General features: G+C 43.0%; 4 protein-coding genes and 1 long non-coding RNA gene across 22 annotated transcripts; 3 read left to right on the top strand and 2 right to left on the bottom strand.

Moving 5' to 3' along the window:
- Window positions 1-44162: 44162 nt before the first annotated feature.
- Window positions 44163-46697, top strand: PSMB4 (proteasome 20S subunit beta 4). Of its 2 annotated transcripts, XM_004436010.3 has the most exons (7): window positions 44163-44452; window positions 44669-44875; window positions 45147-45293; window positions 45473-45554; window positions 45963-46079; window positions 46300-46388; window positions 46580-46697. In XM_004436010.3, the coding sequence occupies exons 1-7, from the start codon at window positions 44178-44180 to the stop codon at window positions 46590-46592; spliced, it is 930 nt and encodes a 309-aa protein (XP_004436067.2). In that variant the 5' UTR covers window positions 44163-44177; the 3' UTR covers window positions 46593-46697. The 2 variants fall into 2 exon arrangements, with proteins under 2 accessions (XP_004436067.2, XP_087299417.1); XM_087443291.1 differs by lacking the exon at window positions 46580-46697 and having other exon boundaries at window positions 46300-46392.
- Window positions 46698-47860: 1163 nt separating this feature from the next.
- POGZ (pogo transposable element derived with ZNF domain) lies at window positions 47861-92434 on the bottom strand. Of its 7 annotated transcripts, none has more exons than XM_004436012.3 (19): window positions 92148-92432; window positions 77422-77546; window positions 76266-76424; window positions 68903-69078; window positions 67833-67941; window positions 66287-66577; window positions 65987-66178; window positions 63719-63825; window positions 62196-62533; window positions 61651-61805; window positions 56817-56917; window positions 56128-56274; window positions 53514-53648; window positions 53236-53408; window positions 52937-53077; window positions 52395-52451; window positions 52081-52193; window positions 51791-51815; window positions 47861-51637 (listed from the first exon to the last, which is right to left on the bottom strand). In XM_004436012.3, the coding sequence occupies exons 2-19, from the start codon at window positions 77543-77545 to the stop codon at window positions 49966-49968; spliced, it is 4215 nt and encodes a 1404-aa protein (XP_004436069.1). In that variant the 5' UTR covers window position 77546; window positions 92148-92432; the 3' UTR covers window positions 47861-49965. The 7 variants fall into 7 exon arrangements, with proteins under 7 accessions (XP_004436069.1, XP_004436068.1, XP_004436071.1 ...); XM_004436011.3 differs by having other exon boundaries at window positions 65987-66205; window positions 92148-92431; XM_004436014.3 differs by lacking the exon at window positions 76266-76424 and having other exon boundaries at window positions 92148-92434.
- Window positions 92435-99122: 6688 nt separating this feature from the next.
- Window positions 99123-132351, bottom strand: LOC147917949 (uncharacterized). Of its 3 annotated transcripts, none has more exons than XR_015555106.1 (4): window positions 132067-132351; window positions 129866-129971; window positions 125789-125924; window positions 99123-104764 (listed from the first exon to the last, which is right to left on the bottom strand). It is a non-coding gene; the product is annotated as an uncharacterized LOC147917949 (long non-coding RNA). The 3 variants fall into 3 exon arrangements; XR_015555105.1 differs by lacking the exon at window positions 125789-125924 and adding an exon at window positions 119350-119396 and having other exon boundaries at window positions 132067-132349; XR_015555102.1 differs by lacking the exon at window positions 125789-125924 and having other exon boundaries at window positions 132067-132349.
- A 302-nt stretch (window positions 132352-132653) lies between these two features.
- CGN (cingulin) lies at window positions 132654-156082 on the top strand. Of its 5 annotated transcripts, none has more exons than XM_087443204.1 (21): window positions 132654-132716; window positions 138463-139338; window positions 140092-140192; window positions 140346-140415; window positions 140501-140596; window positions 142077-142204; window positions 142865-142985; window positions 143339-143551; window positions 143984-144132; window positions 144386-144518; window positions 147261-147461; window positions 147807-148013; window positions 148402-148659; window positions 149581-149751; window positions 150578-150739; window positions 152118-152207; window positions 152688-152771; window positions 152884-153002; window positions 153318-153426; window positions 153817-153980; window positions 154296-156082. In XM_087443204.1, exons 2-21 carry the CDS (start codon window positions 138478-138480, stop codon window positions 154435-154437), a joined length of 3579 nt encoding a protein of 1192 aa, XP_087299330.1. In that variant the 5' UTR covers window positions 132654-132716; window positions 138463-138477; the 3' UTR covers window positions 154438-156082. The 5 variants fall into 5 exon arrangements, 3 of the variants coding, with proteins under 3 accessions (XP_087299330.1, XP_004436074.1, XP_087299320.1); XM_004436017.3 differs by having other exon boundaries at window positions 142865-142997; XM_087443194.1 differs by lacking the exon at window positions 132654-132716 and adding an exon at window positions 133260-133333 and having other exon boundaries at window positions 142865-142997.
- Window positions 156083-157344: 1262 nt separating this feature from the next.
- Window positions 157345-194774, top strand: TUFT1 (tuftelin 1). Of its 5 annotated transcripts, none has more exons than XM_004436018.3 (13): window positions 157356-157478; window positions 170378-170452; window positions 170852-170953; window positions 174624-174710; window positions 175278-175367; window positions 177147-177212; window positions 180112-180225; window positions 183296-183424; window positions 184011-184105; window positions 185963-186068; window positions 186941-187024; window positions 187961-188055; window positions 188984-194774. In XM_004436018.3, the coding sequence occupies exons 1-13, from the start codon at window positions 157419-157421 to the stop codon at window positions 189045-189047; spliced, it is 1167 nt and encodes a 388-aa protein (XP_004436075.2). In that variant the 5' UTR covers window positions 157356-157418; the 3' UTR covers window positions 189048-194774. The 5 variants fall into 5 exon arrangements, with proteins under 5 accessions (XP_004436076.2, XP_004436075.2, XP_014647315.2 ...); XM_014791831.2 differs by lacking the exon at window positions 157356-157478 and adding an exon at window positions 168335-170148; XM_004436019.3 differs by lacking the exon at window positions 170378-170452 and having other exon boundaries at window positions 157345-157478.
- The last annotated feature ends 13295 nt before the right edge of the window (window positions 194775-208069 follow it).

Raw genomic sequence — 208069 nt, 5'->3', positions numbered from 1 at the left:
TCTTTAGTGGGTGCCTGGGCGTGTGTGAATTTGTGTGTCTGCGCCTGAGCACGCTCCTGTACCCCTCGAGTTGCCCGTGTGAAATTTTATGCATGTGCCTGTATGAATGTGTATCTTTGTCTCTGTGTGAATATGTGCCTGTGCGTGTACCCGTGTGTGAAAATCTGTGCTTGTGTATGTATGTGTGTGCCTGTGTGTCTGGACTTGTGTGTGTCTGTGTGTGCCTATGTGAGTGTGAGCCTGCCAGAATATTTATGCCTGTATGGGCATGTGCGTATGTGCCTGCGTGTGTGTGGTATGTGCCTGTGTGGGTGAGTGTGTGTTTGTGGGAGCGTGTGTGTGCACACGTTTCTGGGCCTCTAAACGCTCATCTCTGTGCTTGGCCCTGTCTCTTGGCATTTAGGGGCACCCAGGGCTGTTGGCCCATTTGTTCCTATCTCTACAGCCAGGGGCTCTCCTAAGATGCTCTCTTATTCCGGGCATCCATGCTCCAAAAGGCACAGTCCTACCCACCCCAGGACTGCTCACCCATGTCTTCCTGCCCCAGCTGCCCTGATAGGAACCAGGGCAGGTAGTGTGTCCAGGTTCCACTTTCCCCAGACCCGTTCATTCCCCTGAGCTTTGAAGTGGAAGGAAAGTTGGCAGTGCCCATGATCACCCTCTGTTACCCTCAGAGACCTCAGGAGGTGGAAGTGGAATGCCTTCTCCTCATCTCCCAGCCTGGTGTCTCAACAGCCCCCCACGGCCAAGTAGCAGGGCCCTAGGGCAGCCCAGCATGGTGCCACTGTCCCTTGCTGACCTGTGACAAGCCGAAAATCTCTCCAGGTCTCCATCTATCCAGGAGGGAGTCGTCCAGCTGGAGGATTCAGTGACTGCCAGGGCTGCTGAGCCTAATATAATGTCCCAGGGACATGTCATGGCCCCCAGGCAAGTGACAACTGCTTGCTGAAGAACCAAAGCACAGGTGAGGCCTCTCTGGGGCTGTCCTCATCTGGAGAAGCCAGGGTTTGAAGGGCTGGACAAGGGCACCCACCCAAACTGCTGTCTATCTCAAGGCCAGGGGCCCCCTCTTTCCTCAAAATTGGCTACCTGACCAGGGTAAACTCTGCCCCACTCTTTTTTTTCTGAGGAAGATTCGCCATGAACTAACATCTGTTGCCAATCTTCCTGTATTTTGTAAGTGGGCTGCCATCACAGCATGGTCGCTGATGAGTGGTGTAGGCCTGCGCCCAGGAACCGAACCTGAGCTGCCAAAGTGGAGGGTGCCAAAGTTAATCACTATGCTACTGGGGCTGGCCCTGCCCCACTCTTCTAGGAACCTGCTGACTCTGTGTCTGCAGAAACCACTTTGATCTCCTTGGATGAAAGCTCTGGGGTGAAGTTTTTATTGGATAGTGAAAGGGTCAAAGTTTGGACTTTGCCAAGTTTGGAGGTTGCCAGTAGAAAGAGCCATGGGGTTTCCAAATGAGAGTGGAGAGAAGGAGAGCAAAACTGGGCTTCAGTGTGACAGGTGTCTGTCCTCCTGGTTCCCGTGAGTGAGTGATCATGAGCCTACAAAGGAAGATGCTCTGTGGCTGCCCAGGGCAGGCGTTGTCCCTTATCCGTAAGATCCCTCAACCCCTCTTGGCTCTTTCCTCACCATTGCACCATCAGCCAGGCACATATCAAAGTCAGCCTTGTGGGTGCAGCTGCCCCACGGCGGGGTGGCCCCTGGGGGCTGCTTCTCCTCCTTGGCCAGCTTCCTGTCTCCTGGCTGCCGCCACTCACCCTGAGACTTCAGGAGAAGGGCCACCCTCCTCCTGAAGTCTCCATCTCCTACCTCCTCTCTACTCTGCTGCTTTTTGGCTTGAGGTACCCCAACATCCAAGATCTGAAAGAGAAAGAAACCCCATCCCCACCCTCTTGTCTAAAGTTCTTAAGTCGTTAACTCCAAAAAAGCTGTATTCGCTTGTTCTAGAGTCTGTCATTGACTGCAAGTTCTTTCAGGACCTGACTTGTCTCTGTGGCTCCTCCATGGCACCCCTAAACTCTACCTGCTGCTGTATCCTGGAGTTCTTGCTCCAGAGCCTGCAAGGGGGTTGGGAAAGTTGTCCCAATCTGGGCTGCAGGTGGAAGCAGTCGGGTCAGGGCTCTGGCTGATAAGAGACAAGTGTTCATGGCCCATAGTGTCTTTGCCTCTTCTGACACAGACAGGGCTTGGGCTTCCAGGGTGGAGAACTGCACCCCAATCAGTATAATTGTCCCCTGATCATCACTAAGGTTGCTTCTCAGGAACTTAAGGGGTCCCTCCTCTGTCTGATCTGCCGTTTCCTAGCCTGAGGCCAACCAGAGCTGGGTGACTCCCAGATTCACAGGAAAGGGGTACTGGGAGTGCCCTTAGTCTGAGCCCTGGACAGGACTCTGGGAAGAATGGGACTTCAGCCTGGTCTGCCAACCCCGGGAGGCTGTGCACTACCCCGACGCTGGGTACCCCCACCCCAAGGCGAAGGCAGGTGCGTGGGAAGGCTGGTGGGTGGGTGCCGCCTACCTTGGTCCCTGTTGTTTCAAGCCCCAGAAATTCACAGTAAGTTTTAGAGGAGGTAGATATCGGATTTACAGCAAGACAGCCAGGCGATTATGTAACTGCTGCATGAACTTGTGCTTTGCTTGGCCTTTACAGACAGGATGTGGATTCTCGTGGCTGCAGGGGCCGTGGAGCACGCTGCGTGGGGATGATGCAGGCAGAGGCGGGGCGCTGGTTCCCGCCTTCTCTTCCACCCTCATCTGATTTCTTGGGGCCTCTTTAAATAGGTCCTGAGACCATTGATCGGCGAGATGGGGAGGTGAGGAAAGAAGGACTAAACCCAGCAAAGGGAAGGGAGATGATGAAGTTGGTGTCTCTAAGAATAATTTAATGTAAAAAAAGGGAAAAAGAACTCGGTGTTCTTCATCTCTAGCAAAACAAAAATGACAGGGAAGTAATCCACGTCCAACCACGGGAGCGATACTGGGGAGAAAGGGGAATTAACCCTTACGTACCACCTCATCAGCACTAGCCCTTGCTGGCAGCACCGCACGTAACACTTGCCGCAACCAATCTTGTAGGTGAATCAGCCTCCTTATATTCATGAAGAAACTGAGGCTCGGAGAGGGCCAAGGCCGCTGGTAGATGGCAGAGCAGGATTTCCACCAGGTCCGTCGGACTCTAGAGCTCACAGTTTTTCCAGTCACTCCATGCTGTTTCCGGTTTGGTTTGGTTTGGTTTGGTTTGGTTTGGTTTGGTTTGGTTTTGGGGGGAAGGGGCCGTGGAGGCAGAAGAACCAGAAGGAATGTGGAAAGCTGTGGTGTTTTGTTTCTTGGAAGTCTCAGGACAGGGAGACTCTTTCTCTGCCAGGGGGAGAGGAGTGAAGAAGCAGATTCTCCTGAACTGAGCAGTGAGGTCTCCCTGGGGGTGTGGGGAGGACTGGGGGAGACCCCCTGTGCTGCAGGAAAGACTGGAAGGACATACAGCCAAGTGCTCACTGGGGTTACCTTTGGAGAGAGGCAATGGAAGGAAGGGGATGATTTTCCATTTTTACTTTATATATGTTTTAAATATTATATTTTATATTTTTAAAAATAATAAGCATGTATTATTTTTGTAAGCAAAATCCCAAATGAAAGTATTAAAACATATATATATATATTTTGGAGAAAGATATGGAAAAGAAGGATAGAAGATCAGTGTGGGGTAGGTGAGGGCCACAGTGGGAGCCCTTGCTGGGGAGAAGGGCTGGCCCTGGTCTCTTTCACGCTGCAGCTGTTCCACCCACCTGCCTGCCCTCTCCCTTTTAAGACACACATGTGCATGGTCATGCATTCTTGCACTCCACAAACATTTCTGGAGCACCTGTTTTGGTAGACAGGGTGGTGAACAAGGCAAAGTTTCTGCCTTCATAGAGATGACCTTCTAAGGGAGACAGCCAATAATCAAGTAAACATGTAAATAAATAATATCATTTCAGAGAAGTGCCGTGAAGGAAGTAGGATAATCTAAGGGTGACCGAAAGTGCAACATTAGGTAGGGTTGTCTGCTATATACAGGTACAGATTTGCATGCAGACGAACAGCATAAACAAGCTGAAAAACCCCAACAATACAAATGTATACAAGATGCCTGTAGCGCATAAGGTAGCAGCCTGTGGAAGCCTGAAGCAGGACTGGCTGGACAGGTTGAGGTTTTTAGCAGCTAAGCAGAGTTTCTGGCCCTGGCCCGCTCGTTTGTCTTTGTTTTAGCAGACCAACTATATGCCCTCAGAGGAAGTAGTAGCGTTTACTGAGAACCCGTCACCAGGTGTGACTGGCACCAGGCCTGGCCCTGCGTGCTGGTGGTTAGCTCAGGACTGCCCTCGGCAAACCTGGAGAGGTGAATAGCTTTTTCTTCATTTCACGTCAAGGAAACCAAGTTTGACTAATTCATCCAGCTGCTCGTGCTCATCTCGCAGCACCTTCCTTTCTCTGAACAATGCTGAGTTCCGAGCCTGCCGCTCAGAGCAACAACAAAACTGAAGGAAGAGAAATAAATTAAAACATAACGCACTCTGCCAGGGATTCCTACAAAGCGTGTGATTTGAGAGGCACCTGGAAGCTTCCTCCCCACCCCCAACCCACTCGGAAATAGTCTCCCTTCTGGCCTGCCCCTGACGCTTGAAAATTCACCCCCAGCAGTTTATGTCTTCTTGTTCCGGGAAGGCCTCTTCCCACCTCTGGCCCCAGGGCTTACCCCTGGGGTGCTGAGCTCCTAGCGCCCCAGCACGACTCAGTTTATCAGATGCAGGCCTCTCAGTGGCCAGTGCTGAGTGACTGGTGGCCTATTGATAAGAGCAAGGGAGACATAAAAGAGGGGAAGAAAGTGTTTGAAAAGCAACTGTTACCTTCTTAACTATTTTATCCTCATCTCTTCAGAAAGAAGAGAAAAACAGAAAGAGAGGGAGATCTCCTTTCTCTCTGAATGGAAAGTTTCATGCATATAGAAGTAGAGAGAAGAGTACAATGAACGCGCAGGCACACCACCCACCTTCAATAAAAATTAGTTCATAACCCATCTTGTTTCAGCTACACCTCCCAGCCTCCCTGCACTTGGATGTTTTTGGAGCAAACTCTAGACTTTTTTTTATTTCTTGCATTAATATTTCAGTATGTATCCTTTCAAGACAAGAATTCTGGGCTGGCCCGGTGGCGCAAGCGGTGGGGTGCATGTGCTCCGCTGCATAGGCCCGGGGTTCGCTGGTTCAGAACCCCGGGCGCGCACCGACCCACCGCTTGGCAAGCCATGCTGTGGTGGCGTCCCATATAAAGTGGAGGAAGATGGGCACAGATGTTAGCCCAGGGCCAGTCTTCCTCAGCAAAAAAAGAGGAGGATTGGCAGATGTTAGCACAGGGCTGATCTCCTCACAAAAAACAAAACAAGAATTCTTTTTTAAAACCACAATACCGGGCCGGCCCTGTGGCTTACTGGTTGAGTGCGTGCTCTCTGATGCTGGCGGCCCGGGTTCGGATCCCGGGCGCACACCAACGCACCGCTTCTCTGGCTACGCTGAGGCCGCGTCCCACATACGGCAACTAGAAAGCTGTGCAACTATGACATACAACTATCTACTGGGGCTTTGGGGTGAAAATAAATAAATAAATCTTTAAAAAAAAAAAAAAAAAAACCACAATACCATAATCACACCTAAACAAATTGTCTTTACTATTATCAAATATTCAATCAGTGTTCAAATTTCCCCTATTGTCTCATAAATTTTTATTTTCCAGTTTGTTTATTTGAATGAAGATCTAAAGAGGGTCCATACCTTTCTATTGTCTCTGTCAATAAATCTCTTTGATCTATAGGTAAGAAAAGGAGGTACTTTGAAGACCGATTTTCTGTTTAAGTGGAGAAGGGTCTGACTAGAACAGAAATTGTATACCTTGTTACACATCTAATCTACAAGAAGAAAAGGTGAAGTGGGTTTGAAAACCAATTATTTAGTGTAGAAGAGGTAACAGCTACATCAGTTACAGGGACACAGGTGAAAGTTTGCCATCACAACCCCCTTCAGCCTTTCCCCTGTGCCAAGTCTGGCTCCAGAAGAGCTGAGACAAGAGCCATAAAATGGCTTTTATGCAATCATCTCCACCTTTACAGAGGCCCACTTACCTTGCACCCTCTCACTTAAGAGCCCTAGGAAGAAAGAATTGCATCAGTCTTGGCTAATGGCCCAAATTAAGCCATCGAAACTCCTAATCAAGCCTTCATTTTGGACATGTTACAATACTGTAAATAAAATATCCAAAGGAAAATAAAAACCCTTCTATTTGAGGCTGGAAGGACCTTTGGTCCCTGGAGTCATATCCCTGAGTCACAGTTTCTCTTCTAAGGCTCAGGACAGGCAGGAACAAAACCCCCGCTTCCCTGGGGAGCCCAGGGCCTCTGCTTTCTCACCTCAGCACCAAGATGCTGCCTGGGAAGAAGGCGGGGGATACTTCTCCAGCGTCGCAGGGAGACAGGAGTCCTTAGGCTTTGGGAAACTTGTCCTTAGTTCTACATGGAATCAGAGGGAGGCCTAGGAAGGAACCTCATTGCCTGTCCTGGATTCTCTGTCTCCCACACACCGTATCTACCTGCTCTTTCCAATAGGCTCTCCCCAGAGTCCCAGCCATGTGTAGAAATGTGGAAAGTGCTATCTGGGAGAAGAATACTGTGGGATTTCCTGTCTCAGCTTGTCAAAAAGCTGCTCAGGATCCAGAGTTTACAAAGGCTTAAACTGAAAAATAATGATTGCTCCTAATATACAAAGATCTCCAACAAATTAATTGAAAAAAGACATACAACACGACAGAAAAATATTCCAAAGATATGAAAATGAAAGATAAATGGCTAATAAACATAAGAGAAGGTGCCCAATCTCATTAGCAATTAGAGAAATTCTTGTTAAAACAACAATATATGATTTTCAAAAATAAAAAGATTGGGCCGGCCCCGTGGCTTAGCGGTTAAGTGCACACGCTCTGCTACTGGCGGCCTGGGTTCGGATCCCGGGCGCGCACCGACGCACTGCTTCTCCGGCCATGCTGAGGCCGCGTCCCACATACAGCAACTAGAAGGACTTGCAACTACGATATACAACTATCTACTGGGGCTTTGGGGAAAAAAAGGGGGAGGATTGGCAATAGATGTTAGCTCAGAGCCGGTCTTCCTCAACAAAAAGAGGAGGATTAGCGTGGATGTTAGCTCAGGGCTGATCTTCCTCACAAAAAAAAAAATAAATAAAAAAATTAAAAAAAATGAAAAGATTGATAATATTCAGGGTTGGAAAGAGTGTGGAGGAAAGGGCACTTGTATGTTATTGGCAAGAGTATAAAATGGTGGAACATTTTAAGAAGGCAGTTGAGCAACACCTGGCAATATTTTAAATGGAAATCTTGTAGCGATCTACTCTCTGGAAAGACAAGTACACAATATAGACAAGTAAACAAATATATGAATAGGATGTTCATTGCAAGATTGTTTATAATAGAAAGAATGCAATATAGACAAGTAAACAAATATATGAATAGGATGTTTCATTGCAAGATTGTTTGTAATAGTAAACAGTTTGTAATAGTAAACAGTAAACATTAGGAGAATGTTTAAATGTATTATGGAACATCCATTATATGGAACACCAGGCAACCATAATGTATAGTTTTGTATATACTGACGTGGAAGGACATCCAGGAAATATGAATGAGGGAAAAAAGCAGAAAAGTAATACGACCCCATTTAAATAAAACTATATGTAAAATTAATTAGTTAAACCATGTAGTTTTTTTTTTTTTTAAAGATTTTATTTATTTTATTTTTTCCCCCCAAAGCCCCAGTAGATAGTTGTATGTCATAGCTGCACATCCTTCTAGTTGCTGTATGTGGGACTCGGCCTCAGGATGGACTGAGAAGTGGTGCCTCGATGCGCACCCGGGATCCGAACCCGGGCCACCAGCATCGCAACGCGCACACTTAACCACCAAGCCACAGGGCCGGCCCAAAACCATGTAGTTTTAATTAATTAATTTAATTAATTTATGTATTAAACTAATTTAAATTATATATGTATTTATGTTCATAGAAAAGGATTTGTAGAAATAAAGTTTCCTTTATCACACCAAACGTACCAAATCTAAGTAACAGGGGTTACCTTGGAGGACTTGATTTATGGGAGCAATTTTTACTTTTCATATTATGTATCAATTATGTACTATTTTTTTTTTTGTGAGGAAGATCAGCCCTGAGCTAACATCTGCCAATCCTCCTCCTTTTTTTGCTGAGGAAGACTGGCCCTGGGCTAACATCCGTGCCCGTCTTCCTCCACTTTATATGGGACGCCGCCACAGTATGGCTTGACAAGCGGTGTGTTGGTGCGCGCCCGGGATCCAAACCGGTGAACCCCGGGCCGCCGCAGTGGAGCGCATGCACCTAACCGCTTGCACCACCAGGCCGGCCCTCAATTATATATTTTTAAAATTTTATAGTAAGCTTGAAATACATAGGTAATTTAAAAATTGAAATAGTGAAAGAATACAATAACACTGTTGTCTATTAGATGAGCAGAAATTTTAAAGGTTAAAATCCAGTATTTGTGGGCCGGCCCTGTGGCTTGGTGGTTAAGTGCGCGCGCTGCAATGCTGGTGGCCCGGGTTCGGATCCTGGGTGCACATCGAGGCGCCACTTCTCCGTCCATCCTGAGGCCGAGTCCCACATACAGCAACTAGAAGGATGTGCAGCTATGACATGCAGCTATCTACTGGGGCTTTGGGGGGAAAAAATAAAATAAAATAAATAAAATCTTTAAAAAAAAAAAATCCAGTATTTGTGAGAATACGAGGAAAAGGGCTCGCTCATCCAGAATTGGTCCATCGGTGCCTTGTTAACAAATGCAGTTTGTCAAAACCTCTCAAAAGTTAAACAGGGGGGCTGGCCTGGTGGCATAGTGGTTAAGTTCGTGCGCTCCACTTCGGCGGCCCGGGGTTCATGGGTTTGGATCCCGGGCATGGACATACACACCACTCATCAAGCCATGCTGTGGCAGCATCCCATATACAAAATAGAGGAAGATTGGCACGGATGTTAGCTCAGGGGCCATCTTCCTTGGGCAAAAAGGAAGATTGGCAACAGATGTTAGCTCAGGGCCAGTCTTCCTCACCAAAAAAATAAAATAAAAAAGTTAAACTGTGCATAACATTTTACCTAGGAATTCCACTTCTAGGATATAGTTCATAGAAATATCTGGACAAGTAGGCAAGAAACAGGTAATAATGACAGTAACGACCACAACAGCCGTCACTTATTACATGTTAATATGTCCTTGGTGCTGTTGTAAGCACTTAAGGATGAAGAAAGAAATGAATCACACACCCTCACATAAAAGCTTATTATGTGCCAGGTAAGCTGTTTACACACTCTACCTTATTTAATCTTTACAACAACCTATGAAGTGGGCGCTCTTGTCAAGCCCATTTTACAGATAAGGAAGTTACAGCAATCAAAAGGGAAGTAACTCGCTCAAAGTCACACAGCTAGTGAGCAGCAGAGCCTAGGATTAGAACCCAGGCACTTGGCCTCAGACTCCGTGCCTGGAACCCCAGCCTCTAACGTAGTGAGTAACGTAACCTTCACAACAGCTCCTTGAGATAGGTTGTCTGTGTTTTATTGTTTGGGGCTGGCCAGCACATACAGCCCTTTTTAGGTTTGGTGGGAGACAGAACCCACCAACCCCTATAGGAACCAAAAAGGCCAGATACTCACTTTCCCAGGTCCCCCTGCAGCTAGGGGCAAGCATGTGATCAGTCTTGGACAGCCAGTTGTGCCCAAAGAGGACTCTGACACAAAGAAATAGGGACAGTGGGGAGTGGGCTTTGGTTGATGCAGGGGCAGACAAGCATGGGGGTGGCTATCAATGCTGCAGAAGCTCCCAAGTCCAGAGCTGCCAATGGGGCCAGGGCTGCACTTGGAATTTGAGGGGCAGAGGCAGTGTTCTGAGAGTGCGGTCTTGGAAGGGGAAGGCTCTCTCACTGCTCCTGGCTGTAATTCAAGCACATCTGCCACTGGGGCCTTATGACTCAGTGGATCCAGTGGTGCTCGACAAACTGAGGTGATCCGTGAGGCTGTGGCAAGCAAGACCCAGAAGGAGAGTCCCCAGGGTGGCCCAAAGGGGTGTTGAGGCCCAGCCCACTTCAGCAAGTAGCAGATCTTGTCTTGATAAATAGCCTCTTGTGAGCTTCTGGGTTCCAGCAGAAACCAAACATGGAACCACGGGACACCAGGTGACTTTGTGACTGTTGGGGAAGAGGGAGAATCCCCCTCCGCCCTTTCCCTTAAGGTCCTTCTGGCTGGCCAAATAGTTAACAAGACAGGTTAGCTGGAGAAAATAATACCAAGTTTAATAACGTATATATGACTAAGTAGCTAGGGACTAAAGACTAACGTTTTTTTCCTTTTTGCAATTACTGGCTATAGCTTTTAGCTGTTTGCCTGCCCATTGTTAACTGTGCTGTTTAGGCAATACGCTCTCTGACTCCCATTAGATTCCTATAGATAACATCTCCTTGAGGCCTGGGTCACCATGGTAATGGATGTTTGAGCTGTTTTTCAGGAATTTGAACCCCTTGTCCACTTCAGGCCGGTTGAGACCACCCACTCATCAACTGGGCCCGAGCAGGTGTCGGATAAGCGACCTTTTGACGTCAAGAGGCTAAAAACTCCACCCTCGGGTCATGCCAATGCCGCCATTTTGTGAACATGCGTCCTATGAAGAGGCATGGAGTCTGACTACGCCTGCCTGCGCAGATGATCAATTACCTCACCTCTCCTCACCTCCAATCATCTATCTCCACATTTCAGACCACCTTGCCCCCTTCCTGATAAATATCCCTAAGTCCCTGTTTTCGGGGAAGCGGATTTGAGACTCATTCTCCCGTTTCCTCACATGGCTGCCCTGTGATTAAACCCTCTCTCTCTGCAATCTTGTGGTCTCGGTGATTGGCTTTCTGGGCAGCGGGCAGAATGAACCTGGTTCGGTAACAATACCAAGTTTAATAACATGTATACGTGGGAGAAACCAAAGAAACTGAGTTTCGCAACACACTAGTGGTGATTCTCATCTCAAATACCATCTTCAGCTAAAGACAAAGGAGGATATTGGGGGTGGGAGGTTTCGGATTTCAGAGGGGAAGAAGGCAGTTCACATGGAGAGGGAAATGTAAATGTTTGTCTGACAGTTCTTTGCAGGGCCACCTATAGAGAATGTGGCCGGAGAGACAGAAATCACAGTAATGAAAAGTATGTAGATTTAAGTCCTCTCCTTCTGTACTGATAAGAGTTTTCACAGATAAGATCATCCCCCACCCTTCCCACTACACAGAGGGAGATACCTTTACAAACGTAAATATTTGGTAAACAGAACTTTGAAAAGGATGGGCTTAGCGAGGACCCTGCCAGTCTGTCCATACGCAGAGTTAAATTCCTTTAGGCAGTTAGTGGGGGAGGTCAAATGTCCGTCAGAGAAAATAATCAAGGTAAAGAGACATATTTCAGGGTGGCCAAATTTTGATCTCCCACATGACCCAAGGCCCGTCATGAACTGAGGATTATCTTATCTGCCCAGCCGGCCCAGTGTCTCACAAGCCACAGTGCTCCTCATCCTCATGTAGAGTTGGATGGAGCCTGAAACTGTCTTAAAGGCAGAAAGAAGCCACAAAATGCCCTGGCGTGCCCTCTAGCTTGCTAAATAGCATCTCTTTCCTCAGTCTACTCCAATGGCTTCAGGAAAAGTTATACAGGAAAGATATTGAGACGAGCAAACATTCTAACTTGGATTACAGGTGGCTGGCTCTCCACCATCACCATCACCAGCCAGAAGTGACCTATTATTAGGAGAATAACAGCAAGAATTCCAGAACCAGACTTCCTGTGTTAGAATTCTGGTTCCAACAGTTCCTAGATGTACGAATTTGGGCAAGTTATTTAACCTCTATGTACCTCAGTTCCCTCATCTCTAAAAGAGAGATCATAAAAATTGCTACCCTCATAGGTTGCTTTGAAAATTAAAGACTTAACATGTGTAAAGCTCTTAGAGTAGTACTTAGCATGCACTGTGTTATTGTTATTGCAGCAATAAAGCCCTTCTGAGAAAAAGTTCTAGAGATCTGTTGCACAAGCCCACAACTGAACTGTACATTTAAAAATGCTTAAGATGGTAAATTTAACTGTATTTTTTTACCATGTTAAAAAAAGTTATAAAACTTATAAAAACAGAAGTTTTATTTTTTTTAAAGATTTTATTTATTTATTTATTTTCCCCCCAAAGCCCCAGTAGATAGTTGTATGTCATAGCTGCACATCCTTCTAGTTGCTGTATGTGGGACGCGGCCTCAGCATGGCCGGAGAAGCAGTGCGTCAGTGTGCGCCCGGGATCCGAACCCCGGCCACCAGCAGCGGAGCGCATGCACTTAACCGCTAAGCCACGGGGCCGGCCCCAGAAGTTTTAAAACATGGAATTTTATAATTAAGATATTCGCTTTCAAATCTAGAGAATCAGTGGTCCTTTTCTTAAATTGCAGATACTTAATAAATGCCTCTTTATTTAAAAATAATGATAAAGCCCCTCTGAGAGTTGGTCTTGGAAGTCAGTGCAGAAGGAAAATCCTCCAGTGGGTAAAAATTTCAAGTAGAATACGTCATTGGCTGTTGGGAGGAGACATAGCCTGAGGATCTATACTTATTCACGTGCAAGGCCAAGGCTTTGTCTGGGTTTACAGACTTGATAGAATAAAATCAGAAGGCTGGGAGAGGGGATTTGGGAAGGAGGCTTGTGAATGGACCTCACGGGGACCCCAGAATGCAAGAATATTTGTGTCTAGTATGGCTACTCCCCTTCGTAAGGCCCTCTCACTGGAGGCTGCCCCTGGTGATCAGGTAGGTGAGGTGAATCTGCTTTGTGGATGTCATTCTATTTCCTCCCCAGACATTCCATGGACAAGGTGGCCGTGGTGGTAAGAACATAGGTTGCACCTGGCTTCACAGGATGGACTGCCCTTTACAATGCCTGACCCAGAGGGTGTTATTGCTGAAGGTCCACCTGGCCCTCAAAAGCAACCAAACCAGCCTACCACCTGATAAAGGGTCCTTGTGTTAGCTCTCTTCCAACAAGGAGGGGGCAGAAATTTGTTCTCCCTAGAAGGCAATTACATATTTGGATTTATTTTCCCTGTTCCCATACCTCTGCCGCTGCCACCGTGTGGACGTCCTGGATGCCCCATACACTATTATGGTGACTCACCCAACATGGTTTCCCACCAAAGCTCTCACTCTACAGTGAAAGAGTGTTAACAGTGTCTAGCATGTGAAAATCTCTGCAAATATTCACTCATCTAATCTTCGCAGCAACCATATTGAGCTACATACTATTATGTATGTAGCTCCATTTTTCAGCTGAGGAAACTGAGTCACAGAGAAGTTTTGTATATTGTCCAAAGTCAGCAGTAGGTAAGTGAGTGGTGAGGCATATATTTGAATCCAGACAGTCTGGAGTCCATGCTCTTAACCACTCCACGAGGGCCCATGAGAGTCGTGGATCTTATCATGTACCATATCCCTCAGAAGCAGTTGGCCTTACAGAAGACTCAGTTATGGCAAAAGCTTCTGAGGTTGGAGTGCTGACCACAGAGTGCAGTTTATGCACGGAACAAGCAACCATTCTATGGCATTATTTCCCTCTCAGCCAGAATACAGGCCTAGAGAGAGAGAGGTGGGAGAGGGGCCTCTCACTATCACACCTAACAACTCCTTCACGACGTTTTTCCTTGCAGTCCCACAACTCTGGACTCTGCTGATTTAGAGGTTTGGTATCCCAAGGAGATTTGCCTCCATAAAGAGGAGACACCAACAGCTCATTGAACTGGAACCTGAGACAGCTATCTGGCAGTTTTGGGCTTTTTATGCCATGGAGTGAATGGGTAGAGAAGATGGACAAGATGTTAACTAGGGTGATTGATCCTGATGATTTAGAGAAAATAAGGTTGCTGTTATAGAAAGGCATCAGGGAGTGCGATGGGCACAACCCAGAGGCACCCCAGGGATATCTTGTACCTCCATGTCCAATGGTTAGAGTTAACAGAAGACTAAAGCACCAGAAGCAAGATAACCAAGAGTTCAGATCCTCCAGGAGTGAAGGTTTAGGTCAGTCCATAAGGAAAGAACCCCAACCATCTTAAGTCCTGGCTGTATAACTTAGTGGTTTGGAGGCCGAGTTCTGGTACCAGACTACCCGGCTTCAAATCTGAGTGCTAACACACGCTGTCTGTGTACCTCTCTCTATTTTAGTTTCCATGCCTGTAAAATGGGGACAATAACAGTTCATATCTCAAATGGTTATTTTGAGAATTAAGTTAATAATACTTGGAAAGCACTTAGGACAGGCTCTGGCATGTAGCAAACACTCTATAAATGTTAGCTGTTATTAAAGCAAGGGAAAGAGAAGTAACAGAAGAAAGTCGTAAATACCAGTGAGAGCCTCAGGATCAGTTGCAAAAATGAGACCAGTACCCATAAAAACCTGTACAGGAAAGTTTATATGTTTTATTCTTAATAGCCAAAAACTAGAAAGAAACAATCCCGATGTCCTCCAGATGTGTAGATGATTAAACAAACTGTGGTATATCCGCACTATGGTAGATTATTCAGCAATAAAAAAGAAATGAATTATTGCCCAGTAAAGGAAAGCATCAGCAAAACAAAAAGGCAACAACTGAATGGGAAAAAATATTTATAAATTATATATCTGATGAGGGGTTAATATCCAAAATATATAAAGAACTCCTACAACTCAATAGCAAAAAAGCAAACAACCCAATTTTTAATTGGGTTTAATTGGGTTTTAATGGGCAGAAGATCAGAATAGACATTTTTCCCAAAGAAGACATACAGATGGCCAACAGGTACATGAAAAGGTGCTCAACGTTGCTAATCATCAGGGAAATGCAAATCAAAATCACAATGACATATCTCCTCACACCTATTTATTAGAATGGCAATTATCAAAAAGAGAAGTGTTGTTGAGGATGTGGAGAAAAGGGAACCCTTGTAATAGTGGGCTTCCCTGTCTAGTGCCTGATTTGAATTCTTCAGCAGTTAATACGTTTGTTGTTGGGTTTTGGAAAATAGGCATTGTTATGTTTATGTCTTCTGTTTATATTCCTATTTTGCATAGAGTTTTATTAGGAATGGCTGCTGATTTCATAAGGTGCTTTTTTGAGGGCATCTATTGATACAATCATATGGGCTCTCTCCCTTACTTTATTGATATAGTGAATTATGTTGACAAAATTATGAAAAAACTATCACTTTAAAGTCCATGATCTATATGAGGAAAAACATGAACTCCTGTTTTAAAGATTAAGAATGACTCCATGTGAGGCCGGCCCCGTGGCGTAGCAGTTAAGTGCGTGCGCTCTGCTGCTGGAGGCCCGGGTTTGGATCCCGGGCCCGCACCGAGGCACCACTTGTCAGGCCATGCTGTGGCGGCATCCCATATAAACTGGAGGAAGATGGGCACAGATGTTAGCCCAGGGCCAGTCTTCCTCAGCAAAAAGAGGAGGATGGGCATGGATGTTAGCTCAGGGCTGATCTTCCTCACAAAAAAAAAAAAAAAAAAAAGAAATGACTCTCGGGAGAGGTAAACCATATTTCTAGACGGGAAAATTTAATATAAAAATGTCAATCCTTCTCAAATTAATAAGTAATTATTTTCAATTAAGAATCCCAATGGACAACAGATGTTAGCTCAGGCCCAGTCTTCCTTAGCAAAAAGAGGAGGATTGGCATGGAGGTTAGCTCAGGGCTGATCTTCCTCACAAACACACACAAAAATCCCAATGGATTTGAAAGAATGGAAGAAATTATTTTATTTTATTTTATTTTATTTTATTTTATTTTTATTTATTTATTTATGTATTTTTTGTGAGGAAGATCAGCCCTGAGCTAACGTCCATGCCAATCCTCCTCTTTTCGCTGAGGAAGACCGGCCCTGAGCTAACACCTATTGCCAATCCTCCTCCTTTTTTTCCCCAAAGCCCCAGTAGATAGTTGTATGTTATAGTTGCACATCCTTCTAGTTGCTGTATGTGGGACGTCACCTCAGCACAGCCTGACAAGCAGTGCATCAGTGCATCCCTGGGATCCGAACCCGGGCTGCCAGTAGCGGAGCGCGCACATTTAACCGCTAAGCCACGGGGCCAGCCCCTGGAAGAAATTATTTTAAAGTTCATATGAAAGAATAAATGCATGGAAATTGCCAAGAAAGTTCTTAGGGGGTTATTTCTTGGGGGTTATTGCCTTAATATTAAAACTTATTACGAAGTAACTGTGTAACAGGTCACTGGAACAGAGCCTTCAAACAGAGTTTAGGTATACGTAAGGACTTATTATTTGACAAAGGTAGACAAAGGAAAAGGATGTTTAGTTGTATGTGGTGTCGGAATAACTGTGTATTGATATGGAAGAAAATTAAGTTAGATCCACTATCTTACACCATATACAAAAACAAACCCCAGAGAATAAAGATCCAAATTTTAAAAAGTGAAACAAATAAACAAAATAAAATGTAAAGACTATGAAGAGGCAATTCATAGAAGACGAGATTTGAACATAACACTTTTCATCAACATAATGGAAATTAAAAGAACAAAGAGATAGACGTTTTTCACTATTAGGTTGGCAGAAATTAAAAGTCTGATAATATCCAATGATTTTGAGAGTGTGGGGAAATTGGACACACTGCGATTACACAGTCATACACCATTTATGAGAGTAAAAACTTGATACAATCTGTATTAGTTGTCATGGGCTGCTATAACAAAATACCACAGACTAGGTGGCTTAAACAATAGAAAGCAATTTTCTCATAGTTCTGGAGGCTGGGAGTTCAAGGTCAAGGTGCCAGACAGGTTGGTTTCTGGTGACGCCTCAATTCCTGGCTTATAGGTGGCTGCCTTCTTGCTGTGTCCTTACTTGGCCTTTCCTTGGTGTGTGTGGAGAGAGAGAGAGATCTCTACTGTCTCTTCCTCTTCTCATATGAACACCAATCCTGTAGGATTAGGGCCCTACCCTTATGACCTCATTTAACTTTAATTATCTCCTTAAAAGCCATATCTCCAAACACTTTCACATTGGGGATTAGAGCTCCAACATATGAATTTTGGTTGGTGGGGAGTAGGCACAATTCAGTCCATAACACAATCTTTTCGAAAACCTTGTGCCAGCATCTATTAAAATTAAAAATGTGCTTATTCACAATAGCCAACAGGTGGAAACAACCCAAATGCCCATCAACAGATGAATGAGTAAACAAAATGTGGCATATATATATATACATATATATATATATAAAATAATGGAATATTATTCAGCCTCAAAAAAGAATGACATTCTGATACATGCTACAACATGGATGAATCTTGAAAACATTATGCTATGTGAAATAAGCCAAACACAAATATTGTATGATGCCACTTATTATGAGGTATCTAGAATAGGTAAATTCATTGAGACAGAAGTGGAATAGAGGTTACCAGGGGCTGGAGGAAGAGGGAATGGGTAGTTATTTATTTAATAGGTACAGAGTTTCTGTTTGGGATGATGAAAAATTTCTGGAAATGGATAGTGGTGATGGTTGCACAATATTGTGAGTGTACTTAATGCCACTGAATTGTATGCTTAAAAATGATTAAAATGGTAAATTTTATGTTATGTATATTTTACTACAATAAAAAAATACAAAAAAAATTTAAACGTGCACTCCCATTTATACAATGAAATACCATACAAGAAAAAACAACACCCCTACTGTTACACACAACAACATGGATGAATCTCAAAGACATACTGTTGAGCAAAAGAAGCCAGGCACAAAAGAGTATTGCACTGAGCCAGCCCTGATGGCCTAGTGGTTAAAGTTCAGCATATTCCCCTTCGGTGGCCTGGGTTCAGTTACTGGGTCTGTCTGTCAGTTGCCATGCTGTGGCAGCAGCTCACATAAAAGAACTAGAAGGACTTACAGCTAGAATACAACTATGTACTGGGACTTTGGGGAGAAAAAATAAAAAAGAGGAAGATTGGCAACAGATGTTAGATGGGCAAATCTTTCCCAGCCCAAAAAAGAAAAAAAATATGTTGCATCATCTGTTTACTTGAAGTTCAAGAACAGATAGAATGACTTTCTGTTAATGGAAGACAGAATAGTGGTTTCCTCTGCTGGAAAGGATTATTGGCTTGGAAGGGGCATAAGGGAGCTTTCTTGGGATACATTTATATCTTGAGCTGAATGGTGGTTATATGGATATATACATATATAACTATTAATTGACCTGTGCATTGAGGATTTGTATGCTATATGTATGATATGTCCATAAAGAACTAAAACACTGCATATCTTTTGACTTAGAAATTCTACTTTTGGGAATCTAGTCTACAGAAACAAAAGCATCAGTATGTAACAATAAAAGTTTAAAAAATTATTGTAGCAATTTATACTGTAAAAAAATGGAGTAACTTTCAAAAGGGAAATTTTTGAATGTATTATATTATATTCATGCTATGTAATATGATGTAGCTATGAAAAAGAATTGATATGGAGGGACATTGTTATATCAAAAAGGCCACTGCTGAGAAATGTGTATAAAATGCTATTTCTGTAAAAAGGAAAATCCTTCCTAATTTCCATATTTCTGTGAGCATAGAAAAGAGTGGAAAAATGCACACCAAATTGCTACCACAGTTTACCTGGGGCCAGTGGGATTGGAGAGGAGAAAAAGATTACTATATTTTGAAAGCATATTCGTATTGTTTGACTTGTATTTTACCTTTGAAGTAAAAACACTTCTTTAAAAGAAATAAGCAGTTTAGTAAGGAAAAAATGCATGATCATTGTAGATATTTTGGAAGGAACTGTGTCAAAATGTTAAGAATGACTGTCTGTGAATAGTGGGGCTAAGGATTGTTAAAAATCGAAATTCAACTGAGTAAATTTGAAGTCAAATTGACTTTATTCAATGATTTATGGATTGGGCAGCATCCCACCCAGCAAGTAGAAAAGAGCTCTAAAGAGCTGCAGAAAAGGAAAGGATTTTGAAGGCAGAAAGGGGGTGGGACAAGGAAGTCATAAGCAAAAGAAAAGATTCTTTTGGGCAAGGTCACCTTCCTTTGGGGGAAAGAAGGGGTCAATCAGGTGGATTACTTCACTAGCGCTGACCAGGTAATTCCAGGTTCACTGGTTAAAGGTCACATTCCTGGGAGAGGCTGAAACTGCAGTTAAGTTAGATGTTAAGTCTTGGTTTGCTGATCTGGGGCTGAGCACAGGTGACTCCATTTTCGGCCTGTTGTTTCTCTTTTTCTTTAACAATTCCCTCCTTCTGATCAGACTCTCAGCCTAAATGAGAGATGTGATAAAAATATAAGGCATTAGCATCACTCTCAGCTACCGCTCTGTAGTTCTCATGGTTTTTGTTGATCCTTTGTGTAGTAGTCACAGATCACTGATGTTTCTTGCTTAATCTCTGTGGTATTCACAGGCCATGACTTCAGGTTTACAATTTTTAAGTCGGTCACTCTCTTTATCCTTTTTTTGACATTCCAGTCTTAGGGAGATAATTTGCTTGGTGGTTAATGGCTGTGAACGTGCATTTAAAGTTTTTGAGGGAATACAACATGCCAGGGAGTTTACTATGGTTATCATATGCAGGATAATTCCCAACGTTTGGAGTGCACTTCAGAGCCATGGCCCTCAAGACCCAAGCGAATCAATATCAATAAGTTAAAGAAAGACTCCACTGAAGGAGTCAACTTTTTTTTTCAGGGAAAGATTTGCCCTGAGCTAACATCTGTTGCCAACTTTCCTCTTTCTTTTTTCCTTCCCAAAGCCCCAGTGCATGGTTGTATATCTTAGTTGTAAGTCTTTCTAGTTCTTCTATGTGAGCTGCTGCCACAGCATGGCAACTGACAGACAGGTGGTTTGGTTCCACGACCGGGAAATGAACCCAGGCCATGGAAATGGTGAAAGTTCTGAACTTTAACCACTAAGCCATCAGGACTGGCTCAGGAGTCCCCTTTTTAAGCCAAATGGCTTGTTCAATGATCTTATATAACTGAGTTTCAACTTCCCCAGAAGTGTTAATTCCAGGTGCAGCCGGTGGTGTTGGCCATAGCAAGACACCTCTCTTAGCACAGATACCTTGTTTAGCTAAAAGATAATCAAGGGCTACCCTATCATCAAAAACAACTTTGGCCAGAGAGTCAAGGGATTTTTGTTGGGCAGCTATTACTTTAGCAGCAGCTTTCGCAATATCTTCAAGAGTTAAGGAGAGGTTCCTGATCATAGACTCATTTATACTTACTCCTAGCCAGGAGAGCAGTAATCTACCAAAGGAAGCTAATTTTGAATCATGAATGCCTCCTGGTAATTCCTTTCTAACTCAATGATATAAATTCAGGGGAGTTGATCAACAAGGTGTCTCGTTGTTTTGAGAGGTTCCGGGGATTCGATCAGAGATGTGAAACAAAATTTCCACTCCAAACAAATGGACTGAAGGTATATTTTATTATATAGAGGAGAATAAAGGTGATAGTCCACAAACAGATCCCAATAGGTCAAATAATAAGAGGGAAAAACACCAGCTCAATTGGAATAGGAAACACCAGATCGACTGAGATAGCGGCAGATTCAAATAGGTCATATAATAAGAGGGAAAAACATCAGATCGATCAGAAAGGGAAACACCAAATCGACTGAAGGGAAATGACACAAATCAACCAGAAAGACAAGCACCAGGGTGACCGAAAAGAGAACACATCAGATCGGTTACTCACAACATCCACGCCCCACTGCTGGGGAGAGTCCCTTCAATTGACATGGCTGGGCGGGAATCCAATCGTCAGAGGTCCTGGGCAGGGCATCCCCTCCACAGGTGAGACTCACCAGGCCTCGGTTTCCAGCAGTTTATATAGCATCAAGTAATTTCCAGAGTAAGCAGTTACAGAGTTTACAGAGCAAGCATTCAGTTTCCCCATGCACAAATGGTTATCAGTGGCATACGTGCACTGAGCCTCCTGGCTATCGTCTCAGCCTGGCAGTTGTGTACGTGCATTGTTTTCCCTGGTTATCATCCCAGCCCAGCATAGATGGCCAGTCTGCCCCAGGCTGCGATGCCCAAAGAACCTTGAAATGTTACAAATTGCAACTATCTCTGTGGGAGAAAGGCCTGTTCCCAGGAAAAAGGCCAGTTCCCACCACACAGAAAGCAGATTTTTATTTTTTTTATTTTTTTTATTTTTATTTATTTATTTTTCCCCCAAAGCCCCAGTAGATAGTTGTATGTCATAGTTGCACATCCTTCTAGTTGCTGTATGTGGGACGCGGCCTCAGCATTGCTGGAGAAGCGGTGCGTTGGTGTGCGCCCGGGATCCGAACCCGGGCCGCCAGCAGCGGAGCGCGCGCACTTAACCACTAAGCCACCAGGCCGGCCCCAGAAAGCAGCTTTATATTTCTTTGTGTGCTGGTGGCTGTAGGTCAACGGAGTGGCCAAATATGGCTGCACTCATGTCAAGACACTTACTTTGGAGACAGTTAAAGGCACAGTTAGATAACCTAAGAGGCATTGCCCGGTTATAGGCCAGCCATCTGGGCATTTATAGGCCCAATGAGAAAGATAACTACCACAGGCAAACATAAATCCTATCGAGGCACAAACAACTCCTGCTAAGGTGGCACTGTTAATGGACAGATAGAAGTTTTTAATGACAAATCCAGCAGTCTGAAAGGCAAAGGCTACCCCTCTTAGCAATGACCTGGGAGATAGGAATGATGGCATTATCTTTCCAGCCCAATGGTAGAGTAAAGGAAGAAAAGAGAAAAAGAAATTTTTATGTTTATTAAAGTACAAAGTCTTGATCCCGTGTCTTGGGTGGCAGCAGTCTACATCGACATCAGCTCCTTCTCTTCCTGCTCAATTTGATTTGGAGGTCTCCAGGGTTTGTATGGGACCAGATGTCAGGTGGAGCCTTTTTCAGTTGTAAGGTGTGTACTGAACATTTAAGTCCCTGAAGTTTGGCTGCCATCTAGGTAGTGAAGAGGACCTGATAGAGTCCATTTCAAGAAGAATTCTTAGTGATTCCCAATCAGAAGGGTAGGAGAAAATTGAAAACATTAGTTTGGAGAGTCATAGCCAGATATTTGTGGAAACTCGAAGAAGTTAGGATCCAGTCCAATTCAATATATAACAAAATCTCAAAGACAATTAACAGGATTGGAATCTAATATCTACAATGGTACAAACATAATTTTTCTCTGTATAATTACCCCTCATTTATAACCAGAGATAATCACAGTAAAACTAATTTGTTTGCATTAAGTGTGGCCTGATTATTTACATAAGTGCAGCAAGAAGAGTGATACTGCTTTACTGGAGCCTTTCAAGGAAGGTATAAGGCTGATTTTTCCAAGGCCTGTTACAAGAACAGATTCTTATTGAACTTATTTGCATAATAACTAACTGTATTTCCATGAAAAGATTACTCAACAGTTTCTGAATTCTGGAGGGATCAGGTAGGGAGAGAAAGTAAGTGTTTTATCTTTGTTTACAAAGGTATACTTTACCAAATTGCTGTAGGTCATAGGTAGTTTAAGAGAAAAGTTTTCCTTATATATGGTGAAACAAAAGATTAAGGAACCTGCAATGTTTCAAACAGAAAGTCATAAAAAATTTCAATCATCCTCCTTAGTTCATTCAGTTCCAATGTAATTAATATTTGCTCTGCCTGAATCCAGTTTTCCCATTAGTTTTGGAAATTCTGACCCAGTTCAGTTTTGAGATCTTAAAGCTATCAGAAACCTGTACTTGTCAAAGTCCTTTCCATAAACATCCTTGAAAATGAAGTACTTTTGCAGGAACATTTTTGCAAAGCACCAGAGTAAAATAATAACTGTCTATAAATGACAAAGGACTTAAAGATGGTCATGGTTAAGGGTCTGCTGAGAGTTTATTATATGGAATTGACAAGAAAGTTTGGTTATTTCTGTGATATACAACATTTTAAGCTAATAACTGGAATTATGACTGGTAAAATGGTAACAACACATATCAAATTTCTAGGAATTTCATATATAAGTGTTCTAGGGCACATATTAATAACATATATCCATACAACTATAACATAATTATTATTTCATATTTGACAATGCTTCCCATATTATTTTAACATACCAAATAGACCTAGTTAGTTTAACATCTCCCTTTTTATAAGGAGAGAGAACAAATTTTTTGAGATGTTCCAGGGGCCCTCTGGAAAAATTGCAAAGTTAGTTCAAGGTCAAAAAGACTTCATTTAGAATTTTATTTTGGGACGTTTGTCAAAAAACATCAAAAAGTTTGGACACGACTAGAAAGGATCACATATCATAATGAAACAATACTTAATTATTTAATCAAAGTGACAATAAAATATTTCAAAGGCAAATACACAAGGTTACATAGATGGGTGCAAAACTAATTAAAGACCTGATAAAGAACAGGAAATTACTTTGTTAAAACAAAATCTTTGCTTTCTAGGCAGATTACTTAAAAGGTAAAGAGGGGCTGTAGTGATTGGGTTCGTGCTCTCCACTCCCATGGCCTGGGCTTCATGGGTTCAGATCCCAGGCATGGACCTACACACCGGTCATCCAGCCATGCTGTGGTGGCAACCCACATACAAATCAGAGGAAGACTGGCATAGATGTTAGCTCATGGACAATCTTCCTCAAGCAAAAAAGAAGGAGATTGGCAACAGATGTTAGCTTGGGGCCAATCTTCTTCACCAAAAAAAAAAAAAGGTAAAGAGAAACCTTTCACAATCTCTTATCAGGAGCAGACCAATAGTCTAAGAAAACTTTGTCCCTTTAACAGATGAAAGAAAATTAAGCTCCGGTTTTACATAAGTACACTACTGATATTAAAGCTTATTTTTAAAACCCTTATAACAAATTCAACTTTTAGCCAACTTGACTACACAAGATAAAATTCTCTTTTCCCGTCTTCCCAACTTCCTATTTGATTTGTCATTTATTTTCCCATTTCCCATTTTGAAATAACCTAGTTTTATTTCGAGACAAATTTATTTTCTTTTCCCTCAACAAAAATGCATCTCCATTCCTCATACCTTCTCCTATTGAAAACACTCATCTTACCTTCCGGACATACAGAGATGTTTCCTTTACTATTTCTAGTAGCTTTAATCACATATATTAGAATTTTTTAACCGTTAGAAACTTTTAATTTCTAGTGAAAGCCAAGAAGTAAGCAATTGTGAACTGTCTTTTTTCCTAGTATCTGGCTTGGCAAAGCTAACATACTTTTTATAATTTCTAGAAACATATGCTTTTTCATAGTAAATTTATCAGTGTGGCATAGGACACGTTTACTAAGACCCAAATATCTTTCATTCCTTTGTAAAAGGAAGCCAAAAGTAGATAAACCTATGTTCAGTAATTAAGGTTTCAGTATTTTATCTTATTTGGAAATGATACAGATATTAAAGATGATACATAATTTAATTTAACTTAGCAAATATTGGTTTCAGGTTACCAACATTTATTTGGAGAAACTAAAAAGAATTTCACCTGAAAACTCTTATCCCTTTTAAATCTATTCAATTTACCTGTTTCACTTAATTTATATAAGTGCTTAATTTCTTTAAGCCTATTAAATAGAACTTTTTAAAAAAAATTAATTTTGGCGTTACTATCTGGAGGTAGTAAATACCACACATCTACAACACATATGTATAGACATACATAAACATACAGACAAATGGAAATAGAGGTCATATATCTTTCATTGTGAAATTTTAGACATGAGACGGTTATGATAATGCAAAACTCACTAGCTTATACAAGAATAGCTGGAATAAGTTAAGTTTATTTGTCCTGATGACTAAAGCTTTTTTTACTAATATTTGGGGAGAAAACACTTAAAATTTGTATTTGTCCTTCACAAGTAATCTTATGGAAGCTCTGGAGCAGTTTGTACTTCTGAAAAGCCTCCTTTCTCTTTTTTTCCCCTTCAGTCTTGGGAATTGGGGATGGTCTAGATAAGAGTTCAAGGAGGAGACTGGGTAAAACATTTACATCTCAAAGGCACAGGGAAGGAATGTAAGTATCTCCAAGAAGGACTTTTGCTCCCCAAGGCCAGAATTTTTACAATAGTTACAAGTCTTTTGAAATAAATAGGAGATGTTTGGGGATTGGTAAGAAGGAATAGGTGGATTTTGAACTGCCTCTAGAGCTGCATTTCTAGTTTTGCAAAGATTTGTAAGATAAGGACAGTTGCTCTCAATTTCTCAAAGAATTGGCTTTGCAGCCTAAATGATATCATAGGTTGATCCAACCACCCAGCTACATGATCCTTAATCAGGAGGAAGACTTCCAACTAAGCTGGAAATGAAAAGATTTCTATGTTCTGCATTTAGAGCTGTTTGCCTTTGGAATGTCTCGGTAAATCCTTTCACAAAGGCTTCAGAAGATTTTTCTTTCCCTCCGGGTATATAGTTTCTTTTTTGCTTAGGGGAGGAGGCCTAAAAAATCTCCTATCAGGCTCTCAATATCAGCTTCCAGTTTGGCCAAATTTTTCATCACGAAGTTATTAAATCCTTTCAAATATCATGTCAGGTTTCAGCTGAAACAAATGGTAAGTATTTCTGGAAGTATTAAATAAGCCCTTAGACTCAAGAGGCATCCCCAAAGAGGGTGCCAAAGATATTTTATTTTCCTCTCTTTGCCAGGTACTACAGACAGAGATCTAGGAGAGCTGACTCTGTGAAGAAATTTCACCCTTAGCCAACTTCTGCCGGTTTTCCCAGGATCCTATCTGCAGCTCTGGTATCTACCAGAATTTGGCAAGGTTTTCCATTAAATTAATTAGAAGGGCCGATATGGGGGCCCTTCTTTGGGGGTAGATGTGAGAGCATCTGTAAGGCTACTAACCTGATAGACTTTGTTTATAGTCTCGTTCCAATGTTCTTTCAAAGTGCTCAACTGCGGTCACGAGTTCAGTCACGACAGTGGCCTCCCATCCTGTTTTCTGCCTTTTTACCAATCCATCAATTTCAGAAGGTAATAATCCATTTACAAAAACTTTTGTGGATCCTCCCCGGGTTTAGGAAATTTTTTAACTATAGCCTTAGTTTGGCCTTTGACCAAGGAGTGAAAGATACTTGAAGAGGATTGTCTGTAGCCTCAGGTGGTTGTATGTTAAAGGGTAACTGCTTAATAGTCTCTTCAGAGTGGAAAGACAATTCAGACAAAAGATTACTAGAATGAGTACTCAAATAAAGGAGAATAGAAGGAAGAAGTTGGAGTTATGTCAGTCTTGTCTTTTATTTTAAGTACCTCAAATCTTTAATTTTTCATTAGCCTTTGCTAATGAATCTTTCAATGAATCTGTTTTGTAATCTTGAAGACTTCTGTAAGCTTCTGCATGGCAACTGAAATAGGTATCCCATTCTGTTTGTTTGATCTGTGAACCCTTACTTTTGTTGAGGAAGAGGGAGAATCCCTCTCTCCCCTTTCCCTTAGGGTTCTTACGGCTGGCCAAATAATTAAAAGACAGGTTAGCAGGAGAAAATAATACCAAGTTTAACGACATGTATACATGGGAGAAACCAGTGAAACAGTTTCTCGACAAATGGTGAAGGTTCTCATCTTAAATACAATCTTCAGCTAAAGACAAAGGAGGATGTTGGGGGTGGGGGAGGAGACAGCTATGGGAGATTACCACAAAGCACAGCAATCAAGGGTGTGTATATTTAAGACCCCTCCTTGCGTCCTGATAAGAGTTTCCAGAGATAAGGTCATCCCCCCCTCTTCCCAGTACACAGAGGGAGATACCTTTACAAATGTAAATGTTTGGTAAACAGAACTTTGGTAAGAATGGGTTTAGCGAGGACCCTGCCAGTCTGTCCATACCCAGAGTTAAATTCCTTTAGGCAGTTAGTGGGGGAGGCCAAATGTCCATCAGAGAAAATAATCAAGGTAAAGAGATATATTTCAGGGTGGCCAATTTTGATCTCCCACACTTTCAAGCACACTTCTTAATTGAATGATCTTGTCTAAGTGGAACATTCCCCATAATGGCTATTGTAATTCTAGGTTGTTTTAGTAAGATTTTTGCCATTTTTGTAGATATTTATAGCTTCCAGGACCATAGTTCTTAGAAGTAAAATAAGATGTGCCAGCAGGTGGCGCACTTAACTCTTTACAATTAAAGGATCCTATTTTTATTATTAATTAATTAGTTATTTAGGTAAGCCTTTGGGTCTCTTGGAGCCAAACTAATACCCAAAAGAGATGTGTCACAATTCTGTTAGGAATTTTGTGATGTTTTTCAGTGTATCTCCTTGCACGGAAATTCTCTTGAGTTCGAGGGGGTGACCTAGTGTTGATATAACCCATTCTGTGACCAATTTATACTAATAAGGAATCTTTGGGTTAGGTGGTAAGCGCTCTAACAGGTTTTAAATGCTCAACCCATGCCCACCAATCTTTGTGGCTTTTTGGCTTCTAAGATCCCTCTTAGCAGTAGCCTTACCTCATGTGTACATTAATACACCAGCAGTAACCATCGTACTAGGGACTGGGGAAGAGACTGAACCAGCAGACCCCAAAGAATGGGGACTGTGGACTGAATCTAAACAAATGGAGAAATGCAGCTGCCACCACCAGTTCCCAATGTGGAATCTGGAGAAGACTCTAAACAAGTGGGGAACTGCAGATTAAAACACCAGCAGTTCCCAGTGTGGAGTCTGAGGACAGAACCGAGGCTGGGGTTTAGATGTTACTGTGAACTGGCCAATAGAAGGCCCTGTAGGCACCACTGGTAATTCCTGTGTAACTGGTGATGGGGAAAAGACTGAACCAGCAGATCTCCAAAATGAGGTCTGTGGACTGGATTGGATGTCCAAAAAGGGGACTTGTGGACCAGAAAGCCACTTAGATAGGGAGCTCAGAACCAAGAGGAATTCACCCACAGCCCTCAGAAATGGCAAGAAAGAGAACTCAAAAGTGTTCTCGAGTACCACGTCTGTGTTTCTTGTTGTCCCCGAAGCTGTGGGAAGTCTTGTTTGGTCCCACCATTGCCACCGTATCTGTTAAAAAACAAAATTCAACTGAGTAATTTGGAAGATCAAATTGGCTTTATTCAATGATTCATGAATCGGGCAGCATCCCATCCAGTAAGTAGAAAGGGGCTCCAAAGAGCTGCAGAAAAAGAAAGGATTTTACAGGCAGAAAGGGGATGGGACAAGGAAGTCATAAACAAAAGAAACGACTATTTCAGGCAAGGTCACCTCCTTTGGGGAAAGGCAGGGGTCTATCAGGTGGATTACTTCACGAGTGCTGACCAGGTAATTCCAGATTCTCTGGCTAAAGGTCACATTCCTGGAGAGGCTGAAACTCTACAAAGGTTAGGTATTAAGTCTTCGTTGCAGACACGGTTTAGCTCAAGTGACTCCATTTTAGGCATGTTGTTTTTTCTTCTTTAACAGGATTAAGTTTTGTTTTTAACCTTTTTTTTTTCCCTGGGGTAACATTGGTTTATAACATTGTATAAATTTCAGGTGTACATAACTATACTTTGATTTCTGCATAGATTACGTCATGTTCACCACCCAAATACTAATTACATTCCATCACCACACACATGCGCCTAATCATCCCTTTCACCCTTCTCCCTCCCCCCTTCCCCTCTGATAACCACCAATCCAATCTCTGTCTCTGTATGTTTGTTTGTTGTTGTTTTTATCCTTTACTTATGAATGAGATCTACGGTATTTGACATTCTCCCTCTGACTTATTTCGCTTAATATAATACCCTCAACGTCCATCCATGTTGTCACAAATGGCTACATTTCATCGTTTCTTATGGCTGAGTAGTATTCCATTGTGTATATATACAACATCTTCTTTATCCATTTGTCCCTTGATGGGCACTTAGGTTGCTTCCAAGTCTTGGCTATAGTGAATAATGCTGCAATTAACACACAGGTGCATGTATCTTTATGCATGCATGTTTTCATGTTCTTTGGATAAACACCCAGCAGTGGAATAGCTGGATCGTATGATAGTTCTATTCTTAATTTTTTGAGGAATCTCCATACAGTTTTCCATAGTGGCTGCACCAGTTTGCACTCCCACCAGCAGTGTATGAGAGTTCCCTTCTCTCCACATCTTCTCCAACAATTGTCGTTTCCTGTCTTGTTTTGTTTTTTTTTTTGTGAGGAAGATCAGCCCTGAGCTAACATCCATGCTAATCCTCCTCTTTTTGCTGAGGAAGACTGGCTCTGAGCTAACATCTATTGTCAATCCTCCTCCTTTTTTTATCCCCCAAAGCCCCAGTAGATAGTTGTATGTCATAGTTGCACCTCCTTCTAGTTGCTGTATGTGTGATGTGGCCTCAGCGTGGCAGGAGAAGAGGTGCGTTGGTGCGCGCCCGGGATCCGAACCCGGGCCGCCAGTAGGAGCGCGCGCACCTAACCGCTAAGCCACGGGGCTGGCCCCCCGTCTTGTTAATTATAGCCATCTGACGGGAGTGAGATGATATCTCATTGTAGTTTTGATTTGCATTCCCTGATAGTTAATGATGTTGAGCGTCTTTTCATATGCCTGTTGGCCATCTGTATATCTTCTTTGGAGAAATGTCTGTTCAGATCTTTTGCCCATTTTTTAATTGGGTTGTTAGTTTTTTGTTGTTGAGATGTATGAGTTCTCTATATATTTTGGATATTAACCCCTTATCAGATATATGTGTTTCAAATATCTTCTCCCAATTGTTAGGTTGTCTTTTCATTTTGTTGATGGTTTCCTTTGCTGTCCTTTCCTTTTTAGTTTGATGTACTCCCATTTGTTTATTTTTTCTATTATTTCCTTTGTCTGGTCAGACATGGTACTTGAAAATATGTTGCTAAGACCGATGTCAAAGAGTGCACTGCCTATGTTTTATTCTAGAATTTTCATGGTTTCAGGTCTTACATTCAAGTCTTTAATACATTTTGAGTTAATTTTTGTAGTATGGTTAAGATAATGGTCTCCTTTCATTTTTTGACATATGGCTGTCTGGTTTTCCCGACACCATTTATTGAAGAGGCTTTCCTTTCTCCATTGTAAGTTCTTGGCTCTCTTGTTGAAAATTAGCTGTCCATAGATGTGTGGGTTTGTTTCTGGGCCCTCGATTCTGTTCCATTGATCTGTGTGTCTGTTTTTGTGCCAGTACCATGCTGTTTTGGTTACTATAGCTTTGTAGTATATTTCGAAATCAAGGAGTGTGATACCTCCACCTTTGTTCTTTTTTCTCAGGATTCCTTTCAGTATTTGGGGTCTTTTGTTATTCCATATAAATTTTAGGATTCTTTGTTCTATTTCTGTGACAAATGTTGTTGGAACTTTGATAGGGATTGCACTGACTCTATAGATTGCTTTAGGAAGTATGGACATTTTAACTATGTTAATTCTTCCCATTCAAGAACACAGAATATCTTTCTATTTCTTTGTGTCTTCTTTAATTTCTTTCAACCATGTTTTATAGTTTTCCATGTACAGATCTTTCACCTGTTTGGTTAAGTTTATTCCTAGGTATTTTATTCTTTTTGTTGCAATTGTAAATTGGGTTGTATTCTTAATTTCTCTTTCTGCTACTTCGTTGTTAGTGTATAGAAATGCAACTGATTTTTGTATGTTGATTTTGTATCCTGCAACTTTACCATATTCATTTATTTATTTATTTTTGAGGAAGATCAGCCCTGAGCTAACATGCATGCCAATCCTCCTCTTTTTGCTGAGGAAGATTGGCCCTCGGCTAACATCCGTGCCCATCTTCCTCCACTTTATATGGGATGCCACCACAGCACGGCTTGAAAGCGGTGCATCGGTGCGCACCCGGGATCTGAACCCGGGCCGCCAGCAGCGGAGCACTTGCACTTAACCGCTATGCCACAGGGCCAGCCCCCATATTCATTTATTTTTTCTAAACGTTTTTTGTGGAGTCTCTAGGGTTTTCTATGTATAAAATCACGTCATCCGCAAATAGTGACAGTTTCACTTCTTCATTTCCAATTTGGATCCCTTTTATTTATTTTTCTTGCCTGATTGCTCTGGCTAGGACTTCAACTACTATGTTAAATAGGAGTGGAAAAGTGGGCAACCTTGTCTGGCTCCTGTTCTTAGAAGGATAGCTTTCAGTTTTTCACCATTGAGAATGATATTAGCTGTGGGTTTGTCATATTTGGCCTTTATTATGTTAAGGTACATTCCTTCTATATCCATTTTCTTCAGAGTTTTTATCATAAATGGATGTTGTATCTTGTCAAATGCTTTCTCTGCATCTATGGAGATGATCATGTGATTTCTATTCTTTATTTTGTCAATGTGGTGTATCACGTTGATTGATTTGCAGATGTTGAACCATCCCTGCATCCCTGGAATAAATCCCACTTGATCATGGTGTATGATCTTTTTTTTTTTTTGTGAGGAAGATGAGCCCTGAGCTAACATCCATGCTAATCCTCCTCTTTTTGCTGAGGAAGACCAGCTCTGAGCTAACATCTATTGCCAATCCTCCTCCTTTTTTTCCCCAAAGCCCCAGTAGATAGTTGTATGTCATAGTCGCACAGCCTTCTAGTCGCTGTATGTGGGACGCGGCCTCAGCATGGCCAGAGAAGCGGTGCATCGGTGCGCACTCGGGATCCGAACCCGGGCCGCTAGTGGCGGAGTGCGCGCACTTAACCGCTAAGCCATGGGGCTGGCCCTGTATGATCTTTTTAATGTATTGTTGTATTCGATTTGCTAGTATTTTGTTGAGGGTTTTTGCATCGATGTTCAGCAGTGATATTGGCCTGTAATGTCCTTTTTTCGTGTTGTCCTTGTCTGGTTTTGGTATCAGGGTAATGTTGGCTTCGTAGAATGAGTTAGGAAGCTTCCCCTCCTCTTCAATTTTTTGGAAGAGTTTGAGAAGGATAAGTATTAAGTCTCCTTTGAATGTTTGGTAGAATTCACCAGGGAAGCCGTCTGGTCCTGGACTTTTATTTTTTGATTACTGTTTTGATCTCCTTATTGGTGATTGGTCTATTCTAATTCTCTATTTCTTCTTGATTCAGTTTTGGAAGGTTGTATGATTCTAAGAATTTATTCATTTCTTCTAGATTCTCCAGTTTGTTGGCATATAGCTTTTCATAGTATTCTCTTATAATCTTTTGTATTTCTGAGGTGTCCATTGTAATTTCTCCTCTTTCCTTTCTGATTTTATTTATTTGAGCCTTCTCTCTTTTTTTCTTGGTGAGTCTAGCCAAATGTTTGTCAATTTTGTTTACCTTTTCAAAGAACCAGCTCTTGGTTTCATTGATTTTTTCTATTGTTTTATTTTTAGTCCCTATTTCATTTATTTCTGCTCTGATTTTTATTATATCCATGATTCTACTGATTTGGGGCTTTGTTTGTTCTTCTTTTTCCATTTCCTTTAGGTGTATTGCTAGATTGTTCATTCGAGATTTTTCTTGTTTGTTGAGGTAGGCCTGTATTGCTACAAACTTCCCTCTTAGAACCGCTTTTGCTGTATCTCATAAATTCTTGCATGTCGTATTTTCATTTTCATTCATCTCCAGGTATTTTTTAATTTCTCCTTTGATTTCTTCATTGAGCCAATTGTTGTTCTGTAGCATTTTGTTTAATCTCCACATATTTGTGGCTTTTCTGATTTTCTTCCTATAGTTGATTTCCAGTTTCATACCATTGTAGTCAGAAAGATGCTTGGTATTATTTCAATCTCCTTAAATTTATTGAGACTTATTTTGTGGTCTCATATGTGATCAGTTCTAGAGAATGTTCCATGTGCATTTGAAAAGAAGGTGTATTCTTCAGTTTTTGGATGGAATGTTCTGTATATATCTACTAAGTCCGTCTGGTCTATTGTGTCATTTAAGGCCAATGTTTCCTTATTGATCTTCTGTTTGGATCGTCTATCCATTGGTGTAAGTGGAGTGTTAAATTTCCCTACTGTTATTGTGTTACTGCCTATTTCTCCTTTTATGTCTATTAATAATTGCTTTATATATTTAGGTGCTCCTATGTTGGGTACATAGATATTTACAAGTGTTATATCCTCTTGTTGGATTGTTCCCTTGATCCTTATGTAGTGCCCTTCTTTGTCTCTTGTTGCAGTTTTTGTTTTAAAGTCTATTTTGTCTGATATAAATATTGCTACACCACCTTTCTTTTCATTGCCGTTTGTGTGGAGTATCTTTTTCCATCCCTTCACTTTCAGTTTGTGAGTGTCTTTAGGTCTGAAGTGTGTCTCTTGTATGCAGCATATATATAGGTCTTGTTTTTTTATTCAGTCAGCTGCCCTATGCCTTTTTATTGGAGCATTTAGTCCATTGACATTTAAAGTAGCTATAGAGGGGCCAGCCTGGCGGCGCAAGCGGTTAAGTGCGTGCACTCCACTGCAGCGGCCGGGGGTTCACCCGTTCAGATCCCGGGTGCGTACCAATGCACTGCTTGTCGAGCCATGCTGTGGCGGCATCCCACATAAAGTAGAGGAAGATGGGCACGATGTTAGCTCAGGGCCAGTCTTCCTCAGAAAAAAGAGGAGAATTGGCATCAGATGTTAGCTCAGGGCTGGTCTTCCTCACACAAAAAATAAATAAATAAATAAATAAATAAAGTAGTTATTGAGGGGCTGGCCCAGTGGTGTAGCAGTTAAGTTAAGCTCTTGTCAGCTCTCTAAGGATAGCAGCTGGGTGGGCCTGGTCTCAGGCATAGGAGCACCCAATTGTTTCAGGTTTGGAAGGTGGGGCTGATCCGCTATGTGACTGTTTGAGAAGCACAAGTCTTCTGCAGCTGACAAGCCCCACCACCTACAGGGCCAGACACACCGTCAACACAGTCCTGCCCTGTGCGTACCTCCCAACCCCCTGAAGCAGACCCAGTCACGCCACAGCAGAGGCCCCACACACTCCACCAATGCCCCCCATTCCTCGAGTATGCCCTGTCCACAGAGGTGAACCCACTCGCCTGGCTGCAGAGAATCCAAGCACCTAGCCTATGCAGGCTCACAAGTGGCCTGAGGGCTTGTTGTTGGGTGGGGCCCATCTCTAGGGCAGGCTGCTTGCCTTGGCTGAGTTGGATTAAATCCATGCTCTAGTGGGTGAGGCAGACCCTGGGCTAGCAGGCCAAGGAAACTCCAATGGCATCTGCTAGCATCTGTGTCAGCAGGCCTGCACCAGGTCACAACAATGGCTGCCGCCAATGGCTCAGTCTGTGGAGAGGTCTCACCTCTCACCAAGATGCACCCGGAGCCTACCTGGTGAGTCTCTTTTCACCAAAGGACTGTGCACCTTTCTTTCTGGTGATTTTAGGTTGCTCTCCAAAATGGGGGAATTTGTGTATGGGCCCTTTAAGGGCTGGCTTTAATTTCCTTATGTTCCAGCTTTTCTGGGGGTATTCTCCATGGGTGTTACTAGCCAGCAAAGCCAGATATTATGACACTCATGTCGGTTGTGCTGGGTCCAAAAAATGCTTATAGCAGCAACACTTCCTGGCTCAGGTCCCCCACTCCTCCAGGGAAGGCTGTGTAGCCTTGGATTGCTCCTGGGTGGCCGTGAAGTGCTGTGGCTTGTGAGGGTGGCTTTTTTTCTCTCCAGAAGGGAATTTCTGCCTCTTCCACCTCAGTCAGGACTGTCATTTGTGGCAGGGGTTCCTCTTATCCAATTTTCAGTACTCTTTCAGGGGTAATTTTTCCAAGAATAGTTGTAAGTCTGTTGTGACCATGGGAGGAGGTGAGTTCAGAATCCGCCTATGCTGCCATCTTGACTTCTCCCCAGTGTTTTTAACATTTAAAACCAACTTTGCTGAGGTATAATTTATGTACACTAATGTTCACTAATGGGTGAGTTTGTTTTCTACTGTACACTTTTCTGTATTTATACGTTGTAAAAATGAATCACAGGATTCAGGGACAAGGTGGTGGCACAGTTTTTGAATCTCACCGAATTCTCTCATAAAACACAACTACGAGGGGCCAGGCCAGTGGCATAGTGGATAAGTTTGCACGCTCCGCTTCGGCAGCATGGGGTTCATGGGTTAGGATCCTGGTTGTGGACCTAAACATTCCTCATCAAGCCACGTTGTGGCAGCATGTCATATACAAAATAGAGGAAGACTGGCACAGATGTTAGCTCAGGGCCAATCTTCCTGACAAAAAAAAACCAACCAAAAACAGAACAACTAGACAGCAAAACCAAAATCCCATCAACAGCATTTCCAAAATTTACAAAATAAGGTGACAAGGTCACACTCAGAGAAGTCCCTAAAACATTTTCCATGTCTAATGCTTTGTTTTTAAGTTGTGCTTACTTACAGGAACCAAGGCAGAACAATGCTAAATGGCCAAACTGCAGAACCAGTCCAAACCAGAAAGGTCCAAGATGGCAATGGGGTGCCATGCACAAAGGGAAACATGCACAACAGGTACTGTGTGCAAAAAGGGAAGATCTGTGCATGCTCCAAAGGCCTCCACCCGACCGATGATGCAGAGACCCCTCCCGCTTCACATCCCATGAGAACCCTGCTTACCTTCCCTTCAGGGAGAAGGTGTTTTACAGCACAAACTCTGCCTCCTCCATTAATTGAATGACAAATAAAATTTCTGCTCTCCTGAACCCGTTCTTGTTCTATTGGCATGAGCAACCCCAAGCAAAAGGACCCACTTGCAGGTCACTGGTCCCTCAGGGCTCAGTAACAAAGGTATCCCCATACCACCCAAAAATAAGCGAGTGGAGACAAAACACCCAGAGCCAATCGACCTGTGTGGTGTCAGCATTTGTGTAGGAGACAGCAGAGCAAACAATGGGGCATCTGACACACCTGAGAACAAGAGACCCCAAAAGGGCCAACAAGCATTCACTGGAAAGCACAACAGACTAATCTGAAAGAAGCAGTTAAAACAGAGAAGGGCTTTGCCCAATCCAATAGCTGACGAATGCAAGGGGTCTGTGGTAAGGTCTGAAGGGACTGGAGTAGAAAAGGTCCTAGGAACTCTCAAACTGACCAGCAAGGCTCCCTTCTAAGACAGAGGTCCACACTGAGGAAAAACTGCTGGAATTAGAATAAAAATTAATCACAAGAGAGACAATAAAGTCAAATGAAGAGAAGGTCTAAATAAAGGTGGAGAAGGGGAACAAACCTAGGAAATCTTACAAATGGACATGTTTATTGAAACATGACACAGAAACAACAGCAGAGGGAGCTCTGTGAAGTTAGAAAAGCTATCCTGAACCCTGCCTACTGAAAGTTCAGGAAAACAAACGTTTCCAAAAGATATGAGAGACAGAAAAGGATCGAGAGCAAATCTACACAAAGTTATTATAAGAAAAAAGAATAAGGAGCTGAATAACATCCCTACTGACAAATGAAAGCATGCCAGACAGTCATGCCCACCAGCAGAACACACTGTAATCCATTATTTCAAAATGAGCTGAAAGATACTGAGAAAATGAAACAAGAAAGAAAGGAACAACATAAGTCAGAATCTGAAAAATGCAGCTATGAGCTGACTAAACTCAGGAAAGAACTGGAAATAAAAGAGAAAATCTTTTCAGAAATAAAGACTAAACTAAAAAGAGTATAAGACTGAATAAATACAACAGATAATGCCTTAGGAGAAATAGAAGGTAAAAACATTTTTATGTTGAAAATAAATGAAGAGATATTTAAGATTCAAGAGATAGTGACAAATACTAAAGATAAGTAAAGAAGATCAGAAGCTCTAACAGAGATAATAGTAACCCTAAAGAGCAAAACCAAAACAGGGGAAGAGAGTAATACTAAAAGCTGTAAATCAAGGGAAAGAATTTTGTTAAAAAACTACATATTGAAATAACGTATCACTTATATGAGAACATTGACTCAGAATGACCAACACAGTCATGTTCTAGTAAAATTATGGGACTTTAACCAAAAAAATTATTTTGTCATCTAGGCAAAAAGGGCAAGTGACCTATAAAAGGGGAAAAATTATATTGTCATGAGACCATTTGACAGGAATGATTTATGTCAGAAGAAAATAGAGTAAAATAACTGAGATATACTCAAGGAAAATAAATGTGGGGCAAGGATTTTATATGCAACAAAATGGACATGGAAGTTTGAAGGGCACAGACAAGTGTTACCAGCATTCAATAACCAAGAGAATGTAGATTCCATGAGCCCTCCTTGTAGGATCTAGAAAAAACTTCAGAAAAACAAAACGACTAGAACAACATCAACGTAAGAGGACTGGTGGTAAGCCATATACACATATGCAAATTACTTGTAGACCTAAGAATAAATGGGGGTTAGCAGGACAAGAGTATGGTATAATAGCTGTATGATCTGACAATGTGGATATAGTACATCTATTAAAATAAGCAGAGATTGGGAAGAACAAATACAAAAAAGATATCATTTAGAAATGATATTCTTGGCAGTGGTATTAATATTGTTATCCTGAGACTGATGTATGTGTAATGTGGGGAAAATATATGAATAATGTGATATTTTAATTCTATAACCTCCTAAGTCCTCGAGAAAACAGACTGTTTTCTCATTGTAGAAGAAAAGAGATACAGATATAATATATACTAGGTTAAGTAAAGGCCTGTTGTATTTTATTTGAAGTGGAAGTATCAGTGTGAATTTATGAGGCATTTTGTTATATAGATATATACACACACATATATACACATATATACATACATATATATGTATATATATATATCTTCCTCTTCCCCTATCCTTTCCTTTTGTGAACAATTCAGTCCAAAAGCCATTAGGTGGGGCCAAGCAAGGTAGGCGTCCATGTGAAGCAGAGATGAGTGCAGAGCGACTGTGGCCCAGCATGGGATGTGAGGAGGACATCCAAGCACCGAGGCGGCAGTGGCAGTGACCTGAGGTGGGCTGTTGGAGCCACAGTAGGATAAAGAGGGTGTGCACTTGGAGAGATGGCCCAAAGTGGGGTGTGGAAGCCTGAGTGGGGTACAGAGAATATCATCATGAGGGGATGGTTCAGTTTGGCTGTTAGAGCCAAAGCAGAGTGAGGAGGGTGTTGGCACAGGTGTGGGGCAGTGCAGCAATGGCACGGAGAGGAGTACTGAAGCCTGGGCAGGATGAAGAGAACATTGGTACAGGGCTGGAGATGGTGGCAGTGATGGGAGATTGGTCATACATAAGAAAATTGATTTAAAAAATTATATCTATACTAAGGATAATGAGGGCCAAGATTCTCATTTTCAGAAAAGGGAATTACAAATATGGAAAGGGAGAAAATTAGAATATACTCAGTGGTGTTGGATTGGAATTGGAGATATTGGTGTAAACTTATAGTTTTCAACATATATAGATATGTACAGAAATTAATATAGATGTCAATGTAGGTACACAGCTCTCTCTACTGAGAAGTCTTGGGAACAGCAACATCTCAATAGTAATGAGCTCACCTAGGGACCAAAGCTTGGTTTCTAAATACCACTCTCCATTAAAGGGAATCAAGGCTCCTAAGATGCAGAAATGACTGATTCCAGGGCTAGTGCAGAGAAAGTACAAGATGAGCCAGGTACATCCTGTTGTGCCAAAACATAAGGATGTGTTCAAATAACAATGGGGACATGTTAAAAGGACCCAGGAGCAAGCCTGAAAGGGCTGACACTGGGCAAATCTGGAATAATTTGAGCATCAAAATGAATAATGTTTAAATCCATGAGTTCATAAAAATACAAAATATGACTAACTGGTCACATTTAGAAATGGTAGGTGTAAAATCATCTTAAAAGTCATTAAAGAGAAAGAATTAAGGGACCAACAAAAGACTTCAAATAGCCAAAGCAATCCAGAGAAAAAGGAACAAAGTTGGAGATATCACAGTCCTGGCTTTCAAAATATACTACAAAGTTATAGTAATCAAAACAACATGGTACTGGTAGAAAAACATACACACAGATCAATGGAACAGATTTGACAGCCCAGAAATAAACCTACATGTTTATGAACAGCTCATGTTTGATAAACGAGCTAAGAACACACAATGGAGAAAGGAAAGTCTCTTCCATAAGTAGTGTTTGGAAAACTGGACAGTCACATGCAAAAGAATGAAAGCACACCGTAATCTTACACCATACACAAAAATTAACTCGAAATGGATTAAAGACTTGAATGTAAGACCTGAAACCACAAAACTCCTAGAGGAAAACATGGGCAGTATGCTCTTTGACATCGGTCTTAGCAGGATCTTTTTGAATATCATGTCTGCTCAGGCAAGGAAAACAAAAGAAAAAATAAACAAATGGGTCTACATTGAACTAAAAATTTTCTGCATGACAAAGGAAACCATCAACAAAACAAAAAGACAACCCACCACTTGGAAGAAAATATTTGCAAATCATACATCCAATAAGGGGTTAATATGCAAAATATATAAAGAACTCGTACAACTCAACAACAAACAAACAACCTGATCAAAAAATGGGCAGAAGATATGAACAGACATTTTTCCAAAGAAGATATAAGGATGGCCAACAGGCACATGAAAAGATGTTCAACATCACTAGTTATTAGGGAAATGCAAATCACAACTACCATGAGATATCACCTCACACCCATAAGAATGGCTATTATTATTTTTTGTGTGTGTGAGGAAGATCAGCCCTATGCTAACATCTGCCAATCCTCCTCTTTGTTTTTATTTTTCTGCTGAGGAAGACTGGCACTGGGCTAACATCCGTGCTCATCTTCCTCCACTTTATATGGGACGCCGCCACAGCACAGCTTGCCAAGCAGTCAGTGCACACCTGGAATCCGCCACAGCAGAGCGCACACACTTAACCATTTGCGCCATCAGGCCAGCCCCAGAATGGCTATTATTAAAAAGATGACAAATAACAAGTGTTGGAGAGGATGTGAAGAAGAAGGAACCTTTGGTACACTGCTGGTGGGAATGTAAATTGGTGCAGCCACTATGAAAAACAGTATGGAGATTCCTCAAAAAATTAAATTAGAACTACCACATGATCCAGCAATTCTACTTCCAGGTATTTATCCAAAGAACACAAAAACACTAATTCAAAAAGATATATGCACCCCTATGTTCAATGCACCCTTATTCACAATAGCCAAGACTTGGAAACAATCTAAGTGCCCACTGACAGATGAATGGATAAAGAAGGTGTGGTATACACATATAATGGAATACTAACGATAAAAAAGATGAAATCTTGCCATTTGCAACTACATGAATAGACTTTGAGAGTATTATGCTAAGCGAAATAAGTCAGACCAAGAAAGACAAATCCCATGTGATTTCACTCCTATGTGGAACATTAAAAACAAACAAAACAAACACAGATACAGAGAACATAGATTGATGGGTACCAGGGGGGAAGAAGGGGTGGAGGGAGGGTGAAAGGGGTAAATGGGCACATGTGTATGGTAATGGATGGCAACTAGACTTTTGGTGGAGAATATGATGTAGTTTATACAGGTGAAATATAATGATGTACACTTGAAATTTATACAATGTTACAAATCAATAATTCCAAAAAATAAAATAAAATATCAAACTGAAACACAGAGATAAAAAAAGAATGGAAAACAAAAAGAAAATAAGAAGCCTGGGGGACATAATCAAATGTCTAGCATACATATAATTGAGTCTTGAGGGACAGAATAGAGATATTGGGCAAAGGCAATGGTCAAAGAGATAATGGCTGAGAATTCTCCAAAACTGATGAAAGATATCAACCCACAGATTCAAGAAGGTCAGCAAAACCCAAGCAGGATAGATACAAATAAAACCATGCCTAGGCACATCCTAGTAACACTGTTGAACAGCAAATACACTACTGAATATCTTAAAAGAAGTCATAAAAAAAGAGCCACTTAGCTTCAGAGAAACAACAGCATGACAAACAGGTGACTTTCCAACAAAAAACAATGGAAGCCAGAAGAAAATGAAATAACTTCTTTAAAGCCTCAAAAGAAAATAACTGTCAACCTAAATTTCTATACCAAAGGAAAAAATGCCACAAAAATAAAAGTTTAAAAAGTCACCTTCACGTTAAAGCAATCCAGGGGCTGGCCCCATGGCTTAGCGGTTAAGTGCGCGTGCTCCGCTGCTGGCAGCCCGGGTTTGGATCTCGGGCGTGCACCGACGCACCGCTTCTCCGGCCATGCTGAGGCCGCGTCCCACATACAGCAACTAGAAGGATGTGCATCTAAGACATACAACTATCTACTGGGGCTTTGGGGGAAAATAAATAAATAAATAAATAAATAATTTAAAAAAAAAGCAATCCAGTAAAAGAGGAATAAAGTTGGAAGTCTTACACTTCCTGATTCAAAACTTACTACAAATCTACAGTAATCAAAACAGTGTGGTACTGTCACAAATACAGACATACAAACTAATGGAATAAAAGAGAGAACTCAGAAATAAACCCTCACACAAATGATCAATGATTTTGACAAGAGTGCCAAGATCATTCAGTGAGAAAAAGACAGTTTTCCCATCAAATGCACTTGGGAAAACTGGATATTCATATGCAAAACAATGGACCCTTACCTTATACCATATACAAATTTTAACTCATAATGGATAAGAGATCTAAACACAAGAGCTAAAACTATAAAACTCTTAGAAGAAAACATAAGGGAAAAGCTTCATGACATTGCATGTGGTAATGCTTTCTTGGATATGACATCGAAAGTTTTGGCAACAACAAAGAAATAGATAAATATGGCTACATCAAAATTAGAAACTTCTGTGCATCAGAGAACACTCTTGAAAGACAGTCTCAGTTTCTGTCTTTGTGGGACTTTCAGGTTAGCAAGGCAGACAGTCTTCAGACAAGCGTGATGCATGCTGTGAGAGGGATATTGTAGAATTGAATTACAGAGGATGCAAAAGTGCAAAAGTCCTCAGGGAAGGCCTACAAGAGTAGTGCAGCCACAGACAACCTGGCCATGTTTTCTTTCTCATCTTCCCATTATAGTCCCTGGGGCCAGGCCCTGAGCAGGTCAGGAAATGATCCTTAACTCTTTCGGAGTTGAAGTTTCAAATTCCATTTCTCCTAAAAAGTGTGGTGAAAATGTCTGTGAGGTGGTGGTGATGGTGGTTATTAATTCCAATTTAGGCTAGTTTTATTTCTTTCCTGAGAATTTCAGGACATCTCCTATAACCAAGGATATCCTGACATGTTACAAAACCAGGCCATGTTACAAAAGCTTGAACTTTGGTGGGAACTATATGCTAATTAAACTCAAAGTATAGCCAACCATAGAAAACTGGGCACACTTAAAAAAGATTTCCCAGGGGGCTAGCCTGGTGGCGTAGTGGTTAAGTTCACATGCTCTGCTTCACTAGCTTGGGGTTCACAGCTTTGGATCCTCAGTGCAGACCTAGGCACCGCTCATCAAGCCATGCTGTGGCAGCATCTCACATACAAAATACATGAAGATGGGCACACAGATGTTAGCTCTGGGACAATCTTCCTCAGCAAAAAGAGGAGGATTGGCAACAGATGTTAGCTCAGGGCCTCACACACACACACACACACACACACAAAAAAAGATTTTCCAGATAATACCAGACCTGCTTTAAAAAGAGAAGAAAGAAACTGCCTAAATTTCCCTTGTTTCAGTTTAACTTGTGTCTTGTTGTTTTCACCTTAGACCAAATATCATGCTGGTCACTTCTTTTGAATCCTGCATTGTCAAAGGTTAGTGGTTTACTTTCTCTGTCATCCTGCTCTCAGGCTGGATGATTCTAGGTCCTTTCACTTTTCTTCTTTTTAGACCCTATGGAATTTGACAACCTGCCTTATCTCCGGAACTGGCACTGGCCCTACCAGAGCCTTAATCTAGGGACCTAAAAAGGAGTGAGACCAGAAACCAGCAAGCTACCTCAGGCCACTGGTAAACTCCATCTCTAAAGAAGACAGCCAGTTAACTGCTGGCTGATTGATTTAAAGTTTACATGATGAGGGCGCTGGTAGCTACGAGGAGTGAGGTATTTTAGTGGTTTTGGAAGAATCCCAGCGAGCCCACTGTCATCACAACTGAGCACCTGCTGTTTGTACAAGTAAGCCCCTAAGTGACCCAAGAGTCACCTGGAATAGAGGGTTTGAGGAGGAGGTGGCTATTAATTAGAGGAAAAAGTGGAATAGCTATTTCAACACCAAAAGGTGAAACAAAGACTGTCAGTAGGGAGTTTCTAACAAGATCAGGACAATTCCCTTCCCAGGGTTTCATGACCTAATAAAATATTTTGTTATCTCAATTAGGTTAACATTTCATGCACTGCTTTGGTTCAAATTAACTCAGGGAATTTTAAAAGCAAAATTGATTTGGTTTCCTGCTAAGTAAAAAATTTACATTCAAGTTGTGTAGGGAGGAGGGGCAAAGTAGTGGTTTTAGATTCATCAGTTTGATTCTAGACACTGCTTCCAGCTTCTGCTACAGAATCACGTTGAGAAGGGAACCCGGGGAACTTAGGTTCACTCCACAGTCCACGGAATTTTTCCGCTGTTTAAGAGGGGGGCAAAAGCGTTTGACAATAAGGAAACTTTCAGAGATTTGCCCGAGGTCCTACAGAGCGAGTGATCCCCCTGAGATGTCATATGCCCCTGGGTATACAGGACTGTCTGATTCCTTTTTTGATTGTGGGTTTGAAGACTCAGATCTACCATTACTTGCTGTGTGACCGGGTAAATCTCTACACCACAAGCCTCGGTTTCTTCTCTATAAAATGGGTCGAATAATGCCTGTCATATGGGGCTGCTTTGAGAAGTACAGATGTAAGAGATCCTGGGTTCACCGGTTGTTTCACGCGGGGCTCTTCGATAAGGATCCAAACAGCACACGAGACTTTCCGCCTCCTCGCTCCGAGTCAGCGTCTTGAAAGAGGCCCCCCACACCTCCCTCCCACACCACCCTTCCTTCCTTGAATTTGTGAGTCAGAACACTGTGATCTAGTCGAGACTGCACTGCGACGCGACGCGACGTGGGGCAATTCCAACTCGCTGGGTCTCGCGGCCACCCAGGACGATGGTACGGTCGGCCGCGACCTCATCAACATGGCAGCTGGAGGTGGCTTTCCGGAAGAAGGAAGGTGTGGCACTGAAGGCTCGCTTCCGCTTCCGTTGGGGAAGCGCTTTCATTTCTTGTGCTACCGTGACTAAGATGAGATCGTTTTTGAAGTCGCGGTCCGAACTTTCGGCCCGGGGTCCGGCCCCCGGGCAGTTTTACCGCATCCCGCCCACTCCCGGCTGCCTCGTGGACCCGGCGTCCGCGCTGTACGGGGCTCCGATTACGCGCACCCAGTAAGCTCTCGGCGCCTTTGCCTGCGGGGGGAGGGCCTGGGGGCCTGGTGCGGCCGGCCGGTTCCGAGGGAGCCGGGGAAGGCGAGGCGGGGACCCGGGCGCAGAGTCCCGGAGAATGAAAGGAGCCAGGGAAAAGCAGAAGCGGAACCCACGGCGCGGCGAGAGGACTCAGGCCCTCCCCCCGCGCCGCCTGGCCAGACCTGCCTCTCTCTCCAGGAACCCCATGGTGACCGGGACCTCGGTCCTAGGCGTTAAGTTTGATGGCGGAGTGGTGATCGCAGCAGACATGCTGGGCTCCTACGGCTCCTTGGCTCGTTTCCGCAACATCTCTCGCATTATGCGAGTCAACAACAGCACCATGCTGGGTGCTTCCGGAGACTACGCTGATTTCCAATATTTGAAGCAAGTTCTCGGCCAGATGGTGTAAGTCATCTAGAGAATAGGGAGTTGTTCCCAAGTGGGGAGGGGAATCCACTGTTTTTTGTCCTTTTAAGAAGTTCTAAGGTGGAAGAACTTGAGACTGCAGCAGAGGACAAGGAGAATTGTTGGGGGTGGAAGGTGTGAGAGTGTTTGTGATGAATAGTTTCCAGCATTAGCGGGTGTAAAATGGGGAAGATTGTGTTAACGTCTTTGGGGTTGGATGGAAATGCTGACTTCCATTCTCTCCCTTTATTCACAACCAATTGTTTTTAAGGATTGATGAGGAGCTGTTGGGAGATGGACACAGCTACAGTCCTAAAGCTATTCATTCATGGCTGACCAGAGCTATGTACAGCCGCCGCTCCAAGATGAACCCCCTGTGGAACACCATGGTTATTGGAGGCTATGCTGATGGAGAGAGGTTGGTTTGAATAGAAATCACTTATTACTTTGACCACCCAATTTCTAGTGCCTGTGTAGTGTCAGTCTGTTCCCATGAGTCACTCCTACTTCTGACTTAGACCCCGGTGGTCCCATCGTTCAGCTAGGATACAGAAACCTAAGGTGAAATGAGTTCTTTTGTCTATTGTGTCCTGTTAGCTTCCTCGGTTATGTGGACATGCTTGGTGTAGCCTATGAAGCCCCTTCGGTGGCCACTGGTTATGGTGCATACTTGGCTCAGGTAAGTAGTCAGTTGAGAGGTGGGGGAGAGGGGAAGACAGAAGGCAATGGGGGTTAGTGGTTATCTGCTTGTTCTTCTTTTGAAATTCTGACATGAGGATCAGGCTAGGATCCCTACTGCTGGGCAGACGGTTTTCTTTGTAGTCCAGAGGCTGTAAGTGTTGGCACTTAGATTCCAACAAGAAGGTGGTACGTCTGGGAGTCAGGAGACATGTGCAAAGTGAGGACACCCTAGAACTTCCCCTTCAAGTGGGTCTTAGCACAAGTAAGCCAAGTTCATTCTGGCGAGGCAGTATTGGAATGTCACCTTTTCAGTCGTTTATGCTTCTTTTTCCACTGTGGATTTGAGACAAATAGTCTGGTATTCAGCCCTTGAGATCTCCCATGTTTTTTTCTCCAATCTCCCTAGCCTCTGCTGCGGGAAATTCTGGAGAAGCAGCCAGTGCTGAGCCAGACCGAGGCCCGGGAGCTAGTGGAACGCTGCATGCGAGTGCTGTACTATCGAGATGCCCGTTCTTATAACCGGGTGAGGGGGAGTGTGAATAATAAAGATAATGGGGGTCTAATTTGCAGGTTCTGGTGGATACTTGCAATCCCTGGGTCTCTATGCTTTGAAGAACAGGTGTCCCCATTTCGGTGTCTTCTATTTCATATTAGGGGAAGACCCTCTATTTGACCTTTAACCAGGCCCCAGGGACTTCTCTCTTGTAGGGAATTGCATTTTGATTGAGTCTGCTTTCTTTCAGTTTCAAATCGCCACTGTAACCGAAAAAGGTGTTGAAATAGAGGGACCACTGTCTGCAGAGACCAACTGGGATATTGCCCACATGATCAGGTGATTGAAATTAAAATTCCAGTAGAAAAAAATATGTTAGAAAAGTTGGGAGGCCCCTTGGCTTGCACTACTTGGTTTTTCTGAGAAAAAATTCTCTGGGTGGAGAGGGTTTTGGTTGAGGGTAGAGCTGCTTTTAGGAACTGATTCCTCTCCCTGTGGCTTCACAGTTTTATTATGCTCTTCCTTTTTAGTGGCTTTGAATGAAATGCAGATGCATTATCCAGAACTGAAGTTGTACCTTTCTAAATTTGAACTTGGCTGGTTCAAAGGTAGACTTTTCTTTTGTAAAATAAATCAATCCTCTGAAAAGCTTGCTGAGTGGTTTCTGTCTGAGGACGTCACACCAAGAATGAAACTGCTAAATACTGCCATATGCCATGGCCCTGCCTGGTCAGGGAACCTTTTGGCTCTTGGTTTTTATAGCAAATATAGAATGTTCTGCATGACAATACAGAAGACCCACTACTGGTGTTCATTTGGGTCTGTACCGAGGGCAGCTTTGTTTAAAACCAAGCTTAATGTTTGTGTGATAACATAATTGGCTTTTAATATTCTTCCTCAACATTTCTACCCAGGCACTAGATTCTAAAATACAGATTTTCTGGGCCGGCCCCGTGGCTTAGCGGTTAAGTGTGCGTTCCACTGCTGGCGGCCTGGGGTTCGGATCCCGGGCGCCCACCAACGCACCGCTTCTGTGGCCATGCTGAGGCCGCGTCCCACATACAGCAACTAGAAGGATGTGCAGCTATGACATACAACTATCTACTGGGGCTTTGGGGGAAGAAAAATAAAATTATAAAAAATAAAATACAGATTTTCTGGTAAATGTTGGCTGCAAATGAGATTTTATATAAAACACTATTTCAAAGATAGAAATGTAGCATCTAGTGGAGCTGCTATGTATAAGGTTACCCCCAAGCTGGAACTGACAGCCTCAATCCCTCACTCAGCCAGCGTCCTCACCCTTCATATGGAGAATACTAAGTAATTTCAGTATTTAACCTAAACGTTTGTTATACAAATCTACTAATTTCTAGCACTGTCAGAAAATTTCTTACAAGTATTGTGTGTTCATTAGTAAGTCCTAAGTAGCTGTGAGTCAAATCAGTTGGGGTATTAGTCAAATGTCCATCCCTGGAATGGTGGTAAACCCAAATTTTAAAAATGGATACCCTAAGTGATGGTATGGATATATATCACCTAAGTGATTTTGGATATCACTAAGTGAAATGGATATCTTAAGTGATTTTGATGCATATCCTCTCTAAACCCTCTTTGAGAAACTAGTATAGGCAGCAAACTCAAAAACTATTAGAGAAATTTAGTGAGGTGAGAGAGGTGAGAAAGAAATCAAAACACCCCTTCATTTGTATTATCCATGATTTACAACAAACGAGCAAATTTAAGCCAAAGAAACCCATGAGCTTTTAATCAATTTGAATCTTCCACACATTCAATCTCAACACACAAAGTAGTCAATAAATACTTGTTTATTGATTAAACTGAATTATAAAAAACAAAACAAAAAAAAACTTCCTTCTACTACTAAGCCATGCGGGTGGAATCCACAAAGATAACTTCCTGGCCAAAACCCAGCTGATCCACTGTTGGTTTTATGATTTTAAAAAAATTACCCATCAAGAAAGTCATACAGTGTGCAGAGGCCAGGAATGCAGCTCTGCTAACGCTGGGGCTGCTGCAGAGACTACCAAAGAGAAGGAGTAGGTCGTTGTAGACTGAGTTGACCGTAGTTCCTGAACTTGCTGAAAGGCAAAGGGTTGAATTCAAAGTCCATGTTCTGTCAAAATGGAATCAGGCAAAAAAGCTGGGGAAGAGAAGCCCAGATGGATCCTCAGTTCAGTTTTCAGATGCCACGGGTTCCCAAAGCTGGCCAAGCTGTTTCTGGGAGGAATCACTCCAGTTCACTATATTATAGTGTGCTGGCGGTTAAAAAACAAAAAAAACGGGTGAGGAGAAACAGGTAGTAACAAACGTCACACCTGTACCATCAGGCCCATCACATCTTGAGCATCTCCCAGTCTGTGAAAGCCTATTAAAACAAATAGGGTCACCTAGAAAAAAACCACATTGTTTATAAATCCATTTCCCCTCATTTTTATTAAATGTTCCACTTATGTACATTTTAAAGATGAACCATATACAAGCCTGTGCAGGTTGCCTCCTTGGCTCACAGGAGGAAAACATTGCTGAAAGCTTCAGGATGGACAGAATGGTATAGCTGTGGGGAAGGTGGACTTGGATTTTTCCTCCTTTTCTCTGTATGTTACAGTACATTTCAGTTTATAACCATGAATACGTACAATTAAAAAAAAATCCCTCATGCAAATTGTAGAAAAAATTTTCTTTTCCTTGAAGGTGGCAGTGAAAAATAAAGATTCATGTCTTTTTCTTTGTGCACACCCCTGTGGTGTTTCTTCTTCAGGTCAGATTCTTCTCTAAGCATTAAGAGAAATAGAGGAAAGCCACAGGAAAGCAGGATTTCAACAAGTGGTCTTTTCTTTTTAAAGTTCAACACAACTTCCTGCACAGTTAGCTCCTGGCTGTAGGACATGTGATCTCTTGAACAGGCATGCTGTCCACTCAACAGGATGAAGTTCAACAAAGCAGGGACTGCCTCTAGGGGTTTACAGGATGAACACCCAGGCACTGGGAATGGCTTCCACCCTGTCACTCTGTGTGATCACCTCAGTACCTCTTGCTAATGACATGTATGATCCTTTGTCCCGAGTGATGGTGTAAGAACGGGGAAAGGGCCAAGGATCACAAGTGCAAAGAATATTGGTTTTGTCGTGTTTTTGTTGGAAGGAGGGTGGGGAGGAAAAGCAAATCTATTCATCATTCTGGATGATTCAAGATGGTTTCATGCATTTTTAAAGCCACAATTTGATATCTAGAGTTGCTGTAGAAACCAACATCTCTGGAGAGGGAAGGAAAAGTAAGGAGAAGGAAGAGAGAGTTCAGTGGGATTTTTTTTCCATTTTCGTTTTTATATAAAACTGTTAAGACCACAATGAAAAAAGTTTTTTATCCGTATATATAATAAACCAGTTTGTGAGCTACATATTTTTGTCTTTCCCATCTTCAGAAATGTTCTCACATTGACAATGGTTGGATAGCATCATGCCCCAAGACATTGGCCACACAGCAAAACAAACAAACAAAAAAACCCAGATGTACTATGATACAATTGAGGTAAAAGGGGAAACAAAACAGTTAACATTCGCCCACAAAGGATTTTTTTTTTCTTTTTCTTGATTTTGTCGGAAAAATACCAAACACAGTGATTTAAATTTTTAAAAAAGTCACAAAAACCTGTTTTTAGCAGAAGTGAATGACCAATGGGCCAGCTCCTCGGCTCAGATGTGATCACTATTGGTTTTCCTAATAATCCACAAATCCACAGGGAAGTATAAGTCAATATCAGGGGGGAGTGGTGGCATAAAATTAAAAAATATAAACCAAATACCCCACCTGGTATACCCCCTTTTCCCTAAATCCCTCTACCCTCCCTCACACTTTCCCACCCCTACTCCACACGCCCTCATGACCCCAACACTCAAATCTCCATCAGATCTAGGTCAGCTTCTTCAAAGCCATAGAAGGACTCGGTCTCGCTTTCACCCTCAAAGAGCTGGTGAAGGCTTTCAGGTTCAATTGTCTCTTCGGGAGATGACCTGGGTCTCGGAGTGGAAGCTGAGGGCTCCTCAGACTGTTCCCCGCTCAGCTTCAGTTGCTCCTCTAGGGAGGCAATTAGCTCCTCCTGCATGTCAGCATTTCTTGTAGGTGAGTTAATGTTGCCATCAGGGCCAGGCAGAACGCTAGCCACAAGGAAGGACCGCTGCACTAGCTCTGGACAGTCCCCAATGACACCCAGCACCTCAGCCAGCCAGACCAGCACCAGTTGAAGCAGGACATCAGAATCACATGCAGTATCTGCCATTTCCCGAGCCTGTTCCTTCCACTTTTTGTGCAGGAAGTTCTTGACAGTTCGTTTGATGCATACGTCTAATGGCTGGATTTTGGAGCTACAGCCTGCTGGGACCACTGCCGGCAAAGTGCTAGAGGCACTCAGCATAGCTAGCACCTCTTCTGACAAGTGAGTGCGATGACAGTCCATCACGAGCATGCCTTTACTGCGCTGGCAAGCTGTGTGCTTCTGCCACACTCGGGTTGACCACAGCTCCATGATCTCATCATCACTGTAGCCACTCTCCTTCACCTCTAGCAATATCGAGTCTGGCACGTTAGCTGGCTGATCCATTTGTCCACGGTAGAAAACCAGGGTGGGGAGGACAGTACCATCTGCTAGAATGGCCAGCACCACATCACACCAAGGTTCCCCTGTGCCCACTGTCTGCAGGGCATTCTCCTTTCGGTCATCACTGCTCAGCACCTCTGTATCCAGGAACAAGGAGATCTCATCAATAGCTACGATCATAGACAAGGGTAAGTCCTGGTTGTGAATCTGCCGTTGTACAAATTCAATGAAGAGTCCTGCATTCTCTGCCACATCCTTAGGTAGGGTGTGGGCCACAGCTCTTCGGGCATGGGGAGTCAGGTGGTGCCGTAGCATGAAACGCACAGCCCACTCATAAGAGATCTTAAACCCCCCCTCCAAAGAACGTCCTATTTTGGTGGCCTTCTGGAACAAGGTCTCCTCATTTACAGGTAGTTGTTGCTCTCGTTGGGTCAGCACCCACTCAGCCAGTTTCTCTTCTGCTTCTAAGCTCAAATATTTGCCCTCCAGATTCTCCCCCTGGGAGGCCTGGAAACGCCGAAGCCAACGCCGGATGCGTCGCTGGGGGTTTCGGAAGTGTTCAGCTGCCTGTTCTGTATTGCAGCATAGGGCAAATAGTACCACTCGAAGCTTCTTCACAGACAGCTGCTCCTTCTTGCCAACCCCACTGCTACTACCGCCCCCGGATGCTGGCTCAGGTTCCTGGGTGACTGGGCTCCCTTCATCCTGGTCATCAACATTCAGACATTCAGCCCCTTCTGTAGCTAAGGATGGAAGGGCTAAAGCCTGGGGGTGAGTGGGGGTTGGTGGTGGGGTTACAGTTGAGGCTGGTGATGGGAGTGCCTGGGCCATGGGAGTTGGTAGCTCTTCAGGTTCAGCTGGGGTAGCCCCCACAGATTTCACAGTGGCCGCTTTATTAGAGAGGAAGGAAGGAGGAAGGTACATATTCTTCAAGTTCCGGTCATGCACTCGGTCACGACTCTGGCCATGTCTAAAGAGTAGTTAAGGAAGCAAGAGAAAACTCAGTTAAACGAAATGAAATTTTCGTTTAAACGAAAATGAAATAATAATAGTAGTAGTAATAATAATAAAGACCAAACACAGTGCAAAATAGAAACTAAACCATGAAGCGAGTTTCTGTTACCTTGCATGAGATATCCAAGTGAGTCCTATGGAAAATGAGACAATAAAAAACCGTTACCTCAGTGAAGAAACAAGCCCCAAAGACAGTGTCCTTCGATTTCAACCAAAATAGCAAAACTACTACCTTCCCAGTCTTAGATAAACTTCAGGTTAGAATGCTTCCAATTTGGTGAAGTATGTCTAAACAGTGAATGGGTTAGGCCAGGTAGGGATGCTCCTGACTCATGCAGTATGACCTGTATCCTTATTTTTTTTTTCCTTGCCCTACTGACCCCCATCTCCCCTACTTACCCCGTGGCAGGATGCTGCTGGATCTGTGAGAGGGGTTGAATACCAAATGCTTGGCCATGGCATCTCCCACAGAGGTAACAAAGGTACATGAAGTGCAGGCCAGCTTGATTCCACTAAGAAAGAGAGTCAAGCGTATATAAGACAGACAGAGCAGTGACACTAGAGAGAGCTAAGCTTTGAGGCTTAATAAAGAAAAGGAGTGTCCCTTCTTTCTCCTCTCTCTCAAATTAATTCACATACCCATCCCCGAAATAATTAGAAGGATTTAATGTAAAAGTTTGAAAATAAGAGACCATCAATAAATTTTTCCTTACCTCACAGAATTTTTAAACAAAGCCAAATACTTGGGGCTCTTCCGTGGAACATGATTGCTGAGAAAGACAAAGAAAAAGTGGTACAAGTTACAAGGTTCTGCTGGCTAAACTAGAGGTCACCAGACACTGACAATGCCCTGACAAAGGAGTTGCCTCTTCAATCCATCCTAACCTCAACCCAAGACAGTTTTCCTCTCCTTTAATACCTCCTTAATACGCATATGAATCACTGGGGGATCTATTAAAATGCACACTCTGATTGAGTAGGCCTGGGGTGGGGCCCAGAGGCTGCATTTCTAACAAGCTCCCATCTAGTGCTGCTGGTCCTTGGACCATACTTTGAGTAGCAAGGTCCTACAAAATCAGAGTACAGACCATCAAGACCAAATGAACATAGGTTTGGCCTCTTACTCTGCTTGGAGAGATGGAGAAACAGCTCTAAGGGTTGAAGGAAGAAACACACTAGAAGCAGGGGAGGGAATGAGATGAGTTCCAGAGAATCTGAACTCCCAAAGAAGGACACAGGTTTAATCATGACTTACTTGATCATGTGGTTGGCATAAGCTCGAGAGCAGCAGGTGCTATAGCGACAAAGCGAGCAGTGAACATAAGTAGGGAAATGATTAGGGAAATCCGGGATCTCAAAGCTGCACTCTAGACATGTTTGCCGGCCCATGACACTCCTGTCAAGAAACAAGGAAAATTTTCATTACTGCCTCAGGGGTCCCCAAATTGTAGGGGCTTTAGATAACAGATCCTGGTAAAATGCTACCAGATTACACTGGCTATCAGGAATTATCAATCGTGCCCACCCAGCCCCTAGCCTCTAGAAGACACTGACATTTTCCTAACAGCTCTCTTCTGGATGTTGCGCTGGACGGGGGGATAAAGGAAGACGGGCAGAGGGTCCGCTGAGGAAGTCAGTGGCGCTGCCTCCTGCAACGTGCTGGGAGGTGCCTCACTGGAGGATACAGGAACAGATCGTGGCTGCCCTCGGGAAGCCCGGATTGTCACCTGTGAGGCAAGGGAAGGAACAATTAGACATGCTAGGTCAGAATACTGAACATCTCCATTCCTCCCCTCTCGGATCTATAAAGAAAACATTGACAAACCCTTTACCTTGGTGCCTGGTTTCAAACCTTCCAGCTGCTTGGGTTTACGGAAGGTTTTATGGTGTTGAAGCTTGTGTTCAATTTTGTCCTTGGCAAAGAGAAACTGCAGCCGGCATTTGTTGCAGTGATAAACATTCCTCTTCTGAAGGGGAAAAAAAAAAAAGACAGAATCCCTTAAAGGTTCCCATTGAATTTTCTTCGCTGAGAAGAAAGGTAGATCAATGCAAATCTTTCCACCTTTTTGTTCAAAATTTAAGAGAGTAGGAAAGAAATACACACTACAACACCAAAACCTACCACTAAGAATCATCCTCTCCCACATTCCCAAAGAAAGGTGGACTCAAAGCCAGGACAACTGGCTCAAACCATCTCTTCCTGACTTGCTTTAACAATTTGGACGAGCGGCTTAAGCTTTACCTACCCCTGCTTTGTCTCTACAGTGTAGACGTGCTGCCTACTTCTGGACATTCTGCTGTCTTATTTTTTAAACGCAACAAAATGTACATGGTTAAAAAAAAATCATACTTTTATTCTATACTGCTTCATGTTGTAAGTTTGTCTTCGACTCCAACTCTCAGTCCCTTTCCACAGAAACAACTTGGTACCAGTTTCTTGGGTATTCTTTCATGGACAGTCTATGCACAGAAGCATATAACAAACATATGTCTCCAATCACCACCTCCCTGTTTTTTTTTTTTTCTTTCTTTTTCTTTTAACACAAATGATAGTTATTTTTCTACACCTAGTTGTCTTTCTTCTTAACCCATCAATATATGCAGATATGCCTTCTGTGGGACCCTTTGGAGGATTCAGTCTGCCTAGTATTGAAGTCCTTCAAAAACAAGGACCCATGCCTGTGATTTTCTTCCCTAGGAGAGCAAGGCTCTATAACCTCAGCTGAGTTACAAGAGACAACTTCCATGCTGGTATCTGGAAATACATCTGTGGTAGATTATCAGCAGTGATTACTGTGCAAAGGAGTGTATGAGCCTAAACAGGTGTTTACAAGTGACAGTGTGGTTATGTTTGTGCGCATACACCTGGGAACATTATGCACAGGTGCACCACCCATCTTGTTCTCCATTTTGTGCCCTCTCTTATGTACCTTCACTCTCCTCGTCTAGTGGCTCCTTTCTTGTAGCATTTTAAAACAAGGTCATTATCTATTCCATTTTAGAAACAAAACACAACAGAGGCAATAAGAACAACAAATTCTCCCTTGCTACCTCTTCCCCTGGATCTACCACCCCCAGTCCTCCCCTTCCTAAATAAACTTAAGTAAGTTTTCTCCATTTCCTTACCCTTCATTCATTTGGCCAGCTGAAATTTGATTTCCACCCTACTAACCAACAAAAAGACTCCCATCAATGTTGCTAAACCAAAGGTCTGCCTCTAACTTTTTATCTTGCTTGATACCTTCCTATAACATTTTGATCACAGCTTTTTCTTCAAAACACTTTCTCTCCTCAGCTTCCTTGACACCAAGACTCTTCTAGCTTTTCTCCTAGGACTATGGTCCTGGCTTTGTGGATAGAGACTTCAAGGGTCCTAAGCCTTCATCCTACTCTCAGGTAGGGGCAGGGGAGCAAGGTACTTAAAAGTTTAAAATCCACTGGATTTATATAATGATCCCTAGGTATCTTTTTCCACAACCCAGGCTTTAGACCTATATATCCAATTACCTGTTTAACAGACAACTACACTTGATGTCCACAGATACTGCTAACTCAGAATATCCAAACTTATAATCCTCCCCCCAAAACTTACTTTCTCCAGTGTCTCTATCTCAAAAAATAGTCCCACCATTCATCCAATTTCCCCAAACAGAATCTTATGCACTAACTATTCCCTTCCCTTGCTACTTTTACCTAATCTATCTCTACATCATAAATATCACTTATCTTCTCCAAACCTCTCAACTCGATCCTCTTTTTTCTCATCTCAAAAGCCAATAGCCACTATCGTCTCTCATCTAAATTACTGAAAAAGCCTTTGGCTAAGCTCCCTAACTCTAGTCTTAATCTCCTTCAATCCATTCTCCTTAGTACAGCCAGTGTAATCATAACTAACAGCAAATTTGAACACATCACTCCAAGACTTAAAAACTCCTTTAATGGCTTCCCAACAACTTATTATACTCATTTTCATGGCTTATAAGATTCTCCACGATCTGTTCCCTAACTTTCAACCTCCCCCTTGCACCCTACACTCCAACCACACTGAACTTCTTTCAATTCCTTGAACCTCCACTCTTGCCCTATTACCTTCCAGCACACTGTTCTTCTCTCTCACTTCACCTAGCTCATCCTAATTAATCCTCCAAATCTTGAACATCCTTCTTCCTGGAAGCCTTACTAGGCTCCTAGAATAGGTATATGCTTTCCTGTATCCTGTATTTCCCCTAACACAACATTCTTCATGCTTTATTATCCAGTTTAATTATCTTACCAATAAATCTCTAGCAACTAGCCCAACACATGGCAAATAATTGACATTCAATAAATTTTTACTAACACATGTATATTATCTTCTCTACCAAAATTATTACCCTAGCTCAACCCTGGCCCCAGCATCCATAAATTTAAAAAATGAGAATATGGGAATTGCTTGGTGCCTGGTACCTGGTGCCTCATGTAATGCTGCTGGAATGCATTGCCATTTTTGAAGACCTTCAGGCAATAAGGGCAGAGCAGATGCCGAGTATCCTCATGGATCATCCGAAAATGGACATCTACCTCAGAGTAGAGGGAGGAGCGATACTGACACACCTGAGTCACATGAGAGAGAAAATAAGCTAAGAGTAAAGTGAACAACTGAAGCCTTAAAAAAGAGGTAGCAACAAAAATTCTGAAATATGAAAAAAAAGGATTTTTCCTAAATGTATAGAAATCAAATTATTTTTCTGACTTTGTAATGCAGAGCTATGTTTGCAATAAATTCAGCTGTGAATTAAGATAAAAATAGGGAAGGACAGGAAAGTCTGAGAATAAGCCACATTCTATGACTAAGAGGAGTAAAATTTTCTCTGTCCATCTCTAAAGGGCAAATTCCGGAGACAGACACTCCCTTAGTATATGCATATGTTCCCTGACTGGGTTCCTTGGCTGGGTACACGCATATGTTCCTTTATGTTTTTCTTCTGCATGGAAAAAACTGGAAACAGAAACTATGTTTACTATTTCTTCTGTATCTCCTCAGTGTTCCTAAAATTGAGTGTGTGCAGCAGGTATTCAGTAATGGTCATTAGTGGATTCTTTGCATTCAGTCGAAGAGCAAAATGGTTAAAGCTCCCTGGAGAAAAAGGCCATACCTGGCAAACATAAGGCATCTCTCCAGGCTTATGAGTATCCTTCATATGCTGGAGAAATAGTGGCTCACTCTCAAATGCCCACTCACAGATCTTGCACTTGGCTGTAAGAAGAAAAATAATCAATAAATCCACCTGAAAATAAGACCAAAGCCCTGCTGACTCATAATCTTTATTTTCTCTGACTCCTATATCTTCATTTTCAATAGTTAGCAAATCATTAAGTCTCTTCTATTCTTTCTTTAAAATAGTTCCACCTTAACCTCTGTGCTGCCGATAACAACTATCTTTATGTCTCTAACTCAGACTTCTTACCAAAGCTCCATTCTAGATTTTGAACTGTCTACAAGACATTTTTAATTGGATATTCTATCATCAATTCTAACTTAATTCAGCATCTTCCTACTTTCCATTGTTTCCCTTCTCATTTCCCCACCTCTTCCTGAGCTCAAAACTTAGGCACTATCTCTGACTCCAAACCCCTCTGTTCTGTCACCATTCTTTCAAAGTGCATCTAGGAATTGTTACTTATCCTTTTCACAGGCAAAATCTTGGTAGAAGCCCTTAAGATTTCCTACTGCTAATCAGCTGGCTTCTGATCAATATCTCCTATATCTCTCCAATAAATATAGAACATATTTATTCTTTACACGCCACTGCTAAATGAATTCTTTTAAAATACTACATTACTTCATTCCTCCGCTCAAGGATAGACAATGATTCCCTCCCACGAATAATCCAACAAACATTTTTTTGAACATCTACTAAATGAGTACAAATAAGAATTTGTCCTCAAAAAGACTGAAAATCATGAACAGAAGTTCTTGCCTTGTTATGAGTTACTGTATTATTTCAGTATTAACAAATTTGAGATAATTAAACTTTGAAACTGGTCATTTTGTCAAGCTTATTGGGCTGCAATTCTGAATTTTTGGTAAAAATTTTAATTGCTAGATATTTTGAATTATACAGGCAAAATAAACAGAGTTATTTGCATTTCTCTTACTGTCTGGAATTACTTTCAAGTTTTTGAAAATATGAAAATTGTAAATTGGAAGCTTTAAGCACTTATTGGACAATGTCTAACCCTTGCCCCCCGAAAAAGAATGAAGTTGAAATAATTCTGTAAAGTAAAACAAATAAAAGCCAGGGATTCTTAATCTGGGGTCCATGGAAGAGGTCTCAGGGAACCCAGCTATCTCCTGAAATTATTTGCAAAAGAGTAAAATGTATTTTTTTCCAGGAAGAGGGTTCACAAGTTTTGTTTTCATTCTCAAAGAGGTCTGTACCCCATTTAGAACCACTGCCTAGAGGTATGTTAGGTGCTATGCGGACACAGATAAAGAAATAAAAAATTCTGCCTAAAGGAAGCAGGAAAAGCTATAAGCTATATAAGCTGAACCTGGAGAAGAACAGGGGTTTGCCCGACAGAGGAGCCAAGAGAAGAATAGGAGCAAAGACATGGAGGTATCGAAGTGCATGACATGTTTGAGAAACAGTAACTAGTGGCGTGACAATATTTTCTCCTGTTTTTTCCTCTTGACCTCTCAATTCAATTCGCTCACCACCTTTAAGTACTTTTTTTCTATTCTAAAACACCTTTAAGCATTGGTATTTTCCTACCTTCTGTCCAAGCCTTTCTTATTCTGTTTTCCCTGGGCAATCTCATTCAACCTTGAAGGCTTTTCCTACAACTTATATGTGAGCTCTATTGTTATAGCTGTCACACATCATCAATGACAACATTTATTAAGCAATTTCTAATGCACACCATGCTAAGATGTGCATTAGAACATCTCATACCAAGAAAATCAGCGAGATAGGAACCTAAGATATCAGTGGATTTAAGAGATGATCTAATAACCTTTCACATCTGTTCTACAGGGGAAGGAGCTGATGTGGAAAAGGATTCAAGAGGGAGAATTAATTGATTTTCCAAAGTGCCTATCCTAACACTGTCCCTCCCAGCACCATCACCCTCATCTCCTGAACACCTAAGATAGTCTCTTGCTTTGAGAAAATAGGCGTGAACTACTAAAGCTCCTGCTTCCTGTTCTCCAAATTATGGAAGGACAGATTCCTTATGCCTTTCTAAGGCTCATCTAACCTCATATTTCCATGTATTCCAAGACTTTATCAAGCAATTAGTTCTCCCTCTCAAGTCTTTTTCCACACAGGATCCTCCTGACACATGAACACGGTTAGCCTCTCGAAGCATCTTTCCTTCAATCCTACCTCTTCTTCAGTCTACTGCCCTTCAACAAGTGTGAAGAAAAACATAATGCTATTAAGATTGTACTGTTACCTTAATTAAATATAATGATTCATTGACGTTTTGGGAACGATTCAGGAAATTTGAAAATGGACTAGATATTAGATGATATTAAGCATTTATGATTAATTCAGTTAGATCATGACAAAGGTACTATGGCTATATACAGAAAAACATCCTATAGGAGACAAGTCAAGATGGCGGCATAGGTGGACTCTAAACTCACCTCCTCCCACGGACACAGCCAATTTACAACTACTCTTGGGAAAATTACCCCTAAGAGAGAACTGATAACTGGATAAGAGGAACCTCTGCAACAAACGACAATCCTAATTGAGATGGAAGAGGCAGAAATTCCCTTCTGGAGTGAAAAAAAGCCACCTTCACAAGCCGCAACACTTCACAGCCGCCCGGGAGAAAAACATCCTTATTTTTTAGATATACATACTGAAGTATTTATGGGTAAAATATCATTATGTCTATGATTTAATTTAAAAACACTTCATAAAATAACAATTTTTTTCCAAAATTAAAAAGAAGGCAGTGGGTCCCAGAATATTAACATTAAAAAATAAGCTACCTTCATGCAAGATCTGCCATTGGTGCAAAAAACGGGAGTTACAAAAAAAATCCAAGAATAAAATTGATATATACTAAAGTATAGAAAAGTATTTACCTGTTTGGGTTAATAATTTCTCAGATTTTTGATCAATGTAAATTTTAAATCATAAGATACTAAAAAATTAAAAGTCATATAACAGACTGGTAAGGCAAGAGAACAGGACTGATGAGGTTTTGCACTGTCTTCTTCCATAAGGAAAAACTTATCTTTCCTACATATAATCTATATATAAATGGAGTAACAAAACCCACCCATAGGATTCTGTATAAAAATGAGTTAGGTGCTTTCACTGGGAGGTGCAGATGAGTCATTCAGCTTTCCAACACTGACAGTGAAGAATTTTGGGTCCTAACCTAGACCAAGTTGGCTACTCTGCCACTACACTGTAGTGTTATGATGACTGATTCCAATATCCACTCTATCCCCAAATTAGTCCAAAGTTCCACTGTCCAATACAGTAACCATCAATAATATACGGCTAGTGAACACTTGAAAATTGGTGAGCCCAAATTGAGATTTGCTGTGAGTGTAATATATACACGAGATTTCAAAAAAATCTGTTTTTTTAATAAGAAAAAAAAAATGTTAACTATCTCATTAATTTTAAAATTTTGATTACATGCTGAAATGATATTTTGGATACACTGAGTTAAAATATACTACTAAAATTAATTTCACTTTTTTAATTAAAATGGCTACTAAAAAAATTAAAATTACATATGTAGCTCATATTATATTTCTATTGACCAGGACTAGTCGAAGCCACTCATAGCAATCCCACTCCCCTTGCCAATATGACCAAGGTCAAGGAGATATAAAGAGAAAGCAATTCTGCCTTATAAGAAACAGATTCAGGAAAGACAAAGGAAGATATGGTCTCTTCTTCGTCTGCACAATTTTGTCTCTGAATGTCATGCCTGAGACTATCACAGCCACCCTGCTATCAGCCAGAGAAAAGAGAATTGTTGAGTAGCAGAACACTCAAGTTCTGGGCTTGAAGCTTCCTCCACATCGAGTCCTCTCAGTTAAATGATATAATAGATGTCTTTATTGGTTAATTCACTTTTAGTCAAGGTTTTAAATTTGCAGCAAAAGCATCCACATAATACGAATACTTCTGTCTTCATGGGTTTCTCATGCTGTTTTCCATCACCTAAAAGCTTTTCTTACTACTTTCCGTCCATCTAAATCCTTCTTAAAGACCCTAAAAGTTTAAGCTTTTCTGTGAAATCTGGCCACAAGAATCTCTTCCCTTCTCTCAACTATTTCACCTATCATTGGTATCACACAATGCATATGTTTATAATAAATATACTGTCTTGTTCTCACATTTTCCTATATTTACCTAATTTTTGTCTCAACAAAACTAGAAATCCCTTAAAGGACATAGGAAATAGCCTAGGAAGACTGGGCTCAAATGCTCACAATGTCACCTTACCACAAGTGTATGCTCTTAAGTAAAAGACAATTTTTCTGAGCTTGTGGTCAGCCTGTGTTTCCCTCATCTGTAAGATGTACAGTGAAGATAACACTCCAACTCATATTTCATTGAAAGCACTGTCTTAATGGTAAAGTACTTTATAATATCCTACATAAAACCTATCAGGGTACTAACTAAAGTAGAGGTCCAAATACAGATGACTGCTCCTTCTATAAAAAGATCTAGGTAATAAATCTATTACACTGATCTCTCTCTATAGTGACCCTGAACTAAAACCCCTAATAATTCAGGATCTAGCACTGAACTAAATTCATGTTTGAACAGAGTATAAGTCTGGCTTGTAAGAAAATAGGGTAAATGAGGTAAGGAATCAACTACAAATAATGCAGACCTTCTCTACACTGTTAATGACATACAAATAAATATAATGGGCTCTCCCCAGTGCCATTCATGAATGAAAAGCAAAGCATACCCCTAGAGTTTTAAGAGTTTCCAAACTTACTAGTTGATTCATAGGGACTATGAACATTTTCCAAGTGGCACTGGAGCTGGAAAGGAGTGGAAAACTGGCGATAACAGTGTTGGCAGATAGTATGACCATCCACCTCACCATTCTGCTGATCGAGTTCTACGTGGTGTTTCATATGGTTCATGAATCTGTAGCACAGCACAAAGGGAAAGTACACGAAACATATAAAAAATCAGTAGCCCTGGAGAAATATAACAGCAGAATCACAGAACAGACATTATGTGCTCCCCCTTCCCCCAACTTCCCGCTTGGGACAGTCCTTTTCTGAGCCCAGAAAAGGGTTCTTGAAACTAAGAGAGTTCTGTGGAAGGAGATGCACTGGTCTACCTTATTCTACCCAAAGTTATTTTTTATTTATTACCACAATACCTCCTTGTACAGTTCTAATTATTGATTTAACGATAATCCTTAGCCAGACTGAATAATAGGACCATTCTCCAAAGAGAAAGACTTAAATATATAAGAAAATTTCAGTCTTCTCTTATCCAAGGTAACCTCCAAGGCTCTTAAACCCTTACCGAATGTTGTTTTTTAGCCTTTTGGTACAATGCGGGCATCGGAAAGATGTGGCAACCTTAGGGAAGTTTGTGAGTTGGGCTACTTTGCCACCATCCCGTCCATAGTAGAAGTCATCTACTAGCATAATGAGCTTGGTCTGGACAGCTTCACCCACATTCTCATTTGGCTCTGGTACTTTGGTAGGTGGTGACAGAGCAGGAATAGGTGTAGAAGATGGTGTGGAAGCAACAGGAGCAGTTTTCTCAGGGGATGGGGGCTTTGCTGCTGATGGGACACTGGGTTCTGAATCCAGAGACTTTCCTTTCTTCTGATATTCAACCATTTCTGGGCAACAGTACTATAAAGAAAGAAGACACCTGATCACATTGTGGTTATCCTGGGGGCTAGGATGTGCTAACTCCCCAACTTCACTAACATTCCTTAGTAACAGTTTGGTTCTAGGTATTCTCATCCAGCTTTCGCCCTTTGGTTTTCTACAGTGTTTCCAAGTTTCACTCTTTTTCTAGAGTATATATATTTACGGCCATATGCCACTCTCAACACCATACCTTGTTCTTCTCCTTTCTGCCTTAGATCCTTTTTTTTTTTTTTTATAATTTTATTTATTTATTTTTCCCCCAAAGCCCCAGCAGATAGTTGTATGTCATAGTTGCACATCCTTCTAGTTGCTGTATGTGGGATGCGCCCTCAGCATGGCCGGACAAGCAGTGCATCGGTGCGCGCCCGGGGTCCGAACCCGGGCCGCCAGTAGCGGAGCGCGCACACTTAACCGCTAAGCCACGGGGCCGGCCCCTGCCTTAGATCCTTTAACCACTCACTAGTGTAACTTGGCTCTGAGCTCCCTGGCAGGAAGAAGTCCCAGCCTCTGCATCTGGACTAATACCAAGAAATGAAAAGCCTAGAAATGGGAATTAGTTAACAGCTCCTGATTCATCCAATGACACAATAAACAAAAAATGAACTAAGGCCAACTTGGTTTGAAATATATATATTTTTTTTGTGTGAGGAAGATCAGCCCTGGGCTAACATCTGCCAATCTTCCTGTTTTTGCTGAAGAAGACTGGCCCTGGGCTAACATCCATGCCCATCTTCCTCCACTTTATATGGGACACCGCCACAGCATGGCTTGACAAGCGGTGCGTCAGTGCACGCCCGGGATCGGAACCTGCGAACCCCGGGCCACCGCAGCGGAGCGCGCACACTTAACCGCTTGCTCCACCGGGCCGGACCCTGAGTTCTGATTATCTAACAAACTTGTCCTTCTGTGCAGTTTCAAAATCTACCACAACTAAGAAATTAAGGTCATACACGTTCTGATCTATTTGAGGTTCTTTAAATGTATCCTATCACATTCCGAAGCACATACCTCTTCTAAAACAGGTCAAAAGAGAGAGTAACCCTTTAAAAAGCTTCCAAGTCATTTCAGAGCCCTGCTTCACAAGCTCCCAATGCTACAGGAGGTATACAGTTGTAGACATCTAAGCATTTAAGCTGGATCCCCATCACAGGCAATATCACTTACACACATGTGACCTCTCAAAGCTTCAGTAACACGGAATTGAGCATTACACCGGGGACATATTTTCCGTCCACCATCCTGGAGATCAAACACTGGGATGGAAGAGGTAACTGGAAGAAATGAGAAGCATTCATAAGATTAATAAGATGATACTGGAAAAAGATTACTGGCCTTTTGGAAAAAGGTTAAACACTCCCTGTGGGGCATATTAAGATTCATAAGCAAGCATGCAAGATCACCCTAAGGCACATTCCTTTTACTGTTATTCTATCTCTAGGCCAGGGGTCAGCAAATCACAGCTTGTAGACCAAATCCAGCCAGCTGCCAGTTTCTGTTTTACCCATGAGCTAAGAATGGCTTTTACATTTTTTTTAATGTAAGTTTTTTTCTTTAATTGTGGTAATATATACATAACACAAAATTTACCTCTTAACCATTTTAAACTGTACAGTTCAGTTGTGTTAAGTACATTCACATTCTTGTGCAAGCTATCTCCAGAACTCTTTCTATCTTGCAAAACTAAAACTCTATACCCATTAAACAACAATTCCCCATTCCCCCCTTCTCCTAGTCCCTGGCAACCACCATTCTACTTTCTATTTCTATGAATTTGACTACTCTAGGTACCGCATATAAGTGGAATCATCGACTATTTGTCCTCTTGTGACTGGCTTATTTCAACACTTTAGTATAATGTCCTCAAGGTTCATGAATGTTGTAGCATGTGTCAGAATTTCCTTCTTTAAGGGTGAACAATATACCATTGTATACATATACTATAGGTTGTTTATCCATTCATCAGCTGATACACATTTGGGATGCTTCTACCTTTTGGCTATTGTGAATAATGCTGCTATGAACATGGATGTACAAATATCTGTTTGAGTCCCTACTTTCAATTCTTTTGGGTATATACCCATAAGTGGAACTGATGGATCATATGGTAATTTTATGTTTCATTTTTTGAGGGACCATCAAACCATTTTGTACTCCCACCAGCAATGCACAAGGGTTCCAATTTCTCCATATCCTAACACTTGTTATTTTCTCTTTTTTGGATAATAGCCACCCTAACAGGTAGGAAGTAGTAGCTCATTGTGGTTTGATTTGCATTTCCCTAATGATTAGTGACATTTAGCATCTTTTTGTGTGTTTAATGGCCATCCGTACATCTTCTTTGGAGAAACGTCTACTCAATACCTTCGCCCATTTTTTATTCGGGTTATTTGTTCTTTCGTTGTTGACTTGTAGAAATTCTTTATATATTCTGGGTATTAACTTCTAATTAGATATATGATTTGCAAATATTTTCTCCCATTCAATGGGTTGCCTTTTCACTCTGTTGATAGTGTCCTTTGATGCCCTAAAGTTTTAAAATTTGATGTAGTCACATTTATCTACTTTTTCTTTCATTGCCCATATTTTTGGTATCACGTGCAAGAAATCATTGCCAATTCCAATGTTATGAAGCTTTTCCCCAAGCTTTTCCCCATGTTTTCTTCTAGGAGTTTTATAGTTTTAGCTCTCATGTTTAGATTTTTGATTCATTGAGTTAATTTTTGTACCTAGTGTATGGTAAGGGTCCAACTTTATTTTTTTAAATGTGGATATCCAGTTTTCCCATCTCCATCTGTTAAGATTTTACATTTTTAAATGATTGAAATAAAAGCAAAAGAAAAAGATTTTCTAACACATGAAAATTATATGAAATTCAAAATTCAAGAGTCCATAAACAGTTTTAGTGGAGCACAGTCATGCTCATTCATTTGCATACTGTCTGTGGCTGCTTTTGCACCACCATGGCAGAGTTGAGTAGCTGCAATAGAGACCATATTGTGCATAAAGCCTAAAATATTTACTATCTGGTCCTTTACAGAAAAGGTTTGCTGACCCCTGCTCTAGACCATTGAAAACCCTCATGCTTACACCCTTCTACACTTGAAAACCTCTCTATCAAATCCTAATTTTAAAACCTTGTTCAGAAATCCGTCTTCTCCATGAAGCTATCTTTTGATTACCTTACCCATCTCTGATCAATCCATTTCACTAATCTCCAAAGCACAATTAACACAGAATTTCTTGTAGGTGATCTAGTTACACTTTTCACCAGTGACTATCCCCCCCCCTTTACTATACTAGATCTTCTGTAAGAACAGACTGTAGCAACTATACTTGATTTTCTCTATTTCATAGTATAGAGTTCTGATATAACAAATACTTTATTAACGTTTTTGAATGATTGGCTGCTCAGAGTCTTTCAGGTTATTGTACCTTTCATTGAAGACTCAGGTCCGCTGGTTCTTTGAGAGCCATGGGCAGAGCTGTTGTTGGATACCACAACTGGCCCAGGACTCTGGCCCAGGGAAGGGATGGTGTTAAGGGTATTCACCAGTTTGGCCACTTCATTGCTATTTTCACCTGTAACCCCAGGTCGCTTCACAGTGACAAAGCTGGCAATGCTCACTGCAGGTGGAGAGGGGAAGGAGGGAGCTATGTTGACTAAGTGATAATCATCTGTTCTCCACCCACCACCCTGTCCCAGCTCTGTCATCTCCTCTTCCCAAGCCTCACCTAGCTTGGGATTCGGGGTCTGGTTGGATTGGCCTGGCGGCTGAACAGCTAGTTGTCCCAATGAGGTTGGCTGTGTGGCGGTGGGAGTGGTGGAAGTGCTGGGAGTGGACTTGGTCTGCTGGGACTGGGACTGTGGGACGGTGCTTCGAATGGTGAGAGTGGCTGGGATGACGGTGGTGAAGGTGTTGGTGGTGGGCCGCACAGGCATTGTGGAGCCTGGCCTCACTGGGGTCATCTGAGAGAACACTTGTGGGACTCCAACTGTCGGCTTAACAAACTGGGTACCTGGGGCTTCAAAAAAGAGACACAAAAAAGTACCAAATCTTGGTCAATGAGCTTACCTATAATATATTCCCCCTGTCTTTACTGGAAATACTGGAATAGGAAAAGATTATTTCCCCAAACTGACTGGTGACCATCAGAGGTTACCAAGAATAGCACAGATTCTAATGTCTAAGACAACAGGTGTGCAAATTGATAAAAGAAATTAGTCTAGGTAACCAGCCCTAAAAACATCAAATTAAAGAAAGAAGATTCCCATCAACTCTTCCCAAAACACCTTACCACACTGCCTTTTCTATTCCAAGAATACAATCAGGAGTAGCCTGACCTCGGTATTGAAAGAAAGGATTGGTACGGAGTGAGAGGCAGTATAGGTATATATAGGCCAACGGGCAGACTTGGTCCTGAAAAAAGCGATCTTTCTTTCTCAAAATACTAAAAAAAGTCTTCCGTTCTCTTCCATTAACTCCAATAGAAGAGCAACTATGCCATTCTACTAGGTTATCCCAAAGGTGAGCCTCCCGGCTCAGCTAAAGACAATTCCACTGACAAATATTTAAGAAATATCAGAACTAGATAAAATAAGCTCATCAGACTAAAGGCCAAAAATCTCTGTGGGCTCTGAGAACAACAACAACAAAAACTCAGGAAGACAAGCTACAGAGATACCCTTACAACAACTAAATTGAGACATTCTTTTTTGGTCTGAATTGTAATAAACTTACAGACACTAAATAAAGAACTGGGGGAAAATTACAGGATTTTAAAAATTATCTTTCAATTCAATTAAAAAAAAATACTAACTAGTCATCGGCAATATTTATCTTCAAAGGGTATGTCATTTGTTTAATTTATATCTAAAATCTGTGGTACAAAATTAAAGCAAAATACAGTTTATAATCCCATCATGTAAGTGAGTAGACTTATAAGGAATATGGAATTTGAGAGTTTGCCTTAATCATACTCCTTCAGAATAACAAACTGAACAGCTGGCTAATACACCAGAAAGAGAAAAATGACTATATAAATGCTGTTTTACTACGTCATGAAGGGTGGTAAAAAGTTTTAAAAATAAATAAATAAAACCACCACCCTGGCCAAAGGTTAGAAACAGTTTTTTAAAAATTGGGCTTAAATCAATATGATTTTTATATTTTAATATTTTCCTTAAATATACTTTTTAAATGACCTAGAGTATTTTGAGACAATAAAAACAAATCTCTGGATGCCAGTTTATTCCAAATGGACAGACACTTTTCCTTACCTGGGACTAGTGTAATTGGTCTAACCGTTTGGCCTTGCTGTACGTTCAGCACAATCCCAACCTGATTCATTGCATTTTGTACAGGCCGAACATTTCTTACAGGAAATCCCTGCATTAAAAAGCAAAATGATCTTTAACATGGAGATCAGCTAACACTAGCAGAGACTGCAGTAAGACCTACATTCAAAAAAAGTCCCACATTCTTACCTAATGGTTCTCTCTCTATAGTTAAAGCTTTTAAATGACTGAGATGGAGAAATTTAGAAATTTTGGCAAACTTTTGAGGGATAAATTATCAAAACTGGAGAATAAGCTTTGGTACATAGAAGCAAAACTGAAAACCTACTTCCTGTCCTAAGAGAACCTCAGCTTAACAAAAACCTCATCCACAGACTGGCCCCTAAACTGCTAAAGGCATAGAAGGGAAAAAAAAATGACACTAACAGTATTCACTGGAGTGATTCAAGATGCAAACAATTGTAAGAAATCATTCCCAAAGTCCACTTCAAAGGCCATAAACCTCTGGCAAATTTGTAAGAGAAGAGTTTGTAACTCAGGAAGCCACAGGCAAAGAGAAGCATTTGCCTTTACACTCCACATTCAGCATTAGGCTTTCCACTTCAATTCACATTACATATCAAATAAGTCATCTTCCTTCTCTTCCAAAGATCTCCCGCACTTCACCAATTTCACACATCGAGATTTCACAAGTCCACTAACTCACCCCATTTTAAGAAAAACAGCCCAAGCAAGGGCGAGAAGCCCTGAGGGCCAAGTGTTAAGGCTTCCTAATCCAATCGTTCCTTTCCCACTAATGTCTGCCCAGATCGCAATCAAATCACTTAATAGCCCTCTAAGGGGTAGGAATAGGAAATTACCCAGCTGTATGCTATACTGAGCTTTCTACAAAAGTCTGCATCAAATTACAAAATAGCAAATGACAAAACCAGGTCAAAAGACAGGACTTAGAACCATTTCTAATGATGCTAAAGACTCTTTAAGCCAGAGCCTCCAAAGGTTCACACAGTCTCTCTCCTCTACCAAGTCCGAAAATTCAGAGTCCTACTCACCTGTGTAGTGATGAATATTGGTTGGGAGGCCACAGGGGAACTAGTCACATGATTGGCATTCTGCATGACCTGGACAGGCCTCAATACTGGTTGAGTAACCACTGTGCCCAGACCTGGGGTTGGATTCTGGGTTAGGATGAGCGGCTGTCCACCTTGTTGGACCAAAGAATTGCCAGCTAAAGGGTAAAAAAGGAAGGGCAAAAAAAAGGAATGTAAGAGAAAACAAACCCACGTTTTATAAAAAATCTTACGGTCTTTGATAAGAAATCACGTCCCAGATATCAAAATATCCAAGACTGTCACTCACCTCAGGTCTGATGTCACCAAACTCACCAAAAATTTAAGCTTCACCCAAATCTACAACTAACAGAGAAATAGGTAGGTAGGGGAGGTTCACTGACATCTCCCCCATATATCTTAACTAGGGATGTCTTACCACAGTAAGACTTCGACGTGGCTATCACTTTGACTCTGATGATTTAAGTGACATACATAATCTCCCCATACCAAATCAGCAAAGCAAAATAACATATAAACTCTTTTTCCATCTTTTAACTAGGTAAAACTCACTTTGTCAGAATGTATTCTGTTGTTAGCTAATCCACCTTAACCTTTTTAAAAGAGAAATATCCATCAACAAACATTAATTCAGCAAGTACACAGAATCTAAAGAATGGCATCTCTTCCTAATGAGTCAAATCTCAGAAATGCAACAGATTCTCTAAACAACCACTGTCTTTTATAGAATCGGGAATACAGGAATTGACAGGCTACCTTCTTTGTCTTTATGTCATCAGAACTGATAAAGAAAAGACCTGGTCAAAAACTAACAAACACCACATACAAACGATATGACTTCAGAAGATAATCATTCATTCATGAATCAATATTAATAAATATAAATAAATATTAATAAACTGGCTAATTATTGAAATATTTTAAATTCTTTTTCATTTGTGAGAAAAGTAATTTTGTAAATGTTTTTAAGTCCTCTATATACAACTAACTAAAAAATCATTAATACTAAATTTCTTGATTTACAAAGAATACTCCAAATCAGACAGAAAATTTCAGAGAGCTAATATACCTAAATCAAAGATTCAAGCAAAATATTGCCTCAGCTTTTTACTTCAAATCATGAGAACGGGACAGACTCCTCTGAACTGTATGTTCCACTTGACAGATGGAGTCACTGCAGTTAGCTACACAGCTAAACCACCAGAGTGGGTACATAGGTGGCTACTAATGGGCTAACAGTGGCTTGTCCTACATTCTCCCAGACACTGAGAGCCCATCAGTGGACTAAACCCTCACAGTTACTGGCCCAGCAAACTAGTGATTATAGAGGTTGACAAAAAAACAAACAAAAATTCCAACAAATTCTATCTATACTAACAATACTGGCAATTTATTGACTATATATATTTGTTTAATTTAAATGTTTTATTATGGAGAAACTCAAATATACATAAAAATAGAACACTATAATGAACCCCCATGTACTCATCACCCACTTCAACAATTTATCAACTTATGGCCAACTTGTTTCAAAAAATACCTCCCACCCCCCTTACCAGCACCCACATTATTTTGAAACAAGCTCCAGATCATAACACCTATAAATATTTAAATATGTATCACTAAAAGATAAGAACTTAAAAAAAGAGAGGATATCATCACCGTTCTCTCTTCTAAAAATATTATAATAATTCTGTGACTACAGTTGATAACACTATTAATTGAAATTTGCTGAGAAAGTAGAACTTAAATGTTCTCACAAACGCCCTCCACAAAAAGACAAATAATATGAGGTGATGGATGTGTTAATTAACTAGATGGTGGGAATCCTTTCACAATGTATACGTATATCAATCACCATGAGGTACACTTTAAATATCTTACAATTTTATTTGTCAATTATACCTCAATCAAGTTAAATTTAAAATAATTCTTTAGGGCCGGCCCCATGGCTTAGCGGTTAAGTTAGCGCGCTCCGCTGCTGGCGGCCCGGGTTCGGATCCTGGGCGCGTACCGATTCACTGCTTCTCTAGCCATGCTGAGGCCGCATCCCACATATAGCAACTAGAAGGACGTGCAGCTATGACATACAACTATCTACTGGGGCTTTGGGGGAAAAATAAATAAATAAATAAAATTAAAAAAATAAATAAATAAAATAATTCTTTAATACCAAATACCCAGTCAGAATTCAAATTGACAACTGTCTGTATTTTTTTAAAGACTTGTTTGAATCAGGTTACAAAAGAGTTCACAAAGTGCAACTAACGGACCCATCTCAAGTCTCTTTTAATCTATGGGTTCCTCATCCATCTCTTTTTATCCCTTTGGAATTTATGGTTGAAAAATATCGACTAAGCAAAAACATATTTTCTATTCATTATTTTAACTGCTAGAGTAAAAGAAAATAAACTGTTATTTACCTAAGCCTAAAAATTCTTAAGATAATCACTGACTCAACATCCCAACTACACAAAGGAAGGGAAGGATGGAAATTTTCTTGCATTTATGTGAAATCAACCAGCATTAGCAAGTCTCAAAAGATCCAGTTCCCATGAAATCTGGACATAGTCTACTACTATAAAGAACGTTTAACACTGCATTTTCTGCAAATATTCTCTCTGACATCAGGGTCATGTTTGAATTTTGGTGAATTTTTAGGACTTTTCCAAAAATATAATGCAAACAAAAAAATCTGGGTTTCTAAGCCCAATTAGGTTCACAATTCAGCTGAAAGCAAAAGCCAGCATATGACAAGTCACAGTAGGTAAAGTATACTTGTTAATTTATTACTTTTAATTATTTATAATGAATTATTTGAATGAATTCATAGAATTGATAGAATTCATCCAAATAATTCAAATGAATGAATTATTTTTAATGGTTTCTGCATTCTTATTAAATCTTTCCTCAAAGAAATTCTGATAATTCAAAGGTCTTACGCAGTTCTATTTCCAGAGGATGAAAGAGGCAGTCAGAATCCTGAGGCTTAAAAAAGCCTTTAAAAGAATTATCCAACCAATTCCCTGCCTCTACGTTTGCTCTCAAATAAACTAGTTACCATAGCCATAAACTGACTAAATAAGGGAAGGAGATTCAGCAGCTTCTCTTACTATATGTTCTGTTGGTTTTACAAATCTGAAGGTCTTGATTTTGTCCTTCATTCTTTTAAGTTTACTTACATAGTCTTTAAACCCAGAGATAAGAGGGCTAAAGGGAGTTGAAATAGGCTAAACAGGATTGAAAATCATAAGTAGTTATACAGTAAGAAATTTATAATGTTAAATTCACATCATTCACAGCTCAGAGTTAAGCAGTGCTTTTTTGTTTTTTTGTTTTTTTTTCCTGAGGAAGATGTGCCCTGAGCTAACATCTGTTGCCGATCTTCCTCTTTTTTTTTTTTTTTTTAATATGAGCCACTGCCACAGCATGGCCACTAACGACGAGTGATGTGGTTCCATGCCCAAGTGGTGTGGTTCTGCACCTGGGAACCAAACCCAGGCCACCAAAGCGGAATGCACAGAACTTGAACACTAGACCATCCAGCCTGGCCCTAAGCAGTGGTTTATTTCACTGCATAATGTTTCTTTCCAAAACACATGATCAGTCAGAACTATAGGAATAATTATTAAATGCTGAGTGGTAGATTCTGAAAAACAGCAAAAAGAATAACAAAAATGTTCCAAAATTTTATTCTTGACACTTAAAAAAAAAAAAAAAACCTTTACTGAGATAATCAAATACCATATATATCACCCATTTAAAGTGTATAATTCAGAGGTTTTTAGTACATTCACAAGATTTGTGCAACTATCATTATTTAATTCCAGAACATTTTCATCACCCCAAAAAGAAACCTTGTACCCATTAGCCGTTTATTCTCCATTCTCCTCTCTCCCAGCTCTGGCAACCACTAATCTATTTTCTGTCTCTATGGATTTGCCTATTCTGATCATTTCATATAAATGGAGTCATACAATATGTAGCCTTTATATCTGACTTCTTTCACTTAGCATTATGTTTTCAAAGTTCATTTATGTTGTAGCATATATCAGTATTTCATTCCTTTTTATGGCCCAGTAATATTTCATTGTATGGATACATCACATTTTGTTTATCCATTCAACAGCTTAGGTTGTTTCTACTTTGGGGCTATAATGAATAATGCTGCTATGAACATCTGTGCACGAGATTGTGTGTGAACATATGTTTTCAATTCTTTTGGGTATATAGCTAGGAGTAGAATTGCTGGGTCATATGATAACTCTATGTTTAACTTTCTGAGAAACTGCCAAACTATTTTCCAAAGTGGCCACACCACTCTACATTCTCAACACAGTTCCAATTTCTCCACATTCTCACCAGCACTTGTTACTGTCCATCTTTTTGATTATAGCCATCATAGTAGGTGTAAAATAGTGTACCTCACTGAGGTTTTGATGTGCACTGCCTTAATGACCAAGCATGTTTAGCATCTTTTCATGTGCTTATTGGCCATTTATATATCTTCTTTGGAGAAATGTCTATTCAGATCCTTTGCTCATTTTAAAAACTGGATTATTTTTCTTTTTATTATTGGATTGTAGTAGTTCTTTATATATTCTAGATACATGTCCCTTATCAGACACATTACTTGCAAAATTTTTCTCCCATTCTATGGGCTATGTTTTCACTTTCCTGATTGTGCCCTTTGAAAAAAAGACAACTTTTCAACTTTCTAAAGAACCTAGTACACTAAGTGAAACAATACTAAAGTGCTTAAAAGTTATTCTCCCTTGTTATGTTATTAATGTAATAAGCAGACAATATACCAATACAATTAAACTGAAGGCTTATAGAGGAACTGGGTTGTAAGACAGAACATTTTTATTCACTCTATTCTGAAGTCTCATTCCCTACACCTAGGCTAGTGTTTCAAGAGTACCTGATAAAGATGTTACAGAACTGATATGTATCATACCAAAAAAAAAAGGGCCAAATAGGATCTACTAATGTGTGTCTCTCTATGCATGATAATTTTTTGGAAGAATAACAAGACATATGTAACTGTGGTTACCAGTCTATACCCATTTCTTTTTTAACCATGAACATGAATTAACATTTTAATTTGAATACTAGATGTTTTTTAAGTAAATAAAATTAATGTATATATATTTTTAAGAATTTGTACACAGGCCCTAGGCGGGCTCAGGAAATCAAGGGTCTATTCAAGGAGTCAAGGGGACTAGGTCATGTCAGTGTGTCATGAGATGCTCATCATGGGCCTTGGAATCCTGGGATCAAAGAAAAATTTAGCTACACTGGTTGCTAACAGCACTTTGACAGATTATTTTGAGAGAAACACAGGAAAGCAATATAATACAGCGGAAAGGCCACAAGCTTTGAAGTCTAGATAATTCAAATCCAGTTTAGTTACTTACAAACTATTTGACCTTAAGTACATTATTTAGACTCTCTAGACCTTGATTTCCACAACTATAAAATGAGAGAATTCTCTAGATAGTGGTTCCTCATCTTTATATATACGAGGGTCTCTATAAGTTCAAAAAAAATTCTAAGGATTTTCCATGTGATAAAAACCATATTTTCAGTAACCAAAGATTGAAAAAAATATCTATGGAAATTATAAAGATTTAAGTTTGATAATACCTGAAGTTGGCAACAATACAGGGAAAGAGCTTTTGATGGGCACTTATTTAGAGCAATTTTTTAGGGCAAATTGACCCTGTCTATCAAATTGTTAATGCCTGAGTGAGCAATCCCACTTTCTACTGCAAATATGCTACACAGTGAGCACAGATACAATGCCTGAGAATGTTCACCACAGCACCATTTGTAATCACAAAAAATTGAGACTGTAATAAATGTCCAACAATAGGGGAGTAAATGGTTATATCCAAAAATAAGAACACCATATGCACTTCTAACAGAAACATAAACTGATACAACATTTCTAAATGGCCCATCCAGGAAAAACATCCATCAAAATCCTTAAAAATTGTGATGACCTTTTTTTTTTTTTTTAAAGATTTTATTTATTTATTTTTCCCCCAAAGCCCCAGTAGATAGTTGTCTGTCATAGCTGCACATCCTTCTAGTTGCTGTATATGGGACACGGCCTCAGCATGGCTGGAGGAGCAGTGCGTCGGTGCGCACCCGGGATCCGAACCCCGGGCCGCCGGCAGCAGAGCGCGCGCACTTAACCACTAAGCCACGGGGCCGGCCCTGTGATGACCTTTGATCCAACAATTTGACATTTAGAAATGTATTCTCAGAACTAACGAAGGATGTGAGAAAAGACAGAGACAGAGACGTTCACAGTAGCTCTTTAAAGTAGCAATATACCCCTTTACAACCTATTGTTAATAATAGTTAACCAAACAATGGGAAATAGTCATCAAAAATGTTACAGACAAATATTTATGAAAAATGAGAAAATATTCACTACACATTAAGGAAAAAAAGCAGGCAAAGCGTAATGTAGAGTCTGGATGATCCATGTTTCTAAAAAGTAAATCATTACATACAGCATATAGAAGTATAAAGGTACACATATGTATGGAATAAGAGCTACAAATAGTTATCTCCAGGAAGTGGGATTACAGTTAAAAATTTTTCTTTTATTTATTTATTTTTTACTGTCTACTTCTACAAAGCACATATTATTCTTGTATTAATAAAGCTATTTCATTTTTAAAGAAAATAAAATAATTAAAAGTAAGTCCTCTGCAGCAACGCAATGGTTCTATGAAAGTGCTTATTTTAGTTATGAATCTTGACACGTAACTTGCCAATAACTCATCTTCACAGTGTAGAAACAGTCATCAAAATGAAATAGAAACCAATACTACATAGCTCCTCTAGTCAATAAATACACTAAAAACACTACTCTTTCACCATTTCCTCCAGGTAGACAACCCTATCCTACTTTCCATACCCAGGAACCAATAACCAAATGAATCTGCCAGAAAAACTACAGAACAAAGCTGCCCTGGGAGACTTCTTACCAAACTAGTAGGGCTCTTCTAATTAAAAACACAAAAACAATCAAAGAAAAAAAAACCCCAGATCTCTTTAACAGGAATTTTGGGTTTACGTTTCCTCTCCTAGAAATTATCAGCAGCAAAAATCGGCTGCCCTCTGACTTGAAACACCAGCATCAATTCAGCACTAACTCAGATGGAACAGCACCACCTACTTCCATATCAGAGAATCATTACTAAATTCACTCTAACTAGTAGAACCACATCAGTATCTAAAACTAAACAGGTACAGCTATTCCTAAGACCTTTTTTATTCTTTCACCCCTCTAGCCCAGGAAGAATTTCCCAATAATCCCACTTACCATTGTTGTTGGCAATTAGTGTGACAAGAGTCTTCTTTGTACTGTCGCTGTTCTGTGCCCCGCTGCTACTAACGGTGGTGGATGCAGAGAGGTGCCCAGCAACAGAAGCATGGGCAGCGATGGGCACTGGAGCCGAGACTGGCTGCTGGCTCACAGAAACTGTGGGGAAGGGGAGGCACAGTCACTTGGAGACAGGGACAGATGACACTAAAGGATACTGTTCTAATCTTCCCTTTTCAACTTGTTGTTGGTCTCTATAGCCAAAAAGTTTCCTGCTTTACTCGTAAATCCAAGTGTTCATCTGATTTCTCCTCCTACTTGTCCCTCACTCCACCAATTAGACACAATGCCTTCTTTGTCTCACTTTTCCTGGTTAATTAAGTTAGATCACAAGCTCACTGCACCGGGATTTTAATGTTTTGCTTATATAGCACAAGCAAACCTCTAGACTCAAAGGTTTATTATCACCACTACTGGTATTCATAACCATGCATAATAAGCCATCCACAAGACCCTGAACTGTGTCTTATTTCAGCCCAAACCAATGCCATCTTCAGATCTCAAGGCAGGGAAGATAAAAGTAAAGAGAGCAACGGATACAATTTAGGGGAGAAAAGAACTACCACCCACATTCTAAATTCAGGGCAATCTAGAATTTGACCCTGCAACATCACTTTTTTGAAAGAGAAGCTAACAAGCCTAAGTTTGCAAACTGTCCAGGAAGGCAGACACAAAGCAAATTCTGCTCAGCTCACAAAGGAATCCAAGTTCAAGTAAAACAAACAAAGCAAAAAAAAAAAAAAAAACACAAGACTACAGGAACCTGTTTTTGACTGGGTACATAAATGAACACTGACACACACCACCACTTCGCATTCCCATTCATACATCATTTGGTAAGAGGGTTGCTAGATGTTTGAGAAACACTGGTTAATCCAACTCCCAATGTTTTAAATGAATTAACTATAGTGCTTCTAGCTTTATGTATAAGGAAACTGAGGCATTTACAGACTACAGCATGGTAAAAAAAAGGTAGCACCAGTGCAGGCATCTCTGGATTCTTAAAGTCTTTCTCCACCTCACACTTTCTTAACAAAAGTGCCATTCAATTGAGTCCATTTAAACAACAATCGAAGATCAAAAGAGTTTTTGTTACCTGTAGTAGTTTTATCCACTGAATTATAATCTTCAACTACAGAATCTTCAATGACATCACTGATTTTCTGCCATGGCTCCAGCTCCTCCTCCTCACATTCCATAAACAGGTCGGTGTCCGCCATGCTACAAGAAAAAAAGATTAAATAAGATATTAACCTCAGAATGGGAGAAATAGTTTTATGCAAAATATGGAATCAGCTTCTTTTTTGTTGCTGTTGTTGAGGAAGATTCACCCTGAGCTAACATCTGTGCCAATCTTCCTCTATTTTGTATGTGGGTCGCTGCCACAGCACAGCCACCAACCAGTGGTGTAGGTCCCCGCTGGGAACCGAACCTGGGCCACTGAAGCAGAGCAAGCTGAACTTCACCACCAGGCCATGGAGCCAGGCCTGGAATCAGATTCTTGAATATACTGGAACCCACTCCCTACTGCTCCCTCTATCATTTTCCCTAATCTCTCCATACTTCCAAGGTTCCAGAATTATAATTTTTATTCTCGAAAAAAAAAATTACTGTGGAAAAGTCCACAGCACATTATTTAATAATTTGGATTATAAAAGTTTAATCTATAACACCCAGTGCTGAGATTAGACTAATCATGCGAGTGCAGGATCAGATCCTGTCTTTGTTTAAAATCGCTATCTTGTTCATTATGAAGTTTTTTGCATTAATATTGATGTTTTTAAAATGCTAAATTAAAATACTACATATCTTGATTACTGAGCCTTTTTGCAACCCCTTAAATTTTGCACCCAAATGAGAACCTCCCTTGTCACACTCTAGTCCTGGCCCTACTACTACTTTGTACTCCACCACGATTTTGGAGTCAGCCTTTAATTTGAAAACACTGCCTAAATTACATGCTTCTTTTAAAAAATAAAGCCTACATCTTTGCAACGCAAAGAAAGAGCTTTTGCTAGCTATTCTGCCCTCCAATATTAGTTGACTAAAGGTCAATTTGTCTTGGAGGGGAAGTAGCACTACTGCTCAATGTTCAGACAAAGCCTTTAACACAAAGGCTCTCAGTGCCCTTAGTATCCCAGAAATTTTTTCACCTCACTTCTAAGCCAAAAACAAAACAAAACCACCAACCTAACCGTTCTATTTAATTAGGTCCACACAATTTGATAGTATTAGTTTGAGAGGTGCCCAACAGATGGCAGTGTTCCCTTGAAAATTTAAAATATTCCAGCAATGCCCCCAGAGAGTTAGCTATAGCCAAGTGCCCACAGTTTTAATGGGTACAGTGCTTAATTTGCTTCTAACTGGTCTCTACTATTCTACTTTAATTATTTGTCTTCCCAAACCAAAACCACAAAGGGGAAAAGTTATGAGCAAGCTGAGAAAAAGATTTAAGATATCAACTTAGATTTTCTTAATTTCACATTTAATTTATATATGAAAGACAATGCTAGCCAGAAATGAATTAAAAAGAAGCCAAATCCATATCACAGGCATTCTTTGAGGCAAGACTACACAACACACAATTCTGTATTTTCCAGTCTAGTTCCACTGAAAAAGATAACATTCTAAATAACTTTTTCTTCTACTTAATTTTATACTATTGTTCTTTGCTATGTAACTTTCTTAGAGCCCACAGCTAACAGATAATTAATGCATAAATATCAAACACCCAGCAGAATGAATATAAACTTTGGATGATAACCTCTACAGATGGTTTTCAAGGACCTTCTTTCAGCTCTGACCAACTGCAAGCAAACTCTCCATACACATGCTGAACAATCTGTAGAAAACTTTCCTTTGGAATAAGTAGAGCTATCTGAATGCAAACTGTGGTTTTCAATGTCATGCCTGTGGATGTTTTAATAGCATATCCAGAAGGCTGGTCTTTTATCTCAACTATTTATATTATCTTAAGAAACTGAGTTGTGTTTTACTTGGGGAAACAATGAATTTTAATAAGAATATTGTGAGTTTCTTCTTTCTGACCAAAGTCAAATTATGTTATTTCTCCCATGAAAAACGTACTCTTAAGAAAGAGAAAGAGTGGGAAGGGTATATTTGAAAAGATGGCAAAGAACGATGTTTGTGTCCTACTTTTTACCAAATGAGAAAGAAAAATAACTCCTCAGGTATATGCTCTGCCAAGGCAACCAACGTAAATTGAAAGATTCAAAATGAACACAAATTCACGGGCCGGCCCCGTGGCTTGGTGGTTAAGTGAGCGCGCTCCACTGCTGGCGACCCGGGTTCGGACCCCGGGCTCGCACCGACGCACTGCTTCTCCGGCCATGCTGAGGCCGCGTCCCACATACAGCAACTAGAAGGATGTGCAGCTATGACACACAACTATCTACTGGGGCTTTGGGGAAAAATAAATAAATAAAATCTTTAAAAAAAAAAAACAAAAAAAAACCAAAATGAACACAAATAATAAATTTGCTGACTGAGCATATTTTACAGGCTTACACCCAAAACATCTCTGAAAGACACTGAAATCAAGTTTTTCAAACAGTCCTCATTTCTGACCTCAACTCTGTTATCTCAGAATGTGATCATTAATTTCACATGCTGATCTATAGCTCAGGGCCAAAAAATTAACTCTGCTGAAAAGACCAGCCATGCCACAATAGATATATCAATCTAAATTAAATATTCTGCTAATTTTAAAAACAAAAAATAAAAATATAGCATCCTTCCTGTAGTTTTCCAGTTATCAAAAAGAAATCTTCACTAATATGAGAAAATGCTGTATTTAATATCTCTACCAAGATGCTCAAGAAAGAAACACCACCATTCTCTGTGGTCTTTCAAGTGATCCATGGCATATAGTCACCTTTCAACTATTTTTGATCAAAGAAGACAGGAATTACTAAATATGCAGTACTAAAATGTACAGATGTTCCCAAACTATCATTCTACTCATGTTTAACCTCTTTCCACACCAAAGCTTTAACTTAGTTTCTCATAAGGAAAAAAACACCTGGAATTTTTTTCTTTCTTCCCTATTATTTTGCTATAAAAGATAAATGTACTCATAGACTTGAATACTTCTCTCACCAAAAAACAAACTTATGTTGAAATTCAATCCTTAGTTAATTAAGCGACATTTTCATTTCTTCTAAAAAATTGTCAAGTAAAAATGTGAATTTCAGAAATCAAAGGCCAGCACATAGGGAACACAGTGCTACATCAAGATGAAAACTTGGATGGGCAGTAAATTTGAGAATCAGACTGTAGCCAAGTGAAGGGGCAAACACTGATCATATTACAGTTATGAGTCTTTGAAACAAGACTGTAGTGATTCCTTTTCCACTAGTTTTAAAATGTGACATAGGGCCGGCCCCGTGGCTTAGCGGTTAAGTGCGCGCGCTCCGCTACTGGCGGCCCGGGTTTGGATCCCAGGTGCGCACCGACGCACCGCTTCTCCGGCCATGCTGAGGCCACGTCCCACATAAGCAACTAGAAGGATGTGCCACTATGACATGCAACTATCTACTGGGGCTTTGGAGAAAAAAAGGACGAGGATTGGCAGTAGATGTTAGCTCAGAGCCAGTCTTCCTCAGCAAAAAGAGGAGGATTAGCACGGATGTTAGCTCAGGGCTGATCTTCCTCACACACAAAAAAAATAATAATAAAATGTGATATAAATTTTAATGAAATATGGAAGTAGACATGCATCTATCACCCAGCTTCAAAAATTATCAACTCAAGGGGGGCCGGCCCCATGGCACAGTGGTTAAGTTCAGCACACTCTACTTCGGTGGCCCAGGTTTGCAGGTTCAGATCCTGGGCACGGACCTACCACTCCTCAGCCATGCTGAGGCGGTGACCCACGTACAAAATAGAGGAAGGCTGGCACAGATGTTAGCTCAGGGCTAGTCTTCCTCAAGCCAAAAAAAGATGACTGGCAAGAGATGTTAGCTCAGGGTGAATCTTCCCCAGCAAAAAAAAAAAAATCACTCAAAACGGACCTTGTTTCATCTACACCCCCTCTCCCTCATATTATTTTGAAACGAATCCCTAATATCATATTCGTAAATATTTTACTATGTAATTCTAAAAGATAAGGACTTGAAAAGATCATATACCTCGTAACGAGACTTTTGGTGGTGAATGAACATGATGTAGTCTATACAGATGTCAAAATATAGCGATGTACACTTGAAACATATAATGTTATAAACCAATGTTACCCGAATTAAATAAATACATTAAAAAAAGAGAATGAAGTACTGATACATGCTATAACATGGATAAATCTTGAAAAAAATGAAAGAAGCCAGTCACAAAAAACTATGTATCCTATGATTCCACTTACATGTCCACAATAGGCCAATACATAGAGACAGAAAGTAGATTAGTGGTTGCCAGGGGCAAGGAGGAGAGGGGAATGGGGAATGACTGTTAGCTGTATAGGGTTTCTTTCTTTCTTTCTTTTTAGGGTGATGAACAAGTTCTAAAGTCAGATGTGATGGGCCGGCCCTGTGGCTTGGTGGTTAAGTGTGTGCGCTGCGATGCTGGCGGCCCGGGTTCGGATCCCGGGTGCGCATTGAGGCACCACTTCTCTGTCCATCCTGAGGCCGAGTCCCACATACAGCAACTAGAAGGGTGTGCAGCTATGACATACAACTATCTACTGGGGCTTTAGGGGCAAAAAATAAAATAAATAAAATCTTTAAAGTCAGATGTGGTAATGGCTGCACAAGTCTGTGAAGATACTAAAACCCGCCGAATTGTATACTTTATAGGGTGAATCTTACGGTATGTGGATGATATCTAATAAAAAAGACAAAAAGATCACATACAAAAAAAAAAATCATAGTACCATTACATGCCTAAAAAATTGATAGTCCCTTAACATCAAATATCTAGTCAACATTCAAATTTCAAATTCTCTCAAAGACTATACTTTTAAATGTTTGTTTGAATTAGGATCCAAATAAAGTCTACACACTACAGTTATGTGATAAGCTTCTTAAGTCTCTTTTAATTTATAGGTCCTCCTTCATCTTTTTTTTTTCCGCTTGCAATTTATTTGTTGAAGAACCAGGTCACCTCCTGTAGTTTCTACAGTCTGGATATTGTTGTTCATATACACATGGCATTTAATATATGCCTCTGTCCTCTGTATATCCTGAAATTGATAGTTGGATCTAGAGGCATGATTAAATACAGGTTTAACTTTTTTTCCCTAAGACTACCCATAAGGGTGATGTATTCTTCCATGAGGAGACATTCTAAATCTATCATTCCTTCTTCATTTATTAAATAGAACACTTCTATTAAATAAAAACAAAACATACTATTTGGTTACCCAGTAGTGCAGTTCATAGAAAATATCTTGCTTCTTTTTCCTTTCATCTGCCAGTTTTCAAAATAATGATTTGTGGCCGGCCCAGTGGTGTGGTGGTTAAGTGCGCGTGCTCTGCTTCGGTGGCCCAGGATTCACAGGTTTGGATCCTGGGCACGCCGACGCACCGCTTGTCAAGCCATGCTGTGGTGGCGTCCCATATATAAGTACAGGAAGATAGGCACGGATGTTAGCCCAGGGCCAGTCTTCCTCAGCAAAAAGGAGGATTGGCATTGGATGTTAGCTCAGGGCTGGTCTTCCTCACAAAAAAAAAAAGATTCATTAGCATTTCCCCCAAGTGACTAATAAGCCTGTTCTTTAACTACTGTTATGACACCACCAATTTAAATGTATCTGATGTGTTTTGATCCACTACAGTTATCTTTACCGATACTCAAAGTCTCCTACTTTGGCCAGTGGGAACTTCTTCAGTAGGCTACTGAGTCCTTCCGACACAACTCTTAGCAGCGTTTGATAAAATCCTTGCTATCTGATAGACAAAATATTCCAGGCTCATTTCATACATTTCCTGCCCCAGAACTAGAATCAGCCATTTCTCCAAGGAACCCTGATTCCTTTTGGTGGGGAATGATATTCCAAGACCACAGTCTAGATGCTAGGGGCCTTTCTGCTCATTTTAAATATAAAATTATCTCCATATCAACTCTCAACTATTATTAGTCAACTATCTTTAATTTTACTCCTTTGGCAGAAAAATTCCACATCCACAAATAATATGTCTTAGAAACTTAAAACAAAATCCTATTTTCTCCTGAAATTCTTGCTTGAGATGTTTCAGTCTTGTAACTTATATTTATTAACTAATTCTCATTACTTCCACTCTTACTCTACCCCACCTGTATGTATTCCCTTTCCTTTCCCCTAACAAGATGCCTAGATCATTTTCCTGATTGGTAGAATTGACATATAGTTAAAAAAATTTTTTTTTTATGTGAGGAAGATCAGCCCTGAGCTAACATCCATGCTAATCCTCCTCTTTTTGCTGAGGAAGACTAGCTCTGAGCTAACATCTATTGCCAATCCTCCTCCTTTTCTTTTTTTCCCCCAAAGCCCCAGTAGATAGTTGCATGTCATAGTTGCACATCCTTCTAGTTGCTGTATGTGGGACGCGGCCTCAGCATGGCCGGAGAAACGGTGCGTCGGTGCATGCCCGGGATCCAAACATGGGCCGCCAGTAGCAGAGCACGCGCACTTAACCGCTAAGCCACGGGGCCAGCCCTACAGTTAAAAATTTTTAAGGACAACCAAAGGTTAACAAAGAGGACATGTTAAGTTTAATCAAGCCCTTTAGCAAGTAACTATTTTTTTAAAGACTGTCTTTTCTTGAATGCCAAGATATAGACCTCAAAGATGACCTCAAAGATATCAAATTTGTCAACTATTCCTAACAAAAACTTTATCCATAGCACATAGCTAATAAGGTCCTTTTCCAAACAAACTGGGTCGGTGGGGAGGGATCAGATAAAGCAAAGGCCTACACTTTGACTTACAAGTGAAGAGCTCATTTCTACCTTCAATAAAACTTCCAATAAAGCTAAAGAAATTTCATCATATCCCAGTGCTCTCCAACATATACCAGGCACAGCCCAAGCTATGCAGCATATCTGCAGAAGGGACTTGGGTTGAACAGCTGTAGGTAGGTTATGTAAAGGGAAACCTAGATCACAAAGGACATTGCTAAGGAATCTTCTTCACACATGCCAGTGGATTTTATCCAACTCAGTGATACTCAAACAAGGTTAATTTGCCCCCCATAAGACATCTGGCAATATCCGGAGACATTTTTGGTAGTCATAACTAGGGATGGGGTTGAGGAGGGGTGCTACTAACACCTATCTAGTGGGTAGTGACCTGGGGTGCTGTTAAACATCCTACAATGCACAGGACAGCCAGGGACTTATCTGGCCCAAAATGTCAATAGTGCCAATACTGAGAAACCCTGATCAAACTGAATCCATGTTCTGAAGGGGAAAATTTTTTTAAAAAATCATCCCACATTCTATGCATAAAGAACTATCATTTCTTTTAAAAATATTTATCTTCTCTGCAACAAAGATGAGCAGAGCAAGGTTCCTATGAATTGTTCAAATGGGTACATCTTATGGAGTAAAAACATTTTTATAAAACTAATATACATCTAGTTTGTTTCACCCTATAATCATCTACCTGTGAAACCTGATTTTATCTTCATATCCATCTGACAACTTTTGTGCCATTCTTGTTCTTGCCCAAGTATATAATTTCTCCTCATAAAACTGGAGCATCATGATGTTAATCCTCTAAAATTATGGTTACTATCAGTATTTGTTATCATCAATATTGACTAGTGAATAATTTTTGTGAAAACAATTTCTCAAAGTCCTTTAATCTAATTTCCATTTCTAAAATTTCTGGTTGTGACTCCTTTACAATTCCTTTATGGGTTGCTTTTGCTAAATATATCAACTTTTCTTGCCTCTTCAACTTCCCAATCATTTTCTCAGAGGGCTGTGAACCAAAATGACATGATGCAAACCTATTTCTGTGTTTTTTCTCAAGGTACTATTGTAATGCTCGAACTTAAAGTTACAGATGTAGGGGCTGGCCTGGTGGCGTAGTAGTCAAGTTTGCATGCTCTGCTTCAGCAGCCCAGGGTTCACTGGTTTGGATCACAGGCTCAGACTACACACCGCTTATCAAGCCATGCTGTGGCAGCGTCCCACATACAAAATAGAGGAAGACTGGCAAAGATATTAGCTCAGGGCCAATCTTATTCACCAAAAAATAAAATAAAATAAAGTTACAGAAGTAGCTCTATATCTCAAAACCAAAAGTTATGACACTAACAAGTTTACATAGAAAAATGTTAGCCAATAATCCAAACTCCACCTGTCATCAGCTGTTTGGTGTGTGGCTTGCCCTTTTGTTAAAACAAACAAACAAGAAAAGCCATTGACTATAATGTTTAACCTAAATCAAATCAAGTATTTAAATAATTTAACTTCCAGTTTATAGGAAATACAGCAGTAGAGTAATAAGTTAAGCAATACCACAAGAAAATAATGGGATAAATCCAGAAGGCAGGACATTCTATAAGAAAATAATCAGACAAATGCAAAATATGGAACATTCTATAAAACAACTAACACAGTCTCTTTAAAAACATCGGTCACATACACACACAGAGTGAGAAGACCAAAGTAGATTAAACGAAACTAAAGAGACATAACGGGCCAGCCCGGTGGCATAGTGGTTAAGTTCGCATGCTCCACTTCAGCAGCCTGGGGTTTGGGAGTTCGGATCACGGGCACAGACCTACACACCACTCATCAAGCCATGCTGTGGCGGCATCCCACATACAAAAGAGAGGAAGACTGGCACAGATGTTAGCTCAGGGCAAATTTTCCTCAAGCAAAAAGAGGATGATTGGCAAAAGATGTTAGTTCAGGGCCAATCTTCCTCACACACAAAAAAGACACAACAAAATGTAACATGAACCTTTACTGGATTGTGGTTCATAAAAAAGATAGAAACGACATTTTGGGGACAACTGAAACATTTGAATATAGACTACACACTAGATGATATGTGGGAATTATTTTTAATTTTCTTAGAAAGGATAGTGGTATTAGAGCTATGTAGGAGAATGTACTTATTCTTAGCAAATACATAAAATATTGAGCAGAAATGTCATGACTGTGTCTTTCAACTGGTTCAGTAAATATATAGATATTTTGGTGTTTTCTTATAGACATCAAATATGCCAACATGTTAAAAATTGTTGTGTCTAGGTGGTGGGTTCATTGTAGGTACTCCTTGAAGTATTTTTTCACCTTTTTCACCTGTATGAAATTTTCTTAATAAAAACTTGGGGGAAGCTGATGAATAAGGTCTGAGGACATAATGTGAAACATGGTGACTATAGTTGATAACACTGTATTGTAAACTGAAATTTGCTGAAAGGAGACCTTAAATGTCCACTCCCCCCCCAAAAAAATAAAATTTGTGAGGTGATGGATGTGTTAACTAGACGGGAGAAATCCTTTCCCAACGCTATGTATATGAAATCCCAACAATGTATTCTTTAAATATCTTACAATTTTATATGTCAATTATACCTCAATAATGCTGAAATTGGAAAAAAAGAAAAAAAACTTGGGGGGAAAACTACCTACTCATATTTTAGTTGTTCGATTCTGCCATTTTCTTTCTGCCATTTACTAAATCAAACTGGTAGCCCTGTTGGTTGAATTTTCTGTTAACATGTTCTTATTTCTAGGAGCAATTTTCACATAGATTGTATATACAGATTTTTTAGGATGTAGCAAAAAAATTACGTAATATTAGAAAAAAGAAATGAATCTAAGATGGGATATAGATAGGCTACCAAGGAGATACTGTAAGATGTGATAATCAACATTGCCATTTTCCATTAATCCAAGCCATTATTTGACATCTTGGTAACCTACTTGATTTCTGCATTTTGCAGTAGTAATTACACTGTAACACGAGTTTTGTGTACTCAGTAGGCTTTACTCAACACTGCAGCTCACACAGGACTATTAGCAATTCCCATAGTCTTAAGTCTTTGGCATTGATCTTTCCATTCATTAATATGGGTGTACCAGATACATACCTTTCTGGGGAGGAGTGGATTGTATCTTAAATGCTGGTAAATATGGCAAATAAACTCTACTTTATACGCAGGTCCTACATAATCAGCTAATCAGTAAAAGCCTACATAACTAAAAAGGTACGACACACAGAGACTCTACAAACAATCTGTTACTCAAAAGCAGCAGAAAGAATCTTGCAGATACACCTGTCAGTCTACTTTTGAGATATCTAATGGGCAGCAAATGTTTACCTATCTTCATCCCAAATAAGATTAGGAAAACATCTGTTTCTACCAAAACTCTCCAGACAGATTTGGCTCTTGAAGCTTTGAATTCCTGTAATTTGTCTGGTTCTTTCAAAGCTATAAAGTAAATTCCAAGAATGAGGAATTCAGAAACTAACATCTTCAATTCACCGTTAGTACATACCCGCCCATAAATCAAGATAAAAAGAACATTTGGAACAGGAAAAACGTTTTAAAAGACAAACAAAAATTGTAAGAATACCACTCTCTCTTGCTCCAGGTTGAGAAAACAATAATTCTCAAAATAACTGGTATTTGTTTTCAAATTACCATTTTTTAGCTTTAAGAAGGACTAATTCCAGGGGCCGGCCCCATGGCCTGGTGGTTTCAGTTTGGCGCGCTCCACTTCAGTGGCCCAGGTTCAGTTCTGAGGCATGGGCCTACGCTACTTGTCAGCCAGTGGCCACGCTATGGCAGCTCACATACAAAACAGAGGAAGACTGGCAGAGATGTTAGCTCAGGGCCAATCTTTCTCACCAAAAAAAAAAAAAGGACTAATTCCAGAAAACCTATAGGGCTGAATACTTAATATGGCTATAAAACTAATTATTGTTAAACTTGTAACAAGCAGCTTTTATTTATCCAGTCTTTTGCATGGCCCTTTCTGTCCCTCACAGGATCTAACTGTTGTAGAACCTCACATAATATTCACAATGGGTCCTTAAATAGTCTTAATAAGCTAATATTTCCAAACACAAAATACTTTCCACTTCTCTGGCAGCAAATCTCCTATTAAGAAGCACCCAAAAATTAGTTATGTGCTCTTTACTAAAACAACTAAAGAAAGCAATAGATTCCCTATTTTTAAAAGGTTCAATATTCAGGAGTTCCTATCCTAAGAAAAGCTTTTCTTCACTCACAGTTGTATGTTGTCTCAATTCTATTTCTACTCTCCGGATTTCATTTTACTCTGCCAAATACTAGCAATACGTCAGTCTATTTCCCTCCACCTCTTCTCCCCTGAATTATATGTAAAAATGTTTTTGTGGATATGGCTTAACATCACAAACCAGAATGCCAAGGAATCTAGCAAAGTCTTACCATACTGATATTACGACAAAGGCACCAACAAGCTCTAGAATTTGAGATTTAAATCAGAAATCTCCACCTTCAACAAAAAGACTTATATGGAGAATAAAGACTGAAAAACTATCTGGACTACATTTTTTTTTACTGTGATATGGCCAGGCATTATTCTGCACTTTACATTCATTAACTCCATGAATTCTCACAATTATATACCCTAAGTACTACATTTTACAGATGAGGTCAAAACAGAGGTTTAGAGAGATTAAGTAACTTGCCCCAGTTAGTAAATATTCCAGCCAGGATTCAAATCAAGCTTTGTTGCTCTAGAATTCTTCTCCAAGTCACTGCCTCTTCCATTATTAACTCAAACTAACATTTATCAGTTCTCCAGAAGTTCCTAAATGGAGGCAGACTTAGATGATCACAGCAGCAGAAGCACAGGAAAGACCTAAGGACTCTCAAATTTTGGGGTCTCAGGACCCCTTTACACTCTTAAAACTATTGAGGACTCCAAAGAGCTTTTATTTATGTGGATTATATCTTTTGATATTTACCATATTAGAAATTAAAACAGAAAAACTTTAAACACTTATCAGTACATTTAAAAACAAACCCATTATATGTTAACATAAATAACATTTTCAATTAAAAATGACTATTTTTCCCCCTAATACTGTTTTACATTTTCGCAAATCTTTTATGTCTAGCTTAATGAAGGCAGTCACATTCTCATAGCTGTTTCTGCATTCAGTCTGTTGCTATATGTTGTTTTGGTTAAGTTTATAACAAAGATCTTGCCTCACACAGTAGGAAAAGGGAGAAATATTCTATAAACCTTTTCAGATAACTGTTTATATTGACAAAATACTAAAACTCAACAAATGGCAGTTTCTTAAAGGATAATTGTATCTTGGGATCTGAAACCATATCAATGAACTTTTCGTACTTCGTGACATTAAAATCTACTGGTGTATCTTACATTTTGAAAGGTTCTTTTCACCCACGGTGATTTTAAAACGTCATGCATTGGTCATTGGGAAAATAGAGATTTAGTGAGTTATGCCAATCTTCCAAATGTTGATACATTTCATTATACAATATTTTTAAAAAATCACAGTCATTAATTAACACCGATATTATAAGAAAAATCTTTCAAATGCTATGAAGCTGTCAAACTTCAGATGTCGACTTTTTAAAAATTCTCATTTTCACTCTCAAATTTTTATCATTGGTAACAAATACTGTCAAGTGTTTTCCTCAAAGTGATAAGCTCACTTTATTTTCAAGAAAACACGCGCCAAACACTCAAGTGTGAAAAACTGTCGTTTGTCATTCTTTCAAGTAAAGACGCTGTTCCACGAAAAGAGCAGCTTTCAACTCAATCTCCCAAGTGCTTTTCCTTATGACAAGGCTCATACCTGAGTAGGCAGCATTAGGCGCTTTATGCCTACTTCCCATTTGGTCACAGATTCTTAAAAATTAAAGAGACACGTACTCAAGGGCTGAGATTTAATAAAATCAATCATTTTTTACTGCTTTATCAACAACATTCTCAAGTAACTATAACAGAGTTTCATGCAACTGCCTTGCTTTGTGCTAAAGCGCCACCAGTAGTTTCACCCAGCACTGCTTTAGGACTATCAGTGCAAACAACAGTGATAAAGATAAATAGCATCTTATATGACCTCGTGGCTCCTCTGAAAAGGTCTAAGGGGATCTCCAGGGGTCAGTGGACCACACTTTGAGAACTGCTTTCCTAGATTATACCATTGGTTCAAAGTGAGTGTAGAAACTCTAATAAAATCCTGTTCATCTCGAGTCTTCATTTTGTCAGTTCCTTTACTTTAAGATACACCAACATCACAGCTGGTATAACCGTAATACAGGAAAGGGGAAGGAAATAGAGGGCACAGATTGAATTTCATTGTTTTAAGATTATGTTTTGAGCACTTCTATGCTAAACTAATAATTCTCAACGAAGGACTGCAGGTTAAATGTAGAGAAGATGACACCCCCCTCCCCATCTCACCCAAAGAGACTTGGGGATGAGGCCCTCACAACCGCACTTCTAGCAATCTGTGAGGTATTTTTTATGCACCCGTAAGTTAAGAACGATTGTGAACACCTCGAATTCAGAGTCCAACTACCAGTCCCAAGAGCAACGGATCTCCAAATTCAGTGTCATTCGCCAAGAAGCAACCCTCCCCGCCCCCGTCCTTTCCCTTTCATCTACATGGGAAAATTCCTTAGAAAGTAAAACTCCGTTTCTGTGGGGTTTTGAGCTGCGGTGGGAGGTGTCTTTTTAAAAGAATGTAAAGGGCTGGGCTCCAGTCTGCAACACGAAGACAGCTGTTCTGAGATAGTACAACTTATCTCAATTTCCATCTGGAAAACGAGACTGGGCTAAACAACTTAGAAGACTCTTTTCAGCTCTACCCTTTTCTGAGCTAAGAATGTCCAATACAAGAGAGCTGAGAAACGTCCAGCGTTATTAACAGTTTGAGAGAATCCCGCCTCTAACGGGAGAGGAAATCAGGACAACTCGCAGAAAAGAGGGACCGCAGGTGGATCAGCGACGTCACTCCTTTTCAGTCGGTGCTAAGATTCCAGAAAATAGTCCCTGGGATAAACATGGCGCCCACCGCGGCAGGATATAACCATCAGAAAATAAAAATTCTCTACCCCATCCCATTTTATAAATCACGGCGCCATCCCAAAGAAATTTTAGGGCCGAGGGAGCAGACTCTGTAAACTAACTGCAGTGCACTAAAGCTTGGGATGTGCGATTGGACCGAGCGGGGATTACATAACGCAGGGGAGCGGCTCACCAATCACTCATTTTACTGCTCGCGCTCAAAAAGAGCGCCCCACTCCTTCCCAGGCGGGGGTGAGGCGGCAGGGCCGCGCACTACACCTCCCTCGGGGGACGTGACCCCGCCCCCCTCCCCGCGCGCGGCCTCGCCCCCTCGCCCGCCCCTCCCGCCGCGCCCGCTGCCTCGCCGCCGCCCGCGCCCCCGCCCCTTCCCCAGCGGGCCGCCGCCGCCCGCGCCCGCGCCCGCCCACTCCTCCGAGGCGCCTCGCGCCGGGCGTGCGTGTGGACGTCGTGTGTGCGGGGCCGTGGGGCGCGAGTGCGCGCGCGCGCGCCGCGGCGGGCGCCGGGGGGCGGGGGTGGCCGGCAGGGGCCTCCCCGGCCGGCCCGCCGCGCACCTCCCGCAGCTCCCGGGGCGCACACGCACACACACACGCGCTCCCGCGCCGCACCCCACGCCCGCCGCCGCCGCGGGCCGCGCCGCCACTCGAGGGGGGCGGAGGCGCGCGCCACCGGGCCCCCGCCCCCACCCCTCGTACCCGCCCCATCCCCCTCTCATTGTCTCGCCTCGGAACGCCTCGCCGAGCGAAAAGATAACGGAACCCCCGGGAACAGGGGGTGGGGAGAGAGAAGGCTCGCTCGCTCACTCACCTCCCGTGGTCGTCGCCGCCGGTAGTCTGACCCGAGGAAGGCGCCGTCGCCTTAAAGGGACCTTGCACCCGGCGCCGGGAGAAGGGGGTGGGAGCAGGGGAGGGGACGGGGGCTTGGGGGTAGACGGAGAAGAGGGAACCGTTGAAAGCTCGTCTCCCCGAGGGTGAAAGGAAACCTCCCTCAGGTTCGAGTGACTTCGGGTGGATTTTTTTCCCGAGGGGGGCGGGGGGGGGCCCCGAGGGAGGGAGGGGGGTGGGGGGGCCAAGGAATGCGGCTCCGTGTACGGGAGCTGGCGCGGGGGAGAGAGACGCCGACTCCCCCCACCGACCCTCTCGCCCCGCGGAGGGATACGGCTCGTCACTTCCGCCCTCCCCCTGTCGTGGCCTTTCAATTGGTTGAAGCGCGTGACACGTCATGGGCTCATCCTAACCCCTGCCCGGGCTTCTTTTCTAGTCAAGTTTGTCTGGGGCTGCGAATAAATAAATAAATAAAAACATTTTTTTTAATGAAATAAAGAATAATTAGCTTCAGAAACAATATCTAGGTTTGGGTGAGAAAAATGGAATTTCTAAAGAAAATATTCCCCAATTCACTTGCCTGGACTTTCCAGGAAATTTTGGGAATCTCCCCACTTTCCACTCAAAGCAAGAGGGGAACTTCATGCCACAGGCCAGATGGTGAGGCCCAATGGCACCAAGAACTGTCATTGGAACAAAGGCAGCAAAATGGCACTCACTTTTCCTCAAGAGACATTCAACCAAGTAGTCTTATGGCAGTAGCCTTAAGTGAAGTAATTTTAAAAACCATTTTTACCCTGAACCTTTCTGGATTCTGGAAAGAAGTCACACATGATTGCTTATCAAGGTGATTCATGTACGTAAACTGCTTTGAAACCATGGTAAATAGAAGCAGCCAAGATGCTCAGTTCTAAGAAACTGTAGACTCCACATCTGTGCTTTTTGCTCCAATCGAGGCTGAGACGGATTGGTCCAAAGAAATTTATTAGTCTAGTCAAGACCATCCACCTGTTGTTTTTCTCCAAACAAAAACTAACCTCGTTTCCGGATAGCTAAGAGATTTTGTCATTTATTACCTCCCCAGATGATGGTAAAATTTTAATATTTTCCTTGGATATTTGAGGATGTTGTTGCTCTTTAAGCAATACACAAATATTTGCTCCAAACCAAGTGCTAAATGTTGGTGCAACATTGGGGAGATCCAGAACCATATTTATTCCTTCTCTTTACATACACACTCCATTCAAACATCAGACTACGAAAATAGGCAGTGGAAGTAGGCATTCCAAATTATGCACCATGCACATGGCTGCACGTGCCACCACCCATTTTCTTTCCACTTCATACCAAAAACATGTGAGTGATTTCAACTAGTCATTCTTAGAAAGAACTTCATTATTTGAATTGAAAGAATCACTAAACCTCTGAAGCCTTTCCAGACCTGGTCTGGAAAAGCCCATAGTGGGATTATGGAATCAATCACCAAAAGACAAATTCTATATGAAGTTGTAATCCTATTTTATGCTTTCCTACAATAATTATTATAATTCATTACAACATAATTTGCCTCTGAAATATTCTTGTTGAAACATATTTTGCCATGCCCTAAGTGCCAGCTCGTGCTCTCTGCCAATGACATCTAGGCCAGCAGACTGTACCATGTACTGTTGGCCAATAACCATTAGCATACCATATTGAAAATGCATCATTCATTCAACAAATATTTACTGAGTACTTGCTATATGCCAGGCACTGTTCTCAGTGCTGGGAATACAGCAACAAAGAAAACAAACAAAATCCCTGAACTCATGAAGCTTATACTGTAGTGGGGAGAGACATACAATATACACATAAACAAATTATTCCAATATCTACAGTTGAATAACAAATGGTCCCAAAACCTAGTGGCTTAGAACAACAACAATTTTATTATTATCTCTCATGGTTCTGGGAGATGATTAGGCTAAGCTAAGCGGTTCTCACTTGGAGTCTCACGCAGTGGCTGGGGCTGAAGTCAACTCAAAAGCTTCCTCAAAAGTCTGGAAGTTGATGATGACTGTTGGCTTGGACTGCAGCTGGTGCTGTTGGCCAGAACAGCTGGCTGTTGGCCTCTCCATGTGCCTGGGCTTCCTCATATCATAGTGGTTGAGTTCCAAGATTGAGTGCCCCACGAGGACCAGGCAGTGGTTGTATGGCTTTTTGTGACCTAGCCTCAGAGGTCACATAGCATCACTTCCACTATCGTTACAGGCTCACCTCGACTCAAGGCGAGTGGGGAATATCTCTCAAAGGGAGTAGTAGAAACATCACATTGTAAGAAAAGTATTTGGAATGGGAATGTTATATATTAATAAATATATAATATGTGATATGGTGATAGGTGCTATGGATGGAGAAAAGGGCAAGATGGGAGAATTGGGAGTGTGGTGTGGGGGTGGGGAGGTGTTATTTTTTGTGGGGTGATTGGAGATGCTTTGTCATTAAGGTGACATTGGAGCACAGACCTGAAGAAAGTGAAGCCAAGTTCAGGTTTTACTCTTAGTGCAAGTGAAGTCGTTGGAAGATTTTAAGCCAAGGAGTGATATGACTTGGCTAACATGTTTAAGGAACACTCTGGCTGCTTATAGAGAATTCCTTGTAGAGACGAGGGTGAAAGCAGGGAGACGAGTTAGGAGGCTCTTGCAATAATCCAGATGAGAGGTGATGGTAGCCTGGACCAGGGTGGGAGCTGTGGAGCTGCTACTTCAGCTGAGTGAGTTCTGTGGTGTGTTGTTTACTTCTTTGTGACTTATTTTTCTATTATTTAGTTTTGGCCATGGGAGACAGTTTTCACCCATAATGGCTAACAAAATGTGTATGAGGAATAGTGCTGTGCCTACCACAGAGAAATAAAGTTAGAATATTGTGCTGAATGTTAACATAGGAGTTTTGTGGGGGCTGGAGGCACCCTTGAGTAAAGAATTCAGAAAACAAGAGTAAGGATCAACAATCAGGGAATGGAGTAAGCTCTTTGACATTATAAAAGGTATCCAAACTGCCACCGTCTGGGAGGATCAATCAACAGTTGAATGACTGATAGCTGGAAGAAATCAAGGGTAGAGACATTTTATAACTTCAGAGGATTTGAAGAAAATTCTACCACCTTGCAACACTGGAGCAGCATCTCAAAAAAGACTATAGTGTTAGCGCTGCCATTTCCAGGAACGTATTCCCTGTGCTAAAGAGGGAATGTCCATATTAATCTGAGCAGTGTTGGAACATTTTGCTATCGTCAGCTAACACACAAGTTTCTGGAGTGAAGCAGTAGAACTGATAGCTGTGGTTTCTCTTATACTTGAACCATCTTGATAATGATGGGAAACAAAGCAGCAGAACAAATAACCTGGGTCGAATCCTTAGAAATCAGTTCACATGTGCCTCTGTGACATATTGGGGCGAGGTCTGAAAGCCAATCTAGTTGGGTATATTGAAGAAATTGAACCCTAATACTGCTGCTAAAAAGCTACGCCAGTCTTCAGTAGCCAACTTAGAAAAAAGGAATCCTCTCCGTATGGGTTTCTAGGAAGGAAGGTCAAAAGTTAATGGAAGTCCCAAGTTATGCATTTCACAGTTAGGTAGCAGAAGAGTATTTCTTTTCTACAGTCTATGGGAACACTTATTTGCTTCCTTGGCTTATGGTTTCTGCCATGAGTTGAAAATTGGAACCACCTGTAGCTTGGACAGCGTCAAGGCAGAGAGACAAATGATTTCAGCACGTCTTCAAAAGCAGTGAGCCATGGGTGCCTCTCTGCTGTCATTTTGCTAATATACAGACCCAATCACTGACCACAGCTCAGGTTCAGTGTGAGGCTAACCAGTACGTGTTGAGGTGGGGAGTAGAGAGGATTGTGAGGTCAGTCCAGGCAGAAAGCAGCTTTGTGGGGGACAATGCCAGATTTCTTTAAAAACAAGCATCCTGCTCTACAACACACACTCAGGGTGGTTCAAACCAGGAGCTCAAAGGGAGCTACTCATTTTGGAAGATTTTTTTTTTGTGTGTGAGGAAGATGGGCCCTGAGCTAACATCTGCCAACCCTCCTTTTTTTTTTTTTTTTTTTTGCTGAGGAAGACTGGCCCTGGGCTAACATCCATGCCTATCTTCCTCTACTTTATATGGGATGCCGCCACAGCATGGCCTGACAAGCGGTGCGTCGGTGCACGCCCGAGATCCAAACCGGCAAACCCCGGGTCTCCGCAGCGGAGCGTGCGCACTTAGCCGCTTGTGCCGCCGGGTGGGCCCTCATTTTGGAAGATGTAAGAGACAGAAAAACAGTGGAGAAATTTTCACCATCTGAGCATCTCCCAGCTCAAAAAGATTGACAGCTGATCGCACTGAGCCTGGGAGTCAAGAGAAGTCAACATGTATGAGGACACTGAAATGCTTCACTTGACAGGAAAATAAAAAGCAAATGCTGATCTATGTTTGACCAGTGTCAAATAAAAAATGGGGAACTCGGAGGCTGCTGCTAGACTTTATTTAGGAATTTTATTTGCTACCTCCTTATGTTTAGAGGAGCTGAGGACTTTCCTGGGGGCTCAGAAAATTCTCAGGAGATGAGAAATAGCCAGAGGAAGTTTTAAAACTGGGTTTCTAAAAGAAGAGTTCCTCATTAGCTTTCATTAAGAAGCAATTGAAAGTCTGTCTTCAAAATGTATTTTGCAAGAAATGCATGAGCAGCAACTACTTCAGTCATCAAGACTTCTCTGTGAGTTGCTGTATGATTTCATGGAAGATAATAATTTAGTTAAACTTTGAATTAAATTAATATTATTTGAGACACCCAGAAGCAAACTTCTTTCATCTAGTTTATTGCTACAGAGTTGAGCAGGTGTGATTATCAAGTAATTAGACTGATTCCATAAAGCTTCATGGAAAAACGAATTGGTTTACTTTATAGACACACTTGTTATGTGGCTTGTCCATTATAATAGATTGCAAAGTAAAATTTAATTAAAATTTCCTTTCTTCTCTAGGATACATGCTTTTCAAATTTAACAGTGTTTGTATTTTATTATAGTCATGGATAATCTCCAGAACACAACTGCAGACATTAAATAATTCATTCTTTTGAAGGACATGAGGATTAATATCATTATTTTACAGATGAGGAGATTGAGGTATCCTCCAGAATTGAGTTTTAAAGGTTTCTGGCATTGATAAGTGGTCAGATCCTTCTGGGTCTCTTCTCATTGTTGAGTATGTACAATAGGAGTTGGAAGTAGCAAGGAGGCCATCTCCTATGACAGCCAAGGATTCATTTTTAATGCTTTTTCTATTGCCTGAAACATAAAGGTAACAAAATCTGAAAATGTGAAAGTGCCAGGATTCACTAATTTAAAATCATTTTATAGGAGGAAAACAATTTAACCTTCATTCATCCAGGAAACAATTCTCATTTCTAGGTTTGCATGTTAACACATTGGTGTGTAAGTACTGTGAGTCAGGTGTGAATATGAGTTCCTCTTTCCTACGCACCCTGCTTCCTGGCAGCCTTGATCTCTGCTTCTCCTATTCAGAGATCTTAGTCCTAGCTTAGAAAAGTGAATCTTAAAACTTTTCTGCATTATGAACCCCTTGAAAATCTCTATAAAAGCTATGGATTATCTCCCCTGGAAAAATGCACATTTGTACATATACACAAAGTTGTGCAAATACTTTCAGGCTTGAAGCCCATTCATGTGCCTGTGCATGAACCCCAGGGAAAGAACCTCAGGCCCTGGGCTCATTGGACAAGATGCTTCACTCTCTCTCTTCCCAGAGAAATGATACATCTCTCAATAATCATATGAACATGTAGGCCCAAAGAACTAGAGATACCTCTCACTTTAACAAGTGGTTTATTATTATTATTACAAGTACTATTTATTGGTAGTAATACTATTATTATTTCATTTCTTTCTTTATCTTTGCCCAAGATGTTCTTCAATATCTGGGAAATTCCAGGAACCTCTAAGACCTGAAAGATGATCAGGTAGTCTAGCTACCTCAGCCAGTTGAATCGACACCATTGGAATTGAGGAGGTTATCTCTGATTCTCCAACCCTGCAAATATAGTGACCTTCCTGGGATGCCTGGCCCTACTTCACCTGATTCATTGGCTGTGGCTCACTGAATATTCATATGCTTTCTACATTTCCCAGCTTTCCTTGCAGCTGTATTAGGTAGGGCCTCAAGATGGAGTCCTGGTAAATGGAATGCAAGTATAAGTGATGGGTTACTTCCACGATTAATTTGTTAATTCAGCATAGCCTAACTATACTGATTAATACATTGGCAGAAGATTGGACTAAAAAATAAGAAATTGCCCCAGAATAATTTTATGGTTAAGAATGGGAGATAGTATGGTGAACTGGATAGATCTTGATATTACCTACATTGCAGGGTTATTGTATTAGAGATATAATATATAAAATGCCTAGGACAGTACCTGGCTTATATTAGTTACTCCATAATTGGTGGCTTTTATTACTAATTCTTAAAATATCATATATCATAGTATAAGTATTTTATGGAACATGATAAAATTTTATTACACTCATGGATGACAGTTTCCCTATTCTGATTTTGTCCCAGGTTTCTCGCCGTAAGTTATCTTCTTTTTTTTTTTTTTTTGGTGAGGGAGATCAGCCCTGAGCTAACATCTGTGCTAATCCTCCTCTTTTTGCTGAGGAAGACCGGCTCTGAGCTAACATCTATTGCCAATCCTCCTCCTTTTTTTTTCTTTTTCCCCCCAGAGCCCCAGTAGATAGTTGTATGTCATAGTTGCACATCCTTCTAGTTGCTGTATGTGGGACGCGGCCTCAGCATGGCCGGAGAAGCAGTGCGTCGGTGAGCGCCCGGGATCCGAACTCGGGCCACCAGTAGCGGAGCGTGTGCACTTAACCGCTAAGCCATGGGGCCGGCCCCATAAGTTATCTTCTAAATAGTTTGGGTCTTGGGCTTCATCATCTTTTATAAAATTGCTGGAAGTAATAATTTCCAAGGAATAAGTAGTTTATTGTCTTTAATCAGCCAAATATTTAGTAAATGCCTATTATTTCTTCCACATATTAGTTAACAAAACAGCATAACAGGTAACATAATATTTACAAGTGCTAATTTGTGTGGTCCAGACAATTAAAGGATATGACATATAAAACAATTCTAACTGTGTGAGACAGACAGTACATTCTGAAAAGAGAAAGGCAAGTTCTATGCACGCTCAAGTCTTCAGTGAAAACTTCTTGAAAGGAGTGAGGCCCAGATCATGTCTTGAAGAATGGGTGGTTGGGCCGGCTCCGTGGCTTAGCGGTTGAGTGCGCGCGCTCTGATGCTGGCGGCCCGGGTTCCGCTCCTGGGCGCGCCCCGAGGCACCACTTCTCCGTCCAACGCGAGCGAGTCCCACGTACAGCAACTAGAGGGATGTGAACCTATGACATGCAACTGTCTGCTGGGGCTTTGGGGGGAAAAAAATGAATAAATAAAATCTAAAAAAAAAAAAAAAGAACATTTAAAAAATAAAAAAATAAGAAAAAATAATAATAAAAAAAAAAAGAATGGGTGGGACGTAGATAAACGAAGGAAAGGAAGAAAGGAATTCCAAGTGGGCAACAGAATGATCAAGGTACTGATCAAACCCAAAAAGTAAGTTAAATAAAATATTAGATTGAATCATATAAAATTGCTGGGGATTTTGTGGATAAAAACCAATCTAATATTGGCAATTTCATACTGTTCAAACTCATAAAAGCGGTATTTGTCAAGTGATAAACTGGAAGTTTCAACTGTACTGGTAATGTTTTATTTTTATACTGAGTGGTAGGTACATAGATTCATTATATTACTTATTTCTAATTTTTTTTTTTTTTTGCTGAGGGAGATTCACCCTGAGCTAACATCTGCTGCCAATCTTCCTCTTTTTCTATGTGAGCCACCACCACAGCATGGCCACTGACAGAGAGTCGTGTAGGTCCATTCCCAGGAACCAAACCCAGGCCACTGAAGAGGAACACGCCAAACTTAACCACTAGGCCACTGGGGCTAGCCCTATATTACTTATTTCTTGTTGTTCTTAAATATTTCATAATCATCTTTTAAAAATAACTTACAGAAAAGCAAAAAACAATGTTGAGTCTCGTCAAATAATTTAAACAATCCTTTTAGTTAACACTCATTCTCTGTAGGAAAGTAACACTCAGTTTTCTCAGCCTTCTCAGACTTTCACCATTTCCCCAGATTTTCTCCAAGTGTATTAGGGGACAAGCATGGCTTATGCAACTGTACACAGAAGGAGAGAATCCAGAGACCCCCAAGTGCAGTGTTCTTTGAATCATCTGGCCTTGGAGCAATGTGCCTTCTCCACCTCACCACTGCTTTCCCTGCTTGTGTTTGCAGCTGAAATTTGTGGCTCAAGACCATGTGGATATAACTTGTGAGCTGGCCTCCCTTAGGTTGCTTAGGCCTCGTGGCTCTCCCTCAACCTTCCCTCAGCTCTCTGGCTCTACAGGTCCCATTACAGTTTGTCTGTGAGGCCCATTTGACCCTGACCTTAGGGTGGTGGGGAGGCGGTTCATGCTGCAGCCCTCAGTACAGTGTTACTTTGCCCCACTAAGGTCACCCCTCCAGCAAGCTTCTCAGCCAGGCATTCAGCCACTGTGGCCCTCACTGACAGCAGCCCAGGAAAGCTAGACCTCAGGGCCTCCTGCCTGACTACAGTTGACTCACACTTGTACCTGATGTGCTCTGCCAGAGGAGGATACAGAGCATCCTGTGCCTCCTCACAGGGGCCCAGATGGGACAGGTCCCTGCTATTCCCTCCAGTTATCTGATGTACCTCGTCATCTCTAGACAGAAGCCTGGAGAAGAGAAATCAGGACACACATCTGAGAGTTTTCCCTTTCCCCTTTTTTCTCTCTTTCTTCTTCTTTCCATTATCCGCCAAGACCAAAAACACAGGCTCCTCTGCCTTTCTCCACTCCATGTCTTTCTACCACTGAGCAGCAGGCATCATGGCCGGGCAGCCTTTTGGGAAAACTCGCTGAGTTAAGTCCTCCAAGCTGGGCTCTTCAGGGAGTTACAGAATTTTTTTTTAATCTTAAAAGGAATTTAGGAAATCTTCTTTCAAGCCACCAATCTGACTTAGAAAATTCTTGTCTTGCTATAAAATCCTATGTTGAATGTCAGAAGCTGAATATCTCAGTATTTTTTTCCCCATTCCTCCTGTAACAAATCCTTATCTCCCCCAGGCAGATGGATGCCAAGAGCCAACTAAGGATAGTCATTTATTCAGAAAGGAAAAAAGGAAAGCACACTATTTTTCAAAATACAGTCACATGTCGCTTAACCACGGGGATATGCTGAGAAACTTGTTGTTAGGCAATTTTGTCATTGTGTGAACATCATAGAGTTACACAAACCTAGATGGTGTAGCTTACTACACAGCTAGGCTATATGGTACTAAGCTCATTGGACCACCATCCGATATGCAGTCCATCATTATGCGATACATGACTACATTATTTTTATAATTGCACTAAAATTCTCACAGTCCCCTGTTCCTTTCCTTCATAGATCTCTAACAGCTGCCCCATAGCCCCATAGGTCAAACTCCAAGATTTATTGCCAGAGTTGATACTCAAAAAGTTAAACAACTAGCTGAATAGTAGCCCTGACCCATGACCAACATGTAAAGGAAATAAAACTAGTTAAGTAAGTTTACAGTGTTTGCTTTTCCTCTCTCCCAAGGCACATCGATGTACAGCTTTGTGAACATTTTACCTAGGGGCTCCCGTTCCTCGGTCCGTGTTTGCAATGACCTCCTCCTGCCTGGTAGGCAAGACCTGTGGAGTGTGCCTGGTGCACTTCAGATGCCGGTTAACAAGGCATGACTTCAAGGAACATAAGTATTTCATTGATATCACAACTGCCTTTTAGGCAGGAGGTCTTTGGGGGAAAATGCTCAGGCTCAATATTCAGAGAATCAGTGAAAAAAAGTGAAAGGCAAGCCTGGCAGAGGGTGAAGAGTCCTGCCAAGCACTAACTAGTACATTACTTAACTTTGTCTAAGCTCAGTTTCTTTAACTATGAGACAGAGTTGTTAGGAGAATTCACAGACCTAATACACGTAGGATGCTTAGCATAGAAAAGTGTTGAGTAAATGTTAGCTATTAATATAACTATAAATGATAATAATTATCTTATTGTTGTTGTTGGGCCAATGGCCCACCAGACAATGTAGACTGTTCCTACTATCAGCACCTACACCCACACATACACGTGGGCTTTCTAATCCAAATGTTGAAGTAATGAAAATGGGAGGAATGAGGTGAGCGTGTGTAATGACCAAGGAGTAAGACAGATAGAAAATTCAGTCACAGACCATAGCCCAGGTTAGCACAAAAGAGAGCTTCCCCTACTGAGAAGGGAAAAGTCAAATTCAAGCACTTCAGGCTTTCATATTACCTAATACAGGAGGATAAAAATTTTTATATAAGCAATAAGGGGAAACAGAAAAATAACTATTTGTTTAAAAATAAAAAAAAAATAAAATAGATCCACGGGAGTACTTGATTACATGATATTCCAGCCACCCAGGCTTCCTGGGACTGCACTGGAGATGGCACTTTCTGACACTTTTTTTTTTTTATAATTTTATTTATTTATTTTTTCCCCCAAAGCCCCAGTAGATAGTTGTATGTCATAGTTGCATATCCTTCTAGTTGCTGTATGTGGGAGCGGCCTCAGCATGGCCGGAGAAGCGGTGCGTCGGTGCGCGCCCGGCATCCGAACCCGGGCCGCCAGCAGCGGAGCGCGTGCACTTAACCACTAAGCCACGGGGCCGGCCCATTTTTTTTTTTTTTTTTTATAATTTTATTTATTCTGACACTTTGGAATGTGTTGGCAGCCCTGGGGTCACAGCATAGAAGAGGAGCCGTAGAAAAAAGGCAGAGCTTGGCAGACTTGCCTTCATATTTTGGGTTATAGCTTTCTTTACTGAAATAATAGCTTTAAAGAAACAAATTATTCACAAATCATTAATAACAGATTTTGAGATGGGATGATAAGCAAGAAAGATAAAGTCTGTACTATTCTTTAAATGAAATACTGTCTAAGCATAGTGAATTAGATGATTTTTCTTTTTTTTTTTTTATAATTTTATTTATTTATTTTTCTCCCAAAGCCCCAGTAGATAGTTGTATGTCATAGCTGCACATCCTTCCAGTTGCTGTATGTGGGATGCGGCCTCAGCATGGCCAGAGAAGCGCTGCGTCGGTGCGCGCCCAGGATCCGGGCCAGGGCCGCCAGTAGTGGAGCGCTTGCACTTAACCGCTAAGCCAAGGGCAAGCCCTAGATGATTTTTCAGATCTTGCCAATCTAACCATCCTAAAATAATTCCACTGTCTAGTGCAGTGGTTTTCAAAAGTATTTTGACAGCAACCCACAGCAACAAATATATTCTACATCTGGACTTGGTACACACAAAAACACACTCAGTATTCTCTCAGGATACAGGATTCATGAAAGAATATTGATCCTTACTATGTAAATATTTTTCTATTCTTTTATTCCAGCTCCTTCCTGCCCTTCCTCCCTCCCAAATTCCCCTTTGTCAAACTGATTTTGCCACTCACCATTTGAAAAATACAGGTCTAGTCGGTTCTCCTAATCATTAAATATGTCTGCAGGTTAGTTTACCTATCCTGAATACAGATAGAATTTAGCCAACTGCCTACAAGAGCAGTTTCTGGGTTTAACTTTTGTCTCCAGGATTTAAGAAGTCATTCCCAGGGGACCTTGTTTTCCCTACAGATGAACATAAGGATTTGGGAGCCGGAGGAGGGAGAGACAGATCACACGAGAATCAGTAGAACGAACTGCAAGGTCTGAAGACAAGAACCATTTGTCTACTGGAAGCTATTTTATATTAATTTTTTAAAAATCTCCATCTTAAATAATTAGTATCACCGTGCACCTTTTACAATTAACCCAACAAACAATACTCTGGCTTGAAAGCCCAATAAATCATTTTCCCGGAAGAGAGACTTCTTTTTTAGAGCCCGGACTCTCGCGAGTCCGCCACCCGCGCCCCAGCCCTTCTCCGGCCTCGGGTAACTTGCCCTCCAGTTTGGTGGAAGGTTACATTAGAAGAAAATAGTCCCTACCGTCTAGAAACTTTTCAGTGGAAAAGAGGGCGTTTGACGTGCCGGTGGGTGGGCAGCGCGGGCCCGGTGCGCGGGAGCCGCGAACGCCCGGGGCAGGGCGGCGCGTGGGTGCGGAGGCGCCGGGCTGCGGGGGCGGGACGGGGCGGGAGCGACGGGAGGCCGAGAGGGGGGAGAAGAAAGCCCTGAAGTCCGGGAAAGGGCAGTGTTGGCCTGCTGTCCGCTGTTGTGCGCCCGCCGCCAGGGAGGGGGCGCTGGCGGCCGGGGAATTGGGGACGGGGCCCGAGGTCTCCTGAACGGTGGAGTGGGCTTGGGTTGTCAAGAGCCGTCTTTTCTTACTGATAATTTCTTTTTGTCATCGTGATCTCTTGGCCTCAGACTGCGTCAAGGAAGTCATATTAGGAGTGCAGAAAATGAGATGACCTGGAGAAAAAAATTAAAATGCGATTTTTAAAAGAGTTTTTTCTACTTCCTTTTTCTCTCTCAAATTAATTTAGATGTAAATTACATTCTGAAAGGCCCCAAAATGAGGCTCCACGGCTCTGGCTTCTGCTGTCACCTGATACTTAGAATAAGATTTTGATGTGATAGTAATTTTGCCAAATGGAGGTCGACTCCCCAAAACATCACCCTGGTGAGTAATGAACATTCCCATGGGTGATGACTTTGAGTTTTTGTTTTACTTCATTCTAATACACGTCCCTTCTTCAAGTGGGTAAGATTATACCTAGCTCAGCCCAGGTTTAATTCATATTATTTTAAAGAAATCTCTATGGTAGGTAATTTACCTAGTCTCTCCTTTTTTATTTCTACATGCATTTTAAGTATCTTTTGCCATGCTCTTCTTAGTGTAGATAGCAAACAGACTGTCTCTGCTGGTTGGCACTGTCAACAAACATTTAGGGAGTGCTTAGTTCGGGATGCTGTTGGGTAGTACAGATTAAACAATCTGACATACTTGTTCATTTCATTAGAAACAGCATTTAGGATTTTTCTTTTTTTTAGTCATATTCCTTTTTATTTATTTATTTATTTCCCCCAAAGCCCCAGTAGATAGTTGTGTGTCATAGTTGCACATCCTTCTAGTTGCTGTATGTGGGACGTGGCCTCAGCATGGCCGGAGAAGCGGTGCATCGGTGCACGCCCGGGATCCGAACCCACGCCGCCAGCAGCGGAGCGTGCACACTTAACCGCTAAGCCACGGGGCTGGCCCTAGGATTTCTTATACATATAGTCTATACCATGCTATATACCAGAAGTCTTTGTGAAATGTAAACTCCTTAAATGTAGGGACTGTGTTTTATTCTTCGGTGAAATAGAGTTAATCTTTCAGTGTTGTGCATTTTAAAGGGTCTAGGATATAATAGGGAATCATTAACTGATAGCTATTAGTATTATTTATCTTGATATCCTGCATCCTGCTTTGCACATGGCAAACACTCAATAAATATTGGCTGAGTGAATGAACATGCCACGTCCCATACTATACACATAGGGAAAATACCAGGATGGGGACCCTCTAGCATGAAATGACTTCATTTCATCAATGAAGCTTAGTGTGGAGGTGTCCATCCTGCAGACCTTATACCAGATGCCTGTTCTCTTGACCTTGGAATGTGGACCACTTAAATTTTCACGGGAAAAAAGTATGCCTAATAACCAGTAGGGCCTAACCTCTTGTCAGTATGGAACTTGAGAAGTTTGTTTAAATATGGAAAATCTAAGCTCACTTGACACAGATCAGGGCAAAAAAGGTTTCTACACGTTATTCAAGTTGTTCATGTCAAAAGCGATTAGTGGGCCCCAGCTTCCATTACGTCATTCATTAGGAGAGTATGGGCTGGGAGCTCTGCAAGTCACATGAGTTGATGGAGGAATTAAGACTGAATTTTCTTTGTGTTTCTGCCTTTAGCCATATTCAGCTTTTGGTATATTTGGAAAATATAGAGATGGAGATCTAGTTTATTTTAATGCTGTCAAACTGCTAAGCGGTGGAAACTTGTCGATGAGATTTACTGAGCTGTTTCCTTAAATTAAAGATTTTAGTGAATTAATTAAAAGGGTTCTGAGAGATATAACATGCCAGACCCCTACTGGCTCATGAAATTGTTCTTTCTGATTGATGTGATGTGACAGCTGAGCACAGTGCATGTAAAGCTGCAGGGGAATAAAACAAGAGCAGTGCTGATGTGTTCAAAGACGTGCAAGTGTTCAACTTGAACTGGCTGTGACAGTGGAGTCAGCTGAGTGCCATGCTCCTTTCCTTTTGCTCAAGCACCTGAGCTCAGTAGAAGCACAGACTTTGGGAAAGTGCTAAACTATTTGGTGAAAATGAGGTCACAACTTCAGAAGAGCTTCACCGATTTTGATGCGTAGGTATTATGTTTCATGTTTTAGTCACTGCTTTAGGATCCACACCTTAAGATGGTCCACAGTGATCGAGCCATATCTGTGCTATTCAGTTTCCAGAGCAATTGACTGAGCTGAAAGTGAACTATGTCCATAAGGAGACAAATATCCCTGGAATTTTTGAGACAAGTAGATGAATTGTAGAAGTATTCTAAAATTTGTGGTCAAATTCTGGGCAATGTTTGGGTTTAGCTCGTTTAGAAAGTACATTCTTTTTCAGCCAACAGTGAAGTCAACGTTGTCAACAATGTCAGCCAACATTGAAGCCGAAAGCCTTCATCATTAATGTATACCTGTAGTTAGAAATTGAATGGTGCTCTGACTGAATATATTTATTCATTCAATGCATATTTATTTATTTATTTATTTATTTTTAAAGATTTTATTTATTCCCCCCCCTCAAAGCCCCAGTAGATAGTTACATGTCATAGCTGCACATCCTTCTAGTTGCTGTATGTGGGATGCAGCCTCAGCATGGCTGGAGAAGCGGTGCGTCAGTGCACGCCCGGGATCCGAACCCGGGGCCGCCAGTAGCGGAGCGCGAGCACTTAACCGCTAAGCCACGGGGCCAGCCCTCAATGCATATTTATTAAGTGCTAGGTCTTGGAGATACCTCAATTCTTATATGGTCTATAATAGTGCTGTTCAATAGGAATATAATTTGAATCATGTGTAATTTAAAATTTTCTAGTAGCCACATTAAGAATACAATCCCATTTACAGTTGCAACAAAAAGAATAAAATACCTAGGAATAAATTTAACCAAAGAGGTGAAAGATCTGTACACTGAAAACTATAAAACAGGGGCCGGCCGGTGGCACAAGCAGTTAAGTGTGCGCATTCCGCTGCGGCAGCCCGGGATTTGCTGGTTCGGATCCCGGGCACGCACCGACATACCACTTGTCAAGCCATGCTGTGGCAGCATCCCATATAAAGTAGAGGAAGATGGGCATGGATGTTAGCCCAGGGCCAGTCTTCCTCAGCAAAAAAAGAGGAGGATTGGCACATGTTAGGTCAGGGCTGATCTTCCTCACACACACACAAAAAAAAAGAATTAAAAAAAAAACTATAAAACATTGTTGAAAGAAATTGAAGAAGACACAGAGAAATGGAAAGATATTCTGTGCTCTTGGATTGGAAGAATTAACATAGTTAAAATGTCCATACTTCCTAAAGCCATCTACAGATTCAGTGCAATCCCTATGAAAGTTCCAATGATGTTTTTCACAGAAATAGAACAAGGAATCCTAAAATTTATATGGAACAATAAAAGACCCTGTATAGCCAAAGGAATCCTGAGAAAAAAGAACAAAGCTGGAGGTATCACTTTCCCTTATTTTAAAACATACTGCAAAGCAGTAGTAATCAAAACAGCATGGTACTGGCAGAAAAACAGACACACAGATCAATGGAACAAAATCAAGAGCCCAGAAATAAACCCACACATCTATGGACAGCTAATTTTCGACAAGGGAGCCAAGAGTATACAATGGAAAAAGGAAAGTCTCTTCAACAAATGGTGCTGGGGAACCTGGACAGACACATGCAAAAGAATGAAAGTAGAGGGGCCGGCCCGGTGGCATAGCGGTTAACTTTGCGTGTTCTGCTTCGGTGGCTCAGGGTTCCCAGGTTTGGACCTACACACAACTCATCAAGCCATGCTGTGGTGGCATCCCACACACAAAATAGAGGAAGATGGGTAGAGATGTTAGCTCAGGACCAATCTTCCTCACAAAAAAGAAAAGAAAAGAAAAGAAAGCAGAACATTATCTTACACCATACACAGAAATTAACTCAAAATGAATTAAAGACTTGAATGTAAGACCTGAAACCATAAAACTTCTAGAAGAAAATAGGCAGTATGCTCTATGACATTGGTCTTAGCAGCACATTTTCAAATACCATGTCTGACTAGGCAAGGGAAACAAAAGAAAAAATAAACAAATGGGATTACATCAAACTAAAAACTTCTGCACAGCAAAGGAAACCATCAACAAAACAAAAGACAACCTAACAATTGGGAGGAGATATGTGCAAACCATGTATCTGATAAGGGGTTAATATCTAAAATATGTTAAGAACTCATACACCCCAACAACAAAGAAACAAACAACCCAATTAAAAAATGAGCAAAAGACCTGAACAGACATTTTTTCCAAAGAAGATATACAGATGGCCAACAGGCACATGAAAAGATGTTCAACATCAGTAAGTATTAGGGAAATGCAAATCAAAACTACAACGAGATATCATCTCAAGACGGTCAGAATGGCTATAATTAACAAGACAAAAAATAACAAGTGTTGGAAAGGATGTAGAGAAAGAGAACTGTCATACACTGCTGGTGGGAATGTAAACTGGTACAACTGCTATGGAAAACAGTATGGAGAATTCTCAACAAATTAAGAATAGAACTACCATATGATCCAGATATTCCAATGCTGGGTATTTATCCAAAGAACACAAAAACATGAATGCATAAAGATATTTGCACCCCTATGTTCACTGCAGCATTATACACAATAGCCAAGACTTGGAAACAACCTAAGTGCCCATCAAGGGATGAGTAGATAAAGAAGATGTGGTATATATGGAATGGAATACTACTCAGCTGTAAAAAAGGTGAAATCTTGCCATTTGTGACAACATGGATGCACCTTGAGGGTATTATACTAAGTGAAATAAGTCAGAGGGGGAAAGTCATATACTGTATGATCTCACTCATAAGTAGAAGATAAAAACAACAACAACCAAACAAACACATAGATACAGAGATTAGACTGGTGGTTACCAGAGGGGGAGGGGAGAGGGAGGAGGGTGAAAGAGGTGACAGGGCACATGTGTTTGGTGATGGATGGTAATTAGTCTTTGGGTGGAGAACATGATGTAATCTACACAGAAATTGAAATATAATGATGTACACCTGAAATGTATATAATGTTATAAACCAGTGTTATCTCAATAAAAAAATTGTTTTAAAGAAATTTAAAAGAAATCAACAAAATTAATTTTAATAATACATTTTATTTTACCAAATATATCTAAAATAATCATTTTAATATGTAATCAATATAGAAATTATTAATAAATATTTTATGTCCTTTGTTTTGAATTAAGTTTTTCTAATTTGGTGCATATTTTACACTTAGAGCACATCTCACACTGCACTAGCCACATTTCAGGTACTTAAAAGCCACATATAACTAGTGGTTACCACAGCGGGCAGCCCAGGTCTAGAGGGAAATACAGACGAGTAACCAGGCAATTTCAATAAAATGTAATAAATGCTATGATGAGAGAAGTAGAAGGTACAATGAGAACATATGAAAAGGGCTTAGTTTCTTCAGTTCTTCCTTCTAAAAATCCAATAACTCTCTCTGCTTCTCTGCATCCTCCTGCCACCACTCTAATCCAAGCCAATATCATCTCTCTCCTTGATGTGCACAACAGCCTCCAAAATTGTCTATCTGCATCCACCCATGGCCCTCTCTGCAGCTAGAGTGATCTTTCAAAAACGCATTTCTGGGGCCGGCCCAGTGGTGTAGTGGTTAAGTTTGCACGCTCCCCTTCAGCGGCCCGGGGTTTTCCAGTTCCAATCCAGGCACGGACCTACTCACCACTCATCAAACCATGCTGTGGTGGCATCCCATATATAAAATAGAGGAAGACTGGCAAAGATGTTAGCTCAGGGACAGTCTTCCTCAAGCAGAAAGAGGAAGATTGGCAACAGACATTAGCTCAGGGCCATTCTTCCTCACCAAAAAACCCAAAAAAACCAAAAAAAACCACATCTCTGATCACGTCACTCTCCTGCTTGACACCTTAAATATATGATGAATGCATGTTGAACAAATGTGAAATGATGGATGTGAAGCACCTGGCACAAGAGATCTGCTCACTATGTTTGGTTCTCCCCACGTCTCCCTCTCCCTCTCTTGTTTCTGCCTCTCTCTCCTCTCTCTGGCTCTTTTTTCAGTCTGCCCCTCACCCCCTCCTTCGTCTTATCATCTATCAGTCTTTTTATCATCTGAATTTCTTTCTTCTTTCTTGCCTTCCTCTTTCTTTCAATTTTCTTTTCTTCCTCCTTTACTTTCTCTCCTTCCTACTTTAGTTTATTACAATATAGAATTTAAATAGGTTTAAAATTTCGTGCTATAGTTATTTACTTCTGTGGTTCAAGTTCTTCACGTAAAAATCGGAAGAGCTTGAACTTGTATCAGCATTAAATTAAGATGTTTTTTATTTCAGCATGATCTTCAGTTAGCTTTTCTTGTAGATTAGAGAGCTTCCACAGAAAAATACGTATTATCTTCTTCTGGGAAGAAAACAACCCCCTTTCACAATTGGTAGAGGAGAAACTGGTGCAGCTACTTACACAGGATCACCTAGTGATTTGAAACAAGTCAGGAGAACCCAGGCTCCTGCCCACACCCGTGCCTCTCTTAGGTGGATTGCTGCTGCCTCCTGGCAGTAGGGCAATGAGGCGAGTTAACTATTCTGTGCCTGTGGAGGTCAATAAATAAATAAAAACCTAATTAAATAAACCTTTGGGGTGCTGAGAGCTGGCAGTTTCCCTAACTTTGCACACTTTTTTGGAGGACAAAAGTTCTTTTGCTTGCCAATCTAGGCATATGGGCTGTTCCCTTCTTTTTTTTTTTCTTTTTCTGTGAGGAAGATCAGCTCTGAGCTAACATCCATGCTAATCCTCCTCTTTTTGCTGAGGAAGACTGGCTCTCAGCTAATATCTATTGCCAATCCTCCTCCTTTTTTTCCCTTTTCCTCCCCAAAGCCCCAGTAGACAGTTGTATGTTATAGTTGCACAGCCTTCCAGTGGCTGTATGTGGGACGCGGCCTCAGCATGGCCGGAGAAGCGGTGCGTCGGAGCGTGCTCGGGATCCGAACCCGGGCCTCCTGTAGTGGAGTGCGCGCACTCAACTGCTAAGCCACGGGGCCGGCCCTGGGCTGTTCCCTTCTACTTCTGAGAACGTGGATATATGACCCTCTGTGTACTCATCTGTTTATGTCTCTGACATAGATAACTCTGCCAGTTGCCCACACTTTCTACCTCCATTGAGAGCAAGGAGAAATCCTGCAACTACAGAAGGAAAAAAGGAATTTATAACTCAAGAACAACTTCCTGCTGTCAAGACATAGTAATGGCCTATGGGAAGATCTGCCCTCAGAAAGGCTTGGGCATTCAGATTCAGAATCAGCAAGCATTTATTGAGTAGATACTAGGCAGCACCATATACATTTTTCTACTATACCAGTTTAACATTTAAACCTAAGAGAAACCCTCAACTTTTTCCCAAATGGAATTTTATCCTGAAATGAGATCCTGCAGAGTGAAGACTAGCTACAGAAATACGTTAGTATTAAGGTACCTCCACAACCTGAAACATTTTTCCTACCTTTGACCATTGCACCCTGAACATCCAGACACTGTGTACCACATTCCAGCCTAACAGCTTGTTCTTAACATCTTACTACAAAGATTTACTGGGAATTTCTTTCAGAACAGAATTACTCTCGTGAAAGAAAAAGAAGCATGTTGTATTAGTTAGGACAGACTAATTGCTATAACAAATAGACCTGAATAAGGAAAATGGCTCAAGTACAATAGAAGTTTATTTCTTGCTTCTCGGGTGGCAGAGAAACCCTCCCCCACAGAGACATTCAGGAACCCAGGTTAATGAAGGCCTGTAAAAGACATAGCAGAGCACACGTGGGAGGTCTATATTGGCCTAAAAGTACGGTACATCCCCCAAAATGGGCTCCATGGACCAGTGTCAGTTCACAAGCAGATTGTTACTGGTGCATGACAAAATAAGCACAGAAATGGAAAGCAAGCCTTTAGAAAGTTTTATAGCAATTTTGGTAGAGTAATTTTATGTCTGCTGAATTTAATAAAAAATTGGGGCTTAATTTATGTCTTTGTTTTTTTTTGCTGAGGCAGAGTTGCCCTGAGCTAACATCTGTTGCCAATCTGCCTCTAGTTTTTTTTTTTTTAAAGTTTTTATTTATTTATTTATGTTCCCCCCAAAGCCCCAGTAGATAGTTGTACGTCATAGCTGCACATCCTTCTAGTTGCTGTGTGTGGGACACGGCCTCAGCATGGCCGGAGAAGCGGTGCGTCGGTGCACGCCCGGGATCCGAACCCGGGCCGCCAGCAGCGGAGCGCACGCACTTAGCCGCTAAGCCACGGGGCCGGCCCTAGTTTCTTGTTTTTTGAGGAAGATTAGCCCTGAGCTAACATTCGTGCCAACCTTCCTCTATTTTGTATGTGGGTCGCTGCCACAGCTTGGCTGACAAGTGGTATAGGTACACGCCTGGGATCCAAACCCATGAACCCAGGCCACGGAAGCAGAGCACACTGAACTTAACCATTATGCCTTGGGGCTGGCCCCCTATTCTTTGTTTTTTTATGTAAGTTTTTTTGTGTGTGTGTGTGGGAGGAAGCTTGTCACTGAGCTAACATCCATGCCAATCCTCCTCTTTTTGCTGAGGAAGATTGGCCCTGGGCTAACATCCGTGCCCATCTTCCTTTACTTTATATGGGACGCCACCACAATATGGCCTGACCAGCGGTGTGGTACACGCCTGGGATCCAGACCCGGGTTGCCAGCAGCGGAGTGCGCACACTTAACCACTGCACCACAGGGCCGGCCCCTATTTAAGTTTTTCATTAACTCATTTGTAATGTATTTTACAAAAGTTTTGGTGCACAGATTAGAAAGAAAAAAACTTGTCTTGTGCCACATACAATTTGAGAAGCACTAGTGTACATTACTGCCCTTCATATTCTTTCAGCTAGAACTTAGTCTCAGGGTCACATCTAACCATAGCAGTGGCTGGAAATGTGGTCAAGCCGTTTGCAAAGAAAACAGAGGAGAATGTGGATGCTGGTGGCATCGACTGAAACAAAGAGTCTAGGTGATATTAATGAAAGAGTTTATTCAATAATCAGCATGAGGAGTTCAAACCCCGGGAACTCTGGTACACTTAGCTCACACACCCAGGAATGCAGCCTAAAGTTTGAAATGGAAGAGAGAGAACTAAGTCCTCAGGGTGAAGTTGAGCTATGGGAGGTATATCTATCCTACTTTCATCCAGCCTGGAGACCACTGCCAGCCACTGGCATTAGTTATAATCCAGAAGGATTTGGCTACGAAGGCCAGAAGGAGAAATGTGGTCTTTATTTACTGTGCTCATTTCTCTCACACTCTAACTTTTCTTTCCATTCTCCCCACCATGCCTTACTTCATCATTTCTTAAACTATCAAAATAGCCTCCCAACAGACGTCCCTACCTCTAGCCTCACACCCCTCACCCCCATCTAACATGTGAAGCCCACCATGTTACTCTTCAATAGTTCCCCATCACTTACAGGCTTGAGTTAAACTTTTGTCATAAAAATCCCATAATGCCACTCACATTCCAATCCCTTCCTACCTCTTAGGCCTCATCTCCTGGCACTGTGCCCTGGGCGCCCTGTGCCCCAGTCTTACAGACCTTCTCACTATTCCTGGCACATTCCATGCACTATCATGCCTCCTTGCCTTGGGCTTGTATATCCTTACTGGACCTACTCCCACCAGTCCTTTGGCTCTTGGTTTAATGTTACTTCATCTGTGAAACTTTCCTTGATTTTCCTCAGCTTGGTGAAGCACCTCTTCCTCCAAGAGAATCATAATTGGTAAAGAATAGCTATCTCCCGGGCCGGCCCCGTGGCTTAGCGGTTAAGTGCGCGTGCTCCGATGCTGGCGGCCCGGGTTCAGATCCCAGGCGCGCACCAACGCACCGCTTCTCCAGCCATGCTGAGGCTGCGTCCCACATGCAGCAACTAGAAGGATGTGCGGCTATGACATACAACTATCTACTGGGGCTTTGGAGGAAAAAAATAAATAAATAAAATTATGAAAAAAAAAAAAAAGAATAGCTATCTCCCTAAAAAATGTATTTCTCCCCTTAGACTATAAGCTAAATAAGGCCTGAGAACATATTTTTTCATTTCTGTATCTCAAGTGTCTTGTGTGGTTTCTGGCCAATAGTTAGTACTCAGCGAATATTTGTCAAGTAAGTGAATGAATGGTTTTCAACTTTCAGACCATCCCGAGGGTGAAGACTCTCTTTCTTGTTGGTCCCCTGTCCAAGAATGAAGCGTTTGAGGAAGACAGGACAAGAAGTGACACAAAAACAGAGGAAACTAAAGTTAGATCTCAGAAAGACTGTCAAAGGAGAAAACTCTGAAAAATAAGTGTCTAGGATTGGGTGTGACATCTCAATGCCTAGAGAGGGAAGACTGCTAGTTGCCTATTCAATCTTCAATATTCATACTTCCCTACTAACAGAGCCCTTATATGATTGAGAGTGGCGATGTGCCTAGCAGAAAAACTATACATCTTAGACTCCACTGTAGAAAGCAGGAGCAAATAGATGTAGATAGGAACATTTAGATGGGGTTTCTTGGAAAGCTCTTTAAAGGGGGCTGCCTTAGCTGAGAGGTCTCCCCTTTTAGCTTTGCCTCATCCTCATTCCTGCTACCTAGACTATGGATGTGCTATCTGCAGCTGCAAATCTTGCTACCAAGAGGCAACCTTAAGGATGGAAGCCATGAGCTAAGGACAGCAGAGCAGAGATCTAGAAGGAGCCTCAGTCCCTTGTGGAATGGAGCCACCCTACCCGTCCTGTCTTTTCTATTTGAACTTCTTCCACATAAGAGAGAAATAAAGTTTTCGTTTCTTTAAATCACTCTTACTTAGATTTTCTGTTTTATGTAGCCAAACGTAATCCTAACTGATATAAGGGAGATATTTACAGACTGCCTTCATATGTCAGATATTTTATAGATATTACTTCTTTGTATCTTCATGACAATGCTATAAAGGTTGGCCAGATTGCTCCTTGCTAGCTATGTGTCATTGGGAAAGTTACTTGACCTCTATGCCCTCAATTCCTTCATCTGTTAAATGAAGACAATAATAGCACCCCCTCATAGAGTTATGAAGATTGGGCAAGTTCATATATGTCAAGTACTTAGAACTGTGCTTGGCATATAGTTAAGTGCTCACTGTTAGCCACTACTGTATTAGCAATAATGTAATCATATTCAGTGGCCTGACTAGCTCAGAAAGCTTCAGTAACTTGCTTAAGCTGATACAGTTACTAAGTGGTAGAGCCAAGATTCAAACCCAGGCCCGCGTGAATCTTAAAACTGTGCATTTCCCCAGGCATCCCGGAAGGACCCAATGTGGGTAGGCTGCAGGGTGGAGGGGCCAGAGGCCGGATGGATGAATGGAATCCTGCCTTTTGCTCTTGTGTGACTCAGTGAGTCTTCCTGATGGAGCCGACGTCCATCTCGCCCTCTTGTGGCCACAGGACTCACTGTCAGCTCCTGGCAAGGAGTGAGGAGGAAGCCAGAAAGGGAGGGCTAATGTCAGCCAAGGTGAGCTCAGCTCAGCCCATCCATGGGAGAAAGATGGGGTATTCAAGGAGGAGGAAGGAGCTAGCAAGTTCAAGGGAACCATGCTTAGCTCAATGCCTAACTTCCCAGTCCCAAGTCCTTTCCCAGAGCTAGGAGTGTCAGTATCCCATAAAAATGAGTCCCAGAAAACTTCAGGCCGTTGATAAGACTTCCTTGGGCATGATTTGCGGCTCACGAGAGAAGAAATGGAAGATATAGTCTCCTGCCTCAAGGAACTCATCATATAACTCGTCCATCTGAGCAATCGGCAGGCAGAATTGTATATGGCTAAGAGCATGACTCTAGAGTCAGACTGTCTGGGTGTGAATTCTGGCTCTGCTACTTACTATGTGACCTTGGGCAACGTATTTAACTTCTCTGAGCTTAAAATAGGGGTGATAATACTACCTACCTCATAAGATCATCATGAAGATTAAATGAGGTAATATTTGTAAAGTAGAGTAGTGTCTTAGCATATAGTAAGTGCTTAAGTGTTTTTTAAATAAATAAATATATACAATTAGAGATTTATGGATAACAGATGAAAGAAACACTCATTGTGTGGATTAGCTCCATAAGAATTCAGAAGTGGGAAAAATTATAGGAAAAAAGAAATTAAAAAAAGTTTCACTGAAGTAGTGAAACTAAATAATGGGCAGGATTTAAGAAGGAGTGTGCCTTCCCACACAGAGGTATGGCCCAGATCCAGGCAAAGCTATGGAAGCATAAACTGGCATGGTATGGGGGCAGATGAGGTGGAGAGTGAGAAGAGATGGCCAGACAGTAGAACAGGAATTGGGGAATAGGAAGAGGTAAGGTTGAGACCTGATTATATATGACTCCAAAAGCTATTTGCTGCAATAGGCAGTGGAGAATTGTTGAAACTTTTCAGAGGGAAACGACATGACGAAAGTGGTGTTTTTGGAAGATCCATCTGCCAGTGGTTTTCTGGAAAGATTGGAGAAGAGAAAAGATTAGAAAAAGGAAGGACAGTTAGGAGGTAGTTAAAATAATTCTGGCTTGATGGTGGGGACAACCTAATTTAATGTTGCACTAGACATGGAGAAGATGAGGGGAATTTGTAAGGTTTATGGTTTTAAATTTACTTTCAGAAAATAAAAGTAAGATATGCTTAGAGTTAAAAAAAAAAACGAATAGTACATAAAGGTATAAAATGAAAAACAAAAGTCTCCCTTCTCTTCCATATCCCCAGTCTGGCTTTACAAGGGTAACAACTCTTAAAGGTTTCTTGTGTATTTCAAATAAGTTTTGGGCCGGCCCTGTGGCTTGGTGGTTAAGTGCGCGCGCTGCGATGCTGGTGGCCCGGGTTCGGATCCCGGGTGCGCATCGAGGCACCGCTTCTCCGTTCATCCTGAGGCCGAGTCCCGCATACAGCAACTAGAAAGATGTGCAGCTACGACATACAGCTATCCACTGGGGCTTTGGGGGGAAAAATAAAATAAATAAAATCTCAAATAAGTTTTAAGCATATACCTATATATAAATAGTTGACTCTGTTTTTCACAGTAGTTATGTTCTGTAAAGTTGCCTCCAACATTGAATTACTAAACCATTGCTTCTGGGGGAAATACAGGAGAACTTAGGTTCTTACAAGTCTCTGATCATAACATTTTCAACTGATGAATACATAACCTTGTTTTATGCGTGTTTCTGTTTAAAGACAATTTATTTAACATATATTATTGATTCACTAACATTGAACTCATGACCAATAGCACTATAAATCATGTCTGAAGGAAGCTTATCTAACTCGTATTTTCTCTGTAAGGCACACCACAGCCTTCTTGCACTTGGGAACACTAGACAACACTTCAGCACTACAGTTGGGGGGGCCATTTTAAACAGCGAAATCACCAACAAAAAAATGCAAAAAACATGGCACTAAATAGACCATGAATAGGACACTTGTTTACAGGATGAGAGCTGAAACAAGAAGGCAGAGCATTGCCTTGTTGGACCTCAGCTGGGAACACACCTGTCCTGTGACTCAAATTTTTTGCATATCTGTGGATGACCATGAAAGCGTTATGAGTATTGATGGAGGGGTCACAAATAAATTTTAGAAAGTAGGCAAATTGACAGATATAGAATCCGCAAATAATGAGGATGAACTGTGTGTAGAGAGAGGACCAGCTTCGTGGCTGTATGACCTGTGCAGTGGCACAGAGCCCACATTCGGAAGAGCCCCAGGCTTGGTTTAACGGTCTGCTGTTGTTCCTGTCTTGAAATTCTTAACTTTTGAACAAGGGGCTCCACATCATTGCACTGGGCTACAAATTATGTAGCTGGTCCTGTATGTATGTGTTTATATGTATATTTAATTTCATAAATGAGATAATATTCTAAATTTTCTTTCTTTTATTTCCCTTTTTTAAAAACTCAATATTCTATCTTTGGAGATTTTTTCATATTGACATGTACAAATTTACTTTCTTCCCTTTAACATCTATAGTATAGATGTATCATAATTTATTTCTCAAGTCTCCTATTGATGGACATTACTTTGTTTATGGATTTTTGCTCTTAGAAATTATGCTGAAAAAAACACCCTTGTTACACACACATACAAACGTGCACACACACACTTTGGCGTATCTTGAAATTATATTCATACCCTGCACTAGCAGTAGAATTGCTGGTAAGTCAAAGGATATTTGTATTTCAAATAATGATCATTATTGTCTTGTTGCTCTCCAAAAAGTTACTGATTTTCACTCTTGTCAAGAATATTTGAGAATGCCTATTTTCTCACAGCTTGCCAACTCCATGAATTTCCAAACTTTAAAAAATTTGCTAATCTGATGCGCAAAAAGTGGTGTCTTGTAGTTATTTTAATTTGTACTTATTTAATCATGTGTAAAGTTGAACATTTTTTCTATATGTTTATTTATTAGTCATTTTTCTTTTTCTTTTTTTGATTTTATTTGCAGCTTTTTTTTTCCTTATACAGAAACAAAGCTTTTAGTGTTGTACACTGACACTTCAAGATGAGAGAGATTCTAAATTTCAATCAACAGCATTTGATGACAGCTTAGCTACAGAAAACCTGGGAGAGGAAGACATGGAAGGTAACACCAGTGTTTCTGGGTGTGGGGAATAATAATAGTGTCCTTACCAGGCTCCTCCAGCAGGATCCTCCCAGTGACAGTCCTTCCCTGTGAGCTTAGAGAGCCAAAGTTTCAAAATCAAGAATTCATTAGAGCTTACTGCTTTTATTGTTTTAATAAATGATTTAGGAATAGTTTCAAATTTACAGGAAAGCTGCAAAGATAGTAAGTACAGAGGGTTCTCATATACCCTACACCCAGTTTTCCCTATTATTAACGTCTTACATTAGTATGCTACATTTATCACAATTAATGAGCCAATATTGTTACATTATTATTAATTAAAGTCCATACTTTATTCCGATTTCCTTAGTTTTTTGTCTCCTGTCCTTTTCCTGTTCCAGGATCTCATCCAGGATACCATATAATATTTATTCGTAATGTCTTCTTAGGCTCCTCTTGGCTCTGACAGTTGAGTTTTCTCCTTTTTATCACTGTCATCCCACATCAATTCACTGACTAATGGGAGCAAAACCCTTTCTGAGCTAGCCATGCCCAGGATGCACAATCAGCAAATAGCTGACTCCAGATCCCTATCTCTACTCTCCCTCCTGCCTCCAATCCCCCTTCTCTGAGGCTCTCAGGCACCCTCCTCGTCCCCCACATCCTCTTCCCCCTCCACTTCCCCCACTTCAGTGCCCTGCACATCCCTTCTTTGCTCCCAGACTGGTAAGTCGTCCTTTGAAGTCAAAAGCTGCTTTCTAGTCTTCTTTGCCAGAGGTTGGGATTCCCACTACATATTCCCAAAAACTTGATTGAGTGATTAAATTTTTCCCCTTAATCAGGGTAGCTAGTCTCTACTACAATTCTAAGCAAGGAGTTGCTCCTTCTGATATTGGAGGGATTGAGGACTATGATTATGGAGACAGGGAAGTTGGGAAGGAGAGCTGGTGTACTGGAGAAGTTAATACACCTGGTTTGTATGCGTCCTAAGTACAGGTGAGATGCACAAGTGCAGAAGTCCAGGAGAGAGTTAGAAATATAGATATTGTACACCAATGAGAGGTCGGTGTTTAAAGTAGAGATTTGAGAGTTGTCTGCTTTTGGAGGTGGTAGTAGAAAGCATGAGAGTGAAGAAGAGTAGAGGGCAGAGGAAAGAACCTTGTCCGCAGTTAGGGGACAGAGGAAGAAGTACCCGTGAAGGAGACAGGGAAGGCGCTGGAACTGTAGAAGATCATAGCACTCTGGCGTAGAAACCCAAGGAGGAAAAAGTGTGGGAAACTAGGAAGCAGAGAAACAATAGACATTCAGCAGAGGGAGGACTGAGAAAAGGTCTTCAGTGTCTGAGCTCACCTGCAGAGGAGGGACTTGGAACCACTGGCTATAAACTGCTTGACTCAGGCCATGGTAAATAGCAAGGAAAGAAATAGGAGAGCAGCTACAAGTTGCAAAAGGATGAGGATAAGGTTCCCCTGTACATCTCTGACTACAGTAGGAAAGTAACTCAGAGACGGAATTATTGAAGATGATAGAAAGGAGAGACAGATTGGCAGCAGTTAGGCTCTAGTTTTTCGTTTCCCTGCTTCACTAGGATGTAAGCTCACAAAGGCAGGGATTTCTGTCTATTTTGATTTCTGCCATATTCCAGGAGCCTAGAACAGTGCGTGGCACCTGGTGGGTATTCAAAAAATATTGCTGAATAGTGGAGAAGACCAGGAATTAAGTCTAGACACTAGGAGGAGAGGCTGGCTTTAGAATGAGGAATAAATAAATATCTCTTCTTCTTAGACCATAGAGAAGATTGAGAAGCTAGAAGTAGAGAAGAAAGTTATGCCTGAAGCCCTGGGCTGAATGATCTGGAACCCAGTGAGGATGGACTGCAGGAGGGCAGGCCTGTCTGGGAACTGAAGGCAAAAATCCCCTCCTGCTCCTATACAGGACAGCCAAGAGCTGGCTGGGACACCTGTGGGCACTTTTCCCAGGCCTTTGCATTCCAGCTGAGTCCTGTGCACAATGAAGAAAGGGAACCGACAGTGCAGTGACATGATTTAGCTTAATGAACTACTGATCACCTGTCAAGTGGGTGGGAAGTTGTTTTTCTTTCTGCCCACTTTTGTAGAAAAAATATTTTATGAATGATTCATCTTGTCTCATTACTCAGAGTACAAATTTGTGAGCTGATAACAAGAGGTTAAAACCCAGGGAGAACATATCCATCCCCCCACCCCTACCCCTACCTCCAATTTCTGGTGAATGGATATGTTCACTCTCTTGATTCTGGTGAAGATTTCATGGACATATATATATGTGTGTGTATATATATATATATGTGTGTGTGTGTGTATGTATATATATCTCAAAACTATCAAATTGTATATTTACATTTGTACAGTTTACTATATGTCAATTATACCTCAATAAAGCTGTTTAGACAAAGGAACAAAAGAATCCCATATGTAAAATTTTTATAATTACAGAGTTTGGATATTTAATTTACCTTACTTGCATACATAAATTTATCTAATTTATTTTTACAATCACAGAGAAGGTGATTTTGAAATAAGGTAACATAATTATTTTGGGGAAAACAAAGGAAAACCCAAGGAGACACCATACGAAGAGTGTCATTGTAGGATTCCCAGCCACACCCAGAAGAAAACTAGCCACTCCCTTGCCTGGGGAGAGAACTGAAGAGGAGAAAGTCTTTGGCTAGCTGCAGTGAGAATGTTGTGTTCTTTCTGCAAACTTTTTGTAATTTCTTGTTTAGCTGGCTGACTCTCTCCTTGAGACCATGCTCTCCTTGTCTACTTCAATCTACAGAAAACCCACCCTTTGACAGCCTGGAGAGAAACACGGCTTTTCCTAGGGAAGCCAGTTGCTCTGCCATTCTGCTGGTCCCAGGGTCCCATTTCTTTGTCCTCCTGATGTGCTACAGAAGTTGAGAGACACCAGTCCAACCCACCAAATGGATGGATCCGGGGCCTGGTTTCCCTGCCTCCAGGATTCAGTGATGAATGAGACCCTTGCTAAGGCCAGGCCACTTTAAACTTTTCTGAAGATGTTTTGGAAATCATTTCCAAAGGAATTAAATTTAAGTGAACAAGGATTTAAATTACTCCCAAGTTGGGCTCTGCCATTGCATTGCCGTCTTAGGGCTTCTATGCTGGACAATATGCATGAAACAGTGCTGGGTGCTACTCTTAATCCTAAAGAGACAGATCTTGATGGTTCTTGATCTTGACTTGAAATTCAGAAAGGCTAGAGACTAAAATCCCTGGGATGGGGGTAATAAATCAATCTTTACTTTGTGAGTTGGAACTGGTCTGCTTAATAGAGCTCATTCATAAGTAGGGAAGGTAAAAATCAACTCATTTCCTGAACTAACAGGCCCCAAATTTACCAAAAATCTCCAAAGTTCTACAGGGAGAAGGGAACCAAGGGTGCTAGTAATTGCCTTCAGGCTTTGGCTCAAAAGCCACCTCCTTGGAGGGACTTCTCTGACTATTCTCTGTACTTAGTCACCATCGTGATGCCCTTTTAAAATTGTTTTCATAGCACTTATCAGCATCTTACTGATTAATTTACCTGTTTATTTTCTGTCTCTCCTACATTAGAAGAGAATCTCCATAGGAGCAGAGATCTTACCTCCTGTTCACCACTACATCACCACAATAATGTAGAATAATGGCTTCCCAAAGATGGCCACCTCCTAATCCTAGGAATTCCTGAATATGTTACCTCACATGGCTTTTTGCAGATGTGATTAAGTTGAAGATCGTGAGATGGAAAAAGAATACTGGTTTATCCAGGTGGGCCCAATGTAATCACAAGGGTCCTCATAAGAGGGAGGAAGGAGACTCAGAGTCAGAGAAGATGTGACAATAGAAGCAGTGGTCAGAAAGTGGGAGAGAAATTTGAAGATGCTATGCTGCTGACTTGAAAGATGGAGGAGGGGGCCATGAGCCAAGGAACACAGACAGCTTACAGAAAAGGCAAGGAAACATATTCTCTCCTAGAGCCTCCAGAAGGAATGCAGCCCTGCTGACTTGATTTTAGGGTTTCTGACCTCCAGAACTGTAATGTAATAAATTTGCGTTGTTTTAAGCCACTAAATGTGTGGTAGTTTGTTACAGCAGCCACAGAAAAATAATATAAACAGTACCTGACTCATAGTAGATGCTCCATAAACATTTGTTGATCGACCAACTTCCTCATATCTGGGACCCCAGCGTATAATAAAAATAATATGTTGCAACTTTATAGTGTTGTACAATAGAAAAATGTGTTCATATTCTTAATCTCATTTTATTTTCACAATTATCATTCTTATTTTATATACAAGGAAACTAAAACTCAGTTGCCAAAGTCCCATAGTTTTTAAGAGGCAGAAAGCAGATTCAGACCAATATCCTTATTTTCTCATTTTTGTGTCATGTATGAAAACATCATGTCAACAATAAAGGACAGGTAAACAAAATTCATTCACAATCCTTTTACTCTAATAGATCAATGGTTTTATTTTTCTATGTCTTCCAGGTCTCATCTATATAAATACACATCTAAAAAATCTTTGTAATTGTAGTGTGTGTGTGTATACACACATATATGAATATATGTAGTTTTCATTTTTCTGTTTAACATTATTTTATTGCCTGAGTGCATTGGTTTGGGTCCTTCGGGAAACAGATGCCGAGACAGGAATATAAGAAGTTTATTGGGGGTAATGCCTGTGAAAGATAAAGAGAGAGGAAACAGGATTGGGCAAGGAGAGTCTCAAGTTATGATGGAGATCTGACAGAGTCTCAGCCAGCCCACCAAGGAGACCCAGGGCAAAGACTACCAGTTAGAGGAGAACCATGCTGAGCAGAAATGGCCAGGTCCTAGTACCCACATCATGCTCAGTCGTTGGCTGGCAGCTGCCTGGGTAGAGTGTGAACATAAGAGTGAAGCCTGAAGGCGCTGCAGCTGGAAGCTGTGAGATCACTGCACTTCGGGCAGCTGAACAGAAAGTACCTTCTTGAAGAGAATTCAAGGGGGGGGCACCTCCATGGCTACTATAGTCCACCCCTTGAACCATGTGAATTCACTTCTACAAACATACTTGGTAAGGGTTCCATGAACCTCTCTTCCTGAGGAGAAACTCAGAGGGAGGTTAGTGGGATCAAGTACAGCCCCCATTGTTACAGTTAGTCTCAGGGCTGCAACCGGTACTCAATGTTTCCTTCCTCTGCTCTAAATCCCCCTTGCCCTCAGCCATCACCTCTACTAGTCTCAGTGGCTTACCCAGTGGTGTGGCCCAAACCCTAATTCCTGAGAGGTTTAAGACCCCTTCTCAGGGCAGGGTTGCTGTACTTGTCCATTTACGGTCACAACTAGGCAACAGAGTACCAACAGGTGCCCGGGTGGGTCACCACACATATTCCTCCCTGCCCCAACTGTGTAATAGCAGTCCTACCTCTTCCCTGATCAGGGTCAATTACCCATGACAACATGGTAATTTCTCTTCTTGCCTGCTGCTCCCTGTATACAAGGAGTCAAAAGTGCCCAGGTGGCAGCCATGGCATGTAATTCAATGTGACCTTTGTGGAAAGAGTATGCCCCTTTGGGGATTAGAACCTTGAACCCTGCAGAGCCCAGAGTTGCAGCAACAGGAAGCACAAAGTCCCCCAGTGGGTCACTGAGAGTGATGGTAAGTGGGTGTTATGGTCTGAATGTTTGTGTCTCTCCAAAATTCATATGTTGAAATGCTAATGCCCAATATGACGGTGTTAGGAGGTGGGGCCTTTGGGAGGTGATTAGGTCATGAGGTCATTAGCCCTCATGAGTGGGTTTAGTGTCCTTATAAAAGAGGACCAAGAGAGATCCCTCCCCACCTTCTGCCATGTGAGGACACAGTGAAAAGACAGTCATCAGTGAACTAGGAAGCCCTTACCAGACACCAAATCTACTGGCACCACAATCCTGGACTTCCCAGCCTCCAGATCTGTGAGAAATAAACGTTTGCTGCTTATGAGCTACCCAGTCTGTGGTGGTGTTACAGCATGAGCTGACTAAGACAGTAGGGCTCTTCCTTTCCTCCTGCAGGCTCCACTTACAGCTGGCAGTCTTTTGTGTCACCTAGTATGTGGACCAGAGCAGTGCTCCTAGTGTGGAAAGTATTGCCTCCACAACTTGAAAAGGCCTCCCAGGTACTGTGATTCCTTCTTTGTGGTAAGGGATGGAAGATGCAGCAATATGTCTTGTACTTTGGAAGGGAGGTCCCAGCATGTCTCTTAAACACTGGGCTCCTAAAAACTTTACTGATGTGGTAGGCCCTTGAATCTTTGTAGGGATTATCTTCATACTCTGGGGCACATGTGTTTTACCAAGACTTCTAGTATGCTAGTTACTCTTGCTCATCCTGACTAATCAGCGTGATGTCACCAATGTAATAGGTCAAAGAGGTGTTCTGCAGGAGCCCAAAGAGTCCATTGTAAGCTGGTCTTTGGCTAGGACTCTACTTATTACCTGGGCCTCATAAGCTCCCACTCCAACCGGGGGTGAGGATGATGCATTGGGTCTCCAGGTATCAATGTCAACTCAGATCCTGTGTTCAACAGTCCTCAAATGCCTGGGTGTACTCCTCTTCTCTTTTTACAGTCACCTGAATAAATAGGCATAAGTCGTTTTTTGGAAGGACTGGGGAATCATTACAGTATATATTTACCATGATCTTGCCAGTCCTGGAGACCTGGCCACCTCTTTAATCATTGAATTTTGAGTCCAAAAACTGACTCAAGTTGGGGAACTAGATAAGGACCATGATTTTTTACTGGGACTTCTACCTTTAGGTTCCTGCTCATCTCTTTTTGCTTTCTTTTGATTATATATATTCAGCAATACTCTTACGTTGACTGCCCATCTATTTTGCCCCTAGGGATGCCATGTTCTATTACCCATCTACACAAATCTTTGTGTCAAGCTTCTTGGGCTGTCACTCTGACCTTGCTAGTCATTAGGATAATTGTAACCCCCAGGCTTCTGGCAGTTAAGTACCGCCACTTGGCTTCTATTGCTTTGGGACCCCATTATCTCCGTTGCTGTAACAGAGCCAAGCTTTGACAGCATGTCCTCTGGTCAGCTCTGGCTTGCAGAAGAAAGCCACCACTGAGCTTCTTAGTGATGCTGGTAGTCCTCTCACCAGCACATTCCTGATTGCCTTGGTAAGTAAAGTTCCTCTAGACCTTCTATGAAACATCCTTTGGTAGGGTCTTTGGCCTCTTATAATTGACTCTAGCACGCCCACTTCATTGAGCCATTTAATCCTTTCTTCCTCCAATTGCCAAGGCAATTCAGGCAGTTGAACTTCACTCAGCAAAGGTTATCACTTCCCCCATGTTTCTAGGAGCCACTGGGGCAGGTCCTTACCAGGAAGTTAAATTCTATCCTAGGAGAGTGGGCCCCAGTCAATAAACTGTCCCTTATCCAGTCTTGTATTTCAGCCCCTTGTTTAAGCACCATCAAAATCCAATCCCATAGATACTCCCCAACTCTTACCAGTAAATGTTGGTTAGTTCTTGCAGCTACTTTGAGGTATAGTCCCTTTCTTCCCTCATCAGGACCAGCATGTTCTTGCTGGACTTTGCTGTAACTTAATCCTAATTAAGATCCTGGCAGTCAGGAAAGGAAGTGGAGACAGATTCTAAGGGGGAGAGGCCTCTGCAGTGTCTTCCCACATGGAAGGAGTGCTAGCTCTTAACAGGGAGGGGTGGGCCCCCTCTTAAGGCTCTGAGAGTTCAAAAGAGTATAGGGAGCCAAAATCTTTGGGGGCATCACCTAGATATCTCCATTCCATGTGTCAGAGTCCCAGGTTTTCAGACCCAGGACCCTGACCTTGATTACAGATCTGCTTTCTGGAACTCTATTAAGTCCTGCATTTGGTCTTCAGCTTTTTTTGCTCTCCCACTGCTGTAGATAAGGGCCTCTTTGTAACCCATCAAAGGGGCTCTCTGGCCTTCACAGTTAATTTTCAATGTTTGGTAACTGCTCTCAGCTTTTCATTATCTCTCGGCAGGGCTCAATGCAACTTAATAACAGTCAGCCAATTCCATTGTCCCTGTATTCACTGCTATCCCTCTGCCTACCCCCATGCCTGGATTGTTGCCCCATAGGAACATTTTCCCACTTCACCATCAGTGAAAGTTTTAGCAGCTGGGCCACCACCTTGTCCCAAAGACTATCTGTACCCACATACTATCCAGGAGGGGTCCTTATTGCCAGCCAGGTGGTAAGTAATGCAGTTCCCAAACCCCATCTTACTGCCTGTTTTTTCAGACCACTCCTGGAGCCAACTAAGTCAGTTCAGATGGTCTGGGAAGCAGATGCTGACACAAAATTAGGAGTACAAGAGGTTTATTGAGTGGTAATGACTGTGAAAGATAAAGGGGAAGGAGGCAGGAATGGGTAGGGAAAGCCTTTGGATAGTGATGCAGATTTGATACCTGTGAAAGGAAAGGATGTAGGAAGCAAAATTGGGCTAGGAGAACCTCAAGCCATGATGCAGATCCTTCCAACCCAATGTCAACCCAATGGAAAGCTCCAGAGCAAAGAGTGTTCTATAGAGTCCAGTAGTGGGCAGAAATGGCCAGGCCCTAATACCCACACTGTGCCTAGTCATAGGCTAGGGGCTGCTCAGGGAGAGTGAGGCCTTAGCTCTGACACTGTAATGGATCCCAAAGGTGATGTAGTTGGAGGCTGACAGCTAACTGCACTCTGGCAGTTGAATGGCAGATTCTTTCTTCTTATTATTATTTATTATTACTTATTATTTTTTATCTTTCTAAAAATTCAGATAAAGAATCTAAGCAAATCAAGCAATTAATGAGACTGCTGAAAATCTTTGCTACCACAGACTGTGTGAGAACTTGGGGCTTCAGGAATGTGTGTATAGGTTTAAGCTGCCAAGCTTCTCCTTCCTTCACTGATGAGGAAAAGAAAGCGAGATGGGAGGTGGAATCAGCTGTTGTTTGGGTGTGTGAAGGAAAGCTGGCTCTCTCCTCAGAATGGCATTTTACCAACCAGAAAAAAAAATTATGCAGAAGGAATCTGTTCCTTATAATTTCCATTGGAATTGGAAATATGTAGCCTTCTTGCTCTTTTTTTCTTTTAAATGATACTATTGAATGTATACTGGAGACTTTGAACATACTGGAATTTAGTTGCTCAGAGCATTAGAGGTGGAGCAGCTGGGACCATAAAGGGTTAGAGGGTGTGGGGCAACTTGCGGCGACTTGATTAGCTTCCAAAGGAATCTTTCCCTTGTCAGCAAGTGACTCTGATTAGGCTGAAAAGGTTGCTTGGAATTCTTTGTTCCAAACAGTCACCCTGTTATGTATCAGATATGGTTACACTTACTCATGTTCCCAGTCACGGTAAAAGGAGGAGCTGGAAGAGAAAATTTCACTTTTTTTCCTCAAGAAGCCCAAAGGAAACAATATGATTATGGAATCTGGGATCATCTTTTAATTTCTCAGAGGAAACTGAGTCCCAGAGATTTCAGGAGACTTAGCTAGGATTATAGCTTTCCCAGAAGTAAAATTAGATACAAGTCTCTTGACTCCTAACTCAGTGCTCTGCCTCAGTGATGTCCACTCATAAAATCTCTGTGGAAAGAGTGGACGTCATGGGTCAGAAGGAATGAAATATCTTTTGGGGACTCTTGGAGATCCTGAACCCAAAGGCTGGAAGAGTATATCAACTGAGCATATAAAGTGACCATTTCTTATTATCGTCCCTAACAACATCCATAAATAGAAATTTTACTCAACCAGGAAAAGCCCCAAGCACTAGTATAATTACTTGTCATGATTGCTGTTGAAGAGCAAATTATTTGTAAACAAAGCTTGAGAAAGAAATGATGACTAATGTGCTAAAAGGACATCAGGGTGAGTGGTCCCTTTCTTTTCTCTCCCTTTGGCACCACTCTAGTGTGGGGCTTCCCACCTCAATCAAGCCTTGTCTTTGCATTTATCATACTGACGTAGATCAACTTTCTGGAAGGACTGCCACTTTCTTGCTCAAAAACCTTCAAGCTCTCCATTACCTACCAACGAAGCCCACATTCCTTATCCTGATATTCAATGCCTTATATCCTCTATCTCAGAGTCTACTTTTCCAGTCTTATTTCCCACTACTCCCCTGTCCCTGTGCTCAGCCTGTAGGATCTCCTTTCAGTTCCCACAACAAACCTTACATTTTCCTGCCCCGAGGGCCTTTGCACATTTTCTTGTCCCCATTCCTCCTCCCCCTTCCTCTACCCGGTTTTTCAAGGCCCAGATTAGATACCATCCTATTCTAGTTGAAAGGGAGACTTTCCGTGCCATTCATTTGGCACTTATCATATCCTTTCTTAGGCTTGTAGGTAACTCCAACAATTCTAAAACTTGTTTACGAGGTCTCCAGGCCTTAGAATTACTCTGGCCCTCGGAATTACTCTTGTCTTCGGCAGCTCCAGCAATCTGGTGAACTAAAGTTATCTGACTCAACTTCCTCAACTCCCCACTCTTTCATAGATGATCTTCCAATAAGTTATATAACAGACCTTACCTTTTCCTCTAGGTCCAGGCTTCAACTGTTCTCTCTCTCTCCTTTATTTCTTGAATCTTGCTTACTCTTTTGGCTTATTCCCAAAGTATAACCCAGTCTCTCCTTCCTAAAAACAAAACAAACATGAAACTTCTCTTTTCTTTCACCTTGTTTTTCTTTAAGTCAAGGTACCCTTCTCCTTCTCTTTTCTTGATATACTTCTGTTATTGCAGTCTGAGCTGAGGGTCTACCACGCTGCTGAAACTGACATCTGGAAGATCAACCAAAACTTCTAAATGCCAAATTCCAGTCTCTGCTCCTACTTGAACACCTCTCTTCCAAGGACTTTCTCACTTACCTCTCTGAATACTCCATCACTGATTTTTTTCCCCCATCCCATATTACTTAACGTTTGTTATTTGGTCCTCTTTGCAAACTTTCGCATCTATGAGGATAATTCTTAGATCTATCTCTAGCCCTAACTTCTCTTCTAAGCTTCATTTCCAGTTGTTTGCTAGACTTTTGTGTGTGTGTGTGTGGATGTTCTACCTACTTCTCCAAGACGGCAAGTTCCAAAGTTAATTTATTATATTCTTCCTCCTCTACGTCCTCCCCAGATCTTTTCTGTCCCCTGTCCTTTCAATCTCAGCCAACGGGGTATATCACCTCCTTTCAGTTATTTATCTTTAATTACTCTTCCTGGGTAGACTTCCCTGCTGCTCCATTTAGGAACCAGTCACAGATAAACAGCTGATCTTTGAGAAAACAATTTCAGTAGAGTTGTTAGTGGTAGTGGTGATGGTCTGGGGAACTCAGGAAAGAAGTGAGGAAAGCATTATGGGACAGGAATTCGGCTCCAAATTCACTTCTTTGATGAAACCTTTTCCAATTTACCTAGAACTTTCTCTTTTACACCATTTCACAAAAGTAAAATTACCCTCTTGAATACATATCAATGTAATTTATTTCTTCTTTCTGGATATATTATATTTGCTCTAATTTTCTACCTTTGCCATATTTATAAACTGGCCAATTTTGCCAAATTGTAACATTTCTCAAGGAGAGGGACCACAAACTCTGGAAAACAGCCTTAGTGTCACCTTTACCACCTGTGCCTGATGATGGTGTCCCTCTGAGACTGAGTGCTTCCTTGAGGAACAGATAAGGAAGATGGTGACTCAGAGGCTTCGTGGTTTTTCCTTGTAATCTGTATTCACAGTGCTGGGGTGGGGTGTCTCTTTTACTACCCTGACTTTGTATTAATTACAAATACACTAAGTATCCTAATTATTAAGGTGTTATCCAGGAGAGTTCAGTTGTTTCCACTTTTCCAATATCTGGGTCAATTCAACAATCTCACACTTCAAAAAAACCCAAAAAACCAAAAAACAGCTCTTTAAAAAAACTACCCCAGGAGTCTGGAGACAATGTGGTCCTGGAGGGACCTTCCTTTTCTGATCTCCACCCCTACACCTTTTTTGCTGTTCCTCCCTGGGGTCAAGAGCTGGGTGGATGACTCTAACCGTATATAAAGCTTCCCCTGGAATGCAGAGCTAGCTAAGGAACTGGTAGGTGGACTTTACCCTCCAGGACCCACACCTAGCTTCCAAAGGATGGGGGCGGGGAAGGAAACGAGCCAACGCACCAGCCTGTCAGCTGCATTTAAGATTCCTTTACAACCCTAAATAGGTACACAATAAATATTTGTTGAATCAGTAAGTGAGAACAATATCCAGAGCCCAGCAACGTAAGCTCGGTCAATCTCTTTTTCACATTTCTGAATGGTTCGAATCTAGGAAGCCAGCTTGCATGCTGTTTAAGCACAGCTAGCGTAGCAGCAGAGTGCCTGTAGTTTGCTGAGCACCCTGACTCACTCTTCTGAGGACTGGGATCAATGTCCCCACTTCTTGAAAGGCTAAAGTAGATTTACAATCTGGAGTTGAATCTCCTTCCCTTTAGAATGAGGGTTATTCCTATTCAACGTAAATTTACATCCCCCTTCCATGTAAACTTAATATCCCCCATCCCACTCATTCAACAAATATTAAGAGCCTAGTACGTGCCGGTCTCTGTCGTAGGCGTTTGTGATAAAGCAGCGAACAAAACAAGAGATCCTTGCCCTGGTGGAAATTATCGTAGGACGAGAGACAAACAATGAATATGATTTTTAAAACTGAGTTATACAGATTGGAAGGTGATAAACACTACGGAGAAAAACGTACCAGGCTGGAAAATGACTTGTGGAGGCCAGGGGGCAGGGGAAGAGAATCCTAGATTGGGGTGCTGGCTCAGGTTGGGGAAAAGGGAGACGAGCCGAGGTGGAGGAGGCTCTGACGTCGGGAGACCGGGGAGGTATTTTCTGCAGAAAGTGACCGAAGAGTAATCTGGTTTATGCCGACGCTGGTGAACGGCAGAAAGGGGTCTGGACCGAGATTCCCGTTGAGAACAGCGGAGGCCGGCGTTCTATTCCCGCTGAGGCGAGAAGATGCTCTGCCGGACGGCTCCCGGGGTCTGGGCCGGGGCGGTGGGCGGGCACGGGCGGACCCTACGCCCCCAAAATGGCCTCCTGATGCCCCTCGCCGCCCCGCCCCCGGCGCTCCGCTACCCGCCGGCCCACGTGACCGGCCCACCCGGGCTGGCGACCCCTGGTCCGGGTCCCCGCGGCGGCCCCGCCCCTCACGGGAAACGGACCAACCGGAGAAGGGCAAGGCGGGGCGGGTGGTGACAGCCAATGGGGGTGGAGCTCCGGAGGGGAGTAACAGGTTGGTGGGAGGGGGAGAAAGAAGGAGGGAGCACCGAGGGACAGAGGGGGAGGGCCCGGGAGCCGCGCGTGCAGCCCTGCCCGAGCCCGGGAGCGCCGAGCCCGGCTGGGGTGAGTGAACCGGGCGGGGGCAAGGGCACCTGAGAGGCAAGCGTGCCGTCAGGTGTACCCCTGAGGGGCGGGGGTCGAGGCGATCAGAGATACCCCCATCCTGGGAACAGGTGCTGAGTTGGAGAGAGGAGGAAGGGAGGTCAAGATAGGCTGGGAGTACTGATTAAGAGCTGGCTCCTACTCTGAGGTGCCGGAGGCAGCCTGGGAAGGTGCCAGAGGCAGCCTGGGAAGGTGCCAGGTGAGGGGCACTTGAGGCTAAGGCTATTCCTAGGGCAGGAAAGCGTCAGGGCCAGGATCTCTCTGGAGGTCAGACGCCAGTCCCAGGGGCAAAATTTCTCTTGGAGACCAGGATGGTAGGGGGAAGGAGTTAGTCTCAGTTGGGCAATGGCAACTGCTGCCTGAAGTTCAGAGACATAAGGGGGAGGGCATGGAGAGATGCTGTCTCCCTGAGGTTCTTCCCCCTACTGCTAGTCTGAGCTGGCGCTGACACCTCCCTTCTGGCTTTGGGATGGCTCTGAGGTATGGAATCTTTCTCTAACCATTCACCTGCAGGGGAGGCCGGTTGCAAGTAAGAGACACCGAAGGGCAGGACTCAAGAGGGTACCCCTATCTCTTTGGTAGGTGTGAAACCATTTAAGGCATTCAGTTTCTGTCCTCCTTTGCCTTCATGCCAGCGAGAATTTTTCCTTCTTCCTCTTGAGAGAGTGCTCTCTAAGAGAGGAATATGAGGAAGCATAGATCCCTAGGCCCACAAAATATCTAGACATACTTTTTTCTAAGGCCTCATTCTGGGGGCCAATGTCAAACCCTCTCCCCAAGCACACATACTTTCTACTGTAGTTCTAGATGGGGCCCTTGGGTGAGGTTTGGGAGCCTAACCAATTTCCTTGATGCCTCTCAGAAGATCCCCATGACTCCCTGAAACCCCATCAGGCGTCCCTGACTCCTGGATCATGATGGCTGTCAGACTGGCAGTAGGCACTAGCGGTGTGGGAAATAGGCAGGACTCCTCAGGAGACCAGAAGACTAGGGGAGTTAGCACATCCAAGGCTGCAGGCTAGATGAGAGGTGCACATTGGGGCCCAGACAAGACTTCTGAGGCACATTCCCTTGCCTTAGGCAGGTAAGGGAACCAGAGCCAGCCTTAGCTTGGCCCCTTTGATGCCCTGCCTGAGGAAAGTTGTTGTAATTGGGAAATAATTAGCAACCGTTGTCCACAGGCTGCCTGCACGTGCCTCTGTGCTTTGTTCATCTTTGATATTTGGGAGTAGGGGGCTGGCTCTAGGGGACTGCTAATCCAGATTTGCCTGACCCTAAGAGGATTCTGGCTTTCAGAACTCTTCCTGCTTTTCCCAGGCTGACCTGCATGCCATCACCCCTGTGGGAGGTGAGGAAGGGGTAGGGCTGCTTCTCTTCATGTCAGAGGGGGAGAACTAAGGGCCAGGGAGGTGGCCTAGGCTAGTGTGGGACCAGGAATGCAACTTGGGGAACTTGAGAGGGAGGGGTATAGGGAGACAAAGTCTTCCTGTCACGCACTGGCCTGTCACTCACTAGGTTCTTTGTGCTCCTCCTGCCTGTTCCCTCTCCACCTTCGGCCTCCTCCTTCAGAGCCTTGGCATCTAGGCTGGACAGAGTCCCTGCCCATGGTTTTGCCCCCTGCCTCCTCTGGGGTGGAATTTCTCTGGTCTGCTTTACAAGCTGCCAGTGGAGTCTCCCTGGCCCTCCCCTTCCCCTTGCCTCTGAAACCAGTCCAGCCAGTTTGCAGGGGCCCTGTTCCTCATTGTGTTTTTTTCCCCACTGGCCAAGCAGCTCTAGCCTGGCTCTCAGGTTTCGCCTTTTTCAGTGGACCGAGCCAGGAGTCCACTTGGGGGGTTCTTTTTGGATCTGCAGGGAGCCTTCTTGTCTCTGTAACTCTTTATGAGAAAATAGAGGCTGAATGATCAAGGTCACTGAGCTGTCCTTTTTTATTCTGACCATTTGCTTTCCTTGTACCTCTGAGAGAAGTCTAATCTCTATACCTCTACTTCTCTCATTTTCTAAATCTGCCAACTGTGTAGCATCTAGCATATGGCCCAGCCCTGTGTATGTCAGTTCTTCCTCCACACACCCGAAACCACCCCGCCCCCACTTCCTGCCAGGAGTCCAGAGACCCTGTCACTCCCAGTTGGAAGCCAGATGCTCATAGCTGGGCCAGAGGTGATGGAATTGGGGCAGGGCAAGCTAATGAGTAACTCAGGGAGAAGTGGCTGTCTGGTACAGGTGCAGAGTGTCCTCCCCCTCCTTGCAGGCAGGAATGGCAGAGGCAGGCAGATGAAGCTGAATTAACTTGTGGCCAGGTCTCTTCCCAGAGTACAGCTGGTGAGGAGCGCCTTGGGCACATACTAGGCGAGGGAAAAGCAGGGTCAGGCATCTGGTGAGAGCAAAGGCTCTGGACTTCATGTTGCCTGGCGCTAGATCACTGTTTACCTGCCTCTGGGGCTTACGCAATGCCTGGGAGCTGCCTTGCTCCCATGGCCCCGCCCTGCTATCCTCTGTAACTGAAGGCAGATAGGTTTCGAGTTTTCCATGTTGAATCATTTAGAGCCCTGCTTTCTGACCCACGGGAAAGATCCCTTCAGCCCTCCTGGCTCCTGACCCACGTGTCCTGGGACTGAAGGTGGTTGAAGTTAGGGAGTTACTGGAACCTGGGGGTGTACTCGATGCTACCTCTGAACAACTTGGTGCTCTTGGGCGGGTGAGGGGCTGTGCACTCTGCTGGGCCTAGGCTGGGAACTCCTTGACCTGGATCTGGAATATCAGTAGGCGTACTGACAGGGTAGAGCTGCATCATGAATAAATCATGTGACTTCTGAGAGTTGGCAGTCTAGGCACATCTGGTTCCAAAATTATGACTGAATAGGGCAGGGAGTCCAGGCCAGGAAGAGGTCCTGTCACTGGGGCAAACGAGAAATGGCTGTGAGGGATCTTTGGGCAAATCACCCTGCGGCTGTGCGAGTCTGCCTTGGTTCAGGATACAACCTTTAACAAATATTTATCGACATCTACCATGTGGCAGGCTCTGGGGTCACAGGAGATAGCTGAAAGTCATGGTCTTTGCCCTCTAGGAGCTTATAATCTAGTGGTGGAGACAGACAGGAAACAAATCATGACTCCTATAAATATATAAAAATAAACTGAGGCAAATTCACTGAAGGACAATTGTAGAGCATATAACATGGCTCTGAACTAATTTGTGAGAGGGGGTGGTCGGGGAAGGCTTCTCTGAGGAAAGGACATCCTTCTATGAACGAGGTGAAGCTGAGAAGGTCCTGTTGGAAGGAGCAGTGCGTGTACAGGGTAACATTTGTTGTCAGCGTTGTGACAGGCATATGCTGCTAGGTGGGTGCATATTTAACATCTTGTCATTTTCCCTCTTTTTATTAAAGTAGAACCTAAATAATTAAAATGCAAAAATCTTAAGTGTATAACTTGATAAATTTTTAGTTGTATATACCCATGTAATTATTATTGTCTAATTCTCACAGGTAATTACCTCATGAGATATTGTCATTATACTCATTTTACAGATGAGAAAACTGAGGTCAGAAAAGTTGTGATTTGCCCAGGGTGATATACATCAAGTGAAGAGCAGGGCTAGGATTCCAAGCCAGATCCTGACTCTAGTCCAGTACCTTTTCTACTGGATGAGTGGTTTGGAGAACTTACCCTTTTGCCTTGTAGCTTCTTTTCTGGTCCCATTCCTTACTTGAATTCCAGCATAGGGCCCTGCCAAGTAAATATTCTGCTGTTTGGGGTATCTGAGTCAGAGGTTGGTTAAACTCCTCCGCAATGCCTGAATAGTGGAAGGACAGGGCTCCTTGGGTTCATGGGTGGGCTTTAAGATGTTCACGAACCTCTTGAGATTCTGTGGTAAAAGTCTGTGTGGGGTCTCTCCTGGAGGCAAGGTGCATTGCTTTCATCATTTTCTCCAATGGAGTCTCAACACCAAAAAGGTGAAGAACCATTGCCAATAAAGGGCTCCTCCCTCCATGTTCCTTTCGCAGGAGGGGAAGGGCTGGGAATGCTAGGAATGCTCTTCCTCCTCCAACAGAAGACTGTTTCCCCCAACAAGCCCTTTCTCACCTGGAGCTCGGCCCCTCCCTTCCCCTCTCACCCCAGGTTCCTGGGCTTCCTAGCACTTCTACAGTCACTGAAATGGGGCTTGCCAAGTTCCCTTGGCCCAGAGTTCCGTGGGGAGGTAGAGCTGGGTATGTTTGTGTCTCTGTCTGGCACATCAGAGGCTCCTCCTCCAGTTTGGTGCTAGGCTCTGGTGGAGATTAGCAGAAGGGGTGGGGAAGCTGGATTTTTTATTTGTTTGGAGAAGAACCTCTCCTCACCAAGTTCCTGGAGCCAGAACATACCTAGAATACATTCCATTTGCTGACTCTGAGCTTCAGCAATGTGGACCCAGGAACTGCCCTGTGGGGGGTCTTGTCTCTGGCCCTCAGATGGGACAAGTCTACCTGTCCTGAGGCCCCTTGGACTGGCACTCTTGAATCTTATTTAAATCTTTTCTTGAATAGGCAATACATCTACATGGTTCCAAATTCAAAAAGAGACAAGAAGATATACAGTAGAAAGCCAGTCACTCTCCCATCCTTGTCCCCAGCCCTCAGTTCTCCCAACCCATAGGCATCTGCTATCAGTTTCTTTTTTTTTTAATTTATTTTATTTTTTTCCCCCAAAGCCCCAGTAGATAGTTGTATGTCATAGCTGCACATCCTTCTAGTTGCTGTATGTGGGACGCGGCCTCAGCATGGCCGGACAAGCGGTGCATCGGTGCATGCCCGGGATCCGAACCCGGGCCGCCAGCAGCGGAGCGCGCGCACTTAACCGCTAAGCCACGGGGCCAGCCCTATCAGTTTCTTTAAGTATCCTCCCAGAAATGGGATGGCATACCTTGGGAGTCTTCTGTATTTTAAATGAGCTCTGGGAGTGGAGGCCCCCTTTTCTCCATTGGGATTCAGGTGTCTCTTAGGCAGGGCTTGGGTTCTGCATTCACTGGGGTGGGGGAGGCATGTGGTGATATATCTGTATGTTTGAAGATCAAGCAAAATGTTTAAACTCTTGACAAAGCCAGGCTCCCCAGAACTATATCAGAGGAAGTGGATTTTTCTGTGTCAGTGGGTCTCAAAGTGTAGAATCTGAACCAGCAGCATCGGCATCACTTAGGAACTTTAATATTAGAAATGCAAATCCTGGGGCCAGCCCAGTGGCGTAGTGGTTAAGTTTGCGCGTCCCGTTTTGGCTGCCTGGGGTTCAGTGGTTCGGATCCTGGGTGCGGACCTACTCACCGCTTATCAAGCCATGCTGAGGTGGTGTCCTATATAGAAGAGCTACAACTCTACAACTATGATATACAACTAGGTACTATGTTTCTCTTTGGGGAGAAAAAAAAAGAAAAAGGAAGATCGGCAACAGTTGTTAGCACAGGGCCAATCTTCCTCAAAGAAAAAAAAAAGAAAGAAAGAAATGCAAATCCTCAAGCCCCACCCCAGACCTAATAAATTAGAAATTCTGGGGGTGGGGTCCAGCAGTCTGTGTTTTAACAAGCCCTCCTGGTGATTCTGCTACTCAAAGTATGAGAACCACTGTTCTCTGTAGGAGGAACTGACAGGGCAATTAGCCTCATAAAAGCTGGGCAGGTGGAGGTTTCTGGGTTTCCAATTCTAGTCTCTCAGCTTAAACTCTTTTCTTCATCTTCTAGGACTTCCCCACACACATGGAGCAGGCGTCCACCATGGCTGAGCCCCGGGGCCCTGTAGACCATGGAGTCCAGATTCGCTTCATCACAGAACCAGTGGGTGATGCAGAGATGGGCACCCTACGTCGTGGTGGGCGACGTCCAGCTAAGGATGCAAGAGCCAATACCTATGGGGTTGCCGTGCGTGTGCAGGGCATCGCTGGGCAGCCCTTTGTGGTGCTCAACAGTGGAGAGAAAGGTGCCGACTCCTTTGGGGTCCAAATCAAGGGAGCTAGCAACCGAGGGGTCCCGGGTGCTCTGAGCTCTGACTCGGAACTCCCTGAGAACCCCTACTCTCGGGCCAAGGAGTTTCCTGCCCCCTCACAGGGCAGCATGTCTGATGAGGAGCCTGGGGCCCCCTGGAATGGAAGGCTACTCCGTTCCCAGTCCCAGGCCTCACTGACAGGCCCTGCCCTTATGGGTCCAAGCAACAGGAGCACCAGCCTGCTGGAGCTAGCCCCCCAAGGAGCTTCCCCAGGGAGCACCATTGACACTGCTCCCCTGTCTTCAGTGGACTCACTCATCAGCAAGTTTGACAGGCGCCATGGGGGCCAGGCCCGGGGCCGGACTGGCCGCCGCATGCGGACATTGCCCCCTGAAGAGCGCAAGCGGAGCCACAGCCTGGACAACCGGCTCCCACGGGACACCCTTGAGGAACGAGAGCGCCTGTCCCCCAACCACTGGACCCTAAGCGCAAAGCATGACAACCACTTGGGCAGCTCGAAACAGCCGGCCCAGAGCCAGAGCAGTGGCTTTAGCCGTTCCCGTCAGACCCAGGACTGGGTTCTTCAGAGTTTTGAGGAGCCACGGGGGAGAGCACAGGACTCTGCCATGCTGCAGGTCAGACCCCACCCCTCTGTGGCTTCCAACTCCTGGCCCCTTCTCATCAGCCCTGACCCACCAGCCCTGGGTCCCCATGCTGATTCCAATCACTAAAGGTAGAAAGCTTACCTTTTGTCCTCCACTTTATCCATCCACTTAGTAGATGATATTCACGTGTACAGATACTTGCCTGGGCAAAATTCTAAAGGAAATGGAACTAACTAGGAAATCACCCTTCAAGAGCATGGAGAGTTACTTATCTTCTACTTGTCATTGCCCGACCGTTAACTGTGCCTTGGTCACTAGCATTTGCTAGGTCTGCAGCATACGTAAGCAGGTTTGGAGGATATGAGCAGTTCCCTGGTGCTCTTGCCAAAACTCCACACCTTTCTCTCCCACTCAGGAATGCAAGTAAGTTGGGAGCGATTTTATTCTGAGACAGAGTTAAGCCTATTCTAAAAGTAAATCATTTACAAACTCTAGTACATTCACTGTCATTAGTGACAAATTATTTGTGACACAGCTCACAGCTGCTTGAGATCTGCTTGTCGAGGAAAATCTGGTTTGCAATAATAGTGAGAGGTGTATCCTGCGTGGACCTCTCCCTGGCCTGTGGCTCAGGCCTCAGCAGTGTTGCCTCTTTACCCCACTTCAGGCATGTTCATCATGCTTGAAGGACTTCGTCTCCCAACTTGCCACTTCTACTTCATCTGAACTCTGTGCACCCTTCTGGCTTCATCTTCCTATTTCTTTGGGTTTATTTTTTTGCAGTTCAAATCAACTCCAGACCTTCTCCGAGACCAGCAGGAGGCAGCCCCACCAAGCAGTGTGGACCATGTGAAGGCCACCATCTATGGCATCCTGAGGGAGGGGTGAGTGGGGGCCCTCCCAACAGTGGAGTCACATACCTCCCTTCTTTTCCTTCTAGCTTCATTCCCCATCCTCCTTGCTCTTAACCCTTCCTTCTCTCATCTCTGCCCCGTCTTTCCTCCCCTGACCCTTGCTTCTGTGCTTTTATCCTCCAGAAGCTCAGAAAGTGAAACCTCTGTGAGGAGGAAGGTCAGTTTGGTGCTGGAGCAGATGCAGCCTCTGGTGGTGAGTGGTCTTCTCATGGTGGGAGCAGGGCTCAGGCCCAGAATCTCGATGTGGACTCACTTCCTTCCCCCCATGTCTCTGGCAGATGGCCTCTCCTGGTTCTGCTAAGGCCCTGGGAGGGCAGGACGAACTCACTCGAAAAGTGGAGGAGCTACAGCAAAAGCTGGATGAAGAGATGAAGGTGAGGAAAGATTAGAAGTGCAGGAGGGATGAAGGACCACAGGGGAAAAAACCTTGGTCTGGGCTGGCTCTTCCAAGCAATGGAATGAGCACTGTGTGTCCTCTGGGACAAGAGACAAGAGGGTGTGCTAGTCCTAGCTAGGGCTTCTGGGGTTCTTTCAAGCTTAGAGAGGAAGAGCACCTTCAACAGGGGTCCAACTACTTTCCATTCCATTTCCTTTAGAAGTTTCCATCCTAGCTCTGCCATTTACTGGCTGTATAAATCTTGAGCAAATTACTTACCTCAGTTCTTTTCATAATCATAATAAATGATGACAATAATAGTAGCTGTCATTTATTGAGTATAATTTTTATAGTAGGTACTGTCCTAAATAATATGTAATAATTATAGCGACCCTATAAAGTAGGCATCCTGGACTCCTTTATGATGAGAAAATCGAAGATCAGAGAGGTTAAGTGAATTGCTCAAGGTAGTGAGTTGCAGAAAAGGAATTTAAAAATTCAGGTTAGTCTTATTCTAAAGCCTATGTATTCCCTTTACTTAAAAAAAAAAAAAATACTGCTTTCACCTCTCACAGTATTATCTTGTATGTAATTGGTACTCAGTGAGTACTGGATTGTAACCCCCTTTTGTTTCGTGAAAAGCAATGTAGTATAGTGGTTAAGTGGTGGGCTTTGGAATCAAAGTGAGTTCAGATCCTGGTGCCCTCACTTGTTGGCTGTGTAGCTGACCTTGGGCAAGTTCTTTAAATGTTTTAAGCCTTTGTTTCCTTAACTGTAAAGTGGAAATAATAATTGTACTGTTCTATTGCTGTGTAACAAATTACCCCCAAAACTTAACAGCTGAAAACAAACATCTCGCAGTGCCTGAGTGCCCAGAATCTGGGAACAGCTTAGCTGGGTGGTAGTTCTGGCTCAGGGTCTGTCATGAGGTTCAAGTTGAGGTCTTGGCTGGGGCTGTAGTCATTAGAAGACTTGACTGGAGTTGGAGGAAATGCTTCTAAAATGGCTTACTCAATGGCTGTTGGTTGGAGGCCTCAGTTCCTTGCTATGTGGACCTCTTTATAGGGCTGCTTGAGTGTCCTCATAATATGGCAGCTACCTTTCCCCAGAGTGACTCCCAAGGAGACTTAAGGAGGAAGCTGCAATGCCTTTTTATGACTTAGTCTCAGAAGCTACATGTCACGTCCTCCTTTTTCTATTTGTCTTAGAAGAGAGTCCCTAAGTCCAGTCCATGCTCAAGGGGAGAGGAATTAGCCTTCATTTTTAGAAAGGAACGTGAAAGAATTTGTCGACGTATTTTAAACCATCACAAGTACCGAGGCTTGTTATGAGGATAAATGCAGATTATATGCATAAGGTCCCTAGTACAGTGCCTGTTATAGTGAATGTCAATAAATGTTAGACATTCCCATCATTCCCGGTCCTTCTCAGAGGTTTTCCCTACTCTCCACCTGCTTTACTCGCCTTTCCTTTTCCAGAAGCGGCAGAAGCTAGAGCCATCCCGGGCTGGGCTGGAGCGGCAGCTGGAGGAAAAGGCAGAAGAGTGCAGCCGACTGCAGGAGCTGCTGGAGAGGAGGAAGCGGGAGGCCCAGCAGAGCACCAAGGAGTGAGTGCAGCTGATGGTGGGCTGCTTGCGGGCCTAGGCCAGAGTTAGAGGCTGCCCCCAGGGCTGAGGGAGATAGAGGGAGATCTCCAGAAGCTGAGAGGGGCAGACAGAGATGGTTTAAAGATAGGACCTTTCTCTTTACCTTCCCTGTCAGTAATGCTGATAGTACATGAGTTAGGCTACCTGGGTTTGCCTCTGTGCCTCAGATTCTTAATCTGTAAAATGGGGTTAATAATAATACCTATCTCACAGGATTGTTGTGAAGATTCAGTCATTCATTCAGCAGATATTTTTGCAACAAATACTGTGTGGCAGGTACTCATCTAGATTCCTGCGGTACATAGTGAACCATATAGATGAAGAGCCTGTTCTTCAGAAGTGTAGATTCTAGTGAGGGGGAACAGACAGTAAACAATGAACATATTATGTAAATAAATTTGTTACATGTGAGAAAGTGATAAGCAGAGTAGGTTAAAGCAGATCAGGAGGGCTGGGTTGCAGAGGAACAGTTTGCAATATTAAATAAGGTAGTCAGGGGAGGTCTCATTGAGATTTGAACAAAGACTTGAAGGAGGTTTAAATGAATTAATGTATGTAAAATGTTAAAAAAAACTGCCTGACGCATAGTGCTCAGTAATGTTATCTATTATTAATTATTAGGCTCCAGAACATGAAGCTCCTTGTGGACCAGGGTGAAAGGGTACGACATGGGCTGGAGACCCAGGTGATGGAGCTGCAGGACAAGCTGAAACAGGCCCAGGGTTCTGAGCCTGCTAAGGAGGTACTGATGAAGGTAGGGAACAGGGTTGGGTACCCCAGCCTCTGCTTTCTTTCAGCTAGAGTATCCTCAAGTCTGCTCATCTATACTTTCCCTAAAGTATGGGGAATAGGTAGCTGATTACAGGTACCCCTTAGTGTGCTTTCAGGCAGATTCAGTGGCACGGTGGGCTAGAGTCCGGAATGAGGGATTTCCTTTATCCAAACTAGGCGTCCTGGAGGGCAGAGAGCATCTGGTACCGTGCCTAACAGATACAAGGTGCTCAATAAATATTTTTTGATTGACTGAATGAATGAGTTAATAGACAGTGGATCCTAATGTGGTCAGCTCTGTACTTCCACCTTCACTTTCCCCAGGACCTGTTAGAGACCCGGGAGCTTCTGGAAGAGGTCTTGGAGGGGAAACAGCGGATAGAGGAGCAACTGAGGCTGCGGGAGCGGGAGTTGACAGCCCTGAAGGGGGCCCTGAAGGAGGAGGTGGCCTCCCGTGACCAGGAGGTGGAGCAAGTCCGGCAGCAGTACCAGCGAGATGCAGAGCAGCTTCGCCGGAGTATGCAAGATGCGACCCAGGCATGTGACAAGAGCAGGGGAGAAGAGGGCAACCCCAGGAAGGGGGCTGCTTTGAGGTCTTAGTATTTTTGGACTTTTCATGGTTGTGAGTGGAACTTCCCCTAAAGGACACATGTGAGATGTAATGAAAATCTTGGTCAGGAAGCCTACAAGGGCAGAGGGAGGGACTGCAGGCCAGAAGTACCATGAGGGTGTTTGACCAAAGTCCATAGGGAAATAACTGGGGGAGGTTTCCTGTAGATGACAGAGGGGTGATCTGTGACTTGGGGAGAGAGCCTCGGCTGGCATTGTACCGGGTTCCACCAGGGTGTCAGGGTGCACAGCTCTCGTGATGCCTCTGGGCCTGATCCTCCCCTTCTACACACTCACACTTTGGTTTGACATGAGCTCTTCCCTCTGAGCCTCCTGGCCCCCGACTCTCCCCTTCCTTAGGACCATGCAGCTTTAGAGGCTGAGAGGCAGAAGATGTCAGCCCTGGTGCGGGAGCTGCAGAGGGAGCTGGAGGAGACCTCAGAGGAGACAGGGCATTGGCAAAGCATGTTCCAGAAGAACAAGGAGGAGCTTAGAGCCACCAAGCAGGAGTAAGAACCTTGCCCCTCTCCTGGGAATACTTATCCATGATTCTTGTATCCCAGTTCCTTTCTACCCATGCTGCGCTCTTTACTTTCCCATTTCTCAAACTGCTCTTCTCCATATCCACCTTTCTTCCTCCTGAGAGTGGGTGCCCAGTGTATTGGCATGCAGGGAGGTGGTTTTCATTGTCCTGCTAATCTCTCCCAGGCAAGTGGCCTGACCCTGTTCCCTTTCCCTTTTAATTCACCTGTCTGGGCTCAGACTCCTGCAGCTGCGGATGGAGAAGGAGGAGATGGAGGAGGAGCTGGGGGAGAAGATGGAGGCCTTGCAAAGGGAATTAGGGCAGGCCCGAGCTGGTGCTGGAGATATTCACCGGATGGAGGAGCTCAAGAAGGTACTTAGGAGTTGGAGGGCAGAAGGTCAGGCTGCGGTGATGGGCATCCGCCTCACCTATCTATGAGGGGCACTACACTAGTGTGGCTATCTCCTGTGGGCTTGGTTTTCAGGCCCCATCCTGCCTGTTCCACCTTATCTCTTTCCAGCACACACTTTGATCCAGCATGGCTGGTCTCCTCATTGCGTTATAGAAGTTTCTAACGGAAAGGACTCTCAGTGGCCAGGTTGGGTTGTCGCCAGGGGCTGCTGGCTGCCTCCCAACTGACCTCATGGGGAGCAGCACTTAGGTGGATTTGTGAAACTCCGGGTCATTTTTGCAAACTCGGAAACCTTATTTGGTCAGCATAGCAAGAGTTGCTCTGTCTCTCAGGAAGGACTCATTAACTCCATTTATGAAACAAACGTTTACAGTTAGAATGCCAGTTTATTAACTTACAATGAAAATTGCCATCACATGGACTGGAATACTTGCATTGGCATGGCCAGCTGACCTACTTGGGAAGCCAGATTGTAATTTGAAGGCTGCTTAGAGAGTATAGAATCTAGACACAAGGAATTAAATGTTTCATCATGCATGGATATTTTATAAATGAGAAGGTCATACAATTGAAGTGAATATACAGATAGTTTCTTCATATTCCTGGTATTAGTTTATGAAGGACAAGAAAGCAACTAATTATTCTGGATGATTTAGAAACTTAGAAAATATTTTCATTAAGTATAGGGAACTGGCATTTATGGCCTCCTGAGGCTCCTTCTAGGTCTACATTTCTTTGATGCTCTATGCTGGATATGGAGTAGGTGCTCAGTTAACAAGTATTAATTAATCAATGCTTGCTTATTATGCCTTTACTGTAAGACTGCCTAATTGTAATCAAGGTAATCATATTTTTAAATTAGTAAATAAATATAGCTCTAAACAATGATTTTTCCAGATAAATAAAAGCCTGAGCTTACACAAAATATTTGATGGAGAAAACATAATAAATGTTAACCAAATATACTTTGGTGGTTATGAAATGAAAAGTACTCTTAGATTTTTACTATATTGTTAAGAAGTTAAATATCAAGGATGGTCTGAAGTCTGTTTACTACATTAGTTGACATAGTGAACTTGGACATTGCTCTGGACAATCTCATTTGATTTATTATGCTGGATAAAGCTAGAAAGCTAAAAAGTAATAACTAGTGTTTCATTTATCTCATCTACTGTTTTTTTTTTGTTTTTTTGAGGAAGGTTGGCCCTGCGCTAACATCTGTTGCCAATCTTCCTCTTTTTTTTTTCTTTTTTCTCCCCAAAGCCCCAGTACATAGTTGTGTATCATAGTTGTAGAGTTGTAGCTTTTCTATGTGGGATGCTGCCTCAGCCTGGCTTGATGAGCGGCGAGTAGGTCCACGCCCAGGATCCGAACCGGCAAACCCTGGGCTGCCGAACCGGAATGTGTGAACTTAACTGCTATACCACTAGGTCGGCCCCTACTAAGTGTTTTATATGAAGTATTTAATCAATAAACAAAATATACACTAGAAAAACAGACTAACCCAGGCCAATGTAGATCATACACTGTGCTATTTTTCTTTTCTTTGTAGTTTAGTTTTGTTAGTATCTTATGTTGAAGACTCCCTATATATTATATAACCTTTCAGCCTAATTATGGAACTTTCTGAATTTCAGAAGTAGCTAATAGCTAAAGAATTAGAACCAGAACTCATATTTTAATTTTTTAAAAAAGAAATCAGAGCAGCACCAGTATTTATTGTGTCACATATTTTAGTTTTCAACATATTTTCTTTTTTTTTAACAGCCAATCCTCTTTTATCCAGACTGTCATCTATTCTCACTCTACGTAATTTTTTTTAATGGAGATTTATTTCACATACCCTAAAATTCACCCTTTTAAAGTGTATAATTTAGTGGTTTTTAGTATATTCACAAAGTTGTACAACCATCACCTCTATAATTACAGAACATTTTTATTACCCCCAAAGAACCCCATATTCACTAGCAATCACTCTCCCCACCCCCTGGCAACCACTAATCTACTTTCTCTCTCTATGGATTTGCTTATTCTTGTCATTTCATGTAACTGGACTCCAATAATATGTGGCCAGGTTTATCCATGTTGTAGCAAGTATTAGTACTTCATTACTTTTTATGGCTGAATAATATTCCACTGTATGGATAATACCACATTTTGTTTATCTGTTCACCAACTGATGGACTTTTGGGTCATTTCTGTATTTTAGCTATAATGAATAATGCTGCTGGGCCGGCCCCGTGGCTTAGCGGTTGAGTGTGTGCGCTCCGCTGCTGGCGGCCCGGGTTCGGATCCCGGGCGCGCACCGATGCACCGCTTCTCCGGCCATGCTGAGGCCGTGTCCCACATACAGCAACTAGAAGGATGTGCAACTATGACATACAACTATCTACTGGGGCTTTGGGAGGAAAGTAAATAAATAAAATCTAAAAAAAAAAAAGAATAATGTTGCTGTGAACATTTATGTACAAGTTTTTTGTGAACATATGTTTTCAATTCTCTTGGGTATATACCTAGGAGTGGAATTGCTAGGTCATATGATAACTCTATGGTTAACTTTTTGAGAAACTGCCAAACCACTTTCCCAAATAGCCACACCATTGTACATTCTCCCCAGCAATGTATGAGAGTTCCAGTTTCTCCACATTCTGGTATCCCAGGCTGGCTCTCTCTGCCCTGTCACCATTCCCCTTCCCTTGTAGGAGCTGCGCCGGACACAGGAGGAGCTTAAGGAGCTGCAGGCAGAGGGGCAGAGCCAGGAGGTGGCTGGGCGACAACGGGAGCAGGAATTGGAGAAGCAGCTGAAGGCTGCTTCTGATCGAGGCCAGGAGCTGGAACAGCAGAACCTCCAGCTACAAAAGACCCTCCAGCAACTGAGACAGGACTGTGAAGAGGCTTCCAAGGCAAGGGGAGTGGGCACAGGGCTTAGGAAGTGGAGGCTGAGGGGTCTGGAGGGCTGAGGAACCAGAGGGCGTGGAAAATTACCTATCATGGGTATGTACAGACCAGATCCTTGGTCCTAGGTGTGTGGTTAAAAGCAGCCAGGATTTGGCAGGAGGAGGCCAGGCTGTACCTGGTGACACCCAGTGCATCTCTATAGGGGTGGGATTCTCAGGGAAGCCTCTGGCTGGCGGCACTACCCCTCTTTAAGTCTCATTCTTGTGGACTTTCTTTGGGGTGGCTTTCCTGGGAGTGGTAATGACCTGGAGCCTTGGGGTCTGAGCCGCCGCTTCCTGAACTGGCCGCAGGCTCAGATGGCAGCAGAGGCAGAGGTGGCAGTGCTGGGGCAGCGTCGGGCAGCAGTGGAAGCGACGCTTCGGGAGACCCAAGAGGAAAATGACGAATTCCGACGGCGCATCCTGGGTCTGGAGCAGCAGCTGAAGGAGGCGCGAGGTTTGGCGGAGGGTGGGGAAGTGGCGGAGGCACGACTTCGGGACAAGGTGCAGCGGCTTGAGGTCAGTGCTTCTGGAGACATCATTGGCTTCCTCCTGGCCCTTTCTCTTCTCATCCCTGGCTAAATACTCAGCCATCAATTTTATTTTGTCCTTAGTGTGCTTCTGTTTGCCTCCCCAAACCCTCTGGTAATCTTGGGTTTATTTCCTGGAGTGTGCTTTGGTGTGAATGTCTCAGCCTTTGAACCACTGGTGTTTTGTCTTTTATCTCCCACCCTTTGCATGTTCTCTGTGTCTTCATTTCTTTGCCGGTTCCTCTGAGCCTGTTTTCATTGCCCACCTTTTTCATAAATATCTCTTCCTCTTTCCTCCTATCTACTCACCTCCAAATGGCTTGAGCCCAAGCTTTGCCTCCTCTCAGTCCACCCCCTTTACCTCCCCGCTCTCCCAGGCAGAGAAACAGCGGCTAGAGGAGGCCCTGAATGCAGCCCAGGAAGAGGAGGGGAGCCTGGCAGCAGCCAAGCGGGCACTGGAGGCGCGGCTGGAGGAGGCCCAGCGGGGGCTGGCCCGCCTGGGGCAGGAGCAGCAGGCACTGAACCGGGCCCTAGAGGAGGAGGGGAAGCAGCGAGAGGCGCTCCGGCGGGGCAAGGCTGAGCTGGAGGAGCAGAAGCGTTTGCTGGACAGGACTGTGGACCGACTGAACAAGGAGGTGGGGCACGAGTTGGCCTGGGCTCTTAGGAAGAGGACCAGCTCATACCGAAGGTTGCCTGGGGGATGGGGCTGGGAGTAGGGGGTCAGCATGTGTGGTGTTTGCTTTCCTCAAGTTCATTGCTAGGGAGGCAAGCCCAAATCTTCAGAGAGTGGCATCCTCTCTACTTCTCTTCCGTGTTTTTGCCTTTCTCCCCACATCCTATTTCTTTGGTTTTGGTCCTTGGAGAATGTCTCCTGGGATTTTCCCTTAGAAGTCTATAAGACCTAAACACAAGAATCTTCATTGGTAGAATTTTATATTTGGGGGAGGGGAAGGAGAAAGGAAGAAAAGGAAATAAATTGCTTTTTTTGTGGTAAAGTTCTCCTAATCTCTTACTTTAAAAACTAGAGCAAACACCTAATGTATTTCATCAATTCTAAAATGTACATCGTATCATCTCTGAAATTGAGTTGTATCTTATAATTAATGGTATGTCATGGTTCAACTGGCACATTTTCCTTTCTTAGTGGTATATCTTATAATCATTGTCATCTTGGGTTCGCTGAAATGAGGTCATTTAAGGCTTACTTTGTATCAGGCACTGTTGTGAGTACTTTACATAATTAACTAACATAATTTTCACAACAACTTTGTGATGTTGGTACTATTATTATCTCATTTTACAGATGGGGAACTGAGAGCCAGAGAGGCTGAGTAACTTGCCTATGGTTACACAGCTAATAAGTGGTAGAGCCAGGATTTGAACCCCAGCAATCCATATATTACTACTAGCCATACTAGGGACCCAGGCCCAGGAAAGAGCAAGAGAGGGCTACTTTGGCAGGAAGGAGGCTCTGGGAGAGTCTTGGCCCAGAAAAGGGACACAGGCTTCTGTTAAAGAGGTGCAGGGCTGAAAACTCTCTTTTCTCTGCGTCTCAGCTGGAGCAGATTGGGGATGACTCTAAGCAAGCCCTGCAGCAGCTCCAAGCCCAGCTGGAGGATTACAAGGAAAAGGCCCGGCAGGAGGTGGCAGATGCCCAGCGCCAGGCCAAGGAATGGGCCAGTGAGGCTGAGAAGACATCTGGGGGGCTGAGCCGGCTTCAGGATGAGGTAGGAGCCTAAATGGCAGGAGCGTGGGAAACCTCCCAATGTCCTTGGTTTGAAGGTCATTGCCTCTTAACTAAACTTGTGGCCAAGGGATCCTGCGACCCGGATTTAGGTCTGACCACTTGGAGTGACATACTAAGGTGAGGGAGGGCGGGAGGAGCTGTCCACCCTGGGTACAGACAATAGGGCATGTGTTGTCTGTAGAGCAGGGATTTTCAAACTCTACTGCATATTAGAGTCTCCTGGGGAGATTTTTATTTTTATTTACTTATTTTTTGGCTGAGGAAGATTCACCCTGAGCCAACATCTGTTGCCCATCTTCCTCTTTTTGTTTGAGGAAGATTCACCCTGAGCTAACATCTTTGCCCATTTTCCTCTATTTTCTTTTTTTTTGTATGTGGGTCACTGCCACAGCATGGCCGCGGACTGGTGGTGTAGGTCTGCACCTGGGAACCGAACCCAGGCCGCTGAAGCAGAGTGGCACTGAGCTTAACCACTAGGCCACAGGCCTGGCCACGGGGCTGACCCCTGGGGAGATTTTTAAAAGTTCCAATGCCCAAGCTGCGTCCCGTACCACTTAAATCATAATCCCTGGGGCTGGGACCCAGGAGCAATGGTCTAAAAACTCAGGTGATTCCAATTTGTGTAGAGACATTTAAAACAATAAGAAAAATGGATTGAAAGTCAGTCTGCTTTTTATTATCACCATGCTCTGGCAGTTTTAAAGAATGTCAGTGATGAAATATTTCTCCCCGCAGGGGTGGACTGCTCCCACCCCTCAACCCTCACCTTATTTCTCCTAACTGTTGCATTTTTCCCTTCTGCCCAGACCCAGAGGCTGCGGCAGGCCCTGCAGGCATCCCAGGCAGATCGGGACACAGCCCGGCTGGACAAAGAGCTGCTGGCCCAGCGACTGCAGGGGCTGGAGCAAGAGGCAGAGAACAAAAAGCGCTCCCAGGATGACAGGACCCGGCAACTCAAGGGCCTTGAGGTGAGGACATTGAGGGGGTGACCTGTGGTGGGTGGAGGGGGATGGGGGGTCTGGGTCTTGGCATAGGTGGGACTTCTATGGGGAAAGGAACCAGGACACTCCAAGCCTCTTTCTATACTTTTTTGTTAGTGCCATTCAGTTGATTCTAACTCCTAGCGACCCTGTGTACAGCAGAGGGGAACCCTGCCTGGTCTTTTTGCGCCATCCTCTCACCTTCTGGTGCTATATCAGACAGTGCTCTGCTGCTATCTGTAGGCTTTTCCTGGCCAATTTTTTTGGAAGTGGGTGGCCAGGTCCTTCTTCCTAGTCTGTCTTCCTGCTAGCGTTTGAAATGCTGGTGGCATAGCTTTCAGCATCACAGCAACACGCAGCCACCACAGTATGACAACCGACAGGTGGGTGGTGTGGTTCCCTGACCCAGAAACAAACCCAGGCTATGGCCTGGAATCTTAACCACTAGACCACCAGGGCTGGCTCTTCCTATACTCAGGATAGGAAATTGGCAGCCCACAGCTGATGAGTTTTGTTTGACTCAGTTTTAAAAATCTTTGAGTTAATTGCCAATGTTCAGAAATTTATAGATATCACATAAAATTTTAGATTTCTGGCTTCCTTTATACATCTGGAAAATACGGTAACACTGAGCTTCGAGTCCTGAGTTTTCTGCATGGCGGCAGTTGGCTAGAGCCGAGCAGTAGCTTCTCCCCTTTCGAGTGAACAGTGGTCTTCAATTTGCTCTATTTGGCAATAATAATAACAGCAAACAGTTATATATTGTGCTGTATGCCAGGCACTTAAGACTTATTTAATCCTCAGAAGAACCATGTGGGGTAGGTAGTCTTGTTTTCTCCATTTTATAGATGAGGAAAATGGAGACACAGAGAGGTTAAGCAACTCCATGGCTCCTCTGCTAGGAAGTGGTAGATCTGACTTTCAAACCGAGGCAATCTAGACCCAGAGCCCATACTCTTAGCCTCTGCATGGTACTGCCCGGCTTGAGTTTGCTTCCCCAGTCTGTACCCTGGTGCTTCAGTTTCCAACTGTCTCCATCTCTGCCTTGGCTCAGGCACTTGGCTTTCTCTGTTTTCCCATTAGGGAAGTTGGGCTACCCCAGTGAGGAATAGATTCTGGGGTTTGTCATCCTGCCAAGGGGCCAAGACCAGAGCAGGCCCCACCCTTTCCCCTTGATGCCATACCTTGTCAGCAGAGGGTGCTAGCTCCATGGTGGCTCCTGGCAGGGGCAAGGACCAATGGGTTATGGGAATGTGCGAGAGAGAAAAGTCTGTGAAAGCTGGAGTTTGAGAGGGTCCTGATCAGAGTTTGGCATTCTGGTGTCCAGCATTTGGGGCAGAATTAACCTGTTGTCCCTCTGCCACAGGAAAAAGTCTCACGGCTAGAAGCAGAGTTGGATGAGGAGAGGAGCACTGTGGAGCTGCTGACAGATCGGATGAATCGCAGCCGGGAGCAGGTAGCCTTACCCCTCATCTCTGTCTACCCCTGACTACAGAACGTCTCAAAAACAACTGTCCCCTCCCATCTTTCATAATATGGGGAGTTCTGGCTGCAGAATCTCTGCATGGCTGGCTCTACTTCAGGGTCTCCTCTGCTTTGGGACGGGTTGGCAGGTTTCCTCGGGTGGAAAGAAGCCAGGAATTTGAGTGGAGGAAGGAATCCTGGTGGCCTGGGCTACTCTCTGATCTGAGTCTGGGCTGTTTCCATTGAGAAGAGATGCTAGCTCCTGGTAAGACTGAGGAAGCCCTGTTTAAATTCTGTGACTCCTTTTATTTGAATAGGCTGTGATTTTTTAGTTGCCTGGGAATTTTTGGGACTCAGGGTTCAGAGAGCATCCTACAGTTACTCTGCCTCACTTGGTTCAGCTTGCTGGTTCATCATTAGCCCTCCCCAAGTCTGGTTCATCTCACCCATCCCCACTCACCCACCCACTCAGGTGGACCAGTTGAGGACAGAGCTCATGCAGGAGAGGTCTGCTCGGCAGGACTTGGAGTGTGACAAAATCTCCCTGGAGAGACAGGTGAGGGGGGGGAGTGGGGAGTCTTGGGGGTAGACCCCAGGAGGCGGGTAGAATGACCACAGAAGAGACCGGCAGTGGAATGCTAACTGTGGAGGCTTCCTGTCTCTGTCAGAACAAGGACTTGAAGAGCCGGTTGGCCAGCTCAGAAGGCTTCCAGAAGCCCAGTGCCAGCCTCTCTCAGCTTGAATCCCTGAATCGGGAGTTGCAGGAACGGCTGCAGGCTGAAGAGAGGTGACACGAGCCCATCCTCCATCTCTCCCTCTGGACTTTTCTCCTCTGGGGCTTCCTCCATCTTACCTCAGACATGGCCAACGTGGTCTGATCCTTAAGGGGACCTATTCTCTTGATAGGGACCAGAGAGAGGTGCAGAAATTCTGAAATGTGAATGACCTCTACCTCCCTAGTTCTTTGGTTCTGCCCTGGATTCTTCCCAGCCTAATGGTGGAGCTAATGACTGAGCAGAGTCCTTGGAGGCAGTAGGGAGCCAAGTAAGGGTTCTTTTAGAAATGGTGATAGCCACAGACATCCCCCCACCCACCCTCTTAGGGAGAAGACAATTCTGCAGTCCACCAACCGAAAACTAGAGCGGAGAGTTAAAGAGCTGTCCATCCAGATTGACGATGAGCGGCAGCATGTCAATGACCAGAAAGACCAGGTAAGGATGACAAGCAGGGCCAAGCAACGATATGGCAAACATATACTATGTGTCTGCTTGAAAGCCAAGGGAGACCCCATCTCCTAGGTTTTCCAAACTTAGACTTTCCTTGTATAAGGACAGAGACTCTAGACTGAAAGGACTGGATTAGAGCAGTCATAGTGAGCACATGTATTGAGTGCTTATGATGTACTAGGTTCTCTTTCTAAGTCTTATGCATGTATTAACTCATTTAATCCCCAAAGCAAACTTGTAAGGTTCAGGAACTTGCCCATGGTCACAACATTTTCCTAGGGGCAACATCCCTTGTCAAGATTGCTGCAAGGGAGGGTCTGAGGCCATGGTAGCAGCAGCTGCTTTTCTAATGTGAGGACTTGGTATCCTGCCCAGCTAAGCCTGAGGGTCAAGGCTTTGAAGCGGCAGGTGGATGAAGCAGAAGAGGAGATTGAGCGACTGGATGGCCTCAGGAAGAAGGCCCAACGTGAGCTGGAGGAGCAGCATGAAGTCAATGAACAGCTCCAGGCCCGGATCAAAGCCCTAGAGAAGGACTCCTGGTATGTGCTGCTCTTCTGCTCCCGGCTCCTTCGGGATAGTAGAGCAGGGCGGGAATGGGCTCTCCTGAGCTGGATAGGAAGAGGATCTCTAAGATGGGACTTCACAATCACTCATTCCTGGCTGGAAGCCCTATGATTATCTCTTAGTATCTCAGCCCCCATCCTGTATCCCATCTCCCCAGATCTCTGATTAGTGGGGGATCTTGTGAGTAGCTTTAGGCCTTAGAAGAATTGGGAGTTTCCTTATCATGAAAAGGGTGGCTGTCTCAATCTTTCTATCTCCCTCCCTTACCAGTATTCCTCTCTCTGACTCAGGCGCAAAGCTTCCCGCACAGCTGCTGAGTCAACCCTCCAACATGAAGGGCTGAGCTCAGATGAGGAATTCGACAGCGTCTACGATCCTTCCTCCATCGCATCACTGCTTACGGAGAGCAACCTACAGACCAGCTCCTGTTAGTTCATGGTCCACAAGGGCCCAGAAACCACGCTTGAGGCTTATCCTCGCCAGCCCTGCTCTGCCCTGCCCAGCATCTGAGTCCTCATTCCTATGGGCGACCCAATTATTCAGACCTAAGACAGGGAGGGGTGTGAGTAATGGTGATAAAAAAAGGCATCAGCACTAAGCTGGTTGACGGACTTTACCTTTCCTCTGGAGGAGTAGATATTTTAGGCCACCTGAGCCCTCTCCTTAAGTGCCGACCTCTCCCTCTGCTCCCGCACGATGATCAGCATATAGACTGAGGGAGATTGAGCAGGATAGGAAGAGATAGAAATTGCCATGTATATAAAGCTTTATTTCTTTAGCCCTTAACCCTCAGGCTCAGGGAAATTCCCTATGTGATTCTGCTCCCTTGACTCCTGCAACCCATTTTCCTCTCACTCCGGAGCAGGGTAAGGGGAACATTATGGGTAATGGACATGCTGGCATGACTCTACCCATTTCTCAGATGCTCCTCTTTGCACAGTTATGGGGCTCATATGGTAGTCCCCACCCCTCTCTATTCCTATATTTTTTATCTTCCCCAAGCCAGGATCCAAGGGACCCTTTCCATCTTCCCCATTCCTACCCTCCTTCTTTCTTCTCAGTGCCTTAGCCAGGGTGAGGAGATAAGGATGCTCTTCTTGCCTTTTATACCTGTACATACATACCTCTCCAAGGACAGCCTTTCCTCATCTGGGCCCTCAGCTTTCCCTGCTGCCCCAGTGACTGGTCGAGAGAGCTACCAGCTTCTCTGCTGATGACCCTCTGGAAGAAGGACTTTGGTAGGGCCTCGTTCGGCTCAGGGTTTCCATCCTTCCTCCTCTCCCTCTGTGATTACGGATGTGTTTATAAGGTGGTTGTACCTGGGAACCCTGACAACTGTCTACACAAGTTCAAAAAGCAAAGATTTCAGTCCCTGTGGCCTTACTTGTGGCTTCTCTGACCAGATGTGCCCAACGTCAATAGGGGACTCAGGGACCCACATTATCTCAGGAGGTTGCACCTGATACAGGACTTCCTGCCTGGGACTAGAGGCTGACTCTTGGTAGAAACGGGAAGAGGCAATGGAGGTTTTGGGGAGAGCGATGCTCTGGTAGGGAGGAGATAAGGGAGATGATTCACCTCTCTTATTTCCCAAGCAGGCTCTGTAAGGAGCTTGGGGAAGGAAGAAGCCTGTTCTCACCAATGACTTGTTTTTTTGTGTGTGTGAGGAAGATCACCCCTGAGCTAACATCCATGCCAATCCTCCTCTTTTTGCTGAGGAAGACCGGCCCTGAGCTAACATCTATTGCCAATCTTCCTCCTTTTTTTCCCCAAAGCCCCAGTAGATAGTTGTACGTCATAGTTGCACATCCTGCTAGTTGCTGTATGTGGGACGCAGCCTCAGCATGGCCGGACAAGCGGTGTGTTGGTGCGCGCCCAGATCTGAACCCGGGCCGCCAGTAGCGGGGCGCGCGCTGTTAACCGCTAAGCCACGGGGCCGGCCCCTCACCAATGACTTGTAATTTCATGATTTAAAAAAAATTCCTCTATTTTGCAAATCATGTATTCTCTCCCAATCCAATCCAGCCTTGATTTTATTTTAAATTAAATATTAAAATTATATATATATATACTGCAATCCTTGGCTTGTCTTCTCATTCCTTTTCTTGGCTTATTTGGAGGTCCAGTTTTTATGCAGAAACCATTTTAACCATACAACTTAGAGGCCAAAGCTAGGGTTTTCTTCACCTCACTTTTTAAAGGCCGTTTACAACAGATCAGATGGAACCTAGGGAACCTGGAAGTGCTTATAGCAGCTGCATTCTCTCCTGAACAACCTTCTGGGAATAGTAAGGCCAGTAAATGCCTTCTTTGAGGGTTAAAGGAGACAGACAAGAACTGGGTTTTATTCCCTTCAGGCATAGGGATAGTCCCAGCATTCACCTCCCAGGCACAAAGACCCCCATCCACTCCTACCTGGCATGGGACCCAGTACCTACCTGAAAGGAGGGAAGTTTCCGTCATCCCTGTGTGTGTGTTGCCTTGAAGAGGGAGCTCGTTTACCAGAGCCTACTGCCAGATTCAGGGGTTCTGCCCACTCAAGAGTGGCTCAGACCTCCTCCTGCCTGCCATCCATGTGGACCATAGCCCACTGGGGCAGCCACCTGCAGAGAGCAGCTGGGCTGGAAGAGGTTCCAAGGTCCTGCTTGGCCATCCTCTTTTCTAGGCCTTTAAGATGCTAAGCTGGGCTTGGGAGCAAATGCCACTGGAGAAGTTGAGGCTCATTCTTTCTCAAGAATACAAATTCCTTTTAAGGCAATTTGTCCCGCCTCTGCCATCCAAATAAGGGCAGCTTTGGTAGAACAGCTTCTGCAAAACAAGCCCCACCCAGAGCCAAGCTGGTTTTGACTTTGACCTGGGCCTCCTGCCAGGGAAAGGCACCTACCAGACTGGCTTAAGCTAGTCTGAGTGAGCTGGCCCTTGGTGCCTATGCAGTAGAGGAAAGCTTTGCTCAGCTCCGCAAAGCCTACAGCCTGGCCTATGTATAAGGAGAGGAGAGCGTATGGAAGCCTTTTTGCAAATCCTCATCCTCTAGGGGCAGGCAGGTGATTTTCTCTTACTAACACTGATCTTGAAACTGAAAGGAGGAGACGGCAAGACTAATGTAGAATGTTTGAGGTACAATCACAGACACTAGACAAAACTTCAGTTAAGCAGCGCCAGGTAGCTCCCAAGCCCCACTTTTATGTAAATCGGAGCGAGCGCCGACGGGCGTGTCTTGAAGCCTATAGGCCACGCCCACCCCAGTTTTTCCCTCACTCTCGTTAGCGATCGGCGCCTTAGGGGCGTGTCCTAATGCCAGCCCCGCCCTTGACGCCCTATAGATGGGGGCGGTTCCGCGCGCCCCCGCCTAGTAGGAGTCAGACCTCAGGGCGGAGGGTTGGGGTGTGTGCTGCGACCCTCGAGGGACAAAGATGAACGGTACGCGGAACTGGTGTACTTTGGTGGACGTGCACCCGGAGGGGAAGACCGCGGTAAGAAACAGCGGCCGCACCGCCTCTCTCGCTTGGTATTCTCGGTTTCCAGTTCCGCCCCTCCCGTGCCCGGCGCCGCGTTCGCTGACACCACCTGGTGCGGCGCTCGGTGCGGTCAGCTCCTCGCGGCGCTTCTCTTTCTTTTTCTACCGCCTCGCGGCGGGCAGGGGGAGTCCTGGGGAGTCGCGGGAAGAAGACTCTTTTGAGGCTCGAGGACTCGGGGCGTCCTTGCCCTTTGGGAGGACACTGCGGCTCCTGCCCGGGACTCGGCGCCGGTCTTCGGTGCGCGCCACTCAGTCGTCCTGTGGGTGGTAGAATGGGTCGTAGGAGAATGAGCTCCAGGGATGGGATCCCTCCGATCTTTTGGACGTTGGGTCTCGACGAGGGGGCTTAGGCTTTTCTGTGGTTCCTGGTGACCTCAGAGGCCCTTCGGAGAACTTCATGGTGCTTTGGGTGATCAGTAACAAACAAGACGACGGGTAGAGATTGAAATCTTAGGGCTTGGACTGGAGGGTGGGGAGCGGTACAACTCCAAGTACGCCGAGATTGGCCAGAAACTCACCTTTCCCTGGGGATCATCTCTCTGCTGGAATTTCTCCTCCTTCCCCCTTGCAGTTCTCCTGCTCCCCTCCCCCTATCGGCCGGCCAACCGATAGCTTCCTGGGACGATTTGTTGGTTTTGCTTCCGTCTTCAGCCCCCAAGCCCGGGGCGAGTTGAAGGAGATGCCGGACCCTGGGCTGAGAAGGGAAGAGAAGTGACCCACTCGAGGGCTTCTGGACAGAGTGAGGGTGAGGGAGAGAGGGGCATTCTCCAGTGCTAACCAGTCGGCCCTGCTCCCCTTCCTCCCTGGCTCCTTGTCCCTGTTCTCCTCCCCACCCCGGCTGACTATATGATTTTTCCTCACGAGAGGCAGAGGAGGGTAACTTGTGGCTGAGTGTTTCTAGGCTTTGCTGGAGAACTTAACCCGGAATGGGTGTGTACTATTTCATCGATTTCCAAGCTATTGTGAGTGAGGGTGAAATGGGAGCCAAGGTGATGGGGAGTTTGTATCCCTCCCTTTCCCATCCCTCCACTCTCTGTCTGATTCCCTTCCCCTCTTCCTTGTCTCAGCATGCTCCTGAGATAGCTAACCCAGCTGCACCTGGATTATGGCTCTTCTTCAAAGAATATTTGTACAGTAGTTCCTCATTTCAAGTTTAGGGTACAGATGATCACTTAATTCTGTTCCCAGTCCCCTCTCCATTTCTGCCCAGGCTCTGAGTGTTTTTACCACATTACATTATAGGTCTTGCTACTGCCCGACCCCAGTCCCCCAGTCCCTCATCTTCTGTAGCCTGGCACTCCCCCAGCTATGGGACGCTGAAGAGATGGAAAAAATCCATCGTGTGTTGTGTCAGCCCCAAGTCCTACTCCTCTTGCTTACTGTTTTGGAATGGTTGATGCAGGGAAATGGTATGAGAAAAATAAAGGAGAGGGGTGTTTGGGCCTCTTTTTGCTTGCTGTAGAAAAGAGATCCAGAGAGGTCTTAAGACTAAGGCATTGGCAGTGTTGAGAATTAATTGACACCCTTTTCTGTCCCTTGATGTTTTGCTACTTGTCTGGTGGGGCAGGAAGAGCCGGTAGAAAAATAGTGAGCAAGGAATTCAGACAGTTTCCAGCCATAAATTAGTTTGAAGCTATTCAGAGACCTCTAGAACAAGGGGGACACAGAAATTGCCTTTTGTTCCTTCTTTCTAGGCTGGACTTGAGAGTTATTTTACTTCAAAGGCAGGAATGAAATAACCATTGACCAGATCTGTTCTTGGAGACATTCCTGAGCTCTTGAGGAGGAGGAGGAGATGGTAAACAATCAATCAGTCAGGAGACAAGCTTTGTTCTGGATTCCTCTCCTCTGAGCCAGCCTCAGATAGAATTTATGCCTCTGGACAGTCCCCAGGAACCTGCCGTATATTCACACCATTGAGTGAGTGCTGAGTGCATGCGCAAAGTGAGTGAGTGAATGAATAAATGAACAGATGTTTCTTCTGGCGTGAGCAGTGTAGACAGTTTAACTGACTGGTGTGTCCTAGTGGGAGTCAGGACCTTGGGACTCTGTTGGTGTTTCCCCACCAGCCAGGCCATGTGCCTTAGGGCACCACACATGGACATGGAAATATGGCCAATATACTCTCTGGGTTTTTACTGTTAGAGGCAGATGCAGCAGATACAAGGCTCCAGGGTTTTTCAAACTGCTGATCATAATCAATAGTGGATGTGAAATCAACTTAGCTGGTCAGAACTAGCACTAAAAAAGAAATAGATTCCAACTTGGAAAAGGTAAAACTATGGAGACAATAAAAAGATCAGTGGTTGCCAGGAGTTTAGGGGGAGAGGTGAGATGAATACATAGAACACTGAAGGTTTTTTAGGGCAGTGAAATTACTTTGTATGATATTATAATGATGGATATATGTCTTTATACTTTTGTCCAAACCCATGGAATGTACAACATCATTCACTTCGTTAGAGTGAACCCTAAGGTGAACTAGGGACTTTGGTGATTATGATGTGTCAGTGTAAGTTAATCCTTGGTAAAAAAAATGTACCATTTTGATGAATCATGTAGATAATGGGAGAGGCTATGCATGTGTGGGGACAGGGGATATATGGGAAATCTCTGTACCTTCCTGTCAATTATGTTGTAAACCTAAAACTACACTAAAAAATAAAGTCTTAAAATAAAAAAAAGAAATAGAGTTAACACTCTCAAGAGTGTTAGGGTAGATATTTTGGCAAAACTTTTGTTTCATTTATATATATGTATACATAGGTGTGTGTGCTTATTGGATTGGGATGTGAAATGCATTTTTTAGGTCAGAAAAGTTTGCAAGCTGCTGTAGTAAGTTATACTGGCTTGAATAAACCTCAAACATTTTTATTAGACATTCCCATTAAGTTCCTTTGGTTATAAGCAACAGAGAGTGACTCCAGCTAACTTATGCAGAAGAGGAATTTATTAGAAGGAAATGGGCAGCTCACAGAATTTAAGGGAAAGCTTAAAAAGCTTTCCAAGGGAGAACCAAGGGAGTCCTGGGGCCTGGGTAGGTGGAATGAACTAATGGAGAGTTTCTACTTCTGGGTGAATTGATTCCAGCTGTTTCAGGTCTTTTTGCCATTCTGCTCAAGATTCCAGGGAGAGGGTGCCATTGTCCCCTTGCCCCTTTTGGCCAGGGCAGGGTGGGGTTCCTTGATTGACAGGCCCACCAGATTACTCAGTGAAGGAGGGAGATTCTCCAAAGCAAAACCCAAGTGCTGTTACCGTGGAGGAGGATGGAAGCTGTGTGGCAGAAGCAACGGATGTTCACATTAGACTTCGGTTTGAATGATCTGTGATTTTTCTTTCTTTTTCATTTTAAATCATTTTTTATCAAAGGAATGTATGTATATGATTTTAAAAAGATGTAATAATATCAAAAGGCTTTTAAAAGAAAATAGCAAGCAGTTCCCTACCCCAAGTCCTGTCCCAGGAAGTAACCACTTTCAACTCTTTTAGCTCTTTTGTTGGTGTTTATTACCATGTTTCTAAATAATATGCTTATAGTGATACTTCTTGATTTAGCAATTTTAGACATCTATTGACTTCCTGTCATAGGAATTATAGGAAGGTTTATACTCCCACCCCTTACATGCTCCCTTTCCCTTCTCTCATCCTCCCAATGTAATTACATCACAATTTTTGCTAAATTGTGATTTCTGTTAATAGCATTGTGGTTAAGAGCCTGCTCCTGGGACTCTGCCCCAGTGGGCTTCAGTGTGTGCGTTGCCCAAGAGCACTTTGGTAAATTACTTAATCTCTTCAGTCCTCATTTCCTCCTCTGTAAAACATGGATAATAATTGCACCCTTCTCATAAGGTTGTTGTGAGGATTAAATAAGATAATGAGTATGAAACATTAAGCACAGTGCCTGGCCCATGGTAAGTGCTCAGGTCTTAGCTATTATTTTCTTTATAATTTTTTTTTTCCCCCAAAGCCCTAGTAGATAGTTGTTATGTCATAGCTGCACGTCCTTCTAGTTGCTGTATGTGGGACTCGGCCTCAGCACGGCCGGAGAAGCAGTGCGTCGGTGCACGCCCGGGATCCGAACCCAGGCCGCCAGCAGCGGAGCGCGCGCACTCAACCGCTAAGCCACAGGGCCGGCCCTTAGCTATTATTTTCTATTTGGTACTTACTGGCTTAGACTAGACTGTTTTAGCCTCCCCTGGGACCCCTGGCCAAGGGATGGAGGAAGAATCTGGGAACTCTGTGGTCTGGTCAAGGTTTGCTCCTTCTCTTTATGTTGACGTTTGTTTGATGTTGACGTTTGTTTGATGTTGACGTTTGTTTGTTCTTATTTGTTCCTTTCCTCTGCCATTGGAGGATCTTAAGGATGAGAAGGGGCCTATAGGTAGACCCAGGGTGAAGACCTGAGTAATCTTTGCTAGTCCTGACTCAGCCAGGACTGGTCTTAGAGATAGTGATGTCAAGATGCACATTTTGGCATCTTCCTCTGGGCCCCTTTCTTCTTCCTTCTTTTCCTGACCTCATGGCCAAGACAGCTAGTATCTCATGATGCTCTGGGCTCTTTGATGAGGTGATTCCCTTGAGTAATCTATCAATGTTACCCTTCCTTGGAATATTTGCATGTTTTTCATTCTCTCTAATCTTTTATCTTGATCCGTCTTGGCCAGAGAAGTTCTCTCAATGCCTGGGTGGATTTGGAATTTTTTCATCAGCTGCAGTGTGAACCTTTGTCTTTACCCTGGGATAGGTGTTATTCCTTTAGGACCTCAGAAGCGGAATAAATTTAATACTAAGTCTTTTTTGAGCCCCGTTCCTTCTTTTTTTTAACAAAACTAAAGCTGTGATTTACTGAAGGCTTACTATGAACCTTATTTTTTTATAACAGCTTTATTGAGATATAATTCACATACCATACAAATAACCCATTTAAAGTGTACAATTCAATGGTTTTTTGTATATTCACAGAGTTGTACAGTCATCAACACAATCAATTTTAGAAGATTTTCATCACCCCATAAAGAAATTCTCACCCATTAGCAGTCACTCCCCATTTCCCCTCTCCCCGCCCCAGCCCTAGGCAACCACCAGTCTGCTTTCTTTCTCTCCAATTTGCCTATTCTAGATATTTTATATAGATGTAATTATATAATATGTGATCCTTTGTGACTGACTTCGTTCAATTAGCATGATGTTTTTAAGGTCAATCCATGTTGTAACATGAATCACTTCTTTCCTTTTTCTGGCCGAATAATGTTCCGTTGTATGGATTAGCACATATGTTCATCATGGACAAATGTTGGTGGATATTTTTGTTGTTTCTACTTTTTGTCTATTATGAATAATGCTGCTATGAATATTTGTTTATAAGTTTTTGTATGGACATATATTTTCATTTCTCTTGGAGAGAAGTACCTAGGCATGCAATTGCTGGGTCAGAATATTTGCATTTTAAAAGAGGATTCATCTGGAGTCATTGAGGCTTACTCCAAAGGAATGAATGAGTTCTAAAATTGTGGAAGCCCTGGCTTTGCGACACCTGGGTGGGGAAGAAACTCCTGGGCAGAGGAGCCTTTCAAGTTCGGTGACTGCCTGTTCCTTCCACTCATGAGACCTGCCCTAAGCTCAGCCCATAAATTCCTCCTTACACCATTCCATCTCCCCCATTCATTGCCAGGTTCTTACTTTCAGGAGCACTGCAGCCGATGTCTTCAAGCCTGCCAGGAGTTTGGGGGATCCTGGGCTCTGCCAGAGGATCTGGGAAAGGAGGCTTACCCAATCACCAGGCATTTGGCGCCATTGTTTGCCCATATTTCTTACTTTCAGGAGCACTACAGCCAATGTCTTCAAGCCTGCCAGGAGTTTGGGGGGTCCTGGGCTCTGCCAGAGGATCTGGGAAAGGAGGCTTACCTAATCACCAGGCATTTGGCGCCATTGTTTGCCCATATTTCTCGGAGGTGGTGGTGGGGTGTGTGTGCACCCAGATGGTTTTGGTTCCAGACACGTGTGCTCACAGCATGTGGGACAAGCTTTCCCACCTGCTGGTAATTATGCTACCTGCCTCTTTGGGTCACAATGCAGAGTCTTGTGAAATACCTTTGTTTCCTAAGGGTTGGGGAGGTTTAGATGGGGGAATAGGTATGTGCCAAGGAGGCTGGTGGTCCAGATTTAAGCCTGGCCAGCAGTGGTAGGAAGAGGAGAAGGCAATATAAGGTAGGATAGGAATGGGTAGATGAAGGAAGAAAAATGAAGTGGGTTTTTTTCTGGGGTCTGGGGGCATAAAAGCAAAAATCACAAAGCAAAGTAGTCAGAGACTAGAGACGGGTCAGGGCGCTCTGTCTCCTTCAGAGTTAAGAGTTCAGGAGCCCACCCTCTCTGTACACACTCTCACTGTCAGGCCCCAGCTTTTCCTGTGCCAGGTCTCCAGGTAATGAGAAGGGCTGCCCCATTTAGGGTGCCACCCTAAATCCCGTTTTCTCATTTCACCTCCCAATCTCCCTGGTCAGCTCTCTGCATAGGGCTTGTCCAGCCCCTGCCTCTGGGCAGGTAGCCAGACAAAAGGCAAACACCTGTTTTGTTGGCTAATCTGTGGGGAGGAGCAGGAATGATTCTTTGTGTCATACTCAACAAAGGGCCATCTCTGTCCTAGAGAGCCCTGCAGAAGGCAGGACCAAGGGCACTTGAAACCTGCGAGCTGAGTGGGTTGGGAGTCTCAGTCGAGAGAGAGTAGGCCCCCAACCACTCCATCTGGCCCTCTTCTTTGGCTTTATTAGGGCTTTCCTCATCCTGGCCTCTTGGGAGCCAGTGTTTCAAGTGGCTGGCTCTTCCCATTTCTCAGAGGGGGAAAATTGAGGTGGCTGCTGCTGCAGCAGCATATGAGACCATGTACTTTTCAGGTGGGAGAGGGGACAGGATTGAGGGACAAAGTGACGGAGGAGTGGGTTATAGGGTGAAGATGGATTAAGCATGCTGGTTTCCAGCTCAGGGGCAATCTCCACTTCCCTTACTTCCTCTTAGAAAGACCCTTGACCCTCACCTGCCACCCAGTTCTTGTGGTGCCCCTGTTGCAGCCTGCAGAATGGGAGCTGGGGAAACATGTTTTCCCATAGATCTCTTCTCATCTTTTCATGTGAGCTTGAGGTGTGAGAACCTCTGGGGCCTCCCTGTTTATCTCCTTATCGCTTCTCCTTAGCGTCTTGATCTCTAACCCTCAGCTATGCGTTTACCCCCTCCCCTGCAGATTTGTTTGAACAGAGTGGAGAGGCTGCCTATAATTTGGAGGTGGCTGGGCTCCTCCCCAAGAATGTTTATGAGGTTAGAGGCTGCTCACCTTGTGATTAGCACTGTTCCTTTTTCCCTAGAGGAAGGCTCTACTTCCTATCTTGCCTTTCCGAGTCCCCAGTGGGGAGCCCCCTGCTAGACATTTGGGGGTATTCCTAAAGCTCCCTGGAGCTGGCTCACAGCCCTGAGGTCCCTCCAGCTCCAGAAAACAACCAGGGGCACCAAGCAGAGATAGGCCCAGGTTTCCCTCCTTGGCTGTGGGTTGGGGTTGTAGGGTGAGGTCTGTGGCCTTACAGACTAGATTCTCTGGCTCTGGAGGCTGAGGTGCCGGAGAGAACCCCAGATTTATTCACAGGCTCCGTTTAGACAGTTTGTCTCCCCCACCCTCCTCCCTTGCAGAGCTCCTTGGGAGAGTAACACTGCTTCACCTTTGTGAAGTGATTTATGGTTTGCAGAGCACTTTCACACTGTTCCTACACATCTACATTTTAGGCAGGGTAGGTATTATCACCCTCATTTTGCAGATAGAAAACTGCGGCCCAGAAAGGTAAAGTGATTTGCTCAAGGATTAGTGGGTGTTAATGAGACTCAGACCCCACTTCTGATCCCAAGTTTAGTACTTTTTCTTTCCATCTCTTTATTTATATATTTTACTATAAGAGTGTTGCGCAAATACATTTTTGTTGCTAAGGTTTAAAACACTATAGAAATATGTGGAATGAAAGTCCCTTTACTCCCCTGCCCTTGTAGTTTAGTATGTATGAATTCAGTGCTTTTCCACTGTGCTTACTTTCAAGAAATGCTGTGTGGCATGGTGGCTAAGAGCACAGAGCCTAGAGCCGCAGGGCCTGGGTTTGAATCCTGACTCTGCCCCTTACTAGTTATATGACCTTGGGCAAGGTGCTTGAAGTGCCTCAGTTTTCTTATCTATAAAATAGGATGTTGGTAATAATACCTACCATATAGTATTGTTGTGAGCATTAAATGAGTTAATACATTTAAAGCACATAGAACAGGATCCAATAGGACTCAGCACATAGTAATTGCTATACGTACACAGGAGTTGACAATTACCAATACTAGGAAAATATATATATGTACTTAAATAAATGAGAAGTCATATTTTATGAATTAATTTGTGACTTGCTTTTTTACACTTAACATATCTTGGAGATCATTTTCGGTCACTTGATAGAGGTTTATTTATCAGCATTGTAGTATTTCATAGTATGGATGTTACCATACTTTATTCACTCACTCACCTACTAGAGAATATTTATACTGTTTCTGTTTTTTAACTATTGTAAACAATATTGCAGTCAACAGTTTTACAAATATATCTTTGGGCAAATGTCCATGGATTTTCATAGGGCATATTCCTAACAGTGGAATTACTGGGTCAAAGAGTTTACAAAATATGCAATTTTTAAATTAATATTGCCAAATTAACTTCCAAAAGTACTTCTATAAATTTACCCTCTCTCTAACAATATATGAGATGACTCTTTTTCTCTGCATCGTCATCAATCCCAGATAGTATCAGTATCTTTAATATTTGCCATTCAGTTGGTCTAGAAATGATATTTCTACAGGATTTACATGAAGAAAAGTCAATTGCTTTACTGAAAAGCAAGAAAGAAGACTTGCGTATACGGGAAGTTTTAAAGCCTAGCAATAAAATGGACACCTGTGTACTGAACACTCACCTTAAGAAATAGAACATTACCATACTTTTGAAGCCCCCAGGTTCCCTCCTATTCATAACCCTCTGTTTCCTCCACAGAAGTGATCACTGTCTTGAATTTTGTGTTTCTTTCCTTTTTGTTATACTTTTCCTACATGCTCAAGTAATATATTGCTTAGTTTGAACTTTGTATATGTGGTATCATCTGTATTCTATAGCTTAATTTTTAACAACATTAATTTTGAGATTCCTTAATGTCGATGCATGTAGCTGTAGTTCACAGTTGAATAGTAGTTCATTGTACTAATACACCACACTTTATTCATCCGTTTTCTTGTCGGTGGACCATCTGGGTTGTTTCCACTGTTTTGCCGTTGCAAGCAATGCTCTGTGAACATACTTCTATGTGTCTTATCTTTACACTTCTTACATCTATAAGTTTAATGAAATTGCCCCCCAAATAATAACTCATTATTGTTTTAACTTGCATTTCCCTGTTTACTGGTGAGGTTGAGCATCTTTCATAATCCATTAGCTACTTATATTTCTCCTTAGAGTTGCCTTTCTTCGCCTTTGCTGATTTTTTTCTTGTTTTCCCCCCTTTTCGTGTCTGCTTTTTCCCATATTCCATACTGCTTCTCTAAACTGAGTGTCCGAGTTTCTCAAAGAAAGGGAATTGGGAAAATTCCCTGACCACATCACCTGGAATTGATACAGCACATATTTTTTGAGAATCTACTCTAGGCCAGGCTCTGTGCTAAATAAGCTATCCATGCAATAAGGAGCTTATGATTTGATTGGGGGAGATGCATGAATAAGTAGTTATAGAGGAATGGAGTCAGTCTTATAGTGTAGGATATATAGAGTGCGGTGGGTGCAGGGGCCAGACTATGACTGAGGAGTGCTGGGGTAAGGACCCTCAGAGAAAGGATGCCCAAGCTGAGCCTTGAAGGCTGAATGGGAATTCTCCAAGGAGGCAAGGGAGAGGAGGGTGACCCGGGAAGAGAAAACATGTGCACCTATGGGAAGTGGAGCACATAGTGCATTGGAAGACATCAACAGAAAGAGAGGTTTAGATTTAGATGCCTTCCTACAATTGAATCAGGCAAGTTGGGGATAGTTAGAGTGTGGGGTACAGGTGGGGTACTGGTGGGAGTCTAGACATTATGTGGTATAGACAGTGATAGGCCTGATCATGAGGGGATTTTAATGCTGTGATAAGGAGTTGTAAATTTTTTGTTTGTTTTTAAAAAAATTTTTATTTAACAATAGCATACTTCTATGAAAGTGTATATATCATAAATGTACAATCAAGTAATTTCACAAACTGGACACACTCCTCCAACCAGCACCCAGATCAAGAAACAGAATTATTACCAACACCACAGAAGCCCCACCTTGTCCCCTTCTAGTCATTACCTACCCTTCTTCCTCAAGGGTAGCCACTATCCTGACTTCTAAAGCATATATTAGTTTTGTTTGTTTTTATACTTTTTGTGTAAGTGGAATATATCATATAGTATACTTTTGTGATGGAATTCTTTTGCTTAACATTTCTCTGAGGTTCATCCGTGTTGCATGTACAGTAGTTGATTCTTTTTCATTGTTGCACAATATTCCATTGTATGACTATATCACAATTAACTTATCCATTCTACTCTTGATGAACATTTGGGTAATTTCTAGTTTTTGGCTATTATGAGAAATGCTATGCCATTGTTTCTTTGAGTACCTTTTCTACTTGCTTCTCTCCATCTGGAATTCTGATGACATAAAAGGATGAGATGACCTCTCAAGGCCCCAGTCCAGCCTAGTTGTCCGTGCTCTTCTAGTTAGAATGCATGGGTTCATGAAATATACTGGACTTGATGATCTTGATTGGCTAATAACTCCTTTGTTCTGGCTGAGGGATGCCCCAGCTTTTTCCAACTGCCTCCAGGTGTGGAGAGATGGTGTTTTAATCAAAGTGCATGTCTGTGTCCTGGGGAAAAAGAGCTGGCAGCCCGTTGGCTATTTTGAAGTAATTTCATTTTTTGAATGTTTTCTTGACCTAGATGTCACGTAGCACTCACTACGCATTCAGAAAATACTTACCTATGTTAAGGTCTGTGGCAGACAGCAGCCCACAAGGAGTTAACAATTAGAAGGGGCAGTTCCTCATGGAATGCAAATAACTGAGTGGCAGGTGCCAAAGGAGGCCCGTGATGCTGAGGGAGCGCAGGGAGGGGAGGGTGTGTTTCCCACAGGATGTAGGGAATCATCATGGAAGATGTGGCATTTGAATGTGAAACTCTTGAGGGACTTGCAGATGCTCCAGGTGAAAATGGGAAGAAAGGACTTTTAAGGCAAAGGAAATGATGAGAGCAAAATCACTGAAGTGGGAAAGCATGAGATGTATTGGATGAGGGGCAATGAGGAGCAGTAGCCAGAGAGGTGAGTTGACCCAGATTGTGGAGGGCCTTATATGCCACACTAAGGATCTGGGTTTTATCTGGTAGGAATTAAGTGTTTTTGTAAAACCAGCTGCTTCGTTGCCAGGATTGGGAAGGCTTAAGGGCCATGTGGTAGTGCTTCCTGTCTTTCCTAAATTAATCCAATTCATTCCAAGAAGTGGGAGGAGGCTAATATTTGAGTAACTCCCTCTTATGTGGCAGAGAACAACCTCCAGACGTTTTCAGTTAATCTTCAACAGAAACCCCTCAGTTGGATAGTATTATTCCCATTTTACAGTGAGAACCCTGAGAGTTAAGTATCTGACCACACAGACTGATTTATTTTCCACCAGGTTGCTCTTTTTTATGTAGGAAGGACTATTTCCTGCCCAGAGAAGCTTCTCCCAACTCCCTGGGCAGAGTCCATCCTTTCTTCCTCCTTTCCTTCCATCAGACATTTGGAAGGTTAGGAGGGTTCCTTAAAACCTGCTAAGAGTAAGACGGTGTTTATACTTCTGGACCTCAAGGCAGGGGATGACCAGAAGTCCTTAAGGCTGCTTTCTTCCTTGGGTAGCTCAGCACCCATCTTCCCTTCATTGCCTGGGAGGGGCATGTACTCCCCTTTCATGCTGTCACAGTATTAAAGCTGGAAGGAGCCTTAGAGACTGTTAGGCCAACCTCTTATTTTTCCTGTGGGAACCGGGAGCCCAGAGTTGCTAAGCTTCTCGGCCACCTCTATGCATAACACAGGTTATTGTGTTTGGTCCACTCTGCATTGCTGACCCTCTCTCAATGTTATTATATCCCCAAATCTCCAGGCCCCTACTTTTTCCATACGTTTTTCCTCTCAGGTTTTCTATTTTTCCCACAATGTGGTTTTTAAACCTTCTCTGAGTTACGAAAAAAATCCTGCTTCTTCCTTTGAAATTAGGCTAATATCTAGATAAATACCTATTGTCTTGCCTGCTTTCATTTGGATAATTTTTGTGTGGTTCATAGAAATAGGGATTTAGATTTAGGTACCTTCTTATAGTTTGGTTTAGGAAAGATATCCTAGTCTTGTAAAGTGCATGATAACTTCCTGGTTGGCTGTCAGGGGCAGAAATTCTGGATTGGGGATGATCCATCCAAGGATGCCCTCTTCAGGTTTGGGGAAAGGGGAGTCCATACAGTGTGCTTCCTGTAATCCGAGGACCAGGGTAGCCCCTCTGGAGCTGCATGGAGCAGCGTGCTGTGTAGTCTCTGGTGTGGTGTAAAGAGCACTGTCAGAGACCCCAGAGACATCCTGCCACCCAGGAGTGACCTGATCTTAGGCACACTAATGTCACCTCTCTGGACTTCAGCTTTTCTTGTCCATGAAATGGCGATAATAAGGCCCACTCCACAGGGCTGGCAAAAGTGCACCTGTATCAGGAGTAGACTGTAAAGGTAAGGGATTATTGTTGCTGTCATTGTCATTATTAGGGCAGCGTGGACATTCTCAGGCTGACTCTCCAGAGTGAACTGACAGGAGAGGAACTTGAACACATAGCCCAGAAGGTATCAAGGTTTCTGGTGGGGTGAGGCCTCCTCCCCTCAGCCAGTTCTTCTTCCTTGCTGCTGACCCCTCATCCCAGTGCTGCCTGGAGCCATCTGCTGCTGCTGCTCGGGAGCATCTCCTTTCAGACACACCAGCTGACCTCAGCATTGTGCGCTGCTTTGGGGGATGGGGACACCCCCACTAAAATGAAAACTAACCTGCAATTTCTACTAATTTTCCCCATCCGGTGTTCTTGCTGCTGTGTGGCTTCTGGTAGAGGTTCTGAAATGAATTTTTGGAGGGGAAAATCCGACTAACCCGTCAAGTGTTTTGAGGAGCAGGTCTTCTGCATTGGTCGAGGTGTAGAAGTTCGGGGCTTGTCATATGATTTCTCAGCCACTTCTCTCTCTTTCTGGTAGGCGGGCAGGAAGACCTATGCCATGGTGTCAGGCCGCTCAACCAGTCATTCTCTGGCCTCAGAACTGGTGGAGTCCAATGATGGACATGAGGAGATCATTAAGGTAAGCTTAGTTTACCTCCACTTTTTCTCCCTCCTCTCTTTCTCCCTATAGGCATGCGAGAGGGAGCGGCTGACTTTGCCAAAGGGAGCTTGTGGTATGACTGGGAAGAACCAGACCTGCAATGCTAATTCCTGGAAAGATCTTAATTAGCACCAGGAGACCACAGTCAGTCTGTAGTGACTTTGGTGCAACCCAGCCCCAGGCATGGAGATGGATGGGATGACCTTTCTAGGTGCCTATCTACTGTCCATGTTTAGCTGCTGGAGGTTGTGGAGACAGATAGGAGGTGTGTTTATGGAACTTATTTTTAAAAATTAGAACAATTGTTCTTGTTTCTTTTTTAAAAACAGCTTTTTGAGATATAATTCACATACCATACAATCGACTCAAAGTGTACCATTTAGTGGTTTTTAGTATATTCATAGAGTTGTGCAATTATCACTGCTGTTAATTCCAGAATATTTTCAGTCATTCCTTCCAGTCCTGGCAGTCACCAGTCTACTTTTTGTCTCTGTGGATTTGCCTCTTCTAGACATTTCATATAAATGGAATCATACAACATGTGGCCTTTTGTATCTGGCTTCTTTCACTTAACATAATATTTTCAAAGTTCAGCCATGTTGTAACATATGTCAGTACTTATTCCTTTTAATGACTGAATAATATTCCCTTGAATGGATATATCACTTTTTTTTATTAAAGCTTCAGTGCATGGTTGTGTATCCTAGTCATTAGTTTCAATTCTCTATCTGAGCTGCTGCCACAGTATGACAACTGACAGAGGGATGGTGTGGTTCCACAACCGGGAACTAAACCTGGGCCGTGGGAGTGAGAGTGCCAAATCTTAACCACTAGACCACCAGGGCTGGCATGGATATATCATGTTTTGTTACCCATTCATCAATTGATGGATGTTTGGGTTGTTTCCACTTTTTGGCTGTTATGAATAATACTGTTATGAATATTCATGTGCAAGTTTCTGTGTGAACATATGTTTTCAGTTATCTTGGTATATACCTAGGAATGGAAATGCTAGGTCATACGATAACTCTATATTTAATCTTTTGAGGAACTACCAGATTTACTTCCAATTTTTTTCTTCCAGACTGCTCCATTTTACATTCCCACCAGCAATGTATGAGAGTTCCAATTTCTCTACATCCTCACCAACACTTGTTATTATCCATCTTTTTAATTAGAGCCATCCTAGTGAAAGTGAAATGGTATCTTGTTGTGGTTTTAATTTGAATTTCCCTAATGGCATCTTTTCATATGCTTATTGCCCATATGTATATCTTCTTTGGAGAAATATTTATGCAAACCCTTTGCCCATTTAAAAATTCAATTGTGTTTTAATTGTTGAGATATAAGGATTCTTTATATATTCTGGATACTATATCCTTATCAGAAATATGATTTCGGGGCTGGCCTCGTGGCGTAGCGGTTAAGTGCGCGTGCTCCACTGCTAGCGGCCCAGGTTTAGATCCTGGGTGCACACCGACGCACCGCTTGTCAGGCCATGCTGTGGCGGCGTCCCACATAAAGTGGAGGAAGATTGGCACGGATGTTAGGTCAGGGCCAGCCTTCCTCAGCAAAAAGAGGAGGATTGGCACAGATGTTAGCTTAGGGCTGATCTTCCTCACAAAAAAAAAAAAAAAAGGAAGAAAGAAATATGATTTGGAAATGTTTAAAAATTTTGTTCTCATTCTGTGGGTTTTTCTTTCTTTCTTTCTTTTTTTTAACTTTCTTGATGATGTCCTTTGAAACAAAAATTTTTAATGTAATTCATTTTGTATATATTTTTCTTTTGTTGCTTGTGCTTTGGTGTTGTATCTAAGAAGACTTTGCCTAGCCCAAGGTCATAAAGGTTTATTCCTGTATTTTCTTCAAAGAGTTATAGTTTTAGCTCTTATGAATAGGTCTATAATCCATTTTGGATAAATTTTTGTGTATGGTGTGAGGAAGGCGTCCAATTTCATTATTTTGCGTGTGGATATCCATTTTTATCAACATCATTTGTTCAAAAGACTGTTCTTTCCCCCATTGAATTGTCTTGGCAACCTTGTCAAAAATCAGTTGAGTGTATTTTTATTACATTATTATTTATGGACTCTCAGTTGTAGTCCATTGATCTACATGCCTATCCTTATAGTAATTCCACACTGTCTTGATCACTGTAGCTTTGTAGTAATTTTGGGTTTTTTTCCAGATTGTTTTAGCTACTCAGGGTTCTTTGCATTTTCATATGAATTTTAGGATCAGTTTTTGTCAGTTTCTGCAAAGAAGCCAGCTTGGATTCCGCCTCCCGCCCCCCCAAAGCCCCAGTAGATAATTGTACGTCATAGCCGCACATCCCTCCAGCTGCTGCATGCGGGACGCGGCCCCAGCATGGCCGGAGATGTGGCGCGTTGGTGCGCGCCGGGGATCTGAACCCCGGGCCGCCAGCAGCGGAGCGCACGCACTCAACCACCAAGCCACGGGGCCGGCCCTAGCTTGGATTTTAATAGGAATTGTGTTGAATCTATAGATCAGTTTGGGGAGTATTGCTATCTTAACAATATTAAGTTTTCCAATCCATGAAGATGGGATGTTTGCTCATTTTCTTTTTAGGTCTTCTTTTATTTCTTTCAACAATGTTCTGTAATTTTCAGAATACAAGTCTTAAGCTTTGTTAAATTTATTTCTAAGTACTTTTTCCTTTTTGTTGTTATTATAAATAGAATTGTTTTCTTAATTTCATTTTTGGATTGTTCCTCTCGAGTGTATAGAAATACAACTATTTGTTGTATATTGATCTTGTATCTTACAACTTTGCTGAATTCATTTATTTGTTCTAATAGTTTTTAAGTGGATTCCTTAGGATATTCTAAATACGTGATCACGTCGTCTGCAAACAGAGATAGTTTTACCTCTCCCTTTCCAATCTGGATGCCTTCAATTAATTTCTTTTTGTTACTCAAAGTCATTGCATGGCCCTTGAAGAAAGTAAAACTACCCCATCATTCTATCAATGTAATCATTGTTAACACTTTGTGTATCCTCCCAGACATTTTCCTATGCATAGTACTTTTTAAAAAAATAAAATTGTATTATACATTCTATTCTACAATTTGCTTGCCTCCCACACTTTTATGGTAGTTTTAATGTCTTCTGTGTCCATAAAGGTAAATGTCTGGCATTCTAATGGCTGCATTGTTTTGTATTATAGAAATACCATAATTTAAGTAATCCTTCATTGTTGGACATTTTGTCTGTTTCCATTTTTTTGCAGCCATAAACAATATTTTGCTGAACATATATGTTACTAAATTGTGTATGTGTTTTATAATACAAGTAATAAAGAAATATTTTCTCAATTGTAAAGATTCAAGCATGCTGTACAGAGAAAAATGTGTAAATTCCCTCTTACAACCCTCTTTCCATGAATTTACATATATACGTGTGTTTATGCCAGTTTAGCGAATTAATTTCATTAGGATAAATTTCCAGAAGTAGATTTGATAGGTCAAGGAGTAAATATGGTTTTAAGTCTTCTGATCTGAAGCACCAAATTGCCACCCAGAAAGGTGGTAACAACTTACCCTCCCACCAATAGTGTACGAGGCTGCCTGTGTGGAATTAATTTAACTGGAGGTTTCTTAACTAAATAGTATCGTTCTCCTTATTTCAGGTGTACTTGAAGGGGAGGTCTGGAGACAAGATGATTCATGAGAATAATATTAACCAGCTGAAGAGTGAGGTCCAGTACATCCAGGAGGTGGGCATCCCTTCTCTCTGTGGAAATGACCTAGGTCATTTCTCTAAACCTCACACTTTTTTGGCTCCCTTTTCTTGTGGGTTCCGATTTTCTCCCTTCTGCTCCCTTCATATCTCCAAAGTGCCACCTTATGCCCCTTAATGTGTCAGAAATCATTTCTGACCCTTCCATTAGTTCATTAATCCATTAATCAGCAAGTACTTATTAAATACCATATGCTAGCACTATCCCCTAGCCTTCCTATCTAAAATTGCTAACCTCGCCTCCCAAACTTTGCCTAACCCTCACCCTGGCTCATGTTGCTCCTTGGCACTTGTCTTTTGTATTGTATGTCTGCCCAACTGGAGTGTCAGCTCCACCAGGGCAGGGGTTTTGTTTATTATGTTGCTTGTGTAGGAGGGACTGGGCTGCAGCCCCACTTGCCTGGAGTCCCTCCTTCCCCCAGCCAGTGCTTAGAACAGCACCTGACTCATAGGAGTACAGGTTGGGGATGGCTACAGAGTGGGGTGAGTTGGTGTGCTCTTCTTCCCTATCCCAAAGCTAAAGCTTCTTGCCCTCCCCTCTCAGGCCAGGAATTGCCTACAGAAGCTCCGGGAGGATATAAGTAGCAAACTCAACAGGGATCCAGGAGATTCTCTCCATGAACAGGAGATACAGGTAATAGGAAATGGTCCCCACTGAAGAGGTGGGGTTGTGCCAGGGAGTCCCATTTACCAGTCACCCAGTGGGTGCTGAATCTAACACCACTGCCAGGAAAGGAGAGAATATAGGTGGTGCTGGCTTCTCAGAGCACTTACAACCTTGTTAGGGCTCTCCAGCATTTACACATATCAGCCCATGTATAAATACACTTGTTCCTAAAACACTGTACAAAAACTGAATTTATGTAAAAAGATTATTGTTAAGTTATTGGCATAACCTCTTATCTATAAGGATTCTGTGATCAATCTTCTTGTAATACAAAGTCTTTTTTTTTTTTCTTGTGAGGAAGATTAGCCCTGAGCTAACATCCATGCTAATCCTCCACTTTTTGCTGAGGAAGACCAGCTCTGAGCTAACATCTATTGCCAATCCTCCTCCTTTTTTCCCCCCAAAGCCCCAGTAGATAGTTGTACGTCATAGTTGCACATCCTTCTAGTTGCTGTATGTGGGACGCGGCCTCAGCATGGCCGGATAAGCGGTGCATCGGTGCACGCCCAGGATCCGAACCCGGGCCGCCAGTAGCGGAGCGCATGCACTTAACCGCTAAGCCATGGGGCCGGCCCTACAAAGTCTTACAAAGCAGACAGTCACCTATAAATCCAAACTTCTCATAAGTTGATCTTGCTTAATTTGGGTGACACCTGTAGTGTGAATTGGAAGTCTTGGTCCTTGTCTGTTATTTATCTGTTGTATGTATAGCTATTGCTACCCTGGGGTGGGACACTCCTTGAGGTTAGTGTTCACCTCCCATCTCTGTATCCCCATCCCCAGCACAGGGTCTGGGATGCAGAAGATCATCAGGAAATGTTTGTTAGGCTGAACTGATTGGAGAAGGCTTCTTGGGATGGATAATCCTGGGACTCTGCTTTTCAGCTTTTCCAAAATTTGAGGATAGAAAAGTCCTAAGGAGAGCAGAACTGTCTCTTCCATGACTTCACCCTCATCCTTTAGATTCTGAGTTGTATCTCCTTCATTTGCATTTGGTTTAGGTGGGGTGGTCTTTCACTCTTAGCCCTTGCCCTCATTCTCTTGAGGGGAACAGTGACCTAGCAGCTAGTGCCAGCAAAGTTCCTCTTTGGCTTGGGCGTGTACTAGGCTTGTGTGGCGGATTCCCCGTAATTCATTTTGCTTTGGCTGAAGGTAGGATTTCCACTGCCTGAGCTCACATCTGGCTGGTGGAGGTGCTTTGTCAGGTGACTGAAGAAACTAATGTGCTCAGAGACTGGCCCAAAAGTCCAGGCCCCTTGTTTGCACGAACTAGCAGTCGTACAATGAATAATTAGGCTTTGGGTTGGAAAGAATTGCAGCAAATGCTGCTTCTCCTTGTGATTTATGCTTTGTCAAGCATTGTCAGGATCCCTGAGGGGCAAGGGAAACTGACAGGCAGCTGCTTGTATTCCCTGGGCTTCGAGGAGTGGGCCTGCATATTTTCCAGTCTGCTGAAAGATGTTAGCTGAGGTTTCCTTCATCCTCCCTACAAGGCTGAAGTATTCCCTCTCAAGGCCGTGCACGTTTCTCCACCCCTCTCCTTTCTATTTTCCCAGAGCACTGGAAGTCTTTTTTTCCTTTTCTTCCTCCTCTTCCTCTACCTCCTCCCCTACCTCCTTCTCTCTCTCTCTCCTTCTTTCTCTCTCACTTTCTTTCTTTCTAAGATTTGAGATCTTAGAAGAATAATGTTTCGAAGTTGGTTGCTTGGGACTGTTTTAACTACCAATTTTATTTTTCGTTGAACAGGTGGTGCTAGAAAAGCCAAATGGCTTTAGCCAGAGTCCCACGACGCTGCATAGCAGCCCACCTGAGGTAGGTGGCAGGGAAAACATTGGTAACTACTCCTTAGCCAGGAGGCAGGAGATCGTCTTCCCTCATCCCTTTGGTTATTGCTTTCTCTCTCTCACTAAGTATAAGAGTAACAGTAAGAGTTACTGGCTGTAAATATTCAAACAATGGAGAAACATATAAAGCAGTAACTCTCTTTCCCCAATCCCACTCCTTGGAAGTATCCACTGTTAACAGACTGAAGTGGGTGGACCCTTTTAGAGCAGTGCTTCTCAGCCTTCAATGCCCGCTGGAATGGCCTTGGGGGCTTTAAAGGATACAGTGCCTGTGTGCCAGCCCCAGAGACTGTAATTTAATTGGTCTGAGATGTGGCCTGGGTGTCAGGACTTTTAAAAGCTCTTCAGGTTATTCTAATGTTTAGCCGAAGTTGAGTACCAATATTCTAGAGTGTTTTTCTATACACAGACAACCGTATTTAAATACCATGTGTATATAGATATGTATATTGATATATACACATGTACCATATATACATGTATAAATTATGTCTATATAATATTCACATATTCTTCACAAATACAGGGTCATGATAAATAGATTATTCCTTGCTTTTTTTTAAATTTTTTTAAACTGAAGCCTATATTATAACCTTCTTTCCATCTTAGTACATGTGGATCTACATCATTCTTTTGAGTAATGACATAGTATTTCCTTCCATGGCTGTACTTTTTCTTTTCTTTCTTTCTTTTTTTTTTTGTGAGGAAGATTAGCCCTGAGCTAACATCTGCTGCCAATCCTCCTCTTTTTGCTGAGGAAGATTGGCCCTCAGCTACCATATGTTGGCCTTGAGCTAACATTTGTGCCTATCTTCCTCCATTTTATACATGGGGTCCCTGTCACAGCATGGCTTGATAAGTCTGTGCCCGGGATCCGAACCTGCGAACCCCAGGCCACTGAGGCGGAACGCATGAACTTAACCACTACGCCACCGGGCCAGCCTAAACTTTTTCTTTTTTTAACTTTTTTCCCTAGATTTATTGAGATGTAATTGACAAATAAACATGGCTGTACTTTTTCTTAAATGACATTTGTTATTATATTTTTGTGATTATATAGTAATATAAGACATGCTTATTGTAGAAAATTTGGGAAATTCAGAAACACAGAAAAGTGAAAGAAAAAATATCAATTGTAATCTGCCCAGAGAAAAACCACAGTTTGGTGAAATTTCTTTTGTCTTTCCTTCAATGCAAATATATATTTACAATACTGAGATTATACTGTATATAGCATTTCTTTGTATTTGTTTCTTTGTTTGGGGTGGGTATTTTTTTGGATTGGGTTTTTTTGGCCCTCAAGTGCAGAGTTGAATCAGACCTGCCCATCAGTTCGGGATACATTGTCATCATTGGTCCCATGATGGCTTCTCACTGGTTTTACTTTTCTTTTTTTCCTCTCCGCTGCCCCAATAAAGGGTACTCTAATATATTCAATATATGATTTAAATGTGCCTGTTACATATGTTTTCAATTTTCGTAATGAACTTGTACTGTATTTCTGTTTTTTCCATTTTTATCCAACACCTGTTTTTAGAATCTACCTTGCTGTGTTAAAATCTAGTTTGTTGTTTCTTACTCCTACATGTAAAGTTTTATAATTTCCTTTTTTCTCTTCATACTATGTCATGAAAATTTTCTGTGTCTTTGTGTAGTCTTATGAGAACGTCATCTGAAATAAACACGTAATAGTTATGCTCCAAGAGCCTTCTAAGTTATTCTCACCTGCCCAGCAGCTTAGGTACAGATGTAGGGGAATTATAACTTATTGACGGCTAGATTGGAATGTTGTGATTCTACCACTGACTTTAGATGTGAGTTTGGATTTTTCCCTTCTCCCAAATTACCATATTTGGCAAATATGCTGTTGACAACAAGTTATAATAACACCCAGTATTATCTGTTCAGCCTCTTTCTTCTCACAAGCTCCAGGCCCTACTGGATATTATCTTACTTATTTTTGAGGCAGCCTGTAAGGCAGGGCGTGGTGAGGCGTCTTCTCACTGTTCACAGATAAAGAAATGAAGGCCCATAGGACTCAGTAATAAGGCAGCAACTGGGACCCTGTTGCCCTCCTCCCCACCGAGAACTCTACACTCTAGTTTGAAGGTGTTGCTGCTTCTCACTGTGCAAGATGGGGAGATTTTTCTGTCAGGCTCACAGGGAGCTGCTAACTGAAGTGTCTGGTGTCTGTGTGGCAGAGATGGGGGCGAGACCCTACATGCCAGCTCAGCCCTAACTACCAACCCACGATTGGGTGTGTCTGGGGGAAAGACTCACAGTAACCTCGATGAGACACCTTTGCACACATCGAATCAGATTCCTGGACTTATGGGTGCCTTTCCCTAAACCTGCCTGTCCATCAGTAACCCTTTACATGCTAATCTCTGTGCTAGGTGCAGAGAACAATGAAAGATGTGCCTTTGGGATGTGCCCCTCGTGATGGGTGTGGCACATTCCCTGCCATTGGGGAACTGTTGTCCAAAGGGGAACATGGTCCCTGCTCTCAGAGAGCTCGAGTCCAATGGACGCAGGACACACACATGAGGACAGCATAAACCTACTTGTTAATCAGTCAGTTGATACATGTATAGCAATTACTGAGTATGTCCTAAATTACCCACCTAAATAATTGGGTGATTTGATGCTAGTTAAGTTCTAGGGTATGAAGAGAAGAGAGTGTTTTCATATGAATAACTCAGAACTGCTGAGTGCCTAAGACTAACTCTCCTCTTGTATGATGAAAATTCTTTAGGGAGGGTGGTCTGGACAAGATGGTCCAAACAAGTATGCATGTGAGGGGGTGCCTTCTCTTACCCAGTTACAAACGTATTGGCTTCACCTTGCCTTCCCTGCTCTGGCCATAGGCGAACACCTATATAAATGAAGATGCCGAGAGCTTGAGGAAGACCGTGCAGGACTTGCTTGCTAAGCTGCAGGAGGCTGAGCGGCAGCACCAGTCAGACCGTGTGGCTTTTGAGGTGAGACTTGGGATTTGGGGAGAAGGTGCCCTAAGCGTTCAGCTGCTGGATGCAGGTGCCAGTGACTTTCTCGGCATAGACGTCATGTCTTTCTGGCTGGGTGCCATCAACTAGAAAGGCTAGGCTTTGGGGCCTGGGGCACTTCCTATCTGCTTTTCCCTCTCCTGGATATTTACAGTTTTTGCTGTGTAAGTCTAGCCCATAGTTTGAAGGTCAACTCTTGAGTCTCTGCTCTACTAAAGTTGAGCAGTGGTGCTGGTCTGGGATAGCAGGTAATTCAGAAGTTGTTTCTGTAAGTTCCACAGTAAGAATTACTGGGTTCTAGGCACCATACAGGGAAGGGCCATTGCTGTCAAGTTCACCACTGCATCCCCAGTGTCTGGCACAATAATTGGTATAAGGTGGGTGCCTTATAAGTGTGGACTGGATGAGTTGATGAATCTGTGTGGTCATAGAAAGAACTGTGCCCATGGAGTCAGAGGACTTTAGATAGAAGATTAAAAAAATACAAAAGTCTATATAGAGAGAGTAAAGCACCCCACTACTAAGTGTGAGGTCTTCCATACTTTCCAGAAAATTCTTTGAGTATAAAATGAAGTACACTGGGCAGTTGTTTTAGCTAGTCTGTGTAAGGTTAACCGTCTGTTATCTGCTGTTGTTCATCCACATGGAAAGTATTTTTTATGTCATAAATATGTAATGATAGGATTATGCCCTGCCCAGGCATGCCAGAAGCTGGTGGAGAGAGGAAGCCAGCCTGAACTCCTCTCTTTCATGGGACTAAGAGAGAATTTTTGAGAGGAAGATTGAGGGTGAGGAAGAAGGGCACTGAGAAGGATCAACTGCCTACAGAGTAGTTGAAGTCTTACTTGAGCAAGTAATTTAGCCTCTCTCAGCATCAGTTTCAACTTTTTCAAAAAGGGGTCATGAAATATACATCACAAGTTCAGTGTGCGGATTAAGTGAGATAGTATTTGTAAATATATTCCTTATAGGGTTTCAGAAACATAATTATCCTGTATTTTTCTTAGCGATCACTTTAACAAGCAGGTTAAATAGTTTAGACTTAGGGTGATACTGAGATTAGTTTGGCCTCAGAACAAAGTAGCTGTACAATCAAGGAGTTAGGTGCATCTATTTCAGATTACACAATTTGGATAATTTGGTTGGTGATGTATCAGTGTGGTGACCAGCTGTTCCCTACTTTCTTGGAGCAGAACAGGAGGATGGGAAGGTTGAGGCTGCAGCACTGACCAGACTGAATTTTGGAAAGAAATTTCTGCATCGAGGGGCATTATGAATTACTTGTCGGTTTTGGCCACACACAGAGGGCTCTGCTAGTCACGTGCCCATGGGTTCTTAGAAGGGGCTGCCTTTCAACCCCATGGTACGTAGCACCCAGCTGCAACAAGAGGTGCTCTCTGGGCTGTTCCCACTATTGGGGTAGTTGGTACAGCCTCTTATGATTAAGAGATTCCTTTAGGGCAGGGCTGGTTGGAGCTGTAGGGACAGGTGTGGCAGGGGAGTGTGTTTTTTTTCCTTTGTGATCTTACCGCAGGATGTGAGGATCAGTCCATGGCCCGTTAACACTGTGCTCCAAGCACACATCAACCTGGGTGCAGTGTTTATGTACAGAAATGAGAGACCTTGTTTTTAAGTTCCTGCCCATGGGGCTGGCCTGTTCTAGGCTAATATGAGACTTTTGAAGGCTTTTCTCAGTCTCTCCTAGTGAATTAGACTCTCTGGTCTACTTTTTTGAACCTGGGGGTAGGAAGGGCAAGATTGTCAATTACCATGAAAATAACCTGCCATTAAGCATGGATTTCTCGTTCTACTGGCTGCTTGCTGTCTGGAAGGATTTGCAGCGAGTTTGCTGCAGACAGGGCTAGTGTGCTGCATGGATACTTCCCATCTCACATCATCCTGTGCTTTCCTTTCTCCTCCCTGATTCTGACTTGAGGAGCAGCCAGACAAACTAGCTGCTGGTGTTCTATTTTCCTAGGGCTGGTTAGACTTTCCAGCGGTTACCTGGATTCTTTTTTAGCAAGCGACTGGGGAGTCAGTGTAGGGTAACTGGAAAGCATTGACATGGATGGTAAAGTAACTGGGTTCTAGCACTGGCTCTGTCATTCACTAGCTGTGTAACTTTGAATAGGTCAGTTGACCTTTAGTTGCGAAAGGAGAGGGTTGGACTAGATGAACATCAGTTCCATTCACGACTTTATAGAGCAGTGACTGTGTGCTGGGTACTCTGCTGAGCTCTGGAAATGTAATGGTGCCCAAGGTCTCTGCTGTCATGAAGCTGACGGTCTACTGTGGGGTGCACACAAGTGACCGGGCAAAATCCACTCAGTGCTGTAAGAGAGAAGAGCTGTGTGTCCTCTGCGGGCACGCAAAGGAAGGGCTACTCACCCAGGCTCAGAGGCTCTCTGGAAGAAGGAGTGTCTAAGCTGAGACCTGAAGGATAATTAGGAGTTGGAAAAATGCATGTGGGAGGGAAGGAGGCAAGTTCTTACTTTACTTTTTTGTTCTAAAATTCTGCTTCTATCTTTTTCCAAATTGGTTTATCATCTGAGATAAAAAACAAATTCTTCCTGGTGCTTGGTAGCCCTCCAGGTACCATTTTGGCCTTGTATGCAGGCCGCTGTATTGCTTTAAGTGAGGGCGAGGAAGAGTGGGGAAACAGAAGGAAGGACATGGAGATACCCTCCCCTGGATTCTTTGCGTTTGCATTTGTAAGAAAGCCATGACACTGGGTTAAGCTTGGGTGGCACTGGAGGACTGGTGGGGATGTTGAAGTCAGCCATCTGGAAAGTGGTGCTTGGGGGTCCAGGTGTCACTGTAAAATAGAGCTCTGTCAACACTCTGCCAATTAACCCTGGGAACAGAGTTAATCTGCTAGTCTCCTGAGTGGTCCTAGCACAGTGAATGGGAGATGGCGGTGTGCTCATCAGAGTTGCCTCCCTTCTCCCATCACTGCACCCAGATTCCTAGGTTCTTTTCTAAGATTTTTATCCACATTTGCTCTTTTCTTTCCCCCCACTTCACACATCCCCATCTTGTGTCTTAGGTCACACTCAACCAGTACCAGAGAGAAGCAGAACAGAGTCGTGTGGCTCTTCAGAGAGCAGAGGACAGAGCGGAGCAGAAAGAGGTGGAAATCGGAGAGCTGCAGAGGCGCTTGCTCGGAATGGAGACGGTAACTTCTGGAGTCTTGCTGTTCATGCCTAGACTCCTGGGCCGGAAGGTGCCCTGGGATTGCTGAGATGGTTGCCGAGACTCTCCTTTTCTGAGCAGCTCCAGAAAAGTATACGTCACAGCTTCCTTTGGCGAATATCTTTCAGTACCTTTTAGTCCTTAAGGAATGGGAAGGTCTTTCTTTAATCTAACTTCAGCCCTTGCTAACCAGAGTTGAACCCATTTCCATTTTAGTCCAGTTCTTGTACAGCTGCCCTTTATGGGCTTTTGAATAATGTTCTTAAGGAACCACTCGGTCTGGTTCCTTGGGGATTGGCAACCATAGCTGGCAGGTGGGCTGGGATAAAGCAGGGCCAAGCTCTCCTTCTAGGCAGCTGGGTGAGGCTGGGAAGTTTCTGTGTGCTGAGGGTGGGAAGAGTTATCCCTGACATGAGGGCGCCCCATCAAACCAGCTTGGCCTGCTGCTTTTTGGCAGCTGGCCCAGTCCCAGTAGGGGCTGAGTCCCAGCCCTAGTGCCCATTTCACCCCAAATGCAGAAACTCTTGCCCTTTTTTCATCCTAGATTGTCTTTCCTTTGGCCCGTCCAGGAGTATGAGGCCTTACTGGTGAAAGTCAGGGAAGGGGAGACAGCCCTGGAGGAACTTCGAAGCAAGAACGTTGACTGCCAAGCAGAACAAGAAAAGTAAGGGCCCTGGTTCACTATGAAGTTGGGGTGCAGGGAGGGGAGGGCAGGCCACGCAGCCTGCGGCTCCTGTGGTGGCCAAACCTGGGGAGGAAGCTGGTGCTGATGTCAGATCTTCCAGGTCTGACTCACAAGGTATCTGCTCAGGGTGGGGCCTGCCCGGGGAGATACTGCTTGGGAGACTGCCATCTCTGGGGAGTTCGTTTTCCATGGAGTAATAACCTAAAGAAAAGACTTTTACAGTTTCAGAGCCAAGGTCAAGTGAGAGCTGGTAAAGCCTTGGCCCTTGCAGCACCTCATTCCACAGGCTGTTACACTGGATGTGGGTGTGATTTCATTGCACCACAGTCTTCTCCCCGCAAAACAAAAACTGACTGTAAACTATTTGAGGGTAAAATTGAATAACTTCCTCACAAGTTGTGCTGGTGAAAAGTACAGAGAGCATCTTCATGAAGAAATACTGAACTTCCTTTCACTTGAGGCAACTCAGAAACTGAGAACCACCTGACAGCAGTGACAGATAGGAGATCTCTGATATTCTTTCTACTCCAGGGTTAGAGGATTTTGCAAATTCCCTTTGATTAGAGGGAATTAGAGGCCCCAGATCAGTGAAATCTACAGAGCAAAGATTGGGCCATCCTGGACCTTCGAGAATTTGGAAATTCTTCATGCCATTGGCAATTAATAAGATCTCAAATGGTAAATCAAATTTAACGTTAGCATATTATATTTAGTCTTCATTGTATATGTTGGACCTTTATAAATTCAACAGACATTACCTGAAGGGTCTTCTAAGGAATTCCAATATTGTCAGGCACAGTCCTTGCCTTCTTGGATCCCTCAGTGTACTGGGGGCATTTTCTCTCCTTTGGGATAACCTTGATCTAGGCCTGCCTGGCATGGAAGATGCAAATATCTTATTGTAGCCTCCTTTTGGACTCAACTTGATAGCGGTAACTTAAATTACTCAGCCTTCTCTCTTCCTCAGTGGTTGGGGTGCTCACAGGAAGGTGACTGAGAGGAAGGAGTAGGAGAAACAACAAAACCAGATAATCTAAAATCGAGGCTTAGGAATGGCAAATGATAGCTATACATCATAAATGGTGTGGGTTTTTTTTTTTAATAAAAGGAGACTGAAAAATAGGGCACTGGAAAGCTGAGGGTGGAAACTTAGAATGTTTGAAATTTAGGAACTATGTTGGGGAGCTCAGATTGCATTTTACCCCACCCCTACGCCAAGCACTTGAGCTCCTGGACACTCTCCCCAGCCGCCTGACCTTTAGGGATTTTGGCCCAGTTTGCTTAGGAGATGCAAAGGAAACAGCAGTGTCTGGCACTTGGGAGACTTCAATATAGACTTGTGTGAAGAGGCTTTCAGGATCCTCAGATCTTATTTTCCTCTTGATATAAAATCCCTACTAACAGCTTGGTGGTGTTAGGTATAATCATCCCAGCTCCTACTTGATTCTTTCCAGGAATGAGGAGCTCATTACACATGAGGCAGTCCACTTTCTGACAGCTTTAATACTGAGAAGGTCTTTTTGTGTTGAGATAAGAACTACTTCCCTGGAACACCTACCTATTGGGTCTAGTTTTACCCTCTAGAGCTATCTAGAATGACTTCTCCCTTCTAACGTTTCTGAGCCCCAGTTTCTTCGTTTGAACTCAATGATCTCTAGTGATGCTTGCACTGTGCTATTCTAAGGTGCCCCCCACTTCCTCCTTAGAGCAGACCACTGGGGAATCGGCAGAAGGAATCCCACCTGATGGAAACCCCCTGAGCCCAAGGTTCTTCCTGTGACTGGGTAGAGAAAGCATCTTTTCCCCTTGCCTCAGCCTTCTGGTCTTAATCCGCAGGGCTGCTAACCTGGAAAAGGAAGTGGCTGGGTTGCGGGAGAAGATCCACCACTTGGATGACATGCTTAAGAGCCAGCAGCGGAAAGTCCGGCAAATGATAGAGCAGGTAAGCAGAGTCAGATCTTACCCTGCCCTGGGTTACCCACTCTGGAAGTCACTGCACTGAGTCTAGCTCTGTTTTCTTGCCAAGTTTACACTTTTATTTATTTGTTCTCCTGAGGAGCTTGGCTTATGTGCTTAAGTGGCCCATAAAACATTTGTGGCTACCAGTTACTAGGTTTGGATGATTGGGATTTACTTTTCTCCCATCTTTTCTGTACGTTTTTGGTCACTGGCCTTCTGTTTCCTTCTGAAAAAAAGGAAAAAGTGTGTCTCTCTTATGCTCTGAAGAGTGCTGGTAAATGAGTAATTAAGTCACAATAAACTCACTTGTCTGTGTGCGGATTATCAACCTTTGTACCTCATGGCAGACTTTCTGCCTTCCCCCGCCTGGGCTTTAGGGTAGCATACTCAGGATATGCCCATTTGCAGAATTGTTTTGAGAACTTAAGACCCCCTCATTGGGAGGGCATATTTGCTGTAAGTCAGCTCCATGAGGGCTGGGATTTTTCTGTTCTTTACTGCTATTTCCCATTGTCTAGACCAGGGCCTGCCATATGGTAAGCACTTAATAAATATTTCTTGAGTGAATAAATAATTTGTGTTTCCCAAAGTCAAATGGAATGTTTTTTGAATCAGCCATTATTTTGCATTATCACGTTGGTGTTCCCCTCACACCCTCTACCCCCACACCTGGGATAATGAAGAGTTTAATATTGATTGAAATGAGGCTTCTATAGAAAAGCTAAGCAAGTCATTTGAGAGGTGCAAAACTCTGCCTTTTGTCTCTGCTGGCTACCCCCAGCAGCAGGGTGAAGTTCGGTGAGTGTGTAGTGAGTCATTTCAAAATGAGCTCCAATGTCTCGCACATCTTTGCAGCTCCAGAATTCAAAAGCTGTGATCCAGTCAAAGGACACCACCATCCAGGAGCTCAAGGAGAAAATTGCCTACGTGGAAGCAGAGGTGTGTGCACTGGCAGCCCTGGGAAGGGAGCAGGGTCTTGAAGAGAAGATTGGACGTAAGGGAGGGAGAGGCTCTGGAGGGGATCTTGGTCCTGTCTAGCTGCTGCTCGGAAGTGAGTATCTGGGATGGTTGGTTGATCTTCAGTTCAGCTGAGTAAACATTTTCTGAGAACCTTCAGGGAGTTGCTAACAATGGTAAGTCCTGTCCCCACTCTGAAGGGATATATCATCATGGTGCAAGCCTTGTACCATGGCAGCATGGAGGCGGGCCCTTCATTCTGATTATATAGGCTTAGCAGAGGGGCTGACAGTGGAGCTGGGCTTTGGAGGAGGAGGCATTCTATAGGTGGAGTCTTCTCCGTGGCTAAGGTGATGGGCTCAATTAGCTAAAGAGTTCTTCTTAGTCTAATTTCTGCCTTACCTCAGAGCCCTTCCTGTCCATTGACTACCTGAAGATTGCTTTGCAGCCACCGTGTGAAGATCCCTTGTAGTGGGGGAGATAAAAAGAAATCAGAGACAGCATTGTTTACCTCTAGGGAGTTTGCAGTCTAGATTTAGAGACAAAATACATTAAAATAAAAGACCTAAGATTACTTTCTAGAAAAGCAAATCAACAAGGCAAGTAAATATCTCAGTTGACTACAGGAAATTATATACAGGAAATGTATAGAGAGGATATACAGGAAATGATCAGTGTTGCACAGAGCTATTGAGCGAACACCTCCTCAGGGAGAGACGCTGGAGCCAGTACTGGAGGAAGAGAGCAATCTGAAGTGGTGAAGATGAGGGGACAGGGCATCCTGGTGGTGGCACATATGGCAGGGGTGGGGGCGGCAGCAGTGCAGACACAGAGGTGGAGAGACCAGAATGAGCTAGTTAAATGTGACAATGGCGAGCCAGAAGAAGGCCAATTCTAATGTCACAACTTGTATCATAGAATTTAGAAATGCACGACCGGATAGAACACCTGATAGAAAAACAAATCAGTCATGGCAACTTCAGCACCCAAGCCAAGACAGAGAACCTGGGCAGGTAAGTGGGCATGCATGGAGTGGGGCGCAGGGAGGCAGTGAGGGAAGGAGGGGCAGAGCTGTGGGAAACCTTTGGTGCTAAGGCAAGGACAAGGCGCTTTTTCTATCTTCTTCTTCTTCTTCTTCTTTTTTTTTTTTTGTGAGGAAGATCAGTCCTGAGCTAACATCCATGCCAATCCTCCTCTTTTTGCTGAGGAAGACTGGCCCCGAGCTAACATCTATTGCCAATCCTCTGCCTTTTTTTTTTTTCCCCCTTTTTCTCCCCAAAGCCCCAGTAGATAGTTGTATGTCATAGTTGTACATCCTTCTAGTTGCTATATGTGGGACGCTGCCTCAGCATGGCCGGACAAGTGGTGCCCGGTATCCGAACCTGGGCCACCAGTAGCAGAGCGCGCATATTTAACCACTAAGCCACGGGGCCGGCCCCAGGACAAGGCTCTTTTAAATCCAACTTTGTTCTCTCAGTCTAATCTGACCAATTCTCCACCCAAACCATTTCGTAACCAAGTTAGAGCAGAGCCTGATACCACAACCCTAAGGAGGCTCGTGAACAGCTGCTAGAGGTGTATGAACCCCCTAAAATTGTATGCAAAAATTGTGTATGTGTAATATATGTACATTTCTAGGGAGAGGGCCTTTGATTTCCAAGAGATTCTCAAAAGTCCAAGACTTTGAAAAAATCAAGAATCACAGCCATACCTACTTGTCAGTTGTGTAACTGCCTTCTCTCTTTTCATCACCCCTGCCACCAGGCAAAGTACCATCCCCAAGTCTTCTCTTAGATGTCACTGACAATGACTGTTTCAAAGCATTTGGAACCCAAGAGATCAGCTGGGATAGAAGTGTAGAATTCCAGAAGGAGACATGGAGGGCGGCTGTGTGAGGGGTGGGCAACAACACAGCACTCAATTTTCCAACTTTCTTTTCAGCATTAGGATATCCAAGCCCCCCAGCCCAAAGCCCATGCCTCTCATCCGAGTGGTGGAAACATGAGCGGAAGGAGATGGACGCTGCTTTTGCCGTTGCCTGTCGCCTGCAGAGAAGCCCACCACCCCTGTAGGCTGTTAGCACTGGTTTTGACTTCCTGAACTGTTCCCTGGCTACACTCAGGGCTTGGGGTTCATGTATCCCGCCGTTTCCAAACTCCTGTCCTCTGTATGCTGGGCGGACGGAGAATGGACGCCTCCTCTGGACACTGCAGCCTTTTGGAGGACGGTATCCTGTTGGCAGGAGCCAGGGCGGTATCCTTATTCCTGTAGTTACTATTCTTCTCTGTAGCAGAGCCTCCCTTGTGTTGTAGACTGGAATTCAGCTGCCCCAGAAGCCAGACCCTCTTCATGTCGGGAGAGGGGACAAGATTTGCTTCAGCCCTAGAAGCTGGAAGCAGATGTCCACAGTGATTGGAGAGTGTCCTGGGGGAATGAACTTCCTTCTGCAAACACGGCTCAGCTCTTAGCAACAAACTGTTTTTCTGCTTGCTCCACCCTCAGCCCACGCTGACCCAGGCCTCCTACCGATAGACGGTGGGGCTGCCTGTCATGGCCTGGTCAGAGTCAGTGAACCTCAACTTTGACTGGACGGCCTTGTTTTCCTGGGGAGAAGGGAATGGACAATCAGGGAGTAGATTTTAGAAGAAAGATTCTGTAGGGGCACGGACAGGTACATGTGACTTCTCTCTGCTGTGAAGACTCCCAGAATCTCTTAGGGTTTTCCCCTAAGATGCAGTGCAAGGTACACCTCAGTCTTCTTGACTCAGAGCCTAAAAACTGTTTTCACTGGGTTTCATCAATCTCCGTGAAACTCTGCTTGTATTTATTTTGCTAAGTTATTGGTGTTTTTGCTTACATCTCACTACTGATTTAATACCAGAGTTCTACAGCCTTCTCTTGTGGTGTTTGGATTTGCTGGGAAAAGAATGTTCCCACTGGACTTGTTGATTTCAGAATGACTTTGTTATAAATCTTTGTCTTTCTTTCCTCCGCTTGCTTTTTTCACTTCCTCCTCCAAACCTGATCTGTACCTCAGGAAGGCAAGTATATTTGCCCTGAGGCATCGGGGTCTGTATGTTGTTTACGGGCAGGACTCTTGGGGAGGGGTTGAATTCTTCCCCTAACCCTTTTGCACCCCTCTGCTCCATAATCTGTCTGTTATCCTGGCTCTGAATGACTTGCCACTCATGTTTTCTTTAGGGCTCTTCCTGCAGCCTCAAGAAGGAGATAAGCATCAGAATGTGGCACTATAGGACACAGAAAAATTAAGAACAAACGTTGGATTAAGTCTTTACGTTCTACTTGGCTCAAAACCAGAAGGCTTAGTCTGTGTGTTTCTGTGTCTCAGGACTGGGCTCACTTGTGGCTTTGTCCATGTGGTATTCTGGTGTTCTTCACGCAACTTCCTCATTTGTAACACGAGGAGTCAGACCGGGTGATCTCCGTGGGCCCTTCCAGTCCTGATCTTTCTTTCTGTGGCATATTCTTTGTATGGTGAAGGTAATAAATTACGCTAATGTGTCTCTTTGAGCTCTTGGCCTCGTTTCTTTTCACTTTGGGAGGATGAAAGAACATTTTTAGTGTCTCTTGAGGATGGGCACCCTGTTGTCCACGTCTGGGAGGTGTAGTCCAGATATCCCAACATTATGTTGTGAGGACTTTGTGGCATTTGGAGGAGTTAGCATGTTCCTCTTAAGCAGCTCGACTCTGTGGTCTGAGTCCTCATTATAGGAGGTAGCCCCTAACTTTAGCTTTGACCCTGTCTGGTGGTAGCCTTGTGGGATCTCTAAGCTTGGCCGGTTGGTGTCCTCCTCAGTTGGAAAAGAACTGGTCAGAGTCAGAAGTCCCTGTGATTACTTCGAGATTGACTGATCAGCACTGGAGGTAGATAAGTAATTCCATGTCCTTTTCAGAAATGAAAAGCACTATGGAAATGCTGACTGCAGCTGTTTAAGGGTTTAGTTTTTGGCTATCTCTGGGCATTGTTCAATTAGTCCAATGATACTTTTTTCTTTCAGCCAAGAATGCTGTTGACTGCAGGGCCCAACAGGGACATAGCTGAATTTAGACGAATCTTCTCTGGACCAAAGAAACTAGAAATAGAACCCCCTTCATCCCTGGCTATTTCCTTTCTAGCTCCCCTTTCTCCATCAGTTGAAACAATGTGAATTTTTCTCTTATGATTTTCTTCCCCCTTCTGTTTCTCAGCTAATTCACACCCTAGGCTTCAGAGTGCAGTGGAAACCTCCTCCTGTTCCAGGCCTGAGTTTGTCTTCTGACAGCCAGGGCTCTCTTCTTTCTCTGGCAGTCTTATTTGTCATGGGCATACCTAGACTGTGCTTGTTCTCAGAATATTAAGAGGGTGGAAGGAGGGTGGGGTTGCCTAAGGTGCCAAGAAGACTTGCAAGGCTGAAGGAAGACGGGAGTGAGTCTACCGCCATACAGGAAAGGGAGTCCCTCTAACTGGGCCTCAAGGGCTTGGTGGGATGAGCAGAGTTTCGGGTTAGAGATAATGAAGTGGTCTGGAGCCATTCTGGAGACTAGACCCAGGGCTCTCAAGAGATTGCTCAGACAAAAAAAAAGTGGTTCTGGTGTATATTTCCCAGAGTTTAGTTGAATCAGTGCTGGAAGGAGTAGGGGCTTGCCACAGAGGCTAAGGAGGGTCTGTGGGAAGGGAAGGTAGTTGAGGGGAAGGTAGTTTATATCTTGGCAACCTTTTCAGTTAGAGATGGAGAATGGGGACCGGAGGAGAATGAGACAGAGCCCAGAGCCTGAGAAAGGGTATGGTGAGTAAGCTGCTCCTGACTTCAGCAGCCTGTTTATTGCCTGTGTTATGTCATTTGTAAGCCAACTCATCTGTGCTGCTTGAATATTCTGTGGAGGGAAAATTGAGTCTGACTCCCTGGGACCTTTGCCATGAAGTCCTGTTTCTCTGCGTTGCCCAGACATGCAGCCGTCATCAGCAGCCTCCTGTAAACCTGGAGCGTCAGCCCCGGTGTGGGAATAGAAGCTTGCCAGGAGCACTCCTTGCCCCCTGAACAACCACCCCCGTCCTCCCACCTCTGCATCTGTCCCCTCCCTGAACAAAAAAAAACCTGATAGAGACTTTGGTATTTCAACCAAATGGTGCACTGGAACTTTTTTTAAAGTAAGTTTCTAAATCCAAAAATTGATTGGCTCATTTTCATCTCTATTTAAAAGAACCTTTCACTATGAAATGTTCCAAGTTTTGCTCTGGAAAGATGCTCTGACATGATGCGGTTTAAAGCAACTTAATTTGACTGAGGAGGGTAATGTCCCTTGGGGTGGAAAAGCAGCTTTCCCTCTTTGATCAGCTCTTCAATATGTGCTGCTGTTTTTTGTAGAGCCTCTGCTAATCCCCTGAGCTCCCTTATTCCTCAGTGCCAAGCGCTGTAGAGTTGGGCCTGAGCTTGTTCAGGCTCTGACCCAAAAGCAGATGTTAGCCTGGGGCCCTTGGCCTCTTTTCCACGCTTCGATTTAGGACTCTAGCTTTGCAAGGAAAAATTGTTTCCTATCTTCCCTGTCCCAGTTCTAAGCCCCATGGCCTTGAAATTCAAAGTTGGAGACCTGGATATTCTCTCACCCCTCTTTCTCCAAGGAAAATCCTCATCCAGGCTGAGGATAAAGGAGATATTTTTTAAAGGTGAGCAATTTCTAGCTCTGTGTGCTCTGTGAGTTGGCAGTGAGACCTTCTTTGAACTCTAAAATGTGTGTGGCCTTTCTGCTGGAATCTCTCTTCCCCTGGAGCCCTTTGGGACATGGGATCGAGGGTAGATGGTGGCAGGATAATTAATTTCCTGACAGGGTATTGGTTGCCAAGTCTTAGACCGCAGGATCTCAGACAGATGAGGGGAAGGAAGTCATTTGTCCTCATGACTTAATCTATCACTGGTTACACACCTAGGCCCTTCCTTCCTCTCACTCATATTCCAGGCCCAGACTTGCGTCTGTCTGCGGGAGTTTAGGGAATCGTATATCTATCTATATGATTTTGTGTTCAAACTAGCCTGCTATGTAAAATGTATTGTTATAGGAAAAAATTCGGAAAAATACTGGTGTTTAGGAAAAACTCCATTTTTCACCTGTGTTTCCTGTTTACTACTCACACAGAACACTTCTGGTCACCAAATATGTGGAGGTTTTCCCCACACCAAGCAATTCTGCGACACCAGCTGGGTGTCCTACAATTTGACTCAATTCTGACACCATCTACCTAGAGATAAGGTTAAGGGTTCAGTCCCACAGGACTGCCCCCCCCCCCCCACTTGCCAATTGCAAGTAGTAGGTCCCCAGGTTACCCATTTCTCTCTGACTTGGCTGCAAATCAGAGGTTCCCATGACCCCTCCTTAGGTTCGATTAATTTGCCAGAGAGGCTCACAGAACTCAGGGAAACACTTTTTCCAGAAACATTTACCAGTTTATTAAAGGATATGATAAAGGATACAGAGGAACAGCAAGATGAAGAGATACATAGGGTGAGGTCTGAGAGGGTCCTGAGCACAGGAGCTTTTGTCCCCATGGAGTTGGGGTACATCACCCTCCCGATATGTGGATGTGTTCACCACCTGGAAGCTCTCCGAACCCCATACTATTGGGATTTTATGGAGGTTTCCTCATGTAGGCATGATCAATCATGAACAACTCCATTTCTAGCCCCTCTACCCTCTCTGGAGAAGTGGGGGCAAGGCTGAAAATTCCAAGCTTCCAATCGTGGCTTGTCTTTCTGGTGAACAGCCCTCATCCAGGAGCCCACCCAAAGTCACCTCAGTAGAACAAAAGATGCTCCTAGTGCTCTTATCTCTTAGGAATTTACAGGGGATTCAGGAGCTCTGTGTCAGGGACGGGGTCAAAGAGCAAATATTAGAACAAAAGATGCTCCTTGTGTTCTTATTACTTAGGAAATTACAAGGGTTTCAGGAGCTCTGTGCCAGGAACTGGGAACAGAGACCAATATATATATATTTTCTGCTATCTCACAACTGGTCTATCGGACAGACCTCTCTCCTTGGATCTATTGTAATCTCAGGGTCAGGAGGACTGAAGATAACTTCCTTCAAAACTATCTCCTGTTTTCAACCTCTCACACTTTCTCTTAATAGAGAGAATCACTCTTTTCAGTGATTCAGGCTAGAAATTTTAAAGCCATCTTTGACGCTTCTTTCTATTGCTTTATCCCTTATATCCAGTTTGTCAACATATCCTAATGTTTCCTCTTGAAATCTCTCTCAGATTTGCCCCTTGCTGTGTTCACAGTCACGTCTTAGCCCATTTTTTTAAACCTGGATTACCATAGAAGCTAGTCCTCACTGATCCCCCACCTCTAGTCTAACCTGCCCCAAATCCAGCTTCCTCACCACTGTCATTTGAATCTTTCCCAAATACTATTTGCATCCTCTCAGTTGGGGTTATTTAGCTAAAGGAGGCCGATGGGAAACATGATAGCAGCCTCCAAAGAGATGAAGATCTGTCCCATAGGAGGAGGAGGGTTTTACTCTATCTAGCTCAGAGGGCAGAACTCAGACCTGTGGGTGGTACTTGCAGGGAGATAGCTAAGAAACAAAAGAATGCATTGACACTTAGGGTGTCAATTGGACTTCTTGTCAAGTTAGCAAATTTCCCTCCATACACCAGTAATATCCCATTAGAAAACAACCTAAAATAATGTAACAAATATAAAATACCTAGAAATAAACTTTGAAATGTCAATGATCTGTGTGAAGAAAATGACTGAATTTTGTTGAGAAATATGGGAAAACTTCATGAAGAAAAAGTTAAAATTGTAAAGATGTCAATTCTTCCTTAATTTATTTTTATGCTTCTTGTAATTACTGTGAAAATCCCAATAGAGTCCTTTTAGAATTGGATATAATTATTTTAAAATTTATCTGGAAGAATAAACAAGGGAGATGGCAAAGAAAATTTTGAAGACAGAGCTTAATTGGGAGGAATATTGGCCTTGGCAGATAGTAAAACATGATATAGCTTATACATCAATTTCACAGACTAGCTAGGCAGAAATAGACCCAATTTTATATAAGCATTTAAAAAGGATGAGAAGCATTGCAACTCAATGAGGGGAGAGTTGGTTAAAGATTTGAAGGAAAAAAAAAAGACTCTAACCTTAAACAGTACACCTAAATAAATTCTAGGTAAATTAAAGAAATTTAATATTATAGGTTAACTGTAAAAAAAACTAGAAGAAAATACAATTGAATATCAACTCTGGGAGGAGATCCATTTAGAATTTTCATAGTAAAGGTCATGAGGTATATATCAATTATACTGCAATAAGAAAAATAAAAATAAATGTCATAAAGGAAAATATTTTAGTTCATAAAAATGTAACATTTCTGAATTAAAAAACTAAAGAAGGACAAAAGAATGAGGAATTATTAGTGGCAGATGTGAGGAAGAAGCAAATTTTTATTGATAAGCTCAAACAAATTGATAAAAATCCTGAGATCCTTCTAGATCACTGGTCAGAATTAGAATGGATAGTTCATACAAGAGTTCATATTCTTTTTTCTGCACATGTTTATTACCTCCTCCTCTGTGCAGGCCGCCATCCCTTGGACTGAGGATTCAGGTAGGGATACAGCAGTGAGCGAGACAAGTGTGTTCCTGCCCTTGGAGCCCTTATGTTAGGTGGGATAATGCAGGTTGCAAGTCAGAGAAAACACGATTCCAATTGTATTAGAAAATAAAGGATCAGTCTTACTGGCTGAGGTGACAGAAAAGTCCAGAGATGGTTTAGACTCAGGTGAGCCTTCACAGAGCACTTAGAGGTCTCCCCAAAGACCTGGTTTTGTTCCATTTCTTCTGTCTGCACAAGAGGTTTGTCGCAGTGCTTCTTACAATAGTCTAAAATGGGAAACCACATGTGTCCAACAATAGAGAAATGGGTAAGTATATTAGGATGCAGACACTCTGGAATATTATGCATTCACTGTAAATGGCCTTTATGGAGCCTGTGCCGCATCAGGCAACAGTGCTTAGAATGTTAAGTGAAAAAAAGTAGGAGACAAAATTTTATGGACACTTATACAGCTTTGCAAAAGAAAAAATGTTTCTAAAAAAACTAGAAATAGGGCCGGCCCCGTGGCTTAGCGGTTAAGTGCGTGTGCTCCGCTGCTGGCGGCCCGGGTTCGGATCCCGGGCGTGCACCGACGCACCGCTTCTCTGGCCATGCTGAGGCCGCGTCCCACATACAGCAACTAGAAGGATGTGCAGCTATGACATACAACTATCTACTGGGGCTTTGGGGGAAAAAAATAAATAATAAAATTATTTAAAAAATAAATAATAAAAATAAAAAAAACTAGAAATAAATACAGCTAACTGCTAACCATGTTAGTGAGGCAGGATTTGTTTTTCTGTTTGTTTTTTGTTACCTTTATTCTTCATTTTCCAAATTTTCTATGGTGATTCCTTCTCTGTCCAGCAAGGCTGTGTTCCCACATTGCCCTCTGCCCATGCCGGGATCATTCCTGTCTTTGTACATTTGCTGGTATTATTTCCTGCACCTGGAATGCCTTCCTCTTTTGATCTATTAATCCATTAAATATTTATTGGTAATTGATACAAGGATACTGTACAGCTTCTGGAAGATAACGTATGTAAAAACACTTTGTAAAGTTCTCTACAGATGTTAGGAGGGAAAAAAGAGGAGGAGGAAGAGAAGAAAACTATTATTTGCACAATACTGTGCCAAGTGCTAGGGAAGGTCAGGATGGAAAAATATAGAACAGGGTTGTAGCTCTGCAGAAGCTTACCGTCTTGTCAGGTGGGTGAGGGAAAAAATGACACCACGTGGAAGAGGTAAATGATAATGGAACATGCGAAATGCTGATGTGAGAGAGGCAAATAGTGCTGTAAGAGGAGGTCAGACAAGGGTGGGGAGGATATGGAGCTAGAACTGGGCCCTGAAGGATGTGGGCAGATAGGTCAAAGGAGGAAGGGCATAAAGAAAGCTTGAGTTGGAAATAAATGCGGCATGTGTGGGCGATGGTGAACCCAGCTGAACAGTCCTGCTGGAAAGTGGTGGGAGGTTGGGGAGTGGGGGAGACAAATAGGGTGGGCCATGCCCAGGTGAGCCTGGACTCTAGTCTTTAAAGTAACAGGTCTCGGGCCGGCCCCGTGGCTTAGCGGTTGGGTGCACGTGCTCCGCTGCTGGCGGCCCGGGTTCGGATCCCAGGCGAGCACAGACGCACCGCTTCTCTGGCCATGCTGAGGCCGCGTCCCACATACAGCAACTAGAAGGATGTGCAGCTATGACATACAACTATCTACTGGGGCTTTGGGGGAATAAATAAATAAATAAATATAATTTTAAAAAAATTTATAAAATAAATAAATTAGTTAATTAATTAACAGGTCTCCATTGGAGTTTTTTAAAGCTAGTGTGTAAGTTCCCAGGATCCCTGCCTGTCTTGTTCAACGCTGAATCCCTAGTGCATAGACGAGTGTGTGCCTGGCACACTGTAGATGCTCAATAAATATCAGTGGAAGGGAAGTTGGAATGAATGAATCATAGGAGTGACATGATAAAGAAGGCTAATCCAAAAGAAGTGGATAACATGGATTGAAAAGGTAAAGGCTGGCAGCAAGGAGACAAATTAATAGACAGGGCACCTCCAGGCAAGAGGTAATGAGGGACTGAACTGGGATAATGGCCACTGGACTAGAAATTAAGGGACTGGTCTGAGAGTCATTTGGGAAGAACTGATAGGCCTTGGTGACTGACAAACTGCATGTAGGAGATGGAGAGAAAAGAATCAAAGATAATGTCAAAGAAAATTACTCATGCTTCAAGACTTAGCCAGAGTTTCTCTTCCAGGAAGCCTTTCCAGAATTCTCAAGCCTGTGCTTTGTGTTGCCTTTCTGAACTCAATTAACACAAATAATCTGTATCACCCTGTTTTAGGATGTCATAACTATAACATTATAATCCAGACTTTGCGTATGTTTATTTCCCCAACTAGATTGCCAGATTTTAAAAGTCAGGGATATCTCTAATCCCCGCAGTGCCTGGCCCTAGTATTGCCACAAAGTAGATGCTCAGTAAGTCCTCAATGATTTGGAAGAAATCTGTATTGTCCTCTGTGCTGAAGAGGGTGCTTACCTCTGTTTCTGTTTTTGAATTTTCATCTTCTCCCTTAGTTGCTCCCAGGGAGTGAGGAAGAGGCGGATCCCGAGTGCTAATATCTTCCCCATGAAAAAGTCACATGCTGACTATTAGCGTTGCCATCAGCAGTAAAGAATTTCATTCATTCGTTTGTTCTCATATTGAGTCAGTCATTCAACAATAGAGGAATAGTGTCACATGGAGCTTAAGGGTCAGCATGGGCTTTGGGTCTTGCTTATCATCTGTTATTTTCTGGCCATGCTGGTTTGGAAAAGTTATTTAATCTCTCTCAGCTTTAATTTCTTCATCCATAAAATCAAGATAATAATGTCTACCTAATAAGAACATTTACTGAGTGCTTACAATGTGCCAGGCACTGTGATTTAATTCCCATTTTACAGATGAGGAAATGGATACACGGGGAGAGTAAGGATGCCCAGGTAGGAAGTGTAGAACCAGGACTCGATCACAGGCAATGCGGTCACATAGTCCTTGTGCTTGAGGTTGTGCACTGAATATGCTCATTATTATTAATACTATAAATATTTTTGAGCTTCTAATATGTCAAAGGTATAGGTCAGGCTTTGGGGATGTGAAGAGGAAAAGATACAGACTCTGCCCTCCAGTTGCTTCCAAGACGTCTTAATAGTGCCACCGGATATTTGTATGCCAGGAGGCAAACAGTCAATCATAAACTATCACTGCTAAAAGAGACCTTAGAAAGCATCCAATCCAACTCCCTCATTTTACAGATGAGAAAATTAAGAGAAAATTGAGGTGGGGGTGTGGGGATGAGTTACTCAAGGCTGAAGCTTGGGCAAGAACCTAGATCTCCTACACCGGAGTGCTATGTGCTTGGCATAAGAAAGTATTCAAAAAAGACAGAGAGATGGTCTTTATCTAAGGCCTGAAGCAGCTTTCCTTGGGAAGCAGAAGGTGAGGGGGGAGTTGCTGATGGATGGAAAGAAGCCCACCAGATCCTCTTGGATCACCTGGCTTAAAGAGTCCGAAACTCTTTAGCATCATCATGTCTTTCTAAATTTCAAATGGCAACTTCTTCTCCCTTCTCTGTTTTCTAATGAGGGTGGAAGTTCCATTCCAGGCTACTTCTCTAACTGGAGGGTGTCCTTAGCTAAATGACTGAATCTCTCTGATCCTCAGGGGCTCCTTCTGTTAGGAAAAAAAAAAAAGCCAAAAAAATGGGGGTTGGACTAAGGTCCCTTTCAGTTCTAAAATTACATGGGTCTTGAGGGAAAAGACAATGCTTTCAGAGCACGTTTAGTCAGCTAGTGAACCTGAGAACAAGAGAAGGATTTTTTTGTTTGCCAAATGCAGGCACTACTGCACTCCAGGTTGCAGCCACAAGAGGGCAGCAGGTGCTCAAGCACCTGGGCAGGTGGCCGCCGAGGGCCCCACAGGAAGACAAGCAGGCTCTCTCTCCTTGCCTGGGTCCCTGGAGTTTTCCTGCTGTAAACCCCAAACTCACTTCTTTAGCAAAGGGCAGCCAGCCAGGTTGGGATAAGATGAGGGAGCAGTTCTGCAAATTGAGTTTAGCACCAGCAAGATAAAAGACCAGGCCTAAAAAGAAAGTGGATTCTACGAAAGTAAATATTTTATGAAAAATTGAAAATGTATCCCTGTCCTAGTTTAAGTTGCTTGCAGCTCACATCATCAGAGGCAGAGCTTTGAGAAGAGCTGGGAGCATTTTACAGACTGGTAAAATTTTTGGCATGCTGAAAGGTGATTTTAAAAACTCATTTGTAGGGCTTGTGTGTTAGACCAGCATTTCCTAGAGTTCCTTGAGAAGTTTCAGTTCAGGGCTGGTCCCGTGGCTTAGCCGTTAAGTGCGCACGCTCCGCTGCTGGCGGCCTGGGTTTGGATCCTGGGCGCGCACCGCCGCACTGCTTCTCCAGCCATGCTGAGGCCATGTCCCACATACAGCAACTAGAAGGATGTGCAACTATGACATACAACTATCTACTGGGGCTTTGGGGAAAAAAAAGGAGGAGCATTGGCAATAGATGTTAGCTCAGAGCTGGTCTCCCTCAGCAAAAAGAGGAGGATTAGCATGGATGTTAGCTCAGGGCTGATCTTCCTCACAGGAAAAAAAAAAAAAGAGAAGTTTCAGTTCATTTTTCTCATGTTTAATAAACCCTTACTCAGGAAAGAATTGGTTCTGGAATTTTCCAGAAAACTCAGCCAAGCCAACCCTAAATTTGTTTTGTTTTTTCTGGAGAGGATGAAATGACCAAAATTATCATGTGTCTACTGAATGAAAAGCACCAACCTGGGAACCTTAAGGGTATGAAGGAAGGAGAGGAAGTTCAGTGAGGGTGGTAAGGAGGGCTGGGCACTGGCCTGGCTTATCGTCTTCGGAATTTGAATCAGGAATAATCACATTTCAGATCATCACAATAGCCCACAGATTCTAGATGACCTGTCCAAGGGCCTTTTCAAATATATAAAGGACCTTGATTCCTTGAGAAGACAGTTCCCATTAGTAGACTGTAATTGGGCAAAAGACCTACAACACCCACCGAACAAGGACTTAAGGATATGAGCTTTATATAGAAAGATAACCCTGCTTACTCACTAGGAATAGAGCTAGAGCTTCAGTTTGATTTTGTCCTCCTCCCCCAGCACCGTGGAGGGGTGATGGTTGGGATTAAGCTGCCCACTGCCTTACTCATCCAGCCTTATTTCTGGACCTCTGCTACCTCGCCAGTTGTTTCCAAAACACACTATGTCCTTCTTCACCTCTCTGCTTTGCATCTGCTGTTCCTTCTGCCTGGAATCTTTCCCCTGCCTTATCCTTCTAGCAAGCTTTTACTCATCCTTCAAAACCCCATTCAAATGACACTGTTTGGTGAAGTCTTCCCTGACTCCCCAGAGAATCTCCAGACAGTTAATAATCCCTCATCAGTGCTCCCATCTCAGCTGGTACAAAACTTATCACACTGTGCCGTAATTGTTTTCATGTCTGCCTGTCCCCCTAGACCTGAGAATTCCTAAAGGGCAGGGGCTGATGATTTATCTCTGTGTCCCCAGCCCTGGCCCTGTGCCGGGCACATTGTGGGTACTCAGTCAATGCTGGCTGAGCAGAAATGGATTCTCTTTTCTGTAACCAGCAGGGTGTTTTGCAAGGTGGCTGATCAGGATCACTGAACAAAAAAAAAAATCATCCTGGAGGGAGCCCTGGGTACTTGCCTGGTATCAGGAGCTAAATGCAGATAACTGCTTGCAAACATTCAATGCTTGTGCATTGGAGGGCACACATCATTCAAAACTTGATGGAGGCCATTTGCCCAAAATCTATTTTAATTACAGAAGAAGATTACATGTAAGGAGAAACTTTCTGATAGTGTGATTGAGTTCTGGGCAGTGAATTTAAGGGAGTGGTGGGCACTCCATGTTGAAGAGCTTCATAATCTATGATATTTTTTGGAAAAGACTGGAGTGAGTAGGTTAAATATGAATAGAGACCTGTGATTTCAAGCTTATGTAATAGGATTGCTCAGCTCTGGGCAATGAACATGGGGTGGGGCTTTGGCAGCTTCAGGTGGAAGGATCTGGCCCTCCGTGAATGGGTGTTGGCATTGGATGCATAGCTGCCACTTCTCGGCACAGCTCCTCACAGTTTTGCCTCATTTGCAAACATTTGAGGGATCAGTAAATATTAGTACATATGTGTTGTCAGTAAATAGAGCTGCCAACACCCGCTGGTGCTCTGTGCTTGTGCTTCTCTCTGGCTCCGAGTCTTCTTCTCTGCCTCCTTGTCCCAAGGTTCTTGGCATGGATGTGGGGAGAGTCAGCTGTATGGAAAGAGGACTAGGAGACAAAGGAAGAAAGGTGCAGGTAACCTTCAAGGAGAAAGTGAGTGGGTATCATAGTTGCTTCCATTCTGTGCAGAGGAGTCCCCTGCAGGGCATTTTCTGGGGATGGAAATTCTTGATCTGCACTTCAGTCAAAACAACCAGGAGTATGAGGAAAGGGGGGGGGCGAGGATGGCACATGACTGGGACAGAAGTGATAGCTGAGGTTGGGAAATGATTATCACCCACAAATTAAAATAGGGAAAAGTTTAACATTATGGTTATTCGAGAGAACCATGAATTTATGTTGTACATTTTTCAAGTTTAGCACAGTTCCTTTGCTCTATATTTTAAATAGCTTCACTGTTTTATTAAAAAAAATTTTATTGTGATAAAATATACATAACATAAAACTTACCATTTTAACCATTTTTAAGTGGCATTAAGTACATTCACATTGTTGTGCAACCATCACCACCATCTACCTCCAGAACTTCTTCCCTCTCCTCTGAAACTCTGTACCCATTAGACAATACCTCCCCATTTCCTCCTCCCCTAAGCCCCTGGCAACTACCATTCTACTTTCTATATGAATTTGACTACTCTAGAAACCTCATATAAGAGGTTTGTCCTTTTGTGCCTGGCTGATTTCAGTTAGCATAATGTCTTCAAGGTTCACCCATGTTGTAGCATGTGCCTCACTGTTTTTTAATTAAACTATTTTCATAAATATGTCCTGTAAAATCTTATTTCTTGAAGTATCTCCATGTATAGATGAAGTAGGTGTCATCATCTCTAGTTTATAGTTGTTGAAACCAAGTTGAAGAGAAGATAAGTGCATCAGATACAATTGGCTACCTTATCCAAGTCTATCCTTCCCTGTACTCCCTCCCTCTCATCCTTCTTCCTTTTGGCAGAACCTCAATTTTGTTCTCATATTCACTGGCAAGCTATGCACACAGGGAAGGGGCTACTTTTAGCTCCATGACTAAGTCTTGATTAATTTGAATTGATCGTGGTAATGTCAGTTCCTTTCCCAAATGATTGGTTTAGAGGATTAGCAGGTGATACATGGCCCATGAAACATGAAAGAAAGCTGACACAAGGCTTCTAGAAAGGGTTTCTTTGGTTTTACAACTAGACACAAGGAGAAACTTCCTATTTATTTTCTGCTTCTCAATGTGGTGGCCACCTGTGTGGGTGATGCTTGGAGCTCAGCCGCCATCTTGTCACCATGGGAGGAGTTTATCAAATGACCCAGATGATACACTGAAAATGGCAGGGAGAGAGATGGAAGGAATCTGGGTCCTTTATGATGTGACTGAGCTGCTGAATTAACCAACTCTGGAACTCCCCACTTTTAGTCTTGCTATTTATGTGGGATCATAACTTTCCTTATTGTTTAAACCACTTTTGAATTTCCTATACTTGCAGCCAAAATCATACTAAATGACATATTAAGGATTAAAGCTAAACAGGAACCAATGCAGAGGACCCAAGGCTCACACCTTTTTCTGTTGGATGATGCTAATGACCCAGCATTGACCTCTTTGCTATGAGATCTCCCAACCTATTGTATTATTTCTGAACTATTGGCTCTGGAAAGTAATTTCTATGGAAAAGGACCCTTGGAAAATTGAGTTTGATATTGAGAAATAAAAGGAAGGGCACTGGAGAAAACGAAGAGAGACACAGGTAACAGAGGGACAACTGCCTAGAGAGTTGCAATGGGAAGGATGGTGAAAAATGATATTTGGGAATGACATTTTGAAACATGACAGTCAGGTGTGGTGAGAGGGAATGACAAAAAAAGCCAGCCAGTGTGGCTATAAGAGCCGGGGAGCTTTTCTCTCCGATGGGAAACCCAGCAAATCTCAGAGAGGTGGTGTGTGACAAAGTGGAAGACAGGGGCATGATATGAAGATGCCCAGGTAAAGGGCTTTGAAACACCACAACTACTGAATGCTGAAAGAGAACTAACATAATTATAATTACACACTAAGCTGACACCAATGCTCACTTAAGTTAAACCTGTGATGTATGGTACTAGCTATTTTTTATAGTTTACTCAGCAAGCTTTGTTTTAGGCATGTGAACTGGGCATGAGATCTTGGTTTGGACAATCATAGTTCTTCATTCTTCAGGCAACTTTAATTGATCCAGGTAGTGGGCACATGACTCAAGGAAGGGCCAATTGAAGTCCCTCCTTGGGAAATATATACAAATTCTGAGAAAAGTACAATGTTTTTTGCTAATAGACAAATGCAGAGATGCGCAGAAATGAAAGGCAGATGAAAAAGAGCTAGATGGCCCTTAGTTCTCTCTGTCAGACTCTCTATCCCAGGGTGGAAGATTATGTTTTCCAGAGATGGCCACCACAACATATCCCAAACCACATACTCTCATTACAATGCAAAATTGATACTCCTTCCATCGAGTGGTGGTGTCTATGTCCCCTCTCCTTGCACCTGGGCAGACCTTTGTGACCACTTAGACCAAAACAGTATGGGGGAAATGATGCTATGTGACTTCCGATGCTGAGTCAAAAATGCCATGCACTACTGCTTTATTCTCTTAGGACATTTGATTTTGGAGCCCAGGCACCATGTTTGAAGAAGCCAAGTAGTCACATGAAGAGGCCATGTGTAGGGGTCAGGCCAACAGCCCCAGCTGAGGTCCCGGTAGACGGTCAGCCTCAACTGCCAGAAGTGAGATGTTTCCAGATGACCCCAGCCATCAAGTCACCCTTAGCCTTTGAGTTTTCCCATCTGAGGCCCCAGGCATCATGGAGCGGAGACAAGTCATTCCTAGGTGTCCTATCTGAATTCCTGACCCATAGAGTCCATAAACATAATAAAATGATAGTTTTATGCCACTAAGTTTTGAGATGATTTGTTATGCAGCTACAGTTAACTGGAATACCCAACGTCCTTCTTAGCCACATGAACCAAAACAGTCTCTTTTTTGCTTAAGCTAATTTGAGTTGAGTTTCCGTCACTTGCAACTAAAGGAATCTTGACTCATAAACCCTCTAGTTTCTAGGTATTATCCACGCCTGTAAATCAGTTACTCAATTTACCAAAAAAGTAATTTTTCATGTGGTTTTCGTGGAAAAAGTGCATAAAGGTAGCAAAGAGGAAAGAAGAGTCAGAATTAGGGCAAAGACCTAAAAATAGGGCCTTGTTGTTGTTTTCCTCAGCCCATGAATCCACGGATAATGGCATGCCTTATTGCCTCAGTTAAGTCATTTAATTTTTCTTCCTAGGGTTGAGTTCTGGCCACTGATCTGTTGAGTGACCTGTGACAGGTCATTGTATCTTGCTGAGTCTATTTCTTTTTTTTGGAGGGTGGTACTGGAGGGAGCTATTTCTTTATCAGCAAAATGAGGGAGTGGGGCCAGATGTGATATTTATTGGTATATTAATAGTAGCTATATACTAAGCATTATGTTAGGTGTTTTCTACATATTACTCATTTGATCCCCACCACATCCCTATGCGGCAGATGTTATTAGCTACTTGATGGTCCTTTCCTGGACTAACATTCTATCCACACTTGTTCAGCTCCCTCTCTTGTGCCTCTCACGCTCATACACTCTGAGGGTATGACAAGTCATGTGTGACAATTTCCTTGTTTTCAGGAAGCTTATGTTCAGATCAGAAAGGTAAAGCTAAACTAGATATTAAATTGTTATGGTCTAAACTGAGTCGCACTGATTGTAAATGCAATAGGAGTTAATGTTTGTTATCTATTGCCATGTAACAAATGACAAACTTAGCAGCTTAAAACAACACACATGCATTATCTCACAGTTTCTATGGGTCAGGAGTATGGGCTCAGCTTAGCTGGGTCCTCTGTAGGGTCTCACAGGCCTGCAATTGAGGTGTGGGCTGGGCTTCGTTGCTTAGTGGAGTCCAGGAGCCTCCTCCAAGCAAATGTGGTTGTTGGCAGAATTTCTTGCAGGCTAGGACTGAGGCCCCTATTTTCTTGCTGTCAGCTGGGGGCAGCTCTCAGTTTCTAGAGGCTCCTGCAGTTCCCTGTGACGAGCCTTCTCCACAGGCAGTTCACAACATGGCAGCTTTCTTCCTCAAGGCCAGCAAGAGACTCTCTCAGTCCAGTCAGCTAAGGAGGGTTATGTAATGTAACTCAATCAAGAGAGTGACGTGTATCACTTTTGCCATATTCTATTGCCTAGAAGCAAGTCACAGGTCCTGCCCACACTCAAGGAGAGGGGATTACACAAGTGCATGACTCACTGGGAGAGGGGTGTCACTGTATTTGCCACACACCTAAGATCGAAGCGGTCACCAAGTCCTTTCTCTCCAGTGAATCCTCCTCCCAACACCACTGCTCTAGTTTGAATCTCATCAGTTCTCGCCTGAATCACTGCAATCGCTTCTTAACTGATCTTTCTATCTCATTTTGTTCTCCACATTTCCTGAAGAATAAACTTTCTGAAACACAAATTTGCTGCTCTGCTCAAAAGCATTCAGAGGCCCCTAAATAATTAGGAATGAAATTCAAACTCCTGGGCATGATATTCAATATCTGAAGCCTCCCAGATCTGATTCTTTTTTGTTTTTTTTTGTGAGGAAGACTGGCTCTGAGCTAACATCCATTGCTGATCCTCCTCTTTTTGCTGAGAAAGATTAGCTCTGAGCTAACATCTGTGCCCATCTTCCTCTGTTTTATATGTGGGATGCCTCCACAGCACGGCTTGATAAGCGGTGCGTATGTCCACGCCCGGGATCAAAACCTGTGAACCCCGGGCCACCAAAGTAGAACTCGCTAACTTAACAGCTACACCATTGGGCCAGCCCCCCAGATCTGATTCTTGCCCACATCCCTTCTCCCCTACCTGCCCACTTCCTCCCCTGTCCCCTCTGCTCCAGTCCCACTGAACTGCTCGCAGTTCTAACACTGTGCCATGTTCTTTCAAATCTGTGTGTTTGAATACACTGTTCCCCTTGTCCGAAATGCCCTTCACCACTATCCTTCTCTGCCTTGCTAATTCATCTGTGATCACTCCTATGTGCACTCTTAGCAGCTTGTGCAGGCCTCTGTCCAGCTCTCGTTACTCAGGAGTGCCAAAGCCTGTATGGTAATTGTTTTTCTTTCTGCTGTCGCTCTTGCTAGATTGTGAGTTCTCAAGAGCAGCAATGGATACTCTGATCACCTTTTCTTTCAATCTGATCTTTCTAAATATTTTATGTATTTATTTTTTGAATAGGCAAGACATTCATCTGTCCAAAAATTCAGAAGTTACAGAAAGTATATAGTGAAAAATCTCCCTCCCACTCCTGTCCCCACCCCTGCTGACTAGTCTTCCTCCCCAGAGGCAATCAATGTTATCAGTTTCTTGTGAATACTTCTAGAGATAGAAACATATCTAGGGGTCCCCTTTTATACAAAAATGGTATCACGTTCTACAGACTGTGCTGCACCTTGTAAACATTTAACTACGTACAGTATCCGTGAAATCATTCCATTTCAGTGTATAAAGGACTTCCTTATTCTTTATTTATTGTGGAAGTATCATAATTTAACAAATGAACATTAGGTTGTTTATAATCTTTTGCAAATACAAACAACACTGCAATGACTAACTTCACAAAAATGTCATTTCACACGTGTGCAAGTATAACAGTAGATTGAACTCCTGCAAGTGGAGCTGCCAGATCAAGGGGTACACGCATTTGTAAGTTTAACTATGTTGTATTGCCTTTCATGGAGTTTGTAGACATCATCTTATTTATCTCTGTATCCCTGGCCACTGTTACAGAGCCTGGAACACAGTAGGCATTCAGTACATTGTTGTCAAATAAACAAAGAAAAAAAATAGCCCTTTTATTGGAAGCTCCCTTTTTCCTTTCTCTGACACTTTGCTTTAGTGGATAAGTTCTTTTCCATCCAAGGTTCAGTTCACACCAAATGATTCATGTTCAATCCAAATTCCATTATTATTTTGGAGCAAGATTCTTATTCCAACTTTTATTAATTTCCATATTCGTGTGACTAATCGAGACTCTTCTTCATTGGCTTGGTTATAAAATAAGGTCACATTAATT

This window comes from Ceratotherium simum, chromosome 2 (assembly GCF_057802395.1).
Source record: "Ceratotherium simum simum isolate JZ-2026a chromosome 2, ASM5780239v1, whole genome shotgun sequence".
Lineage (NCBI taxonomy): Eukaryota > Metazoa > Chordata > Mammalia > Perissodactyla > Rhinocerotidae > Ceratotherium > Ceratotherium simum.
Note: the sequence above shows the minus strand (reverse complement) of the source record. Positions and strands in the feature narration are given on the sequence as shown.

What these genes read in the sequence shown, in the direction of transcription:
- POGZ (XM_004436011.3), bottom strand. Translation starts at nt 77,545, where the DNA reads ATGGCGGACACCGACCTGTTTATGGAATGTGAGGAGGAGGAGCTGGAG. An exon ending in ACCAATTACACTAGTCCCAG is followed by an intron (nt 66,578 to 67,832) that starts GTAAGGAAAAGT and finishes TCTTTTTTGAAG; the next exon opens with CCCCAGGTACCCAGTTTGTT. An exon ending in ACTTGGATATCTCATGCAAG is followed by an intron (nt 51,638 to 51,790) that starts GTAACAGAAACT and finishes ACTACTCTTTAG; the next exon opens with ACATGGCCAGAGTCGTGACC.
- TUFT1 (XM_014791831.2), top strand. Translation starts at nt 169,984, where the DNA reads ATGATAACTTCCTGGTTGGCTGTCAGGGGCAGAAATTCTGGATTGGGG. An exon ending in TGCCAAGCAGAACAAGAAAA is followed by an intron (nt 184,106 to 185,962) that starts GTAAGGGCCCTG and finishes CTTAATCCGCAG; the next exon opens with GGCTGCTAACCTGGAAAAGG. An exon ending in AAGACAGAGAACCTGGGCAG is followed by an intron (nt 188,056 to 188,983) that starts GTAAGTGGGCAT and finishes CTTTCTTTTCAG; the next exon opens with CATTAGGATATCCAAGCCCC.
- PSMB4 (XM_004436010.3), top strand. Translation starts at nt 44,178, where the DNA reads ATGGTACGGTCGGCCGCGACCTCATCAACATGGCAGCTGGAGGTGGCT. An exon ending in GCTCCGATTACGCGCACCCA is followed by an intron (nt 44,453 to 44,668) that starts GTAAGCTCTCGG and finishes CTCTCTCTCCAG; the next exon opens with GAACCCCATGGTGACCGGGA. An exon ending in GGCTATGCTGATGGAGAGAG is followed by an intron (nt 45,294 to 45,472) that starts GTTGGTTTGAAT and finishes GTGTCCTGTTAG; the next exon opens with CTTCCTCGGTTATGTGGACA.
- CGN (XM_004436017.3), top strand. Translation starts at nt 138,478, where the DNA reads ATGGAGCAGGCGTCCACCATGGCTGAGCCCCGGGGCCCTGTAGACCAT. An exon ending in AAATCTCCCTGGAGAGACAG is followed by an intron (nt 152,772 to 152,883) that starts GTGAGGGGGGGG and finishes TGTCTCTGTCAG; the next exon opens with AACAAGGACTTGAAGAGCCG. An exon ending in TCAATGACCAGAAAGACCAG is followed by an intron (nt 153,427 to 153,816) that starts GTAAGGATGACA and finishes TATCCTGCCCAG; the next exon opens with CTAAGCCTGAGGGTCAAGGC.